The 250,217-nt window shown below is 51.7% G+C and overlaps 1 long non-coding RNA gene, 1 pseudogene and 10 gene segments (V, D, J or C); 7 read left to right on the top strand and 5 right to left on the bottom strand.

Annotated features, from left to right (window-relative positions):
* Window positions 1-23,243: 23,243 nt before the first annotated feature.
* Window positions 23,244-95,961, top strand: LOC123348877. The segment is given in 5 exon segments: window positions 23,244-23,292; window positions 93,338-93,637; window positions 94,347-94,673; window positions 94,857-95,180; window positions 95,510-95,961. Coding segments are annotated over 5 exon segments (1,311 nt in total).
* On the top strand, window positions 42,019-46,266 carry LOC123348883. The gene is made up of 2 exons (XR_006573273.1): window positions 42,019-43,928; window positions 45,860-46,266. It is a non-coding gene; the product is annotated as an uncharacterized LOC123348883 (long non-coding RNA).
* Window positions 95,962-104,919: 8,958 nt separating the features above from the next.
* LOC123348882 lies at window positions 104,920-108,955 on the bottom strand. The segment is given in 2 exon segments: window positions 104,920-105,113; window positions 108,852-108,955. Coding segments are annotated over 2 exon segments (240 nt in total).
* Window positions 108,956-110,779: 1,824 nt separating this feature from the next.
* Window positions 110,780-119,023, bottom strand: LOC123347476. The segment is given in 7 exon segments: window positions 110,780-111,313; window positions 111,813-112,142; window positions 113,227-113,538; window positions 114,482-114,802; window positions 115,102-115,428; window positions 116,894-117,202; window positions 119,014-119,023. Coding segments are annotated over 7 exon segments (2,004 nt in total).
* Window positions 119,024-122,180: 3,157 nt separating this feature from the next.
* LOC123347475 lies at window positions 122,181-124,980 on the top strand. The segment is given in 3 exon segments: window positions 122,181-122,226; window positions 123,572-123,967; window positions 124,531-124,980. Coding segments are annotated over 3 exon segments (753 nt in total).
* A 1,654-nt stretch (window positions 124,981-126,634) lies between these two features.
* On the top strand, window positions 126,635-132,619 carry LOC123347474. The segment is given in 5 exon segments: window positions 126,635-126,662; window positions 126,806-127,132; window positions 127,461-127,793; window positions 131,374-131,507; window positions 132,251-132,619. Coding segments are annotated over 5 exon segments (906 nt in total).
* Window positions 132,620-150,685: 18,066 nt separating this feature from the next.
* Window positions 150,686-158,019, bottom strand: LOC123347473. The segment is given in 7 exon segments: window positions 150,686-151,203; window positions 151,702-152,031; window positions 153,070-153,384; window positions 154,601-154,921; window positions 155,221-155,547; window positions 157,011-157,319; window positions 157,974-158,019. Coding segments are annotated over 7 exon segments (2,043 nt in total).
* A 6,154-nt stretch (window positions 158,020-164,173) lies between these two features.
* LOC123347472 lies at window positions 164,174-178,581 on the top strand. The segment is given in 6 exon segments: window positions 164,174-164,309; window positions 164,718-165,041; window positions 167,598-167,924; window positions 168,253-168,585; window positions 172,098-172,231; window positions 178,417-178,581. Coding segments are annotated over 6 exon segments (1,338 nt in total).
* A 2,667-nt stretch (window positions 178,582-181,248) lies between these two features.
* LOC123347471 lies at window positions 181,249-205,436 on the bottom strand. The segment is given in 9 exon segments: window positions 181,249-181,456; window positions 189,335-189,474; window positions 196,194-196,526; window positions 197,025-197,354; window positions 199,032-199,346; window positions 201,302-201,622; window positions 201,921-202,247; window positions 203,712-204,084; window positions 205,404-205,436. Coding segments are annotated over 9 exon segments (2,181 nt in total).
* Window positions 205,437-209,313: 3,877 nt separating this feature from the next.
* On the top strand, window positions 209,314-219,867 carry LOC123347470. The segment is given in 7 exon segments: window positions 209,314-209,380; window positions 210,461-210,760; window positions 211,085-211,360; window positions 213,448-213,774; window positions 214,094-214,426; window positions 218,257-218,390; window positions 219,784-219,867. Coding segments are annotated over 7 exon segments (1,521 nt in total).
* Window positions 219,868-221,000: 1,133 nt separating this feature from the next.
* On the bottom strand, window positions 221,001-240,837 carry LOC123347469 (annotated as a pseudogene).
* A 4,424-nt stretch (window positions 240,838-245,261) lies between these two features.
* Window positions 245,262-250,011, top strand: LOC123347468. The segment is given in 5 exon segments: window positions 245,262-245,328; window positions 245,492-245,887; window positions 246,639-246,968; window positions 248,946-249,269; window positions 249,604-250,011. Coding segments are annotated over 5 exon segments (1,458 nt in total).
* The last annotated feature ends 206 nt before the right edge of the window (window positions 250,012-250,217 follow it).

Here is a 250,217-nt window from a genome sequence, read left to right as displayed (position 1 = left end):
TGAAACTGACATTTACCAATGAAAATCAAATCCTTCCAAATCTACGTACACTGTCACCTCTTTGGGGCGGCAGCTGTCCGTGATCGGTGCTTGTACAGTACCTTGCACAATGGAGTCCTGTCCCATGACTGGGGCTCTGAGGCGCCATGGTAACAGAAATAATAAACTACCTTCTCCTCAAGCAGCTGCTTGTTAGAGACAGATGGACCAGGCCAGCGGTCCCTGTCTGCAAACATTGCACTAGATGTCACTGTATCTAGCAGAAAGTCCAGCTCAGGGTTGAGTTTTAGCTCTGGTGTTTAGCACCGTGGGGACAATATAGCAGCACAGTGATGCACTCCCGTACAAAAACTTCCTGCAGGGTCTGAGCACAAGCCACGTAGCAAGACAGCGTGCCACCGCGGCTTAGCAAAGTCTGACGAAAGCAGGCCAGATGCCCTTGTGAGAGAAATCAGTGGTTTAACACCCTTATTTAAGGGCTATCCCAAACACGACTACTACTACCAGTGCTCAGTTCCTGCCTCAGTCAATCACAAGGCACTTTGTAAAGGAGATCATCATCATTATTCCCATTTCACAGATGGGCAAACTGAGGTGTGAAAAAAGAAGTGACTTGGCCAAGGTCACCCAGTGCTGGGAACAGAACGCTAGTCTGCTGCTTCCTACTGCAATGATCTACCCAACAGGATAAACTGTCTCCTTTCAACAGGAGTCTTTCATTAACCCCTCACTTGTTCATTTCAGCTGGGTTTGGCAAGAGAAGCTAAGACAATGAGGGAAATTGAGCAGAATCGCTATTCCAATATCATTGAGTTATTCAGAATAGCTCCCCGCTCTATTTCCTCTTCTCACACTGTCACTTTTACTCCATACTAGAGTAGCCCCATGGAAGAGTTTTTCCAGAATAACTAAATTACACCTGGAGAGCTATATCCAGTCCATTTCCCCTGTAAAGAAAAGACCCTGGGCACCCAGCCCCCATGGGAATTTGAGCATCAAGCCCTTGGGAAATCCCCACTCTCTGAGTACGCTCACCTCATTGTTACATATATTCTAGCAACATCTAGAAACTAGAAGCAAAATTAAGGCTCCCCCCTGTACTAGATACATCAAACCTCCTAAAGGACAGACCTTTCCCTCTTCTCCCCCAGGCCAAAAAAGCTTGCAGATTGCAATGGGCCTGCAACCCTTATACAACCAGGAGCGAGGGAAAGAGAGCTGATTGGCTAGACAAACTGTCAATCATCCAGAGAGAATGGGCGGGACTTCCCATCTCTGCAAAGGATTCTGGGTAGGGAAGCCCTCAATAAAGGCCCTGGCTCCTGCCCAGCTGGGGGCCAGATGGAAGAACCGTCACCTGTTATAAGGCATGGAGTCCTTTAGATGGGTAACTAGAGCAAAGTTATTGTTTGCAAAGATGGTCCATCCGTCCAGCATTCTCCTTCCTTGTGGTTTCAAGTAACTCTTTGGTGCTGTTATTTTGACAGATGGAGAAGCTGAAAGGGAGCCATGGTGAAGAGACCCGTCTATTGATCCCATATCTCTGGAGTCCTCACCCAGTGTCGTAACTGAAAGGCCATCTTTTGTCACCGTCGCTGCTCGTTCCTTCAGCACAGGAGAGCAGCTGCCGCTGGCGACAGGCCACTGAGCTTGGATGGGTCCTGGCAGCTGTTCCTGTGCCTGGTATAAAGAGGGCAGCAGGTGCTGGCCATTCCAGGACAGACTCCTCTTGTCCCGGAGCTAAGTTTTTGCTGTGGTGTTTATCACTGTGGAGGATACTATAGCAGCACAGTGATACGCTCCAGTGCAAAAACTCCCTTCCCAGCATGAAGCAGAGTGCCAGCGGCCACCCCCTCCCCACTCTCTCGATGGCTTCACAAGGTCTGACCGAGGCAGCCCAGCCACCATGGGTTTATGCAGGGTTTCTGAAACAGGGGTCGTCGCTTGTGTAGGGAAAGCCCCTGGCGGGCCGGTGTGTTTACCTGCCCCGTCCGCAGGGCCGGCCGATCACGGCTCCCACTGGCCGCGGTTCGCTGCTCCGGGCCAATGGGGGCTGCTGGTGCTGGAAGTGGTGGCCAGTAAGTCCCTTGGCCCGTGCCACTTCCAGCAGCTCCTATTGGCACAGAGCAGCGATCCGCGCCCAGTGGGAGCCACGATCAGCTGGACCTGTGGGCCGGGCAGGTAAACACACCAGCCCGGCCCGCCAGGGGCTTTCCCTACACAAGCGGCAACCCCTGTTGGAGAAACCCTGGTTTTATGGCTGTAGGAAATGTGCTTTATTCACTGGGTTCTCACATTAATCCCTTGCTTGACCATTTGGGAGGCGGGTTTCCAAAGAGAGTTGGGCACTTAACGCCTGGTGAAATGTGAGTGCCTAATTCCCTTGGGATCCTTGTAAAAATGCACACACACGTGTGGGTATTTGTACTCCAGAAGCACTGCCTGGGGCTGTCTGAGAGTGGGACTAGACAGAAAAATCAAAGGGTGGGAGAAAGGGGGGATTATCCTCTCTGATTTGTGGATGTGGGGGGAGGGGAATGACAGAGTGACGGAGGCCCGGATTTTTAAAGGAATTCTATAAAATACTCAAGTATTCAATGGAGCAGAAACTGGATTCCTGGGTGTTTTCACTAACCACTAGGATACACAGCCTCTCTCTTGGCCTTGGTGATAATTTAAGCATTTCATACAAAGTGGAACAACTTCAACAGCGGGAGATGCACCCTGCACTCCCAGAATACCCCATAACCTGGTGGGTAGGGCCCCGCCCTGGGAGACCTGGCTGCAAGTCCCTGCTTTGCGTCAGGCAAAGTGGGGATTTGAACCCGGGTCTCCCACATTCTGGGTGAATGCTCTAACTACTGGATTTGGGGATAAAGGGGAGGGGGATGGCACTTGGCAGCTGTGTGTTGTGGGGCCTGCCGTGGTGTCATTCTCTGAGTACGCTTCCTGAACGGGGCTCCACAGGCTAGATAGGCAGGAGAAGGCCCAGTTTGATTATCTTCCCCAGGCCTTTGGCATAACTGAGGTGTCAGGACAGAGGCAGGATTGTTCATGCATCCCAGCGGGTTGGTAGGTGTCTAGGGGTATGTCCACACTGCTCTGTTAACCTCGATTGTGGACTTGAGCATCCCCGCTCCATTGTAAACCTGGCCTTACGACGGCTGGACCCAGCTCGCCCACGCTGAGCTGCCGTGTCCGGACAGTGCTACGCAGCCCTTGATTCGGGCCTGCGGCACGAGCTACATCCAGACTGCAACGTGATGGCAGATGCCAGCTCCTGTTTGTTTCCCTCTGCGTTCGCCTCCCAGGCAGCCAGCCGCAGAAATGCCCATATGAATTACGACCTCAGTTCCCGATCTGGTGAAAGGAAGTGACTAGGAGGGAACAGGGCAGATGTTTCCTGCCAAGGCGGGAGGGATGTAACGGAGACTGATTTATCAATGGTGAAAGGAAACAAGAACTGGCTGATCCGTAGTTTGTAGCAGTTAATAACCACAGGACCCTTCATATTTCACTTGTCTTATGGGGCTAACGACCCCTCCAAAAAATGTCCATGCTGGGTGTATTTAGCTGTGGGCTTCCACAAATGATTTCTGCCTTAAATTCGACATCTACATGAGGAGTATATTATACAATCCTCCTGCGGGAAGGCTAATTTGATTTTAAGTCTATATTACACTATTTTTTAAATCTATCATTCCAACAAGTGCAAGTACTCCCCAGTGCAAGCCTGGGTCTCACCCACCCCAGTCCCCTCATCTTACTTGGCCAGTTAAACCCAACCCTGAGCAGGTTTAGGACTGGAGCTCTGACTCCCAGCCTCAACTGTTCTAACCACTCAACCCCACTCCCCTCCCAGAGCCTGGCTTAGAACCCAGGACTCCTGGCTCCCAGTCCTCATTCCTTTTCCAGAGCCACCAATAGAATGCAGGATTCCTGACTCCCAGCAGTTCCTACACTAACCCACTAGACCCACTCCCCACCCTGAGCCAGGGATAGAACCCAGGAGTCCTGACTCCTGCACACACACCCTCATTCTAACCATTAGCCCCCCACTTCCCCCAGTTGGCAAGAAACGGAGCCTAGAGTTCCTTTACTAGACAATAGAAAATCCTCCCTTCTCATCTGATGCGGTCTGTACTCAACATTACCGGGCATTATTTAAAGCCTAATACAAGATTCATAAGTGCGGAAGGGCCCATTATAATCAGATGGTTACACCAAATACCTGCTGCTCACATGAGGCCAGGGATGAGCAGCGGCGCACAGCATGAAATGTTTATTACTATTTGTATTTCACTAGACCACAGGCCCGCTGTGGTAGGTGCAGTACATTCAAGTAGCAAAATACTCTCCTTGCCATGAGGAGTTTGCAGTCTAAATAGACACGACAGACAAAGGAAGGACCATTCCTATTTTGCATATGCAGAGCGGAGGCGCGGGGAGATGAAATGAGTTGTCTGCTACCACCCAAGGAATCTCTGCCAGTGGGAGGCTGGTGCTGACCGCAAGGCCAACCTTGTGCTACAGATGTGGTGCTCTGTGCTCAAGCAGGTGGCGCACCGATTGCAGCCTAGACCACAGCACGGTTCCATCTCTTCTGAAGTGGTCGACCGAGCAGAAACACTGGAGATCCACCATCCCAAACCGCTTCCTTCAGCACTGGCGTTCTCTCTGTTTCATCCATCTGGCCTGATGCCCAGGTGGTGTATTAAACACCCGCCCTGATAATGCTGCAGGTGTGCCGAATGTGGAGAAAAAGAAGAACGGAGGCAACACTGGAGAAATGACCATCCAGGTAAGAAAAAAATTAAAGTCAGCCTAGATGTTAGGGGGATGGGCCATCTAAAACACCCTAGGAACACAGAAGTAAAGTATTGGGGACAGGGGAAGAAACAACCAAACTGCATCAGAAGAGGGGTGGAGGAGCCATTCTCCAAGACTGACGGGCACCAGGTGCTTTAGAAGAACCTGTGTGGTTTTGTTTTTGTTGTTTAATTGTGTTGAACTCCGAGCCTGGAAAAGAACATGTAGCTGTGAGAGCCACACAGATTATGAGGTGCTGCATACACATTGTTTCCTCTGAACCCTTTTAAATTGGCTGCCTTTCAATTCAGTATGAGATACATCACCTGCCATGCTACAGAGACCCTTCCAGGCAAAACCTTTGCTCTATAGATTCCTTGCCAGGAGGAACCGTTGTGATCATGAAGTGGGGCCTTCAGCACAACACAGGCCAGAACTTCCCTGAATTAATTCCAATGTTTAGTTGACCCCAAAAGAAATGGTTTTTTTTTCATTTTGTTGAGGAAAGTCAAAACAGCATCACTTCAGGTCAACCCTCAAAATGATTTTTCCGTTCAGCCGCTGAACCAAACAAATCAATTATTTCCCCAGCTCTCTTCCAATGTTCCTAAACTGTGGCCCAGGGAGATTAACTGAGTTGTCTGCAGCACACAAGGAATCTCTGCCCGTGGGAGGAATTGAATCTACAACTTCAGTGGAAATTCAATATTTTGTGCGGGCGATTTAGTGTGGGTGGAGAAGGTTCTTTTCCAGTCTTGGAGCTAGATTTGATGCTCATGTTTCTAACGAGGAGGGTAGAGAGGCAGCGGGAGTTTTTGTCGTGGTGTTCATCACGGTGTGGGCTGGGGGCTCACGGTGGTGCAGCGCTGTATTAAAACCCTGTGCACAGGGACTGGGAAACCTTCAGAGCCTGAACAAGAACACAAGCCATGCTTATGAATAGCAACCAAGTGCCTACTGAGCCTGCTGCAGATTGCAGTGAGACAAGGAGTCCCCTTGTGAATGCATGCTGCAGATAGCACTGCATTGTCATTCTCCCACCAGACAAAGCTTGCGAAGAGCAAAGATGAGCCAGAGGCTCAGGGCGGTGGGTTAGGACTGAAGATCTGAGTCTATTCCCAGCTTTGCTTCAGACTCCCTGGGTGACGGGCAAATCACTTCCTTTCCCCATGCCTCAGTCCATCATTAGAACATGAAATTATCATCATCTATGGTGGTACCACTCAGGGACCCTGGTCAGAACCCCATAGTGCTACCCACTGTATCCACACAAAACAAAACTTGTTCCCCGACCTTCAGCGCTTACCCTGTAAGTATGGGACTGACCCAAGAGATGAAGAAAGCACAAAGTATCACTGAGATGATGGTTGATGGACAATAAATGAAGATGGACATAACAGAAGCTGTATTCAATGACTACACACCCCTCTGTCTACCATCCTTCCTCCCACAGTCTCTGCCCACCTAACTGATCAATGGTGACCAATAGCTGATGGCTGATAAATGAAGACTGATAACAGATTATATCTACGTAATGATCAGTGCTGATAATTGTATATTGATAAGTGATGATAGGTTGATAAATGACAGGTAATAATTGCACTTTGGTGATAGGTTGATAATTGACGATTGATAGTTTGAAACTGATAAGCAATTATTGATTGTTAATTAGAGATTGCTGCTTGATAGTTAATTGGGGGTTAGTTGATTGGTCAATAATTGATGGTTGAGGCTTTAAACCTGATTATTGCTAACTGGAGGCTTTAAATTGATTATTGATAATTGAGGGATAATTGATACTTGATTTGTGGATAATTCATCATTGATAGCTTGCAATAACAGTGCAGGCAGGGTGGATACTCTGTATTTTCATCTATAAACTTGTTTTTATTCTCCTTATTAGAACAAGGTGGTTTGACAAGCTGGAAGGAGCTGAAGTTTTTGATGTGGTTTCAATCATTGTGGGTGGGGGGAGCACAGTGACTCATTCTTATACAAAAACCTGCTGCAGGCAAGAGGGAAACCCTCATAGCCTGAGCGATAAATGCAAACCACAGCGGTGAGCGGGGCCCGAGCCTGCTTGACACAGAGCCAGGGACTGTGGGATGAGGTGAATTCCTCCCCCCAGCTGTGAGCCGGTCCAAGAGATTTGGCTGGAATCTTCAACAAGGTCTAAGAGCGTTAGGTCGAGCCCCTCAGACATATCTAGTCTCCCAACTGCCATTGATTAGCTGAATCTGAGCCTTAGTGACTTTCATCCACAAGAATGAAATTTAATGGGCATTCGATGCCTCACTCTCCCGGGTTCCTTTGAAAAGCTCAGCCAAAACCTGTGAGCTCAGAGGGCCAGATTGATCACAGTATTTTAAATTTGCAAAAGCACATAGGCCTCATTGAAATTAATACCTTGGCCAGATCTCCCACTGGCGTAAATTGGCCTTCTTTAAAAATTTGGGCCAGAGAGTCCAGATACTCCAGTTATAACAAAGCTCTCTCTCTATGTATCTATCTATCAAGTCGCATGAACCCCCAATATCCATCGACCACCATCTATTCCCATCCACACTCATCTATCTATATCTGTCAATCCCCATCTATCCGGACACTCACCCATCCCTCCATTTATCCCCATACACCCCATCCCTCCATCCCTCCTCATTCACACCCATCGTCCCTCCATCCATTCATCCCCCATACAAACCCATCCATCCCTCCATCCATCCCTCCACGTACACACCTGTAGCGGGGTTGTTACCCACTCCTGCCCTTTGGGACTTAAAACAGCCCAGGAGAGGGCTGGGGCTGGGGCAAGAAAGGGTTAAAAGCTGCAGCTCTAAAAGCTGGGCTGACTGGGGAAGCAGCCGCAGGCTGGGCCCCACCCTAATCAGGCCCCAGCCGGCCTGTATAAAAAGGCCAGGGAAGCCAGGCGCAAACAGTCTCCCTCTGCCTGTAGCGGGAGAAGGGCCTGGCTGCAGGGAGCGGACCTGGTTACTTCAGGTGGAGCAGGGCTGGGGGAAGGCAAGAGGAGATGGGGAGCTCTGGCCTGGAAACCCCCCAGGCTGCAGGCCCAGGGTAAGGCCAGCTGGGTCCTGGGGTTACAGGGGCAGCCAGGGGTAGGCAGAGGCAGCAGGTCCAAAACCCCCTTTGCCTGTGAAGAGCGGTGGGTACTGCAGCCTGCCCCAGGGAACGGGGGCAAGATGGAGACTGGGCAGTAGCCAGAACTGAGGCGAAGTGGGGGTAGTGAGTTGGGGGTTCCCCAGGGAGGGGAGACCCAGCTTGGTGGGGGACTGCCAGGAGGCAGCACCCCAGTTAAAAGGGCACCGAGGTCCAGGGAGGGACATGGGGGGCCAAGAGGACAGGCGGATCACCGGCCTGCAGAGGGTGCTCCTGGCTGGAAAAAGAGCTAATTCCCGAGGACGACCAGTAGGAAGCACCACAGGGGTGAGTCTGCACCTCTACAACACCCACCCCTCCATCCATCCCCATACACCCCAATCGTCCCTCCATCCAGCCAGCCCCATACACACCCATCCCTCCCCATACACCCCCATCATTCCTCCATCCATCCATCCCCCGTACAAACCCTCCCTCCCTCCATCCATCCATCCCCATACACCCCCATCGTCCCTCCATCCAGCCATCCCCATACACCCCCATCGTCCCTCCATCCATCCCCCGTACAAACCCTCCCTCCCTCCATCCATCCATCCCCATACACACCCATCCCTTCATCCCTCCATCCATTCCCCTACACCCCCATCGTCCCTCCATCCAATCAGCCCCATACCCACCCATCCCTCCCCATACACCCCCATCATTCCTCCATCCATCCATCCCCCGTACAAACCCACCCTCCCTCCATCCATCCATCCCCATACACCCCCATCGTCCCTCCAGCCAGCCAGCCCCATACACACCCATCCCTCCCCATACACCCCCATCATTCCTCCATCCATCCCCCGTACAAACCCTCCCTCCCTCCATCCATCCATCCCCATACACCCCTATCGTCCCTCCATCCAGCCAACCCCCTTACACACCCATACCTCAATCCATCCCCATACACACCCATCCCTCCCCATACACCCCCATCATCCCTCCATCCAGCCAGCCCCATACACACCCATACCTCAATCCATCCCCATACACCCCCATCATTCCTCCATCCATCCATTCATCCCCCATACAAACCCATCCCTTCATCCCTCCATCCATCCCCATACACCCCCATCGTCCCTCCATCCAGCCAGCCCCATACACACCCATACCTCAATCCATCCCCATACACACCCATCCCTCCCCTTACACCCCCATCATCCCTCCATCCAGCCAGCCCCATACACACCCATCCCTCAATCCATCCCCATACACACCCATCATTCCTCCATCCATCCAGCCCCCATACACATTCATCCCTCCCCATACACACTCATCATCCCTCCATCCAGCCAGCCCTATACACACCCACTCCTCCATCCATCCCCCATACACACCCATCTATCTATATCTGTCAATTCCCATCCATCCCAATACACACTCATCCCTTCATCCATCCATCCATCCATCCCCATACACCCCCAACATCCCTCCATCCATCCCCATCATCCCTCCATCCAGCCAGCCCCATACACACCCATCCCTCCACCCCTTCCCCATACACACCCATCCCTATATCCAGCCCCATAAACTCCCATCCTTCCATCCATTCCCCATACACACCAATCCCTATATCCAGCCCCATACACACCCATCATCCCTCCAGACAACCCTATACACCCCATCCCTCCGTCCAGCCAGCCTCATACACATCCATCTATCTATATCTGTCAATCCTCATCTATTCTGATACACACCCATCCCTCCATCCATCCCCATACACACCCATACCTGCATCCATCCATCTCTCCATCCAGCCCCCATACACACCCGTCCCTCCATCCATCCCCATACACACCCATACCTGCATCCATTAATCTCTCCATCCAGCCCCCATACACGCCTGTCCCTCCATCCCTCCCCAGACACATCCATCATCCCTCCATCCATCCCCATACACACCAATCCCTCCATCCATCCCCATACACCCCCATCGTCCCTCCATCCAGCCCCATACACACCAATCCCTCCAACCATCCCCATACACACCCATCCCTCCATCCATCCCCATACACACCAATCCCTCCATCCATCCCCATACACCCCATCGTCCCTCCATCCAGCCCCATACACACCAATCCCTCCAACCATCCCCATACACACCCATCCCTCCATCCATCCCCATAACACCCATGCAGTGGCCTCAGCATAACCAGACAGGAGGGGAGGGGGTTTCGGGTGCCACAAACTGGGCAGCTTGACCCCGCGCCCTTCCTGCTAAGAGTGTTAAAATTGCTGGTGCATGTATTGTAAAGAAACAAGAAGTCTGTTTCTATGTGTCCCTGGGAATGTTTGTCAGGGCCCAGGGCATGGACACTCTGAAAAAAAATCTCTGGTTAATTGATGATCATAAGGTGTCTGACCTTTTAACCCTGCTTGCTTAGCAAGTTTTCTTTAAGGGATTGTATTACTAATGTATAAATAAGGGGAAAAGTTTAAGGTAATTGAACTTCTCAGAAGGGCTCTTCAGGGACGCTCCCTCTAAACGCATCTTCGTGTCCCCACCAGCAGATTGAAGCCTTTCACAGTGCCACTCGAAAGCCACACTCAGCTTTGGTAATTATCAAGGGTTGGGGGCATTTCACTAACCTGTTGCAGACGTGTGTAGGTGCTTGAGACTAAATAAAGTTTAGCTTTAAGTGAAAGCACTCTTGTGTTGTCCTGTTTGTGCCAGCCATCTATCGGTCAGACGGCCGGGTCTCCCCTGATTTATTTCCTGACACCACCTCACACAGAGTAAACGTTACCAAAAGCTTTGGGTTAAAAAAACCTGGGTAACAGGGGGAACAGCCTCCACCCCCAGGTTCATCTTTATAACATGGCAGTGTGTATCCAGTGCAAAGTTTGTCATGTTGGATGTCTTCAAAAGGCTCCTGAGGCACTGAGCATGGTTTTTATGGTGATGTTATAGTGATTGTTACAGTGGTGTTAGAATGAGGTTACAGGTTATAATTTCATGTACATAGTTATGAGGCTGAAAATGTGTCCTCATGGCTTAAAGCAGGTCCATGCAAAAACTCCTCAAGAGGAGAGGGGCCATTCACACCTCGTCAGGGCATGGATGGGACAAACCCAGCCGAGCCTCACAGGAACAATGGACACTGGCTTAGGCAGCAACAGAAGAATCTGTTAGATCCTTAAGGGAGTTGCCCCCTTCCTTTGGGCAGTTCGGGACTGTGATGAGGTGATGCTCACCTGACTCTGAAGTGGAGGAGGCAAAGCCAAGAGGAAAGAAAGGACATGATAAAAAGGAGAGACATTTGCCATGCTGTGTCTCTTCCACCCCCATCTACAGACACCACCACCAGGCCACTGAACCACTGATCAAAGGGGAGAGCCTGGCTGAAGAGCAGCCAGCCTGTGGTGAGAAGCATCTAAGTTTGTAAGAAGAGGAGTACTTGTGGCACCTTAGAGACTAACAAATTTATTTGAGCATAAACTTTCATAGGTCCTATGATTAGGTCATCATAGGTCCTATGATTAGGTCATCATAGGACCTGATCACATCAGCCATGCCATCAGGGGCTCATTCATCTGCACATCTACCAATGTGATATATGCCATCATGTGCCAGCAATGCCCCTCTGCCATGTACATTGGCCAAACCGGACAGTCTCTACGCAAAAGAATAAATGGACACAAATCAGACATCAGGAATCATAACATTCAAAAACCAGTAGGAGAACACTTCAACCTGTCTGGTCACTCAATAACAGACCTGAGGGTGGCAATTTTGCAACAGAAAAGCTTCAAAAACAGACTCCAATGAGAAATTGCTGAACTCGAATTGATATGCAAACTAGATACAATCAACTTAGGCTTGAATAGAGACTGGGAATGTCTGAGCCATTACAGACATTGAATCTATCTCCCCTTGTAAGTATTCTCACACTTCTCATCAAACTGTCTGTACTGGGCTATCTTGATTATCACGTCAAAAGTTTTTTTCTTACTTAATTGGCCTTAGTTGTTGGTAAGACAACTCTCTGTATGTGTATATATATCTCCTCAATATATGTTCCATTCTATGCATCCGAAGAAGTGGGCTGTAGCCCACAAAAGCTTATGCTCAAATAAATGTGTTAGTCTCTAAGGTGCCACAAGTACTCCTGTTCTTTTTGCGGATGCAGACTAACACGGCTGCTACTCTGAAACCTAAGTTTGTAAGGACACTGAAAGTGTTAAGATCACCTTAGAATGCGTTTTGCTTTTATTTCATTTGACCAAATCTGACTTGTGCTTTGACTTATAATCACTTAAATCTACCTTTACATCCATCCCGCTACACACCCATCCCAACATCCATCCTGATTACCCCATCCCTCCATCTATCTCTCATATACACCCATCTCTCCATCCATCCCCCATACAAACCCATCATCCTTCCACCCAGCCCCATACATCCCATCCATCTATCTTTTTTTAAAGTAACGCACGGGAGTGAGGATCCCAAATTCGATTTCAATAAAAGTTGGATTACTAAGTAATTTGGTCCCATTAGTGTGGTCTAGCAGAGGGGACACCAGTCCAGGAGACCTGGTTTCTATTCCCCTCTGCCCATGGGCAGGATAATTTCCCTCTATGTCTCTCACTTCCCTCAGCTGAACTCAGGATCCTTATAGCACCTGCTTCTCACAAAGAGAACAGAGCAGTGGGTTTCAGTAGAACAGGTGCTGAGCTGAGAACCTGGCTTCTCTTCTCATCTCCATCCTTGGCTCCTCTTTGTGCCTCAGCTTCTCCATCTGCAAAATAGATGTCATGATATTGGTCTAGTCTTTTCTTTTCTTTTCTTTTCTTTTCTCAAAGTACTTTGGCCCAGACAGTTAAAGGTATTTGGGCACCAAAAGGAGCAGATGGGTGCCTAGTGGGATTGAAATCAACAGAAGTTAATCTCCTAGATATTTCTCAATATCCCACTAGGCAATTATCTGCACCCTTAGGCACATAAATATCTTTATACCTATACTTTACATCCAGAGGTCTCAGAAGGCCAGATTTCCAAGAGATATTGCTGATTTCTTCTCCAAAGCCTGTAGCTGGTGTGTCTTGACTTAGGACCAGGTTTACATGAAGTCAATGGGACTTAGGCGCTTTGCTGAGACGTGTTTGTAAACCCCACTGTGTGCCTATCTGCATCTTTAGACATCGTAATATCTTTGTAAATCTAGCTGTACTTTCCTCGAGAGAAAGTAAAGGAGTGTTATTTACTCCTTCTCATAGCACAAGAACTAGGGGTCACCCAATGCAATTAACAGGCATCAGGCTTAAAACAAACAAAAGAAAGTATTTCTTCACACAACGCACAGTCAGCCTGTGGAACTCTTTGCCAGAGGATGTTGTGAAGGCCAAGACTATAACAGGCTTCAAAAAAGAACTAGATAAATTCATGGCAGATAGGTCCATCAATGGCTATTAGCCAGGGATGGTGTCACTTTCCTCTGTTTTGCCAGAAGCTGGGAATGGGCAACAGGGGATGGATCATTTGATGATTCCCTGTTCTGTTCATTCCCTCTGGGGCACCTGGCATTGGCCACTATCAGAAGACAGGACACTGGGCTAAATGGACCTTTGGTCTGACCCAGTCTGGCCATTCTTATGTTCTTTTTTTTTCCAAATCACAACCCAAAATATTTCAAAGCAATCTGGGGGAATTAGGCACCTGGGGCCAGATTTTGAAAGAGAAGCCCCCAGGGCCCAGATCGTCAAAGGTACATGGGCAACTAACTCCCATTGATTTCAACAGTCTATGGAGCAATGCTGATATCTACCCATTGAACATTTAGCCTTAAAACATCCCACATAACGGCTTGTGTTTCTGTCTGTCTGGAGGCCTTGGAGTGGGTCGCTCTTGGAGTGTGTATCTGGCCCTACAGGCCTAGCAGGGGACAGATAAAGACAGGACAGGATTGGATTCCTCTCCTCAGTCACAACGACAATTCCAGGCAGCACTAGATTCTAAAACCAGGATGTGGGTTTTTCTAGCCAACTGTAATGAACCATGTATGTTGCCAAGGAGTAGAACCTGCCCAGGGCACAAACACCCGGGCCCCTCGTCTCAGGAAGGAAATGTTGACTGTTGCTTTAAAAAAATAAAATCTCTTGACTTCCGGATGTGGCCTCTGCTTCAGATAATCTGCAGCTGTGCTGAGAAGCTGGAACTACTGTATCCTCAGACCTTAAGGCTGGGGATTCTAATGGAGTGTTTGTGTTGATGGAAAGTATTGTCATTGGATTCATCCATGTTCTTGCAGAGACCAGACAAAGGGTCTGTCTGTCTGTCTGTCTGTCTATCCCCATGCATCCCTTGTATCTATCCCACATTGTCACGGTATTGAACACATGTTACATGGAACTTTTTATTAACTCATTATCTGTGGAGATTGGTTCACCGAGAGGGTCATTTTCGTACATACCTCCATGAATTGGCTTTCCCCAGAGATGTGTGCCCATGAGTTGCAATATGCTACTGGGATGCAGCTGAGTACCAAGGCCCAGGACAGCAGTTGCAGAGCCAGCAGGTATCTGGTCATTACCATTCCTTACTTCAAAGTGCTCTGATTGTTTCTTTATTCTCACTCAGGACCTATCACCCCGATTGACTAAACTGGGAAATTGTCCAACATCCTGGCAGATTTTGAGGCCTCTTGTTGTTGCTGGGGAGGAAAGACTGTATTTAAAACGTCTGAAGTTGAACAAAAGCAGACGACGTAACGGCTCTGAGTGGATTCCTGAGGACAGTGGGATTACTACACTGGGCTGACACTCAGCGAGCAGCTCGCCACAGTTCTGAGCTCACTCTGCACTCAGCATGACAGCTGTAATTCTGAGGAGAATACGCTGCGTCACATGTCACAGTGGTTTTGAGATCTTGGTTTAAGGCCCAAGCGAAGCCCAGCCAGGGACTCTTGCGCTGAACTTCCATGTTCTCAGAGCCACGGCCCTCAAACGGGCATAAACTGGCCGTGAATCGATTTAGGCTGGAAATTAGAAGCAGATTTCTAAGCCTCAGCGCTGGGGGGTCTGAAACCGCCTCCCCATAGGAGTAGTGGGGGGGAAACAACCTGACTCATTTTAAGATGGTGTCACGGAGTGTAGGGGAGTCAGGCCCTGCACCCCCGGGCTCCCTGCCGATTCACCAGGACTCTCAGCCAGCCAGTAAAGCAGAAGGTTTATTTAGACGACAGGAATACAGTCCAACACAGGTCTTGCAGGCACAGATAACAGGATCCCCCCTGTTAGGTCCATCTTGGGGCCCCATAACCCCCATCGGGGCTCAGAGCCCTCTCTCTCTGCTTCCCCTCTTTTCCCCAGCCAACTCCAGTCTGCCCAACCCCCTCTGGCCCCTCCTCTCTGCTCAGCTTCTTTCCCGGGCCAGGAGGTCACCTGACCCCTTTGTCTCCAACACCTTTAGCCAGCACCTTTGCAGGGAAGGTGCTCGGGCCATCAGTTGCTAGGAGACAGAGTGTCAGGCATTTGCTGCATGGACTTTTGCTGCTAGATACTTAGGATCTGTACCCAGCCCCCAGTAAGACCAGTCCCACTTCGTCACAGATGGGGCTTGATAAGTGTCACTGGGGTTCCATGCTGTCTGCAGTAGCAGGAGACTGGTTCAATGACCCAGAGGTCCCATTCAGTCTTCGGCTCCTAAGAAATGACTGGGTTTATTTGGAGGGGGAGTGAGGGAATGGGTAGGCAATTCACTTCTCACATAGAGAGACAGAGGAACACACAGAGAGAATAACTCCTGCTAGCTAATAAATCTAGACATAAAAGCGGCCATACGGGGTCAGACCAAAGGTCCATCTAGCCCAGTATCCTGTCTTCTGACAGTGGCCAATGCCAGGTGCTCCAGAGGGAATGAACAGAACTGTAATCATCAAATGATCCATCCCCTGTCGCCCGTTCCCAGCTTCTGGCAAAACCCTTTCCCCATTGGAGTCACTGGAAACTTTTCCATTGACCTTCACTGGTGCCAGGATTCCGCTCTCTAATAGCAGGAACGTCACCTGTAAATAGAGTGGGAACAGGAGTCAGACCGGGTTTTTGTTTGACCTGGCTCGGAAGACACACAAATGTGCTGGTACGAGCTGGACTACTGGGGCCAAGGCACCATGGTGACCGTAACAACAGGTATGTTATGTGGATTCTTCTGTCCTTCCTATAGATTTTTATTTCCCAAGAATTTTCTGTAGGAAACCAATAAGGTATTTTGGGTTTAGCCACAGCCAGGCAGCTGCGATAAGAGTTACTGGGGCTGAGGAAGCATGGCCAAAAAAACTATAAATCTAGAACTCAGGATAGACGCTGTGGGGGCAAACTGAGGCATGGCATGATGAACGTTGCAATTAGGAAAACTTCTTAAGAGCGATGAAATTCACTGGGAGCGAAGCACCTGACTCCCTCGGCCACCTTTGAAAATCCCAGCCGCGTTAATGTAGATGTTAATTATATTACTAATCCCAGCCACAGTGATTAATTAGGGCCAAATCCAATGCAAGGGAAAAGACCGCCACTGACTGGATCAGGCCCCTAAAAGAGTCTTTTTGTAAGGCGTGAATAGCGAGTAGAAGGACTGTGATAACTGGGCTATGGATTACTGGGGACAAGGGACGTTGGTCACAGTCAGCTCAGGTAAGGAGACACTTCTTACTTTACTGTCTTTTCTTTTTTAATCTCTAAACTCAAGGAACGTACTTTCCCCCCTGGTAAATTCTAAGCCCGATCTCTCTTTGCTGTGGTGTGACTTACAACCAGACCTTATTCTGTAGTGATCTGCTCAGGGGGCAGGAATCCTGAAATTCACTCTGACCACAGCAAACTGTAGAATCTGTGCTCCCAAATCCCCGTGTAAACCAGAAAAGAGGGCAGGTACCAAACGGCAGCTTTCTGTGCAGAGATAAGGGGCAGATACATCAGTGTGAGGGCTATGGTGAATTCGATTATTGGGGGCAAGGAACCCTGGTCACCGTCACTTCTGGTAAGTAATAAATTGTAGAAACCTCGATATTTAGATGTGTATAAGGAATGCCACAATGGTTGTACAAATATCTCAGCCGAACGGAGACCCGCTAGATTTTTAACCGGTTACTATAATCTCTGGTAGGCAGAGTTTAAGGTGGGGAAGGGGATTTTCGGTCCTTGTAAGTGGAGTTCTCCTTGAAAGGATAAGTGGGGTTTTACACACCTAGTGGAAGGGAATTGGTCATTGTAATTACTATGGCAACTTCGACAAGGGACCCTGGTCAAAGTCACATCAGGTAAATGACTAAAGTTTTCCTGTCCTGATTTAAATTAGACCCACTCTTGGGTCTGGATCCACAGCTAGAGTTCATCGGTGTAACCCCATTCAAATCAATGGAGCTATGCCAGTTTACGCCAGCCTTGGAAGAGCGCTGGTGATAGCATATGCCAACTCCTGTTTGCTTCCCTCCGCGTTCGCCTCCCGGCTGGTATCAGATTTTGATGGGCTTAAGGGTACATTTCACCTTGCAGTAGGTCTATGCACCATCAAATTCTCTAAGTTGAAGGCTAAGGTGAGGTGAATAGAGCGGGGCAGTATTTGTAGGGACTCATTAAGGCATTCTATTGCTGTGTTACTATGGCTATGCTTTCGAGTACTGGGGACAAGGGACGCTGGTGACAGTCACCTCAGGTAAATTTCTAACCTTTATTCAATGCCTCATGGTCGTAGCTGGTTAAATTTTGCACGGTCAGAATTTTGCTATGCCCCAACTGAGTGTATTTGTACAGAGACAATAGGACAACACTTTACTGTGCTATAACTGGGCTGCTTTTGAGCACTGGGGACAAGGAACTCTTGTGACCGTCACATCAGGTAAATTTCTAACCTTTATTCCAGTCCTCACAATAGCAGGTTAAATTTTGCAGAGACGGAATTTTGCCTTGGCCTTGACCAAGCATATTTGTGCAGAGTTGCTAGGGCAATAGATTACTGTGCTCCGGCTGGGCTTTTGACTACTGGGGACAAGGGACCCTTGTCACGGTCAGCTCAGGTAACCAACATTTTACCTTAGTTTGGAATCATGTATTATTTTGTTCCTAACCTTTTATCCTGTCTTGCCAGTCTTGCGTACGTTGACTATTGCTAAAGGGACAATGAAAGACTGTCCCTGGCTTGCATTATGTAGCTCAAACTATCTGGTGCCTTCTAGCCTTGAAATCTATCAATGGCTGACTTTAGCGAGAGTTGGATCAAGGCACAAATCTTTAAAAGAAGTCTTGCTAATGTTTTGCCACTCTGGGAGAGTGATTTTTGTACAGAGGAAAATAGGGAAGAGAAATGATGTGTTACCCACTCGAATACTGGGGCCAGGGGACCATAGTGACCGTCACGTCAGGTAAAGATAGAAACCTCTAAAAATTCTTCTCTCCTCCAAGTAACATGTGTCTAAAGATAATTGGGGTATGGGAAATTTAGTTGTTGGAAACTATTTTTAAAGTTAGTTCAAACTTGATTAAAGAAGCAATGTCAAGGTGACATTGATCATAACGACAGGAAAAATTATAGGTAGACAAATTGGTATTTGTACAAGGGAAGGGGCAGACGTATCTCTGTGTAACTGGTATTTCGAGTACTGGGGTCAAGGAACTATGGTCACCGTCACTTCAGGTAAATATTTTCAATCCTAAATTGCCTTACCTGTTTAAATTTAATCTCTTAAAGCTGATCGTGAATGTCCCCTCTTCCAAATGTGCAAGATTATGTCTTTGTATGAGAAGGTTCCTGTGAAATTCCAAGAGTTAGAATAATTGGGTGGGTGGGTAGGTTATTTTAGAGTTTCAAAGATAAATAGCACTTTAATTCCCTTTTAGCGGGTTATACAGCTCAGTCTAGTGGTTGGGGAACTGCCAATTTGACAGGTCCTCTTCCAGGATAAAAATATGGTAGCAAAAAAGTATGACTGAGATTTTCAAAGCTGCATATGTGATTAAAGTTGGGAAATGGATGTCCTAATTGCCTCTGTGGCACTGAAAATCTCACCCTAAATTTTGTACTGAAAAATGGCAGTACAAAAATCTAGAAGGAAAACCTTGAAGTAACCTCAGGTTTGGCATCCAAAAATCACCTGTCACTTTTGAAAATCTCCCCGAAATATGAGGATAGGTTCTTGTGCACGTAGAATATCATCATGTGTCATTGTGACTACTATGGTTACTTCGATTACTGGGGACAAGGTACCATGGTGACCATCAGTTCAGGTAAATACAATTTCTAAATATCCTAGAGTATGAAATCTAGAAATAATTTCTGGAAGTAGATCACAGGATATTTTTTTCTTTAGAGTAGATCAATTCAGATAAAATCAACTCATAGGTTAAAGAATATGGAGGCATTAAAATAGTATCAAGTATCATGTAGAAATAGTTAAAATGTGATAAAATTGGAATTAAATATAAAGAGGTGACTAGAGACGGAGCGCAGTCAATTGGAGTCTTTCTGCTGGCTTTGGACATGCCCCAGAAGAGAGAAGGCTTTTAGTGCTAGAGAACTCAACAAAAACCTCTTTGTGTAACGTGAACTTTGATTACTGGGGCCAAGGAACTGCAGTTACTGTCACATCAGGTACTTGTAACTTTTAATCTTTTTTTTCCTCTCTTCCAAACTTAATGAGGCAAAAGAATTGAAATTAGAGTGACTCTCAATTTTCATAAGTTTGAAAGGTGGATTTTGTTCCAAAGTGTGTCAGGGTTAGAATAATTGTAGAGTGAAGACTAGAATAATTATGGGGTGAGGATCAAAATGATTAGTGATATGATAGGGTTAAAATGACCATTAGAAAAAATAACTATTTGAAATCATTAGAAAATGTGAATGGGTTTTTGTGCAACCCTGACAAGAGATTTGAGCAATGTGATTACTACGGCTTTGACTACTGGGGTCAAGGAACCATGGTCACTGTAACAACAGGTAAAAATTTCTAATCATTTCTAACTCCAAAATGTGTGCATGAAAGTTCTAGTGAATTAACAAATATTGAGTTTGATCAAAAGCCGACTCTAACCAAGGGAAAGATTACCATTGACTTCCCACTGAGTTGGCTCTGGATCAGACCCAAGAGAAAAAGAAATTGCACTTTATTTAACTCTGTAGATTGCTTCGGTATTAGATGAGATGAAATTTCATAGATTCCAGTGACTATAATTCACTGTTAGGCAAAATTAGACTGAAGGCAATGATCATAAATAAGAATAAATGGTCAAACATTCATAGTCAGTAAAAAAAACCTAGATTCTTTGCATACTAATAAGAATCTGGAGGTAATTATAAGGGTAACTGAAGGAAAATCGAAGATAAATAGTTATAATCAGAAAACTGAGATGAAAGACAACTTGTCAGACTAGAAATGTTGGTATATCGGGGTTGGCCCATTCCATGTAGAAGTCTATCTAAATTAATATCTCTGTGGCTGAAGCTAAAATCAAAGTAGTAGGAGGTTTTTGTGCAAACGGCACAATCAGTTTTATCAGCGTGACTACTATGATGCCTTGGATTACTGGGGACAAGGGACTATGGTCACCGTCACTTCAGGTAAAAAATTCCTCCTCTTTTCCAATCCCTATTACCGCTAACTGGTTAACTTGATTAATCTTATAGAATGATTGAGTTGTGAGACTCACGAGTGACTCCCCACCTCCAAGTCCTTGTGGGTTTTTTTCATAGGGGACAAGGCAATGAGGGCAGAAACGAACCTGAAATAATAGCTAGTATAAAAGGGAATTAAATACATAATGTGAATAAATGAAGGAGGCTGGGCTGGGAAAGTCAGTGGGTTTTAGCCACCTAGGCCATGAGTTAGAACCACTGTGACTACAATGCTTTTGACTACTGGGGACAAGGAACAATGGTGACCGTTTCCAGCGGTAAGTTGGCTCCTCGTTTTCATGTGTAGTATTAAGTCGTTGGCGAGCATGTTAAAACAGTATTCTCCTTAGGAGGTTGCATTTTTTCAAACCTGGAGGTTAGGCGCTGTCGAGTTTCTTAAACATCAGTTTAAATTCTGTGTGACCTGTCCCTCCCTTAGCAAGTGGCTTCATTATAAAACAGAATATAAGGTTCAAAAATTCTATCGGATGGTAGAGCCTGACCCTAGATCCTTTGAAGTAACTGGCAAAACGTCCACTGATTTCAACCAAACCAGGATTTGTCTTGTAACCAAGATCCCAATGAACTCTGCGGTTATTGCTTGGTTTAACAGAATAACTGTCTTTCCGTGTATAACCGATTCGATTACTGGGGTCAAGGAACCCTGGTGACAGTAACAACAGGTAAATTCCAAGCTCTGCTATTTCTCTTCTGTCTTGTGGTCTAGGCTGTAATTAACAATGTTCTTGATTTATGAGGGTCTTTTATTTTTCATTTGAAAAACAGCTCTTTCAAATGTGGTTAGAGCCACAATAGGGGCTGGAAATTTCTCTAGCTCCAAATTTACAAGGGCACTTCTAAAAGGCTTAAAGAGTTTGAGTGTTTTAACTTATGCCAGGGTTGGGTGAGAGGTCCTGGTCAGGATCAGTTTAGGTTTTTGTACGCTGTCTAATGGAGACTCTAGCAATGTGATTACTTTGACTACTGGGGCCAGGGGACCATGGTCACCGTCACTACAGGTATGATTTTTATTCCTATTGAAACTGTTATTTTTTAATTCTGAGATTTTTTTTTAAAATTAGGCTCGGGGGTGTCTTTTACCAGCATAGCTTTTCCCGTTGTCAGTTCCTTTGGGGGGGCTATTCTCAGCGATATGGAGGGACAAAGTACTAATCCAATCCTCTCCTTCCCCCTTAAAATGGGGTTAATTCTTTGGGTCTGGTCTTAAAATCACTGTTTGGAGGGAAGTTTATGTACAGCCGGAGGCGAATATTTTATTTCTGTGGGCTTCGCTGACTGGGGACAAGGGACTCTGGTGACTGTGACAACAGGTGAGGGGTTTTTTTTATAGTGTTTTATTACTTAGATAGCAATCAGAGATCTCAAAAAGATGCCGTCTGAGGCAGCATAGAAAACGCATTGGTTCTGTTTTGTTGGCCGGGGAACAGTCTAAACTTTAACACTGAATTAAATTAAAAAGAATCTGGTGGAGGGACGTTTGGGCAAGTAGAAAATGATTTGAGGGAGAAAACTTGATAGAATTGATAGATAGACTTGAAATTCATTGCACCTGAATCTTTAAGTGGCTAAATATCTCTGTGAACCTGGCCCTTGATCAAGCTAGTTATCTCTCTGATGAGGACAGGAGGATAAAATTATAACCTGAGAAGGTGTTTGTAAAAAAGAACAGATCCCAGTTTTTTAGACTGAATCAAAAATGCTTCTAATTTGTTACTTCAGGCAGATTTAGATGTTTCTCCAGTTCAGTAAATCATAAACTCATTTTAAAAAGCAGGTCCCTAATCCTATTAATCCCAGTTAGTTAATGAATTGTCTGGGCAAGGTTATTGTAAAACTCCGGCATAGACATGTCCCGGTGTGATAACTGGTTTGACTACTGGGGACAAGGAACTATGGTCACCGTCACATCAGGTAAAAAATAATCTTTCTTTTGTAACAATTTCAGTCATTTGAGATGGTTGTTGCCTTTGCCAAGAATCCGACTCAACTCCTGTTGAAGTCAATGGGACCCTTTCCATTGGCTTTATTGGGACTTGGATCAAAACCCTAACCTGTCTTCCGTACAGCCAATGCTCTGATTTTAGAGCAAAGGCCATTTTCTCTGGTCCCTAGCAAATCAGATCTCTTTTATCCCTTTGGAATTCTGTTCCCTTTTTAATTTTGTGTTTTAATATCTTGGTAAGATCTTTTTGTGGAGTGATTGTGTGGCAGCCTTTTAGAGAGAGGTTTGAATTAGGTCCACATCCAGAAATGATTTATTCTGATCATAGTCTCCTTGGCTGGGGTTTTGAAAGAGTCTCAGGATGGTTCGGCACCCATTAAATTTCAATGGGAGTTGAGCTCTTAAGTCCACTAGGCTCCTTTGAAATCCTCTGGAAGCCAAGACTCTTAGGGTCTGATCCAAAGCCAATGGGAAGATTCCAGCTGAGTTGGATCAGACCCTTCAAACTAGATTCTCAGTCTGTCTCTCTAGACCACTGACATCAATAGAGCTTTGCTGATTTACACCATTTGGGGATCTGGCCCTAGTTCCTTATGATGGCTGGGCAATAAAACTCTCCCCTGTTTATTTTATATTGAAAAAAATGCTAAAGAAAAGGGCCGGGCGTGTAGGTTCTTGTGAACCATTGTCCAGTAGATATGTCATTGTGATAACATCTTTGAATACTGGGGGCAAGGTACCATGGTCACCGTCACATCAGGTAAAAGATTTTAACCCGACATTTTCTATATTTATAAGTGTTGAGAAGGGCACAAATGGGAAGATAATCTAGTTCCTCTGGATAACGCAGGATTATCTCTTCTAGGGTATGTCTAGGGTCTTGTCCTGTTTATATTTAACTATCTCAGGCAACTTCTTATTCTATATTTTAGTCATAAATGACAAATAAAATAGGATGGGCTATTGATTGATTGACAGGGTTTTTAACTCATTGCCAGATTGCTATTTTAATACATCAGTTAATTGATAGTTGGCTTTATTAATCCAAATAAAGACACGAATGAATAAATAAATAAGGATTTTCTCTCTGCATAATAATGAGAAAAGGCAATAAAATATCTGCGCTTCTAAAATAAAAATATTTCCATGCTAGGGTATTTAACGGTAGTCTTAATTAAATGCCAATTAGATAAATAATATCAGTTTTAATGTTTAACTGGAATTTAAACATGATCAGGTATTTCTAGGATAATTTTTAAAGTATTTTAGATCTTCTAAGCCCACCAAATACATAGTAAAAATAGTGATTCATTGCATAGATAGGGTATTTGTGCAGACTCCCAAAAGCGGTTGATTAGGGTGATAACTATGCTGTCTATGACTGGGGACAAGGAACCCAGGTCACCGTTACTTCAGGTAAATCAATATTATTGTTGCTCATATGTGTAATAGTGAGGGAAGGAGGTTCTCTGTGTGAAAAGGGTCCCATCCTGAAATCTATGGTCTCTCAAAGTCCAAATGAGTTTGGGGGTATTCTTATGACTGCCAATCGTAAATCAAACTTCTCTCTATTCCTATACACCCCTATTTCTCTTTCTCATTGTCTATTTTTCTAACTATAGATTTAATTTTATTTAATCTGTCTATGAAATCTGTCTATTCAATCTCTGTCTCTAATCTCTCACTCTATTTTTTCCTATCTAATTTATCTATCAATTTATATAGTCTATCTGTCTATGCGAGCTCCCTGTGTTTCATATCTATCTATTTATCTTACATTTCTGAGGATAAATTACCATCCTCACAATGACCCCATAAAAACTTTAAATTTTGCCTCCCCCGACCCAACCTTCTGGCATTACAGACTGCAAATCTGACTTAAACTTTTTAGCATGATAGGACTGAGTTTAAAAATAACTGCCAAATTGATTTCTCTGTTATTATTCATTTATTGGTCCATAGGCCAGGGTTATTGATGTTTTTTTCACGTTATTGCTGTTGAAAAAGATAAATAATCAGAAGCAATAAGTTTAGGAGGGAAATTTCACTCAATTGAAATTTAAGGATCAGATGAAAAAATACTTAGCAATAGTTAAAACTAAATAATGACTTTCATTAAAATTTAAACTCTTAAAGGCCTAAGTCGCCGTTGGGTTTAAGTTTATAGATCACTTAGTTGCTTTTGAAAATTGTACCTGTTTGTCTAATGGACAATTCTAATAGAATTCAGTGAGCATTTTAAAAGACAGAGACAAATGTTTCATGTTTTGTTACCATGGGGGAAATTATTAGAAAGCTTTTTTTGATAATTATTAAGCTAATGAATGTTATGGGGAAGATTTGTTGTCTGACTGTCATATTTGCCCCAGAAAATCTCCCCCATAATTGTGATTACATGCTTCATTTTAAAGTTTAATCTAACAAAAGATCTATTTTTCCCTGATGGCGCAAACCAAGTAATTATTCTCTATACGGACCCGGGGGCTTTCAATGCCCTTTAGATCAAGATGGGATTGTCAAAGAGGTTTAAGGAGTTAGATGTGGAACTTCCAGTGCCTTTCATGACTAATTCAGCCTCGGTCTATTATAAAATGGATGCTAAGAATTATTAATACTTTAAAAAAAAGAAAGAGATTTTTGACACTCGCACTCCCATTAAGTAGTACTTTACTCCTGGAGCTGTCATGTTCAAATCAGCAAGACCACTGCTGGATTAAAGTGCTACTCAGTGTGTCTCCGAATCTGAATTCACAATAATTAATCAAATAAAATAAAAGTGTTCCTTTGAGTGTAGAACCAAGATGGCCGATTCTGGCCTACGGTCGTTTAGCCTCCAGCTGGCAGAGGTTCGTTTTTCAGTTCCGTTTATTTTTAGACCAATGTTTCCATAAATAGCTGTTCTGGTTTCAAAAACATCACCCCCTTGGAGTCAGTTTTGCATGATAGACCAGAAGGTTTCAAACAACAAAGTCACAGCTGTTGGGTATGAAAATAAATTCTTAGCAGGTGGCAGAGATCAACATGTTGATAAAAGTCTTGAGCTAAATTAAGCTATTGTTGTTTTCACTTGAAAATACAGGCTAGATCTCCCTGCAAAGGACTTTGAATGATGATTATTATTATTATTATGCACAAATCTACTGCTTTGTGTTAAACAACAATAATTTCATTCTACTTTCCCAGATGATCTTTTATTAAAGGGGGAAATAGATTAGCAATTTCTTAGTTAATCTTCCTTCTCAGAGAATAATTTATTTGTGATTTCCTAGTCAATCTTATAATGAACAACAAGAAGAAAATCATAGAAATGTAGGGCTGGAAGAGAAATCAAGGGGTCTATGGCTGAAACAAGATTAGTGGTTTCACAATCAGTGTAGTAGTTTGTTTGTTTAGTTATTTAAAGTTTTCTAGCAGGAAACCCAAGGGAAACTTTGGTAGGAATTTGTGAGCATATGAAGTTGAAAAATAGATATTACTATTTAGACAGATTTATAATTGGTGAAATTAGATAAATATATGCACTTGAATGCAGTCTAATTTTAACCAATAGTAGCAGATTTATCTATACATTTGAATGAAATAAAAGTAATTAGATTAATCAAAACTTTAATTTAAAATTGAATCTTAAATCAATAAAAATAGCCTAATTGTATTTTTATTCATAGAATTAATTAGATTCATTAAAAAACTTTAATCCAATAGAATTCAATCTATAAAATGAAATAGACTAATAAACAAGCTTTAATCCAATTGAATATTTCATGAGTAGAAACCAAAAACCATAAACAAACATTTAATAAATTATTTGATTTTAAATTTGATATCAAAGACCCACAGCTGAAAGAAAATAAATCTGCATTTGCTTTAAATGATGTTCAGTGGCAGAAATTTTATCATTTTCCAAATCAAAACTTTGTGATATTAACTCATATACAAGTTGTGGCAAGGAAAATGTTTTTAATAGAGAATTTTTTAATAACTTTGTGTTTCATGAAAATATTTGAACATGTATTCAAACCCCAATTCAATTTTAAAGAGAATATTATCAGCCATGCACTTCCATTTGAGCTATTTTTACCAAGACATAAAAATTACTTGGAAGACAAGAGATATTTAAGAAAAAATATCTACGAGGCAATTAATTAATCTATCACTGGAAATGGAATATCAAGAAAGACATAATATGCCATCTCAACAGGGACTCGGTAAGAAACCTGATTATCTTTTTGAATATTTGTCTTTATCTAATGATGTTAAATTGATGCAAAAGTCTTTTTATTTCCCCACTAAGACTTGCCTTAAAATCTCATTTATTTATATTCAAACAATTTAGAAAATAACTTTAGATTTACTTTGAAAGACAATTATATCCTCCACATCTATAGATGCATATTTATGAATACTTTGTTAGAAATAATTTCAGGGTGGCTATAGATATAACTTTATTAATATCCAGTTTGTCAGTTAATACTTATATAGCAATCAAAAGAAAATATTATTCATTAATAAGAAATTGACAGTCAATAATTATTTATACATCATTTTGGAATTTTGTTTTATTTATATGATTTCGGAACTAATATTGATTTTTAGTAATACACTTAGTTTATTGGATTATTAATAGTATATTTTAGAAATTACTCTGAATTCCTTTAATAAGATAGAGTCTGACAGTTAATGTTAATTTTTAGTGCTATATAGCTCAGCAGTGGATTTTCTCTATGAATGATTTTTTATAATACTTGTGTGCCAAAATGCAAAGGGTCATTCTGAACTTAGCTGAAGTTAGCACCAATGCTTATTTGAGTTTATTTTCCAAGTAAATATCTTTGTGTTCGTCATTCTGTGGTGGCGTAAAATCAGAGAGAGAGAATTGTGAACTGAGCTGATTGTAAAGAGTCAGGTTCATTTTCAATTCTTTTGGCAATCAGGGATTTCAGACTCAGTTCCTTGAGGAAAAAGAGGGAGCTAGAACTGTTGACTTGGATGAAATTAGAAATGCAGTTTGTACTTTAATTTGGGGAGTAAATTGCTGCTTCTTGAGGGTGAAAAAAGACAGATTATTGGGAATTTAACCGAAATGAATGAGCCTGCCTCTACTTTAAATGCTTTTCTTCCCTCTCATTGACCGGTTTTAGCACAGTGTAAAGTTTAGAGAATTTATCCCTATTTTTAATTACAAATTCACTCCTGGCGTGATTCATAGATTCATAGCCGGATATTATAAATACTAAGTAACCTTATTAATCGAAAATTTCTTAGCCACTTGGTTCAGTGGAAAGACGTGATTAATTGGAAAGATTTCTTATTTAACTAATAGACTTTTCTACATTCACAATTTAATTGAATAATTGACTAAATAGAAGGTTCCTGATATATTGAGGTCGGACTGGTCCCCTGATCTGGCTCCTTTGTGTTGGGCCTCTGTCAGCACCGGGCTGGGTGAGCAGGATTCTGGTCCCCGGTGGTACCGGATCCCCCCTACCTGGGTCTGTATCAGCACCGGGCTGGGTGAGCAGGGTCCTGGTCCCCGGTGGTACCGGATTCCCACTACCTCGGTCTGTATCAGCACCGGGCTGGGTGAGCAGGGTCCTGGTCCCCGATGGTACCGGATCCCCACTAGCTGGGTCTGTATCAGCACCGGGCTGGGTGAGCAGGGTCCTGGTTCCCGATGGTACCGGATCCCCCTAGCTGGGTCTGTATCAGCACCGGACTGCGTAAGCAGGGTCCTGGTCCCCGGTGGTACCGGATCCCCCTAGCTGGGTCTGTGTCAGCACTGGGCTGGGTGAGCAGGGTCCTGGTCCCTGGTGGTACCGGGTCCCCCCTAGCTGGATCTGTGTCAGCACCGGTCTGGGTGAGCAGGGTGCTGGTCCCTGGTGATACCGGATCCCCCTAGCTGGGTCTGTATCAGCACTGGGCTGGGTGAGCAGGGTCCTGGTTCCCGGTGGTACCGGATCCCCCTAGCTGGGTCTGTATCAGCACCGGGCTGCGTAAGCAGGGTCCTGGTCCCCGGTGGTACCGGATCCCCCTAGCTGGGTCTGTGTCAGCACCAGAATGGGTGAGCAGGTCCCGGTCCCTGGTGGTACCAAATCCCCCTAGCTGGGTCAATATCAGTACCGTGCTGGGTGAGCAGGGTCCTGGTTCCCGATGGTACCAGATCCCCCCTAGCTGGATCTGTGTCAGCACCAGTCTGGGTGAGCAGGGTGCTGGTCCCTGGTGGTACCGGATCCCCCTAGCTGGGTCTGTATCAGCACTGGGCTGGGTGAGCAGGGTCCTGGTCCCCGGTGGAAATGGATCCTCCCTAGCTGGGTCTGTATCAGCACCGGGCTGGTTGAGCAGGATCCTGGTCCCCAGTGGTACCAGATCCCCCTAGCTGGGTCTGTATCAGCACCAGGCTGGGTGAGCAGGGTCCTGGTTCCCCGGTGGTACCAGATCCCCCTAGCTGGGTCTGTATCAGCACCGGGCTGGGTGAGCAGGGCCCTGGCCTCTGGTGGTACCGGATTCCCCTAGCTGGGTCTGTATCAGCACCGGGATGGGTGAGTAGGGTCCTGGTCCCCGGTGGTACCGGATCCCCCTAGCTGGGTCTGTATCAGCACCGGGCTGGGTGAGCAGGGCCCTGGTCTCTGGTGGTACCGGATTCCCCTACCTGGGTCTGTATCAGCACCGAGCTGGGTGAGCAGGGTCCTAGTCCCTGGTGGTACCGGATCCCCCTACCTGGGTCTGTATCAGCACCGGGCTGGGTGAGCAGGGTCCTGGTTCCCGATGGTACCGGATCGCCCCGAGCTGGGTCTGTGTCAGCACCGGGCTGGGTGAGCAGGGTCCTGGTTCCCGATGGTACCAGATCCCCCTACCTGGGTCTGTTTCAGCACCGGGCTGGGTGAGCAGGGTCCTAGTCCCTGGTGGTACCGGATCCCCCTACCTGGGTCTGTATCAGCACCGGGCTGGGTGAGCAGGGTCCTGGTTCCCGGTGATACCGGATACCCCTCGCTGGGTCTGTATCAGCACCGGGCTGGGTGAGCAGGGTCTTGGTCCCTGGTGGTACCGGATCCCCACTAGCTGAGACTGTATCAGCACCGGGCTGGGTGAGCAGGGTCCTGGTCCCCGGTGGTACTGGATCCCCCCTAGCTGGGTCTGTATCAGCACTGGGCTGGGTGAGCAGGGTCCTGGTCCCTGGTGGTACCGGGTCCCCCCTAGCTGGATCTGTGTCAGCACCGGTCTGGGTGAGCAGGGTGCTGGTCCCTGGTGGTACCGGATCCCCCTAGCTGGGTCTGTATCAGCACCGGGCTGGGTGAGCAGGGTCCTGGTTCCCGATGGTACCGGATCCCCCTAGCTGGGTCTGTATCAGCACCGGGCTGCGTAAGCAGGGTCCTGGTCCCTGGTGGTACCGGATCCCCCTACCTGGGTCTGTATCAGCACCGGGCTGGGTGAGCAGGGTCCTGGTTCCCGGTGATACCGGATACCCCTCGCTGGGTCTGTATCAGCACCGGGCTGGGTGAGCAGGGTCCTAGTCCCTGGTGGTACCGGATCCCCCTACCTCGGTCTGTATCAGCACCGGGCTGGGTGAGCAGGGTCCTGGTTCCCGGTGATACCGGATACCCCTCGCTGGGTCTGTATCAGCACCGAGCTGGGTGAGCAGGGTCTTGGTCCCTGGTGGTACCGGATCCCCACTAGCTGAGACTGTATCAGCACCGGGCTGGGTGAGCAGGGTCCTGGTCCCCGGTGGTACTGGATCCCCCCTAGCTGGGTCTGTATCAGCACTGGGCTGGGTGAGCAGGGTCCTGGTCCCTGGTGGTACCGGGTCCCCCCTAGCTGGATCTGTGTCAGCACCGGTCTGGGTGAGCAGGGTGCTGGTCCCTGGTGGTACCGGATCCCCCTAGCTGGGTCTGTATCAGCACCGGGCTGGGTGAGCAGGGTCCTGGTTCCCGATGGTACCGGATCCCCCTAGCTGGGTCTGTATCAGCACCGGGCTGCGTAAGCAGGGTCCTGGTCCCCGGTGGTACCGGATCCCCCTAGCTGGATCTGTGTCAGCACCGGGCTGGGTGAGCAGGGTCCTGGTCCCCGATGGTACCGGATCCCCACTAGCTGGGTCTGTATCAGCACCGGGCTGGGTGAGCAGGGTCCTGGTTCCCGATGGTACCGGATCCCCCTAGCTGGGTCTGTATCAGCACCGGGCTGCGTAAGCAGGGTCCTGGTCCCCGGTGGTACCGGATCCCCCTAGCTGGGTCTGTGTCAGCACTGGGCTGGGTGAGCAGGGTCCTGGTCCCTGGTGGTACCGGGTCCCCCCTAGCTGGATCTGTGTCAGCACCGGTCTGGGTGAGCAGGGTGCTGGTCCCTGGTGATACCGGATCCCCCTAGCTGGGTCTGTATCAGCACTGGGCTGGGTGAGCAGGGTCCTGGTTCCCGGTGGTACCGGATCCCCCTAGCTGGGTCTGTATCAGCACCGGGCTGCGTAAGCAGGGTCCTGGTCCCCGGTGGTACCGGATCCCCCTAGCTGGGTCTGTGTCAGCACCAGAATGGGTGAGCAGGTCCCGGTCCCTGGTGGTACCAAATCCCCCTAGCTGGGTCAATATCAGTACCGTGCTGGGTGAGCAGGGTCCTGGTTCCCGATGGTACCAGATCCCCCCTAGCTGGATCTGTGTCAGCACCAGTCTGGGTGAGCAGGGTGCTGGTCCCTGGTGGTACCGGATCCCCCTAGCTGGGTCTGTATCAGCACTGGGCTGGGTGAGCAGGGTCCTGGTCCCCGGTGGAAATGGATCCTCCCTAGCTGGGTCTGTATCAGCACCGGGCTGGTTGAGCAGGATCCTGGTCCCCAGTGGTACCAGATCCCCCTAGCTGGGTCTGTATCAGCACCAGGCTGGGTGAGCAGGGTCCTGGTTCCCCGGTGGTACCAGATCCCCCTAGCTGGGTCTGTATCAGCACCGGGCTGGGTGAGCAGGGCCCTGGCCTCTGGTGGTACCGGATTCCCCTAGCTGGGTCTGTATCAGCACCGGGATGGGTGAGTAGGGTCCTGGTCCCCGGTGGTACCGGATCCCCCTAGCTGGGTCTGTATCAGCACCGGGCTGGGTGAGCAGGGCCCTGGTCTCTGGTGGTACCGGATTCCCCTACCTGGGTCTGTATCAGCACCGAGCTGGGTGAGCAGGGTCCTAGTCCCTGGTGGTACCGGATCCCCCTACCTGGGTCTGTATCAGCACCGGGCTGGGTGAGCAGGGTCCTGGTTCCCGATGGTACCGGATCGCCCCGAGCTGGGTCTGTGTCAGCACCGGGCTGGGTGAGCAGGGTCCTGGTTCCCGATGGTACCAGATCCCCCTACCTGGGTCTGTTTCAGCACCGGGCTGGGTGAGCAGGGTCCTAGTCCCTGGTGGTACCGGATCCCCCTACCTGGGTCTGTATCAGCACCGGGCTGGGTGAGCAGGGTCCTGGTTCCCGGTGATACCGGATACCCCTCGCTGGGTCTGTATCAGCACCGGGCTGGGTGAGCAGGGTCTTGGTCCCTGGTGGTACCGGATCCCCACTAGCTGAGACTGTATCAGCACCGGGCTGGGTGAGCAGGGTCCTGGTCCCCGGTGGTACTGGATCCCCCCTAGCTGGGTCTGTATCAGCACTGGGCTGGGTGAGCAGGGTCCTGGTCCCTGGTGGTACCGGGTCCCCCCTAGCTGGATCTGTGTCAGCACCGGTCTGGGTGAGCAGGGTGCTGGTCCCTGGTGGTACCGGATCCCCCTAGCTGGGTCTGTATCAGCACTGGGCTGGGTGAGCAGGGTCCTGGTCCCCGGTGGTACCGGATCCCCCCTACCTGGGTCTGTATCAGCACCGGGCTGGGTGAGCAGGTCCTGATCCCCAGTGGTACCAGATCCCCCTAGCTGGGTCTGTATCAGCACCGGGCTGGGTGAGCAGGGTCCTGGTCCCTGGTGGTACCGGATCCCCCCTAGTTGGGTCTGTATCAGCACCGGGCTGATTGAGCAGGATCCTGGTCCCCAGTGGTACCGGATCCCCACTACCTGGGTCTGTATCAGCACCGGGCTGGGTGAGCAGGGTCCTGGTTCCCCGGTGGTACCGGATCCCCCTAGCTGGGTCTGTATCAGCACCAGGCTGGGTGAGCAGGGTCCTGGTTCCCCGGTGGTACCGGATCCCCCTAGCTGGGTCTGTATCATCACCAGGCTGGGTGAGCAGGGTCCTGGTTCCCCGGTGGTACTGGATCCCCTTAGCTGGGTCAATATCAGCACCGGGCTGGGTGAGCAGGGTCCTGGTTCCCCGGTGGTACCAGATCCCCCTAGCTGGGTCTGTATCAGCACTGGGCTGGGTGAGCAGGGTCCTGGTCCCCGGTGGTACCGGATCCCCCCTACCTGGGTCTGTATCAGCACCAGGCTGGGTGAGCAGGGTCCTGGTCCCCGGTGGTACCGGATCCCCCCTAGCTGGGTCTGTGTTAGCACCGGGCTGGGTGTGCAGGGTCCTGGTCCCCAATGGTCAGGGGCAGCTCTAGGCATTTTGCCGCCCCAAGCACGGCAGGCAGGCTGCCTCCGGCGGTTTGCCTATGGAGGGTCTGCCTGTGGGAGGTCCACCGAAGCTGTGGGACCAGCGGACTCTCCGCTGGCATGCCGCCGAAGGCAGCCTGCCTGCCACCCTCGTGGCGCCAGCAGAGCACCCCCCGTGGCATGCCGCCCCAACACTCGCTTGGCGTGCTGGAGCCTGGAGCTGCCCCTGCCAATGGTACCGGATCTCCCTAGCTGGGTCTGTATCAGCACCGGGCTCGGTGAGCAGGATCCTGGTCACCGGTGATACCAGATCCCCCCTAGCTGGGTCTGTATCAGCACCAGGCTGGGTGAACAGCGTCCTGGTCCCCGGTGGTACCGGATCCCCCTAGCTGGGTCTCTATCAGCACCAGGCTGGGTGAGCAGGTCCTGGTTCCCGATGGTACCGGATCCCCCCTAGCTTGGTCTATATCAGCACCAGGCTGGATAAGCAGGGTCCTGGTCCCCGGTGGTACCAGATCCCCCTAGCTGGGTCTGTGTCAGCACCGGGCTGGGTGAGCAGGGTCGCAGTCCCTGGTGGTACCGGATCCCCCCTAGCTGGTTCTGTGTCAGCACCTTGCTGGGTGAGCAGGGTCCTGGTTCCCGATGATACCAGCTCCCCCCTAGCTGGGTCTGTGTAAGCACTGGGCTGGGCGAGCAGGTCCTGGTCCCCAGTGGTACTGGATCACCCTAGCTGGGTCTGTATCAGCACCGGGCTGGGTGAGCAGGTCCTGGTCCCCAGTGGTACCGGATCCCCCCTAGCTGGGTCTGTGTTAGCACCGGGCTGGGTGAGCAGGGTCCTGGTTCCTGGTGGTACTGGATCCTGCCTAGCTGGGTCTGTATCGGCACCGGGCTGGGTGAGCAAGGTCCTGGTTCCCGGTGATACCAGCTCCCCCCTAGCTGGGTCTGTATCAGCACCGGGCTGGGTGAGCAGGGTCCTGGCCCCTGGTGGTACCGGATCCCCCCTAGCTGGGTCTGTATTGGCACTGGGCTGAGTATGGGGGCCAGCACCCCCATGGTACCAGCTCCCCGCTAGCTGGGTCTGTATCAGCACTGGTTGGGTCAGAGGATTGCTCGTGGTACCAGCTTTCCTAGCCCATGCTGGTGTTAAGGTTGTGAGGTCCCATTTTGTTCTGTATAATCCTCTGGCTTCGTGGGGCTTAGTCTGAAGGGTTTGGGCTTCTCTGGTTCCCATACCCATCCTCAGTAATTCTGGGCCAGCCCCTGGCAGGAGATGATCCGTTCACATCCTGTGTGGCACCAGCTCGTCCAGTGAAATCAGTCCCGTTTGGGGCTGGGGCAGATCATCCCTCCTTCAACCCATCCCTGGTCTTTGCAGCAGGCTGCTTTGGGGCATATCGAGGGGGTCCCTTGTTACCTGCTTCCCCCTTTGTCGTACCGATATAAGTCTCCTGGTATAGGAGCTCTGGGGGCTGGTTCGGTTCAGAATTTGGCCAGATCTTGGTCTTCCCCAGTCTGAGCTTTTGTTCTGGATTTGCCAGTATTTGGTGACAGAAGGAAGGTGAAGGAGGCAAGAAACGATTGAGTTTCTGGGCCACGTCCCCAGTTGGTGTAAACAAGGTGTCCCTTCATTTGAATCAGCGGGGCCAGATTCCCAGGTGGTGTAAACAGGCCGAGCTTTCTGCTTTGCGAGAAGAACAAGAGTGGAGGAAAAGTGGTGGGGGAGGGGGAAAATAGCGAGATGGAAAGGGAAGGAAAGAGGAGAGGGAAGCTCTGCAGAGACATTGCTTAGGGTAGAGGACACACTTATGTTTGTGTTTCTCCAGGAGCTCAGGTTCTCCAAAGGCTTTGGGGTCTTGGAAGCAACTGGGCCTCAGTGGGAATTTGTACCACCCAAACGTGCTGCACTGACCATCTTTTATTGCACGTTTTAAAGCAAGCACGGGGCAGCAAATCTTTAGCTCCTTCCACGGGGTAGCCTGGCTCATGCCTCAGCTCTGCACTGCACCCAGTGCTATTCATATGAGGAGGTGGCTTTCAGCCAGGTTGACCCTTTGGGCAATGCAGAAAGATGCCACTTTTTCAGCAGTGGTGCATCATGGGAAAGTGGTGGGGACAGATGTTTGCACTGGGTGGGTTGGCAGAGTAATGACATCGCTGATTAGGGCTCGGCTGGTGTTGAGTGACAAATTCAGGAAAGGGGGACTGATCACGGACATTCAGTGTATGGCTGTTGGGAACCAGCCATTGACTGAGGGGGAGAAGTTGGTGTTGAACCTCACTACATTCCTGCAGGGCCGGAGAGGCCTTAGAGTCTCACAAGCAAAGGGGGATTGAGGCATGTCAAGGGAACGGGGCCATATACACACGAGGACTGGGCCATATATGCATAAGAGGAAGTATACAAGAGGACTGGGCCATATATATAAGGAACTTGGGGTCCTATGTCTGTATACAAGGGGGAGCTGTGCCATAAATACAAGGGGGCTGGGTTCCTATGTCTGTGTATATGAAGTGATGGGCCATGGGTCTGTATACAGTATGGACCTGGGGCCATATATGACAACTTTTAAATCAAGCTTGGATGTTCTTCTGAAAGATCTGCTCTGGGAATCATTTTGGGACAGTTCTCTGGCTCGTGTGATACAGGAGGTCAGACTAGATGATCACAATGGTCCCTTCTGGCCTTGGAGTCCATGAATGTTCAAGTGCATCAGGTGTTATAGGTGCACACAATGGAAGCTAGGACCTTCAGCATGGGGGCTTCACCCCCAGGAGCTGTGCTTTCCGAGTGACTCATCCCAGGGCGATGTATATCTGAATGTGGGATAACACCTGCTTTTTTCTCCCCCTAACCACGCAGCAATTCTCTTTCTCACGTTGAGCAGCTCCCTACATGCCCCATGGTGGTGCTTTAATGTCTCTTCTCTGCCCTTCTCCCACCCACCCCCATCCTTTCATTGTTTTGATCCTCAGCGAACCCAGCTGCCCCGTCTCTTTTCCCACTCGTCTCTTCCTGCGGGGCCGACGCGAGCCAAGATCCTGTCGCACTGGGCTGCTTGGCTAAGGACTTCCTTCCGGACTCAATCACTTTCTCCTGGAAAGATAACAAAAATGCCAGCATCACCAATGACATCAAGAAATTCCCCTCAGTCCTGAATACAGCTGGGACCTACACTGCCACCACTCAGCTATCGGTCACTGCCTCCAAAGCACAAGAAGTTTTCTATTGCTCAGCTACACACCCAAATGGGGAAAGGACAATCACAGTAAATTCAATTCTTCCTTGTAGTAAGTAGTTTCATTCTCTTCTTCTGGACAATATACACAATCACTTACAACCCAGCATGGAGTCAGTGGATAATTGCAGGCCTTTGGGCTATAGTATCTAGCTACTCTGGGGAGAGGCTCATCAGAAAAACACTAATAGATATACACATAAGAGAGAGAAGATCCCTATGCTTCTTAGGGACAGGACTCCTGGGTTCTTTCCCAGCTCTGGGAGGGGAGCAGGGTCTAGAAGGTCAGATCAGGACATGGGAGCAAGGACTCTTGAGTTCTTTTCTCAGTTGTGGTGTTTAATGTTGACCACTTAAATGGCAACATTTTAGCTCCTTTGTGGCTGGCCATTCTACCAGAAACTCCATGCTTGGGTCTGTGGGGGTGGAGCTTGTGACTGTGGGTGGAGCTTATGAAGGGGACCCCCCTTTCCAGTCTGAGCGCTGTGCTGTAGTGGAAGGTGGTTTGGGTTGCAGGCCATTCAGCTACTGGCTGGTAGCAGAGCCCATCAGATGTAAAGAAAGAGACACAGGCCCTGCAGCCCCCATACACACACTGTCAGCTTTGCATATTCTGCATTATGGATGCCAAGTTCACATGTGATAATTCTGTCATCCCCACCCCCTTGCTTTTGTCTTGCATGTTAACAGCTATTGAACCCAGAATGACCATCCGCCCCCCAGCCAGAGACCAATTCCTAGAGCCCAATAAAACCTCCACCATCATCTGCGGTGTTAAGAACCTATGCAACCAGGCCGTTACCCTGAAGTGGCTGAAGGATGGGGTAGAGGTCAGCTCTGGAATCCACACTGTTGGCCCTGTCTCCAGTGGCAGTAATGGTTACACCCTCAGCAGCGAGCTGACTGTCTTGGAGAAAGATTGGGATCATGACCGTGTGTACAGCTGCAAGGTGGAGAGCAAGAATTTCAGTGACATAAGGAACATTAGCAAGTCTTTTGAGTGTGGAGGTAAGTCATGACCTTCAGGAGTTCCATCCCTCTCTGAAATGACCATGCCCGATCCCTCAGCTCTGCTTGGGGGTGTCCATGTAACCCCAGTGCTAAGTGGGTGAGAGTTTTTTCACATGCTCATAACCCATGTTTGAGGCCAGGTTTTCAAAACAGCTCCTCTCCCACTGAGCCTTTCTGAAAACTCTGGCCTTAACTCTCCCCAGCGCACCCCTAAACATCCTTGATTATTCTGAACAGCATAGATCCCCATGAGACTGTGGTTAGGGGCATGCCTTAGTGCCTCTGGGCCTCAGGTCCCCATCAGTACAATCAGGAGAAGAGCATTTCCCTCTCACTGGGATGCTGTGAGGCGCTCAGTTGCTGTGGTAATAGGAGCGATATGTATACACCACAGATAGATCCATAGATTATTGCTTTCAAACTCCATGTTGTACCAAACCGAAGCCAGCCTGTATAAATTACCCAATTGGACCTGGCACAAGAAAAATTGAAATGAATTAAGCAATGGGGCAACTGGGCATGGGAGGAGCCCTCTACAATTAATACAGGGATCTGTCCTTTAGTGCTGCGATGCAGCCACAGGGGATCCATCGTCCAACAATGAGATACAGCCACCTCTGGGGTGGAGTGCAGCGGCTGTTTCACAGGCTCACAGCAAAGTTGCAGAGCACTTTGCAGCAGGAAGTGACATGCACATTAAAACTCCCATCAGACATTAAAATTAAGGGAAGCTTCTGACTCACGGAGTTGATGCCCATGTGTTCTGGGCAGGGCCATCTTCTAGGCACTGAGAACAACACAATTATTTTAAAAATTACACAGCCCACTGGTAGTCGAATGAGAATTCTCACCCATCTCTCTTTGCCTCCCACAAGGTGACTGTTCCCCTCCTGAGATCTATGCCCAGCTAATCCCGCCTAATTTTGCTGATATTTACATCCGCAAATCGGCCATACTGACCTGCAAGGTCATTAACATGCAATCCACGGAGGGGCTCAACGTGATCTGGACGAGAGAGGATGGCAAGGAGCTGAAGACCAGCGTCGGAGAACGCAAGTTGCAGAGCAACGGCCGTTTCAGCGTGGATGCCACAACCTCCGTGTGCGCAGATGAGTGGGAGAGAGGAGACAAGTACACCTGCAAAGTGACTCATCCAGAGCTCATCTTCCCCCTTAAAAAGATTTTGACCAAAGAGCCTGGTAGGTGACCCTCTTCCGTCAGCTTGGTTGTGCTCACAGCTGGTCATTACTGACCCGGGACCAGATATTTCATGGGGGAGGGGTGTTGAAATACCCATCAGAAGGGAAAAGAATTCTCCATCCTCTAACAGTTTTAGGCTGAGCTTTGCAATGCTATCTAAGGGCTCTGGGTGTCCAGCTCCCATTAGAAATTAGTAGGAGTTTGACAACTAATTCCTTAGGGTGACTTTAGAAAATCCCACCCTTTGTCTGTATCTCTAGATAATAATTCACCCCCACCACCTCTTAGGCCGTGTAACCCTCAAGGATTCCCACCTAAGGGCAGGCCAGTGGTCTATGCAACCCACCATGGCAGAGAAACCCATGTCCATTGCATTGGACCAGGGCCAGGAGCTGTGAGCCCAAGGACCCCTTGGTCCAGCGAGGTCACTTGTTCATTGTTTTCTCCAACTCTTTCTCTTTGTACAGTAACCAACAGCCACGCTCCGTCCGTCTACATCTTCCCTCCTCCCGCCGAGCAGCTGGCCCTCCGCGAAGCTGCCACCGTCACCTGCCTGGTGAAAAGTTTCAACCCCCCTGACCTCTTCATCAAGTGGCTGAGCAACGGCGAGGAGCTGAACGCCTCCAAGTACATCAACACCCAGCCCATCCAGGAGTCCAGCCAGCCGCTGCTGTACTTCGCCTACAGCACCCTGAAGATCAGTGAACAGGAGTGGAATGCCGGCAACACCTACACCTGCTTAGTCGGTCATGAGAAGCTGCCCCTGCAGGTGACCCAGAGGACCGTGGACAAGTCCACCGGTAAACCAACCTTGGTCAATGTCTCCCTGGTGATGTCTGATACCGCCACTACCTGCTACTAACCGTCGTGCCGTCCCACCCCTCCCTGTGCCTCTCACTCCTCCGACTGCTGTTTGGAAGGGGAGAGGTCACATGCCCCCTCCTATGTGTGTGTAAAATAATGGTGTTTCTGGAATGGAAAATCGTTGGCTGCATATTTTAAAAAAAATGTTAGAAATAAAGTCAATTTTGGGAAAAAATGGAAACTATTTAAGTCCTTTTCTGGGGAAAATACCAAGTGATGTGTCCTCAGAGATGGGGAAGGGTTTCCAAGAGTTCATATGAAATGGGAACTGGGCACTCGTGTTTGCACTGCAGTCATGGTTCTCATATCGCTTCCTTTCTGTCTCTCCAGCCCTCGCTCCCTCTCACAACCGTCTCCTTGCTAATCTCAGCTCTTCCACCTCCTGCTCATGCCCCTGAACACAATCTGCTGGAGCCTCAGTTACTTAATTCCTGCTGATTCTTAGTGACTTTGGAAGAGAGTGGGGCCAAAGTAGCTTTAAACTCCCTTTCCCTTCCCTGCATTCTCCCGGTCTCAGAGCACCCTTGGGGCTGCTCTGACATACTCACTGCTTTCCTGTAGGCCCTGGGAAGCAGACAATAGACACATCTGATAGCAGTGAGTGCCAGCCAGACTGGATTGGACTAGTACTTCTGCAGAACCCTTACACCAATTCTCCATCTGCCTGGGAAATGCTCTCAGGGGGTTCTTTCTGCCCACTTTAAGGTATCTTTGCGGTGCCAAAGTGGTGTAATTGAGAATCAGGCACAGTCTCTGGTATCCAATTCTTTCATGATTATCACACAAGGTGACAAGAAATACTCAGTCTCACACGCAATCTCTGGTGTCATTCGTTACACTCACAGTCCAACATATAGGCTCACAAGAAGTATTTAGGTCTCACATATGGTTCTTGTGGCATTCGATGCACTCATGGTCAACCCACAGGGTACTCTTGGCAGCTAAAGGTTCTTCTGGCTTCTGGTTTCTCTTGAATGTCTGGTCTCCCAAGAAAATAAAAGATCAGGGACATAAAAACACATAACCACAATGATGTTGAATATATCACAATATTCTTCCACGCCCACTAGGATCTCCCTTTGAGGTGTTTTGCTGATGCGCACAAATTCCTGCACAATTTACTGTTGGCAGACAGGACACTGGGCTAGCTGGACCGTTGGTCTGACCCAGTGTGGCCGTTCTGATGTAACAATCAGCCTTTGTTTATCCATGCCTGGTAGACCTTTCCCTTCAAGTTGCTTTGTAAAGACTTTGTGCACATGTGGCAATGCTTCCATTGCCTCTGTTCGCGATGAACCTAAGGAGCATTGCACACACCCAGTGATCGTTTCAGTCACCACTGAAAACCTGTATGATTCACGGCATCTATCGCCTCGTGACTCCAAAGTGTTCCACCGGGCATCATGTCCCCCACCTACTCCCTTTTGTACACCAGGCCCTCAGTCTACTTCTTAATAGGACAGGAGCCCAGATCACCAATAAAAAACAACCACTCTCGAAGCTGGCCCTGATCAGCCACCAAGTTGGGGGGAAATACCCTGCTCACACAAGTTAACAACCCAATGGTGGGCAGCGCCATGAAACCGGCATCCAGGGAAGGATTTGCAGATACTGCCTACGATATTCATATTAATCTCAAAACACAAGAGTATTTAGTAAAAGAGAGAATAAAGGTGCTAAGGAAAGGCATATGGGGCCTTCAGGCCTGGGGCACTGGCTCTGATCCAACCCCACTTCAGAGGCATTAGCTGGTTCAGGCATGTCAGAGAATGGCATACAGGGCATTTCCCTTCTAGGAGGAGCCAGCTCTGATTCAGTCCCCGGGGGGGCAGGAGGCTGCTGGCTCAGGGCTACAGGAGATGGGGCATGGGGCCTTACCCCTTCCATGGGCACCAGCTTTAATCCAGCCACACATTTGCTAGATCAAGAGGATCAGGGTATGAGCTATGAGGTCTTTTCCTCCTTCGTGAACTGGTTCCAATCCCATCCCGGATTAGTAGTGACCCAAAATATTTCCTGTTACGCAGTGAGTGTCAGACCAGTTCTTAATGCGATAGGTACCATCATCACATTATATTAGAATTTAGCTAGGTGGCTAGTGGGGTGTGTATGGAGACAGATTCTGCAATGAGTTAATGAACAGATAGATAAATAGACACACACTAGGGAAGGAAGGATAGATAGAAAAGTACCTGCCAGGCTCACATGAACTGAAGGCTTTGCCCAAGGAAGTTCTCTCTGCTGGCGACAAAGAGTTCTTGTTGGGTGTCTTAATTATCTACTTCCTGTCAATACAAATTTAAAAAGTAGGGATGGTTGAAAAAAATCTGTCTAAATTGCTTTAGGTGGAAATTTAGGGTTTCAGGTCAAATGATATTTTTCACAAAGTTTCTGCTTTCCACAGCAAACTTTGATTTTTTTTTGTCAAAAACGTAAGGTTCTAAATCCAGAATATTTCAACTCTGAAATGCTTCTTTGGTGCCTCATGGGAGTTGTAGTTCAGGTGCTCCCATTCTCCTCTCTGGGCCAGGCTCCCCAGCTGGATTTCATGTCCCATAATGCACTGTAAGCATGCTTCTCCTGTGATGCACTGCCTCTCCTTGAGAAAAGGCAAGACTGTGGAGTATGCTGGGAGATGTGGTCTGACCAAGGAGCCTGGGCTTTAGAAGAGGATGGACAAATAAGACTCCTGAACTACAACTCCCTTGAGGCACCGAGGTGCCATTTTCAAATTGAAATTGTTCCATTTTTGCATGAAACATTTCAGTTTTCAATCCAAAGAAATTAAAATTTTTCCACTGATTTAAGAAAAAAAATTCTGACCAATTCAAATAAAAAGTGCCATGAACCCAACAGCATCTGTCACAGATGAAAATCCAACCTTTTCAGAAAGCTCACTTTGCAATATAGCTCCATTTCCCCCACCCCCAACTCTGGGCTCAGCAGAATCTTTTCAAAACAAGAGTTGTCCCACAACTACTCATGTTAAAGCCACAGTAAGACACCTCACCGCATCTTGGATACAACTTACATTCACACAAGTCTCTTCTTTGGCATGAAACGTAAAACCAGATCTCAACCATCCATGATCATTCAAGATCCCATTGTCGTTTCCCCCTTATCCAATTTCTATAGCGGGAAAGAGCGGAAATCTGAGATTTTCCACTCACCCAAGACATTCAGAGAAGCTTCTGATCTGAATCATCAAAACTTTTGAAGTCTGTTCATCATTACTTTCCATGGTTCTCAGTTCAGAAGTCAAAAACCTTCATGACTTGGTCTTCTTCAGTCACTACCACCAACTATTCCTCTTCACTGTTGTTCATTCTCCCATATGCTCCCCTTGCAGTACTAGCATACAGCCTTTCAAGTAGAAGTGTTGGTCAAAATAATGACCATGCTGGTGAAGGGGCGACCAGTGCAAGGACTATGAAACATTTGAGTCCCTCTTAATAGTCCCTCAGAATAGGGCTTGCAGGTTGCACAAGCCCCTCTGCATAGAAATGAACATAATCCATTTTCAGTTTGCAACCAAGAACACCCAGAGACGTGCCTGCAGGGAGCAGGTCCTGAGCAATTTAAAGGCAGAAATCTATTCATACGTAACATTCTGTGGTCAGAGGAGAACATGCCTATAGACATGTAGGCCCACAAATATCCCCTTCTCTCTCTCTCCTCCACCCTTCAATGCTTCAATTCTGTATTTTTTTACAGAATAATTTAGCCAAAGATTTCCAAAGAAGCCAAAGGGGCTTGGATGCCCAATTCCCAATTAAAAATAAAAGATTCCCAGGAAATTGGCATCCAAATCCCTCAGGTTGTTTTGAAAAGCCCAGTCTTAAGTATTTCTGTCTATCGCCAGACACACTCATCTGCTGTTGGTCTGTCTATCCATTCCCCAACTCCAATTCCTCACCCATGAATTCAGTGCAAACAAAACCCTCTACCTCTTAAAATATTAGCCATTAAAGGCACTTCAGAAACAGCCTCTTAAAAGCATGGGGAGAGATTTTCAAAAGACCCTGAGCAATGTAGGAAATCCCACTCTTAGTCTCTTTCTTTAACATTGGGACCATGGAGTTTCTTTATTGGATTAAGCCGTTGAGCTGCCAAATCCAACCTCCCAACTCCCATTGAATCAGATCGGGAGTTCCCCAAGTGGAGTCAATGGGCCAGGTCCCCAGCTGGTGTAAACTGGCTGTATCTCCACTGCCTACAATGGAGCAATACCAATCTACACCAGCTGAGAATCCAACTCTACGTCTTCCACAGGGAGGGGAAAGCCCTCCATTGAACCTGGCTGATAACTTGCTCTGGGAGGGAACAGAAATGGCTTGACCTCCCCTGATACCAACACCTCCAACCTACCTACTGGAAACTCCACCTAACCCAATTCCCCTCCCAGCGTGCTCCCCATAGCAGTACTCAGAGACTCCACTGGATGATGCCACCAATTGGTCCTGACCCTGTGTATGTGTGTGTTGTCCAAAGTTTATCTAGATGGGTTTGTGGATGCCGAAGAGGAAGACTTCTACAACCTCTGGACAACAGCCTCCACTTTTATCATCCTCTTCCTCCTGAGTCTTTTCTACAGCACCACAGTGACACTGATCAAGGTAAAGAGGGGATTTGTTGCTGCAGGAGGGGGAGGAGAGGAGAATGCCCTAGTCTAGACTGTGATGCATCAAGGGGAACATGCTTGGAAATTGGGGTTGGACCCTAAGGGAGTTAGACACCCAATTCCTATTGTTTTTTAATGGGAGTCAGGTGTCAAACGCCCAGCCTGGCAGATGCACTGGGTTGGATGCCAAGTGGACCCAAATGAGATCACAATAGTACATTAGAGAGGAGATTGGTTGCAATTGGTGGAGAATCCAGCAGGCAAGCAAAGCGAAGAGAGGGGTCCAAAATTCTAGCCTCAATGACAACACCATCAACTGTTGTTCTTATTTAGGTCCCTGTAGCCTCATTGTGATAGGCACTGCACGCACACATGGGACGCCACAGCCCGTGCCCCAAAGAGCTTGCCATCTATTACTAGAGAAGGCAAAATTGTTGCCCCCAATTTACAAATGGAGAACTGAGCAATAAAATGACTTCCTCAAAGTCTCACAGAGTCTTTGGCATGGACAGGACTCTTGAATCCAACCCAATGTCCTAAACATGGTGCCAGCTGACTTCTCTGCTAAACACTGTCAAAGCCAAACTCCAGATGCACCACCATGTAACTGAGGTATTAACTGAGGCTAGAGAGAGACAGAGGTAGTTGGTTTTGGCCAAGGCTGGTCTTTTCAAGGGAGCCTAAAGAGAGTGGAATAAAAAATTGGCCTTTAAATTGGCATCTGGTGCTTAGTGCAAGCACATGTAAGCAAACAGTGTGAATAGATGACACTTGTGCCAACACCCATGTTCATCTTGTCAGTTGCAAATCTGCAGCTCCCATCAAAGCCAAGAAGGAAGGTCTTGTCGTTGATAAAGAAGACCAGGACTCTGCCGCTCACGGAGCTCTCATCCTGATCTCTAATAGTTAGAGACTAACTTAAACCTAGAAGCATGTGGTTTAATATCCTCTCAAAAGTATTATCCACATTGACTGTAACTCTGCATATTTTTGGTATCCACTTAGATATCCAGTCCAACCTAATCTTTGTGAAGTGCTTAGATACCACAACTAGGCTAGGAAGGCAGCATGGCGTAGTGGCTTGGGGCCAGATTTTCAAAGATATTTTGGTGCCTAAATCCCTTTAAAAATCTGGCCTTTGCTCACTGGGCTAGAAGCGTAGACTCCTGGGGTCTACTTTGACCTTGGGCAAGTCACATCCACTCTCTGCTACTCTTTCCCCTCCATCTGGTGTCTGTCCTGTCTATTTAGACTGTAGGCTCTTCAGGGCAGAGATGGCTCTTATTACAGTGCCCAGCATAATGGGGTCCTGATCTCAGTTGAGACCTTTTACTGCTACCTTAACATAAATCATTAATAATAGGACAGGCGACATTGACATTGATATATCAGCATCCAGGCAACTGATGGGATCATAGATCTCCAGAGGTTAGGAACAGGATGTTCAAAGGTGCCCAAGTGGAATTTTGAAAGAAAAATTTTGTCCAACAACTCAGTATGCAAGATCAAGTCCCATCTGACATGTGCAAATTCAGGAGTTTGTGCAGAGGTGGAAATTTGGAGGCCTAGATGAAAAACTGGCCTTAAAACATCCACCTGAGATTTTCAAATCTCCCAAGGTCATTTAGACTTGGAACTGTGTATCCAGATCCCTTAGCCACCTAGAAAAAAATCTCAACCTCTGTTTTTCTGTCATCTTCTTCTCGCAAGAGTCCTAGGACCAGATTCTGGACCTCCTTACTCAGGCTGAGTAGTATAAGAACCGGAACGGAATAGAGTAGAATAAAATAGAATAGAACGGCACTGAGATGAAATTAATTGGATGGCAAGAAAAATAACTAATTACTCAACATGAATAGGCTGGCAGACTTTGGAATTCAATGAATGAGACTTGTGTCCTACATAATGGTAATTTTACCGTTTCAGGTGAAATAAACCCAACAGCCCAAGATTGTTCCAACCAAAGGAGCCCACGGAAAGCGATTTTCCTGAAGAACAGTTCCAGATTTTGCTCAACTCTGTCACCTGCGTAATTGTTGTGTTCACCTGCCTGTGGAACGTTCTCAGACATCATCTGAATGTAACTGGACTTTCTGTCTATTGTTTATGCTCTTTCATCTCCATTTTTAATGCACGTTTGGCCAGTTTTTTATTTCTTTCTGTCCTGGTAATCTCTGCTTTATGCAAAATGCAATCTCTGCTGGCATAAGAAGTTGCACATTAATGGATATATGTAATCAAATTGCACAACTTGTCATTTCCCCAGGCGTTTGTGTTTCTCACCCTGTACATATTTTTCATGTTGAAATAAAGAGATTTATTATGTTGACATATCAAGAGCTTTCTTGTGGATCCTTATTGCTACTTGGCATTCATTATTACAGGTAAGCATTTCACAGTAACAAATCATTGTTTTCTTTGCCCTTACGGCTCCCAGAGTTTAAAGCCAGAAGGGACCAGTAGATTATTTAACCTGACCTCTTACATAGCACAGCCCAGAGAACTTTACCCAGTAATTCATGCAGTGGAAGAAATTATTCTACTCTGTTATCGTAAAAACCCTACGTGCCCAATACCTTGTGGTTGGACTGGAAACTACCTTTAGGAAGAGACATCCCATCTTGATTTAAAGACTATAAGTGAAGGAGAATCCATCACCTCCCTGGGAAGCAGTTCCAATGATTAATTCCTCTCACTGCTAAAAAGTTGCCTTTTATTTCTCATTTGAATTTTTGCCACCCCTGGATCTTGATACACCTTTGTCTGCTGGATTAAAGAGTCCTTTATGATCAGAGATCTTCACCCAGTGCAGGTACTTATAGACTGAGATCCAGTTGCCTCTGAACTTTCTCTAAGGGTCCACTAAATAGACTGGACTCTCCAAGTCTCTCTGCGTAAGGCACGTTTTCCAGACCATATATCTGCACCCAGCACATTTGGGTCTTATCTCCGTTTGGTCCGCTAGGTATTATAATACTAGAAGAGAGGTGAACAACATCAAAGCAGTTGGTAAATACTTGTAAAATTGCTGACACATTAAATGGGCAAAATTAAAATTACAATGTGATTGTGGGAAATTATACTTTCAAAGCACTACAGAGTTCTGCAACTGTAGTAACGCTAGCACATGACGCAGTAGGTTGGGTTGACATTGCATGATAAGATAAGATAAGAACCTATCTCAGGTTCTTAGCTGATGCCAACACCACAGTATCTTTCTCTGGTCTGATCTCTTGCATCATTCAGTCTCAGACATGATAAACCCAGTCACGGTCCAAGATTAAACAAGGTTCGGGGCTTGGTATGCAGAGACCTCAGCTTGCTTAGCACCATGGTAATACACCATTAAAAATCCTTTTAATCTTTTATGAAAAATACAGAAAAGAAGAAAACCAGGTAAAGCCAGTGAAACGTAACATGTTACATCCAGCTTTCATTTTAACAACATCCCTGGTTCCCTTACCCTTCAGCCAGACAGATTTTAGGAGGAAAAAAGCCCTTGTTTGATGGTCTTTTTAGATGGTATCAAAGATGGTAACAACTGTCCTTTCGGGGAAAAGAGAAGAAATTAGTTGAGATGGGCTGGGGCTGTCGTTGTCGCGGTTGTTGTTAAAATCTGATCCTGTTTCCTAGAAGACAAAGCAAACACACACAAAACGGGGAGGGAAATGACCAGCAAAGATAGAAAATGCAGCTTCTGTCTCAGGGGTTGACTTTTTGCAACCTCACTGATGGCGAAACACAGGCATAGCACCCGGTCTTACCAGCCACTCCGAGCTATGGCAACCTCGTAGCAGCGTCAGGGTGTTTAGGGCCTTGCTTTCACTTGGCCCCGCTCTGGTCCGATGACAGTGTTGCAGAATGTGCAGTCGTGGCCAGCTAAGCCAGACTTTTATCAGACAGAAGGAGAAAGAGAGAGAAAAGAAATAAGGCAGAAAAGGAAATGAACTCATTATGGGGGCAGGGGGAGACAAAGTCTCACATCCCAGGTAGTGCTTGGAATTCAGCCAGAGCCAGTGGAGGTGGTGGTATCAGCTGGGTCCCTCTCTCTGGTCCGGTCTGGTCAGGACATCTCTCAGGATTAGGGTTAGGGACTCCAAAAGAAAGTGTTAGGCAGAATAGCCCAGCCCCTCATTATATTGTCCGCCAATTAGGCCTAATTCCCAACATACCCATTTTGGTTCATTGATTTTTGTCTCACACTGTTCTCGTTTACCAGGCATGATCCTCACAGTCCTTGAGTTACATCAGTGGGTCTTTCAGTCTGTCTCCCTTTCATGCTTTTTCCCATCCTCGTTTGTTGTTATAGGTTACTGTGACCTCTTACGAACATACGCTCACTTTTTACAGTCGAGCGCACAATTAGGATAACTTTGTAGGCCCAATTATCGCAACAACACCCTGCCCAAGAAAAATGTGGATGCTTCTCCAAATGTTTTCTTGTTTTCTCAAGTCTTTCTCCCTGAAGAGAGTTCTGGATCTCCTGACCAAACATGCCAAGCAATTCCCATTCTGTTCTCCTCTAGATTTCAGAAGTACAAAGGCAGCCATGAAATTGTTTCCAAGCTCCTCACAGCAGTCCCTGGCTGGGATTCACGGGGAATGGTTCTTATATTGTTATTTTTCCAGAGAAATTCACTCCAGAAGGTGAATAACTCACCTTAACTTGAGCAACAGAAGTAAGAAAGATTGAGGAGTGATCTTCTCCTGTCTTCTGACTAACAGGCTTAGCCATTGACCAGTCCCTTCATGGACAGGCTTAGCCATTGGCCAATGAATCCAGGCTGCAATTTCTACTCTGCTCAATAGCAAGAAAATGCAGACTGCTAGAATTATCACATGGGTGTGCCAGTGATGAAGCATAATTAAAAGAGATGGGAGTGACATACAAATCTTCCTTTGCAAGGTAAGACCAGTTCTTTGGTGCAACTGGATTCAATCACCCCACTCAGTAGAGGTTTTCTCGTGTTTGGATTCCACCAGGTGAGACATAACTGAGATGCACATATTGTAATGGTCCGATGGGTCTGCTGGTAGGTAACAGAGCTGGGAGACTGTAACGAGTGAGAGGCAGAAAAAGGATTATTTTATATTAAGACCCTGAGTGTTCAGGTTCTTCTCCAGAAATATGCCTTTAACTTTTCTGCAGATATAGGCTGGGGAGAGCTCACGGGAACAGGGTGTGCAGGGAAAGCCCTGGTGTAGAAGGGTGATCCAATGGTTAGTGACTTGGATTCAATTCCAACATTTCCTGCCTGACCTTGGGCACGTCACTTAGCCTACCTATGCCTCAGTTCCCCATCTGTAAATGGGGATGATGGTATTCCTCCTACGTCAATGGGGCACGTGAGAGCATAAAGATCTGAAAGTTTGTGAGGTGCCCAGGTACAATGGAAACGGCTGCCAGAGAAGTACTCAAAATCGAGGCATGTTGCTGCAGAGTCGGAAATGAATAAGTTCAGGTGAACATTTGAGAAGGTTCGTGATGATCTGCTTTGGTTCAAGAAATGTCTGAGGTTTGGGGAGGTGGATGTACTGGAATAAGCAGCTGTGGTGGAAGGCCAGTGTACCAAAGTTGCCCGGGTCCCTGGGTGGGGAAGGTGAAGTACCAATTCCTATTACTTCAATGGAAACCGAAGGGCAGAACCTGTAAATTGTCACAGCTTCATTGACATCAGCATCAGTTCAACTTCTCATTGACTCTCGTGACTAATTACTCCCTGACTTCTTCCAAACATTTCAGGAGCTTGCAATAAAGGGTCTGGTGGGAATGTTAAAAATATTGTGCTTGGAAGGGAGGATGATATTCAGAATGTATTTGTAGGATATCCAGATACAGGGGAGAGTCTTGTGTAAGTATGATAGATAGAGAGAGAGAGGATGAATATACTTGTACAAAGCTCTCTTCTCTCCCCTGTAGCCACCTTTTCTTTCTTTTAACATCTCCTGGCAGTTTGTTTTTGTTATACAAAGGGTCTCTTCTTGTCCTTCCTCCTGTGAAGGTGGTGAGAAGTAGCTGGGTGGTTCCTCACACCGTGACTGGTGGTGGAATGTCCACTGCAATTTGACGTGTTTAGAACTGATCGATTGGTGGAGTTTCAGGGCACAAGAAGGGATCACTGTGATTGGCATGTCCCCGGCGATTCCTGGCCCAAGCCCCCACCTTCCGGTCGAGCAGAGCAGTTAGAAAGAGAGGCCAAAGCTGGCTTTAAAGACTCCGAGTCATAGAGAGTTCACCACAGTCCAGAAATCAGGACTGCAACCCCCAAAATACTGCAAAGCTGGGAAAACCACCTGGGAGTGAATATTTCACCCTCCCCTGGACCTGTCAGTGTCCCAGAGAGGCAGATTGACGAGCCCAGAGACCAAGGTGTATGGTTTGAAAGCTCTGTTTGCACAGAAGGGCAGGGGCCGGAGGAGAAAGGGCGCGTGTTGGGTTATCTCACCCATCCATGACTCATGGAGGGCTCTTCCCTGGCTTTAACTAATGGTCTTGTCATCAATAGGCCCCTACCAAATTCATGGCCATGAAAACCATGTCACGGACCATGAAATCTGGTCTTTTGTGCGCTTTTACCCTGTACTATACAGACTTCAAAGAGGAGACCAGTGTCTCTCAAATTGGGGGTCCTGGCCCAAAAGGTAGTTGCGGGGGGGGGGGCACAAGGTTATTTTAGGGGGTCGCGATCAGGCCTGCTGACAGGGGAGGCGAAGGGAGCAATTGCCAAGGGGCCCGGACGATTTGAAAGGGCCTGGGACCCCGGCCCTGTTGCAGTAGCAGTGGCCAGGAGCCTGGCTCAGGTCAGCGACAAAGGAGCCAGAAAGGGGCTGGGGGGAGCAGCGGGGGTCCGGCGGGGGGACTACTGGCAGGAAGGAGGGAAGCAGGAAAAACAATGAACAGAGACACGGGGCAGAGCGCCGTAGCCTCCAAGGGGAGCTGGGAGCCCAGGCTGAGCGGTCGTTGTGTGCCCAGCCCGGGGGGGTTTCTCCAGCTGGTCCCAGCCCCAGGCTCTGCCGCCCCCGGCCCAAGCCGCAGGCACCAGGTGCTGGAGGGACCCGTGGCCAGCGCTGGGAGGGCAGGAAAGAGGCGTTGCACAAAGGCCCCGGGAGCGGCAGGTCTTGCAGCCCCTCGGGATCTGCTCCCGGGCGGGAAGGCGCCTGGGCGGGGCCTGGAACGTGATGGAACCGCTGCCCTCACGCTGCCTGTGGCTCGGGCAGGCTCTGCCCCGGGGCAGCACTGGGGCTCGGGCGGCGACGGAGAGCGGGTGGGGCCCGGGGGGAGGGGTCAGACAGGGATGAGGGAAGGGGAAAGACGGTGTGAAATGGGGGCGGGGGTTGAACTATCTCTGTGCAGCCAGGATGCCCAGGGGCAGCCGAGCTGGTGGTAGGGGGAGGGGTAATGAAATCCCCTCCGATCTGGCCACTTCTCTCTCCAAGAGGGAGAAAATTCTCCCCGATTTCTCCCTGATTGTCACTGACGGGTATAAAATCCAGGCTGGTTTCTCCCCTTTCCTCTCACGTCAGTGACCCTTTCTCGCGTCTCCGCCTCAGACTGTGCCCCATTTTCTCTCTAATTCATCAATGTCGATTAAAAATCGCCTCAGGTTTGGGATATTTTCCCGTGCGTTTGACCTGCAGCAAAGTGTCCTTTGTCCGGTGGGAAAGGGTTACCCTGAGTCATTCCCCAAACGGGAAGGGGGTTGGTGGGTGCCGCCCTGAGACGCGGCTGCCCGTTCTCTGCCAGCAACAAGGCACGGGATGGCCCAGGAAGGAGAAACGGCGGCAAACGGAGACTGCCCAGCCCCACGTGACCCGCCCCGAGCTGCTGCCCCCCACAGCTGCCCAGTGCAGCTCCCCCCAGCCACTAGCTGCTAGTCACCTGCCTACCCCTGCAGCTGGGGAGTGTTCCTGCTCCATGCCCCTCACGTGCCCTCTTAAAATACCTCCCCAAATGGCTCCCTGCTGCCCATGGAGGCTGGTGGTGCGGAACTATCACATTTGCTTTATTAATTGAACTTTCATATGCAGGTCCCCGTCCCCCCCACCCCGGGCCCTTTTAAATCACCGGGTGGGCCGCAGGGCTCCTGGGCGCATGCGGGGTGGTACCGGCGGCAGCGACGGCAGCCGGGCGGGGGTATGGGAGCCCTGGCCATGCCGGACGAGTGCGCCGGACCACGTCCGTGCGGGGGCGGCTTGTGCGGGCGTGGCGTGAACCTCGGCCATCTCTTTCTAGGGGTCCATTGACCGATCTGCCCTGGGGCCCGGAATTACTGTCGGCAGGTCCGGTTGTGGTATTGCCACCCTGACTTCAGAGCTGGGCGGCCGGAGGGCGGCGACGGCTGGCCAGGTGCACAGGTGCAATCCCGTACCTCTGTGCTGCTGCTGGCGGCGACGCTGCCTTCAGAGCGGGGCTCCCGGCAACAGCCACCGCTCTCCAGCTGCCCAGCTCTGCCCACAGCACCACCGCCAGCAACTGCACAGAAGTCAGGGTAGCAGCACCGCAACCTCCCCACAATAACCTTCTGATACCACCCCCCCACGCACAACTCCTTTTTGAGTCAAGACCCCTGCAATGACAACACCCTGAACTTTCAGATTTAAATCGCTGAAATCCTGAAAATGACGATTTTTTAAATCCTATGCCCATGAAATTGAGCAAAATGGACTGTGGATTTGGTAGGCCCTAGGCATAAAATAGAGGAAGGGACTCGGGGAACTGGCTTCAATTCCCAGATCTCCCACAGACTCCCTCTGTCACCTTGGGGAAGCCACATCACCTCTCCATGCCTCACTTTCCCCATCTGTTAAATGGGGGTGATGATGCTCATTTCACACTGGAGAGCTGAGATGGGCTGGACTCAGGTTGTGAGGCGCCTGGGGAATATTTCAGCCTTGCAAAGGACCAGAGTCTCCTCTCAGCATCACTCGCACAAACCAGAGCTATTCCACCGGAGCTGCTCCAGGTTTACACTGGAACGGCCGAGGCCAGAATCCCATTTCTCGTGTTTTTCACCCGTCGCTAGGACACCAATGCACAATGGGAAGTTAAAGGCAGAGAGAAGGTCTGTGACAGGCCCAAGGTCCCACAGCAGCTGGGAACAGAACCTGAGTCCTGACTCCTTTTCCAGTGAATTGAGCACTGGGCCATGCAGCCATTGGGCCATAGAAGGAGGTGGATAGACGGATGGAGGTTGATCAGTGACATGCTTTTCCCCCTCTTGATGGTTTCTCTTATATTCTCTTTATTTTTCCAGTGACCCACAGAGCCCCCTCCGTCTTCCCCCTGGTTCCCTGCTGCCCCAAGGATAGCAATGCTCCCCCGGACACGAGCTTGGCCTGCCTCGTAACTGGCTATTTCCCAGCACCAGCGGAGATCAAGTGGAATTCGGGCAAAGTGACCCAGGGGGTCACAACTTTCCCAGAGGTGACGATGAGCGACGGGCTCCTCACCCGGAGCAGCCTGCTGATCACCCCTGCCGGGTCCCGGCAGGGCGACACCTACCAGTGCGATGTGACACATCAAGGGACACCACAAACCCCGTCGAAGAAGTTCCCTCAGGAGGGTAAGACACGCGGCAGGGGAGGGCGGGACAGCCAGGCTGAGCTTTTCAAAGCCCCTAGAGGGTCTGGGAGCCAGTGAATCTTAATCCACATCCCGTAGGTGCCTTAGGAAAAACCTCACCCTGAAAGTCTGGGGAAAGTTGGGCCCAGTGTTGAAACACACTGAGCCCTGGTGCTTTGTCACTGCAGATCTCCTGCCCCCAGCCCCCCCTCCATGGACCCCTGAACGAGGGAAACTTTAGGGTGAAAGGCGCCCTGGGTAGAGACCTACGTTCCACTAAGGGGGGGGATTTTTCAGCCCTGCCTAAAGGATTTAGGCACCCGGTTCCCATGGGAACTTGGCATGCAAATCCCTTAGGCACCTTGGGAAATCTTAGACCCACAGCCGGGCTGAAATGGCACCTAAGCCTCATGCTGGCCCCTCTGTACAGGGGAATCTTCGGCTCACTGCCTTTCACCCTCCCCCTCCCCCAAACCCACCCAACCGCCTCCCACTGGGGAGGTAGAACAAAGCCCATTCGCCGCATCAGTCCAAAGCCTCAAAGCAAAACCAGTGCAGCTCAGAGCCCAGGGTCCCAGCCACGAGAGCCCCCCAGCGTTCAGCCGGCTGCATGGGGAGCACCCCCCCCTTTCCACTAGGTCACCTTTCCTGCATGTTTCCTAGGCCCCCTGCCTGTCCACATTTAGAGATTCCCCCTCAGGCGCTTTCCTCAGCACTGAGCCAGAAGCTTTCCCTGCTATAGCCAGCAGCAAGCAGCCCCATGGGACTACAATTCCCAGCAACCACTGACTTTAAAGGGGCGATTCCCCCTTAGGAGCTAGCACTGGTTCCACATTTGTCATGGAGCTGGGTGTGTTCCTTGCACTCCCGCTGTTCTGGGGCATCTTTTGAAATGGACACAAGCCCAGAGCCGCAAACCTAGGTATTCTGGGGTCAGAACTTCAACAGGTGTAAATCGACTGATCTCCGCTGCAGTCAGTGGCACTGAGCCGACTTACATCAGCTGAGGATTTGACCCTTTATCCGTAGTCAGACACAGTCAGTCCTCTCCCAGGTTTTCTTCTGATGCCATGTCAGGCTGTGCAGCGCCACGGTCCCCCTTAAATAGGGGACATTAATTGAGGGAAACTAGTTCTGTCAAGGTGCCTTCCCCACTCTGAACTTTAGGGTACAGATGTGGGGACCTGCATGGACACTTCTAAGGTTAATTACCAGCTTAGATCTGGTATCGCTGCCACCATTCACAAGCACTCCCTTCCTTGGGTAGCCTTGAGAAACTTCCCCAGTTCCCTGGTGAACACAGATCCAAACCCCTTGGATCTTAAAACAAGGAGAAATTAACCATCCCCTCTCCTTTCTCCCACCAACTCCTGGTGGATCCAGATACAACCCCCTTGGATCTAAAAAACAAGGAAAAATCAATCAGGTATTAAGAAAAAGGCTTTTAATTAAAGAAAAGAAAGGTAAAAGAAAACCCTCTGGGAGAGATTAGCATACCAGCTACTCTCACAGACAACAGATTAAAAACACAGAGGATGTTCCCCTGGGCAAAAACTTAGTACACCAATGAAAATACCCCAATACCCAATTTGATTCTACCTCTAATTGCACAAGACAGGTTACAAAGAAATAAACATAAACCTATTTATTCCTTTCTAAACTTACTACTCTGGTAAGAGGCTGGTTCCTTGATCTTTTTCACTCTGGCTGAAACTGAGACTCTAAACAAAGGAAAACGTCCCTCCTTCCTTTTGAATCATCTTGTTCCCCCACTGGTTCCTCTGGTCAGGTATCAGCTAGGCTAGGTGAACGTCTTAACCCTTTACAGGTAAAAGAGGCATTAACCCTTAACTATCTGTTTATGACACGTTCAAATAAACAAACACAGCTCAAGCTCCAGCTTTGTCCCTGCTGTTTACCAGGGAGAACACACTCCATGCAGCATGTGCAGGAAGAGGCCTGGAGGCATTTAATATTTGCCTAGGTGATTTAAGGGCCCTGTTCCCATTTGTTTTAATCCCTTACATGGCTGTGAAAAATTTCAGCCCTGGCAGCTGATTAAAGTACTCAGTGTAAACGTACCACAACAAGGTGGGGGTTGCTAGTGCTGGGAAGACTGTAGCATTAGCCCTCTCTCTAGAAGGGGACTGGGGATCTACAGAGAGTGACACTGGACTGTGTTGTCCCCTCTCTCTGCTCTCAGGGTGTGATTCGACAACGCCACCCCAGGTTCACCTCCTGGTCCCCACCTGCGAGGAGAGCTCCACAGAGAGCCAGCTGGAGCTGGTTTGCCTCCTCCTGAGCTTCAAACCCGGCAACGCCAGCGTGAAATGGCTGGTGAATGGAAAGGAGAGCAGCCCCCCCACCCCGGCCTTTTCCCCTGCCGGGGGCACAGACGGCTTCTACATGGGGCAGAGCCGCAGGAACGTCACCAAGCAGAGCTGGGAGCAGGGGGACGTCTACACCTGTCAAGTGACCCACCCAGCAGTGGGAGCAGAGCTCTCCATGCACAACACCAGCAAGTGCTTGGGTGAGGGGCTGGGCCCGTGCATGGCGGGGAGGTGGGGCGGAGAGTTACTGAGAAACCAGCCCTGCCGAAGGGTAGGTGGGACTGCACCTAGACACCAGTGTGACGGGAGACATAGGAGTGCCATAGAGAAACTGGTGCTGCAGGTGGATGGGAAGAGAAAGAGATACCATGGCTGGCTGGATGGGAGGGACACTAGGAGTGTTCTGATGGAGGTAGAGGGATAGATTAGATTTCAATCGTCCTTTTCTGCCTTTCCAAATTATTTGAACTGGTCAATGACGTCTCTTTGCATTTCTCAGCCTGCCTCAGAAGCTCACTTGACCCAACCACCTACTTAACCAAACCCTCCTATGAAGACGTCATCATAAATTCAGGTCATGTTACCTGTCTAGTTCTGGGCTATGACTTAGCAGCCAGCAGAATCGCATGGAAAGTGGATGGGCAGGTCAGCTCTGCGGCGAAGACACAACCCCCCAAGAAGAACAGGAATGGGACCACCAGCCTGGTCAGTTCTCACCCTGTGTCGCTGGCACAATGGGGACAAGGCACCAAATTTACCTGCAAAGTGACCACACCCTGTTCTGGAGAACTAACCCAGGAGATAATCATGAGCAATACAGGTGAGGAGCCCTGGCATCTCCAAGGGAAAGGCAAACTTCAGTCACTGTGAATTGGGATTAGAGGGTGAAACTCACCCCGCACAAGTCCTAGGCAGCCTTTATGTCCTAGTTAAGCCCCCAAGTAGGACTTTAGCGGCGCCTAGGCCCTCAGCACAGGACTGTATTTCAGCCGTAATTAATATTTCCCCTGTGAATCTCTCATTCAGGGGATCACCATTAATATCCAGTGAGAGGTTTTCCCAGTACTCACTGTCTTCTTATCACTGAATTCCAGCTCCTCCAAGAATTTCTTTCCCTCAGCTCCCTGGGAAACAGGGATGTGGCTTGTTAGGGACTTAGTGTCCTATTTGTGACTCTGATCTGATGTGCATATGTACCTCTTACCTCTTCAAATAAGGCTGGTGTTTGTCACCCACCATCTGGCCTTTCAGGGATATTTCTGGTGAGAATCTCTCAGAGTGTCCAGTGAAGTTAGATGCCCAAATCCCATTGAAATACCCAAGGTCTCCAAATCCCTTAGCTAGCCTTTGAAAATCTCAATTGTGTTGAATTTTGCTGTGAGTGTTTGAAGGAGGGAAGAGGCTCTATCTGAGTGAGAAAATGGGTTGGTGACCCAATGTCATGATGATGCATGGTGGAGACTTGGGGTGAAGAGGCAATAGTGTGGTTCAAGATTTGGGGTGAGGGTTCAGGATTGGGATGCAGAAATAGCTCAAAGCCCTGTGTTCATTTCCATTACTGAAAAACCAAGCTGAGGATAAAAATTGGGAGGATGATGAAGACTGAGATGAAGATGATGTCAATAACAATGAAGAAGGAAATTAAGATGTTGAAGGAGAAAAAGAGAAAGAACGTTATAATGCTGGAGAAGATGAAGATAAAGAGGAAGGAAGTGATTATGAAGACAATGGCGATGAAGAAGATGAATATGATGATGGTGATGAAGACGAAGATGAGATGATGTTAAGTTGTTGCCATTTAAGGGTGAGGGCAAGGCTCAGGACTTCATTTGAATGTTTGGGTGAAGGTCCAGGCTCTTTGAGTTTCAAGGGAGATGACGCTCAGTGGTTGGGTTTTTATTTTGCCTGGTCTAGCTTCACACATACCCTGAACAGCTGCCCTCCCTGGGCCCTTCACACAGTGATAGCTGCTGGAGCTAAGTCCTTAACTTAGACATGCAAACCAAGTCTTATTCTTCTCTTGCCCTCTTCCTTCTCATTTAGGCATCAGTAAGAAGGAGCCCTCAGTCACCGTCTCCCGAGCCTACCACGAAGACATCTCCGGGACCAGAGTCTCCTTGACTCTCATCTGCGAAGCTAGCGGCTTTTACCCAGAAGAGATCAGCATTTCATGGTTGAAGAACAACTCCCCGGAACTCAAGTCGAATTACAACAATGGCCCTGTGTCAGGAAATGGCACTTTCTCTGCCTACAGCATCCTGAAGGTTGACAAAAGTAGAGGAGCAGTAAATTACACCTGCGTGGTGCATCACCCGGCCATGGAAGAGCCCAAGAGAGTTGTGGAAAAGGTGTCCCTCGGTAAGTGGATTCTCAGAGGCAGGTGTTAATTTGGGGATGTCCACACACTTTCTTATCCCAAGCAATGGCATGAACAACTTCATGACTCCATGTGAGCCCTGGTGAGGAGGGTGGCAATGAAGGATTTCTATCTCCATTATGATGCCATATTTGGTGAAACCAAGAACTGCATGATTTATTGCAACCTGAGCTGGGTAGGGAATGTCCCCTCCACTCCAGTGCAGGAAATTTCCCTTTTCCCCCAAGGCATTATCCAGTCTGAAATGTCCCAAACAATGGGAATCCCAACCCACCCCATGAGTAGATGATTCCACAGCCTCACAGACCCCATCACCAGTAAAGGAAGTGCAGGAAAAGTGTCCTAATTGCAAGAGGGAATTGCAGGGCAGGAGCAGAATGTAATCTCATTGGGTTGTGATTTGGCCAAGACATTGGGATGGACACTCTTGCTCTTGGGGAAAGTTCACAGAGGTCTTTCATGGCTGGGAGGTGGTTCACAGAAAAATTTCTTTCCTTCTTAACCATGGATCCCTCTAGGAGTTGTTTGCTTCACAGTTAGACATGGATTCTCATGGTGGAAGATTCACAATTTTGTCCTTATGGTCCCTTCTTATTCCTCCTATTTGTTGTTGGCATATTGGAAATGCCTTCATGGATCTGCAGCCATGACAGACACCCAATTAAAATCTGTACTCAAGGGAAACGTGAGCTGGAGTGGGGCAGATTCTGTATCAGATTCAGAAGCTGATGAGTGCATGCAAGCACAGGAAAGAAACCCCTCAGCTCCATTGCCCCACAGTGGGGCTTGGGGATCCATATGAAGGTGGAATCCCAACTCCTGCAGCATCTACTTTACAATGCTAATCTCAACAATGTTCAATAGAGCAGACATCAGCCTCTAGGCTGCACTTCAAAGGCAACAGCTCCAAACGCCCCACACAACTGAATGAAGACGCCTCCATTCAACTCAGTAGGTCCACACACCCGTTGCACATTTTGGATTTGTTGGTGACTGTGCCACTCCAGGAACCTGCGTGAGGTTCTTTCTTGCCCACCTTCCTTGATGCTCCTGCATGTTGCCTCATGAAGACTACCCCTTCTTTTCTGTTGCTAGCCCTCCTGAGGGACTGCTGTCACTCCATGCAGGTGAGTCAGCCCTTTCCTAAGTTGTCAATATATATCTACTTGATTTTCCCTTTTGATCAGCCTGGCTGCTATCAGATTATGCTCTGGTTTCTTTGCAGCCCTGACCAATCCACAAAGACCCACGGTTGAACTTCTGCAGTCCATAGACCTGGAGAAGAAAATCGTGACATTGAAGTGTATTGCATATGACCACAGGCCCAAAGGAGTGACAATCAAGTGGCAAGGAAAACCACACCTTGCAAGTGAGCCAAGGATGGAGGATGGTCCATACAGAGCTAGCCACCACTTTGAAACAACTATGGACAAATGGGAAGAAGAGGCAAATTACACTCGTGAGGAGGAGCATAAAGATGACCAAGAAGACCATCAGCAAAGGTGAACTATAGAATGATCTCCTGTAACCGCAATATTTATTTTCCTGGCAATGTGATAAAGGCCTAAATGTACCAGCTGGCTTATTCAGAGCATCAGGGAGAGATGATACAGGAACGGATGGACCAATCGTGGATGGGATGTGGGGATGTTGCGCTACAAATCCACAAAGTCTTACACATATGGCAGCAAGGCTCGAATACCAAACTAAACAGGCTAATGGGTTCGTTCCAGCATGGCAATTTTTATCTCTTCTGGAGTAGAGGGGGATGGGGGTCATTGGATGGATGGATGGATGGATGGATGGATGGATGGATGGATGGAGAAAAAGAGAGAGATGAGCTGTATGGGGGTAGATAGTTAGAGAGATGGACAGACAGACAGATCAATGATTCTGGAGGGTTTCTGTCAGCACCCCCTGTGACTCTGTTTCTCCCCGAAGACTGGATGCTCCCCAGTGCCCCCACAGTGACACTTCACATCCTGCCCCCCTGCCTGAGCCCAGGAGCAAGTGACACTGTCACCTTGCTCTGTTCCACCAGCGGCTACTACCCCCGGGGCCTGCATCTGACCTGGCAGGCGGGTGGGAAGGAGAGAGAGGGCACCCAGCTCAGACTCCTCCAGGGGAAAGATGGAAGATTCAGCTTCTCCAGCAACCTGACCACGTCCCAGGCAGAGTGGGACGAGCTGGGGGAGTACAGCTGCCATGTGACCCACCCTGGGACCGGTAGCCCCCAGCTCAGCACTATCAGCAAGTATGCAGGTGAGTCAGCTCCCCTCATGCTCCCTTGGCCCCTCCCCTTCCCCCTACCTACTCCCCCTCCACTCCCTGGCCCCATCTCCCCTTCTTGCTCCCCCACCCCCTCATCTCTGCAGCCCCCTCTGCTCTCCACCCTGATCCCCCCATCCTTTCCCACTTTGCACCCCCTACCCCATCTGGATCAGGCCTGGTCTACTTCTCCCTGCTCCCCAAACCCCTCACTGCTCACCCTGGCATCCCTGTCTCCCTGACCTCACCCTGCTTCTGCTCTGCACCCCTCACCCTACCCAAGCAGCTCCCTCAACCTCTACCCCGCCCCTTCCCTCCATGCAGCCTCTCCCCACTGCCACACCACGTGAAGGACACATCTACCTTTCTTATCCACTCCAGCCTGTCAGGGGAGCATCCCCCGCCCAACCTGTACATCCTCAAGCCATCCCTGCAAGCCTTGCTCACTCAAGGCGAAGCTCTCCTGACTTGCCTGGCAGTGGGCTATGAGCTGGCCAAGCAAAACTCCCCAGGGAGCTGGACGTGCCACCTGGACTGCCAATGCCACCATGAGAGAAGCCAAAAAACACAGCAACCAGACCCAGAGTCTCCTGAGCCACCTAGCCATCCCCAGGGAAACCTGGGACTCTGGGAGCAGCATTCTCTGTAGAGTGACTCATCCCTGCTCGCTGTTCCAGGGCATGGAGAAGACCATCCAGAAGCTCAGGGGTGAGAGAAGGAGAAGGGACTCAAACAATAATCAATGACTTTGCCTAATGCTTTATAGGAGGTAAGGACAGGGACACCTCCCACTCCTTACTGAAATACAGCCACCCTCAGGAAGGGGTCTGGTACCATAAGGCCCAGAGAGAGAGAGAGATGCAGTCATGGATGGGTGGATGGATGCGGATAGGTGGCTGGATGTGGATGAATGGATGGATGGATGTTTATGGAGATAAATAGAGAAGAGGAAGAACAGATAGGTAGATGACAACCAATAGGAAAGGATAGAGAGAGAGAGTCCAACACCCCAAATCCTGTAGCACAGCACTCCCGAGTACAGAGCTGGCAAATAAGCCATCTAATGCCCCCTATTTGGATCTGGATCAGAGATGGGACCCCCAAGAGGGGAAAGACCCCGTGTTTCATTCCCCACCCCTGAGCCAGCCAACCCCCTGCCCTGGGGCTGGGTCAGAGGAGATGCTGGGGAGATGCTCCATATCCAATTCCCCAACTCCATTGACTTCAGGGTTTCAAGTCACTCTTGATGAACTCACATTGCACTTCCCCTCCATACAGGTGCCAGCATAGCCAAGGCTCCTTCGGTATCCCTCCTTCTCCCATCACCAGCGCGACCCAGCCCCAACGCTGAGGTGGGCTCACCTGTGAGGTCTCTGGTTTCTTCCCATCTGAATTGCTTATCAAATGGAAAAGGGACAACCGCAGCATCGAGCCCTCTGGATACATTAGTCTTCCCCCAGTGGCTGAAGAGAGGAATTCCCAAAGCTACCTGAAAAACCCAGTGTCTCAGTGGGAAAGTGGGGTTGTATATACCGGCATGGTAGGGCATGATTTCTTGCCGTCTATGCACTACACCAGCAGGACTGTGTTAGGTGAGTCTAGAGGCCAGAAAGAATTCCCTAGCAGTGGAAGACGTTGTGAGCTCTGTAAGTCTGTGGAACCATTTTCCCTAAGGGAAGGGAGAACCCATTTCTCGGGCTTTCTAAAACTAAGACTGGGTGCCCCCCCCCTGGGGAAATCAACTAGAAGGAACAATTCAGTAATGACTTTTCATCTCAGTCTGATGATACTGTGGAGGGATATGAGGGTGCAGTATTGTGAGCTAGTGATATCTCATCATGATATGGTGATGTCTAGCTTCACACCCCTGCAATGTGGTGTTGCTATGTGACGTAGCTGTGTTGCGACATGGTGGCTTTATGGCACGGAGTAATTGCACACCAGCATGGCATGCTTTATGCTGCATGGAAACGTGACACACTATCAGGACATACTTTGTCATGACGTATTGTTATTATGTCACAACTAGATCTTACTTTGTCACTTCATGATATTTTGTCATGACATTGCTATGTTTTCATTATGTAGTGATACATAGACATGAGTTGTGATGTCTTGTCATCATGGGACAGTGTCTCACCACGACTTGGTGGTGATTTCTGGTGGTTTATTGTATACTGCACTATAGTGATATGCTGATTTTAATTTGTTGTATGATGTCTTCTCATGAGATGCTGATATTTTGGCCTGCTAGGATTATACTTTTGTTAATGTTTTGCTGCAACCTGACAGTGTTCTCTCATGACCGTGGTTATTCATGATGCCATGACCTGTTGTCTTGATGCCGTGTTGTGAAATGTTGACATCTGGCTGTGACAAAATAAAGATGCCCCAGGATGCACTGATGCTGCATCTCAACATGATGCAGTTGTATCATGGAACAGTGTTTGTACTGCATCTCAGCATGGCATGAATGCACCATGATTCAGCATTTGCACTGCCCCTTGATACAATATGATGGAAAAATTGTGTCACGGTTTACTTATGTGTGTTGGCACAGCAGCTCAACACCATGCAGTTGCTTCATGACATAGTGTTTGCATCACACCTTGACATGACCTAGTTGCATAGCAACATCTGCATTGTATCATGACCTGAGACAGTTCTCTTGCCACCACCCATGGTTTGCATTGCATCATAACATCATACCATTGTGTCATGATTCAGCATTTGCATTACAACATGACATGATGCAATTGGGTATGACTATGGAGCATTTGTATTGCAACCTAAGTATCATCACATCATTATGATAATCCCCCAAAGCCATAGGGCGGCATGGTCTGCATTTTCAGAGTTTGCATCTGAAGAGCTTGGTGGTTAGATATTTCCACTGATGCTAAATCCTTCACCATCCTGGCCTTTTCCTTCTACACAACACTCACATTTCTAGGTGTAACTAGAGCTCACCTTCTCTTCAGCTTTCTAGCTTCCCCAAACCTCTTCAGCATCCTCCCCGCATCCTTCTGCATGAATTAAATTGCAACAAAAAGCCACCCCTTTGTTTCAGATTTCCTGGAGCCATCTCCCCCAACAGTCACAGTCTTCCACACACCAGACATAGGTGGGCATGAGAATCTGACCTGCTTTGCCACCGGCTTCTACCCAAAGGACCTAGACATGCGATGGACTGTCAACAAGCAGCACCTCAGCTGCAGTTCTCCCTCCTCTCCGACGGCCCTGGGCGATGGGAGATTCCAGCAGAGCTGCCAGCTGGAGCTCAGGGCGGCCGAGTGGAGCACGCTGAAGACCTACACCTGCATTGTGACCCATAGCTCCACTAAGACGACGCTGGAGAAGGTGCTGCACTCTACTGGTAAGCACTGAGCAGGACTTAGCTCCACAGGCTGAGACATTCTACTCTCCCTAGGGGATTTAGGTGACATTTATGGAAGTTGTGTGTACAAAATCTATTCGTCCTTCTTGGGTGTCTTTTCTCTGGCCACAGCTTCCTGTCATTGTCCCCTTCTCAACAATTCCCAAACTCACATTCGTGAAGGCTGCCCCTTTTTGCAACTTTCATCTCATTTCTCTCTGTTTAGGTCTAGGAATATTCACCTAATTTCTCTGTATGCATGTCATCGGCAAAGACTGTTTGTCAGTTCTCAGTCATGAATTGTCCAGCATCAGTAGTCATCTTGCAATTATCATCCATCAGTACTCATATGTCAGTTCTCACTTACCAAAAGTCGATTCTCGATTTTCAATCATTGAATTGATGAAAATCAATTCTCAGTCATCATTTGTCAATTCTTAGTTATGAATTGCCAAGTATTAAACGTCCATTCTCAGTTATCCTATCAATTCTTAGCTATTAGTTGTTGGATATCAGAAGTCAAATCTCAATGATCAGCCTTCAGTTCTCAGTTTCAGAGAAGACCACAAGAATGATTAAAGAATTAGTGATGTTTATTCTATTTATCTTGACAAAGAGAAGGGTAATGGGTAGGGCTCTACCAAACTCAGTCCATTTTTGTAAATTTCACGGTCATGGAATTTTAAAAATCTTAAATTTCATGTTTTCAAATATTTAACCCTTAAATTTCATGCTGTTGTAACAAAGGATGAATATATATTTAAAAACAGCAAAATATAAACGTGTAAAGCCCTTAAGTGAGCATTTCTCAAACTCGGGGTCCCAACCCAAGAGGGGTTCACAGGATTGCTTCTGCCCTTCCTTCAGAGCTGGGCAGCCAGAAAGCAGCTGTCCAGACGCCCAGATCTGAAGGCAGGGCCAAAGTAAGAGTGGCAATACCTCAACTCCCCTACAATAGCTTTGCAGTCCCTTTTGGGTCAGGATCCCTAGTTTGAGAAGCACTATGTACTTTTCTATACTTTTACCCTATAGTATTGTATAGGTAGAAGTACACAAAAGACCAGATTTCACGGGGAGACCAGATTTCATGGTCTGAGATGTATTTTTCACGGACATGAATTTTGTAGGGCCCTATTAATGGGTGACTTAATCACAGTTTATAAATAGCTACATATGGAAAAAATTGATAATAGAGGGCTCTAAATTTAGTAGACAAAGGTATAACAAGATCAAAATGGCTGGAACTTGAAGCTAGACAAATTCAGACTGGAAATAAGGTGCACATTGTGGGTAATTAACCATCGGAAAAAGTTACCCATAGGATATGGATTCTCCATGACTGGCAATTTTTAGATCAAAACAGGATGTTTTTCGAAATGATCTACTCTAGTTCATGTAGTGAGTAACTCAGGGAAGTTCTCTGGCTTGTGTTATGCCAGAGGTCAGACTAGATGATCACAATGGTCCCTTCTGGCCTTAGATCTATGAATCTATGAATGTGTGATACAGAAGCCCAGCAGAAGCTGAGCAGCTCAGAAAAACATGCCCTAGGCTCTAAACTTTAAGGACCCATAATCCGAAAATCCCCCAGTGACTGGGCAGGTAGCGTTATGTGTGACCACATCCTCGATGGTTGATTCTACAGGCTGCCGGGAACCAGCATTGCTGTCCAGCTACATCCAGCCCCCATCTTTGAAAGAGCTTTTCATGAACGAGTCAGCTTCTGTGATGTGCAAGACCTCCCTGGCCAATGCTAGCATCAACTGGACAATGGATGGTGAGATGGTGGACCTGGGAGCCGTGAGGATGGAGCAACACAACGGCAGCACCTGGCTGCAAAGTTGGCTGCAGGTCAACCTGAGTGAATGGAACTCCACCGAGACCATCACATGCCAGATCAAGAGTGACCTGGCAGAGAATGTGCTGGGCATCAGCCCAAAGAATGGTGAGGACTTAGGGGAAAGGTCCTCTGTCCTGACCATCCCAGAAGAACCCTGGATTCACTGGAGCTATCCAAAGTCACACAGGAGAATAGCCCATGGGAATGTTCAATTAGCTGGGATGGACTGTAGGGTTAGGGTTAAAGTTAGGGCACTAGCTAGGAATAGATTTTAGGGTTAGACATAAGTGAGCAGCTGGAGGTGAATTTTAGGGTTAATATTAGAGGGCAAGATGGGGATGGATTGTCAGGGAGAACCCTGCACCTGCTGGGGAATGGACTATAGATTTAGGGTTGGTGATAAGGAACTAGATAGGGATAGACTGTAGCGTTAAGCATTGCAATTCCTAAGTTCCTTTGTACATCCAGGCCTCAGATACTGCAGCGATAGGTGCCAATATTAGATAGATAGATAGATAGATAGATAGATAGATAGATAGATAGATAGATAGATAGATAGATAGATAGATAGATAGATAGATAGATAGATAGATAGATAGATGTGAGCGGGAGAGAGAAGGAGTGCTATCATCAAATAATGGATGGTAAATTAGCCTTGAATTGATCCCCTTATCTGGTAAGCACTTTCTTAGTGCCTTGGAATCAAAGCCACCTTGAATGACTTTGTTGACCCATGATACTTTATATTCAATTATGCCGTTCTTGTGCTCTCTCTCCCCACCACACTCCTCCAATGCTGCAGGTTCCTTGAAGGCTCCAACCATCTACCTTCTGTCCCCATCCTCAGAGGAAATCTGCAGCAACCAAAACCTCACTCTTCACTGCATCGTCAAAGACTTCTACCCCGGTGAGATCTCCGTCTGGTGGCAGGAGAAGACAGCCCAGACTGAGGTTGACATCGTGGCTGATGACGAGAACCACAACTGTGACCATAACAGCCAGCAGTGCTCAGTGATCAGCAAGCTTGAGGTGTCCAGGAGCAGATGGATTCTGGGGACTTCCTACAGCTGTCTAGTCGCCCACCTCTCCTCTGAAGGGATTATAGCAAGAAGTGTCAATGTTCATACTGGTAAAACACACCTTGGCTGCTTCATTAGTGCCCCCAAATCCACTCTGTACCTCAACCTAAAGATCCCTCTGTTGGCTGCCCCCCACGCCTTCCAATCTGGCCTCTGCTTGTTCCCTATGTGTCTTTCCTTTGACTCAGTCCAGATGAAGACATCATTCACCTGCCTTCTTTGTGTACATTCCACAAGTCTATTAAAGCAATAACCCAACTACACCCATGGGGAATTTTGCTCTTCTTTGTGGTCTCCTACCCCTTCTCCTGCAAGTATCTGGAGATATGATGCAAAAGGATGGAGAGGAATTTATTATTAATTATTATTATTGAAATGTCTAGAGGTGCCTGTCACAAACTGAGGCCATGTTGTGTCAGTTACACTATACACACCTATCATCAATAGCCTAGTCAGGGGTAAACCCAGGTAAACTCCCTTCTCACTTGGGGAATATGGAGGTTAGGTCAGGTCAGGTCAGGTTAGGTTACTCATTTTGGTGTTTACCACTACACCACTGCCTACTCTCTTCGGACCAGATTTTTCAAAGGTATTTCAGTGCCTAACTCCCACTGATTTCAAAGACCTTTGAGGACCTGGGCCTAGGTGACTAGGCAGCTAACTCCACCTGAAATGAATCTATTTCTTTAAGCACCTAATTATATTTAAGACCCTGGCCCTTATTATTTAGCAGATTTTCAAAGATGCCTTGGCTATATGGATATATGGATACCCAATTACCATTCATGATCAGGATTGGACATCCAAGGACCTTAGAAAAGTTTGAAAATCCAACACTAATGGGATAACTAAGGGAAGAAGGATTTGCTTGTGGTAAAGTCATTGGGCCAGGACTCCTGAGTTCTTTTCCTCTCTCTGCCACAGCGTTGCCTTTGTTATTTATGGACTGGGTTTCAGAAGTTTGCAGCTCCATTCAAAGCCATTAGAAGCTGCAGGGGCTTTGGCATGTCGACATTCTCCATGTGTCTTGAATTCCTAGTCTGCAAAATGGGTGTAATTTACGACAAGGAATAGTTGTGAGGCACTCACACACAAGAGTGATGCAGGAGGTCAGGTTAGATTATCATAATGGGCCTTTCTGGTCATAGAATCTATGGGAATAGATAGATAGATCGATAGATAGATATACTCATTTAGACTCTAGATAGGTAGCAGTTATTATATCAGACCAGGCAAGTGGTCCATCTAACCTGGTATCCCACCATTCACCCATGAAGTCTTGTATACTGCTTTGATGGGAGACTTATAAGGAGAACAGTAAAGTTGCGGGGAGGGTGGAATAATGAACAGAGGTCAGGGAACATTTGCTAGAACCAATTGGGGAAATCTCTGAAGCTGTGGAATCATATTCCCAGGGGGATACACCCTATTCCCCAGAGGTGTCTGGGGTCTGCAGAGTCACCTCTCCAAGGGGAAGGGGAGAGACCCTCATCTTGTGTGACTCTTTACACAGGAGCCCTGATGGAAGCATTAGCGTAGCTGTCCTGCCTTGGAGAGGTGGCACTGAATGAGTCCCTCCCCATCAGTCATATCCCCATCCCCCAATGACCCTGGCACCTCCTGTCTTTCGGCAGAGTCCTGGCACTGCTCCGTCCTGGGCATCAACCCCTGCAGCATCCTAGACAACAGCATGGATGACTACAGTGAGCTGGACGATGCCCAATGCGTGTGGACCACGGTCTCCACCTTCATCGCCCTCTTCCTCATCACGCTCTTCTACAGCGGATTTGTCACCTTCATCAAGGTGAAAAGGGGGCTTGGGCTTGAACCAGGAGAGGATGGGTGAACCTGGGCTGGCTGAGAAAGAGCTACCAATCCATCCACCCGCCTACAATGTCTGTCTCTCTGTCTATCCCTATTCACCCCCTGTATCTATCTATCTATCTATCTATCTATCTATCCCCATATACCCCCTCTATCTATTTATCTATCTATTTATATCTCCCTCTCTCTCTGTTTTCACAGGTGAAATAGGTACCACTCTCTCCACACAGTGAAGAAGAAGGGATGGAGTCCAATCTGCCCCTCTATTTGCAGTTCTTTTGCCCACTTTCATTTCCCTGCCTATCGATGGTGGCTGGCCTGACCTACAGGGTAGATGATCCAGCCATGGTGATCTCCCATTACTTCCAGAGACACATGAAGAAAGAACATCAAAGAAAGGTCTTCACTGTTCCAGCCCATTTTATGAAGGCCAAGAACTATCCATACTCCAAGCTAAGGGAGAGAAAGTGGGGAAAGACGTCTTCCAGAAAGATTCTTTTGATAGTTCTTGGTTCCTTCCCTCAAACTCACCAGATCAGCTCCCAAACCCCTCAACAAATTAGCTGAGATCCCCTCTGTGCTGCTAAATCTTATTCTGTACTACCCCTCCTGAGAGTCTTAGGGGGTCACGGTTGGGGACCCAATACACCTCCCATCTTTCACAGGGCTTTTAAGGTGGGAAACAAACCCCACTCCATTCAAGGTTGCCAAGGCCCCTGGTACCTCCTAGGGTAATACACACATACTCCCAGTCCTAGGACAGAGATGGAGCCAGTTGCAACAATCTGCATCCAGAAAAAGCCAGCCCACAGCCACTCCATGCTATCCAACCTCACAAGAGTTCATCCTCATTCTATTTCCCCACCCAAGCCCCTGAGAGCCAAATCTAATGCTGCAGATAGCCCACTGCACCCCACAAGAACCCAGCCCAATGCCATTCCCCCCAGGAGGTCCCCACCCAACCCCACAAGAACCCACTCCAATGCTATTCCCCCCAGGAGGTCCCCACCCAACCCCACAAGAACCCAACTCAATGCTGTTTCTTCTAACAAAGCCTCAAGCCTACAAGACTCCAAACTAATGCTCTTCCTCAATAAATCCTCCCACCCAATGCTGGAAGAATCCAATCCAAATGCATTCCCTACCCATCCCCAGAAGGTTCATGGCTACTCCCCCAACAAAATCACAACCCAACCTGACAAGAACCTAACCCATACATCTTCCAATTCATACATAGCCAAACTCCACTCTTCACTTTCCAGTCTGAGGCCAACTCCAAACCCAGATCGCTCATGACTAAATTCTAAGCTGTTTCCCCCATGCCAGTTACCCTCACAATCTTTAATGCCCCACATCCCATGCTACTGTAATTGCCATGTATTCTGAGGTCCTGAGGCTTCTTGTACAAATGACATGTTATAACATTGTATTGATTTACATGCACCTGCATTATTTTCTGTTGCGTTGCATCAGCCTGCATTGTTTTGCTTTGCATTGGCTTTCCTGAATTTGCATCGCATTGCCTGGGACTGCACAGTGCTGCATTGTAGCATGGCATCATGCCTTATTGCATCATACTGCATTGCTTCTACATGGTGCTCTTGCATGCTACCCTGTTGCATTGCTTGATGGTGCACCAATTTATACTGTGTTGCAAAGTGCTGTCAAGTGCTATAGAAACATAGAAATGTAGGCTTGGAAGAGATCTCGAGAAGTCATCAAGTCCAGCACCCTGGGCTGAGGCAGGACCAAGTACATCTAGATTGTCGCTGACAAGTGTTTGTCCAACCTGTTTTTCAAAACCTCCAATGACGGGGATACCACGACCTCCCTTGGAAGCCTATTCCAGAATACAACAACCCTGGTAGCTAGAAAGTTTTTTCCTAACATCTAACCTAAATCTCAATTGCTGAAGATGTATTTGTCTTACATTTATTATTATTAATCGTGTTTATTATGGTTTTCTGTAGGACCAACCAAGGATGGGGTCCCATTGTGCCAGGGACTGCACAAACACAGAGTTCCCTGCCTGAAATGGTTTATAGTCTCAATAGACAGATGTAAGGTGAGGGAAGGGGTAGAACGCACCAGCACAGTGAATGGTACGATGGTGGCAAATGGCGCATTAGTGCCACGATTTTTTTAAGGTGGGTTTAATTAGGAGGGGATCAGCTAAATGAAAGACAAGTGAAGGGAGGTTGAAAGGACGGGAGGTGAGGGGGACAGTCCAGGGGAGACGAGAGGCAGGTGTGATGTGGAGTCAAGGTGAAGAGTAGGTGGGGGAGGAAAGGAGAAGGTTGGCACAAACAGCCAATCAGCACAAAGCAGAGAAAGTCCAGTTTGAACTCTAGAAAGTTCTGCGACCATGTGAAGGTCCCTGCTTTGTATTCCATTTGTTCACATTGCAGCGAGCCTTTGCATGGCATTGCGTTGCACTGACTTGCCTTGTGAGTGGAGCTGGGTGAATAACTGATTTGGGGCTTCACTGGCCAGTCTGAATTTAAAAAAAAAATCATTTGAGGTGGACCTGAAATCAACATTTTTCAGAATTTCTGGCAAATCAAAAATTAAAAACTATCATTTCAGGTGAAACAAAATAATTTGTTCAGCTTGAAATAAAACATTTTGTTCCAATTTCAGGGGGGAATTTTTTAAAATGTTTTTGGCATTTTAAAAATAACATTGAAGGAAATTCTGAAACTCAAAGTCATCTGAATCCAAACAATTGAAACATTTCATTTCAAAAATATCAAAATGAAAATTTCAACATTTGGGGTTTTTTTTAAGGTTTTTGTTTTGATTTAAACAATTTGCTAGAAATGACATGAATTTGCTACATTTCAGTCAGCCCAAATCTGCATTTTTCAATTAAACAAGTTTCATGTGAAAAAAATTCGCCCAGCACTGGTGATAACGAGCCGTTGCCCCGCATTGCATTGTGGTTAGCCATTTCATTGGGTCGTGGTGCAGTGCACTGCGTGGTTTCGAATAAGTACTGTATGATGGAGCTGTTCCCCACAGCACAGGATTGAACTTGATGACCTGAGAAGTCTCTCTAGGCCTACGTTCCTATGCCTTGTATTGTTTTACCAGTGGTGTGCTGCTGCCATACGTTCACTGTTTCACTCTATCAAAGGACCTTGTATCACGTTATATCACACTAGTTTCCATTGGATCACACTGCATCTTGGTTTTAGTCCAGTCTATCACATGGTATTGCATTAATCTGCACAATAACATGTTCTGAGCCAACTCACCACCAATTGTTTTGAGTTGCGCTGTCTAGCTTGAACATCCATCATGCTTTGGCTTCTAAATAAAACTTTGTTTTCCATAAAATCCAGTTCCTTTCTGTTTTGCTGGCAATTTTTCTTCAGGCTACTGTCTCTGAGAGCTGGTGACAGAGACATAAACAAAGGTTCTGATTTTTATCTAAAAAGTGATGAAGAAAAAGTCACCTAGTTGAGAGGAGGGTTAGTCATCTGGTTAAGATCTAGGTTCAGTTCTGTGGACTCCATGTATGACGATCTAGAAGATCTAAATTTAGTTCTGCAGACTCTATGTATGACTTTTAGAGAAGTCACTGATCCTCTCTGGGCAAAATTTTCAAAAGCACCTAAGTCCCATTTTCAAAAGGAAAGTAGCTATTTAGAACTTAAATCCCACCGATTTTGACTTCACAGAGCGTTAAGTGATTAACCTGCTTAGGCATTTTTGAAAATTACACAGGAAAACCCAGATGACCTAGAGCAGGGTTTCTCAAACAAGGGTTGCCGCTTGTGTAGGGAAAGCCCCTGACAGGCCGGGCCGGTGTGTTTACCTGCCCTGTCTGCAGGTCTGGCCAATCGCGGCTCCCACTGGCCGCAGATCGCTGCTCCAGGCCAATGGGAGCTGCTGGAAGCGGTGGCCAGTAAGTCCCTCGGCCTTAGTTAGAAAGTTTTTCCTACTATCTACGCTGGGATGAATTCAGGTTGGAACAGATGCATAGAAGGGCTGTGAGGATGATTAAGGCAATGGACAGCTTGTGTTATAAGAGGAGACTAGAAGAGCTTGGCTTGTTTAGCCTATCAAAACCCAGACTGAATGGGGGTTTGACTGCTCTGTACATGTATATCAGGTAAGCGAACACCCAGGAAGGAAGCTCTTGATGTCAAAGCACAAGAACAAATGGCAAATTTCCCATGAGTAAGTTGAGGAAATTAGAAGCTTGGGAACCATCTAAAAATGGAGGTTTTGGAACCACCTCCCACCAGAAGTAGTGGGGGGGAAACACCATAACTAGTTTTAAGATGGAGCTTGATACATTTCTGAATGGGATTATATGATGGGGTTGCCTGTTATTTCAGGTGACTAAACTTGATGACCGTAGAAGTCTCTTCCAATCCCACTCGGCACCTATCTGTGTCTTTAGGCAACCGAATACTTTTCCAAATCTGGCCCTTAGGCATTTTTTAAAATGTTACCATCTGTCCCTTCTGAAAATCATCAGCTAATCTTTAAACCACTAAGGCCAATTTCAGCGCCATGAATGTAAGTCAAGAGCCCAGCTCCCATCGATGTTCCATTGCCATTGAAAATCTTCCCCTCTAAAGCCAAATGGATTGACTTTGGGGAGTAAGGAGAGGGTAGGATCTGGGTTTATGCAGAACTTCTGAAAATCCAGCCACTTCTTTAAAGGCTTTAGTATGCATTAAAATGTCCATCTTTAGAGGCTCTCAGTGGAAAAAGTTGACTCTGCTCCTTAAATTTATATGACACCCCCTGTCTTTATTTCCTTTGCATTTCTCTCGACCTGGTCTTAGGTTTGTCTACTGGGAAATCTCAGAAACTAGTGTTTGTAAAGCTCCCATCTAGTCCAGTCGTCCAGCTCAAGGTTGTTCTTTAGTCTATCACCCAAGAGCTCAGTAGACTCAAAGAATCTCCCTCGAGTCCTCTCTGCTCCATCTCCACCCAGGGCAGGACTGACCACAAGGCTTTCTCCACCTGAGTCTAGTTTAAAATGAAAACAGGGGTTTCCAACAGGTGACCAAGTGAGATGGGCACAAAACTTATATTGTCAGTCAAAAGGATTTGGGCACATCAGGCTCTAAAAACCCCTTTAAAAATCCCACCCCAAGTGCTCAGCTAGGAAGTCATTAGCCAAGGTGATATCATAGAGTGGAGCATGGTTTGTCCACTTCTTGAAGATGGGCTAGGCTGGGGAGTGGGGTCTGGTGGGTTAGAGCAGAGGGGCCTGGGAGTCAGGACTCCTGGGTTTTATGCCTGGCTCTAGGAGGGGATGGGGGTCTAGTCAGTTAGAGCAGAGGGGCCTGGAAGCCAGGACTCCTGAGTTCTATTCCCAGCTCAAGGAGGGGAGTAGCATCTAGTGGCTTAGAGTGGGGATACTGGGTGTCAGGACTCCTGGGTTCTGTTCCTGTCTTTACTTCTGAATCATTGTTGGGGAACCCAGTGCCTCAGTTTCCCCAATGGTTAAATATGGTTACCTATCCCACAGTGGGGGCTTGGGGGGTCGGTGAAAATTAACAACACTTGGATGACAGCTGCTAGTGCAGAGCCAAGGGTTTGAATAATTTACAGCATGTTGTTCACTTTGTTTTTCACCACCAAGCCCACAATGGCTGTATTTTTTAACTTAGTCATCTATGGCCTTTCCATTCTGAGCCTCGCAAATCAAATCTGCCCCTAGCCATGCCAGTCTTCTACCCCAGAATGTCTCAAAGGGGAACCATCTGCTGCCAGATGTTTTGATAAACAGGACACAGATGTTCTCAGGCAGGCTAAACTGGGGGACAGTTCTTGGCCTAACCACAAAGGCCTTCAGCGCGTGATACGAGGGGAAACGGAGAGTAAATTTAACCTTCCCTGAAACTAACCTATTTGCTCATGCTCTGAGAATGACTCGGGGGCTCACAGCAGATGAACATTTAAAGAGGGAGAATGCAATCGACATTAAATGGACTCTATGGGCTAGTTCAATGTGATTTCCATGGGATTCCCTTTGAGATACACAGGACTGGAAGGGACCTCTGGGGTCATAAACTTCTGAAGCAAGTTCCTAAAACTTTTGCCCCCCTCTCCTCCTAGGTGGAGATGGTTCCTGAACCCCTTCCTGTGATGGTTAGAAACCTTCTTCTCCTTTCCAGACTCAGCTTATTCCTGGCCATTTCATACCCACTGGTTCTGGTCCTTCAGCATCAGTAGCTCTTCCCAGCCCTGGTGCGTATAAGTAACAAGGAGAAATGATGGCTCAGTTGAACGAGGCTGACAGTGACTTCAACACACTCAGTTCAGATTTCTCCCTAAATTCTATTTCCAGAGTATCCAGAGTTTAACATTGGCACTGATGGGTAATTAGCACCTCTGGAGATCAGGTTACTTCCAGGCAGGGGAACAAGGAGTGTGACTTTAGGCACCTGAGTTTGCTGATGTCCATCTCTATAAACTGGACAAACTTTCCCCACTCCACAGAACAGGTGCCCCTAGGGAGGGTGAGTTGCAGGACTGGCTCAGAACAGCTCAGTGAAAATCCTGAGGTCACGGGACGAAGATAAAAGAATCTGCCACCCCACCAGCGGTCAGAGCAAAGGGGGACTTTAAAGAGGCAGAATTAGCCAGACTGGGGAGGTATCCAAGTTCTCGGGGGCAAGTGCCTAAGGATTTATGACAATTAGTCGGGTCTCCCAACTTTCAACTTATTCAAAATATGTTGGGTTCTACAGTACGGTGACACCTAACAGAGAGGGAGATGAGCAAGATAGATGTGGGGAGGAATGGATGGATGGATGGATGGATAACAGGGGACTGGGACATACAGTGAGTAGCGTTCTCACAGGTTAAATCCCAAAAAACCATCCTCACATGCAGCAACCAATTTTTAATCCATTTTATTGTGGATCAAACACACAATTCCCATGTAAGTTGCACATTAAACAATAAAGCAAATGAGAGATGCTTCTCCCTTGACAGAATCCAGGTTGACCAGCCCTCAGGACACTACAGACCTGCAAACACACACACACACACACACACACACACACACACACACACACACACACACACGGAAATCCAGTCCCTGCCATGGGACGGGGGTGGAGGATGGACGGGAATGGGGCTGAGTTCAAGCTCCAGCGTGGGCTGCCCCCTGGGGATGTCCGGGGAAGGACTCTGCCCTCCCTGCTCTGGGATCTGCAGAGCTCAGACCCTTCAGCGGCCGTTGTCGCGCCCTCTGAGCTGCCGTGGAACATGGTCCCTCCAGGTGTCCGGAGAGAGGGCAGGAGCCCGGGAGGGCTGACGATGGAGGGAGGGATGAAGAGGATGAAGCAGTGCTGTCCACCTCCTAGGAGCCCGGAGCCGGGCGCTCACCGCACCTGTGGGACACAGAGAGCAGAGGGGTTCGGCCGGTGCCGTTGGACCCGGTGTTGGGATCACGGGCAGCATCCTACGCTGGGAGAGTAAGGCCAGAAGGGACCGTTGGGACCATCTAGCCTGTCCTGCTGCGTAGCCCGGGCCATGGACCTGGCCCAGCCACGCCTGCATCCCGCCAGGATCTCTGCGTTGAGCTGCAGCTCAACTTCCAGACAGAGACACCAGCCTTGTCAAACCACCTCAGGGAACGGGCACTGCCCAGCGGGTGCCGCACACCAACTCCCTGGGGAGCCCCGGCTGTCTAAGCCGATCCTGCTTCTGGTTCCAGGCCCCGGCACCAGGTCCCCGCCACAGAACCGGCTTCACAGGCTCCTATGGCCCTTGGTGCATCTGGGCCCTGCTACGGATCCTCAGTGATCATGGCCGAGTGGTGAGTGATTGACGCTCATTGGTCCCTGAACATTTGTTCTGGCTTCTTAATTAGTGATCATTTCTTTTTGGTCATTGATTGTTAATTGCTGATTATTGATAAGTGATTATTATCAGTCAATAATTACTAGCAGCTTATTGATGGTTGATGCTTGATCCTTTAGCTGACTGCAACCCTGCTCCTGCCTTGTTCCCATCTGGCTCCAGCCCTGCTCCTGCCTTGTTCCCATCCAGCTCCAGCCCTGCTTCTGTCTGGCTCCAGCCGGGCTGCTGTCCTGGACCCAGGCTTTCCTCTCTCCAGGTAACCTGTTCCTAAACCTGGGCTCTAATTCCTGACTTTGGTTTGAGTCTATGACAACCATAAAATCACAGAGACGTAGGACGGGGAGAGACCTCGAGAGGTCACCTAGTCCCGTCTCCTGCCGGGGGGCAGGACTAAGTAAGAACTAGTCCATCCCTGACAGGTATTTCTCTAACCTGTTCCTAAAAACCTCCAACAATGGAGGCTCCACAACATTTGTTCCAGTATTTACCCAGCCTGACAGTTAGGAAGTTTTTCCCAGTGTCCAAACTAAACTGCCCTTGCTGCAATCTAAGCCCATTGCTTCTTGTCCTGTCCTCACAGGATAACGAGTACAATTTGTCACCCTCCTTTTTGTAACAACCTTTTATGTATTTCAAAAATGTTACCATGTCATTCCCCCGCCCCGGCCACCCCAGTCTTCTCTTCTCCAGACTAAACAACCCCAGTTCTTTCAATCTTCCCTCACAGCTCATGTTTTCTAGCCTTTAAATGATTTTAGTCGCTCTCCAACTTTTCCACATCTTTCTTGAAATGTAGTTTCCAGAACTGGACACAAGACTCCAGCTGAGGCCTAATCAGTGCAGAGCAGAGGAGAAGAATTACTTCTCGTGTTTTCCTTACAACACTCCTGCTAATACATCCCAGAATTTGTTTTTTTCCCCGACACTGTTACATTATTGACTCATATTTAGCTTGTGTTGCACTACGACCCCAGATCCGTTTCCACACTGCTCCTTCCTAGGCAGTCAGTTCCCATTCTGCATGTGGGCTACTGGTTCTTCGTTCCCAAGTGGTTACCTTGCGTTTGTGCTCACGGAGTTTCACCACTGAATGTGGGTGACTGAGTAGTTCCCGAGGATGGCTGATGGCTGGTGGCTGCATGCTGATGGGGTGGGATAGATTACTGAGCACTGGTTATTGCTGGAAGCAGTGAAGCGTGACCATGAAGGTAGCGGTTGCTGTTACCTTAAGCAGCGTGACGCCGGCGCTGTACAACAGGCTGAGCAGGAAGAGAGCAATGAAGGCAACAGGTGTCCAGAGACCGTCAGGTTCCTCCTCTCCTCCTTCAGCATCGATGCCTTGGTCCTCCACTGGGCAGTGAGGAGCTGGGGAGGAGACAAACGGGCCGGTTAGAGAGGCCTCTCCGTTAAGCCAAGGAGCTGAGTGGGCACAGCAGGGAGCTCCGGTCTGTGCTCTTGGCAGGAGCTCCTGTCCAGGGCCAGAGACAGAGGGTTCCCTGCCAGGGGAGACCGGGCAGGCTGCAGCCTCGGGGATTTCAGCCCCCAACTTCCATTAAATTTCACGCCCTTTGGCTCCTTTGCAAACCCCAGCCAGCGGCACTACACGCCCCTCCCCGAGCATGCCCTCCCCCTCCCTTGGCCAGCCAGGGAACTGGGCTGAGACCTGCCAGTGCAGAACTCAATGGGGCCAGGCACACCCATCAGACAGCAGCATCTTCCCAGTCAATGCCAGCTTGAGCCGTGCTGGGACCAGTTCCTGGGCAGCAGAGGCACCAGTTCCCCCACCACCAAAAGTCCCTATTTTGGGGACCTGGGGAATTTACCCACAGAGCTGTTCTCAGACCTCCCCCAGCTCACACCAGCCCAGAGGGAGTGTGGTCCAATGAACAGAGCACTAGGCTGGGACTCAGGACTCCCATGGGTCTATTCCCAGCTCTGTCATTGACATTGCTGGACCTCAGGCAATTCACCGCCTCACTCTCTGCCTCAGTTTCCCTTCACACCCTTTCTCTGTTTGGACATTAAACTCTTCTGGGCAGAGACTGTCTATTACTCTATGTGTGTGCAGCTCCTAGCGCATTGGGGTCCCAAACTCAGTGGAGACCTCTACACACAACTGTAATACACCTAATAATGGGGCCATCTGATGGGAACAACTTTTAAGCTACTACCCGCTTGGACTCCATTTCAACCCATGCTCCGAGAAGGGGGAAGATCTCTCGCCCATCGCCACATTTAACCAACACCTGCCCAGCTCACCCACAAGCCCGAAGGAAATGGGGAAAGGCCTGGCCGCCCCGTCAGTAACACCCTGAGCTGCCCCATGTTGTCATGACGCTGGAAACAGAAGTGATGGCCCCTGTAGCGAGGGAGTCTAGTTCCCTGCCACCCCAGAGAGGGACGAGCCCCTCCGGACGCCAAAGTGGGCGGAGCCAGTGGAGCTTGCGCCCGCCCCCCAGAGGTCAGGGTGCAGGACAGAAGTACAAAAGCCCAACCCAGAGCTCACTAGAGCCCCAGCCACCAGAGAGGCCAGACGCCTGTGGCCGAGCTCCCGGTGGGGAGACTCCTGCAGCCTGCGACCGACCCGAGGACTGGCCAGACCAGCCGAGGCCTGATGCTGACCAGGCCTCGGGGAAGCTGTTAAGCCTGCCTGTGGCAAGCTACCTGGAGGAGCTGCCAAGCCTGCCGCTCGCCGGGTACTCCAAGGAGCTGCCAAGCCTGCCGCCTGCCAGTACCCAGAGGAGCCCATGGTGCTGGATTCTTGGGCCCTGATCCTTTCATCTCAGATCTGCTTAAGCCTCATCAGGGGACGTTTGAGTCATAAGGCAGAGGTCTCCAGTTCTATTCTGGATCAGCCTGATATTGGCCATGGACATTGGACTATAACAGGGTTTCTCAAACAGGGGTCGCTGCTTGTGTACGGAAAGCCCCTGGCAGGCCAGGCTGATGTGTTTACCTGCCCCGTCCGCAGGTCCAGCTGATCGCGGCTCCCACTGGCCACGGTTCGCTGCTCCGGGCCAATGAGAGCTGCTGGAAGTGGTGCAGGCTGAGGGACTTACTGGCAGCTGCTTCCAGCAGCTCCCATTGGCCCAGAGCAGCGAACCACGGCCAGTGGGAGCCGCTATCGGCTGGACCTGCGGATGGGGCAGGGAAACACACCAGCCCGGCCCACCAGGGGCTTTCCCTGCACAAGCAGCAACCCCTGTTTGAGAAACCCTGGGCTATAACCTGATAAACTGGTTCAAGGGACTCTTTGTAACTCTGAAGCTAACCAGCTCTGCTATGAAAGCAACCTAAGAACTCAATTCCTACCTTTATGTATGTGTCTTTTAACCAGTACTCACTCTCTCGCCCTTTTCTTTTTTAATACATTCTAGTTTACTTCATAAGAACTGGCTATTTGGGTAAGATCTGAAATACTCATTGACCTGGTGGGCAATGTCTCCAATCCTTTGGGACTGACAGAACTTTTATATGATGAACAAGATTTTCAGTAACCCTCATCCTGTCTGGGTGGGAGCTCAAGGCTGGATTGCTTTAAGGGAGCTGTATTTCTGGGTAACCAGTAAGGTATTGTAGAAGCTGTTTTGTTTCTAGTTTGGTGAATCTATCAGAATAACCACCAGTTTGGGGGATTGGCTGCCCCATTCTTTGCAATTTGCCCTAATTGTGTGATCTCAGCATGGCCCCGCAGGGACCCCAGTCACTCTCCATGGAGGTACTTATGCATATAATTGAAGCCAACTCTTGAATGTCTCTTTCATAAGCTCAACTGATTCAGCTCCTCCTATCTCTCACTGGAAGGTATTTTCTCCAGCCCTCTAATCATTTTTCTAGCTCTCTTTTGCACCATCTCCAATTTTTCAACCTTCTTTTTGAATATTGGACAAGAGTATAGCCACAGTGCATGGGACCAATGGTCCATCTACCCCAGTATCCTGTCTTCCAACAGTGGCAGATACCAGATGCATCAGATAGAATGGCAAGAATGGGACAATTATCAAGTGATTAATCCACTGTCATACAGTCCAGCATCTGACCATAAGAGGCTTAGGGACACCAAGAATATAAGGTTGCATCACTGACCTACTGGGCTAATAGTCATTGATGGACCTATTCTCCATGAATTTATCAAATTCTTTTCTGAACCCAGTTATGCTTTTGGACTTCACAACATCCTTAGTCAACAAGTTCCACAGGTTGACTCTGTTGTGTGATTGCTGTAAACCTGTAGCCATTTAATTTCACTGGGTGAACCATGGTTCTTGTGTTATGTGAAGGAGTAAATAACACTTCCTTTTGTCACACGAGTCATGAGTGTATAGACCTCTATAAAATCCCCCCAGTTGTCTCCCTAGATGAACAGTCCCAGCCTTTTTAATCTCTCCTCATACGGAAGCTGTTCCGTAGCCCTGACCATTTCTGTTGCCCTTCTCTGTACCTTCTCGATTTCTGTTATATCTCTTTGGCGATGAGGCAACCAGAACTGCGCGCAGCAGTCAAGGTGTGGGCGTGCCGTGGATTTATACAGAGGCAATGTGGTATTTGCTGTCTTATTATCTGTCCCTTTCCTAATGATTCCCAACATGTCGTTATCGCTTCTGACCATTGGTGCACATTCACCCCAGAACCGGATGCTGTATTCCAGTGTCAGTCTCCCCAGTGCCATACTGAGAAGTGAAATCACTTTCCCTGGTCACCACCCCCCTGTTCACACATCCAGGGACAATGGGGACGGAGCTCATGGGAATGAAGGATCCTAACTCAGTCTCACTCTGATGCCTAGATCCCTGCAGACATAACACCAGATTTCTGGGGGCTCTGCCTCTGCACCTTATGTGGTCAGGTGAGGACGCATCTGCTAGCGCTTCTGACACCATAGCAGCCAGGGCTACATTGCTAGACAGATGCGATGGTTAAGACACAAGTCTTGGAGATGGGAAATCAGGGCTCTATTCCCACCTCTCCCACTGACCTGCAGTGTGACCAGAGACAAGCCACTTGGGCTGGGGTCTTTAAAGGACTCTTAGGCAGTTAGTTGCCACTGAAATAAACTCATAATTCCAGGGGGAGTTGGGCGTCTCACCCCTCTGAGCATCCCAGATATAATCCTTTTGTGCCAAAATATCCCCTCCCAGCCTCTCTGTGCTGAGACTGTGAGCACCTTGCAGTAAGGCTATTTGCTGTGTGTGTGTTCATGCAGCGCCTATAACAACGGGGACCTGACCTTGGTCGGGACATCTAGGAGCTGCTGTACCGTGAACAATAGCAAGTCACTGCTGTGGGATGGACAGCTAGACTCATGACACTGCATGAGGATGGATGGATGTTGTAGAAGCTAAGATAGACAGATGACACTGCAGATGTTGGATGGATGGACAGGATTGCAAAAGGGAGAACAGACAAAGTCAGATATTGCCAACAGAAATATGGATGAACAGACAGTGCCGAGAGAGAGATTTGCAGGTGGGCAGGAAAATGGACAGCTAGTAAAGAGGGGGAAACAGACAAAGGTACAGCAGAGGATAGAATGGATGGGTAGATCCTGCAGAAGGAAGCTTTGATGAATAGATCTAGAGAATGCATAAGAAAAGGAGAGTGGATGGACAGTAAGAGATACCTCAGAAAGTAGGGTGGTGAATGGATATAGATGACGCAGGAGAGAGGCTGGGCTGGTGGATAAGACATAGAGATGGTCCCTGCTTGAAGAAGACATCCCATTGAACACAAGCTCCAGCAGGGTGCATTTTATTTGGGCATATTCCACACACAGCCACGCTCCTCACACCAGAGCTACCACAGCTTTACACGCAGGCTCAGAGGAATCCCAGAGCCCACGAGGTTCCGTGGCCATCTCAGATACGCCGTGAGGAGCCCGCCGGGCTCTGCTCCTCAGTAGCAAGTGACGTCGGTGTCGGACAAGATCACAGAGACATTGACGGCGGTGGGTTTACCGGAGGCTTTGTCCACGCTCCGGTGGATGAAGGTCATGGGCAGACCCTCGTGCCCCACCACGCAGGCGTAGGTGTCCCCCCGCTGCCACTCAGATGCCAAGACATTGAGCTTGCTGTAGATGAAGTAGCTCTCCTCCTTCCCAGCCTCCCGCACGGGGCCGATGTTGGTGTAGGCTTCCTGGGGCACAGGCCGGTCCTGCTGGGTCCATGTCACCAAGATGTCTCTGGGCCGGAAGCCGGAGGCCAGGCAGGTGATGGTGGCTGATTCCCGGAGAGCCAGTTCCTCAGCGTGAGGAGCGGAGATGTAGACAGAAGGGGCTCGGAGAGAGACCTCTGCCACAAGGAAACACCAAAGGGTGAATGGTGAGGGATGAGAACCAGGAGTCCTGGCTGCCAACCCTGACACAACCCCCCTGCTATAACCCACTAGACCCCCCACACACACACACACTCTGCCCCCAGAGCTGGAAAAAGAACCCAGGAGTCCTGACTCTCCGTCCCCTTCTCTCTCATAAATTTGCACATTTCATCCCACCCACAAATGTGTAACACCCAGTCTCACTGACCTGGCGCCCCCTAGAGACAAAAGGATCCATGTCCCATTCCCTACACCCTGAGCCAGACAGATTGGAACTGGCGCCCCCTACAGGGGAAAGGCTGAGTTCTTACCGTGAATCTTGCGGATGGTCTTGACAATGGCCGACGGGATGTCTCGATGTTTCACGGTGCAGGTGAACTCCTCCTCCCCCACCTGCCACTCCTCCACGCACACCCGCAGGATGCTGGTTGCACTGTAGGTGCCATCTTCCTGCAGCACCGGATCCCTGGAGACCACGGCCAACGGGCCCCCACTCCTCCGGCTCCAGGAGACCTCCAGGCTGCCGGGGGTCTCCATGCCGCTCACCAAACAACTGATGGTGGCGTTCTGCGCTATGTAGAGGTCCGCCAGGGAAGGCGGAAGGAGAGACACCTCCAGAGGGTGTTGATTACAGTTGCTGCCACCTGGTTGGGGGCAGGAGGCAATGTTGAGGGCTGGAATGAGCGAATACTCAAGAGGCACCAGCTGATAACTAAGTGCCTCTGTCTCAGGGGTGCAAAGCCGAGGGGCTGTTTTGGGAAGGGGCCGAGGATCATTGGGGTGGGAAATAGGGCACAGGCTTCCCTGATGGAAGGGGCAGGATCCTCATCTCATGGGGCATCAGGAATAATGGCTGAGGTTTTCCAACACACCCCGGGATTGGGATTGGGATTCCTGGGTCCCATTATGATTATTTGGGTCTCTGGGTCCCATGAGCAGATCTGAAGGTCTCTGGTCCCATGGGAGAAAGACCCATTGTGGAAATCACGGCAGGGGACAGACCTGCCATGTTTGCTCAACCCATGGTCCTTCCAGCCTCAAATTCATGAGCCCAATGAAGATGACAGAGATGACAACTGGGACACAGAGAGGAGAAACGACCTGCCCATGGTAATTCCTGACTCCTTTCCCCCATGCTCTAACCACTAGCCCCACTCCCCTCCCAGAGCTGGGGATAGAACCCAGGAGTCCTGGCTCCCAGCCCCCTGCTGGCACTACTAGATCCCGCATCCAGAGCTCAGGACACAACTCGCATCCCCTAAACCACTCCCCCCTACACAGGCAGAAGGTGCTGTTTATATTTCACCCCAGTGATATTCTGGCTGCTGGTCTCCCAAAGTCCCTCAGGGTTGCGACCACAACTCTCACTGCAAGCCGATGTGGGAGTTGAGAGCGTGAATCCCTTTGGAAACCCCAGCATTGAAGCCTGAACTGGTGCTAGTTCCCTCACTAGCCGCTGGGGGTAATGGGAAGCCCTGACCGTATTGGGATGAACAATCCTCTAGTCACCCTTTGGAAGCTTCAACTCACAATTCTGTGGCTTCACCTTCACCTTCAAGGTTTCATTCAGCATCATGTGCCAGACCAGGCAGAAATATTGGGCCCCTGCTTCTCCTTCCCCCTTGGGTCTGGGGACTCTCAAGATGCTCTGAGTGGAGTAGGCCTCACCAGATCTGACAACGGGGCCACTGCTGTACTGGGAGGCAGGGACTATGGAGCTGTTGTGCTCCCAGCGGAGGCTGATGTCTGCTGGGAAGAATCCAGTGACGTCACAGAGGAACGTGTGGGAATCTCTCTTCCCTGGAGTTTCCTCTGGGTCCGGGCAGGAGACAGTGGCTGAGACAGTAGGCGCGTGGGCAGGGTAGGCTGGAAGGGACAGAGATGTGAGATGAAGCTAATTTCTCTCCCAGGGATGGAATATGTCTCCTCTTAGTACCTTGGTTGAACATGTGAGAGGTGGCCAACCTTGGCCATATTTATTATGGTATTTGCTGTTTTTCCTTAAATCCACAGCTCATGCGATGACCAGGGAATCTCAGATTTCATTTAATCAAAAAAGGAAGGGTCTGTCCCCACTGGCTGCAAAGAAAAGTTTGAAAACATGATCCCCACTCACTCCCTTTGCTTCTGATTCATGAACCAGAAAGCAAGTGAAAGCTGCCCAACATTTATTAAAATCTCTAGATTTTTTGCAGCTGCTTCACAACTTGGTGGTTTGAAAAATTGAAAAGGGCTCATAGAAGAGCCTCAACGATGATTCAACAGCTGTAAATGAGAGATTTAAGGAGCTATATTGGCTCAGTTCAGGGCAAACTGAAGAAGTGACTTGACTAGTGTATGAACACCTTCCCGGGGAGAAAACGTCAGCTACTAAAACAGGGTTTCTCAAACAGGGGTCGCCTCTTGTGCAGGGAAAGCCCCTGGCAGGCTGGGCCGGTGTGTTTACCTGCCCCGCCCGCAGGTCCGGCCAATTGCGGCTCCCACTGGCCGTGGATCGCTGCTCCGGGCCAATGGGAGCTGCTGGAAGCAGCGTGGGCCAAGGGAGTTACTGGCAGCCGCTTCCAGCTGCCCCCATTGGCCCAGAGCAGCGAACCACGGCTAGTGGGAGTCGCGATCGGCTGGACCTGCGGACGGGGCAGGTAAACACACGGGCCCGGCCCGCCAGGGGATTTCCCTACACAAGCGGCCACCCCTCTTTGAGAAACCCTGTACTAAAAAGTTCTTTAATCTAGCAGAAAAGGCAGAACAAGAACCAATGGCCGGAAACTGAAACCAGACACGTTCAAATTCGTTGTAAGGCAGCAATACTGGAAGAAAACCATTAGAACAAACTATCAAGAGAAGTGGTGGATTCTCCATCTCCTGAGGGGTTCCAATCCAGACAGGCTGTGTCTCTAGATGAAGCGTTAGTCAAAGACATGTTGCTGGGCTCGACGAAATGGTAAATGAGTGAAATACTCTGGCCAGGGAAACATGAGGTCTAACTAGATGACCTGATGATCCCTTCTGGCCTCAGACTCAATGAATCTACCTTTTATGGGCCATTAACTCTATTTTATATCTTCTGTCCCTCATCACCTCTTGTGAGGGCCCCGGCTGAACCACCACTTTGAAAGACCCAGGAAATATCCACCAGATCCTCCTCTATTTCCTCACCACCCTACTGGAGTCTAGTGAATTGCAAGGGCTTCATTTTCCATGGCAGAAGCTGGTCTGAGAACATGCACCCTTACTATTATTGTGGTGGTGTCTACCAGCCCAGACCGAGACCGCAACCCCCTCCTGTGAGCCGACGAAGGGACGTGAAAGAGAGCCCCTGTTCCAGAAACAGACACTGGCTGAGAGAAACAAGGACCCTTATCCCCACTTTGCAGGCTCGGGCACAGAGCGAGAGTAAAGTGACTTTGGCTGAGTTCGCACAGGGAGTTGGGACGTAAACGCAGACGTACTCACTTGTGTCCATGAGTGGCATATCCTGGGTGACTTCTCCAAAACAAGGAAGTGTCACTTTGCAAGTGAACTTGGTCCTGCTCTTCCATTGCTCCAAGGTTATTTCGTGGGTGCTGGTGACGCTCTGGGTCCCATTGGCTTGTTCCAGGTTTCCCGTCTCCACATCAGAGCTGGCTTTCCCATCCACTTCCCAAGCCACCTGAACATCTACCAAGCTATAGCCCAGCACCCGGCACGTCACACGGGCAGTCTCCCCAATCAGGTCATCATAAGACGGCTCAGTGACAGAGACGGATGGAGCCACTGAGTTACTGAGGCAGGCTGAGAAATACAAAGGACTTGTTTCAATAGGGAAAGAAGGGCAGCAGACTCCATGAATTCCCTGCACCATGAAGGATACTACAGTGATGGGCATTACAGAATCAAAGAATATCAGGGTTGGAAGGGACCTCAGAAGGTATCTAGTCCAACCCCCTGCTCAAAGCAGGACCAATCCCCAGACAGATTTTTACCCCAGTTCCTAAATGGCCCCCTTAAGGATTGAATTCACAACCCTGGGTTTAGCAGGCCAATGCTCAAACCACTGAGCTATCCCTCCCCTCTTAGAGGGGTACTGTCATTCCCCTAATTTTGTGATCCCTCAATTTCATGGGATGTTAGAAGGAAGAAAGATAGAAACCATTGAAAAAAAGCCTCTTTCTAGCTATCGAACAATCCCGTAGCACTTTCTGTCTCTCCATCTACACTTTCCTGTGCAAGAGCTCCATCTCTTTATTAATAATTATTCACTTATACACATCTAATTTCTCCATCCATCCATCAGACCTATCTTTCTACCCAACCATCATATCCATCTTCCCTTCCAGTTATTCCCCCTTCTATGCACAGTATCTATCTCTCTATCCATCCAACCACCATATCTATCACTGCATCCATCCATCCCTCTCCCCACCCAGTCCCAATATCCATCTCTCTATTGTATTTCTATGTCACCCTGGGATCTGGGCACAGTCCCACCTACCCTTAGGCGAGGCTGGTTTCCGGGTAACCCTTCATCCCACCCCACTGTGCACGGCCACAGCCCCTCACCCAAGCACTTGCTGGTGTTGTGCATGGAGTACTCTGTTCCCCTCACTGGGTGGGTCACTTGACAGGTGTAGACGTCCCCCTGCTCCCAGCTCTCCTTGGTGATGTTCACTCGACTCTGGCCCATGTAGGTGCCGTCTGTGACCTTCCCAGTGGAGAAGTCCGTGGTGGGAAGGTTCCTCTTCTCGCCGTTCACCAGCCATTCCACTTTGGCTGCACCTGGGCTGAATCTCAGGAGGAGGCAAACCACCTCCAGCTGCTTCTCCATGGTGTTGCGCTCACAGGAGGGGCTCAGGAGGCGAACCTCAGGATGAATAAGAGCCTCACATACTGGCAGCAGAGAGAGAAAATGGATACCAGGTCAGAATCATGAATCAATTGCATTTGTACAGCACTGAGCACAACGTGCTCAAGTCCTGAATGACAACGGAGAGAGGAAAGTTTTACCTTTCCCTCCTTCCTTCCCTCGGCACCACTACATCTCTCTATCACTCTGTCTGTCATCTCTCCAGCTATCCCGCCTTGTTTCCATCCATACTTCCGTATCTCCATTTGTCCACCCACCTAGCCCATGCTCTGTACCATCCTTCCCTCTCTCTTTCACTCCCTCCATCGTTCCCTCGTCTCTGTTCATCCATACATCCATCCCTTGTCTTCTCTATCCTCCCTTCCATGGACTCTATCATTCTATCTCCCCCACTCCCTCTGACACTCTAGTGCACCCTTCCGCCTCAGTCCTTTCGTCATTCTCTGGCATTCCAACGTAGCTCACCATTCGTGATCTCCACATCTATCTTTTTACGGGAGGGGGTGTGCTCCACACTGCACTGGTAGGTGTTGTGCGCCAGGTCCCAGGCAGGGATGGTGAGCTGGCTGACGAGGGTGAAGGCCCTGCCACTGCTCTGTGCCGTGGCTGGGAAGGTCTTGATCCCGTTGGTCACTCTGCTGGAATTCCACTTGATGTCCACGGGCTCTGGGAAATAGCCGGTCACTAGGCAGGCTACAGTCACCTCACAAGTGGGGCTCCTGGCGATGTCGTCACAACAGGGGAACAAAGGGAACACAGAGGGGGCTTGCGGGAGCTCTGTCCGAGAGAAAGGCAAGTCAGGACGTTCAGAACTGAGAATCCTAAACCCAAAAAATGGTGGGACTCCAACCTCAGAAGGGATTCCACAGAGCTTGGCATAAAACCCAGGAGCCCTGGCTGTCAGCCCCTGCACCTCTCCACTCCACCACACCCGGCTCCTTCCCAGAGTCACAGATAGACCCCAGGAGCCCTGCGCATCAGCCCGCTCACCTCTCCACTCCACCACACCCGGCTCCTTCCCAGAGTCACAGATAGACCCCAGGAGCCCTGGCTCCCAGCCCCCTACACACACGAACCCACTAGATCACTCAGTCCTTTAAGAGCTTGTGATGCATACAGAGAGATGTGCTGCAAGGAAACATTAGAATAGCTATCATCTCACTATCCTTTCCTTTCCAGGATCAGTCTATCCCAGACCTACCGCTAGAACGGGGCAGGGCTGGGAGCCAGAACTCCTGGATTCTGTCCCGGGCTCTGGGACGGGAGGGGAGTCTTGTGGCTTAGAACGGGGGGGGGGGAGCTGGGAGCCAGAACTCCTGGGTTCTGTCCCGGGCTCTGGGACGGGAGGGGAGTCTTGTGGCTTAGAACGGGGGAGGGGGAGCTGGGAGCCAGAACTCCTGGGTTCTGTCCCTGACTCTGGGACGGGAGGGGAGTCTTGTGGCTTAGAACGGGGGGCTGGGAGCCAGAACTCCTGGGTTCTGTCCCGGGCTCTGGGAAGGGAGGGGAGTCTTGTGGCTTAGAACGGGGGGGCTGGGAGCCAGAACTCCTGGGTTCTGTCCCTGGCTCTGGGATAGGAGGGGAGTCTTGTGGCTTAGAACGGGGGGGCTGGGAGCCAGAACTCCTGGGTTCTGTCCCTGGCTCCAGGACAGCAGTAAAGTCTGGTTCTTCACACACACGCACCCCATGTCAGGTTCTCTAAAAGGCCCCACCCCCACCCCCCAGAGACTTCAATCTTTTCAGAGGTCTGCAGGCTCCATGACCAAATCTCTGGTGAGACGCAGCAAACGACCAATAGGGGCCGAAAAGGGGAAGTTGAGAGAAGTGACAGTTGTTTTTTCACCCCAGTGTTTGCCCCCATCCAGTCCAATTTTCACACCTTCTCGCCAGCTTCACCACGGACAGCGCCTGCGTGGGCGTCACTGAGCGACAACAACCTATAATTAGCTTTGGTGACCATTTGGGGGGAGAAGGGGGGATGCCCAACAGGCAAAGAAACCTCAGCTGAACAGTCCGACTGACACAGGCCACAGTGGGACGCAGGCACACGACTCCCCGGTCTACAGTGCTGGGCCGCGACCCACCACAGCTGAGAAGTTGGTGAGTAAATTAGAGGAAAGTGGCTGCTATTGGGGTGAGTACAGGGGGTCTTTTAACCCCATCAGAGTGAGCCCTTTAGAGAAGAAAACTTTATAGAGAGAGGAGCAGGACTCCTGGGTTCTCTCCCCAACTCTGGCAGGGGAGTGCGGTCTGGAGTTGGGGGAGGGGGCTGGAAGCCAGGACTCCTGGGTTCTCTCCCTGGATCTGGGAGGGGAGTGGGGGCTGGTGGTTAGAGCAGTGGGGAGGGCTGGGAGCCAGGACTCCTGGGTTCTCTCCCTGGCTCTGGGAGGGGAGTGGGGGCTGGTGGTTAGAGCAGTGGGGAGGGCTGGGAGCCAGGACTCCTGGGTTCTCTCCCTGGATCTGGGAGGGGAGCGGGGGCTGGTGGTTAGAGCAGTGGGGAGGGCTGGGAGCCAGAACTCCTGGATTCTCTCCTCAGCTCTGGGAGGGCAGTGGGGTCTAGTGGGTTAGAGCTGGGGGGGCCGGGATGGGTAACACAGGCCAGGCTGTGCCCCTGCCCCCAGGCAGAGATGGGGGAACAGAGGTGCTTTTCTCACACTCCACCTATAAGCTGTGATATAGGGATCCAGGGCTGGGATAGCAGGGGCTGCAGGTCGGGAGTGAGGGGCACCGGCAGAGCTAGGGGGGCGCAGGGCTGGGCTAGCAGGGGCTGCGGGTCGGGAGTGAGGGGCCTCAGCAGAGCTGCAGGGGAGCACAGGGCTGGGCTAGCCAGGGGTGGCTCTAGCAATTTCGCCGCCCCAAGCACGGCAGCACGCCGCAGGGGGCACTCTGGCGGTCGCTGGTCCCACAGCTTCGGTGGAGCATCCACAGGCACGCCTGCGGGAGGTCCACTAGAGCCACCTGCCACCCTCCCAGCGACCAGCAGAGCGCCCCCCGCGGCTTGCCGCCCCAAGCACGTGCTTGGCGTGCTGGGACCTGGAGCCGGCCCTGGGGCTAGCAGAGGGCTGCGGATCAGGAGTGAGGGGCACCGGCAGGGCTGGGGGGCAGGGCTGGGCTAGCAGGGGCTGCGGATCAGGAGTGAGGGGCACCGGCAGAGCTGGGGGGACAGGGCTGGGCTAGCAGGGGATGCAGGTCGGGAGTGAGGGGCACCAGCCGAGCTCCGGGGGGGCAGGGTTGGGCTAGCAGGGGCTGCAGGTCGGGAGTGAGGGGCACCAGCAGGGCTAGGGGGGGCAGGGCTGGGCTAGCAGGGGCTGCAGGTCGGGAGTGAGGGGCACCGGCAGGGCGGGGTGGGGGCAGGGCTGGGCCAGCAGGGGGCTGTGGGTCAGGAGTGAGGGCCATCAGCAAAGTTGGGGGCAGCCCAGGGCTGGGCTAGCAGGGGGCTAAAGTTTGGGAGGGAGGGGCACCAGCAGAGGTGTGGAGGAGCCAGGGCTAGGGTATCAGGGGGCTGCAGGTTGAGAGTGAGGGGCTCCGGTAGGGCTGGAGGGCGCAGGGCTGGGCTCGCAGAGGCTGCGGTTTGAGTGTGGGGGGCACTGGCAGAGCTGGGTGGGGGAGTTCAGGGCTGGGCTAGCAGGGGCTGCACGTCGGTAACGATGGAACCGGCAGAGTGCGGGGGGACCCCAGGGCTCGGCTAGCAGGGGCTGTGGGTCAGGACTGAGGGCAATTAGCAGATGTGGGGTGCTCAGAGATGGGGGGCTGCAACTAGACATTCGGGGGAACAGCTGAATTCTTTTAAGGGGATTTTATTGTCTCCTATCTTTAGCCCAGTAACAAATATTTGCAAACAAAATCTTTCTAAACTGAGGCACAAATTTCCCCTCTGGCGTGTCCCTGGTCAGAGGGAAACCCCTGACCTCAGCGAGTGCAGGAACGCGTCTCCCTGAGCCGGCCCTGCCGCCCTCCAGCAGCTCTGCGCTCATGCTCCATGCTGAGAGCCGGGCGGGGGGATTCCCAGCACAGCTAGATGTGAGCTCGGCTGCCTGGGGCAGGACGTAACTGGCAGCTCAGAGGCGACAGCTCAGGGCTCAGCTTCCCAACTTGGCCTTTGAGCTGAGCTGGCTCCGTTTCTGCGGCGCACTCAGCTGGAGACGCGTTGGGCTTCCTTTCTGGGGGAACGAGCTCTGACGTCTCCGGCTAAAGCCCACTGGAGATGCAGACCCCGGTAAGTGCTCCCCAAGGCGCCCCAGCTCTGGGCACCTAGAAAGTGAGGCAGCTGGACTTCTTGGGAGATTTCTCCCGCAGAGTTTGGGAAAGTGTCCAGAAAATCTTCATCCCAATTGGTTAGAATCCGAGTGGTTTCTTGAATGGGAACCTGGCTAGGAAGGTCGTGAGCTAGGGGTGGTGATAACCAGTCGACTACTGAGTTTGGGGGAGGGAAGGTTTTTTACCCGAACCCCAGAACTATGACCCTAAACCAAACCTTAAACCCAACTGCTTAGACCCCCCCAACTCCATCCTAGCTCCCTAACCATGACCCTAACCCCAGCATCCTAACCCCCGACAGATGCACCCATTCCTTAACCCCAGCACCCTAATCCTCCCCCTTTCCCTAGAGTCCTAGCCTCATCCCCGGCTCTCTAACCCCTCCTCCCTAACTGTGACCCCCAACTCTGACCCCCTCTTCAAACCCAACCCCTAACCCCTAACCCTAACGTCCCAACCTTCTCCCCCGAACCCTGACTTTAGATTGCTCAGGCTGCAATGGTGCTGGGTTCGGTAGAGTCCTCATTGTTATTTCTCTGTAAAGCTCCCGGTGTAATGAGTCCTGGTCCTAGACTGGGTTTTCTAGACCACTGTGATACAAGTACTAACAACCAATTATACCCCTAACCATAACCCCAGCTCTAACCCGAACCTCCCCAGCTTGACCCTCTGAGTATCAGAGTTTTGGTGTCTCCAGTCTGGTATCAAGCATCCCAACACAAGAACTATCAGAACTTGCAAATTAATCTTCAGTGAGGACCCAAGAGTCTCAGTAATTCCCTCTGAGAAATGGCATCAGACCCGGTAGGAATCTGATGGTTCAATGGCTAGAAATCCAATCACAACATGCCAAATATTGAACTAGAGGGTGGAAGGGTATTTGACCCAAACCATTAAACCATCACCCTTAATTCTATCCCTGCAACCTATAGCCCTTAACCCCAGCACCTAACCCTAACCGCGAACCCTTCATCCTCCTCCCCGTGTATAATTATAACCCGAACTCTAACCCAAAGGGCCCACATGTCCCAGGTTCTATTGGACAGTCCCAGTCTTTCCGAGGATATCTAACCACGTGCGTTTGAGCCATAGAAATGCTTACGAGCCAGCAGTGGCCAATGATGTTACCACCTAGAAGCCTAATGAGAATATAACGTTTAATATTCGTACCCAAGCTAAAATAGCTAGTACAACAGGGTCTGTTTAGCACCAAGTGAACTGGGGGCCCTGATCCTGGTTGGTCTGTGACACAACCTGGAAATTGGGGGGCAGCCTATCTCAGGTGCCCACTTACACACAGACATTAGTAAGACCTTGCAACTGTCAACAGTCTCACCCCAAACTGTGCTGTGTGAATGGAGCAGAGTGGGGCTCGCTAGGGGACGCTCTCCCCCGGCATTGAGTGCTGGCCCCAGTGCCCCGCTAGGGCCTGTGCTGCACGGAGCAGGGCAGGGCTCAGTGGGGCTGTGTCTCATGGCCTCACTCTCTCTCCCTTTGCAGTTAGTGCCACGGCCCCGTCTGTCTTCCCCCTGACCTCCTGCACCGGCGAAGTCACCACCCCCCAGGTCACCTTCGGATGCCTGGCCAAAGGCTACTTCCCCGAGCCGGTCACCGTGACATGGAGCCCCAACGTCGGCTCCTCGGGCGTGAGGACCTATCCCTCCATGCTGCAACCTTCCAGCGGCCTCTACTCGCTCAGCAGCCAGGTCACCGTCCCGGCCAGCAGCTGGACATCTAACACCTATAGCTGCACCGTAAAGCACCAGTCCACCAGCCGCAGCATCTCCAAGGAAATCCCAAGTAGGGATGGCGCGGTGCAGCCCGGGGGGAGGGAGGGGCTGGGGGGTCTCTCCGGTCCCTGCTCTGGTGACTGCTGCAGGGAGAGAGGCTGGGAGCCTGCTAGTGCTGTGAGCTGATGGAGTCGCTGGGGTGGGTGGGTGGATGGAGAGAGACACCACAGAGAGATGGGAGTGAATGGGGACAGGTAGATAGTGTTGGGTGTGGAGGCACCGAAGGGTGGGTGGATGGAGAGAGAGACCGCGCCAAGAGAAGCGATGGGGCTGCAATGCAGGGAAAGGGGCAGAGGGCTGCAAACTGGGTGCTGGGCTGCAGGGAGCAGGGGGGGCTCAGCAGGGGGCGCCGTGCTGCAGGGAGCGGGGGGCTCAGTAGGGGGCGCTGTGCTGCAGGGAGCGGGGGGCTCAGCAGGGGGCGCTGTGCTGCAGGGAGTGGGGAGGGCTCAGCAGGGGGCGCTGTGCAGCAGGGAGCGGGGAGGGCTCAGCAGGGGGCGCTGTGCTGCAGGGAGCAGGGGGCTCAGCAGGGGGTGCTGTGCTGCAGGGAGCGGGGAGAGCTCAGCAGGGGGCGCTGTGCAGCAGGGAGTGGGGAGAGCTCAGCAGGGGGCGCTGTGCAGCAGGGAGCAGGGGGCTCAGCAGGGGGCGCTGTGCAGCAGGGAGTGAGGGGGGCCGGCTCAGGAGGGGTCTGTACAACAACTAACCCGTCCCCCTTCCCCCAGAGCCCACCCCCATTGAACCCCATGCCCCCGAGGTGCACGTCCTCCACTCCTCCTGCACCACCAAGCCAGGTGCCATCCAGCTGCTCTGCTTCATCTCCGGCTTCTACCCTGAGCCTTTGAAGGTGGAATGGCTGGTGGACGGCGAGCCCGGGTTAATTCATGGGGACACCGCCCCTGCCAAGAAGGACGCCGACGGCCGCACCTTCAGCACCCGCAGCAATGCCAGTGTCTCCCAGGACGTGTGGCTGGAGGGCAAGACATACACCTGCCAGGTGTCCCACCCGGGCTCCGCCACCAGAAAGCAGGACCACGCCCGCAAGTGCCAAGGTGACGCTGAGCAGGGACGGGCTGTCTGAAGAGGAGAGGGGGACACGGGCAGGGAGGGAGGGGGGAGGGGAGCATGTGAGACTGGGATGGGCTTTGCACAGGACAGGGAGTGAGGGGAGACTGGGATGGGATTGGGCAGGGGAGACCAGGCCTAGCAGCTGACCTGGGCTCTCCTGTCCCCAGAAGAAACGTCTTCCAGCAACATCCAAGTCTTCCTGGTGCCCCCGTCTCCTGCCGCCCTGTACGTGGCCCAGAGCCCCATGCTCACCTGCCTGGTGGTCAACCTGCCTAGCGACTCCGGCCTCCAGGTGGTCTGGTCCCGGGAGAAGCCAGGCTCCGTTATCCCTGATCCCCTGACCCTCACTGAGCAGTTCAACAGCACCTTCACCGCCTCCAGCTCCATGCCCATCTTCACCCGCGACTGGGAGGCCGGAGAGACCTTCACCTGCAAAGTGGAGCACTCGGAGCTGATCTCGCCCCTCATCAAATCGATCTCCAAGAAGCCAGGTAAGAGGAGAGGAGGGTCCCTAAGGGGAGAGACTCAGTCCCGGTCCCCAGCAGGGAGGGATGCTCCTTAAGGGGAAGCCTCAACCCCCAACAACCTGGGATCCTGGCCCCTGAGTCCCTTTGCATCCCCAAATCCCCACCCTCAAATTGTGCTCCAGAGATACCAGCTCCCAGTCCCCAGCCCCTCCACCCTGGAGGAGAGAGGGGATCTTCCTACCCCGCCCCCCACACACACACACACATACACACACACACCATCCTTCTCCCCACGTGCCCCAGACGAGTAATGTGCATGGCTCATCTGTGTCCTCCGTCCCCACTCACTGAAGGCAAGCACTCCGCCCCGGGCGTCTACCTCCTGCGCCCCCACAACGACGAGCTGATCAGCAAAGGAGACTCCGTCAGCCTCACCTGCCTGGTGCGGGGCTTCTTCCCCGAGGACATCTCGGTGCAGTGGATGAAGAACCATGAAGGTGAAAAGGAGACTGACTACATCACCACCCCGCCCATGAAGGATGGAGACGGCGACTCGGACTTCTTCCTCTACAGCAAGCTGAAAGTCAGCAAGGCCAGCTGGAACAGAGGGGACACCTACACCTGCATGGTCATCCACGAAGCCCTCTCATTGAAGTTCACCCAACGCAGTGTCAGCAAAGTCTCTGGTAAATGAAGAAGGCTCATCCCAGCCCCACTGCTAGCACTGTCCAGTACAGCTTCCTGTAAATAATCTCTGTGCCCTCAGTGACAACAAATGAATAAATGGAACTAGTCTGAGCTCACACCCAGGTCTCCTTGTTGTGGTGTGACTGGGTGAAATCTGTGGGTCGCCCAAGGTGGACGAGGTCCCAGGTTGCAGGCTGGGAGAAACTGAGATGCTATAAGACTGGGGATGCCAATTCCCAGATCCTGTATGGGTGGATATATATATACCATGGATGGATGGGGAGATACACAGGTAGATGCCATGAAAGGAAATATGAGTAGTTTGCCATGGAAGGAAGGGTGGGTAGATATGTGGGTCCATGCCATGGAAGGAAGGATTTATACATGCACGAGTCCATACACACCATGGAAACAGTGATGGAGAGGGGGGTAGATGCACAGTTACACACATACTGCAGAGGAAGAGACATTCAAACCAATCTCAGTTGGAAGGCCAGGTGTTCAGAGAGATGATTAAATGGATACATACTTCAGATGGCAGGACTAATACACTGAGATATCACAAGGAGGAAGAGAGAAGTAGGGAGATCATTATTTGGATTAAATTAACCCCTATACCCCCAACTGAGACCAGGACCCTGTTGGGATGGGCGAACAGCACAGACAGCAGGAGACAGTCCTTCTCACAGCCTAAATAGAGAAAGAGGAGGAGGAGAACAGAGGTACCAAGAGGGGGAGGTACCTGCCCAAAATTACTAAGCATGTCAATGACAGAGCTAGAAACAGAATCCAGGTGTCCTGCGTGTCCCACCCAGTGTGCCTGCAACTAGACTGCACTGTACACAGGGACTAATGGTTGGATGGTTCAAAGAGGGTGGATGCCAATGGATAAATCGATGTCAAGGGATAGAAAAAATGTCTGGGGATCTGCAGATGGGTGGATGGATGGCTAGAGGGGTGTGTTGGGGGGTATAGATGGATGGATGGCGAATGTTGGATGGGCACACTTTCTGAAGGAGTGATGGATGGATAAATGGATGGACTGTGATAGATGGATGGTGGAGATGGGGATGAATGGATGTATAAATGAATGGTGATGGATTGGTAGTCACATATGGCACTGGATTGGTACTGATGGGGATGGGCAGGTGCCTGGATGAAGGGGTTGTTACACATAGTGAGTGAGTGACAGATGAGGATGAAAGGATGGGTAAATATGATAATGACTGACTACGCGTGTTTGGGAAAAGATGGATGGCAATGGATGGATGAGAGTCAATGGGTACTGATGGTGATGGAGGGATAGGGGTGGATGAATACTGAAAGGGATAGATAGATAGATAAGTGGATGGGGTTGCCTGGATGGACGGTGAGGGATGAGGATGGACGGATGGAAAGATGGACCGCACATTGGATGGATGGTTAGGAACAAGAACGGATGGGTGGGTACAGATCCGTGGAAGATACAGATGAGGATGGATGGATGGTTAGGGATAAGGAAGGATGGGTGGATGGTACAGATCAGGAGGGCTGGATGGAAGATATAGGGATGGATGAGTGTTTATGGATGAGGAAGGATGGATGGATGGATGGTACAGATCAGGAGGGATGGATGGAAGATATAGGGATGGATGGATGTTTATGGATGAGGAAGGATGGATGGATGGTACAGATCGGGGGGATGGATGGAAGATATAGGGATGGATGGATGGTTAGGGATGAGGAAGGATGGGTGGATGGTACAGATCAGGAGGGATGGATGGAAGATATGGGGATGGATGGATGAGTGTTTATGGATGAGGAAGGATGGATGGATGGTACAGATCAGGAGGGATGGATGGAAGATATAGGGATGGATGGATGGTTAGGGATGAGGAAGGATGGGTGGATGGTACAGATCAGGAGGGATGGATGGAAGATATGGGGATGGATGGATGAATGTTTATGGATGAGGAAGGACGGATGGATGGTACAGATCAGGTGGGCTGGATGGAAGATATAGGGATGGATGAGTGTTTATGGATGAGGAAGGACGGATGGATGGTACAGATCAGGAGGGATGGATGGAAGATATAGGGATGGATGGATGGTTAGGGATGAGGAAGGATGGGTGGATGGTACAGATCAGGAGGGATGGATGGAAGATATGGGGATGGATGGATGAATGTTTATGGATGAGGAAGGACGGATGGATGGTACAGATCAGGAGGGCTGGATGGAAGATATAGGGATGGATGAGTGTTTATGGATGAGGAAGGATGGATGGATGGTACAGATCAGGACAGATGGATGGAAGATATAGGGATGGATGGGTGTTTATGGATGAGGAAGGATGGATGGATGGATGGCTAAGCAATCTCTAGGATCCCACTGAGGCAAGGTCCTCTAGGCTAGAACCTGTGCATTCCCAGAGGGATGCTGTGTCAGGGTCAACATTTACCCCACATCCCATCTCACCCCAGAGAGGAGCAGGGAGAGTTTTGAGACAGAATCAGTGGAGGGAGGCAATTCAAATTCCCTGACCCCTACACACACCACTCCTGCTGGCTAAGAAACTAAGGGGTCTCCCTCCACCCCAACCCTCTGTGGTAGCTGAGGAGGGGGTGACAGAGCAACAGACAGCAAACACCCCACACCAGGGATTAGCTTCTGGCACCCAGCGCTCGCAAAGCAGCAGCAGTAGTAGGGCTGTTATCTGGAGCAGACACTAAGCGGGGACTCACCTAAAGTCTCACTAGCTCTGGTGACATGGGGCCCCGGCAGTGGGGTGGGACAGAGGATGCAGACTCATCTATGGCCCCGCACATGAGCCCCATCTCCTACCTAGCCCCAACAGGGCACCCACATGCACCCGTGTGTGTGTGTCAGCCCCAGGGCTGGATGGGCGAGCGCAGGGCTTGACCACACCAGTGCCAAGCCCAGTGCTCGGCACATGGTGCCAAAGGGTGGGTAGCAGCAGCAGCAGTATTAGGGCTGTAAAAGCAGCAAAGAGTCCTGTGGCACCTTATAGACTAACAGACGTATTGGAGCATGAGCTTTCGTGGGTGAATACCCACTTTGTGGGATGCTGTTATCCTGGGCAGCGCAGGGGCACACACAGTAAGAGAGTGGGGGGTTGCTGAGAGAGAGAGAGAGAGAGAGAGAGAGAGAGAGAGAGAGAGAGAGAGAGACGTCTGGTACAGATGGACACATATGTAACATGGCATGACCCAGGGACCCTCCCACCTGGGCTGTTGTGTTTGTACACACAGAGAGACACACAACACAGAGAGACAAACATGCACCCAGAGGCAGCCACACAGCCTGTTATCCCTCCACTCACAGCCAGCTCTAAGATACAGCTGTCTCTGGGACAGGTGTTACAGGAATCTCTCACCCCGTGCTGAGTTGTGTCCCCTCTGGGGTGGAACACGGGGGCTGGTTATTCACGGACCCCTCGCCCGGCACTGAGATATGTCTGACTCTGGGGTGGGGTATGCGGGAGTCAGTTTATATGGGGATACCTCACCCACATCTAAGAAGCAGCTACCAACTCCAAACAAATCCTTGGAGCCCCCTTTACGTGGGGAGTGAGGCCTGCATCATCCAGAAGCCATGCACACCTGCAGTGGGCTCAGTATGGGGTGTTCTCCCCTCACAGTCAGAGCTGACCTCAATGCCCCCACTGCTATGCTAGGGGGCACTGTGATACAGGGGTCACCATCTTTCCTCTGAGAGATAAACATGAGCCTCCCTGTCATTAAATGACTCATGGCTCTGTTCATCAAAGCAATAGTGATCAGCAGACCCCATGCCAGCTACAGCTTGGCATTTAGGCAAGGAGTCCCTATCTAAACAGCCCCTGTGTCCCACACCAAAGGGGGCACATCTCAGTGCCGGCTGAGAGACCACCTCTATAAACAGCCACCAGATGCCACCGTCCCAGTGCCACCCAAGGGAGCCCTAAAGAAACAGCCCCAGAGGTTGCTGTGTTCCATCAGAAGTGACTCCTGAGTGTTTAGGTACATTGGAATCAGTGTCATAGAGGTACACGCGTGAAATCCATCCATCCTGGTCTTTAGGGGGCTCCCCTGTTGCGGCCGCATCCTGGCACCTCACACACACCTATGAATTTACCCTCTAAGGGATCCTGAGCCACCTCTCTTGTGGGAATGGAGGGAGAGAGAGGGTGTGCAAAGGGAGAGAACAAGTGAAGATGCGTGTAATGGATGGTTCGATGAATGGAGGCTTGTGTCTAGAGATAGATGGGTGGAGGGGTGTGTAGGGATGGATGGATGGTATCTAGAGATGGATAGATGAAGGGGTGTGTGGTCACGGTTGGACGGATGGATGGATGGATGGATGGTTGTATCTAGAAATGGATGGGTGGAGGAGTGTGTGGTCATGGATGGATTGGTGGAAGGGTGTGTGGGGATGGATGGATGATTATATCTAGAGATGGATAGATGGAGGGGTGTGTGGTCATAGATGGACGGATGGATGGAGGGGTGTGTGAGGATGGATGGATGGATGGATGGATGGATGGTTGTATCTAGAAATGGATGGGTGGAGGGGTGTGTGGTTTAGGATGGCTGGGTGTGTCTGGAGCAGGAATGGTGGAGGGATGGAAGGGTGGGTAGAGAAGGGGATAGGTGGGTTGCTGTTGGATGCACAGTCCGAGCTCTCTCTGTGACAGTGGCTGAGTCAGAGCTGATGTTTCTTTCTCTCTCCTCAACAGAGGTGATCATGTCAGGTGAGTTTTGCAGCGAGGACGAGGATGAGGAGCTGGACGGCCTCTGGTCCAGCATCTCGGTCTTCATCACCCTTTTCCTCTTGAGCGTGTGCTACAGCGCCACCGTGACCCTGTTCAAGGTGAGAGAGAGAGAACGAACGTAGGAACGAAGGAATTAATGAGTTTAGCACAGTAGAGGGCAGCGTGGAGGGGAAAGGAAGAAGAGAAGAATGAAGGAGAAAGGAGAACGGGTGAATAAGACAGAGACTGAATGAATGAGACACAGACAGAAAAGCAGGAAGGAATGACACAGACAGACAGAGCAGCTCCCCCCAGCGCTGACCCCTCTCACCCCTGCTCTCTCTGCCCCTCCCCCCGCAGGTGAAGTGGTTTTTCTCCACCATGGTGCAGCTGAAGAAGGCGAGTGGCCCCGAGTACAAGAACGTTATCCAGCGCATGGTGTAGAAGCTGCTGCCCCCATCCGCCCGGAGACAAGGGGCTGAGACACCCGGCTCCATTGGCGACACCGCCCTGAGTCCCACAGCTGCCCCCCACCAGCGCTGTGCCCCTGGGAGAGCCCCCGGGGGGAGACAGGACCTCACCCCACATGGGCTAATCAGCCCTCAGCCACTGGGGACGCTGCCCTGCTCGGAGCTTGGCTGAGACCGGACAACTCGTATCATGCAGGGAGCCAGCGCCCCTAGCGAGGGAACAACCCCTCGCCCACTTCCCACCCTCCTGAGCCCAACAGTCCCTACTCTGGGGCTGGATCAGAGCCAGCGCCCCCTAGAGGGGAGATGCCCCACGTCCCTTCCCCAGCCCCTGCGCCAGCCAGCCCCCCGCCCGGGGGCAGGACCAGAGCCAGAGTTGTGTCTGTCATGCTGTATATTGCATATTTAGCTCTTCATTGGGATTTTTGTGGGTGGTGTGTGTGTGTGTGACTTTTGTTGTGTGCACTGAGTGACAATAAATAAATAAATAAATAAATAAATATACAAATCAGGCTCCATCTCATTCATAACCTCCATCCCGGACTTTCAGGGACCCCTGACGCCCTCCAGAGGAGCATGTCGTGTCTGTAGGTGGCGCCTCCGGGCATGGAGAATGAAATGGCAGGTGCCCGCTGAACTGGCCCCTTTGGGAGTTAGGGGGCCTAGCTACAAACCCAGAGAGCTGGGGCCTCGTCCCTCAGCCTATACAGGCTGGGACGGAGGGGCAGGAAGGGGAGATCTCTGGGGCAGGGAAAGCCACTGATCAGTTAAGGAGGCATGCATGAGAAAGAAAGAAAGAAAGAAAGAAAGAAAGAAAGAAAGAAAGAAAGAAAGAAAGAAAGAGGGATGTGTATGTATGAGGATGGACGGATGCATAGATGAATACCGGGGGACTGAGAAATACAGTGACTAGCGTTCTCCTTGGTTAAATCCCCCAAAACCCACTCTGAAATGCAGCTACCAATTTTGAACTCATTTTATTTTGGATCAAACTCAAACTTCCTGTGTAAGTTGCAAGTTAAAGAAAGGAGCCAATGAGACTCTTGTCCTTTGACAGATTCCAGGTTGACCAGAACTTGGGACACAGATGCGTGTGCGCGCACACACACACACACACACACACACACACACACACACACACACACACGCACACACACACACACACACACACACACACACACGCACAAGGAAATCCAGTCCCTGCCATGGGACGGGAGTGGAGGATTGAGGGGTACAGGGCTGAGTTCAAGCTCCAGCGTGGGCTGCCCCCTGGGGATGTCCGGGGAAGGACTCTGCCCTCCCTGCTCTGGGATCTGCAGACCTCAGACCCTTCAGCGGTCGTTGTGGCGCCCTCTGAGCTGCCGTGGAACATGGTCCCTCCAGGTGTCCGGAGAGAGGGCAGGAGCCCGGGAGGGCTGACGATGGAGGGAGGGATGAAGAGGATGAAGCAGTGCTGTCCACCTCCTAGGAGCCCGGAGCCGGGCGCTCACCGCACCTGTGGGACACAGAGAGCAGAGGGGTTCGGACGGTGCCGTTGGACCCGGTGTTGGGCTCACGGGCAGCATCCTACACTGGGAGAGCAAGGCCAGAAGGGACCTTTGGGACCATCTACCCTGTCCTGCTGGGTAGCCCGGGCCATGGACCTGGCCCAGCCACGCCTGCGTCCTGCCAGGATGTCTGCGTTGAGCTGCATCTCAACTTCCAGACAGAGACACCAGCCTTGTCAAACCGCCTCAGGGAACGGGCACTGCCCAGCGGGTGCCGCACACCAACTCCCTGGGGAGCCCCGGCTGTCTAAGCCGATCCTGCTTCTGGTTCCAGGCCCCGGCACCAGGTCCCCGCCACAGAACCGGCTTCACAGGCTCCTAGGGCCCTTGGTGCATCTGGGCCCCGCTACGGATCCTCAGTGATCATGGCCGAGTGGTGAGTGATTGACGCTCATTGGTCCCTGAACATTTGTTCTGGCTTCTTAATTAGTGACCATTCCTTTTTGGTCATTGATCGTTGATTGCTGATTATTGATAAGTGATTATTATCAGTCGATAATTACTAGCAGCTTATTGATGGTTGATAACATTAATTACTGATCCGTGAGAGTTGATTATTGATAATTAATTGCTGAGTAATGGCTATTCAGCATTAATTACAGATCACTAGGTACTGACCAGAAATAGCCAATCCCTGATTATTGATTTTCTCAGTGATAAATGATTGGAATTGATAATAGACTCTTGATTCTCATTTATTGATCAGTGCTGAATCAACCTTGATGGGAACTCATTAATTAGTGATGATGGGTGGTTGATTGTTAATAAATAATCATTCCTGATTACCTCCGATTGATCATTGGGCCCTGTCAGGAATCTGGCCGGCAGCAGCACCAATCCCAGGCAACCTGACGCGCGCACCTGGCCTGTAGCTGGCTGCCTCATCGGCTCCGCCCTGACTGCTGGTCGGGAGACCAGCTCATAAGCCCAGCAGAAGTTAAGCAGTTGCCCAAAGCATTTCCGCAGAGCTGTGATAGCCAGGGCCGCCCAGAGGATTCAGGGAGCCTGGGGTCCCCCGCCGCCGAATTGTGGCCGAATTGCTGCCGAAGACCCAGCACTTCTGTGGCAGGTCCCAGGGCGGAAGGACTCCCCACAACCGAATTGCCGCTGAAGACTTGGAGCGGAAGAAGCTCAGGGGACCCAGGCTCCACGAGAGTTTTCCAGGGCCCCCAGAGTGAGTGAAGGACCCTGCTCCAGGAGCCCCGAAAAGCTCTTGTGGGGGCCTGGGGCAAACTGCCCCACTTGCCCCCACTCTGGACAGCCCTGGTGATAGCAGCTGTGTGGATTGTTCCAGCCCTGCTCCTGCCTTGTTCCCATCAGGCTCCAGCCCAGCTTCTGTCCTGGCCCCAGCCCGGCTCCTGTCCTGGCCCCAGGCTTTCCTCTCTCCAGGTAACCTGGTCCTAAACCTGGGCTCCAATTCCTGACTTTGGTTTGAGCCTCTGACAACCGTAAAATCATAGAGACGTAGGACGGGGAGAGACCTCGAGAGGTCACCTAGTCCCGTCTCCTGCCGGGGGGCAGGACTAAGTAATAACTAGTCCATCCCTGACCGGTATTTCTCTAACCTGTTCCTAAAAACCACCAATAATGGAGGCTCCACAACCTCCCTGGGCAATTTGTTCCAGTATTTACCCAGCCTGACAGTTAGGAAGTTTTTTCCAATGTCCAAACTAAACTGCCCTTGCTGCAATCTAAGTCCATTGCTTCTTGTACTGTCCTCACAGGATAACGAGTACAATTTGTCACCCTCCTTTTTGTAACAACCGTTTATGTATTTCAAAAATTTACCATGTCATTCCCCCGCCCCGGCCACCCCAGTCTTCTCTATTCCAGACTAAACAACCCCAGTTCTTTCAATCTTCCCTCACAGCTCATGTTTTCTAGCCCTTAAATGATTTTTGTCACTCTCCTATGGCCTTTCTCCAACTTTTCCACATCTTTCCTGAAATGTGGTGCCTACAACTGGACACAAGACTCCAGCTGAAGCCATATCAGCGCGGAGCAGAGCAGAAGAATTACTGCTTGTGTCTTGCATACAACACTCCTGCTAATACAGCCCAGAATTTGTTTTTCCCCCGACACTGTTACATTATTGACTCATATTTAGCTTGTGATGCACTACGACCCCAGATCCCTTTCCACAGTGCTCCTTCCTAGGCAGTCAGTTCCCATTCTGCATGTGGGCTAATGGCTGTTCGTTCCCAAGTGGTTACCTTGCGTTTGTGCTCACGGAGTTTCACCACTGAATGTGGGTGACTGAGTAGTTCCCGAGGATGGCTGATGGCTGGTGGCTGCATGCTGATGGGGTGGGATAGATTACTGAGCACTGGTTATTGCTGGAAGCAGTGACGCGTGGCCATGAAGGCAGCGGTTGCTGTTACCTTAAGCAGCGTGACGCCGGCGCTGTACAACAGGCTGAGCAGGAAGAGAGCAATGAAGGCAACAGGTGTCCAGAGACCGTCAGATTCCTCCTCTCCTCCTTCAGCATCGATGCCTTGGTCCTCCACTGGGCAGTGAGGCGCTGGGGAGGAGACAAACGGGCCGGTTAGAGAGGCCTCTTCGTTAAGCCAAGGAGCTGAGTGGGCACAGCAGGGAGCTCCGGTCTGTGCTCTTGGCAGGAGCTCCTGTCCAGGGCCAGAGACAGAGGGTTCCCTGCCAGGGGAGACGGGGCAGCTGCAGGTGGAGACTCCCCGTCACAGGCTGCAATTCTCAGAGCAGCCTCGGGGATTTCAGCCCCCAACTTCCATTAAATTTCACGCCCTTTGGCTTCTTTGCAAACCCCAGCCAGCGGCACTACACGCCCCTCCCCAAGCATGCCCTCCCCCTCCCTTGGCCAGCCAGGGAACTGGGCTGAGACCTGCCAGTGCAGAACTCAATGGGGCCAGGCACACCCATCAGACAGCAGCATCTTCCCAGTCAATGCCAGCTTGAGCCATGCTGGGACCAGTTCCTGGGGAGTAGCAGCACCATGGGAAATGAAGGCACCTCATGGGGACTGAGCAAAGAGCTCTCCCAACTCATTCCACATGGGACACCACTCAGTAGGAGCCTCTGTCACTCACCACCAGCCTGGGCTCCATTGGGGACCCCTTCCCAAGAGTTGGAAGGACTCACAGCCCAGCATTCCCTGAGCCCATCCATGTGTCTTGTCAATGGCACAAATGTCAACTAGGAAATGGCCTGGAGCCTCCTCAACTTAGTACACACCTGGGCAATGAAAGGGCTGGCACCGAGGTACCAGCTGAAATCTTAATTCACCCACCAGTGCGCTGTAAGCCTGGGCCATAGAGTTCAGTGGTGGGTAATTGATGTGACCTTCCTGGCTCTGAAACCTTGACTGGTGCTTTTGTAGATCTTAAGGCAAGAAGGGACCATGACAGCAATGAGCCCGACCTCCTGTATATCACAGGTCAGAGAATCTCACCCAGCTACCCCTCTATGGAGCCCAATGACTTGTCTTTCTTTCTTGGGGGCATATCTTCCAGAATGGAGCCCAGGCTGGATGTACAAATCTCAAGACAGAGACTCCACCACTTCCACTGGAAGTTAGTTCCAGTGGTTCCCTTCCAGATTCCGTGCCTGTGACGGGGTGCGCTTACCCGCACTAGCCAGGAAAGGGTTAATCCCCCTCGGAGTGGAGGAAGTCCTGCCCCTCAGACCATGCTAAGCACGCTCCAAATGCTCTGCTGGTATAAAGAAGAGCAGCCCAGCTCACTCTGCACTGACTGCCAAGGAGGAAGGACGCTTGGTCGAGGCTCCAGCCCCGGAGCCATTACAGCCCTTGCCTGCGGAAGGCGGAGATCTCAAGACACAGACCAGAGACCTGTTGCCTACAGCTGACCAACAGGAGTCGGAGTCCCAGGGAATTACCAGCGCCAAGGAGCCCGGAGACCCCGACGTGACATGGACTGCAGCTTCAGGAAGCCCGGTCGGAAGTGTCCCAGGGAGGTGGAGGGAGTGGTATCTCCCACCTGTGTAAGGTCAGCATGTTGCAGTGTTGCAATGAGGGGAGGAAAACAGTAACAGACTATGCGGAAATGGCAGAGGTGCTTAATGATGTCTGTGATTCGCTTTTCACCAACAAGGTGGGTGGCGATTGGACATCTAACATAGTGAATGCCAGTGAAAATGACATAGGATCAGAGGCTAAAATAGGGAAAGAACAAGTTTTAAATGATTTAGATGTTAGTTGGCTTCAAGTCATCAGGGCCTGATGAAATGCATCCTAGAATACTCAAGGAGCTCAATGAGGAGATATCTGAGCCATTAGCAATTATCTTTGAAAAGTCCTGGACGATGGGAGAGATTCCAGAAGACCAGAAAAGGGCAAATATAGTGCCCATCTATAAAAATGAAAATAAGGACAACCCAGGAAATTACAGACCAATCAGCTTAACTTCTGTACCCGAAAAGATAATGGAGCAAATAATTAAGCAATCAATTTCAAACATGTAGAAGAAAATAAGATGATAAGTAACAGCATGGATTTATGAAGAACAAATCATGTCAAACCAACCTGCTCGCTCTCTTTAACAGGGTAACAAGCCTTGTGGATAGGGAGGAAGTGGTAGACGTGGTATATCTTGACTTTAGTAAAGCTTTGGATACTGTCTCTCATGACCTTCTCATAAACAAACTAGGGAAATGCAACCTAGATAGAGCTCCTATAAGGTGGGTGCATAACTGGTTGGAAAACCATTCCCAGAGAGTAGTTATCAGTGGTTCACAGTCATGCTGGAAGGGCATAACGAGTGGGGTCCCAAAGGGATCAGTTCTGGGTCTGGTTCTGTTCAATATCTTCATCAATGATTTAGATAATAGCATACAGAGTACACTTTTATAAAGTTTACAGATGATACCAAGCTTCGAGGGGTTGCAAGTGCTTTGGGGGACAGGATTAAAATTCAAAGTGATCTGGACAAACTGGAGAAATGGTCTGAAGTAAATAGGATGAAATTCAATAAGGAAAAATGCTAAATACTCCATTTAGGAAGGAACAATCAGTTGCACACATACAAAATTGGCAATGACTGTCTAGGAAGGCGTACTGCAGAAAGGGATCTGGGGGTCATAGTGGATCACAAGTTAATCATGAGTCAGCAGTGTAACACTGTTGCAAAAAAAGTGAACATCATTCTGGGATATATTATCAGGACAGTTGTAAACAAGACACGAGGAGTCATTCTTCCGATCTACTCTGCACTGATTAGGCCTCAACTGGAGTCTTGTGTCCAGTTCTGGGTGCCACCTTTCAGGAAAGATGAGGACAAATTGGAGAAAGTCAGAGAAGAGCAACAAAAATGATGGAAGGTCTAGAAAACATGAGCTGTGAGGGAAGATTGAAAACTGGGTTTGTTTAGTCTGGAGAAGAGGAGGCTGAGAGGGGACATGAGAACCATTTTCAATAACATTAAAGGCTGTTACAAGGAGGAGGGAGAAAAATTGTTCTCCTTAACCTCTGAGGATAGGACAAGAAGCAATGGGCTTCAATTGCAGAAAGGGAGGTGTAGGCTGGACATTAGAAAAAGCTTCCTGTCAGGCTGGTTAAGCACTGGAATAAATTGCCTCGGGAGGTTGTGGAATCTCCATCATTGGAGGTTTTTAAGAGCAGATCAGACATACACCTGTCAGAAATGATCTAGATAATATTTAGTCCTGCCATGAGTGCGGGGACTGGACTAGATGAGCTCTCGAGGTCCCTTCCAGACCTTTGAGTCTATGATTCTATGACTCCCCACTGACCCAGGGGTGGACCACTCCACCACTGCTAGGGCCCTGGGTCAGGACCCGGTGGAGTCGGGTGGGCCCGTGTCCCCCTACCCTGACCATCACCCCCTCTGGTGACGGCCCCTGGGTTTGGCCATTACACTACACTCCCCTGCATTTGAGGGCCTCTCTATTCACCCTGGCTGCTTGGCCACGCTCCCCTGTACTCAAGGGCCGCTATATTCATTCTAACCCCTAGGAAACAAAATCCTGCACTTGAGGGCTGATATACTGACCCTGGGCACTAGGCCACACCGCTCTGTGCTCATGGGTGGCCATATTGTCTCGGCCCATTAGGCCACACAGCCCAGAATCCAAGGGCTGCCACTTAGACTCTGGCAATTGGGCCGCATTGTGGTGAGGCCCAGGACAGTCCGGCAGACTGAATCTGCAGTGTCAGCAAAACCCTGACCCACCCCGCAGTGCTTTATTCTACATTTCTATCTGTCCAGACATTGGCTCCTCTTAAGTCTCTCTATACTAAGTTACAGACCTTTACTGCCCGGTACTTTCTCCCCATGGAGGTACTTATAAATATCCATGAAGCCATCTCCTGAATGTCTCTTTCAGCCAATTCGTCTCCTCCTATCTCTCACTGGAAGCCATTTTCTCCAGCCGTCTAATCATTTTTCTAGCTCGCTTTTGCACCTTCTCCAATTTTTCAACCTTCTTTTGAATATTGGACAAGAGAATGGCCACAGTGCATGGGACCAATGGTCCATCTACCCCAGTATCCTGTCTTCCAACAGTGGCTGATGTCAGAGGTATCAGAGGGAATAACCAGATCAGGGCAATTATTGAGTCATCCATCTGCTGTCGTACAGAACCAGCCTATGACAGCCAGAGCCTTAGGGACAACAAGAGCTTAGGGCTGCATCCATGACCATCTTGGCTAATAACCTTTCATAGACTTATCCTCCATGAACTTGTCTAATTCTTCTTTGAACCCAACTATATTTCTGGCCTTCACAACATCCCCTGACCACTAGTTCCACGGGTTGACTCTGTTGTGGGAAGAAATACTTCCTTGTGTTTGTTTTAAACAAGCTGCCATTTAATCTCAGTGTGTGACCCCTGGTTCTTGTGTTATGTGAAGGGGGAAATAACACTTCCTTATTCACTTTCTCCACACGAGTCATGATTTTATAGACCTCGATCATATTTCCCCTTAGTCATTTCTTTTCTAAGATGGAAAGTCCCAGCCTTTCTAATCTCTCCTCATACGGAAGCTGTTCCATCCCCATGATCAATTTTATCCCCTCTCTGTACCTTCTCCATTTCTAATACACCTTTCTTGAGATGGGGCGATCAGAACTGCATGTGGTATTCAAGCTATTGACATACCATGGATTTATATGGTGGCATTATGAGATTTACTATTTTATTGTCTCTCTCTTTCCTAATGGTTCCTACCATTGTTACCTTTTCTGACTGTCATTGCATGTTGCCTCCAGAACTGAATGCTGCTCCATTATCGGTCTCCCTAACCCCGAACACAGAGGTGAAATCACTTCCCCTGCACCCCACCCCGTGTTCATACATCCAGGGATAGAGCTGGTGGGAATGGAGGCTCCTAACTCAGTCTCACCCGCTGCCTAGCTCCCGGCAGCCATAACACCAGATTCCTGGGGGCTCTGCCTCTCACCTAATGTGGTCAGGTGAGGACGCATCTGCAAGGAGTTCTGATGCCATAGCAGCCAGGGCTACATTGCTAGACAGGTGCAATGGTTAAGAAACAAGTCTTGGAGATGGGAAATCAGGGCTCTATTTCCACCTCTCCCACTGACCTGCAGTGTGACCAGAGACAAGCCACTTAGGCTGGGGTCTTTCAAGGACTCTGAGGAAATGAGGTGCCAGTGAAATAAACTCACAATTGCAGTGGGAGTTGGGTGTCTCACTCCTCTTTAGTGTCCCAATTTTAATCCCTTTGTGCCAAAATATCCCCTCCCAGCCTCTCTCTGCTTAGACTATCAGCTCCTTGGTTCCAGCACGTTTGCTCTACATGTGTTCATGTAGTGCCCATCCAATGGGGCCCTAACCTCAGTCAGGACATCTAGGAGCTGCAGTATCATCAGTAGCAATGGATGGAGAGCAACTCACTGCAGAGGGATGGGCAGGTAGAAACATGACACTGCATGAGGATGGATGGATGCAGAGAGGACATTGCCTGATTTTCCATGCATGAATGGATGGATATGGTAGAATCAAAGAGACAGGTACTGCAGAGGGTAGGATGGATGGATGGATCCTGTGGAAGGATGAATTGATGTAGACAGTCCATAAGGAAAGGAGGATGGCTAGAGCGAAAGAAAGAAGGGTGGATGGATACATCTAGATATTGTGGGAGGAAGTGTGGGTGGGTAGATAAGACACACAGACAGTCTCAGACAGAAGACACACCCTTCATCCCAAGCTCCAGCATGGTCCATTTTATTTGGGCATATTACACACACAGCAACGCTCCGCACACCAGAACTACCACAGCTTTACACACAGGCTCAGAGGAATCCAAGGCCCCACGAGGTTCTGTGGCCATCTCAGATACGCCGTGAAGAGCCCCTCAGTAGCAAGTGACATCGGTGTCGGACAAGATCACAGAGACATTGACGGCGGTGGGTTTACCAGAAGCTTTGTCCACGCTCCGGTGGATGAAGGTCATGGGCAGACCCTCGTGCCCCACCACGCAGGCGTAGGTGTCCCCGCGCTCCCATTCGGACGCCAGGACATTGAGCTTGCTGTAGATGAAGTAGCGCTCCTCCTTCCCAGCCTCACGCACGGGGCCGATGTTGGTGTAGGCTTCCTGGGGCACGGGCCGGTCCTGCTGGGTCCATGTCACCAAGATGTCTCTGGGCCTGAAGCCGGAGGCCAGGCAGGTGATGGTGGCTGATTCCCGGAGAGCCAGTTCCTCAGCGTGAGGAGGGGAGATGTAGACAGAAGGGGCCTGGAGGGAGACCACTGCCATGAGAAACAGCGAGAGGTTAATGCTAAGGATTGGGACCCAGGAGTCCTGGCTACCATCTCCCACCCTCATCCCCCTGCAATATCCCACTAGACCCCCCCACGCCTCTCCCAGACCCATGGACAGAATCCAGGAGTTCGGGCCACACTAACCCACTAAATCCAAATCCCTTCCATGAAAAGGGGCTAGAACCCAGGAGTCCCAGCCTCCAGTCTCCCTGTTCTAACCCACTACATCCCACTCCCCTCCCAGAGACAGAAAAAGAACCCAGGAGTCCTGACTCTCCGTCTCCTTCCTTCTCATCAATTTGCACATTTCGACCCACCCACAAATTTGTAACTCCCAGTACCAACACCTGAAACCGGATCAGAGCTGGCGCCCCCTAGAGACAGAAGGTCCCGTGTCCCATTCCCCACACCCTGTGCCAGCCATTCCCCCCAGCCTGCGGCCCGATTGGAGCTGGCGCCCCCTACAGGGGAAAGGCTGAGTTCTTACTGTGACTCTTGTGGATGGTCTTGACAATGGCTGACGGGAAGTCTTGGTGCTTCACGGTGCAGGTGAACTCCTCCCCTGCCTGCCACTCCTCCACGCACACCCGCAGGATGCTGGTTGCACTGTAGGTGCCATCTTCCTGCAGCACCGGATCCCTGGAGACCACAACCAAGGGGCCCCCGCTACCCCGGTTCCAGGAGACCTCCAGGCTGCCGGGGGTCTCCATGCCACTCACCAAACAACTGATGGTGGCGTTCTGCGCTATGTAGAGGTCCTCCAGGGAAGGGGGAAGGAGAGACACCTCCAGAGCGTGTCGATTACAATTGCTGACACCTGGTGGGGGCAGGAGGAGGTGTTCAGGGCTGGGCTGAGAAAATATGTCAACGGGCACCAGGTGGTAACTGAGTGCCCCTCTCTCAGGGGTGCAAAGCCCAGGGGCTGTTTGGGAAAGGGGCTGAGCATCATTGGACTTGTAAATAGGGCACTGGGTTCCCTGGTGGAAGGGCGGGACTCTCATCTTATGGAGCAGCAGGAACAATGGCTGAGATTTTCCAACCAACGGAGGGATTGGGATTCCTGAGTCCCATTATGGTTATTACGGTATCTGGGAGCCAGGAGCAAATCTGAAGGTCTCCAGTTTTGTTGGGAGAAAGCCCCATTGCAGAAAACATGGCCAGGGACAGACCTGCCGTGGTTGCTAAACTCAGGGTACTTCTGGCCTGAAATTCATGAGCTTAATGGCGCTTCTGAGCTCAGCGTGGTTATCCCCATTTCCCAGAGATGGCAGCTGGGACACAGAGCACAAATGACCTGAACATGGCCATGCCTGGCACCCAGACCCCCCGATCTAACCACTAAACACCTCACCACACGCAGGGCTCAGGACGGAACTTGTGTTCCCTAAACCCCTGCACAGGCAAAGGGGCCATTTACGTTTCAGAACCACGATCTGCCAAAGTCCCTCAGGGCCTGAGTCCCAGAAATCCCACTACAAACCGATGGGGGAGGGGAGAGCTTGAATCCCTTTAGAAATCTCAACAGGGAAGCCCAGACTCATTGGATCCCTGGCACCCAGGGACAACGGCCTCTACTGGATGTTCTCTGAAGGATATGCATGGTCTGGCTCATGAAATAAGTTTCTAAAGTGGATCCTGCTGGAGCTGGGAGTCCAGATTCACATGGATGCCCAAGCCCCAATGTGGGACAATAGAACTGAGGGGTTTCTCTCCTTTATTTGCATGAATTCATCAGCTTCTCAATCTGATACGGCATCGTAATGGAGATAGAAATCCTTCATTGCCACTCCTCCCACCAGGACTCACATGGAGTCATGCACTTGTTCATGCCATTGGCTGGATGGGATAAGAAAGAGTGTGGACATCCCCAAATTAATACGTGCCTCTGAGAATCCACTTACCAAGGGACACCTTTTCCACAACACTCTTGGGCTCTTCCATGGCCGGGTGATGCACCACGCAGGTGTAATTTCCTTCTCCTTGACTTTGCTCAACCTTCAGGATGCTGTAGGCAAAGAAAGTGCCACTTCCTAACACAGGCCCATTGTTGTAACTTGACTTGAGTTCCGGGGAGTTGTTCTTCAACCATGAGATGCTGATCTCTTCAGGGTAAAAGCCGCTAGCTTCGCAGATGAGAGTCAAGGAGACTCTATTCCCAGAGATGTCTTCGTGGTAGGCTCGGGAGACGGTGACTGAGGGCTCCTTCCTGATGCCTAAATGAAAAGGAAGAGGGGCAAGAGAAGAATAAGACTTGTTTGCATGTCTGGTAAGTTAAGGACTTAGCTCCAGCAGCTATCACTGTGTGAAGGGCCCAGGGAGGGCAGCTGTTCAGGGTATGTGTGAAGCTAGACCAGGCAAAACAAAAACCCAACCACTGAGCATCATCTCCCTTGAAACTCAAAGAGCCTTCCCCGCAGAGTGCACAGTGACCTCCCAGATCCTCAACCTTAAATGGCAACAACTTAACATCATCATCTTCGTCTTCATCACCATCATCATATTCATCTTCTTCACCTCCCTTGTCTTCATAATCACTTCCTTCCTCTTTATCTACATCTTCTCCAGCATTCTAACATTTTTTCTCCTCCAGCATCTTCATTTCCCTCTTCACTGTCATCGACGTCATCTTCATCCCCTTCGAGATCATCATCACACTGCCTTAAGGACTTGGACACCTTGGGTATTTCAATGGGATTTGGGCATCTTACTCCACTGGACACTCTGGGAGAGTCTCACCGGAAATAGCCCTGAAAGGCCAGATGGCGGGTGACAAGCACCTGCCGGATTTCCAGAGGTAAAAAGTACAGACGCACGTCAGATCAGAGTCCCTGACAGGCCACATCCCTGTTTCCCAGGGAGCCGAGGGAAAGAAATTCTTGGAGGAGCTGGAATTTAATGATCAGGAAGGGAATCCTGGAAAAACTGTGCAAGTGGAAATTAGTGAGAGATTGAGAATGAGAGATTCACAGGGGAAATACCAATTCTACCTGCAACACACCCCTGTGCTGAGGGACTAGGTGCCGCTAAAGTCCTACTTGGGGGCTTAACTGGGACATAAAGGCTGCCTAGGACGTGTGTGGGGCGAGTTTCACCCTCTAATCCCAATTCACAGTGACTGGCCGTTGCCTTTCCCTTGGAGATGCCAGGGCTCCTCACCTGTATTGCTCATGGTTATCTCCTGGGTTAGTTCTCCAGAACAGGGTGTGGTCACTTTGCAGGTAAATTTGGTGCCTTGTCCCCATTGTGCCAGCGACACAGGGTGAGAACTGACCAGGCTGGTGGTCCCGTTGCTGTTCTTCTTGGGGGGTTCTGTCTTTGCCGCAGAGCTGACCTGCCCATCCACTTTCCATGCCATTCTGCTGCCTGCTAAGTCATAGCCCAGAACTAGACAGGTAACATGACTAGAATTTGTGATGACGTCTTCATAGGAGGGTTTGGTTAAGTAGATGGTTGGGTCAAGTGAGCTTCTGAGGCAGGCTGAGAAATGCAAAGAGACGTCAGTGACCAGTTCAAATAATGTGGAAAGGCAGAAAAGGACGATTGAAATCTAATCTATCCCTCCACCTCCATCAGAACACTCCTAGTGTCCCTCCCAGCCAGCCAGCCATGGTATCTCTTTCTCTTCCCATCCACCTGCAGCACCAGTTTCTCTATGGCACTCCTATGTCTCCCGTCACACTGGTGTCTAGGTGAAGTCCCACCTACCCTTCGGCAGGGCTGGTTTCTCAGTAACTCTCCACCCCACCTCCCCGCCATGCACGGGCCCAGCCCCTCACCCAAGCACTTGCTGGTGTTGTGCATGGAAAGCTCTGCTCCCACTGCTGGGTGGGTCACTTGACAGGTGTAGACGTCCCCCTGCTCCCAGCTCTGCTTGGTGACGTTCATGCGGCTCTGCCCCATGTAGAAGCCGTCTGTGCGCATGGCAGAGGAAAAGGCCGGGGTGGGGGGGCTGCTCTCCTTTCCATTCACCAGCCATTTCACGTCAGTGTTGCTGGGTTTGAAGCTCAGGAGGAGGCAAACCAGCTCCAGCTGGCTCCCTGTGGAGCTCTCCTCGCAGGTGGGGACCAGGAGGTGAACCTGGGGTGGCGTTGTCGAATCACACCCTGAGAGCAGAGAGAGGGGACAACACAGTCCAGTGTCACTCTCTGTAGATCCCCAGTCCCCTTCCAGAGAGAGGGCTAACGCTACAGTCCTCCCAGCACCAGCAACCCCCAGCTTGTTGTGGTACGTTTACATTGAGTACTTTAATCAGCCTCCAGGGCTGAGATTCTTCACAGCCATGTAAGGGATTAAAACAAATGGGAACAGGGCCCTTAAATCATCTAGGCAAATATTAAAAGCCTCCAGGCCTCTTCCTGCACGTGCTGCGTGGAGTGTGTTCTCCCTGGTAAACAGCAGGGACAAAGCTGGAACCTGAGCTGTGTTTGTTTATTTGAACTAGTTTCCCTCAATTAATGTCCCCTATTTAAGGGGCACCGTGGTGCTGCACAGCCTGACATGGCATCAGAAGAAAACCTGGGACAGGACTGACTGTGTCTGACTACGGATAAAGGGTCAAATCCTCAGCTGATGTAAGTCGGCTCAGTGCCACTGACTTCAGCGGAGATCAGTCGATTTACACCCGTTGAAGTTCTGACCCCAGAATGCCTAGGTTTGCGGCTCTGGGCTTGTGTCCATTTCAAAAGATGCCCCAGCACAGCGGGAGTGCAAGGAACACTCCCAGCTCCATGACAAAGGTGTAACCAGTGCTAGCTCCTATGGGGGTATTGCCCCTTTAAGGCCAGTGGTTGCTGGGAATTGTAGTCCCATGGGGCTGCTTGCTGCTGGCTATAGCAGGGAAAGCTTCTGGCTCAGTGCTGAGGAAAGCGCCTGAGGGGGAATCTCTAGATATGGACAGGCAGGGGGCCTAGGAAACATGCAGGAAAGGTGACCTAGTGGAAAGGGGGGGGTGCTCCCCATGCAGCCGGCTGAACGCTGGGGGGCCCTGGTGGCCGGGACCCTGGGCTCTGAGTTGCACTGGTTTTGCTTTGAGGCTTTGGACTGACGCAGCGAATGGGCTTTGTTCCACCTCCCCAGTGGGAGGGGGTTGGGTGGGTTTGGGGGAGGGGGAGGGTGAAAGGCAGTGAGCCGAAGATTCCCCTGTACAGAGGGACCAGCATGAGGCTTAGGTGCCATTTCAGCCCGGCTGTGGGTCTAAGATTTCCCTAGGTGCCTAAGGGATTTGCATGCCAAGTTCCCATGGGAACCGGGTGTCTAAATCCTTTAGGCAGGGCTGAAAAAATCTCCCCCTTAGTGGAACGTAGGTCTCTGCCCAGGGCGCCTTTCAGCCTAAGGTTTCCCTCGTTCAGGGGTCCATGGAGGGGGTGCTGGGGGCAGGAGATCTGCAGTGACAAAGCACCAGGGCTCAGTGTGTTTCAACACTGGGCCCAACTTTCCCCAGACTTTCAGGGTGAGGTTTTTCCTAAGGCACCTACGGGATGTGGATAAAGATTCACTGGCTCCCAGACCCTCTAGGTGCTTTGAAAAGCTCAGCCTGGCTGTCCCGCCCTCCCCTGCCGCGTGTCTTACACTCCTGAGGGAACTTCTTCGACGGGGTCTGTGGTGTCCCTTGATGTGTCACATCGCACTGGTAGGTGTCGCCCTGCCGAGACCTGGCAGGGATGATCAGCAGGCTGCTCCAGGTGAGGAGCCCGTCGCTCATCTGCACCTCTGGGAAAGTTGTGACCCCCTGGGTCACTTTGCCCGAATTCCACTTGATGTCCACTGGTGCTGGGAAATAGCCAGTTACAAGGCAGGCCAAGCTTGTGTCCGGGGGAGCATTGCCAGGCTTGGGGCAGCAGGGAACCAGGGGGAAGACGGAGGGGGGTGAGGATTTTGCTGGAAAAATAAAAAGAGTATAAGAGAAACCATCAAAATGGGGGAAATCTGAAAACCACGTCACTTATCAACCTCCATCCGTCTATCCACCTCCTTCTATGGCCCAATGGCTGCATGGCCCAGTGCTCAATTCACTGGAAAAGGAGTCAGGACTCAGGTTCTGTTCCCAGCTGCTGTGGGACCTTGGGCCTGTCACAGACCTTCTCTCTGCCTTTAGCTTCCCATTGTGCAGTGGTGTCCTAGCGACGGGCGAAAAACACGAGAAATGGGATTCTGGCCTCGGCCGTTCCAGTGTAAACCTGGAGCAGCTCCGGTGGAATAGCTCTGGTTTGTGCGAGTGATGCTGAGAGGAGACTCTGGTCCTTTGCAAGGCTGAAATATTCCCCAGGCACCTCACAACCTGAGTCCAGCCCATCTCAGCTCTCCAGTGTGCAGTGAGCATCATCACCCTCATTGCACAGATGGGGAAACTGAGACATGGAGCAATGATGTGGCTTCCCCAAGCTGACAGAGGGTGTCTGTGGGAGATCTTGGAGTTGAAGCCAGTTCCCTGAGTCCCTTCCTCTGTTTGATCACAAGACCATTGGTTAAAGCCAGGGAAGAACCCTCCATGAGTCATGGATGGATGAGATAACCCAACACGCGCCCTTTCTCCTCCGGTCCCTGCCCTTCTGTGCAAACAGAGCTTTCAAACCATACACCTCGGCCTCTGGGCTCGTCAATCTGCCTCTCCGGGACACTGACAGGACCAGGGAAATTTCACAGCTTTGCAATACTTTGGGGGTTGCAGTCCTGATTTCTGGACTGTGGTGAACTCTCTATGACTCGGAGTCTTTAAAGCCAGCTTTGGCCTCTCTTTCTAACTGCTCTGCTCGACCGGAAGGTGGGGGCTTGGGCCAGGAATCGCCGGGGAACATGCCGATCACAGTGATCCCTTCTTGTGCCCTGAAACTCCACCAATCGATCAGTTCTAAACACGCCAAATTGCAGTGGACATTCCACCACCAGTCACAGTGCGAGGAACCACCCAGCTACTTCTCACCACCTTCACAGGAGCAAGGACAAGAAGAGACCCTTTGTATAGCAACAACAAACTGCCAGGAGACGTTAAAAGAAAGAAAAGATGCTATAAGGGAGACATGATACTTGCTTCAGATTCTAGTGTACAGGGCATCTATCTATCCCCATAGACGCCCACTGTCAATCTATCCATCCTGGGTGGGTGGGAGTCAGGACTCCTGGGTTCTCTCTCTGGTCTTTACAAGGTTAGTGAGGATTGGGCTGAAACATCACCCCCTAGGATCTGTCCCCAGGTGTGGTAGTGAGCAGGGATCTCCAAGATTAGAGTGGGGGGGGCTGCAGGGCCACCTAGAGGATTCAGGGGGCCTGGGATTTTTGGTGGCGGGTCCCAGGGCAGAAGGCCCCCCGCCGCCGATTTGCCGCTGAAGACCCGCCCCAGGACCCACCACTGAAGTGCCGGAAGGATCTTCCTGCTGTGGGTCTTCAGGGCACTTCGACGGCGGGTCCCGGGGTGGAAGGACCCCCCACCCACCACCGAATTGCCGACGACGACCAGGAGCGGAAGAAGCTCCGGGAACCTGGGCCCCGCAAGAGTTTTCCAGGGTTCCTGGAGTGAGAGAAGGACCCCACTCCAGGGGCCCCAAAAACTCTCGTGGGGGCCCCTGCAGGGTCTGGGGCCAGGGGGAAATTGCCCCTCTTGCCCCCACTCCGGGCAGCCCTGGGGGACTGGGAGTCAGGACTCCTGGGTTCTATCCCCAGTTCCAGGACGGCCGTAAAGTTTCCTTCTTCACCTTCCTGCATGGCAGGTTCTCAAAAAGACGCCCCAGGAGGCCTCAATCTTCTCTGAGGTCTGTGGCCTTTGTCACCGAATCTCTGGGGAAAACCAACCACCAAACAAACAAACAACATGGGCTGAAAAGGGGAAGTTTACGCAAATGAAAGTCAGAGCGAGGTTGTTTTTCACCCCAGTTTTAGACCCCTGCACTTACCCACCTGTTCAATTTTCACACCTTCCCACCAGCTGTAACAATGAAAGCTCCCCAGAGGGCGTCATCTATTGTTTTCAATCTATAATTATCCTGACTTCCATCGGGCGGGGGGAGGGGAGGGGAGGGGAGGAGAGGGGATGTCTGACAGGCAAAGATACCTCAGAAGAGCTCCGCCACAGACACAGAGCAGAGCTGGGCTCCCGGACAGAAGCCCCCGGTCTCCAGTGCCGGCCCCGACCCAACATGGCCGGTGATTTGGTGAGTCCATCCCAGGAAAGTGGCTGCTATTGGCTTGTCACAGGGGTGCAGAGGGTGTTTTAACCCCATCAGAGATAAATGGGTGAAGCGTGTGCTAGAGAGGGGAGCAAGACGCCTGGGTTCCCTCCCCAGCTCTGGGATGGGAGTGGGGTCCAGCCGTTAGAGCGGGGGGCTGGGAGCCAGGACTCCTGGGTTCTTTCCCAAGATCTGGGCGGGGAGTGGGGTCTAGTCGTTAGAGTGGGGGGCTGGGAGCAGGACTCCTGGGTTCCCTCCCCAGCTCTGGGATGGGAGTGGATCTAGCCATTAGAGTGGGGGGCTGGGAGCCAGGACTCCTGGGTTCTTTCCCAGGCTCTGGAAGGGGAGTAGGTTAGAGCAGGGGGCCTGGGAGCCAGGAGTGTTGTGCTCTGTTCTGACCTATGAAGGCCAGTGGGGTACGTCCCCTGTGTGGACCCAGTACCCGGGCAGGGTGCAGCTCACGGCTCCCCTGCACAGGCTGGACATGCTGCCCAGGCCAGGACGGGTAACAGGCCAGGCTGTGCACCCCCCAGGCAGAGACGGGGGGACAGAGGTGCTTATCTCACACTCCGGCTATTAGCTGGGATAAGAGCTTTGAAAGAACTGTAGGGAGCAGGGGCGGCTCCAGGCCACAGCACGCCCAGCGTGTGCTTGGGGCGGCACACCACGGGGGGCGCTGTGCTGGTTGCCGGAGCCGCGGGACCAGTGCACCGTCCGCAGGCACCTCTGCGGGAGGTCCACCGGAGCCGTGGCACCGGCGACCGGCAGAGCGCCCCCCGCGACATGACGCCGTGCTTGGGGCGGCGAAATGGCTAGAGCCGCCCCTGGTAGGGAGTGAGCCCAGGGCTGGGCTAGCAGGGGCTGCAGGTGTTGAGTGAGGGGCACTGGCAGAGCTAGGGGGGACCCCAGGCCTTGGATTGCAGGGGCTGCAGGTGGGGAGTGAGGGGCACCAGCAATGCTCAGGGGGAGCCCAGGGCTGAGCTATGAGGGGCAACAGGTTGGGAGTGAGGGGCACCGGCAGGATGGGGCGGGCAGGGCTGGGCTAGCAGGGGCTGTGGGTTGGGAGTGAGGGGCACTGTAAGAGTTGGGAGCAGGGCCAGCTCCATGGATTTTGCCACCCCAAGCAGCACAAAAAAAAACCGCAGTCGCGATCAGCTCCACCGTCACTGTTCAGTCTTCGGCGGCAATTTGGCGGCAGGTCCTTCCCTCCGACAGGGAGTGAGGGACCCGCCGCCAAATTGCCGCCAAAGAGCTCGATGTGCTGCCCCTCTCCGCTGGCCACCCCAAGCACTTGTTTGCTGGGCTGGTGCCTGGAGCCTGCCCTGGTTGGGAGGAGGCCAGGGCTGGGCTAGCAGGGGCTGCAGGTCGGGAGTGAGGGGCACTGGCAGAGCAGGGGGGGCAGGTTCTGAAGGTTGTAAGTGAGTGGGAACCAGCAGAGATGTAGGGGGAGCCCAGTCCTGGCGTAGCAGGGGGTTTTGGGTCAGGAGCGAGAAGCATCAGCAGAGCGGGGGGCAGCCCATGGCTGGGCTAACAGGGGCTGCAGGTTGGGAGTGAGGGGCCCCTGCAGAGCTGGAGGGAAGCCAGGGCTGGGCTAGCAGGAGGCTGGAGCTCAGGGTTGAGGGCCATTAGCAGACGTGGGGCGCTCAGGGTTGGGGGGCTGCAATTAGAGGTTGGGGGAGCAGCTGAATTGTTTCCAAGGGGATTTAATTGTCTCCAGCCAAAAACTTTCTAAACTGAGGGACAAATTTCCCATTTGGCATGTCCCTTGTCAGAGGGAACCCCCTGACCTCAGCGAGTGCAGGAACGCGTCTCCCTGAGCCGGCCCTGCCTCCCTCCAGCAGCTCTGCGCTCATGCTCCATGCTGAGAGCCGGGTGGGGGGATTCCCAGCACAGCTAGATGTGAGCTCGGCTGCCTGGGGCTGGACGTAAATGGCAGCTCAGAGGCGACAGCTCAGGGGTCACCTTCCCAACTTGGCCTTTGCGTTGAGCTGGCTCCGTTTTTGCAGCGCACTCAGCTGGAGCCGCGTTGGGCTTCCTTTCCGGGGGAACGAGCTCTGACGTCTCCGGCTAAAGCCCACTGGAGATGCAGACCCCGGTAAGTGCTCCCCAAGGCGTCTCAGCTCTGGACACCTAGAAAGTGAGGCAGCTGGACTTCTTGGGAGATTTCTCCCGCAGAGTTTGGGAAAGTGTCCAGAAAATCTTCATCCCAATTGGTTAGAATCCGAATGGTTTCCTGAGTGGGAACCTGGCTAGGAAGGTCGTGAGCTAGGGGTGGTGATAACCAGTCGACTACTGAGTTTGGGGGAGGGAAGGTTTTTTACCCTAACCCCAGAACTATGACCCTAAACCAAACCTTAAACCCAACTGCTTAGACCCCCAACTCTGTCCTAGCTCCCTAACCATGACCCTAACCCCAGCATCCTAACCCCCGACAGATGCACCCATTCCTTAACCCCAGCACCCTAATCCTCCCCCTTTCCCTAGAGTCCTAGCCTCATCCCTAACCCCAGCTCTCTAACCCCTGCTCCCTAACTCTGACCCCCCAACTCTGACCCCCTCTTCAAACCCAACCCCTAACCCCTAACCCTAACGTCCCAACCTTATCCCCCGAACCCTGACTTTAGATTGCTCAGGCTGCAATGGTGCTGGGATCAGTAGAGTCCTCATTGTTATTTCTCTGTAAAGCTCCCGGTGCGATGGGTCCTGGTCCTAAATTGGGTTTTCTAGACCACTGTGATACAAGTACTAACAACCAATTATACCCCTAACCATAACCCCAGCTCTAACCCGAACCTCCCCAGCTTGACCCTCTGAGCACTAGGGTTTCTGTGTCTCCAGTCTGGTATCAAGCATCCCAGCCTCAGAAATATAAGTCATCGTGGCAAACTGACCATTTGGGGATAGGACCCAAGAGTCTCACTAACTCCCTCTGGGAAATGGCAGCAGAACCGCTTGGTATCTGAAGGTTGAATGGCTGAAAAATTGGCTAGAAATCCAATCACAACATGTCAAATATTGAACTTGAGGGTGGAAGGGTATTTGACCCAAACCATTAAACCATCGCCCTTAATTCTACCCCAGCTACCTATAGCCCTTAACCCCAGCACCTAACCCTAACCGCGATCCCTTCATCCTCCTCCCCGTGTATAATTATAACCCGAACTCTAACCCAAAGGGCCCGTATGTCCTGGGTTCAATTGGACAGTCCCAGTCCCTCCTACCAGTGTCTCAAGTGAGTTCTCAGGACTCTAACGACGTGTGTTTGAGATACAGAATTGCTAACTGGCCACTAGGGGCTGAGGATGTTAGCAATGAACCTGGGAGACTAATGAGAATATAATATTTAATATTCGTACCCAAGCTACAATTGCTAGAATAACTTCTGCACGTCTTCAGCTGGAGACCTGAAAACCCAAACGTTAGTGGTACGACACATCTTCAAAGAGCGCAGAAGTGTCCCCCAATTTCAGTTCCTTGGTCAAAAACGTGGGTTGTTTTCCAGCTGCAGATGCTGTGATTTCTCCAAGGGGAATTTCTCTGCCACTTTGGAACCTAATTCCCTCAGGAGAAACCCCGTGCAAATTATTGGGAACAACCCTCCACTCTGTGAAATCAACCCCTGTTACTGCTGACCAGCAGCACAGCACAATGCATCATCTAGTCCACAGAGCAGAGGGTGGGACACAAGATTCCTGGGTTCTCTACCTGGCTGTGCCACTGACCTGCTGTGACCAGGTCCCTTCCTCACTTGATGCCTCAATTTCCCCTCTGACACTTCCTTTATCTTGCCTATTTGGCCTGTAAGTTCTGTGGGGTAGGGACTTTCTGTCATTGTGTCTCTCTGCAGCACCCGGTGTAATGGGCCCCCGATCACACACTGGGTCTCTTTAGCTCCAAGTGAACTCCGGGCCCTGATCCTGCTCAGTCTGTGACACAACCTGGAAGACGGGGGGCAGCCTATCTCAGGCGCCCACTTACACACAGACATTAGTAAGACCTTGCAACTTTCAACAGTCTCACCCCAAACTGTGCTGTGTGAATGGAGCAGAGTGGGGCTCGCTAGGGGACGCTCTCCCCCGGCATTGAGTGCTGCCCCAGTGCCCCGCTAGGGCCTGTGCTGCACGGAGCGGGGCAGGGCTCAGTGGGGCTGTGTCTCATGGCCTCGCTCTCTCTCCCTTTGCAGTTAGTGCCACGGCCCCGTCTGTCTTCCCCCTGACCTCCTGCACCAGCGAAGTCACCACCCCCCAGGTCACCTTCGGCTGCCTGGCCAAAGGCTACTTCCCTGAGCCGGTCACCGTGACATGGAGCCCCAACATCGGCTCCTCGGGCGTGAGGACCTATCCCTCCGTGCTGCAACCTTCCAGCGGCCTCTACTCGCTCAGCAGCCAGGTCACCGTCCCGGCCAGCAGCTGGGAGTCTAACACCTATGGATGCACCGTACAGCACCAGCCCACCAGCTCCAGCATCTCCAAGGAAATCCCAAGTAGGGACGGCGCGGCGCGGCCCGGGGGGGAGGGAGGGGTTGGGGATCTCTCAGGTCCCTGCTCTGGTGACTGCTGCAGGGAGAGAGGCTGGGAGCCGGCTAGTGCTGTGAGCTGATGGAGTCGCTGGGGTGGGTGGGTGGAGGGAGAGAGACACCTCAGAGAGATGGGAGTGAATGGGGACAGGTAGATAGTCTTGGGTGTGGAGGCACCGAAGGGTGGAGGGATGAAAAGAGCGAGACACCACGCCAAGAGAAGCGATGGGGCTGCAATGCAGGGAAAGGGGCAGAGGGCTGCAAACTGGGTGCTGGGCTGCAGGGAGCAGGGGGGGGGGGCTCAGCAGGGGCACTGGGCTGCAGGGAGCGGGGGGGCTCAGCAGGGGGCGCCAGGCTGCAGGGAGCGGGGGGCTCAGCAGGGGGCGCTGGGCTGCAGGGAGCGGGGGTGGCTCAGCAGGGGGCACTGGGATGCAGGGAGTGGGGGGCTCACTAAGGGTCACCGCACTGCGGGGGGTGAGGGCTCAACAGGGGTCTGTACAAAAACTAACCCCTGCTACGCCTTCTCCCAGAGCCCATCCCCATTAAACCCCAGGTGGAAGTCTTCTACAACTGCAACAGCCAGTCAGAGGTTGAGCTGGTTTGCTTAATCTCCGGCTTCTACCCCGAGCGTGTGGACGTGGACTGGCTGGTGAATGGCGAGAGACGAGCTGGTAACACTGAGCCGCCCACGAAGGACGCTGATGGCCGCACCTTCAGCACCCGCAGCAATCTCAGTGTCCCCCAGGGCGAGTGGCTGGCGGGCAAGACGTACACTTGCCAGGTGTACCACCCGGGCACCAAAACCACAACGCAGGCCCACGCCCACAAGTGCCAAGGTTAATGTCCCCAGGGCTAGGCTGCCGACGAAGAGGAGGGGCAGTGGCGGATTCAGAGTTACTGGGGCCCTGTGATCAGCTTCAGTTTTGGGGTCCCCCTTGGGACCCAGCCAAGAAAAAGAACATTCTCTGTTATCTGCCCCCGCCCCCATTTTTCATTCTTCTTTTCTCCATCCTCCTCCTGTCAGTATTAGCAAGTAAATGGAAATAAAGTGAGGTTCCTTGATTGGTTTTGTAGTCGAACTCATTTTTCCACAGACCACTTGAAAATCGCTGGGGGTCTCGGCGGACACTTAACGGTCTTTCCAAATCCTCTTTGTGCCATTAGCCAACTACTGTGAAGCGCTTTCGATAAGAGCCCTTTATAAAAACAATGTAAAAAAGCATTGGGCCGCAGGGTCTGGCCAGGACTTAGCGTGCAGGAGGGGGCTCAGGGCAGGGGGTGCAGGGTCTGGGAGGCAGTTAGGGTGCAGTAGCAGGCTGGGGTTGGGCTGCAGGGTCTGGCCAGGAGCTAGGATGAGGGAGGGGGCTCAGGGTCGGGGCAGGAGGTTGGGCTGTGGAGCGCGTACCATTTGGTGCGAGGGGGGCAGGTGGGAATTGGGGGGAGGGTGAAGGAGCTCCCATTTGGTGCTCAGGGTGGGAGGATCTGGGGGGGTGCAGGAGTCAGGGCAGGGAGCTGGGGTCATGGGGATGCTCCCAGCCCCCTGCCCTACCCCCCTACCCCCTACCCTGAGCGGCTCACGGCAGGGGGTTGGGGGGGGGTCTGCGTAGGGGGAGTGCGGGGACCAAGTTGCTGCCCCCACAGCTGCCCGGCCCTGGGGCCCCCTGGGTTTTACTGTAAATCCACGTCTGGTCCTGCTGGCTGCAGGCTCTGCCCCCACCGGCAGCCAAGCTCCCCCTCCCCCACCTCTTCCCTGCCTCCTCCCCCAAGCACGGTGCTTTCCCGCCCCTCCCAGTGCTCCCCTCACTGCCAAACAGCTGTTTGCCCCACTCCTGGAGGGAGGGGGAGGGGCGGGGCTGCAGCGCACTCAGGGGAAGAGGCGGAGCAAAGCGGGGCCCAGCCACTCCCCTACACATACCCCCCCCCAATCCCCTGTCTTGAGCCACTCGGGGCAGGGGGCTGGGGATGTGGGCTGGGATTGTGGGGGTGCTCCCAGCCCCCTGCCCTGACTCCTGCACCCCCCCACGCCCCCAGCCCCCTGCCCTGACTCCTGCACCCCTTCCAGATCCCCCTGATCACCAAACGGGAGTTTCTGCACACACACCCCACATTCCCACCTGCACCCCTCGCACCAAATGGAGCCGCCCCAGGTATGTGCTCCACACCCCAACCTCCTGCCCCAACCCTGAGCCCCCTCCCTCATCCTAGCTCCTGGCCAGGCCCTGCACCCCAACCCCCAGCCCTGACTCCTGCACCCTCCCTCCCAGACCCTGCACCCCCTGCCCTGATTCCAGCACCCTCCCGAATCCCCACCCCTCCCCTGAGCACCAAACGGGAGCTCTTGCACCTCCACCACCCCACGCCCAGCAATTTTCAAGTGGTTGGTGGAAAAATGAGTTTGACTACAAAAACAATCAAGGTCCCTCACTTTATTTCCATTTACTTGCTGTTACTGACAGGAGGATGATGAAGAAAACAAGGATGAAAACCGGGGGCGGGGGGAGATAAGAGAGAAGGTTCTTTTTCTCGGCTGGGTCCCAACGAGGGGCACCAAAAACGAAGCTGAGCACAGGGCCCCACTCACTCTAAATCTGCCACTGGGCAAGACCAAGCTTCTGCCCCCACAGCTGCCCGGCCATGGGGCCCCCTGTCGTTGGGGTTCCCCGTGCCAGGGCTCCCTGTGATTTACTGTAAATCCGCCTGTGGGGAGGGGGACACCAGGCTGGGCTCGAGGGGAGTGAGGAGTGTGGGATGGGCTTGGCAGGGGAGACCAGGCCTAGCGCCTGACCTGGGTTCTCCTGTCCCCAGAAGAAACAACGTCTCCCAGCGACATCCAAGTCTTCCTGGTGCCCCCGTCTCCTGCCGCCCTGTATGTGGACAAGAGCCCCATGCTCATCTGCCTGGTGGTCAACCTGCCTAGCGACTCCGGCCTCCAGGTGGTCTGGTCCCGGGAGAAGTCGGGGTCCATTGTCCCTGAACCCCTGAACCTCACTGAGCAGCTCAACAGCACCTTCACCGCCTCCAGCTCCATGCCCATCTTCACCCGCGACTGGGAGGCTGGAGAGACCTTCACCTGCAAAGTGGAGCACTCAGAGCTGCCCTCACCCTTCATCAAATCGATCTCCAAGAAGCCAGGTAGGAGGAGAGCAGGCTCCCTAAGGGGAGTGACTCCCCTATTCCAGCCCCCAGCGGGGAGGGATGCTCCTTAAGGGGAAGAACCAACAACCTGGGATCCCGGCCCTGGGTCCCTTTGCGTCCCCATGTGAGATGGAGACCATCCTATCCCCCATCCTGTGCTCCAGGACTACCAGCTCCCAGTCCCCAACCCCTCCATCCTGGAGGAGAGGGGAGATCTTCCTACCCACCCCCGCCACACACACACATGCCCCATCATTCTTCCTGCATGGCCCCAGCTGAGTGATGTGCTTGGATCCCCTGTGTCCTCCGTCCCCACCCACCGTAGGCAGGCGCTCTGCCCCTGGCATCTACCTCCTGCACCCTCACAACGACGAGCTGAGCAGCTCCGAAGACTCCGTCAGCCTCACCTGCCTGGTGCAGGGCTTCTTCCCCGAGGACATCTCGGTGCAGTGGATGAAGAACCACAAACCCAATGAGAGCTTGGAATATATCACCACCCAGCCCATCAAGGACAGAGCCGGCGACTCAAACTTCTTCCTCTACAGCAAGCTGAAAGTCAGCAAGGACAGCTGGAACACTGGGGATATCTACACCTGCACGGTCATCCATGAAGCCCTCTCGATGAAGTTCACCCAACGCAGCGTCAGCAAAGTCTCTGGTAAATGAAGAAGGCTCCTCCCAGCCCCACTGCTAGAACTGTCCAGTACAGCTTCCTGTAAATAATCTCTGTGCTCTCAGTGACAACAAGTGAATAAATGGAACTAGTCTGAGCTCACACCCAGGTCTCCTTCTTGTGGTGTGACTGGGTGAAATCTGCAGGTCGCCCAAGGTGGACGAGGTCCCAGGTTGCAGGCTGGGAGAAACTGAGATGCTATAAGGCTGGGGATGCCAATTTCCATATTCTGTATGGGTGGATATATATATACCATGGATGGATGGGGAGATACATGGGTTGATGCCCTGGAAGGAAGGATGGGTTGAAGGCATGGAAGGAAGGATGGGTAGATACATCGGTACAACACACCATGGAAGCAGTGATGGAGTGGGGGGTAGATGGACAGTTACACACATACATACTGCAGAGCCCATATCCACGCCCAGCTCTGTTGGAAGGCCAGATGTTCAGAGAGATGGTTAGATGGATACATACATACTTCAGAGGGAAGGACTCATAGACCAACAGATATCACAGAGAGAGAGAGAGAGAGAGAGAGAGATTATTATTTGGATTAAATTGCACCGCCTCCCCCAACTCAGATAGGGCCCTGTTGGGCTGGGTGTGGCACAGACACCGTGGGAGACAGTCCCTGTGTCAAAGGGCTCACACCTAGATAGAGAAAGAGGGAGAAGAAACAGAGACACCAAGAGGGGAAGGGGCCTGCCCAAGGTCACGTCCATTACCAGGCTAGAAACAGAACCCAGGTGTTCTGAGAGTCCCACCCAGTCCCACTAGACTGCGCTGCACTGAGGGAAGGATGGTTGGATGGTTCGCAGGTGCGGTGCCAATGGATAAGTGGATGGGGATGGATGGATGGATAAATCTATGGTGAAGGTTGGAGGGGTACCCATTCTGAAGGATGAAGGGATGGATAAATGGGTGGCCATAGATGGACTGCGATAGATGGATGGCTAGAGGTGGGGGTGGATGGATGTATAAATGAATGGGTGAGTGGATGCATATGGTAGTGGAACTGTACCGATGGAGATGGATGGACAGATGGATTGTCTGTTACAGATGGTCAGTGATAGATAGATAGATAGATAGATAGATAGATAGATAGATAGATAGATAGATAGATAGATAGATAGATAGATAGATAAGGATGAGTGGATGGGTGAATATGGCAATGGATGGATGGACGACTGAGTGTGTTAATGGGGAGAGATGGTGATGGATGTTTGGGGATGGATAATATATAAAGGGATGATAGATAAGTGGATGGGGTTGCATGTGTGGATGGAAGATATGGGTGAGGATGAATGGATGAATGATTAGGGATGATGCTGGAGATGGATGGATGGGGAGGCAGGAGAATGGATGGGTATAGATCTATATGGATGAATGGAAGATAAGGAGGACGGTTAGAGATAAGGATGGATGGAGCGTGGGATGGCTGGGTGGATCGGTGGATCGGTGGATGGCCAAGCCATCCCTGTCATCTCATTGAGGCGGGATCCTCTCTAGGCTATAACCCATGCGTACCCACGGGGACACCTTATCATGACCAGCATTTACTGTACACCCGCTTCCACCCCAGAGAGGAGCAGATGCCCCATGTGGATTTTCTAGCCAGAGTCAGTGGGGGTACGGATATCCTGACCCCCCACACACACTCCTCTGCTGGCTAGGAGGCTAAGGGGTCTCCCTCCACTCCTTACCTGCAGCGGCAGCTGTGGAGGGGGAGATAGGACAACATACAGCAAACACCCCAAACCAGGGATCAGCTCCTGGGCTCAGCCCCCACAAAGCAGCAGCAGTAGTAGGGCTGTTATCTGGAGCAGACACTAAGCAGGGACTCACCTAAAGTCTCACTAGCTCTGGTGACATAGGGCGTCCAGGCAGTGGGGTGGGATGGATGATGCAGATGCCCCTATGCCCCCGCACATGAGCTCTGTCTCCTACCCAGTCCCTCACTCACACACCTTCCCCCCGCCCCCCATGAGTGTATCAGCCCCAAAGCTGGATGGGTGAGTGCAGGAATCAAACCCACCAGTGCGAGCACAGAGCTCACACCTGGCATGAAAGGGAGGGTAGCCTGCAGCGGCAGTGTTAGGGCTGTTATCCTGGGGCAGTGCAGGAGCACACAGAGTAAGAGAGTGGGGGGGTGGCTGAGAGAGAGCTCAGTCCAGGGCAGATGGACACACCTGTAACATGGCATGACCCAGGGACCCTCCCACCTGGGCTGTCGTGTTTGTACCCACAGAGAGACACACAACACAGAGAGACAAACATGCACCCACACAGATCCATGCACCTGTTCTCCAGACATCCCTAGGGCAGGGGGCTCAGTAGGGGGCGCCATGCTCAGGGAGCAGCATCTGTCATGTCAGAGAGACCTGAGATCCCATCCTTAAAATACTTGTGGCTCTGTTCATAAAAGTGACAGGGTTCAAATCCCCACCTCCCTCAGCCGAGGCAACTACAGGCTGCACCTGGGCAAGAGAGCCCGGGATAAACAGGCCCAGAGGTGGCTGCGTTCCATCTGAAGTGACTCCTGGGGGTTTTGTTACATTGGGAGCAGGGTCATAGAGGCACACGTGTGAAATCCATCCATCCTGGTCTTTAGGGAGCTCCCCCACCATGGCAGCATCCCAGCACGTCGCACACCTCAGAGGGATCCTGAGCCACCTTTCACAGGCAGAGAAACTAAGGCACAGAGAAATTCAACAGGTGGCCAAGCTTCAGTGCCAGGGTGTAGGGCCACGGCCACAAGGGATGAGTGAGATGAGAGCTGGGAGTCTCTGCATCCTTCATTTCATCACAGCAGGCAGGGGTGGGTGGATGGATGGAGGGGTGCATCTAGGGATGGATGGATGGATGGATGGATGGATGGATCAAAGGGGAGTTTGTGGTCATGGATGGATGGAGGTATCTAGATATGGATGATGGAGGCATGGACAGATGGATGGTTTGTGGAGATGGATGGATGGATGGATGGATGGATGTATCTAAAGATGGATGGCTGGAGGGGTGCATCTAGGGATGGTTGGATGGATGGAGGAGTCTAAGGATGGACTGATGGATCGGTGGGCAATTTGTGGTCATGGATGATGTGGAGTGAAGAGGCATTGATGGATGGATGAAAGTGTCTAGGGATGGATTTATGGATGAATAGATGGTTTGTGGTCATGGATGGATGGATGCATCTAAAGATGGATGGGTGGAGGGAGGGATGGATGAATGGATGGATGGAGGTGTCTAGGGATGGATTGAAAGATGGATCGATTGGCAGTTTGTGGTCATGGATGGACAGAAGTATCTAGAGATGCATGGTGCAGGCATGGATTAATGGATGGAGGTGTCTAGGGATTGATGGATGGATGGTTTGTGGTCATCGATGAATGGAGGGGTGAGTGGGGATGGGCGGATGGATGGATGCATCTAGAGATGGATGAATGGAGGGACGGAAGGATGGGTAGAGAAGGGGATGGGCGGGTTGGTGTTGGACGCACAGTCTGAGCTCTCTCTGTCACAGTGGCTGAGTCGGAGCTGATGTCTCTTTCTCTCCCCCCAACAGAGATGATCGTGTCAGGTGAGTTTTGCAGCGATGACGGAGACGAGGAGCTGGACGGCCTCTGGTCCACCATCTCGGTCTTCATCACCCTCTTCCTCTTGAGCGTGTGCTACAGCGCCACCATGACCCTGTTCAAGGTGAGAGAGAGAGAACGCGCGTAGGAACGAAAGAATGAATGAGTTTAGTGCAGTAGATGGTGTAACGATGCTGCCTCTTGTAACGATGGTGCCTTTGGTGGGACACTTCTGAGAGTATGAATTCAGGAGAAATTGCTTAGAGATGGGCAGTTACAGCCCAAGGCAGGTATTTCTCCACTTCTAAGCACACCAAACCTGCAAAACAGAAAGGACTTTGGTTTCACCTCACTGGCTAACCATAAGTCATACAAGCAATTCCCTAAGACACTCCAGTTTCTTGATTGGGCACTTACTGAGAATAGTCCTTTCTCAAGAAACTGACCAAATACTTCACTGAGTCTACTTAGAATCAAAACACATTGAGATACAAGTACAGAGCCAATACTCATAACTTCAACTACAAAAATGATACACACGTACAGACAGCACCATCATAACCAGCAAAGCAGAACCTTGTCATAGACACCTCACTCCACAACCTTTGTACAATATCTGCTGCAACTATAGAACAGTGGTTGCAACAATGATCCCTACAGTCACAGTTTATGTCAATAACGTCACAGAGGGCAGCGTGGAGGGGAAAGAAAGAAGAGAAGAATGAAGGAGAAAGGATAATGGGTGAATAAGACAGAGACTGAATGAATGAGACACAGACAGAAAAGCAGGAAGGAATGACACAGACAGACAGAGCAGCTGCCCCCAGCGCTGACCCCTCTCACCCCTGCTCTCTCTGCCCCCTGCAGGTGAAGTGGCTTTTCTCTGCAATGGTGCAGCTGAAGGAGGCGAATGGCCCTGAGTACAAGAACGTGATCCAGCGCGTGGTGTAGGGGCCACTGCCCTCATCCACCCGGACACAAGAGGCCAGGACTCCTGGCTCCATTGGCGACACCACCCTGATTCCCACAGCTGCCCCCCCGCTAGTGCTGTGCCCCTGGGAGATCCCCCGGGGAGGAGGCAGGACCTCACCCCACGTGGCCTAATCAGCCCTCAGCCACTGGGGACGCTGCCCTGCTCAGAGCATGGCTGAGACCGGACAACTCGTATCATGCAGGGAACCAGCCCCCTAGCAAGGAAACAACCCCTCGCCCATTTCCCACCCTCCTGAGCCCAACAGTCCCTGCTCTGGGGCTGGATCAGAGCCAGCGCCCCCTAGAGGGGAAAGGCCCCACGTCCCTTCCCCACCCCCTGTGCCAGCCAGCCCCCCACCCTGGGGCAGGACCATAGCCAGAGTTGCGTCTATTCACGCTGTATGTTGCATATTTAGCTCTTCATTGGGATTTTTGTGGGTGGTGTGTGTGTGTGACTTTTGTTGTGTGCACTGAGTGACAATAAATAAACAAATCAGGCTCCATCTCATTCATAACCTCCATCCCGGACTTTCAGGGACCCCTGACGCCCTCCAGAGGGGCATGTCGTGTCTGTAGGGGGCGCCTCCGGGCATGGAGAATGAAATGGCAGGTGCCCGCTGAACTGGCCCCTTTGGGAGTTAGGGGGCCTAGCTACAAACCCAGAGAGCTGGGGCCTCGTCCCTCAGCCTATACAGGCTGGGACAGAGGGGCAGGAAGGGGAGATCTCTGGGGCAGGGAAAGCCACTGCTCAGATACGGAGGCATGTGTCAAGGTGTCACCCCCACTCTGAACTTTAGGGTACAGATGTGGGGACCTGCATGAGATAACCCTTAAGCTTATTTACCAGCTTAGGTCTAGTAGCTGCCACCACCAAATAGTTTAAACAAACGATTATTGGAGAGTCATTTGGAAACTGTCTTCCCCCCAAATATTTCCCCAGTCTTTATCCCCCTTTTCCTGGCAGGATTGAGACTGATTCACCTCCCACCAATTCCTGGTGAGCCCAGATCCAAAAAGCCCTTGGATCTTAAAACAAGGAAAAATCAATCAGGTTCTTAAAAGAAGACTTTTAATTACAGACAAAGGGTGAAAGGAATAACTCTGTGAGACTAGCACGCAAGCTACTCTCACAGACAACAGATTCAAAACACAGAAGATGTCCCTCTGGGCAAAACCTTAGTTACACAAAGAAACCCAATTTGATTCTCCCTCTATGCAAAAAATGTCACAAAAGAAAATAAACATAATCTAATACATTCCTTCTCTAACCACTTTCTACCTTTTAGAAATGTTAGATGGCTGATTCCTGGATCCTTCACTCCGGCACAAACTTTTTTGAACAGGCCAAAGACCAGGTTGACCAGACCTCAGAACACTACAGACCTACACACACACACACACATGCACACGCACAAGGAAATCCAGTCCCTGCCAGGGGACGGGGGTGGAGGATGGATGGGAATGGGGCTGAGTTCAAGCTCCAGCGTGGGCTGCCCCCTGGGGATGTCCGGGGAAGGACTCTGCCCTTCCTGCTCTGGGCTCTGCAGAGCTCAGACCCTTCAGCGGCCGTTGTGGCGCCCTCTGAGCTGCCGTGGAACATGGTCCGTCCAGGTGTCTGGAGAGAGGGCAGGAGCCCGGGAGGGCTGGCGATGGAGGGAGGGAATGAAGAGGATGAAGCAGTGCTGTCCACCTCCTAGGAGCCCGGAGCCGGGCACTCACCGCACCTGTGGGACACAGAGAGCAGAGGGGTTCGGCCGGTGCCGTTGGACCCGGTGTTGGGCTCACGGGCAGCATCCTACGCTGGGAGAGCAAGGCCAGAAGGGGCCTTTGGGACCATCTAGCCTGTCCTGCTGCGTAGCCGGGGCCATGGACCTGGCCCAGCCACGCCTGCGTCCCGCCAGGATGTCTGCGCTGAGTTGCAGCTCAACCTCCAGACAGAGGCACCAGCCGTGTCAAACCGCCTCAGGGAACGGGCACTGCCCAGCGGGTGCCGCACGCCAACTCCCTGGGGAGCCCCGGCTGTCTAAGCCGATCCTGCTTCTGGTTCCAGGCCCCGGCACCAGGTCCCCGCCACAGAACCGGCTTCACAGGCTCCTAGGGCCCTTGGTGCATCTGGGCCCCGCTACGGATCCTCAGTGATCATGGCCGAGTGGTGAGTGATTGACGCTCATTGGTCCCTGAACATTTGTTCTGGCTTCTTAATTAGTGACCATTCCTTTTTGGTCATTGATTGTTAATTGCTGATTATTGTTAATTGCTGATTATTGATAAGTGATTATTATCAGTTGATAATTACTAGCAGCTTATTGATCCTTCATTGTTTAACATTAATTACTGGTCTGTGAGTGCTGATTATTGATAATTAATCACAGATTAATGGCTATTCAGCATTAATTACAGATCACTAGGTACTGACCAGAAATAGCCAATCCCTGATTATTGATTTCTCAGTGATAAATGATTGGAATTGATAATAGACTCTTGATTCTCATTTATTGATCACTGCTGAATCAACCTTGATGGGAACTCGCTAATTAGTGATGACGGGTGGTTGATTATTAATAAATAATCTTTTCTGATTATCTCTGATTGATCGTTGGGCCCTGTGAGGAATCAGGGCCGGCAGCAGAGCCAGTCCCAGATAACCTGACGCCTTCGCACCTGGCCTGTAGCTGCCTGATCCGCTCCGCCCTGATTGCTGGGCAGAGTCAGCAACCGGCTCATAAACCCAGCAGAAGTTAAGCAGTTGCCCAGAGCTTTTCCCCAGGGCTGTGATAGCAGCTGTGATGGATTGTTCCAGCCTGTTCCTGCCTTGTTCCCGTCCGGCTCCAGCCCTGCTCCTGCCTTGTTCCCATCCGGCTCCAGCCCTGCTCCTGCCTTGCTCCCGTCTGGCTCCAGCCCTGCTCCTGCCTTGTTCCCGTCCGGCTCCAGCCCTGCTCCTGCCTTGCTCCCGTCCGGCTCCAGCCCTGCTCCTGCCTTGCTCCCGTCCGGCTCCAGCCCGGCTCCTGCCTTGCTCCTGTCCGGCTCCAGCCCTGCTCCTGCCTTGTTCCCGTCTCGGTCCAGCCCTGCTCCTGCCTTGTTCCCATCAGGCTCCAGCCCTGCTCCTGCCTTGTTCCCATCCGGCTCCAGCCCTGCTTCTGTCTGGCTCCAGTCGGGCTCCTGTCCTGGCCCCAGGCTTTCCTCTCTCCAGGTAACCTGGCCCTAAACCTGGGCTCCAATTCTTGACTTTGGTTTGAGCCTCTGACAACCGTAAAATCACAGAGACGTAGGACAAGGAGAGACCTCGAGAGGTCACCTAGTCCCGTCTCCTGCCGGGGGGCAGGACTAAGTAAGAACTAGTCCATCCCTGACCGGTATTTCTCTAACCTGTTCCTAAAAACCTCCAACAATGGAGGCTCCACAACCTCCCTGGGCAATTTGTTCCAGTATTTACCCAGCCTGACAGTTAGGAAGTTTTTTCCAATGTCCAAACTAAACTGCCCTTGCTGCAGTCTAAGTCCATTGCTTCTTGTCCTATCCTCACAGGATAACGAGTACAATTTGTCACCCTCCTTTTTGTCACAACTTTTTATGTATTTCAAAGATGTTACCATGTCATTCCCCCGCCGCGGCCACCCCAGTCTTCTCTATTCCAGACTAAACAACCCCAGTTCTTTCAATCTTACCTCACAGCTCATGTTTTCTAGCCCTTAAATGATTTTTGTCGCTCTCCTATGGCCTGTCTCCAACTTTTCCAAATCTTTCCTGAAATGTGGTGCCCACAACTGGACACAAGACTCCAGTTGAGGCCTAATCAGTGCAGAGTAGATTGGAAGAATTACATCTCATGTCTTGCTTACAACACTCTTGTTATGCATTCCTGATTTTGCTTTTTCCCCGACACTGTTACATTATTGACTCATATTTAGCTTGTGATGCACTATGACCTCCAGATCCCTTTCGGCAGTGCTCCTTCCTAGGCAGTCAGTTCCCATTCTGCATGTGGGCTACTGGTTCTTCATTCCCAAGTGGTTACCTTGCATTTGTCCTCACGGAGTTTCACCACTGAATGTGGGTGACTGAGTAGCTCCCGAGGATGGCTGATGGCTGGTGGCTGCATGCTGATGGGGTGGGATAGATCACTGAGCACTGGTTATTGCTGGAAGCAGTGACGCGTGACCATGAAGGTAGCGGTTGCTGTTACCTTAAGCAGCGTGACGCCGGCGCTGTACAACAGGCTGAGCAGGAAGAGAGCAATGAAGACAACAGGTGTTGTGACACAGTTCCTCCTCTACCTTGGTGGGTCCTGCACTTATTGGCAGATTTCCTCACCTCAGTGATCTTCCCCACAGTCTGGGTCAACTTCTCCTGTGTCTGATCAGGAGTTGGGAGGTTTGGGGGGAACCCGGGCCCGCCCTCTACGCCGGGTTCCCGCCCAGGGCCCTGTGGATCGCAGCTGTCTATAGTGCCTCCTGGAACAGCTGCATGACAGCTACAACTCCCTGGGCTACTTCCCCATGGCCTCCTCCAAACACCTTCTTTATCCTCACCACAGGACCTTCCTCCTGGTGTCTGATAACGCTTGTACTCCTCAGTCCTCCAGCCGCACAGCCTCTCCCTCTCAGCTCCTGGTGCCTCTTGCTCCCAGCTCCTCACACGCACTTCCTCTCCTCTGGCTCCCTCCCGCCTGACTGGAGTGAGCTCCTTTTTAAACCCAGGTGCCCTGATTAGCCTGCCTTGATTGGCTGCAGGGGATCTAATCAGCCTGGCTGCCTTAACTGGTTCTAGCAGGTTCCTGATTACTCTAGTGCAGCCCCTGCTCTGGTCACTCAGGGAACAGAAAACTGCTCAGCCAGTGACCAGTATATTTGCCCTCTACCAGACTCCTGGACCCCCCTGGTTTGGGTCTGTCACAGAGTCCAGAGACCGTCAGATTCCTCCTCTCCTCCTTCAGCATCGATGCCTTGGTCCTCCACTGGGCAGTGAGGAGCTGGGGAGGAGATAAACGGGCCGGTTAGAGAGGCCTCTTCGTTAAGCCAAGGAGCTGAGTGGGCACAGCAGGGAGCTTCGGTCTGTGCTCTTGGCAGGAGCTCCTGTCCAGGGCCAGAGACAGAGGGTTCCCTGCCAGGGGAGACCAGGCAGGCTGCAGGTGGAGACTCCCCGTCACAGGCTGCAATTCTCAGAGCAGCCTCGGGGATTTCAGCCCCCAACTTCCATTAAATTTCATGCCCTTTGGCTCCTTTGCAAACCCCAGCCAGCGGCACTAAACGCCCCTCCCCGAGCATGCCCTCCCGCTCCCTTGGCCAGCCAGGGAACTGGGCTGAGACCTGCCAGTGCAGAACTCAATGGGGCCAGGTACACCCATCAAATAGCAGCATCTTCCCAGTCAATGCCAGCTTGAGCCATGCTGGGACCAGTTCCTGGGCAGTAGCAGCACCATGGGGAATGAAGGCACCTCATGGAGACTGAGTAAAAGCTCTCCCAACTCATTCCACATGGGATACCACTCAGTAGCAGGTTTTCCACTCACCACCAGCCTGGGCTCCACTGGGGACCTCTTCCCAAGAGTTGGAAGGACTCACAGCCCAGCATTCCCTGAGCCCATCCATGTGTCTTCTCAATGGCATGAACGCCTACTGGGAAATGGCCTGGAGCCTCCTCAAATTAGTACACGCCTGGGCAATAAAAGGGCTGGCACCGAGGTACCAGCTGAAATCTTAATTCACCCACCAGTGCGCTGTAAGGCCTGGGCCATAGAGTTCAGTGGTGGATAATTGATGTGACCTTTCTAGCTCTGAAACCTTGACTGGTGCTTTTGTAGATCTTAAGGCAAGAAGGGACCATGACAGCAACGAGCCCGACCTCCTGTTTATCACAGGCCAGAGACTCTAACGCAGCAACCCCTCTATGGAGCCCAATGACTTGTCTTTGTTGGGGGCATATCTTCCAGAATGGACCCCAGGCTGGATGTACAAATCTCGAGATGAAGACTCCACCACTTCCACTGGAAGTTAGTTCCAGTGGTTCCCTTCCAGATTCCGTGCCTGTGATGGGGTGCAAATACCCGCACTAGCCAGGAAAGGGTTAATCCCCCTAGGGGTGGAGGAAGTCCTGCCCCTCAGACCATGCTAAGCAGGCTCCAAATGCTGTGCTGGTATAAAGAAGAGCAGCCCAGCTCACTCTGCACTGACTGCCAAGGAGGAAGGACGCTTGGTCGAGGCTCCATCCCCGGAGCCATTACAGCCGTTGCCTGCGGAAGGTGGAGATCTCGAGACACAGACCAGAGACCCGTTGCCTACAGCTGACCAGCTGGAGTCGGAGTCCCAGGAAATTACCAGCGCCGAGGAGCCCGGAGACCCCAACGTGACATGAACTGCAGCTTCAGGAAGCCCGGTCGGAAGTGTCCCAGGAAGGTGGAGGGAGTGGTATCTCCCACCCATATAAGCATGTTGCAGTGTTGCAATGAGGGGAGGAAAACAGTAACAGAATATGCGGAAATGGCAGAGGTGCTGTGGAAGCAGGGAAAGAATTAATAAGGATTTGAAGGGGATTTTAATGCATGTCAGTCAGTTAGCAAGAGTTAGCCTAGCTGTAACCCTAATGACGTGAGACTTCTAGAAGCAAGGAAGAACTGTGTAAAAAGTTATTACGACCTTGCAACAGTCTAACCAAATATGCAGGCTGGCGTCTTTTAGGAGTGAGACAAATAAGATAGCAGAAAGGCTTATGTATAAACAAAATGTATTTGTTGCTTTTTACCATCTGTATTATTGCTAGAAATTGTCTGTAACAAAGGTATAAAGGCTTGCTGTAATTGTTTACCAGTTGAGAGACCTGTCCGGGACTGGGGCGACCCTGTGTCCTATGGCACTCTCTCCCGCCATTGTAATTACTGGAGAAATAATAAAGTATTTGATTTTGCTGCACCCAAAAGATAAAGCGAGAACTGAGTTTTTCTCTGACAATTTGGGGGCTCATCCGGGATGGCAACGCCCACGGACCCACAGACGGCTACTACGGATCATTCCCCTTCGAACCCCATGGTGCCACATGAGAGGTATGAGACCTTTTGAAATCTCTATTGGGGTATTGGAGGAGGACTGTCCGTGAGGACGTCTGTCTCTGTTGGGCTCACGCCATCTGAACTTATTGACTGTGCAGCAAGATCAGATGCAGAGTGGTATTGGGGAGAGGCCCCAATAAGGTTAGTTTATAGCAGTACTGGGAACTGCTGAGTTGGCCAAGGAAATGCATAAGGTAATGCATAAGGTAATGCATAGGTAAATGCATTAGAATGCACCAGTGCTGAGGGGTTTTTACCGCCGCAAGAGGGGTTGTCATACCGCCTCATGGTATTGGTCCGGACCAGGTAAAGATGCATCGTGGTTTAAAAAAAAAAAGAAGGTAAAGAAAAAGGTAAAGAAAAAAAAAAGTTTAAAAGGGAAAAAAAAAAGAGGCCTTGGTGTGTGTGTGTGTGTGTGTGTACACCAGTGTGAGTGATTGTTACCGGAAGACGCCCAGAGTACCCTGTGAAGCGAAGGCTTGGGATCAGGAGTACTCTAACGCAAGCCCAGTAACTAGTGGATCTTTAGGAGATCCGACCCACGGTGGGCTGACTCGGCCTGGCATAGTCCGGCGAGGAAGCTGCCTGGGTCTAGGAGTGTGTGAACCCATCTTCCCTCCCCTTTCCCTTCCGTGTGGGCTACTGACAGTCTGATCATCTCACTGGATGCAATCAGAGTAAGCGGTGCCGTCTCCCAGAGACTAGCCGACGCTCTTTGCTGAAGGGAGGTGTAGGAGAATCATGGTCATCCCCGTTAGTCTCTCCTGTGTGAGTGCCCCGTAGGGAAAGATCCTTAGTTTCTGAGCCGCTAGCGCGGACAGGGCACCCTCTCTGTGTGTGTAAGTGGAAAATGGGTAAGGGACAGTCTAAACATTCCACCTCACCCCCTAAGGGTACCCCAGCATATTACATGTACGTACATTATGGTCCTAAAACCTGTAGGTATTTAGAGAATTGGAATCTTCACACTCGTGAAAATCCATTTAAACGGTGCTCATTAGAAGGTACCTTCAGTCTAGATAAGATCATATATCTCAGGGGAGCTTTTAATCACCAAAGAAAAGCCTCTGACACAGTGTGAGCAATTTGTCTAGGAACGGGTTAATTTGAAATTCAGCTTAGCCCAGAGATAAGAGAAGTTGCTTTGTGTTCAAGGTCAAGAATCAGCACAGACTATGCTAAGTGCACAGAAAAACTGCTTTCAGCCCCAGCTGGTTGTGGAAAAATAGAGACAGAGGCAAACCAAAAGCAATACAAGTTACAGAACTGAAATTACATTTGCAAAGCTTAACTTTCCAGTGAGATCCAACAGTGTGCTTCTGCGACACTGTAGCTGGTGTGGCTTGGTGACACTGGAAAAGCCACAGGCAGTTGACCTGGTGGACTGGAATCTCTGAAAGAGACATCGCAGGAGATTCCAGGGTGTAAAAGAACAGCCATCCCAAGCGTGTAATCATGTTGGAAATTCTGAACAAGCTGTATACAGGATATTCTCCCGTCCACCTATTCCCCCTTCTCTGAACGTTATACACAGACGTGGCCAGTCTGGACATGTGTGAGTATTAAAGTGGCTTAAGGCTTGGAGCATTCATATTTTTCCCGAGTGATGTGGGAGCGTTCCCAACACTCTCCATTGTTGTTTTATTATTTTTAATGAAGCTTTCAAATTTGGTTATATGGTGTGTTTTCTTCCCCCAACCTCCTGCAGTGTCAGCCTGATCACCTGATATGAGGGATAAATTGGTAACAGATATTTGTCACAGTTTGGTGAGCAATTAAGAATGGGGGAGCCCTGCAGAATTTACACCATCTATCTGTTTTACCCTTGTTATTTTATGTTTGTTTTGTTTGGTACTGTTGGTGTTATATGTTAAGAATTGCATGATTAATGGTGAGCCCTAATAGAATAAGGAAACACTATCTGGTTTTGGTGCTGGTTCTGTTCTGTTTAACCGGTTACTGTTGTTTTTCTGCTCTGTTCATTTGGGCGTTAGGTGTGTGGGTGGAACTGAACTTCTCGTTCGTAATTCCTCAGGGTGGAAGCCATGTGTGTGATGAAGCTCTGAGGTTGTATTGAGATCTTTTTGTCCCGCCCCCTGTAGAGGACAATGTAATAGAAGTAGAAAATCTGGCTTAGACTGTAATTCTCTCTGCTTTCTGTGTAATTTTCTTTTCTGTTTAAGTGTCAGCAGACAAATGGGTGGGTTTCTGGGTAGACCCCCTAAAGGGGTTTGGATTATGTGTTAAGTAAATGGCCTTTACCCAATGGCCATGTATTTTTGCCCAGGTGGCAACCCTTACTAGGGAGGACTCGGGTAGTCTTGTGAGTAGAAATGTTTTAGGGAAAAGACCAGAAGGGTGGGGCTAGTTGAGAAGCCCACCCTCCTAGCTAAACTGGTTGTGGAACAAGCTAGTGCCCATGGAAGGGATGGTTCCGCGAGAAAAACAGGATCGGGCCCAGGCGGGCAGGCAACAGATAAAGAGATTGGAAAACAGGTTGGAAACTTTTGAGGGTGTAGTGGAAGGAAGGAGTAAGTGAATATAAGCATGAGGATTTCAAATACTCAGGAGGATATTTGGAATGGTGATTTGAATTGGTAAGTGGCTGTTGGAAGACAAAGCAGGTGATTTAAAGGAAAGTGAAAAGTTGACTCTGTAGTTGCTGGAGGGAACAGCACTTGAACTTTGTAAAAATGCTAAAGAGAAAAGTTCTTGGTGTCTTTAAAATGTTTGTGAATAAATTCAGGCAAAGAAATTATTAAATTGCAATCATTTGGTTATGAACAATTTTGTTAAATTAGTTGAAGAATGTATTCAGTGTTATGTAATGAAAATTGTATTAGGCTCTAAGGGCACTGTAAGTGGTGATGTTTTCTTTCAGTGTTTAAAAGTTAAAAGTAAAAAAAGCAAGCCAGAAAGCATCTGTGTTAATGCACATTATCTAACTGATAAGGTAGAAGGGGTCCGCTGAAACCTGGGCTGCCTATGAAACACATACGAGAAAATATGGGGTAATTCCTCTGTTTTGCCTAGAATCAACAAGGGTATTTATATATTTTAAATAATTATTGACTGCCCAGAAGGGGCAGACCTCTGTTTTTGTCTTTCAGATAATTAAAGAAAACTAATGCCAGCTGAACAGCATTCAACGTACCATGCATTTACTAGCACAGTAAAAATTATGTTTTGTGTTCTATGTTCTGTCTTGTGGTGTTTGTCTCGTGGCCAAAATTGATATGTTTAATATTTTCATGGGATGGTCTGATTTGCAATCTAGTGGAAGTGTTTGGATTTTAAAGAAAAATGTGATATACTAAAGTCTAATACATTTTCTTAAGTAAAAGAAAGAAACTACATTGGCCAAATCATTTAATTACAAATTATTGTTAAAATTTGCATACTGACGGTCTTTGGAAGCAATGACATGAAAAGTTAACCCACTCTCCATATTGTACATGGGTTCTTCTGGCTACCTCAGATTTCTAGCCAGAGGGCTGGGGATGGTACGAAGCTATTGCTGTTGTTACATGTACCGCTCACAAGACCCCTCATGATGAAGTTACCCGTGGAAATGCTTTGGCAGACTCTGCAGCCAAAGCAGCGGCCCTTTCCGTACCTCAGGCTGAACATACTTGTGTCCTAATTGGGCAGCCTTCCCTAGCCTCCCTTGAGGATCTGGCTAAGATCCAGGAGGCTGCATCAAGAACCGAGAAACACTCTTGGAGTGCTGCTGGATGCATTTTACATACTGATCATCTTTGGTGTGCCCCGGATGGTCGCCTGGTGGCACCGAAGATGTTACTGCCCTATCTTGCTCGCATATACCGTGGAATGGCACACGTGAGCAAAGGGGGGATGGTTGCTGCAGTTAACATAGATTGGTGTGCACCGAGTTTCCCTTCTGTAGCACATTCCTACTGTCAACACTGTGATTTGTCAACAGCACAACATTGGTAAAGCTGTTAAAGCAACGGGCAGCCCACCCTCCTCCTTGGGGACCTTTTGTAAATATTCAGATTGATTTTATTTAAATGTCTAAATGTTGTGGTTATGAATATGTATTAGTTTTAGTTGATGTATTTACCAATTGGGTTGAAGCTTTTCCCTGCAGGAAAGCAGATGTCAGGACTGTTGTGAAATTTTGCTTAAAGATTTTGTACCACGTTTTGGCATCCCTGTGAGTATCAACAGTGATCGTGGAACTCATTTTACTGGACAGATTGTAAAGGAGTTATGTGCAGCTCACTGCCCTCACCACCCACAGTCTGCTGGGACAGTGGAACGCCAGAACGGGATTTTAAAAAATAAACTGGCCAAGATTTGTGCTGAGACAAACTTAAAGTGGCCAGATGCCCTTCCTTTGGCACTGATAAGTATGAGAGCCATTCCCAATTGAAAGCCTGGACTCAGCCCTCATGAAATTTTGACAGGACGCCCAATGCGACTACCAACTGCACCCCCACTAACCCCAGCTCAGATGGACATTCATTTGATGGATAACATAATGCTTAAGTATTGTCAGGCACTAATGAAATGTGTTAAGTCTTTTTATACACAGGTGAAGGAAGCACTACCGAAGGATCCTGTGCAACCTTGCCCCTCGTTGGAACCAGGAGACCGGGTCTACATAAAGATCTATCAACGAAAGACTGCTTTGGCTCCATGCTGGAAAGGCCCTTAAGTCCTGCTGACTACCAACACCGCTGTGAAGTGCCAAAGACTGACTGCTTGGACCCATGATTCTCACTGCAAAAAGACCCCTCCACATCAGGAGAATTCTCCTACTGATGATTAGCCTATTTCTTCTTCTAGCTCTACTGTGCTTCTGGACAGCAGGGAAAAAGGACAAGGTGACGTGCTTGTAACCTCTCCCTTGTCCACTGACATCTACTGTGCCTTTAAACTTTTCTAGAAAAAGCAAAATCATTATAGGGTGATGTCCTGGTAATCTCCCCTGTAGAATGCTGAACTACGACTACTTCGGGAAAGAAAATAGAACACTCACTCCACTGACATTGCCAAAGTCCAGGAATTCCTGACCAAAAAGGACATTGAGAACTGACCCTGGTGAAGAAACAAAGAATTATACACTGGCAGGAAAAAAATTTTTGTGGGAACCATGCTTGGGAATGTGGTATTGATTGGATTTTGGGGTTTAATCTACAGGCTGCGCCCTGTGTTTTGGATAAATCCTTCAGTATGTATTGCCCTCCCTAATTGGATTTTAAATGACATTGCCCTTATCAGGTTTTCAAATCACTTCTACATACGCAGATTGCTCACAAGGGGCTGCCATTAGATTAGCACAACAGAGGGCCTGGGTTATTTCCTCTGGAAAGAAAGAGAATTGAGCAGATCCCTGTGGGCTAGGGCCAATATCTTAAAAGCCAAGAATGCGATAAGAAATTGGGCCAACTAGAAAAGGCCCCTAGCCTTATTCTTGAAACTCAGCTATTTTAAGTACAGGCTGGAGTTGGTGAGTTACATGTCATTTCCACCCTTAGTTCTATGACCCAGAAGTTACTGACAGAGATGGTATTGAATATCACTGAGGCTGGGAAGGCATTGCAGTGGGATCTAGACCAGACTTGGCCCACTGCCCTTACAGACACATCAGGAGTACCATCTGATCTGTGGTCATGGAGACATACTTGGACACTTTCTGGATGGAAGTGTGGACATTTACAGTACTCCTTCCAAGCATATGGACCGGTGAGGGGGGGTGTGGGCTCCCACATACCGAATCCTGCCGGGTCCATGGGGAGGATGCATCTGGGACTGAATTATTTACTGAGATATCTGGGAAATTAGACCACCTGGTATACCTAACTGATTTATAGACAGTACCCCTAGAATAACACCTGACATTTTGGATAAGAATAGAGAGTCAATGGACATTTTGGCTGTTAGAATCACCACAGCTTCAGTGTGTACGGAAACTGAAGCCAGGGGAAGTTGTCACTGTTTATGACAATATTTGCTGAGAGGGTGAAGGTCAAGGAACTACCCTGACGGGACACCCACTTTTTCAAGCTAATGATAGCTGTGTGTGCGTTAAAGCCACCACATTGCAAGATATACATATTAATCTCACCACTGCTGCAGGCAATCATATCATTTACTGGCCTGCGGATAGACTGTTGCAAGTAGCTCTTAGATTTCAGGTATATTTTAATTGGACTAGAGTAGTGCCTGATTGGTTTCAAAATTTGCTTTTATTGTTACCAAAGATTCAAAGAATCTCTGAATTGCAAGGGCAAATTCACATGCTTCAGAATATATATCAAGCTGAAAAGAATGCCTTTCATACAGCTTATAGAATGTCTACTTTATGTACTAAGTATGATGTCTTGTGTTTTGTAACCAAAATTGTACAACAGCCCCTTTATATTATTCCTATGGGAATGTTATTGTTTGTAGTGTTGTTAGTTATCTTAGGATTATGTTGTTGTTGTTGTTGTAAAAAATGTAATAATAGCAATACCTTTCATGTTCATGCTAATCATGCATTGTCATTACATCCAATCAAAACACCTAAGGTTGAAACATCTGATGTAGAATCTGAAATCCACGAATTAATGCAAATAGAGATTTGAAAATATTTGTTGTACTAGAAGTACAAAAGGGGAGAGTGTGGAAGCAGGGAAAGAATTAATAAGGATTTGAAGGGGATTTTAATGCATGTCAGTCAGTTAGCAAGAGTTAGCCTAGCTGTAACCCTAATGACGTGAGACTTCTAGAAGCAAGGAAGAACTGTGTAAAAAGTTATTACGACCTTGCAACAGTCTAACCAAATATGCAGGCTGGCGTCTTTTAGGAGTGAGACAAATAAGATAGCAGAAAGGCTTATGTATAAACAAAATGTATTTGTTGCTTTTTACCGTCTGTATTATTGCTAGAAATTGTCCGTAACAAAGGTATAAAGGCTTGCTGTAATTGTTTACCAGTTGAGAGACCTGTCTGGGATTGGGGCGACCCTGTGTCCTATGGCACTCTCTCCCTCCATTGTAATTACTGGAGAAATAATAAAGTATTTGATTTTGCTGCACCCAAAAGATAAAGCGAGAACTGAGTTTTTCTCCGACAGTGCTTAATGACGTCTGTGATTCGCTTTTCACCAACAAGGTGGGTGGTGATTGGATGTCTAACATAGTGAAAATGAGGTAGGATCAGAGGCTAAAATAGGGAAAGAACAAGTTAAAAATTACTTAGATAAGTTAGCTGGCTTCAAGTCATCAGGGCCTGATGAAATGCGTCCTAGAATACTCAAGGAGCTCACTGAGGAGATATCTGAGCCATTAGCAATTATCTTTGAAAAGTCATGGACGATGGGAGAGATTCCAGAAGACCGGAAAAGGGCAAATATACTGCCCATCTATAAAAAATGAAAATAAGGACAACCCAGTGAATTACAGATCAATCAGCTTAACTTCTGTATCCAGAAAGATAATGGAGCAAATAATTAAGCAAGCAATTTTCAAACATGTAGAAAAAAATAAGATGATAAGTAACAGCATGGATTTATGAAGAACAAATCATGTCAAACCAACCTCCTCGCTCTCTTTAACAGGGTAACAAGCCTTGTGGATAGGGAGGAAGTGGTAGACGTGGTATATCTTGACTTTAGTAAGGCTTTTGATACTGTCTCTCATGACCTTCTCATAAACAAACTAGGGAAATGCAACCTAGATAGAGCTCCTATAAGGTGGGTGCATAACTGGTTGGAAAACCATTCCCAGAGAGTAGTTATCAGTGGTTCACAGTCAAGCTGGAAGGGCATAAAGAGTGGGGTCCCGCAGGGATCAGTTCTGGGTCTGGTTCTGGTCAATATCTTCATCAATGATTTAGATACTAGCATACAGAGTACACTTTTATAAAGTTTACAGATGATACCAAGCTGGGAGGGGTTGCAAGTGCTTTGGACGATAGGATTAAAATTCAAAGTGATCTGGACAAACTGGAGAAATGGTCTGAAGTAAATAGGATGAAATTAAATAAGGAAAAATGCTAAATACTCCATTTAGGAAGGAACAATCAGTTGCACACATACAAAACGGGCAATGACTGCCTAGGAAGGCGTACTGCAGAAAGAGATCTGCATAGTGGATCACAAGTTAAGCATGAGTCAGCAGTGTAACAGTGTTGCAAAAAAAGTGAACATCATTCTGGGACATATTATAAGGACAGTTATAAACAAGACACGAGAAATCATTCTTCCGATATACTCTGCGCTGATTAGGCCTCAACTGGAGTCTTGTGTCCAGTTCTGGGTGCCACCTTTCAGGAAAGATGTGGACAAATTGGAGAAAGTCAGAGAAGAGCAACAAAAATGATGAAAGGTCTAGAAAACATGAGATGTGAGGGAAGATTAAAAACTGGGTTTGTTTAGTCTGGAAAAGAGAAGGCTGAGAGGGGACATGATAACCGTTTTCAAGAACATTAAAAGCTGTTACAAGGAGAAGGGAGAAAAATTGTTCTTCTTAACCTCTGAGGATAGAACAAGAAGCAATGGGCTTCAATTGCAGAAAGGGAGGTGTAGGCTGGACATTAGAAAAAGCTTCCTGTCAGACTGGTTAAGCACTGGAATAAATTGCCTCGGGAGGTTGTGGAATCTCCATCATTGTGGGTTTTTAAGAGCACATTAGACAAACATTTGTCAGGGATGGGCTAGATAATGTTTAGTCCTGCCATGAGTGTGGGGACTGGCCTAGATGAGCTCTCGAGGTCGCTTCCAGACCTTTGAGTCTAGGAGTCTATGACTCCCCGCTGACCTAGTGGTGGACCACTCCACCACTGCTAGGGCCCTGGATCAGGACCCGGTGTATTCGGGTGGGCCCCTGTCCCCCTACCCTGACCATCACCCCCTCTGGTGACGGCCCCTGGGTTTGGCCATTACACTGCAGTCCCCTGCATTTGAGGGCCTCTCTATTCACTCTGGCTGCTAGGCCACACTTCCCTGCAATCAAGGGCCGCTATATTCATTCTAACCCGTAGGAAACAAAATTTAGCACTTGAGTGTATTTAAAAAAAAAGGAAATAATTGGATATACCAATCTCCTAGAACTGGATGGGACCTTGAAAGGTCATTGAGTCCAGCCTCCTGCCTTCACTAGCAGGGCCAAGTACTGATTTTTGCCCCAAAACCCTAAGTGGCCCCCTCAAGGATTGAACTCACAACCCTGGCTTTAGCAGGCCAACGCTCAAACCACTGAGCTATCCCTAGTGCCCAGGGTATATCTACCCTGGGCACTAGGCCACACCGCTCTGTGCTTATGGGTGGCCATATTGTCTCGGTCCATTAGGCCACACAGTCCAGAACCCAAGGGCTGCCGCTTAGACTCTGGCAATTGGGCCGCATTGTGGTGAGGCCCAGGACAGTCTGGCAGACTGAATCTGCAGTGTCAGCACAACCTTGATCCACCCCGCAGTGCTTTATTCTACATTCGTGTCTGTCCAGCCATTGGCTCCTCTTAAGCCTTTCTATACTAAGTTAAAGACCTTTACTGCCCGGTACTTTCTCCCCATGGAGGTACTTATACATATCCATGAAGCCATCTCCTGAATGTCTCTTTCAGCCAATTCGTCTCCTCCTGTCTCTCACTGGAAGCCATTTTCTCCAGCCCTCTAATCATTTTTCTAGCTCGTTTTTGCACCTTCTCCAAATTTTCAACCTTCTTTTGAATATTGCACATGAGAATGGCCACAGTGCATGGCACCAATGGTCCATCTACCCCAGTATCCTGTCTTCCAACAGTGGCTGATGCCAGAGGTATCAGAGGGAATAACCAGATCAGGGCAATTATTGAGTCATCCATCTGCTGTCGTAAACAACCAGCCTATGACAGGCAGAGCCTTAGGGACAACAAGAGCTTAGGGCTCCATCCATGACCATCTTGGCTAATAACCTTTCATAGACTTATCCTCCATGAACTTGTCTAATTCCTCTTTGAACCCAACTATATTTCTGGCCATCACAACATCCCCTGACCACTAGTCCCATGGGTTGACTCTGTTGTGGGAAGAAATACTTCCTTGTGTTCGTTTTAAACCAGCTGCCATTTAATCTCAGTGGGTGACCCCTGGTTCTTGTGTTATGTGAAGGGGGAAATAAAACTTCCTTATTTACTTTCTCCACACCAATCGTACGATATTCAAGCTGTGGACATACCATGGATTTATATGGTGGAATTATGAGATTTACTGTCTTATTATCTGTCCCTTTCCGAATGGTTCCTACCCATTGTTACCTTTTCTGACTGTCACTGCATGTTGCCTCCAGAACTGAATGCTGCTCCAGTATCGGTCTCCCTAACCCTGAACACAGAGGTGAAATCACTTCCCCTGCACACACACCCCCCCCGTGTTCATACATCCAGGGACAGAGCTGGTGGGAATGGAGGCTCCTAACTCAGTCTCACCCGCTGCCTAGCTCCCGGAAGCCATAACACCAGATTCCTGGGGGCTCTGCCTCTCACCTAATGTGGTCAGGTGAGGACGCATCTGCAAGGAGTTCTGATGCCATAGCAGCCAGGGCTACATTGCTAGACAGGTGCAATGGTTAAGAAACAAGTCTTGGAGATGGGAAATCAGGGCTCTATTTCCACCTCTCCCACTGACCTGCAGTGTGACCAGAGACAAGCCACTTAGGCTGGGGTCTTTCAAGGACTCTGAGGAAATGAGGTGCCAGTGAAATAAACTCACAATTGCAGTGGGAGTTGGGTGTCTCACTCCTCTTTAGTGTCCCAATTTTAATCCCTTTGTGCCAAAATATCCCCTCCCAGCCTCTCTCTGCTTAGACTATCAGCTCCTTGGTTCCAGGACGTTTGCTCTACGTGTGTTCATGTAGTGCCCATCCAATGGGGCCCTAACCTCAGTCAGGACATCTAGGAGCTGCAGTATCATCAGTAGCAATGGATGGAGAGCAACTCACTGCAGAGGGATGGGCAGGTAGAAACATGACACTGCATGAGGATGGATGGATGCAGAGAGGACATTGCCTGATTTTCCATGCATGAATAGATGGATATGGTAGAATCAAAGAGACAGGTACTGCAGAGGGTAGTATGGATGGATGGATCCTGTGGAAGGATGAATTGATGTAGACAATCCATAAGGAAAGGAGGATGGCTAGAGAGAAAGAGCGAAAGAAAGAAGGGTGGATGGATACATCTAGATATTGTGGGAGGAAGCGTGGGTGGGTAGATAAGACACACGGACACTCTCTGCAGAAGACACACCCTTCATCACAAGCTCCAGCAGGGTGCATTTTATTTGGGCATATTCCACACACAGCCACGCTCCGCACACCAGAGCTACCACAGCTTTACACAGAGGTTCAGAGGAATCCCAGACCCCACGAGGTTCTGTGGCCATCTCAGATATGCCGTGAGGAGCCCACGGGGCTCTGCTCCTCAGTAGCAAGTGACGTCGGTGTCGGACAAGATCACAGAGACATTGACGGTGGTGGGTTTACCAGAAGCTTTGTCCACGTTCCGGTGGATGAAGGTCATGGGCAGACCCTCGTGCCCCACCACGCAGGCGTAGGTGTCCCCACGCTCCCATTCGGACACCAAGACATTGAGCTTGCTGTAGATGAAGTAGCGCTCCTCCTTCCCAGCCTCCCCCACGGGGCCGATGTTGGTCTAGGCTTCCTGGGGCACGGGCCGGTCCTGCTGGGTCCATGTCACCAAGGTGTCTCTGGGCCGGAAGCCAGAAGCCAGGCAGGTGATGGTGGCTGATTCCCGGAGAGCCAGTTCCTCAGCGTGAGGAGGGGAAATGTAGACAGAAAGGGCCCGGAGAGAGACCACTGCCATAAGAAACAGCGAGAGGTTAATGCTAAGAATTGCGATGAAGGAGTCCTGGCTACCATCCCCCACCCTCATCCCCCTGCAATATCCCACTAGACCCCCCCATGCCCCTCTCAGACCCATGGACAGAATCCAGGAGTTTGGGCCACACTAACCCAATAGATCCAAATACCTTCCATGAAAAGGGGCTAGAACCCAGGAGTCCCAGCCTCCAGTCTCCCTGTTCTAACCCACTACATCCCACTCCCCTCCCAGAGACAGAAAAAGAACCCAGGAGTCCTGACTCTCCGTCCCCTTCTCTCTCATCAATTTGCACATTTCGACCCACCCACAAATTTGTAACTCCCAGTCCCAAAACCTGAAACCGGATCAGAGCTGGCGACCCCTAGAGACAGAAGGTCCTGGGTCCCATTCCCCACACCCTGTGCCAGCCACTCCCCCAGCCTGCAGCCCGATTGGAGCTGGCGCCCCCTACAGGGGAAAGGCTGAGTTCTTACTGTGACTCTTGTGGATGGTCTTGACAATGGCCGACGGGATGTCTTGGTGCTTCACGGTGCAGGTGAACACCTCCCCCGCCTGCCACTCCTCCACGCACACCCTCAGGATGCTGGTTGCACTGTAGGTGCCATCTTCCTGCAGCACTGGATCCCTGGAGTCCACGGCCAACGGGCCCAAGCTACCCCGGTTCCAGGAGACCTCCAGGCTGCCGGGGGGCTCCATGCCGCTCACCAAACAACTGATGGTGGCGTTCTGCGCTATGTAGAGGTCCTCTAGGGAAGGGGGAAGGAGAGACACCTCCAGAGGGTGTCGATTACAGTTGCTGACACCTGGTGGGGGCAGGAGGAGGCGTTGAGGGCTGGGCTGAGCAAATATGTGAACAGGCACCAGGTGGTAACTGAGTGCCTCTCTCTCAGGGGTGCAAAGCCCAGGGGCTGTTTGGGAAAGGGGCTGAGCATCATTGGACTTGTAAATAGGGCACTGGGTTCCATGGTGGAAGGGGCGGGAATCTCATTTTATGGAGCAGCGGGAACAATGGCTGAGATTTTCCAACCAACCGAGCCAGGAGCAAATCTGAAGGTCTCCGGTTTTGTTGGGAGAAAGCCCCATTGCAGAAAACATGGCCAGGGACAGACCTGCCGTGGTTGCTAAACTCAGGGTACTTCTGGCCTGAAATTCATGAGCTTAATGGCACTTCTGAGCTCAGCGCGGTTATCCCCATTTCCCAGAGATGGCAGCTGGGACACAGAGCACAAATGACCTGCCCACGGCCATGCCTGGCACCCAGACCCCCCGATCTAACCACTAAACACCTCACCACACCCAGGGCTCAGGATGGAACTTGTGTTCCCTAAACCCCTGCACAGGCAAAGGGGCCATTTACGTTTCAGAACCATGATCTGCCAAAGTCCCTCAGGGCCTGAGTCCCAGAACTCCCACTACAAACCGATGGGGGAGGGGAGAGCTTGAATCCCTTTAGAAATCTCAGCAGGGAAGCCCAGACTCATTGGAGCCCTGGCACCCAGGGACAACGGCCTCTACTGGATGTTCTCTGAAGGATATGCATGGTCTGGCTCATGAAATAAGTTTCTAAAGTGGATCCTGCTGGAGCTGGGAGTCCAGATTCATATGGATGCCCAAGCCCCAATGTGGGACAATAGAACTGAGGGGTTTCTCTCCTTTATTTGCATGAATTCATCAGCTTCTCAATCTGATACGGCATCGTAATGGAGATAGAAATCCTTCATTGCCACTCCTCCCACCAGGACTCACATGGAGTCATGCAGTTCTTCATGCCATTGGCTGGATGGGATAAGAAAGCATGTGGACATCCCCAAATTAATACGTGCCTCTGAGAATCCACTTACCAAGGGACACCTTTTCCACAACACTCTTGGGCTCTTCCATGGCCGGGTGATGCACTACGCAGGTGTAATTTCCTTCTCCTTGACTTTGCTCAACCTTCAGGATGCTATAGGCAAAGAAAGTGCCACTTCCTGACACAGGCCCATTGTTGTAACTCGATTTGAGTTCCGGGGAGTTGTTCTTCAACCATGAGATGCTGATCTCTTCTGGGTAAAAGCCGCTAGCTTCACAGATGAGAGTCAAGGAGACTCTGTTTCCAGAGATGTCTTCGTGATAGGCTCGGGAGACGGTGACTGAGGGCTCCTTCTTCCTGATGCCTAAATGAAAAGGAAGAGGGGCAAGAGAAGAATAAAACTTGGTTTGCATGTCTAAGTTAAGGACTTAGCTCCAGCAGCTATCACTGTGTGAAGGGCCCAGGGAGGGCAGTTGTTCCGGGTATGTGTGAAGCTCAACCAGGCAAAACAAAAACCCAACCACTGAGCATCATCTCCCTTGAAACTCAAAGAGCCTGGACCTTCACCCAAGAACTCAACTGAAATCCCAAGCCTTCCCCGCAGAGTGCACAGTGACCTCCCAGATCCTCAAGCTTAAACGGCAACAACTTCACATCATCATCTTCATCTTCATCTTCATCACCATCATCATATTCATCTTCTTCACCTCCCTTGTCTTCATAATCACTTCCTTCCTCTTTATCTTCATCTTCTCCAGCATTCTAACATTTTTTCTCCTCCAGCATCTTCATTTCCCTCTTCACTGTCATCGACGTCATCTTCATCCCCTTCGAGATCATCATCAGGATCATTATCCTCAGCTTGGCTTTACAGTAACGCAGAGGGGCAGGGAGCTTTGAGCTAGTCCTGCATCCCAAACCTGAACTCTCACCCCAAACCTTGAATCTCCTCTTCACCCAAGTCTCCATCATGTATCATCATGACATTGGGTCACCAACCCATTGCTCACTCCAATGGAGCCTCTTCCCTCCTTCAAACGCTCCCACCAAAATTCAACACAGCTGAGATTTTCAAAGGCTGGCTAAGGGATTTGGACACCTTGGGTATTTCAGTGGGATTTCGGCACCTAACTCCACTGGACACTCTGAGAGAGTCTCAGCGGAAATAGCCCGGAAAGGCCAGATGGCGGGTGACAAGCACCAGCCAGATTTCCAGAGGTAAGAAGTACAGACGCACGTCAGATCAGAGTCCCTGACAGGCCACATCCCCGTTTCCCAGGGAGCCGAGGGAGTGAAATTCTTGGAGGAGCTGGAATTTAATGATCAGGCAGGGAATCCTGGGAAAACTGTGCAAGTGGAAATTAGTGAGAGATTGAGAATGAGAGATTCACAGGGGAAATACTAATTCTACCTGCAACACACCCCTGTGCTGAGGGCCTAGGCACCGCTAAAGTCCTACTTGGGGGCTTAACTGGGACATAAAGGCTGCCAAGGACGTGAGCGGGGTGAGTTTCACCCTCTAATCCCAATTCACAGTGACTGGTGGTTGCCTTTCCCTTGGAGATGCCAAGGCTCCTCACCTGTATTGCTCATGGTTATCTCCTGGGTTAGTTCTCCAGAACAGGGTGTGGTCACTTTGCAGGTAAATTTGGTGTCTTGTCCCCATTGTGCCAGCGACACAGGGTGAGAACTGACCAGGCTGCTGGTCCCGTTGCTGTTCTTCTTGGGGGGTTCTGTCTTCGCCGCAGAGCTGACCTGCCCATCCACTTTCCATGCCATTCTGCTGCCTGCTAAGTCATAGCCCAGAACTAGACAGGTAACATGACCAGAATTTTTGATGACGTCTTCATAGGAGGGTTTGGTTAAGTAGATGGTTGGGTCAAGTGAGCTTCTGAGGCAGGCTGAGAAATGCAAAGAGACGTCATTGACCAGTTCAAATAATGTGGAAAGGCAGAAAAGGACAATTGAAATCTAATGTATCCCTCCACCTCCATCAGAACACTCCTAGTGTCCCTCCCATCCAGCCAGCCATGGTATCTCTTTCTCTTCGCATTCACCTGCAGTACCAGTTTCTTTATGGCACTCCTATGTCTCCCATCACACTGGTGTCTAGGTGAATTCCCACCTACCCTTCGGCAGGGCTGGTTTCTCAGTAACTCTCCACCCCACCTCCCTGCCATGCACGGGCCCAGCCCCTCACCCAAGCACTTGCTGGTGTTGTGCATGGAGAGCTCTGCTCCCACTGCTGGGTGGGTCACTTGACAGGTGTAGACGTCCCCCTGCTCCCAGCTCTGCTTGGTGACGTTCATGCGGCTCTGCCCCATGTAGAAGCCGTCTGTGCCCATTACAGAGGAAAAGGCCGGGGTGGGGGGGCTGCTCTCCTTTCCATTCACCAACCATTTCACGTCGGCGTTGCTGGGTTTGAAGCTCAGGAGGAGGCAAACCAGCTCCAGCTGGCTCTCTGTGGAGCTCTCCTCGCAGGTGGGGACCAGGAGGTGAACCTGGGGTGGTGTTGTCGAATCACACCCTGAGAGCAGAGAGAGGGGACAACACAGTCCAGTGTCACTCTTTGTAGATCCCCAGTCCCCTTCCAGAGAGAGGTCTAACGCTACAGTCTTCTCAGCACCAGCAACCCCCAGCTTGTTGTGGTACGTTTACATTGAGTATTTTAATCAGCCTCCAGGGCTGAGATTCTTCACAGCCATGTAAGGGATTAAAACAAATGGGAACAGGGCCCTTAAATCATCTAGGCAAATATTAAAAGCCTCCAGGCCTCTTCCTGCATGTGCTGCATGGAGTGTGTTCTCCCTGGTAAACAGCAGGGACAAAGCTGGAACCTGAGCTGTGTTTGTTTATTTGAACTAGTTTCCCTCAATTAATGTCCCCTATTTAAGGGGCACCGTGGCACTGCACAGCCTGACATGGCATCAGAAGAAAACCTGGGTCAGGACTGACTGTGTCTGACTACGGATAAAGAGTCAAATCCTCAGCTGATGTAAGTCGGCTCAGTGCCACTGACTTCAGCGGAGATCAGTCGATTTACACCCGTTGAAGTTCTGACCCCATAATGCCTAGGTTTGCGGCTCTGGGCTTGTGTCCATTTCAAAAGATGCCCCAGAACAGCAGGAGTGCAAGGAACACTCCCAGCTCCATGACAAAGGTGGAACCAGTGCTAGCTCCTGAGGGGGAATCGCCCCTTTAAGGCCAGTGGTTGCTGGGAATTGTAGTCCCATGGGGCTGCTTGCTGCTGGCTAGAGCAGGGAAAGCTTCCGGCTCAGTGCTGAGGAAAGCGCCTGAGGGGGAATCTCTAGATGTGGACAGGCAGGGGGCCTAGGAAACATGCAGGAAAGGTGAGCTAGTGGAAAGGGGGGGTGCTCCCCATGCAGCCGGCTGAACGCTGGGGAGCCCTGGGGGCCGGGACCCTGGGCTCTGAGTTGCACTGGTTCTGCTTTGAGGCTTTGGACTGACGCGGCGAATGGGCTTTGTTCCACCTCCCCAGTGGGAGGGGGTTGGGTGGGTTTGGGGGAGGGTGAGGGTGAAAGGCAGTGAGCCGAAGATTCCCCTGTACAGAGGGGCCAGCATGAGGCTTAGGTGCCATTTCAGCCCGGCTGCGGGTCTAAGATTTCCCAGGTGCCTAAGAAATTTGCATGCCAAGTTCCCATGGGAACCGGGTGCCTAAATCCTTTAGGCAGTGCTGAAAAATCCACCCCCTTAGTGGAACGTAGGTCTCTGCCCAGGGCGCCTTTCACCCTAAGGTTTCCCTCGTTCAGGGGTCCATGGAGGGGGGGCTGGGGGCAGGAGATCTGCAGTGACAAAGCACCAGGGCTCAGTGTGTTTCAACACTGGGCCCAACTTTCCCCAGACTTTCAGGGTGAGGTTTTTCCTAAGGCACCTACGGGATGTGGATTAAGATTCACTGGCTCCCAGACCCTCTAGGCGCTTTGAAAAGCTCAGCCTAGCTGTCCCGCCCTCCCCTGCCGCGTGTCTTACACTCCTGAGGGAACTTCTTCCACAGGGTCTTTGCTGTCCCTTGATGTGTCACATCGCACTGGTAGGTGTCGCCCTGCTGGGACCTGGCAGGGATGATCAGCAGGCTGCTCCGGGTGAGGAACCCATCACTCAAAGTCACCTCTGGGAAAGTTGTGACCCCCTGGGTCACTTTGCCCGAATTCCACTTGATGGCCACTGGTGCTGGGAAATAGCCAGTTACGAGGCAGGCCAAGCTTGTGTCCAGGGGAGCATTGCCAGTCTTGGGGCAGCAGGGAACCAGGGGGAAGATGGAGGGGGGTGTGGGTTTTGCTGGAAAAATAAAGAGAATATAAGAGAAACCATCAAAAGGGGGGAAACCACGTGGGACCTTGGGCCTGTCACAGACCTTCTCTCTGCCTTTAACTTCCCATTGTGCAGTGGTGTCCTAGCGACCGGCGAAAAACACGAGAAATGGGATTCTGGCCTTGGCCGTTCCAGTGTAAACCTGGAGCAGCTTCGGTGGAATAGCTCTGGTTTTGTGTGAGTGATTTTGAGAGGAGACTCTGGTCCTTTGCAAGGCTGAAATATTCCCCAAGCGCCTCACAACCTGAGTCCAGCGCATCTCAGCTCTCCAATGTGCAGTGAGCATCATTACCCCCATTGAACAGATGGGGAAAGTGAGGCATGGAGAGGTGACGTGGCTTCCCCAAGGTGACAGAGGGAGCCTGTGGGGGATCTGGGAGTTGAAGCCAGCTCCCTAAATTCCTTCCTCTGTTTGATCACAAGTCTATTAGTTAAAGCTAGAGAAGAGCCCTCCATGAGTCATGGATGGATGAGATAACCCAACACGCGCCCTTTCTCCTCCGGTCCCTGCCCTTCTGTGCAAACAGAGCTTTCAAACCATACACCTCGGCCTCTGGGCTCATCAATCTGCCTCTCCGGGACACTGACAGGTCCAGGGGAAATTTCCCAGCTTTGCAATACTTTGGGGGTTGCAGTCCTGTTTTCTGGACTGTGGTGAACTCTCCATGATTCGGAGTCTTTAAAGCCAGCTTTGGCCTCTCTTTCTAACTGCTCTGCTTGACCGGAAGGTGGGGGATTGGGCCAGGAATCGCCAGGGACATGCCGATCACAGTGATCCCTTCTTGTGAAACTCCACCAATCGATCAGTTCTAAACACGTCAAATTGCAGTGGACATTCCACCACCAGTCATGGTGCGAGGAACCACCCAGCTACTTCTCACCACCTTCACAGGAGCAAGGACAAGAAGAGACTCTTTGTATAGCAACAACAAACTGCCAGGAGACGTTAAAAGAAAGAAAAGATGCTAGAAGGGAGACATATACTTGTGTGCAACTATGTACAGGACATCTATCCCTCCCCATAGACGCCCACTGTCAATCTATCCATCCTGGGTGGGTGGGAGTCAGGACTCCTGGGTTCTCTCTCTGGTCTTTACAAGGTTAGTGCAGATGGGGCTGAAACATCACCCCCTAGGATCTGTCCCCAGCTGGGGGAGTGAACAGGGATCTCCAAGATTAGAGGGGGGGGCTGCAGGGCCGCCCAGAGGATGCAGGGAGCCTGGGGTTTTTGGTGGCGGGTCCCATGGCGGAAGGACCCCCCGCCGCCGAATTGCCGCTGAAGATCCGCCCCAGGGCCCGCCACCGAAGTGCCGGAAGGACCTTCCCACTGTGGGTCTTCGGGGCACTTCGACGGCGGGTCCCGGGGTGGAAGGACCCCCCACCACCGAATTGCCGACGACGACCAGGAGCGGAAGAAGCTCTGGGAGCCTGGGCCCCGCGAGAGTTTTCCAGGGTTCCCGGAGCGAGAGAAGGACCCCACTCCAGGGGCCCCAAAAACTCTCATGGGGGCCCCTGCAGGGCCCGGAGCCTGGGGCAAATTGCCCCTCTTGCCCCCCCTCTGGGCGGCCCTGGGGGACTGGGAGTCAGGACTCCTGGGTTCTATCCCCAGTTCCAGGACAGCCGTAAAGTCTCCTTCTTCACCTTCCTGCATGGCAGGTTCTCAAAAAGACGCCCCAGGAGGCCTCAATCTCCTCTGAGGTCTGCGGCCTTTGTCACCGAATCTCTGGGGAAAACCAACCACCAAACAAACAAACAACATGGGCTGAAAAGGGGAAGTTTACGCAAATGAAAGTCACAGCGAGGTTGTTTTTCACCCCAGTTTTAGCCTCCTGCACTTACCCACCTGTCCAATTTTCACACCTTCCCACCAGCTGTAACAGTGAAAGCTCCCCAGAGGGCATCATCTATTGTTCTCAATCTATAATTATCCTGACTTCCATCAGGGGTGGGGGAGGAGAGGGGATGTCTGACAGGCAAAGATACCTCAGAAGAGCTCCGCCACAGACACAGAGCAGAGCTGGGCTCCCGGACAGAAGCCCCCGGTCTCCAGTGCCGGGTCACAACCCAACATGGCCGGTGATTTGGTGAGTCCATGCCAGGAAAGTGGCTGCTATTGGCTTGTCACATGGGTGCAGAGGGTGTTTTAACCCCATCAGAGATAAATGGGGTGAAGCGTGTGCTAGAGAGGGGAGCAAGATGTCTGGGTTCCCTCCCCAGCTCTGGGATGGGAGTGGGGTCCAGCCGTTAGAGTGGGGGGCTGGGAGCCAGGACTCCTGGGTTCCCTCCCCAGCTCTGCAAGGGGAGTGGGGTCTAGTCTTTAGAGTGGGGGGCTAGGAGCCAGGACTCCTGGGTTCTTTCCCAGGCTCTGCAAGGGGAGTAGGTTAGAGCAGGGGGCCTGGGAGCCAGGAGTGTTGTGCTCTGTTCTGACCTATGAAGGGCAGTGGGGTACGTCCCCTGTGTGGACTCAATACCCGGGCAGGGTGCAGCTCATGCACAGGCTGGACATGCTGCGGAGGCCAGGACGGGTAACAGGCCAGGCTGTGCACCCCCCAGGCAGAGACGGGGGGCAGAGGTGCTTATCCCACACTCCGGCTATTAGCTGAGATAACAGCTTTGAAAGAACTGTAGGGAGCAGGGGCTGCTCTAGGCCACAGCATGCCAAGCGTGTGCTTGGGGCGGCACGCCATGGGGGGCGCTGTGCCGGTCGCCGGAGCCGCGGGACCAGTGCACCGTCCGCAGGCACATCTGCGGGAGGTCCACCGGAGCCGCGGCACCAGCGACCGGCAGAGCGCCCCCCGCGACATGACGCCGTGCTTGGGGCGGCGAAATGGCTAGAGCAGCCCCTGGTAGGGAGTGAGCCCAGGGCTGGGCTAGCAGGGGCTGCAGGTGGGGAGTGAGGGGCACCAGCAGTGCTCAGGGGGAGCCCAGGGCTGGGCTATGAGGGGCTAGCAGGGGCTGTGGGTTGGGAGTGAGGGGCACTGTAAGAGTTGGGAGCAGGGCCGGCTCCATGGATTTTGCTGCCCCAAGTAGTCACCCTTCAGTCTTTGGCGGCAATTTGGCGGCAGGTCCTTCCCTCCGACAGGGAGTGAGGGACCCGCCACCGAATTGCCGCCGAAGAGCTCGATGTGCTGCCCCTCTCCGCTGGCCACCCCAAGCACTTGCTTGCTGGGCTGGTGCCTGGAGCCGGCCCTGGTTGGGAGGAGGCCAGGGCTGGGCTGGCAGGGGCTGCAGGTCAGGAGTGAGGGGCACTGGCAGAGCCGGGCTAGCGGGGGTGCAGGGTGGGATTGAGGGGGGTTGGGGGTTGCGGGTCGGGAGTGAGGGGCATTGGCAGGGCGGGGGGGGTGCTGGGCTAGCAGGGGTGCAGGGTGGGATTGAGGGGCACCAGCAGGATGTGAGGGGCAGGGCTGGGTATAGGGGCACTGACAGAGCAGGGGGGGCAGAGCTGGGCTAGCAGGGGTGGGGGGCGGGAGTGAGAGGCACCGGCAGGGCTGGGGGGGCAGGTGCTGCAGTTTGTAAGTGAGCGGAGCTGTAGGGGGAGCTCAGTCCTGGCGTAGCCGGGGGCTGTGGGTCAGGAGTGAGAAGCATCAGCAGAGCGGGGGGCAGCCCATGGCTGGGCTAACAAGGGCTGCAGGTTGGGAGTGAGGGGCCCCTGCAGAGCTGGAGGGAAGCCAGGGCTGGGCGAGCAGGGGGCTGAGGGTCGGGAGTGAGGGCCATTTGCAAACGTGGGGCGCTCAGGATTGGGGGGCTGTAACTAGACATTCGGGGGAACAGCTGAATTCTTTTAAGGGGATTTTATTGTCTCCTATCTTTAGCCCAGTAACAAATATTTGCAAACAAAATCTTTCTAACCTGAGGCACAAATTTCCCCTCTGGTGTGTCCCTGGTCAGAGGGAACCCCCTGACCTCAGCGAGTGCAGGAACGCGTCTCCCTGAGCCAGCCCTGCCTCCCTCCAGCAGCTCTGCGCTCATGCTCCATGCTGAGAGCCGGGCGGGGGGATTCCCAGCACAGCTAGATGTGAGCTCGGCTGCCTGGGGCTGGACGTAACTGGCAGCTCAGAGGCGACAGCTCAGGGCTCAGCTTCCTAACTTGGCCTTTGAGTTGAGCTGGCTCCGTTTCTGCGGCGCACTCAGCTGGAGACGCGTTGGGCTTCCTTTCCGGGGGAACGAGCTCTGACGTCTCCGGCTAAAGCCCACTGGAGATGCAGACCCCGTAAGTGCTCCCCAAGGCGCCTCAGCTCTGGGCACCTAGAAAGTGAGGCAGCTGGACTTCTTGGGAGCTTTCTCCCGCAGAGTTTGGGAAAGTGTCCAGAAAATCTTCATCCCAATTGGTTAGAATCCGAGTGGTTTCTTGAGTGGGAACCTGGCTAGGAAGGTCATGAGCTAGGGGTGGTGATAACCAGTCGACTACTGAGTTTGGGGGAGGGAAGGTTTTTTACCCTAACCCCAGAACTATCACCCTAAACCAAACCTTAAACCCAACTACTTAGACCCCTAACTCTGTCCTAGCCCCCTAACCATGACCCTAACCCCAGCATCCTAACCCCCGACAGATGCACTCATTCCTTAACCCCAACACCCTAATCCTCCCCCTTTTCCTAGAGTCCTAGCCTCATCCTTAACCCCAGCTCTCTAACCCCTCCTCCCTAACTCTTACCCCCAACTCTGACCCCCTCTTCAAACCCAACCCCTAACCCCTAACCCCAACGTCCCAACCTTCTCCCCCGAGCCCTGACTTTAGATTGCTCAGGCTGCAATGGTGCTGGGATCAGTAGAGTCCTCATTGTTATTTCTCTGTAAAGCTCCTGGTGCGATGGGTCCTGGTCCTAAATTGGGTTTTCTAGACCACTGTGATACAAGTACTAACAACCAATTATACCCCTAACCATAACCCCAGCTCTAACCCGAACCTCCCCACCTTGACCCTCTGAGCACTAGGGTTTCTGTGTCTCCAGTTGGGTATCAAGTTGTCACAGAGTGTGGGGGAGTCCGGCCCTGCACCCCTCTTCCTGGGACTCCCAGTGACTCTCAGCCAGCCAGTAAAACAGAAGGTTTATTGGACAACAGGAACACAGGATACAGCAAAGCTCGTGTTCAGAGCCAGGACCCCTCAATCTGGCCTTTCTGGGGGTTCAGGGTGTCTGGATTCCAGCATAGGTTCCCCTGCAATTCCACCACCCAGCTCCCAAACCAAAAACTGACCACACGTTCTCCCCTCAGCTTCTTTCCTTTGTCTAGCCCCTCCCCCAGGCCTAGCTCATGTTACAGGCTGACTACCTGTCTCTCACCTAAAATCCTCCCTGTCTCTCCCATCTCCCACACAGACAGTCCCTACTCCATCACACAAGTATCCCAGAATTTTGAGTCATTGTGGCAAACTGACCCCTTGGGGTAGGACCCAAGAGTCTCACTATCTCCCTCTGGGAAATGGCAGCAGAACCGGTTGGTATCTGATGGTTGAATGGCTGCAAAATTGGCTAGAAATCCAATCACAACACGTCAAATATTGAACTTGAGGGTGGAAGGGTATTTGACTCAAACCATTAAACCATCGCCCTTAATTCTATCCCTGCAACCTATAGCCCTTAACCCCAGCACCTAAACCTAACCGCGAACCCTTCATCCTCCTCCCCGTGTATAATTATAACCCGAACTCTAACCCAAAGGGCCCATATGTCCCGGGTTCAATTGGACACTCCCAGTCCCTCCTACCGGTGTCTCAAGTGAGTTCCCAGGACTCTAACGACGTGTGTTTGAGATACAGAATTGCTAACTGGCCACTAGGGGCTGATGATGTTAGCAATGAACCTAGGAGCCTAATGAGAATATAACATTTAATATTCGTACCCAAGCTACAATTGCTAGAATAACTTCTGCACGTCTTCAGCTGGAGACCTGAAAACCCAAACGTTAGTGGTACGACACGTCTTCGAGAGCCCAGAAGTGTCTCCCAATTTCAGTTCCTTGGTCAAAACTTGGGTTGTTTTCTAGCTGCAGATGCTGTGATTTCTCCAAGGTGCCACTTCGGCACCTAATTCCCTCAGGAGCAACCCAGTGCAAATTACTGGGAACAGCCCTTCACTCTGTGAAATCAACCCGTTACTGCTGACCAGCAGCACAGCACAATGCATCATCCAGTCCACAGAGCAGAGGGTGGGACACAGGACTCCTGGGTTCTCTACCTGGCTGTGCCACTGTCCTGCTGTGACCAGGTCCCTTCCTCGCTCGATGCCTCAGTTTCCCCTCTGACCCTTCCTTTATCTTGCCTATTTGGCCTGTAAGTTCTGTGGGGTAGGGATTGTCTGTCATTGTGTCTCTCTGCAGCACCCAGTCTAATGGGGCCCCGATCACACACTGGGTCTGTTTAGCTCCAAGTGAACTGGGGGCCCTGATCCTGCTCAGTCTGTGACACAACCTGGAAGACGAGGGGCAGCCTATCTCAGGCGCCCACTTACACACAGACATTAGTAGGACCTTGCAACTGTCAACAGTCTCACCCCAAGCTGTGCTGTGTGAATGGAGCAGAGTGGGGCTCGCTAGGGGACGCTCTCCCCCGGCATTGAGTGCTGCCCCAGTGCCACGCTAGGGCCTGTGCTGCACGGAGCAGGGCAGGGCTCAGTGGGGCTGTGTCTCATGGCCTCACTCTCTCTCCCTTTGCAGCTAGTGCCACGGCCCCATCTGTCTTCCCCCTGACCTCCTGCACCGACGAAGTCACCACCTCCCAGGTCACCTTCGGCTGCCTGGCCAAAGGCTACTTCCCCGAGCCAGTCACCGTGACATGGAGCCCCAACGTCGGCTCCTCAGGCGTGAGGACCTATCCCTCCATGCTGCAACCTTCCAGCGGCCTCTACTCGCTCAGCAGCCAGGTCACCGTCCCGGCCAGCAGCTGGGAGTCTAACACCTATAGCTGCACCGTAAAGCACCAGTCCACCAGCCGCAGCATCTCCAAGGACATCCCAAGTAGGGACGGCGCGGCGCGGCCCGGGGGGAGGGAGGGGCTGGGGGTCTCTCAGGTCCCTGCTCTGGTGACTGCTGCAGGGAGAGAGGCTGGGAGCCGGCTAGTGCTGTGAGCTGATGGAGTCGCTGGGGTGGGCGGGTGGATGGAGAGAGACACCACAGAGAGATGGGAGTGAATGGGGACAGGTAGATAGTGTTGGGTGTGGAGGCACCGAAGGGTGGGTGGATGGAGAGAGAGACCACGCCAAGAGAAGCGATGGGGCTGCAATGCAGGGAAAGGGGCAGAGGGCTGGAAAGTGGGCGCTGTGCTGCAGGGAGCGGGGGGCTCAGCAGGGGGCGCCGGGCTGCAGGGAGTTGGGGGGTGGCTCAGGAGGGGTCTGTACAAAATCTAACCCGTCCCCCTTCTCCCAGAGCCCATCCTCATTGAACCCCATGCCCCCGAGGTGGAAGTCTTCTACTCCTGCACCACCAACCCAGGCACCGTCCAGCTGGTGTGCTTAATCTCCGGCTTCAACCCCAAGGCTTTGACGGTGGAATGGCTGGTGGACGGCGAGCATGGGCTACTTCATAGTGACCTCAACCCTGTCACGAAGGACACCGACGGCCGCACCTACAGCATCCGCAGCAATGCCAGTGTCCCCCAGAGCGAGTGGCTGGCGGGCAAGACGTACACTTGCCAGGTGTACCACGCGGGCACTGACACCACAAAGCAGGCCCACGCCCGCAAGTGCGAAGGTGACTCTCCCCAGGGCTAGGCTGCCTACGAAGAGGAGGGGCAGTGGCGGATTTAGAGTGAGTGGGGCCCTGTGCTCAGCTTCATTTTTCGGCCCCCCTTGGGACCCAGCCGAGAAAAGGAACATTCTCTGTTATCTGCCCCCGCCCCTGTTTTTCATTCTTGTTTTCTTCATCCTCCTCCTGTAAGTATTAGCAAGTAAATGGAAATAAAGTGAGGTTCCTTGACTGGTTTTGTAGTCAAACTCATTTTCCACAGACCACTTGAAAATCGCTGGGGGTCTCGGCGGACACTTAACGGTCTTTCCAAATCCTGTTTGTGCCATTAGCTAACTACTGCTAAGCGCTTGGGATAAGAGCCCTTTATAAAAATCATGTAAAAAAACGTGGGCTGCAGGGTCTGGCCAGGACTTAGCGTGCAGGAGGGGGCTCAGGGCAGGGGGTGCAGGATCTGGGAGGCAGTTTGGGTACAGTAGCAGGCTGGGGTTGGGGTGCAGGGTCTGGCCAGGACTTAGCGTGCTGGAGGGGGCTCAGGGCAGGGGGTGCAGGATCTGGGAGGCAGTTAGGGTACAGTAGCAGGCTGGGGTTGGGGTGCAGGGTCTCGCCAGGAGTTAGGGTGAGGGAGGGGGCTCAGGGCTGCAGCAGGGAATTCGGGTGTGGAGCGCCTACCTGGGGCAGATCCCCTTTGGTGCGAGGGGTGGGGGTGGAGATGTGGGGGGCTGCAGCAGTAAGGGAGGGCAGGGGGCTGGGAGTGTGTGAGGGGGTGCAGGAATCGGGGGGGTGAAGGAGCAGGCTGGGGGTTGGGGTGCAGGGCCTGGCCGGGAGCTAGGATGAGGGAGGGGGCTTAGGTTCGGAGCAGGAGGTTGGGGTGTGGAGTGTGTACCTCGGGCAGGTCCCATTTGGTGTGAGGGGCACAGATGGGAATGCGAGGGGTGGGGGGAGGAGTCAGGGCATAGGGTGTGAAGGGGCTCAGTATGTCGGGGGGGTGCAGGAGTCAGGGCAGGGAGCTGGGGTCATGGGGATGCTCCCAGCCCCCTGCCCCACCCCACCCCTATCCTGAGCGGCTCATGGCAGGAGGTTGGGGTTGGGGGTCTGCGTAGGGGGAGTGTGGGGACCAGGTTGCTGCCCCCACAGCTGCCCGACTCTGGGGCCCCCTGGGTTTTACTGTAAATCCACGTCTGGTCCTGCCGGCTGCAGGCTCCGCCCCCACCGGCAGCCAAACTACCCCTCCCCCACCTTTTCCCCACCCCCTCCCCTGAGCGTGCTGGATTCCCACCCCTCCCCCTCCCAGCGCTTCCCCCCACCACCGAACAGCCGTTTGCCGGCGCTCCTGGAGGGAGGGGGGGCGGGGCTGCAGCGCTTTCGGGGGGAGGAGGCATAGAAGAGGTGGGGGTAGGGCACTGGGGAAGGGGGTGCAATCGGGGCAGAGTGGCGCAAAGGCAGGGCCCCCGCACTCCACTACACACACCCCCTCCAGCCCTCTGCCATGAGCCTCCAGGGGCAGGGGGCTGGAAGCACCCCCACAACCCCAGCCCAACTCCTGCACCCCCCTCACCCTCCTGCCCTCACTCCTGCACTCCCCCCATCCCCACTCCCAGCCCTTGCACCAAATGGAGCTGCCCCAGGTAAGCGCTCCACACCCCAACCCCCTGCCTCAACACTGATCCCGCTCACCCCCCCAACTCCTGGCCAGACCCTGCATCCCCAACTCTGACTCCTGCACCCCCACACATACTCAGCCCCCCAATCCATGCCCTGACTCCTGTACCGCCCACACATCCAACTCCCACCCCGAGCACCAAATGGGAGCTTCTGCACACACACCTCACATCCCCATCCCCACCCCTTGCACCAAATCGAGCTGCCCCAGGTACGCGCTCCACACCCCAACCCCCTGCCCCAGGCCTGAGCCCCCTCCTGCACCCTAACTCCCTCCCAGACCCTGCACCCCCAGCCCTGACTCCTGCACCTCCCGTCACACACACCCAGCCCTGACTCCTGCACACACCCGCAGACACCCAGCCCCCTTTCCTCTATGATTCCCGCACATCCCCACCTCCATCCCTCGCACCAACCGGGAGCTGCCCTAGGTAAGCACTTCACACCCCAACCTCCTGTCCCAACTCCTGGCAAGACCCCACACATTTTTTAACGTTTTTTTCACAAAGCGCTCTTATCCAAAGCACTTCACAATAGTTAGCTAATGGTACAAACAATAGCTACAAAGATCATTAAGTGGCCCGCCGAGACCCCCAGCGATAAGGGTCTTCGCTGGGTCCCAAGGAGGGGCCCCAAAAACGAAGCTGAGCACAGGGCCCCACTCACTCTAAATCCACCACTGGGCAGGACCAAGCTTCTGCCCCCGCAGCTGCCCGGCCATGGGGCCCCCTGTTGTTGGGGTTCCCCATGCCAGGGCACCCTGTGATTTACTGTAAATCCGCCTGTGGGGAGGAGGACACCGGGCTGGGCTCGAGGAGGGAGAGGAGTGGGGAGGAGACTGAGATGGGCTTGGCAGGGGAGACCAGGCCTAGCGCCTGACCTGGGCTCTCGTGTCCCCAGAAAAAACAACGTCTCCCAGCGACATCCAGGTCTTCCTGGTGCCCCCGTCTCCTGCCGACTTGTATGTGAACCAGAGCCCCATGCTCACCTGCCTGGTGGTCAACCTGCCTAGCAACTCCAGCCTCCAGGTGGTCTGGTCCCGGGAGAAGCCGGGCTCCATTGTCCCTGAACCCATGAACCTCACTGAGCAGTTCAACAGCACCATCACCGCCTCCAGCTCCATGCCCATCCTCACCCACGACTGGGAGGACGGAGAGAACTTCACCTGCACAGTGAACCACTCAAATCTGACCTCGCCCCTCATCAAATCGATCTCCAAGAAGCCAGGTAGGAGGACAGCAGGGTCCCTAAGGGGAGAGACTCCCCTATCCCAGTCCCCAGCCGGGAGGGATGCTCCTTAAGGGGAAGACCCAACAACCTGGGATCCCGGCCCTGGTCCCTTTGCGTCCTCATGTGAGATGGAGTCCATCCTATCCCCCATCCTGCGCTCCAGGACTACCAGCTCCCAGTCCCCAACCCCTCCATCCTGGAGGAGAGGGGAGATCTTCCTACCCACCCACCCCCACACACACACATGCCCCATCATTCTTCCTGCATGGCCCCTGCTGAGTGATGTGCTTGGATCCCCTGTGTCCTCCGTCCCCACCCACCGTAGGCAGGCGCTCTGCCCCTGGCATCTACCTCCTGCGCCCTCACAACGACGAGCTGAGCAGCTCCGAAGACTCCGTCAGCCTCACCTGCCTGGTGCAGGGCTTCTTCCCCGAGGACATCTCGGTGCAGTGGATGAAGAACCACAAACCCAACGAGAGCTTGGAATATATCACCACCCAGCCCATCAAGGACGGAGCCGGCGACTCGAACTTCTTCCTCTACAGCAAGCTGAAAGTCAGCAAGGCCAGCTGGAACACTGGGGACACCTACACCTGCATGGTCATCCATGAAGCCCTGCAGATGAAGTTCACCCAACGCAGCGTCAGCAAAGTCTCTGGTAAATGAAGAAGGCTCGTCCCAGCCCCACTGCTAGCACTGTCCAGTACAGCTTCCTGTAAATAATCTCTGTGCCCTCAGTGACAACAAGTGAATAAATGGAACTAGTCTGAGCTCACACCCAGGTCTCCTTCTTGTGGTGTGACTGGGTGAAATCTGCGGGTCGCCCAAGGTGGACGAGGTCCCAGGTTGCAGGCTGGGAGGAGCCAAGATGCTACAAGGCAGGGATGCCTGTATGGGTGGATACATATATACCATGGATGGATGGGGAGATACATGGGTTAATGCCATGGAAGGAGGGATGGGTTGATACATGGATAGATGCCATGGAAGGAAGGGTGGGTTGAAGCCGTGGAAGGAAGGGTGGGTTGAAGGCATGGAAGGAAGGATAGGTAGATACATGGGTAGGTGCCATAGAAGGAAGGATGAGTTGAAGCCATGGAAGGGAGGATGGGTAGATACATGGGCAGGTGCCATGGAAGGAAGGTTGGGTTGAAGGCATGGAAGGAAGGCTGGATAGATACATGGGTAGGTGCCCTGGAAGGAAGGATGGGTAGATACATGGGTACATACACACCACAGAAGCAGTGATGGAGTGGGGGGTAGATGGACAGTTACACACATACATACTGCACAGCCCTTATCCAAGCCCAGCTCAGTTGGAAGGCCAGGTGTTCAGAGAGATGGTTAGATGGATACATACATACTTCAGAGAGAAGGACTCATAGACCAACAGATATCACAGAGAGATGGAGAGAGAGAGAGAGAGAGAGAGAGAGAGAGAGAGAGAGAGATTATTATTTGGATTAAAGTAGCACCTCCACCCCCAGCTCAGATAGGACCCTGTTGGGCTGGGTGTGGCACAGACACCGTGGAAGACAGTCCCTGTGTCAAAGGGCTCACACCTAGATAGAGAAAGAAGGAGAAGAAACAGAGACACCAAGAGGGGAAGGGACCTGCCCAAGGTTACGTCCGTTATGAGCCAGAAACAGAACCCAGGTGTTCTGAGAGTCCCACCCAGTCCCACTAGACTGCGCTGCACTGAGGGAAGGATGGTTGGATGGTTCGCAGGTACGGTGCCAATGGATAAGTGGATGGGGATGGATGGATAAATCTATGGGGAAGGTTGGAGGGGTACCCATTCTGAAGGATGAAGGGATGGATAAATGGATGTCCATAGATGGATGGTTAGAGTTGAGGATGGAGGGGGACAGATGGATGTATGAATGAATGAATGAATAAACGGGCAGGTGCATATGGTAATGGATCAGTACCGATGGGGTGTATGATGATAGGAAAATGAGAATGGATGGGGATGGACCGACAGATGGATGGATGGGCTGGTACAGATGGTCAGTGATAGATAGGTGAGGATGAATGAATGAGTGAATATGGCAATGGATGAATGGACGACTGAGTGTGTTAATGGGGACAGATAGGGATGGATGTTTGGGGATGGATAATATATAAAGGGATGATAGATAAGTGGATGGGGTTGCATGTGTGGATGGAAGGTATGGAGGATGAATGGATGGATGGTTAGGGATGATGCTGGAGATGGATGGATGGGGAGGTAGGAGAATGGATGGGTATCTATGTGGATGGATGGAAGATAAGGAGGACGGTTAGAGATAAGGATGGATGGAGCGTGGGATGGCTGGGTGGATCGGTGGATGGCCAAGCCATCCCTGGCATCTCATTGAGGCAGGATCCTCTCTAGGCTATAACCCATGCATACCCACGGGGACACCTTATCATGATCAGCATTTACCCTACACCCCCTTCCATCCCAGAAAGGAGCAGATTCCCCATGGGGGTTTGCCAGACAGAGTCAGTGGGGGAAGGTAATTAAAATACCCTGACCCCCACACACACTCTTCTGCTGGCTAGAAGGCTAAGGGGTCTCCTTCCACCCCTTACCTGCAGCGGCAGCTGTGGAGGGGGAGATAGGACAACATACAGCAAACACCCCACACCAGGAATCAGCTCCTGGGCTCAGCCCCCACAAAGCAGCAGCAGTAGTAGGGCTGTTATCTGGAGCACACACTAAGCAGGGACTCACCTAAAGTCTCACTAGCTCTGGTGACATGGGGACCCCGACGGTGGGGTGGAACGGATGATGCAGATGCCCCATCTCCTACCCAGCCCCTCACTCACACACCTTCCCCTCCCCCATGTGTGTATCAGCCCCAAAGCTGGATGGGTGAGTGCAGGAATCAAACCCACCAGTGCGAGCACAGAGCTCACACCTGGCATGAAAGGGGAGTAGCCTGCAGCGGCAGTGTTAGGGCTGTTATCCTGGGGAAGCACAGGGGCACACAGAGTAAGAGAGTGGGGGGGTGGCTGAGAGAGAGCTCAGTCCAGGGCAGATGGACACACCTGTAACATGGCATGACCCAGGGACCCTCCCACCTGGGCTGTCGTGTTTGTACCCACAGAGAGACACACAACACAGAGAGACAAACATGCACCCACACAGATCCATGCACCTGTTCTCCAGACATCCCTAGGGCAGGGGGCTCAGTAGGGGACGCCATGCTCAGGGAGCAGCATCTGTCATGTCAGAGAGACCTGAGATCCCATCCTTAAAATACTTGTGGCTCTGTTCATAAAAGTGACAGGGTTCAAAATCCCCACCTCCCTCAGCCGAGGCAACTACAGGCTGCACCTGGGCAAGAGAGCCCGGGATAAACAGGCCCAGAGGTGGCTGCGTTCCATCTGAAGTGACTCCTGGGGGTTTTGTTACACTGGGAGCAGGGTCATAGAGGCACACGTGTGAAATCCATCCATCCTGGTCTTTAGGGAGCTCCCCCACCATGGCAGCATCCCGGCACCTCGCACACCTCAGAGGGATCCTGAGCCACCTTTCACAGGCAGAGAAACTAAGGCACAGAGAAATTCAACAGGCGGCCAAGCTTCAGTGCCAGGGTGTAGGGCCACGGCCACATGGGATGAGTGAGATGAGAGCTGGGAGGCTCTGCATCCTTCATTTCATCACAGCGGGCAGGGGTGGGTGGATGGATGGGTGGAGGGTTGTGTGTAGGGATGATGTTTTGTGGTCATGGATTGATGGATGGATGTACCTATGGATGGATGGAGGGAGGGGTGAGATGGTTAGATGGATGGAGGTTTCTAAGGATGGATTGATGGACTGATGGGCAGTTTGTGGTCATGGATGGAGTGCAGTGGAGAGGCATAGATGAATGGATGGAAGTGTCTAGGGATGGATTGATGGATGAATAGATGGTTTGTGGTCATCAGTGAATGGACGGGTAAGTGGGGATGGATGGATGGATGTATTTAGAGATGGATGGATGGAAGGAGGGGTGTGTCTAGGGATGGAATGATGGATGTTTTGTGGTCAGGGATGGATGGATGTATCCAGAGATAGATGACTGGAGGGATGGAAGGATGGATAGAGAAGGAGATAGGCAGGTTGGTGTTGGACAGTCTGAGCTCTCTCTGTCACAGTGGCTGAGTCGGAGCTGATGTCTCTTTCTCTCCCCCCAACAGAGGTGATCGTGTCAGGTGAGTTTTGCAACGAGGATGGAGACAAGGAGTTAGACGGCCTCTGGTCCACCATCTCGGTCTTCATCACCCTCTTCCTCTTGAGCGTGTGCTACAGTGCCACCGTGACCCTGTTCAAGGTGAGAGAGAGAGAGAGAACGAACATAGGAACAAAGGAATTAACAAGTTTAGCACAGTTGAGAGTGTAATGATGGTGCCTCTTGTAACGATGGTGCCTCTGGTGGGACAAATTGCTTAGAGAAGGGCAGTTACAGCCCAAGACTGGAGTTTCTCCACTTCTAAACACACCAAACCAGCCAGCCAGAGAGGACTTTGGTTTTACCCCACTGGCTAACCATAAGGCCTGCTCTACAGTCGGGGGGGATCAATCTAAGAGACGAGAATAGCATAGCTGAAGTCGACGTATCTTAGATCAAATGAAAATTACTGACTTCGCGTCCTTGCGGCATTGGATCGAGGACTCTGGATCTCCCGTCGACTTTGCTTCCGCCTCTCACACTGCTGGAGTTCAGCAGTCGATGGGAGAGCGATCGGGGATTGATGTATCACGTCTACACCACATGCAATAAATCGATCCCCTATAGATCGATCGCTACCCATTGATCCGGCGGATAGTGTAGACGTACCCTTAGTCATACAAGCAATTCCCTTAGACACTCCAGTTTCCCAGTATCACCACCAGTGCCACTTGTTATGGGGATGAATGATTATGAAAACCAACACCCCAATAAAAGAAAAAAAGTTCTCCCGATCCCAAGGGACCAAGCCCCAGACCCAGGTCAATATACACATCAGATCTTACTCACATTTTTACAGTTCTTGATAACAGCAACACATTTGTTACAAAAATTACCATTAGCAATAACAACAAATTCATTGCAGGTGTCCATCTACAATCATGTTTGTCATGCCACACCTTTGCTCAATACCATTGGGCTTTTGGCATTTTAAGATTAACCTGTGGCTTCCCTTTGAAAAATTAACTTCTCTTTTTCCTCCTTGTCTCGAAGGATCAAACCCCGATTTCTTTTGCTTAACAGAATTTACTGCCTGATTGGCTGTGCTCTCTTTACCAACAGCTATTAGCAAGTCTTTCTTCTCCCTGCCAGCCAGGTAATTTGGATCAACACAGACAGGAGCCTGTTCACCAGTTTTCAGATTCTTAACCGCTACCAATTCCATGGCTGGACTCTGTCTTGAAGAGATATCACACAAATCCAAAGAGCTGAGGGTGAGAGTTTTCTTACTCTTCCCTGCATCCTTAAACATTCAGCCATAAAATTGTTCTGCTCTAAAACATTAGTAGCCAAATCTGTCCTCAGACCCTGAAGCACAGACTCCTCACTTAAAGAATCAGCATGGAGACATTTCTCTCTCAACAACCTTGTCTTCCCAACAAGCTGGCCAAGCACAGCCACTTGGTGTTATAGGGCTGCTCTACTTTCTTAACAGCTTTCACTCCATCTGAGACCTTCTCAAAGCAACTCACACTGGATCTTCCAAAAGGAAAGTCAGTGGATCCATTCACAACAGAAAATTTCTGGCGGTTAGGAACTGAAACTTTCTTGATTAAATTACTTCCACACCCTTCAGCTACAGCAAACTGCTTGCACAGATCACCATGAGGATTCCTTTCCCTGGGACCTTCTCTAAGCAACAATTCACCCCTCACAGAAATTCTGCCCTTACGCACTTCGCCTAGGGCTTGCTCTAAAGGAACACTTTCCTGAGCAACCACAGACTTTTTCTGGGTTTCACTTACATTCTGGATTACCCTTGGCTCATCAGGCAAATTTCTACACAATCCCCTTTCAGGCAAACTCCTAGACTTAGTAGATAAAAGGTTAGAGGTACTCTCCTTCCCTCTGCAACTTTCCTCACTGTCACCGGCAACATGGAAATTGTCAGGGTCAACACACACCAGTTTAGGAATTATTTCCTTCTTGCTACAAGTTTCCAAACTGTCAGTAGGTAACACAATCAAATCACCTTCATGACCTCCTTGTGCCCTGGCTTTTCCCGTCAATTTGGTCAGCAGCACAGGCATTCGCTGCTCATCTGGGATCCCATGCCGAGTGCATAGACATTCGAAGGTAGACAAAAACTCCTCGATGTCTTCAGTATATTTGTAAATGGGACAGATCCTTTCCCAGTTTCTTTCGTTATGGCAGGGAAGCGGAATACCTGGTGGCAATGACTTTCTTCGCTCTTCCATTACTTGGAGCTGAAGGTGGTGAGGCTGACTGGCCTGTATTTCCCCAGATCCTTCTTCTTTCCTTTTTTAAAGATGGTCATTAGCCTTTTTCCAGTCATCCAGGACCTCCCCTGTTCACAAGTTTTCAAAGATAATGGCCAATGGCTCTGCAATCAGATCCGCCAACTCCTTTAGCACACTCAGATGCAGCACGTCCGGCCCTATGGACTTGTGCTCATCCAGCTTTTCTAAATAGTCCTGAACCACTTCTTTCTCCACAGAGGGCTGGTCACCTCCTCCCCATACCATGCTGCAGAGTGCAGCAGTCTGGGAGCTGACCTTGTTTGTGAAGACAGAGGCAAAAAAAGCATTGAGTACATTAGCTTTTTCCATATCCTCTGTCACTAGGTTGCCTCCCTCATTCAGTAAGGGGCCCACACTTTCCCTGACCTTCTTCTTGTTGCTAACATACCTGTAGAAACCCTTCTTGTTACTCTTAACATCTCTCGCTAGCTGCAACTCCAAGTGTGATTTGGCCTTCCTGATTTCACTCCTGTATGTCTGAGCAATATTTTTATACTCCTCCCTGGTCATTTGTCCAGCCTTCCACTTCTTGTAAGCTTCTTTTTTGTGTTAAAGATCAGCAAGGATTTCACTGTTAAGCCAAGCTGGTTGCCTGCCATATTTACTATTCTTCCTACACATCAGGATGGTTTGTTCCTTCAATCTCAAGAAGGATTCTTTAAAATACAGCCAGCTCTCCTGGACTCCTTTCCCCCTCATGTTATTCTCCCAGGGGATGCTGCCTATCAGTTCCCCGAGGGAGTCAAAGTCTGCTTTTCTGAAGTCCAGGGTCCATATTCTGCTGCTCTTGTCTCTTCCTTGTGTCAGGATCCTGAACTCGACCATCTCATGGTCACTGCCTTCCAGGTTCCCATCCACTTTTGCTTCCCCTACTAATTCTTCTCTGTTTGTGAGCAGCAGGTCTAGAAGAGCTTTTCTCCTAGTTGGTTCCTGCAGCACTTGCACCAGGAAATTGTCCCCAACAGTTCCCAAAACCTTCCTGGATTGTCTGTGCACCGCTGTATTGCTCTCCCAGCAGATATCAGGATGATTAACATCCCCCATCAGAACCAGGGCCTGTGATCTAGTAACTTCCGTTAGTTGCTGGAAGAAACCTCATCCACCTCATCCCCCTTGTCTGGTGGTCTGTAGCAGACTCCCACCACGACATCAACCTTGTTGCTCACACTTCTAAACTGAATCCAGAGACTCAAGTTTTTCTGCAGTTTCACACTGGCAGGGCCGGCTCTACAGTTTTCGCTGCCCCCAAGCAGTGCGCCGAATTGCCGCCGCGGGCGGCGGGGACAGTCCCTGTGCCCTTAGGGCGGCAGGCGCATTTCTGCGGCAGCGGCAATTTGGCTGCAGCTTCTATGTTTAGCTGAAGCCGCCGCAGACAGCTAAACATAGAAGCTGCTGCCGAATTGCCGCCACCGCGGAAACGCGCCTGCCACCCCCTGCAGATTGCCACCCCAAGCACCAGCTTGGAATGCTGGTGCCTGGAGCCGGCCCTGCACACTGGAGCTCTGAGCAGTCATACTGCTTTCTTACGTACAGTGCAACTCCCCCACCTTTTCTGCCCTGCCTGTTCTTCCTGAACAGTTTATATCCATCCATGACAGTGCTCCAGTCATGTGAGTTATCCCACCAAGTCTCTGTTATTCCATTCACATCATAATTCCTTGATTGTGCCAGGACTTCCAGTTCTCCCTGCTTGTTTCCCAGGCTTCTTGCATTTGTGTCTAGGCACTTAAGATAACTTGCTGCTCATCCTGCTTTCTTAGTATGAAGCAGGAGTCCTCCCCTCTTGCACTCTCCTGCCCGTGCTTCCTCCCAGTATCCCATTTCCCCACTTACCTCAGGGCTGTGGTCTCCTTCCTCTGGTGAACCTAGTTTAAAGCGCTCCTCACTAGGTTAGCCAGCCTGCTTACGAAGATGCTCTTCCCTCTCTTCGTGAGGTGGAGCCCGTCTCTGCCTAGCAATCCTCCTTCTTGGAAGACCATCCCATGGTCGAGGAATCCAAACCCTTCTCTCCGACACCATCTGCGTAGCCATTCGTTGACTTCCACAATTCAACGGTCTCTACCTCAGGGAGGATGGACGAGAACACCACTTGTGCCTCCAACTCCTTTATCCTTCTTCCCAGAGCCACGTAGTCTGCAGTGATCCGCTCAAGGTCATTCTTGGCAGTATCATTGGTGCCCACGTGGAGAAGCAGGAAGGGGTAGCGATCCGAGGGCTTGATGAGTCTCGGCAGTCTCTCCATCGCATCGTGAATCCTAGCTCCTGGCAAGCAGCACACCTCTCGGTTTTCTCGGTTGGGGCAGCAGATAGATGACTCAGTCCCCCTGAGGAGGGAGTCCCCAAGCACCACCACCCTCCTCCTTCTCTTGGGAGTGGTGGTCGTGGAACCCCCATCCCTAGGACAGTGCATCTCACGCCTTCCAATCGGTGGAGTCTCCTTCTGCTCCCTTCCCTCAGATGTACCATCTAGTCCACTCTCTGCATTAGTACCTGTGGAAAGAACATGAAAACGCTTGCTTGCTTGTATCTGCATTGCTGGTACATGGACGCTCCTCTTTCTTCTTCTGGAGGTCACATGCTGCCCAATTTCTTTACAGTCCCTCTGTCCCTGCTGTGCAGCCTGCTCTGATTCTTCAGAATGTTGTGCTCGTAGAAGCATGTCCTGACGTCTGTCCAGGAAAACTTCATTTTCTCTTATGCAATGCAGGGTTAATACTTGTTTCTCCAGATCTTGAACTTTTCTCTTCCAATATGGAGACAGGCTTGCACTTTGTACAGACAAAGTCGCTTCTGTCCTGTGGAAGAAAGACAAACATGGCGCATCCTGTGCAGGTCACCACAGCCGATCGCTCACCATCCATAGCACCCTCCTTCTATTAGCTCTCATCAGCCTCCTTCCTTTCGTCCATCAGCTTCTCTTTCTAATTCAGCTTTCCTTGCCTTCTCTCTCTCCCAGCAGCTTCTTTCTCTAATTCAGCGTCTTTTGCTTTTCCAGACATCGAATGTCTGTTCATTTCTGTTCATGCTCATGTTGCAGTTTATTTGCTGCCTTTTGTGGGACACTTTGGAGAGTGTCAATTCAGGACAAATTGCTCAGAGCCAGGCAGTTACAGCCCCAGGCTGGGGTTTCTGCACTTCTAAGGCACCAAACCAGCCAGACAGAGAGTAATGGCAAAGTTCTTGGTTCAGGCTTGGAACAGTGATGGAATAAACTGCAGATTCAAATCAAGTCTGTGGAACATCCCCAGCTGGGATGGGTCATTCAGTCCTTTGTTCAGAGATTCAGTTTGTAGCAAGGTTCCTCCAGAGGAAGGATTGAAGACAAAATGGAGGGGTTTTCACGGCCTTTTATATTCTCTGCCCATGGAAAGACCCCTTTGTTCTTAATGTGGTAAATAACAGAAGCAAGATGGAGTCTGGAGTCACATGGGAAGGTCACATGTCCATGCATGACTCAGTTTGCAGGCTGACGCCATTGTTTACATGTTAGTTTGAACGTTCCCAGGAAAGCTCACATGTGGATTGGTGTCTCCCAAAGTCCATAGTCAGTTCAGTGTTTCTTGACTGAGCACTTACTGAGAATAGTCCTCTCTCAAAAGACTGACCAGATGCTTCACTGGGGCTACTTAGAATCAAAACACATTGAGATACAAGTACAGAGCCAATTCTCATAACTTCAACTACAAAAATGATACACACTTACAGACAGCACAATCATAACCAGCAAAGCAGAACCTTGTCATAGACACCTCACTCCACAACCTTTGTACAATATCTGCTGCAACTATATAACAAGGGTTGCAACAATGATCCGTACGGTCACAGTTTATGTCAATAACGTCACAGAGGGCAGCGTGGAAGGGAAAGAAAGAAGAGAAGAATGAAGGAGAAAGGAGAATGGGTGAATAAGACAGAGACTGAATGAATGAGACACAGACAGAAAAGCAGGAAGGAATGACACAGACAGACAGAGCAGCTCCCCGCAGCGCTGACCCCTCTCACCCCTGCTCTCTCTGCCCCCTGCAGGTGAAGTGGCTTTTCTCCACCGTGGTGCAGCTGAAGCAGACGAGTGGCCCCGAGTACAAGAACGTGATCCAGCGCGTGGTGTAGGGGCCACTGCCCTCATCCACCCGGAGACAAAGGGCTGAGACACCCGGCTCCATTGGCGACACCACCCTGAGTCCCACAGCTGCCCCCTGCTAGTGCTGTGCCCCTGGGAGAGGCCCCCGGGGGGGAGACAGGACCTCACCCCACATGGCCTACTCAGCCCTCAGCCACTGGGGACGCTGCCCTGCTCGGAGCTTGGCTGAGACCGGACAACTCGTATCATGCAGGGAGCCAGCACCCCTAGTGAGGAAACAACCCCTCGCCCACTTCCCACCCTCCTGAGCCCAACAGTCCCTGCTCTGGGGCTGGATCAGAGCCAGCGCCCCCTAGAGGGGAAAGGCCCCACGTCCCTTCCCCACCCCCTGCGCCAGCCAGCCCCCCGCCCTGGGGCAGGACCAGAGCCAGAGTTGTGTCGGTCATGCTGTATGTTGCATATTTAGCTCTTTGTTGGGATTTTTGTGGATGGTGTGTGTGTGTGTGTGACTTTTGTTGTGTGCACTGAGTGACAATAAATAAATAAATATACAAATCAGGCTCCATCTCATTCATAACCTCCATCCCGGACTTTCAGGGACCCCTGACACCCTCCAGAGGAGCATGTCGTGTCTGTAGGGGGCGCCTCCGGGCATGGAGAATGAAATGGCAGGTGCCCGCTGAACTGGCCCCTTTGGGAGTTAGGGGGCCTAGCTACAAACCCAGAGAGCTGGGGCCTCGTCCCTCAGCCTATACAGGCTGGGACGGAGGGGCAGGAAGGGGAGATCTCTGGGGCAGAGAAAGCCACTGATCAGATAGGGAGGCATGAAAGAAAGAAAGAAAGAAAGAAAGAAAGAAAGAAAGAAAGAAAGAAAGAAAGAGGGATGTGTATGTATGAGGATGGACAGATGCGTAGATAGATCCCGGGGGACAGTGCCTAGCGTTCTCCTTGGTTAAATCCCCCAAAACCACCCTGAAATGCAGCTACCAATTGTGGTGGGTTAGATCCCAGAACCCCCCTGGGAGCTGCCGCCTGATGTGCCCAGACTACTTCTCCCCCTGCTTTCCCTGCCAGCTCAGGACTCCAGCACCCCATCTTGCTGAGCCAGACACTCCTGTCTGCTCCAGCACAGACCCAGGGTCTGAATTACTTGCCCAAAAGCTGCAGGTTTACCTGAAAGCAGCTCACAGAAGTGTTCCTGACTTTAACACTCAGACGCCCAATTCCCAATGGGGTCTAAACCCAAATAGATCCATTTTACCCTGTATAAAGCTTATACCGGGTAAACTCATCAATTGTTCACCCTCTATAACACTGATAGAGAGAGATGCACAGCTGTTTGCTCCCCCAGGTATTAATACATACTCTGAGTTATTTAATAAGTAAAAAGTGATTTATTAAATACAGAATGTAGGATCTAAGTGGTTCCAAGTAATAACAGACAGAACAAAGTCAGTCACCAAGCAAAATAAAATAAAATGCACAAATCTATGTCTAATCAAACTAAATACAGATAAATTCCTCACCAGTTGCAGAATGCTCCTTTTACAGGCTAATCTCCTTTTAGCCTGGGTCCAGCAATCACTCACACCCCCTGCAGTCACTGCCCTTTGTTCCAGTTTCTTCCAAGTATCCTGCGGGCTGGAGATGCTCTTTCTTTAGCCAGCTGAAGACCAAATGGAGGGGTCTCCCAGGGGTTTAAATAGACTCTCTCTTGTGGTGGAGACCCCCTCCTCACTCCTATGCAAAGTCCAGCTCCAAGATGGAGTTTAGGAGTCACCTGGGTAAGTCACATGTCCATGCACGACTCACAGTTTTTACAGCAGGGTTTCTCAAACGGGGTCACCGCTTGTCCAGGGAAAGCGACCAGGCGGGCCGGGCCGGTGTGTTTACCTGTCCCGTCCACAGTTCCGGCCGATTGCAGCTCCCACTGGCTGCGGTTCCCTGCTCTGGGCCAATGGGAGCTGCTGGAAGCAGCGTGGGCCAAGGGACTTACTGGCCGCCACTTCAGCAGCCCCCATTGGCCCGGAGCAGCGATCCACAGCCAGTGGGAGCCGCGATCGGCTGGAGCGGTGGACGGGGCAGGTAAACACACCGGCCCGGCCTATCAGGGGCTTTCCCTACACAAGCGGCGACCTCTGTTTGAGAAACCCTGTTTTACAGGTAGCGTCCATTGTTTACATGCTACCATGAAAGTCCTCAAGTAGACGTCCTGTGTGGATTGGAGCATTCCAAGATTCATTGTCCTTTAAATGTTTCTTGGTTAGGTGCTTAACTTCAACATTCCTTTCTCCAGGAACTGACCGAATGTGCTACTAAGGGTATTTAGAAATCAAGCCAGTACACAGCCAACATTCATAACTTCAAATACAAAAATGATCCATGCCTACAAATAGGATGAATAGATTCAGTAGAACATAACCTTTACGGAGATATGTTACATGGCATATGTAGCATACAACACATTCTGAGCATATTTCCATAAAGCCTTATGAGAGGTACCATCACACCAATTATTAACTCATTTTATTTTGGATCAAACACAGACTTCCAGTGCAAGTTGCAAATTAAATGAGAGCAAATGAGAGACGCTTCTCCCTCGCCAGAGTCCAAGTTGACCAGACCTCAGGACACTACAGACCTAAACACACACACACACACACACACACACACACAAGGAAATCCAGTCCCTGCCATGGGACGGGAGTGGAGGATTGAGGGGTACAGGGATGAGTTCAAGCTCCAGCGTGGGCTGCCCCTGGGGATGTCCGGGGAAGGACTCTGCCCTCCCTGCTCTGGGCTCTGCAGAGCTCAGACCCTTCAGCGGCCGTTGTGGCGCCCTCTGAGCTGCCGTGGAACATGGTCCCTCCAGGTGTCCGGAGAGAGGGCAGGAGCCCGGGAGGGCTGACGATGGAGGGAGGGAATGAAGAGGATGAAGCAGTGCTGTCCACCTCCTAGGAGCCCGGAGCTGGGCGCTCACCGCACCTGTGGGACACAGAGAGCAGAGGGGTTCGGCCGGTGCTGTTGGACCCGGTGTTGGGCTCACAGGCAGCATCCTACACTGGGAGAGCAAAGCCAGAAGGGGCCTTTGGGACCATCTAGCCTGTCCTGCTGCGTAGCCTGGGCCATGGACCTGGCCCAGCCACGCCTGCGTCCTGCCAGGATCTCTGCGCTGAGCTGCAGCTCAGCTTCCAGACAGAGACACCTGCCTTGTCAAACCGCCTCAGGGAACGGGCACTGCCCAGCGGGTGCCGCACACCAACTCCCTGGGAAGCAGGGCCGCCCAAAGGGGGGGAAAGTGAGGCAATTTGCCCCAGGCCCCGGGCCCCACAGAGGCCCCCACGAGAATGCTCCGGCCCTGCCTCCACCTTCCCCCATCCCCCGGCGCCTCAGCGCACTGCGTCCAGGAGTGGCCCTGGACAGAGCTAATGTGGCATGGCTCCAGCGGGGCGTGAGCTCCCCCCCGCTCGGTAAGGGGGTGGGGCTGCGAGTTCCGGGCCGAGCGGCGGGAGCTCAGGCCCTGCTGGAGCCAGGCTGCTGCAGCACTGTCCAGGGCCACTCCTGGATGCGGCACACTGAGGCTCTGAGAGAGGGGAGAGGCGGGGGTAAGCAGCATGGCAGGGGGGGTTGGATATGGGGCTGGGAGTCCCAGGGACAGGGAGGGGGCAGAGATTCTGGGCGGGGAAGTCAGGGGACAGGGAACAGGGGGTTGGATTGTGGGCATTCTGGGGGTCCATCAGGACTTGGTGGCTAGGGGTCAGGGCAGTCAGGGGACAGGGAGCAGGGGTGGGGTCCCAGGGTGGTGGTGGGGGGTGGGATCTCTGGGGGACGGTGAGAGGACAAGGAGCAGGATGGTTTGGGGATTCTGAGGGGGAGCAGTCAGGGGGCAGGAAGTGGGTGGGGATCAGATAGGGGGCAGGGCCAGGCTGTTTGAGGAGGCACAGCCTTCCCTACCCTAAAGCTCATTCAGCAGTTTGAGGCTTGCAGACAGCTATTTAACACAAAGAGCCAAGCTGTTATTTTTTCCATGGGGGACGGATCACATGAGAAGAGCAATATCCTACACCACCTACCTCCTTCCCAACCCTACCAAGGGAGACCCCCCCCTGCATTCCCTGAGACTCCAGAGGGGTTAATTCAGTGGTTCTCAAACTTTTGTCCTGATGACCCCTTTCACATAGCAAATCTCTGAGTGCAACACCCCCCACCCCCTTATAAATTAAAAACACTTTTTTATATATTTAACACTACTATAAATTCTGGAGGCAAATCAGGGTTTGAAGTAGAGGCTGACAGCTCGCGACCCCCAGTAATAACCCCATGACCCCCCTGAGGGGTCCCGACCCCCAGTTTGAGAACCCCTGCGTTAATTTAATTTTAGCACCCTGTGTCCAGTCACATGCGTGTGCTATTTTGAGCATTTCAGTTTTCACAACATAGGCTCATCCCAGATTCTGGAACAAGCTCAAATGCTCAGTTCGTGGAGTATGTACATACGCTATACTAAAGACAAACCCACAGTAACCGTCTCCAGTTTGTGAGGGACCCCATGGAGCCAGTCTCTAGGAAACAGATAAATGCGTGGAGGTTAAGTCCATTAATGGCTATTAGCCAGGATGGGTAAGGAATGGTGTCCCTAGCCTCTGTTTGTCAAAGGGTGGAGATGGATGGCAGGAGAGAGATCACTTGATCATTACCTGTTAGGTTCACTCCAATGGGGCACTTGGCATTGGCCACTGTCGGCAGACGGGATACTGGGCTAGATGGACCTTTGGTCTGACCCAGTATGGCCATTCTTATGTTCTTATGTTCTAAGCTAAATGAACCCAAAGTTATGGAGACAGATATGAGTCAAGGAAGCCAACAGAGTATCATCAAAGATCTACAACCTATCCTGAAAGATGATCCCTCACTCTCACAGATCTTGGGAGACAGACCAGTCCTCGCTTACAGACAACCCCCCAACCTGAAGCAAATACTCACCAGCAACCACACACCACTGAACAAAAACACTGTAGTAAGTGTAGGCCCTGATAAAGGCCCAGTTGAGGCCTGAGGCCTGAACTAAAATAAAGGTCAAGGCTTTGCTAACATAAAGCAAAGTTAAGCTGTGAGCCAGAGGCAGGCCCTGCTCACAGAAGCAAGGAAAGGGCTGATGCTGCAAGAAGATACGTACCTAAAAGGTACTGAACACTAGATATCAGAATATTCACATACTTGCACATTCCACACAGATAACAAAGAACAGGCTGGCCCATCCCAATGACAGGGGCAAAAGGGTAATATGATGGAAAGAGTTGTTTTGATCGAACCAACATGTATAAGGTGAGAGGCGGCACCTTACTACGCAGAGGGGTTGCACCTCAATACGTCAGGAGTGATGTGTAACTTGTTTGTACCCGTGTATAAGAATGCATCCCTAGGGCGGTGTCTTTGTCCGGCCGAGGGGGCAGTGGAAAGTCCCACCACTGACTGAGCCGGGTCCATTGCCAAGAGGCACCTATTAGTAGTATGCCCGGTAGACTAAGTAATCTACGGGGAACTGCAATTGTGTCCGAGGTCGCAATAAACCTAGTCGACGTGACTTTGCATCTTACTAGACTCTGTGGTTATTGGGGGTTCTCGTCAGGTCTCCTTTGTCAGCTATCTGCGCAGAGCTGGAGCAGCACACAGAGGGAACACACGCACGCAGCCGAGTGATATCAACATTGGAGAAAGCAGAGCACCACACTGGTAACACCTATGACAGCAAACACTAACCCAGGAACCTACCCTTGCAACAAAGCCCGATGCCAACTCTGTCCACATATCTATTCAAGTGACATCATCATAGGACCTAATCACATCAGCCATGCCATCAGGGGCTCATTCACCTGCACATCTACCAATGTGACAGATGCCATCATGTGCCAGCAATGCCCCTCTGCCATGTACATTGGCCAAACTGGACAGTCTCTACACAAAAGAATTAATGGACACAAATCTGACATCAGGAATCATAACATTCAAAAACCAGTAGGAGAACACTTTAACCTGTCTGGTCGCTCAATAACAGACCTGAGGGTGGCAATTTTGCAACAGAAAAGCTTCAAAAACAGACTCCAACTAGAAACTGCTGAGCTGGAATTGATATGCAAACTAGATACAATCAGCTTAGGGACTGGGAATGGCTGAGCCATTACAGACATTGAATCTATCTCCCCTTGTAAGTATTCTCACACTTCTTATCAAACTGTCTGTACTGGGCTATCTTGATTATCACTTCAAAAGTTTTTTCTCTTACTTAATTGACCTCTCAGAGTTGGTAAGACAACTCCCACCTTTTCATGCTCTCTGTATGTGTATATATATCTCCTCACTATATGTTCCATTCTATGCATCCGAAGAAGTGGGCTGTAGCCCATGAAAGCTTATGCTCAGATACATTTGTTAGTCTCTAAGGTGCCACAAGTGCTCCTGTTCTTTTTGCGGATACAGACTAACACGGCTGCTACTCTGAAACAGAGTATCAGAAACCTGGAAAAATCTCTGCCTGGATGGGCTCAGGCGTTTGGTCACAAGCTAAGGTGGTTCAAAAGTTTTGGATTTTTTTTAAGCAGAATTTTTTTATTGTTTCTTTAAACAAAACACAGCAAGCAGCAAATATTTGGCCACACGCGTCTGAAACCCCAAACCATGTTCAGCTTTTGGCAGACTAATTTCAGCTTTTCAATTAAAAAAACCACAACAAATTTTGAAGGAAAGCAGACATTGTCCCTGATTTTTTCTGATTTTTAAAACCCCCTAGTTTTTGATCCAAAAAAAGTTTTGACGGAAAATGTCCAACCCTTTTAATGAGCTTTGGTGCCTTTTAGCACTAGCTGATGCTGGGAACCAGTGATACCTTGGAAAGGTGACTTGAAAAGAAGTTTTCACAAAACGGTTTGTGCCGAGATACAGGTTTTTAAATGTTTGTTCTTCCCAGGGCTGCCCAGGGGGCGGGGGAGGAGGGGGCAAGTGGGGCAATTTGCCCCAGGCCCCACGGGGGCCCCCACAAGATCATAGTGTTCTATAGGATTGCAACTTTTTTTATGGAAGGGGCCCCTGAAATTGCTTTGCCCCAGGCCCCCTGAATCCTCTGGGCAGCCCTGCTGGGGAGCCCCAGCTGTCTAAGCCGATCCTGCTTCTGGTTCCAGGCCCCGGCACCAGGTCCCCGCCACAGAACCGGCTTCACAGGCTCCTATGGCCCTTGGTGCATCTGGGCCCCGCTACGGATCCTCAGTGATCATGGCCGAGTGGTGAGTGATTGACGCTCATTGGTCCCTGAACATTTGTTCTGGCTTCTTAATTAGTGACCATTCCTTTTTGGTCATTGATTGTTAATTGCTGATTATTGAGAAGTGATTATTATCAGTTGATAATTACTAGCAGCTTATTGATCCTTCATTGTTTAACATTAATTACTGGTCTGTGAGTGCTGATTATTGATAATTAATTACAGATCACTAGGTACTGACCAGAGATAGCCAATCCCTGATTGTTGATTTCTCAGTGATAAATTATTGGAATTGATAATAGACTGTTGATTCTCATTTATTGATCACTGCTGAATCAACCTAGATGGGAACTCGCTAATTAGTGATGACGGGTGGTTGATTATTAATAAATAATGTGACAAAGTTCATCCTGTACTCTGGTGGGTCCTGCGCTTATTGGCAGATTTGCTCACCTCAGTGATCTTCCCCACAGTCTGGGTCAACTCCTCCTGTGTCTGATCAGGAGCTGGGAGGTTTGGGGGGAACCCGGGCCCGCCCTCTACTCTGGGTTCCAGCCCAGGGCCCTGTGGATTGCAGCTGTCTATAGTGCCTCCTGTAACAGCTGCATGACAGCTACAACTCCCTGGGCTACTTCCCCATGGCCTCCTCCAACCACCTTCTGTATCCTCACCACAGGACCTTCCTCCTGGTGTCTGATAACGCTTGTACTCCTCAGTCCTCCAGCAGCACAGCCTCTCACTCTCAGCTCCTTGCGCCTCTTGCTCCCAGCTCCTCACACCCACTTCCTCTCCTCTGGCTCCCCCCTGCCTGACTGAAGTGAGCTCCTTTTTAAACCCAGGTGCCCTGATTAGCTGCCTTGATTGGCTGCAGGGGATCTAATCAGCCTGTCGGCCTTAATTGGATCTAGCAGGTTCCTGATTACTCTAGTGCAGCCCCTGCTCTGGTCACTCAGGGAACAGAAAACTACTCATCCACTGACCAGTATATTTGCCCTCTACCAGACTCCTGTACCCCACTGGCCTGGGTCTGTCACAAGAAGCTTTTCTGATTATCTCTGATTGATCATTGCTCACTGTGAGGAATCTGGGCTGACAGCAAAGAAAGTCCCAGGTAACCGGACATGCGCACCTGGCCTGTAGCTGCCTGATCCGCTCCGCCCTGATTGCTGGGCAGAGTCAGCAACTGGGTCATAAGCCCAGCAGAAGTTAAGCAGCTGCCCAAAGTATTTCCCCAGAGCTGTGATAGCAGCTGCATTGGATTGTTCCAGCCTGTTTCTGCCTTGTTCCCATCTGGCTCCAGCCCTGCTCCTGCCTTGTTCCCGTCCGGCTCCAGCCCTGCTTCTGTCTGGCTCCAGCCCAGTCCTGTCCTGGACCCAGGCTTTCCTCTCTCCAGGTAACCTGGTCCTAAACCTGGGCTCTAATTTCTGACTTTGGTTTGAGCCTCTGACAACCGTAAAATCACAGAGTTGTAGGACATGGAGAGACCTCGAGAGGTCACCTAGTCCCGTCTCCTGCCGGGGGGCACGACTAAGGAATAACTAGTCCGTCCCTGACAGGTATTTTTCTAACCTGTTCCTAAAAACCTCCAACAATGGAGGCTCCACAACCTCCCTGGGCAATTTGTTCCAGTATTTACCCAGCCTGACAGTTAGGAAGTTTTTTCCAGTGTCCAACCTAAACTGCCCTTGCTGCAATCTAAGTCCATTGCTTCTTGTTCTGTCCTCACAGGATAACGAGTACAATTTGTCACCCTCCTTTTTGTCACAACCGTTTATGTATTTCAAAAATGTTACCATGTCATTCCCCCGCCCCGGCCACCCCAGTCTTCTCTATTCCAGACTAAACAACCCCAGTTCTTTCAATCTTCCCTCACAGCTCATGTTTCCTAGCCCTTAAATGATTTTTGTCACTCTCATAAGAACATAAGAATGGCCGTACCGGGTCAGACCAAAGGTCCATCTAGCCCAGTATCTGTCTACTGACAGTGGCCAATGCCAGGTGCCCCTGAGGGAGTGAACCTAACAGGCAATGATCAAGTGATCTCTCTCCTGCCATCCATCTCCATCCTCTGACGAACAGAGGCTAGGGACACCATTCTTACCCATTCTGGCTAATAGCCATTTATGGACTTAGCCACCATGAATTTATCCAGTTCCCTTTTAAACATTCTTATAGTCCTAGCCTTCACAACCTCCTCAGGTAAGGAGTTCCACAAGTTGACTGTGCGCTGCGAGAAGAAGAACTTCCTTTTATTTGTTTTAAACCTGCTGCCTATTAATTTCATTTGGTGACCCCTAGTTCTTGTATTATGGGAATAAGTAAATAACTTTTCCTTATCCACTTTCTCTATATCACTCATGATTTTATATGCCTCTATCATATCCCCCTTAGTCTCCTCTTTTCCAATCTGAAGAGTCCTAGCTTATTTAATCTTTCCTCATATGGGACCCTCTCCAAACCCCTAATCATTTTAGTTGCCCTTTTCTGAAACTTTTCTAGTGCTAGAATATCTTTTTTGAGGTGAGGCGACCACATCTGTACACAGTATTCGAGATGTGGGCATACCATGGATTTATATAAGGGCAATAATATATTCTCAGTCTTATTCTGTATCCCCTTTTTAATGATTCCTAACATCATGTTTGCTTTTTTGACCGCCTCTGCACACTGCGTGGACATCTTTAGAGAACTATCCACGATGACACCAAGATCTTTTTCCTGACTCGTTGTAGCTAAATTAGCCCCCATCATATTGTATGTATAGTTGGGGTTATTTTTTCCAATGTGCATTACTTTACATTTATCCACATTAAATTTCATTTGCCATTTTGTTGCCCAATCACTTAGTTTTGTGAGATCTTTTTGAAGTTCTTCACAATCTGCTTTGGTCTTAACTATCTTGAGCAGTTTAGTATCATCTGCAAACTTTGCCACCTCACTGTTTACCCCTTTCTCCAGATCATTTATGAATAAATTGAATAGGATGGTCCTAGGACTGACCCTTGGGGAACACCACTAGTTACCCCTCTCCATTCTGAGAATTTACCATTAATTCCTACCCTTTGTTCCCTGTCTTTTAACCAGTTTTCAATCCATGAAAGGACCTTCCCTTTTATCCCATGACAGCTTATCTCCTAGGGCCTTTCTCCAACTTTTCCACATATTTCCTGAAATGTGTCGCCCACAACTGGACACAAGACTCCAGTTGAGGCCTAATCAGTGCAGAGCAGAGCAGAAGAATTACTGCTTGTGTCTTGCTTACAACACTCCTGCTAATACATCCCAGAATTTGTTTTTTTCCCCGACACTGTTACATTATTGACTCATATTTAGCTTGTGATGCACTACGACCCCCAGACCCCTTTCTGCAGTGCTCCTTCCTAGGCAGTCAGTTCCCATTCTGCATGTGGGCTAATGGCTGTTCGTTCCCAAGTGGTTACCTTGTGTTTGTCCTCACTGAATTTCACCACTGAATGTGGGTGACTGAGTAGTTCCCGAGGATGGCTGATGGCTGGTGGCTGCATGCTGATGGGGTGGGATAGATTACTGAGCACTGGTTATTGCTGGAAGCAGTGAAGCGTGACCATGAAGGTAGCGGTTGCTGTTACCTTAAGCAGCGTGACGCCGGCGCTGTACAACAGGCTGAGCAGGAAGAGAGCAATGAAGGCAACAGGTGTCCAGAGACCGTCAGATTCCTCCTCTCCTCCTTCAGCATCGATGCCTTGGTCCTCCACTGCGCAGTGAGGAGCTGGGGAGGAGACAAACGGGCCGGTTAGAGAGGCCTCTTCGTTAAGCCAAAGAGCTGAGTGGGCACAGCAGGGAGCTCCGGTCTGTGCTCTTGGCAGGAGCTCCTGTCCAGGGCCAGAGACAGAGGGTTCCCTGCCAGGGGACACTGGGTGGGCTGCAGCCTCGGGGATTTCAGCCCCCAACTTCCATTAAATTTCACGCCCTTTGGCTCCTTTGCAAACCCCAGCCAGCAGCACTACACGCCCCTCCCCGAGCATGCCCTCCCGCTCCCTTGGCCATCCAGGGAACTGGGCTGAGACCTGCCAGTGCAGAACTCAGTGGGGCCAGGCACACCCATCAGACAGCAGCATCTTCCCAGTCAATGCCAGCTTGAGCCATGCTGGGACCAGTTCCTGGGCAGTAGCAGCACCATGGGGAATGAAGGCACCTCATGGAGACTGAGTAAAAGCTCTTCCAACTCATACCACATGGGATACCACTCAGTAGGAGCCTCTTTCACTCACCACCAGCCTGGGCTCCAATGGGGACTCCTTCCTGATGAAATGTGTCCTAGAATACTCATGGAGCTGACTGAGGAGATATCTGAGCCATTAGCGATTATCTTTGAAAAGTCATGGACGATGGGAGAGATTCCAGAAGACTGGAAAAGGGCAAATATAGTGCCCATCCATAAAAATGAAAATAAGGACAACCCAGGGAATTACAGACCAATCAGACCAGTCAGCTTAACTTCTGTACCCGGAAAGATAACGGAGCAAATAGTTTGCAAACATGTAGAAGAAAATAAGATAAGTAACAGCACGGATTTGTCAAGAACAAATCATGTCAAACCAACCTGCTCGCTCTCTTTAACAGGGTAACAAGCCTTGTGGATAGGGAGGAAGTGGTAGACATGGTATATCTTGACTTCAGTAAGGCTTTTGATACTGTCTCTCATGACCGTCTCATAAACAAACTAGGGAAATACAACCTAGATGGAGCTCCTATAAGGTGGGTGCATAACTGGTTGGAAAACCATTCCCAGAGAGTAGTTATCAATGGTTCACAGTCATGCTGGAAGGGCATAACGAGTGGGGTCCCGCAGGGATCAGTTCTGAGTCCAGTTCTCTTCAATATATTCATCAACGATTTAGAATATGGCATAGAGAGTACACTTAGAAAGTTTGTGGATGATACTGAACTGGAAGAGGTTGCAAGTGCTTTGGAGGATAGGAATAAAATTTTAAATGATCTGGACAAACTGGAGAAATGGTCTGAAGAAAATAGGATGAAATTCAATAAGGAAAAATGCTAAATACTCCATTTAGGAAGGAACAATCAGTTGCACACATACAAAACGGGCAATGACTGCCTAGGAAGGCGTACTGCAGAAAGGGATCTGGGGGTCATAGTGGATCACAAGTTAAGCATGAGTCAGCAGTGTAACACTGTTGCAAAAAAAGTGACCATCATTCTGGGATGTATTATCAGGACTGTTGTAAACAAGACACGAGGAGTCATTCTTCCAATCTACTCCGCACTGATTAGGCCTCAACTGGAGTCTTGTGTCCAGTTCTGGGTGCCACCTTTCAGGAAAGATGTGGACAAATTGGAGAAAGTCAGAGAAAAGCAACAAAAATGATGAAAGGTCTAGAAAACATGAGCTGTGAGGGAAGATTAAAAACTGGGTTTGCTTAGTCTGGAAAAGAGAAGGCTGAGAGGGGACATGATAACCCTTTTCAATAACATTAAAGGCTGTTACAAGGAGAAGGGAGAAAAATTGTTCTCCTTAACCTCTGAGGATAAGACAAGAAGCAATGGGCTTCAATTGCAGAAAGGGAGATGTAGGCTGGACATTAGAAAAAGCTTCCTGTCAGGCTGGTTAAGCACTGGAATAAATTGCCTCGGGAGGTTGTGGAATCTCCATCATTGGAGGTTTTTAAGAGCAGATCAGACACACACCTGTCAGGGATAATCTAGATAATATTTAATCCTTCCAACAGTGCAGGGACTGGCCTAGATGAGTTCTCGAGGTCCCTTCCAGACCTTTGAGTCTATGATTCTATGACTCCCCGCTGACCCAGGGGTGGACCATTCCACCACTGATAGGGCCCTGGGTCAGGACCCGGTGGAGTCGGGTGGGCCCCTGGCCCCCTACCCTGACCATCACCCCCTCTGGTGACGGCCCCTGGGTTTGGCCATTACACTACACTCCCCTGCATTTGAGGGCCTCTCTATTCACCCTGGCTGCTAGGCCACGCTACCCTGCACTCAAGGGCCACTATGTTCATTCTAACCCCTAGGAAACAAAATCCTGCACTTGAGGGCTGATATATCGACCCTGGGCACTAGGCCACACCGCTCTGTGCTCATGGGTGGCCGTATTGTCTCAGCCCATTAGGCCACACAGCCCAGAACCCAAGGGCTGCCACTTAGACTCTGGCAATTGGGCCGCATTGTGGTGAGGCCCAGGACAGTCCGGCAGACTGAATCTGCAGTGTCAGCATGACCCTGACCCACCCCGCAGTGCTTTATTCTACATTTGTATCTGTCCAGCCATGGGCTACTCTTAACTCTCTCTATACTAAGTTACAGACCTTTACTGCCCAGTACTTTCTCCCCATGGAGGTACTTATACATATCAATGAAGCCATCTCCTGAATGTCTCTTTCAGCCAATTCGTCTCCTCCTATCTCTCACTGGAAGCCATTTTCTCCAGCCCTCTAATCATTTTTCTAGCTCGCTTTTGCACCTTCTCCAATTTTTCAACCTTCTTTTGAATATTGGACAAGAGAATGGCCACAGTGCATGGGACCAATGGTCCAGCTACCCCAGTATCCTGTCTTCCAACAGTGGCTGATGCCAGAGGTATCAGAGGGAATAACCAGATCAGGGCAATTATTGAGTCATCCATCTGCTGTTGTACAGAACCAGCCTATGACAGGCAGAGCCTTAGGGACAACAAGAGCTTAGGGCTGCATCCATGACCATCTTGGCTAATAACCTTTCATAGACTTATGATCCATGAACTTGTCTAATTCTTCTTTGAACCCAACTATATTTCTGGCCATCACAACATCCCCTGACCACTAGTTCATAGACTCATAGACTTTAAGGTCAGAAGGGACCATTATGATCATCTAGTCTGACCTCCTGCACAATGCAGGCCACAAAATCTCACCCATCCACTTCTATAACAAACCCCTAGCCTATGTCTGAGTTATTGAAGTCCCCAAATTGCGGTTTGAAGACCTCAAGCTGCAGAGAATCCTCCAGCAAGTGACCCGTGCCCCATGCTGCAGAGGAAGGCGAAAAACCTCCAGGGCCTCTGCCAATCTGCCCTGGAGGAAAAATCCTTCCCGACCCCAAATATGGCGATCAGTTAAACCCTGAGCATGTGGGCAAGACTCACCAGCCAGCACCCAGGAAGGAATTCTCTGTAGTAACTCAGATCCCAACCCATCTAACATCCCATCACAGACCACTGGCCATACTTACCTGCTGATAATCAAAGATCAATTGCCAAATTAATTGCCAAAATTAGGCTATCCCATCATACCATCCCCTCCATAAATTTATCAAGCTTAGTCTTAAAGCCAGATATGTCTTTTGCCTCCACTACTCCCCTTGGAAGGCTGTTCCAGGACGTCACTCCTCTAATGGTTAGAAACCTTCGTCTAATTTCAAGTCTAAACTTCCTAGTGTCCAGTTTATATCCATTTGTTCTTGTGTCCACATTGTTACTAAGCTTAAATAATTCCTCTTCTTCCCTAATATTAATCCCTCTGATATATTTATAAAGAGCAATCAAATCCCCCCTCAACCTTCTTTTGGTTAGGCTAAACAAGCCAAGCTCTTTCAGTCTCCTTTCATAAGACAGGTTTTCCATTCCTCGGATCATCCTAGTAGCCCGTCTCTGAACCTGTTCCAGTTTGAATTCATCCTTCTTAAACATGGGAGACCAGAACTGCACACAGTATTCCAGATGAGGTCTCACCAGTGCCTTATATAACGGTACTAACACCTCCTTATCTTTGCTGGAAATACCTCGCCTGATGCATCCTAAAACCGCATTAGCTTTTTTTACAGCCATATCACATTGGCAGCTCATAGTCATCCTGTGATCAACCAATACTCCGAGGTCCTTCTCCTCCTCTGTTACTTCCAACTGATGCATCCCCAATTTATAACTAAAATTCTTGTTATTAATCCCTAAATGCATGACCTTGCACTTTTCACTATTAAATTTCATTCTATTACTATTACTCTAGTTTACAAGGTCATCCAGATCTTCCTGTATGATATCCCGGTCCTTCTCTGTGTTAGCAATACCTCCCAGCTTTGTGTCATCCGCAAACTTTATTAGCACATTCCCACTTTTTGTGCCAAGGTCAGTAATAAAAAGGTTAAATAAAATTGGTCCCAAAACTGATCCCTGAGGAACTCCACTAGTAACCTCCTTCCAGCCTGACAGTTCACCTTTCAGTACAGCTCGTTGTAGTCTCCCCTTTAACCAGTTCCTTATCCACCTTTCAATTTTCATATTGATCCCCATCTTTTCCAATTTAACTAATAATTCCCCATGTGGAACCGTGTCAAATGCCTTACTGAAATCAAGGTAAATTAGATCCACTGCATTTCCTTTGTCTAAAAAATCTGTTACTTTCTCAAAGAAGGAGATCAGGTTGGTTTGGCATGATCTACCTTTTGTGAAACCATGTTGTATTTTGTCCCAATTACCATTGACCTCAATGTCCTTAACTACCCTCTCCTTCAAAAAATTTTCCAAGACCTTACATACTACAGATGTCAAACTAACAGGCCTATAGTTACTCAGATCACCTTTTTTTCCTTTCTTAAAAATAGGAACTATGTTAGCAATTCTCCAGTCGTACGGTACAACCCCCGAGTTTACAGATTCATTAAAAATTCTTGCTAATGGGTTTGCAATTTCATGTGCCAGTTCCTTTAATATTCTTGGATGAAGATTATCTGGGCCCTCCGATTTAGTCCCATTAAGCTGTTCAAGTTTGGCTTCTACCTCGGATGTGGTAATATCTACCTTCATATCCTCATTCCCAATTGTCATCCTTCCATTATCACGGGTTGACTCTGTTGTGGGAAGAAATACTTCCTTGTGTTTGTTTAAACCAGCTGCCACTTAATCTCAGTGGGTGACCCCTGGTTCTTGTGTTATGTGAAGGGGAAAATAACACTTCCTTATTTACTTTCTCCACACGAGTCACAATTTTATAGACCTCGATCATATTCTCCCTTAGTCAATTCTTTTCTAAGATGCAAAGTCCCAGCCTTTCTAATCTCTCCTCATACGGAAGCTGTTCCATCCCCATGATCAATTTTATCCCCTCTCTGTACCTTCTCCATTTCTAATACACCTTTCTTGAGATGGGGCAATCAGAATTGCATGTGGTATTCAAGCTGTGGACATACCATGGATTTATATGGTGGTATTATGAGATTTACTGTTTTATTATCTGTCCCTTTCCTAATGGTTCCTACCATTGTTACCTTTTCTGACTGTCACTGCATGTTGCCTCCAGAACTGAATGCTGCTCCAGTATCGGTCTCCCTAACCCCGAACACAATGGTGAAATCACTTCCCCTGCACCCCACCCCGTGTTCATACATCCAGGGATAGAGCTGGTGGGAATGGAGGCTCCTAACTCAGTCTCACCCGCCGCCTAGCTCCCAGCAGACATGACACCAGATTCCTGGGGGCTCTGACTATCACCTAATGTGGTCCGGTGAGGACGGATGTCCAAGGAGTTCTGATGCCAGACTGGCTAGGGCTACATTGAAAGACAGGTGCAATGGTTAAGAAACAAGTCTTAGAGATGGGAAATCAGGGCTCGATTTCCACCTCTCTCACTGACCTGCAGTGTGACCAGAGACAAGCCACTTAGGCTGAGGTCTTTAAAGGACTCTTAGAATATAAGGTGCCCATAAAATAAACTCAATATTGCAGTGGGAGTTCGGTGTCTCACTCCTTTTTAGCATCTCAAATTTAATCCCTTTCTGTCAAAATATCCCCTTCCAGTCTCTGTCTGCTTAGACTATCAGCTCCTTGGTTCCAGAACGTTTGCTCTACGTGTGTTCATGTAGTGCCCATCCAATGGGGCCCTAACCTCAGTCAGGACATCTAGGAGCTGCAATATCATCAATAACAATGGATGGATAGCAACTCACTGCAGAGGGATGGGCAGGTAGAAACATGCACTGCATGAGGATGGATGGATGCAGAGAGGACATTGCCTGATTTTCCATGTATGAATGAATGGATATGGTAGAATCAAAGAGACAGGTACTGCAGAGGGTAGGATGGATGGATGGATCCTGTGGAAGGATGAATTGATGTAGACAATCAATAAGGAAAGAAGGATGGCTAGAGAGAAAGAAAGAAGGGTGGATGGATACATCTAGATATTGTGGGAGGAAGCGTGGGTGGGTAGATAAGACACACGGACACTCTCTGCAGAAGACACACCCTTCATCACAAGCTCTAGCATGGTGCATTTTATTTGAGCATATTCCACACACAGCCACGCTCCGCACACCAGAGCTACCACAGCTTTACACACAGGCTCAGAGGAATCCCAGACCCCACGAGGTTCCTTGGCCATCTCAGATATGCCGTGAGGAGCCCGCCGGGCTCTGCTCCTCAGTAGCAAGTGACATCGGTGTCGGACAAGATCACAGAGACATTGACGGCGGTGGGTTTACCGGAGGCTTTGTCCACGCTCCGGTGGATGAAGGTCATGGGCAGACCCTCGTGCCCCACCACGCAGGCATAGGTGTCCCCCCGCTCCCATTCGGACGCCAAGACATTGAGCTTGCTGTAGATGAAGTAGCGCTCCTCCTTCCCAGCCTCCCGCACGGGGCCGATGTTGGTGTAGGCTTCCTGGGGCACGGGCCGGTCCTGCTGGGTCCATGTCACCAAGATGTCTCTGGGCCGGAAGCCAGAGGCCAGGCAGGTGATGGTGGCTGATTCCCGGAGAGCCAGTTCCTCAGCGTGAGGAGGGGAAATGTAGACAGAAGGGGCACGGAGGGAGACCACTGCCATGAGAAACAGTGAGAGGTTAATGCTAAGGATTGGGACCCAGGAGTCCTGGCTACCATCCCCCACCCTCATCCCCCTACAATATCCCACTAGACCCCCCAAGCCCCTCCCAGACACATGGACAGAATCCAGGAGTTCGCGCCACACTAACCCACTAGATCCAAATCCCTTCCATGAAAAGGGGCTAGAACCCAGGAGTCCCAGCCTCCAGTCTCCCTGTTCTAACCCACTACATCCCACTCCCCTCCCAGAGACAGAAAAAGAACCCAGGAATCCTGACTCTCTGTCCCCTTCTGTCTCATCAATTTGCATATTTCGACCCACCCACAAATTTGTAACTCCCAGTCCCAAAGACCTGAAACCAGATCAGAGCTGGTGCCCCCTAGAGACAGAAGGTCCCGTGTCCCATTCCCCACACCCTGTGCCAGCCATTGCCCCGACCTGCGGCCCGATTGGAGCTGGCGCCCCCTACAGGGGAAAGGCCGAGTTCTTACTGTGACTTTTGCGGATGGTCTTGACAATGGCCGACGGGAAGTCTTGGTGCTTCACGGTGCAGGTGAACTCCTCCCCCGCCTGCCACTCCTCCACGCACACCCGCAGGATGCTGGTTGCACTGTAGGTGCCATCTTCCTGCAGCACCGGATCCCTGGAGACCACGGCCAAGGGGCCCCCGCTACCCCGGTTCCAGGAGACCTCCAGGCTGCCGGGGGTCTCCATGCCGCTCACCAAACAACTGATGGTGGCGTTCTGCACTATGTAGAGGTCCTCCAGGGAAGGGGGAAGGAGAGACACCTCCAGAGGGTGTCGATTACAGTTGCTGACACCTGGTGGGGGCAGGAGGAGGCGTTGAGGGCTGGGCTGAGCAAATATGTCAACAGGCACCAGGTGGTAACTGAGTGCCTCTATCTCAGGGGTGCAAAGCCCAGGGGCTGTTTGGGAAAGGGGCTGAGCATCATTGGACTTGTAAATAGGGCACTGGGTTCCCTGGTGGAAGGGGCGGGACTCTCATGTTATGGAGCAGCGGGAACAGTGGCTGAGATTTTTCCAGCCAATCGAGGGATTGGGATTCCTGAGTCCCATTATGGTTATTTTGGTCTCTGGATCCCAGGAGCAAATCTGAAGGTCTCCGGTTTTGTTGGGAGAAAGCCCCATTGTGGAAAAAATGGCCAGGGACAGACCTGCCATGGTTACTCAACTCACTGTCCTTCCAGACACAAATTCATGAGCTCGATGACCCGCCTGAACTCAGCGTGGTTATCCCCATTTCCCAGAGATGGCAGCCAGGACACAGAGGATAAATGACCTGCCCATGGCCATGCCTGGCACCCAGACCCCCCGATCTAACCACTAGACCCCACATGGCACCCACAGCTCAGGACGGAGCTTGTGTTCCCCAACCCCTACTCCCTGCACGGACAGAAGGGCCCTTTATATTTCACACCCATGGACTGCCCAGGTCCCTCAGAGCATGAGTCCCGCAGCTCCCACTGCAAGCCGATGGGGGAGGGGAGAGCTTGTATCTCTTTAGAAATCTCAGCCAGGGAGCCCAGACTGATTGGATCCCTAGCACCCAGGGACAATGGCCTCTGTTGAATGTTCTCTGAAGGATATGCATGGTCTGGCTCATGAAACAAGTTTGTAAAGTGGATCCTGCTGGAGCTGGGATTCCAGATTCACATGGATGCCCAAGCCCCACGGTGAGGCAATGAAGCTGAGGGGTTTCTCTCCTTTGTTTGCATGAATTTGTCAGCTCCTGAATCAGATACGGAATCTGCCCCACCTCAGCTCATCTTTTCCTCAAGAACAGGTTTTAATTGGATGCCTGTCATGGCTGCAGATCCATGAAGACATTCCTAATGTGCCGACAACAAATTTGAGGAATAAGAAGGTACCATAAGGACAAAATTGTGAATATGTAACCGTGGGAATCCATGTCCAAGTGTGAAGCAAACAGCTCCCACGGGGATCCATGGTTAAGAAGGAAAGAAAATTTTCAGCGAACTGCCTCCCTGCCATGAAAGACCTCCGTGAACTTTCTGTAATAGCAAGAGTGTCCATCCCAACGTCTTGGCCAAAGCACAGCCCAATGAGATTACATTCTGCACCCTCCCTTAAATTCCCTTTTGCAATTAGGACAGTTTTCTGCACTGCCTTTCGTGGTGATGGGGTCTGTGATGGGGTCTGTGGAATAATTTCCTCCAGGGGTGGGTTAGGATCCCCATTACTTAGGGCATTTCAGATTGGATAATGCCTTGGGAATACAGGGAACTCTCCCACACTGGAGTGGAGGGGGCGTTCCCCACCCAGCTCAGGTTGCAATAAATTGTGCAGTTCTTGGTTTCACCAAAGATGGTATCATAATGGAGATAGAAATCCTTCATTGCCACCCCTCTCACCACGGCTCACATGGAGTCATGCAGTTGTTCATGCCATTGGCTGGATGGGATAAGAAAGCGTGTGAACATCCCCAAATCAATACCTGCCTCTGAGAATCCACTTACCGAGGGACACCTTTTCCACAACACTCTTGGGCTCTTCCATGGCCGGGTGATGCACTACGCAGGTGTAATTTCCTTCTTCTTGACTTTGCTCAACCTTCAGGATGCTGTAGGCAGAGAAAGTGCCACTTTCTGACACAGGGCCATTGTTGTAACTCGACTTGAGTTCCGGGGAGTTGTTCTTCAACCATGAGATGCTGATCTCTTCTGGGTAAAAGCCGCTAGCTTCACAGATGAAAGTCAAGAAGACTCTGTTCCCAGAGATGTCTTCGTGGTAGGCTCGGGAGACGGAGACTGAGGGCTCCTTCTTATTGATTTCTATGAAAAGGAAGAGGGGGAAAAGAAGAAGACTTGCTTTGCTTCTCTAGGTTAAGGACTTAGCTCCAGCAGCTATCACTGTGTGAAGGGCCCAGGGAGGGCAGTTGTTCAGGGTATGTGTGAAGCTAGACCAGGCAAAATAAAAACCCAACCACTGAGCATCATCTCCCTTGAAACTCAAATGCCTGGACCTTCACCCAAGAATTCAAATGAACTCCCAAGCCTTCCCCGCAGAGTGCACAGTGACCTTCCAGATCCTCAACCTTAAACGGCAACAACTTAACATCATCATCTTCATCTTCATCACCATCATCATATTCATCTTCTTCACCTCCCTTGTCTTCATAACCACTTCCTTCCTCTTTATCTTCATCTTCTTCAGAGCAAAACCTTCATTACCATCCTCTTCATCATCTCCTTCAGCATTCTGACATTCTTTCTCCTTTTCTCCTTCAGCATCTTCATTTCCTTCTTCATGGTCATCGACATCATCGTCATCTCCTTCGAGATCATCTTCAGGATCATTATCCTCAGCTTGGTTGTACAGTGACGCAGATGGACATGGTTCTTTCAGCTAGTCCTGCGTCGCTAACCTGAACCCTCACCCCAAACACTGAACCACACGATCTCCTCTTCTCCCCACGTCTCCACCATGCATCATCATCACATGGGGTCACTGTAACGGTGCAGGACTCGCCCCTGCGGCGCCTCCTGCTGGTCATCTCGGGAATTAGCTCTCCAGCCTCCGGAGCGCCCTCTCAAGGCAAGTGTCCTGCTGCCGCTTGGCCCCCGTGTCCCTCCCTGGACTCCGGTGCCTCTTTATCTGGGGTGCTGCCCCCTGGCAGTAACCCCCCAGTCTCAAGGTTTACCCACCCCAGAGAACCCCCAGCCCCATCCGCACCTCGCCTCAGTCGTAGGCTACTGCCAGTCACCAAGTAGCCCCCATGCCCTGGGGCAGGCTGCAGTGTCAGCCGCTCATTGCTAACAAGGAGGGTTTGGGCCTGCTGCCTTCCTCTGCCCTTGGGCTGCCCCCTGCAGCCCCAGTACCTATTCGGCCTTATACTAGGCCGCAGCCTGGGGGGCAGTTCCAGGCCAGGGCTCCCCAGCTCCTCTGGCCTTCCCCCAGCCCTGCTCTGCCTCAGGTTCGCTCCCCAGCAGCCAGGCCCCTCCCTCGCAAAGGCCAGAGAGAGAGTCTGACTGGGCTTCTGGCTCGCAGCCTCTTCTAGGGACCAGCTGAGCCTGACTGGGGCATGGCCCCACCTCTTCCTGCCGTCCCCAACCAGCCCAGGCTTTGATCCACAGCCTCAGCCCTCTCCCAGGGCTGCTTCAACCCTTCCCGGGCTGGAGCGGGGACCACCCCGCTACAGTCACCCACCCATTGCTCACTCCGGTGGAGCCTCTTCCCTCCTTCAAACGCTCCCAGCAAAATTCAACACAGTTGAGATTTTCAAAGGCTGGTTAAGGGATTTGGACACCTTGGGTATTTCAGTGGGGTTTGGGCACCTAACTCCACTGGACACTCTGAGAGAGTCTCACCGGAAATAGCCCGGAAAGGCCAGATGGCGGGTGACAAGCACCAGCCGGATTTCCAGAGGTAAGAAGTACAGACGCACGTCAGATCAGAGTCCCTGACAGGCCACATCCCCGTTTCCCAGGGAGCCCAGGGAGTGAAATTCTTGGAGGAGCTGGAATTTAATGAGCAGGAAGGGAATCCTGGGAGAACTGTGCAAGTGGAAATTAGTGAGAGATTGAGAGTGAGAGATTCACAGGGGAAATACTAATTCTACCCGCAACAAACCCTGTGCTGAGGGCCTAGGCGCCGCTAAAGTCCTACTTGGGGGCTTAACTGGGACATAAAGGCTGCCTAGGACATGTGCAGGGTGAGTTTCACCCTCTAATCCCAATTCACAGTGACTGGCGGTTGCCTTTCCCTTGGAGACGCCAGGGCTCCTCACCTGTATTGCTCATGGTTATCTCCTCGGTTAGTTCTCCAGAACAGGGTGTGGTCACTTTGCAGGTAAATTTGGTGCCTTGTCCCCATTGTGCCAGCGACACAGGGTGAGAACTGACCAGGCTGGTGGTCCCGTTGCTGTTCTTCTTGGGGGGTTCTGTCTTCGCCGCAGAGCTGACCTGCCCATCCACTTTCCATGCGATTCTGCTGGCTGCTAAGTCATAGCCCAGAACTAGACAGGTAACATGACCAGAATGTTTGATGACGTCTTCATAGGAGGGTTTGGTTAAGTAGATGGTTGGGTCAAGTGAGCTTCTGAGGCAGGCTGAGAAATGCAAAGAGACGTCATTGACCAGTTCAAATAATGTGGAAAGGCAGAAAAGGATGATTGAAATCTAATCTATCCCTCCACCTCCATCAGAACACTCCTAGTGTCCCTCCCAGCCAGCCAGCCATGGTATCTCTTTCTCTTCCCATCCACCTGCAGCACCAGTTTCTCTATGGCACTCCTATGTCTCCCGTCACACTGGTGTCTAGGTGCAGTCCCACCTGCCCTTCGGCAGGGCTGGTTTCTCAGTAACTCTCCGCCCCACCTCCCCGCCATGCACGGGCCCAGCCCTCACCCAAGCACTTGCTGGTGTTGTGCATGGAGAGCTCTGCTCCCACTGCTGGGTGGGTCACTTGACAGGTGTAGACGTCCCCCTGCTCCCAGCTCTGCTTGGTGACGTTCCTGCGGCTCTGCCCCATGTAGAAGCCGTCTGTGCCCATGGCAGGGGAAAAGGCCGGGGTGGGGGGGCTGCTCTCCTTTCCATTCACCAGCCATTTCACGTCAGTGTTGTTGGGTTTGAAGCTCAGGAGGAGGCAAACCAGCTCCAGCTGGCTCCCTGTGGAGCTCTCCTCGCAGGTGGGGACCAGGAGGTGAACCTGGGGTGGTGTTGTCGAATCACACCCTGAGAGCAGAGAGATGGGACAACACAGTCCAGTGTCACTCTCTATAGATCCCCAGTCCCCTTCCAGAGAGAGGGCTAACGCTACAGTCCTCCCAGCACCAGCAACCCCCACCTTGTTGTGGTACGTTTACACTGAGTACTTTAATCAGCCTCCAGGGCTGAGATTTTTCACAGCCATGTAAGGGATTAAAACAAATGGGAACAGGGCCCTTAAATCATCTAGGCAAATATTAAAAGCCTCCAGGCTTCTTCCTGCATGTGCTGCATGGAGTGTGTTCTCCCTGGTAAACAGCAGGGACAAAGCTGGAACCTGAGCTGTGTTTGTTTATTTGAACTAGTTTCCCTCAATTAATGTCCCCTATTTAAGGGGCACCGTGGCGCTGCACAGCCTGACATGGCATCAGAAGATAACCTGGGAGAGGACTGACTGTGTCTGACTACGGATAAAGGGTCAAATCCTCAGCTGATGTAAGTCGGCTCAGTGCCACTGACTTCAGCGGAGATCAATCGATTTACACCCGTTGAAGTTCTGACCCCAGAATGCCTAGGTTCGCGGCTCTGGGCTTGTATCCATTTCAAACGATGCCCCAGAACAGCGGGAGTGCAAGGAACACACCCAGCTCCATGACAAAGGTGGAACCAGTGCTAGCTCCTGAGGGGGAATCGGCCCTTTAAGGCCAGTGGTTGCTGGGAATTGTAGTCCCATGGGGCTGCTTGTTGCTGGCTATAGCAGCGAAAGCTTCTGGCTCAGTGCTGAGGAAAGCGCCTAAGGGAGAATCTCTAGATGTGGACAGGCAGGGGGCCTAGGAAACATGCAGGAAAGGTGACCTAGTGGAAAGGGGGGGTGCTCCCCATGCAGCCGGCTGAACGCTGGGGGGCCCTGGTGGCCGGGTCCCTGGGCTCTGAGCTGCACTGGTTCTGCTTTGAGGCTTTGGACTGACGCGGCGAATGGGCTTTGTTCCACCTCCCCAGTGGGAGGGGGTTGGGTGGGTTTGGGGGAGGGGGAGGGTGAAAGGCAGTGAGCCGAAGATTCCCCTGTACAGAGGGGCCAGCATGAGGCTTAGGTGCCATTTCAGCCCGGCTGCGGGTCTAAGATTTCCCAAGGTGCCTAAGGGATTTGCATGCCAAGTTCCCATGGGAACCGGGTGCCTAAATCCTTTAGGCAGGGCTGAAAAATCCACCCCCTTAGTGGAACGTAGGTCTCTGCCCAGGGCGCCTTTCACCCTAAGGTTTCCCTCGGTCAGGGGTCCATGGAGGGGGCGCTGGGGGCAGGAGATCTGCAGTGACAAAGCACCAGGGCTCAGTGTGTTTCAACACTGGGCCCAACTTTCCCCAGACTTTCAGGGGGAGGCTTTTCCAAAGGCACCTACGGGATGTGGATTAAGATTCACTGGTTCCCGGACCCTCTAGGCACTTTGAAAAGCTCAGCCTGGCTGTCCCGCCCTCCCCTGCCGCGTGTCTTACACTCCTGAGGGAACTTCTTCGACGGGGTCTGTGGTGTCCCTTGATGTGTCACATCACACTGGTAGGTGTCGCCCTGCCGGGACCCAGCAGGGATGATCAGCAGGCTGCTCCGGGTGAAGAGCCCGTCACTCATCGTCACCTCTGGGAAAGTTGTGACCCCCTGGGTCACTTTGCCCGAATTCCACTTGATGGCCACTGGTGCTGGGAAATAGCCAGTTACGAGGCAGGCCAAGCTCGTGTCCAGGGGAGCATTGCCAGTCTTGGGGCAGCAGGGAACCAGGGGGAAGATGGAGGGGGGTCTGGGGTTCGCTGGAAAAATAAAGAGAATGTAAGAGAAACCATCAAAAGGGGAAAACGACGTGGGACCTTGGGCCTGTCACAGACCTTCTCTCTGCCTTTAATGCCCCATTGTGCAGTGGTGTCCTAGCGATGGGCGAAAAACACGAGAAATGAGATTCTGACCTCGGCCGTTCCAGTGTAAACCTGGAGCAGCTCCAGTGGAATAGCTCTGGTTTTGTGCGAGTGATGCTGAGAGGTGACTCTGGTCCTTTGAGATCCTGGAGTTGAAGCCAGCTCCCTGAGTCCCTTCCTCTATTTGATCACAAGACCATTAGTTAAAGCTAGAGAAGAGCCCTCCATGAGTTATGGATGGATGAGATAACCCAACTCGCGCCCTTTCTCCTCCGGTCCCTGCCCTTCTGTGCAAACAGAGCTTTCAAACCATACACCTCGGCCTCTGGGCTCTTCAATCCGCCTCTCCCAGACACTGACAGGTCCAGGGGAGATTCACTGAGGGTGAAATATTCACTCCCAGGTGGTTTTCCCAGCTTTGCAGTACTTTGGGGGTTGCAGTCCTGATTTCTGGACTGTGGTGAACTCTCCATGACTCAGAGTCCTTAAAGCCAGCTTTGGCCTCTCTTTCTAACTGCTCTGCTCGACCAGAAGGTGGGGTCTTGGGCCAGGAATCGCCGGGGACATGCCGATCACAGTGATCCCTTCCTGTGCCCTGAAACTCCACCAATCGATCAGTTCTAAACACGTCAAATTGCAGTGGACATTCCACCACCAGTCACGGTGCGAGGAACCACCCAGCTACTTCTCACCACCTTCACAGGAGCAAGGACAAGAAGAGACTCTTTGTATAGCAACAACAAACTGCCAGGAGACGTTAAAAGAAAGAAAAGATGCTATAAGGGAGACATGATACTTGCTTCAGATTCTAGTGTACAGGGCATCTATCTATCCCCATAGACACCCACTATCAATCTATCCATCCTGGGTGGGTGGGAGTCAGGACTCCTGGGTTCTCTCTCTGGTCTTTGCAAGGTTAGTGCAGATGGGGCTGAAACGTCACCTCCTGGGATCTGTCCCCAGCTGGGGAAGTGAACAGGGATCTCCAAGATTAGAGTGGGGGGCTGGGAGTTCTATCCCCAGTTCCAGGACAGGCGTAAAGTCTCCTTCTTCACCTTCCTGCATGGCAGGTTCTCAAAAAGACCCCCCAGGAGGCCTCAATCTTTTCTGAGCTCTGCGGCCTTCGTAACTGAATCTCTGGGGAAAACCGACCAACAAACAAACAAACAAAATGGGCTGAAAGAGGAAGTTTACACAAGTGAAAGTCACAGCGAGGTTGTTTTTTCACCCCGGTTTTAGCCTCCTGCATCACCCACCTGTCCAATTTTCACACCTTCTCACCAGCTGTAACAGTGAAAGCTCCCCAGAGGGCATCATCTCTTGTTCTCAAGCTATAATTATCCTGACTTCCATCGGGGGGGGAAGGGGAGGGGATGTCTGACAGGCAAAGATACCTCAGAAGAGCTCCACCACAGACACAGAGCAGAGCTGGGCTCCCGGACAGAAGCCCCCAGTCTCCAGTGCTGGGCCACGACCCAACATGGCCGGTGATTTGGTGAGTCCATGCCAGGAAAGTGGCTGCTATTGGCTTGTCACAGGGGTGCAGAGGGTGTTTTAACCCCTTCAGAGATAAATGGGGTGAAGCGTGTGCTAGAGAGGGGAGCAAGACGCCTGGGTTCCCTCCCCAGCTCTGGGATGGGAGTGGGGTCCAGCCATTAGAGTGGGGGGCTGGGAGCCAGGACTCCTGGGTTCCCTCCCCAGCTCTGCAAGGGGAGTGGGGTCTAGTCATTAGAGTGGGGGGCTGGAAGCCAGGACTCCTGGGTTCCCTCCCCAGCTCTGGGATGGGAGTGGGGTCTAGCCATTAGAGTGGGGGGCTGGAAGCCAGGACTCCTGGGTTCCCTCCCCAGCTCTGGAAGGGGAGTGGGGTCTAGCCATTAGAGTGGGGGGCTGGGAGCCAGGACTCCTGGGTTCTTTCCCAGGCTCTGGAAGGGGAGTAGGTTAGAGCAGGGGGCCTGGGAGCCAGGAGTGTTGTGCTCTGTTCTGACCCATGAAGGGCAGTGGGGTACGTCCCCTGTGTGGGCCCAGTACCCGGGCAGGGTGCAGCTCACGGCTCCCCTGCACAGGCTGGACATGCTGCCCAGGCCAGGACGGGTAACAGGCCAGGCTGTGCACCCCCCAGGCAGAGACGGGGGGACAGAGGTGCTTATCTCACACTCCGGCTATTAGCTGGGATAACAGCTTTGAAAGAACTGTAGGGAGCGAGCCCAGGGCTGGGCTAGCAGGGGCTGCAGGTGGGGAGTGAGGTGTGTGGGGGACCCCAGAGCTGGGTTAGCAGGGGGCTGCGGGTCGGGAGTGAGGGGCACCAGTAGAGGTGCCGGGGGAGCCCAGGGCTGGGCTAGCAGCGGGTTGCAGGTCGGGAGTGAGGGGAACGGGCACGGCCGGGTAGAGACGGCTGGGCTAGCAGGGGGCTCCAGGTCAGGCGTGAGGTGCAGCAGCAGGGCTTGGGGGGAGCCCAGGGATGGGCTAGCAGGGGCTGCGGGTCGGGAGTGAGGGACACCGGCAGGGCTGACGGGGCAGGGGGCTATGGGGCAGGACTGAGGGGCACCAGGGGTTGCGAGGTGGGACTGAGGGGCACCGGTAGGGCTGGGCTAGCAGGGGGCTGCATGTCAGGAGTGAGGGGCACCGGCAGGGCTGGGGCGGGGGCTGGGCTGGGCTGGCAGGGGCTGCGGGTTGGGAGTGGGGGGCACCATCAGAGGTGGGAGCCAGAGGAGCACAGGGCTGGGCTAGCAGGGGCTGCAGGTCAGTAATGAGGGGCCCCCAGCAGAGCTGCAGGGGACAGCGATGGGCTAGCAGGGGCTGCAGGTCAGGAGTGAGGGGCACCGGCACAGCTTTGGGGGCAGGAGCGCAGAGCTGGGCTTGCAGGGGGCTGCAGGTCAGCAATAGGGGGCACCAGCAGAGTGAGGGAGGAACAGGGCTGGGCTGGCAGGGGGCTGGAGCTCAGGATTCAGGGCCATTAGCGGACGTGGGGCGCTCAGGGTTGGGGGGCTGCAATTAGAGGTTGGGGGAGCAGCTGAATTGTTTCCAAGGGGGTTTAATTGTCTCCAGCCAAAAACTTTCTAACCTGAGGCTCAGATTTCCCCTCTGGCGTGTCCCTGGTCAGAGGGAACCCCCTGACCTCAGCGAGTGCAGGAACGCGTCTCCCTGAGCCGGCCCTGCCTCCCTGCAGCAGCTCTGCGCTCATGCTCCATGCTGAGAGCCGGGCGGGGGGATTCCCAGCACAGCTAGATGTGAGCGCGGCTGCCTGGGGCTGGACGTAACTGGCAGCTCAGAGGCGACAGCTCAGGGCTCAGCTTCCCAACTTGGCCTTTGAGCTGAGCTGGCTCCGTTTCTGCGGCGCACTCAGCTGGAGACGCGTTGGGCTTCCTTTCCGGGGGAACGAGCTCTGACGTCTCCGGCTAAAGCCCACTGGAGATGCAGACCCCGTAAGTGCTCCCCAAGGCGCCTCAGCTCTGGGCACCTAGAAAGTGAGGCAGCTGGACTTCTTGGGAGATTTCTCCCGCAGCGTTTGGGAAAGTGTCCAGAAAATCTTCATCCCAATTGGTTAGAATCCGAGTGGTTTCTTGAGTGGGAACCTGGCTAGGAAGGCCGTGAGCTAGGGGTGGTGATAACCAGTCGACTACTGAGTTTGGGGGAGGGAAGGTTTTTTTCCCGAACCCCAGAACTATGACCCTAAACCAAACCTTAAACCCAACTACTTAGACCCCTAACTCTGTCCTAGCCCCCTAACCATGACCCTAACCCCAGCATCCTAACCCCCGACAGATGCACCCATTCCTTAACCCCAACACCCTAATCCTCCCCCTTTCCCTAGAGTCCTAGCCTCATCCTTAACCTCGGCTCTCTGACCCCTCCTCCCTAACTCTGACCCCCAACTCTGACCCCCTCTTCAAACCCAACCCCTAACCCCTAACCCCAATGTCCCAACCTTCTCCCCCGAACCCTGACTTTAGATTGCTCAGGCTGCAATGGTCGTGGGATCAGTAGAGTCCTCATTGTTATTTCTCTGTAAAGCTCCTGGTGCGATGGGTCCTGGTCCTAGACTGGGTTTTCTAGACCACTGTGATACAAGTACTAACAACCAATTATACCCCTAACCATAACCCCAGCTCTAACCCGAACCTCCCCACCTTGACCCTCTGAGCACTAGGGTTTCTGTGTCTCCAGTCTGGTATCAAGCATCCCAGCCTCAGAATTATGAGTCATCGTGGCAAACTGACCCGTTGGGGTAGGACCCAAGAGTCTCACTAACTCCCTCTGGAAAATGGCAGCAGAACCGGTTGGTATCTGAAGGTTGAGTGGCTGCAAAATTGGCTAGAAATCCAATCACAACACGTCAAATATTGAACTTGAGGGTGGAAGGGTATTTGACCCAAACCATTAAACTATCGCCCTTAATTCTACCCCAGCTACCTATAGCCCTTAACCCCAGCACCTAACCCTAACCGCGAACCCTTCATCCTCCTCCCCGTGTATAATTATAACCCGAACTCTAACCCAAAGGGCCCGTATGTCCCAGGTTCAACTGGACAGTTCCAGTCCCTCCTACCAGTGTCTCAAGTCAGTTCTCAGGACTCTAACGACGTGTGTTTGAGATACAGAATTGCTAACTGGCCACTAGGGGCTGAGGAGGTTAGCAATGAACCTAGGAGCCTAATGAGAATATAACATTTAATATTCGTACCCAAGCTACAATTGCTAGAATAACTTCTGCATGTCTTCAGCTGGAGACCTGAAAACCCAAACGTTAGTGGTACGACACGTCTTCAAGAGCCCAGAAGTGTCCCCCAATTTCAGTTCCTTGGTCAAAAACTTGGGTTGTTTTCTAGCTGCAGATGCTGTGATTTCTCCAAGGGGAATTTCTCTGCCGCTTCGGCACCTAATTCCCTTTGGCTCCTCAGGAACAACCCAGTGCAAATTTCTGGGAACAACCCTCCACTCTGTGAAATCAACCTGTGTTACTGCTGACCAGCAGCACAGCACAATGCATCATCCAGTCCACAGAGCAGAGGGTGGGACACAGGACTCCTGGGTTCTCTACCTGGCTGTGCCACTGTCCTGCTGTGACCAGGTCCCTTCCTTGCTTGCTGCCTCAGTTTCCCCTCTGATTCTTCCTTTATCTTGGCTATTTGGCCTGTAAGTTCAGTGGGGTAGGGACTGTCTGTCATTGTGTCTCTCTGCAGCACCCGGTGTAATGGGGGCCCCGATCACACACTGGGTCTGTTTAACACCAAGTGAACTGGGGGCCCTGATCCTGCTCGGTCTGTGACTGTCATAAACAGATAAGGGTTAAAGTCTCTTTTACCTGTAAAGGGTTAACAAGCTCAGTAACCTGAGGAACACCTGACCAGAGGACCAATCAAAGGACAGGATAATTTCAAATCTCTGTGGAGGGAAGGCTTTGTCTGTGTTCTTTGTTCTGTGTTCTGTGTTCTCTCTTTGGATCTAAGAGAGGCCAGACATGTCTCCAAGTTCTCCTGGAGTAGTTCCTACTATCCAGTATAGTGAGTATTAGAAAGGCGAATTAGTCTTATAATTTGATTTCTACATTTGCAATTGTGTGTTTGCTGGAGAAATTCTTTATTCCTGTTTGCTGTTACTTTGATTATGGTGAGGAGCAGGGAGGGGAAGTCTCTCCAGTTTTTATAAGTTAGACCCTGTATTTTTGCATCCTGGTAATACAGAGATAGTGTACTTTTTTTCTTTCTTTAATAAAATCTTTTCTTTTTAGAACTTAATTGATTTCTTTCCTTGTTTGGATTTTAAGGGAAGGGGAGGGGGAAAAGTGAATCCCTCTTTGTTTGATTCAAGGAGTTTGAATCCAGGTATCTCTCTCTCCGGAGCAGGCTGAAAAGAGGGAAGGGGGGGAGGGGAACTGGCTGTTTCTCTCTCTCTGGTGAGATTCAAGGGGTTTGAATCTGGGTTTCCCAGGGAACGTTTGGGGGAACAGGCAGTGTGTTACTCACTTAAAACGTAACTGGTGGCAGTGAGAACCAGATCTAAACTAGGGTTTTAGTTTAGAGGAGTCCATGCAGGTCCCCATCTTGGAACCCAACAGCTCCAAGTGGGGGAGAAGACCTATGACAGTGACACACCCTGGAAGACGGGGGGCAGCCTATCTCAGGCCCCCACTTACACACAGACATTAGTAAGACCTTGCAACTGTCAACAGTCTCACCCCAAACTGTGCTGTGTGAATGGAGCAGAGTGGGGCTCGCTAGGGGACGCTCTCCCCCGGCATTGAGTGCTGCCCCAGTGCCACGCTAGGGCCTGTGCTGCACGGAGCGGGGCAGGGCTCAGTGGGGCTGTGTCTCATGGCCTCGCTCTCTCTCCCTTTGCAGCTAGCGACACGGCCCCGTCTGTCTTCCCCCTGACCTCCTGCACCGGCGAAGTCACCACCTCCCCGGTCACCTTCGGCTGCCTGGCCAACGGCTACTTCCCTGAGCCAGTCACCGTGACATGGAGCCCCAACGTCAGCTCCTCGGGCGTGAGGACCTATCCCTCCGTGCTGCAACCTTCCAGCGGCCTCTACTCGCTCAGCAGCCAGGTCACCGTCCCGGCCACCAGCTGGAAGTCTAACACCTATAGCTGCACCGTACAGCACCAGCCCACCAGCTCCAGCATCTCCAAGGAAATCCCAAGTAGGGATGGCGCGGTGCAGCCCGGGGGGGGGGGAGGGGTTGGGGGTCTCGCAGGTCCCTGCTCTGCTGACTGCTGCAGGGAGAGAGGCTGGGAGCCTGCTAGTGCTGTGAGCTGATGGAGTCACTGGGGTGGGTGGGTGGATGGAGAGAGACACCACACCAAGAGAAGCAATGGGGCTGCAATGCAGGGAAAGGGGCAGAGGGCTGCAAACTGGGTGCTGGGCTGCAGGGAGCGGGGGGGGCACAGCAGGGGGCACTGGGCTGCAGGGAGCGGGGGGCTCAGTAGGGGTTTGTACGAAAACTAACTCATCACCCTTCTCCCAGAGTCCATTAAACCTAAGGTGGAAGTGCTCTACTCCTGCACCACCAACCCAGGCACCGTCCAGCTGGTGTGCTTAATCTCTGGCTTCAACCCTAAGCCTTTGACGGTGCAATGGATGGTGGCCGGCAAGCCCAGTGGCGCCGCCACTACCACGGAGGAAGCCGACGGCCACACCTTCAGTGTCTCCGAGAGCGAGTGGCTGGAGGGCAAGACGTACACGTGCGAGGTGTCCCAGACGGGCACCACACCAATGCAGGCCCACGCCCACAAGTGCGGAGGTGACGCTCGCCGGCGCTAGGCTCCCTACGAAGAGGAGGGGCAGTGGGGGATTCAGGGTTACTGGGGCCCTGTGATCAGCCTCATTGTGGGGGCCCCTTTGGGACCCAGCCGAGAAAAAGAACCTTCTCTGTTATCTCCCCCCGCCCCCATTTTTCATTCTTGTTTTCTTCATCCTCCTCCTGTCAGTATTAGCAAGTAAATGGAAATAAAGTGAGGTACCTTGACTGGTTTTGCTGTCGAACTCATTTTTCCACAGACCACTTGAAAATCGCTGGGGGTCTCAGCAGACACTTAACGATCTTTCCAAATCCTGTTTGTGCCATTAGCGAACTCCTGTGAAGCGCTTTCAATAAGAGCCCTTTATAAAAAAACGTTGGGGTGCGGGGTCTGGCCAGGACTTAGCGTGTGGGAGGGGGCTCAGGGCAGGGGGTGGTCGGTCTGGAAGGGAGTTAGGGTGAGGGAGGGAGCTCAGGGCCGGGGCAGCGGACTGGGGTGTGGAGCGCGTACATGGGGCAGCTCCTGTTTGGTGCGAGGGATGCAGATGGGGATGTGGGGGCTGCAGCAGTCAGGGAGGGCAGGGGGCTGGAGGTGAGTAAGGATTCAGGGCAGGGGGTGTGGGGGGCTGGGTGTGTGTGAGGGGGGTGCAGGAGTCAGGGCTGGGGGTGCAGGGTCTGGGAGGGAGTTAGGGTGAGGGAGGGGGCTCAGGCCTGGGGCAGAGGGTTGGGGTGTGGAGCGCTTACCTGCGGCAGCTCCATTTGGTGCCAGGGTTGGGGGTGGGGATGTGGGGGCCGGTGAAGGAGCTCCCATTTGGTAATAAGGGTGGGGGGGATCTGGCAGGGGTGCAGGAGTCAAGGCAGGGGGTTGGGTGTGTGTGGGGGGGGGTGCAGGAGTCAGGGCAGGGGCCTGGGGATGTGGGCTGGGATTGTGGGGTGCTCCCAGCCCCCTGCCCCCATGTGCGTTGTGGCCCCTCCCCCATCCACCCCCCTACAGGAGCGAACAGAGCGCCGGCAAACAGCAGGTTGAGGGTGGGGGGGGTGGGGGAGGGGAGCTTGGCTGCCGGTGGGGGCAGAGCCTGCAGCAGGACTCCCTGGAGCCAGCAGGACCAGATGTGGATTTACAGTAAAACCCAGGGGGCCCCAGGGCTGGGCAGCTGTGGGGGCAGCAGCCTGGTCCCCGCACTCCCCCTACGCAGACCCCCCCAACCCCAACCCCCTGCCGTGAGCCGCTCAGGGTAGGGGGTGGGGGGGTAGGGCAGGGGGCTGGGAGCATCCCCATGACCCCAGCTCCCTGCCCTGACTCCTGCACCCCCCACACAGACCCCCAACCCCTTGTCCTGACTCCTGCACCCCCCCACATCCTCACACCCACCCTGAGGACCAAACAGAAGCTTCTGCACCCCCCACATTCCCACCTGCACCCCTCACACCAAATGGAGCTGCCCCAACCTCCTACCCGAACCCCCAGCCTGCTCCTGCACCCTAACTGCCTCCCAGACCCTGCACCCCCAGCCCTGACTCCTGCACCCCCTCACACACACCCAGCCCCCCACACCCCCTGCCCTGAATCCGGCACCCCCCATCCCCGCCTCTGCCCTAAGCACCAAACGGGAGCTCCTGCCCCCCTCCCCATTTCCAGCTATTTTCAAGTGGTCTGTGGAAAAATAAGTTCGACTACAAAACCAATCAAGGTCCCTCACTTCATTTCCATTTACTTGCTATTACTGACAGGAGGAGGATGAAGAAAACAAGAATGAAAACCGGGGGAGGGGGCAGATAAGAGAGAAGGTTCTTTTTCTCGGCTGGGTCCCAATGAGGGGCACCAAAAACGAAGCTGAGCACAGGGCCCCACTCACTCTAAATCCACCACTGGGCAGGACCAAGCTTCTGCCCCCACAGCTGCCCGACCATGGGGTCCCCTGTCATTGGGGTTCCCCGTGCCAGGGCACCCTGTGATTTCCTGTAAATCCGCCTGTGGGGAGGGGGACACCAGGCTGGGCTCGAGGGGGGAGAGGGGCGGAGACAGACTGGGATGGGCCTGGGCAGGGCAGACCAGGCCTAACGGCTGACCTGGGCTCTCCTGTCCCCAGAAGAAAGAACGTCTCCCAGCAACATCCAGGTCTTCCTGGTGCCCCCGTCTCCTGCCACCCTGTATGTGGCCCAGAGCCCCATGCTCAACTGCCTGGTGGTCAACCTGCCTAGCGACTCTGGCCTCCAGGTGGTCTGGTCCCGAGAGAAGCCGGGGTCCATTGTCCCTGAACCCCTGAACCTCACTGAGCAGCTCAACAGCACCATCACCGCCTCCAGCTCCATGCCCATCTTCACCCGCGACTGGGAGGCTGGAGAGAACTTCACCTGCACAGTGAAGCACTCAGAGCTGCCCTCACCCCTCATCAAATCAATCTCCAAGAAGCCAGGTAGGAGGAGAGCAGGCTTCCTAAGGGGAGCGACCCCCCTATCTCAGTTCCCAGCGGGGAGGGATGCTCCTTAAGGAAAAGCCTCAACAACCTGGGATCCCGGCCCTGGGTCCCTTTGCATCCCCATGTGAGATGGAGACCATCCTATCCCCCATCCTGCACTCCAGGACTACCAGCTCCCAGTCCCCAGCCCCTCCGTCCCGGAGGAGAGAGGGGATGTTCCTACCGGCAACCACACCCACACCATCCTCCTCCCCGCGTGACCCCAGCTGAGTGATGTGCTTGGCTCATCTGTGTCCTCCGTCCCCACCCACCATAGGCAGACGCTCTGGCCCTGGCATCTACCTCCTGCACCCCCACAACGAGGAGCTGAGCAGCTCCGAAGAGTCCATCAGCCTCACCTGCCTGGTGAGGGGCTTCTTCCCCGAGGACATCTCGGTGCAGTGGATGAAGAACCACAAACCCGATGAGAGTTTGGAATACATCACCACCCAGCCCATCAAGGACGGAGCCGGCGACTCGAACTTCTTCCTCTACAGCAAGCTGACAGCCAGCAAGGCCAGCTGGAACACTGGGGACATCTACACCTGCATGGTCATCCACGAAGCCCTGCAGATGAAGTTCACCCAACGCAGCGTCAGCAAAGTCTCTGGTAAATGAAGAAGGCTCCTCCCAGCCCCACTGCTAGCACTGTCCAGTACAGCTTCCTGTAAATAATCTCTGTGCCCTCAGTGACAACAAGTGAATAAATGGAACTACTCTAAGCTCACACCCCAGTCTCCTTCTTGTGGTGTGACTGGGTGAAATCTGCGGGTCGCCCAAAGTGGACAAGGTCCCAGGTTGCAGGCTGGGAGAAACCGAGATGCTATTAGTCTGGGGCTGCCAATTCCCAGATCCTGTATGGGTGGATCTGGAGGGAAGGATAGATACATGGGTTAATGCCATGGAAGGAAGGATGGGTTGTGCCATAGGAAGGAAGGATGGGTAGATACATGGGTACATACACAGCACAGAAGCAGTGATGGAGTGGGGGGTAGATGGACAGTTACACACATACATACTGCAGAGCCCATATCCAAGCCCAGCTCAGTTGGAAGGCCAGGTGTTCAGAGAGATGGTTAGATGGATACATACATACTTCAGAGGGAAGGACCCAGGGCCGGCTCCAGGCACCAGCCGACCAAGCACGTGCTTGGGGCGGCACCTTGGGCAGGGCAGCGCTCGGGTGGTGTTGGTTTTTTTGATTCATCAGGACAGCGCTGGAGTGGGGTTTTTTTTGTTTTGCGGGTGCGCCGCTCAGGGGGGCAGTGCTTGGTGCGGCACTTGGAGGGGGGGTGGGGGCTTGGGGCAGCGCAGCACAGCACTCAGACCGGGGCGGGGCTTCGGGTGGTGTGGCGCTTGGGGGCGGGGCTTTGAGTGGCACGGCGCTGGGAGGGTGGGGGCTTGCGTGCTCGGGGGGCGGGGCTTCGGGCAGCGTGGTGCTCGGGGGTTGGGGGTTTCGGCGGTGCAGTGCTGGGGGGGGTACGATGGGGCAGCGCTTTTCTTTTTTGCTTGGGGTGGCAAAAAAGTTAGAGCTGGCCCTGGAAGGGCTCATAGACCAACAGAGAGAGAGAGAGAGAGAGATTATTATTTGGATTAAAGTAGCACCTCCTCCCCCAGCACAGATAGGACCCTGTTGGGCTGGGTGTGGCACAGACACCGTGGGAGACAGTCCCTGTGTCAAAGGGCTCACACCTAGATAGGGAAAGAGGGAGAAGAAACAGAGACACTAAGAGGGGAAGGGACCTGCCCAAGGTCACGTCCGTTACCAGGCTAGACACAGAACTCAGGTGTTCTGAGAGTCCCACCCAGTCCCACTAGACTGTGCTGCACTGAGGGAAGGATGGTTGGATGGTTTGTGGGTGCGATGCCAATGGATAAGTGGATGGGGATGGATGGATAAATCTATGGTGAAGGTTGGAGGGGTACCCATTCTGAAGGATGAAGGGATGGATACATGGATGGCCATAGATGGACTGCGATAGATGGATGGCTAGAGGTGGGGATGGATGGATGTATAAATGAATGGGTGAGTGGATGCATATGGTAGTGGATCAGTACCGATGGTGATGGATGGACGGATGGATGGGCTGGTACAGATGGTGAGTGATAGATAGATGAGGATGAGTGGATGGGTGGTTAGGGATGACAATGGATGGATGGATGGATGGATGGATGGATGGATGGATGGATGGATGGGGAGGTAGGAGAATGGATGGGTATAGATCTATGTGAATGGATGGAAGATATGGAGGACAGTTAGAGATAAGGCTGGATGGAGCGTGGGATGGCTGGGTGGATAGGTGGATCGGTGGATGGCCAAGCCATTCCTGGCAGCTCATTGAGGTGGGATCCTCTCTAGGCTATAACCCATGCATACCCACGGGGGCAGCGTATCAATATCAGCATTTACCCTACACCCCCTTCCACCCCAGAGAGGATCAGATGCCCCATGGGGATTTTCCAGACAGAGTCAGTGGGGAGAAGGTAAAATACTCTGACCCCCACACAAACTCTTCTGCTGGCTAGGAAGCTAAGGGGTCTCCTTCCACTCCTTACCCACAGCAGCAGCTGTGTAGGGGGCGATAGGACAACATACAGCAAACACCCCACACCAGAGATCAGCTCCTGAGACTCAGTCCCCACAAAGCAGCAGCAGTAGTAGGGCTGTTATCTGGAGCACACACTAAGCAGGGACTCACCTAAAGTCTCACTAGCTCTGGTGACATGGGGGCCCCGGCAGTGGGGTGGGACAGATGATACAGATGCCCCTGTGCCCCCGCACATGAACTCTGTCTCCTACCGAGCCCCTCACTCACACACCTTCCCCCACCCGCCCCCCATGTGTGTATCAGCCCCAAAGCTGGATGAGCGAGTGCAGGAATCAAACCCACCAGTGCGAGCACAGAGCTCACACCTGGCATGAAAGGGGGGTAGCCTGCAGCGGCAGTGTTAGGGCTGTTATCCTGGGGCAGTGCAGGAGCACACAGAGTAAGAGAGTGGGGGGGTGGCTGAGAGAGAGCTCAGTCCAGGGCAGATGGACACACCTGTAACATGGCATGACCCAGGGACCCTCCCACCTGGGCTGTCGTCTTTGTACCCACAGAGAGACACACAACACAGAGAGACAAACATGCACCCACACAGATCCATGCACCTGTTCTCCAGACATCCCTAGGGCAGGGGGATCAGTAGGGGGCGCCATGCTCAGGGAGCAGCATCTGTCATGTCAGAGAGACCTGAGATCCCATCCTTAAAATACTTGTGGCTCTGTTCATAAAAGAGACAGGGTTCAAATCCCCACCTCCCTCAGCCAAGGCAACTACAGGCTGCACCTGGGCAAGAGAGCCCGGGATAAACAGGCCCAGAGGTGGCTGCGTTCCATCTGAAGTGACTCCTGGGGGTTTTGTTACATTGGGAGCAGGGTCATAGAGGCACACGTGTGAAATCCATCCATCCTGGTCTTTAGGGAGCTCCCCCACCATGGCAGCATCCCGGCACCTCGCACACCTCAGAGGGATCCTGAGCCACCTTTCACAGGCAGAGAAACTAAGCCACAGAGAAATTCAACAGGCGGCCAAGCTTCAGTGCCAGGGTGTAGGGCCAAGGCCACATGGGATGAGTGAGATGAGACCTGGGAGGCTCTGCATCCTTCATTTCATCACAGCGGGCAGGAGTGGGTGGATGGATGGAGGGGTGCAAGTAGGGATGGATGGAGGTGTCTAGAGATGGACGGATGGATGGGTGGTTTGCGGTCATGGATGAATGGAGGGGTATGTCTAGGGATGGTTGAATGGATGGAAGTGTCTAGGGATGGATTGATGGATGAATAGATGGTCTGTACTCATGGATGCATGGAGGGGTGAGTCAGGATGGATGGATGGATGGATGGATGTATTTAGAGATGAATGGATGGTTTCTGGGGATGGATGGTTTGTGGTCATGGATGGATGGATGTATTCAAAGATGGATGGGTGGAGGGAGGAATGGATAGATGGATGGATGAAGGTGTCTAGGGATGGATTGATAGATGGATCAATGGGTGGTTTGTGGTCATGGATGGACAGAAGTATCTAGAGATGGATGAGTATCTAGAGATGGATGAGTGCAGGCATTGATGAATTGATGGAGGTTTCTAGGGATGGACTGATGGATGGAGTGATGGTTTGTGGTCATCGATTAATGGAGGGGTGAGTTTGGATGGGCGGATGGATGGATGCATCTAGAGATAGATGAATGGAAGGAGGGGTGTGTGTGTCTAGGGATGGAATGATGGATGGTTTGTGGTCAGGGATGGATGGATGTATCCAGAGATAGATGACTGGAGGGATGGAAGGGTGGGTAGAGAAGGGGATAGGCGGGTTGGTGTTGGACGCACAGTCTGTGCTCTCTCTGTCACAGTGGCTGAGTCGGAGCTGATGTCTCTTTCTCTCCCCCCAACAGAGGTGATCGTGTCAGGTGAGTTTTGCAGCGAGGACGGAGACGAGGAGCTGGACGGCCTCTGGTCCACCATCTCGGTCTTCATCACCCTCTTCCTCTTGAGCGTGTGCTACAGCGCCACCATGACCCTGTTCAAGGTGAGAGAGAGAACAAACGTAGGAATGAAAGAATGAATGAGTTTAGCACAATAGATGGTGTAACGATGCTGCCTCTTGTAACGATGCTGCCTTTGGTGGGACACTTCTGAGAGTATCAATTCAAGACAAATTGCTTAGAGCAGGGCAGTTACAGCCCAAGGCTGGGGTTTCTCCACTTCTAAGGCACCAAACCAGACAGCCAGAGAGGACTTTGGTTTTACCCCACTGGCTAACCATAAGTCATACAAGCAATTCCCTTAGACACTCCAGTTTCCCAGTATCACCACCAGTGCCACTTGTTATAGGGACGAATGATTATGAAAACCAATACCCCAGTAAAAGAAAAAAAGTTCTCATGATCCCAAAGAACCAAGCCCCAGACCCAGGTCAATATACAAATCAGATCTTACCCACAAATCACGCTGTTGCCAATCCTTTAGAATCTAAAATCTAAAGGTTTATTCATAAAAAGAAAGAAAGAAAGATGAGAGCTAGAATTGGTTAAATGGAATCAATTACTTACAGTGATGGCAAAGTTCTTAGTTCAGGCTTCTAGCAGTGATGGAATAAACTGCAGGTTCAAATCAAGTCTCTGGAACATTCCCCGCTGGGATGGGTCATTCAGTCCTTTGTTCAGAGCTTCAGTGTAGCAAAGTTCCTCCAGAGGTAAGAAGCAGGATTGAAGACAAAATGGAGGGGTTTTCACGGCCTTTTATATTCTCCGCCCTGTGGAAGGACCCCTTTGTTCTTAATGGAAAATCACAGCAGCAAGATGGCACTTGGAGTCACCTGGGCAAGTCACATGTCCATGCATGACTCAGTTTGCAGGTTGACACCATTGTTTACATGTTAGTTTGAACGTTCCCAGGAAAGCTCTGATGTGGATTGGCGTCTTCCAAAGTCCATCATCAGTTCAGTGTTTCTTAACTGGGCACTTACTGAGAATAGTCCTTTCTCAAAAGACTGACCAGATGCTTCACTGGAGCTACTTAGAATCAAAACACATTGAGATACAAGTACAGAGCCAATACTCATAACTTCAACTACAAAAATGATACACACTTACAGACAGCACAATCATAACCAGCAAAGCAGAACCTTGTCATAGACACCTCACTGCACAACCTTTGTACAATATCTGCTGCAACTATAGAACAGGGGTGGCAACAATGATCCATACGGTCACAGTTTATGTCAATAACGTCACAGAGGGCAGCGTGGAGGGGAAAGGAAGAAGAGAAGAATGAAGGAGAAAGGAGAACGGGTGAATAAGACAGAGACTGAATGAATGAGACACAGACAGAAAAGCAGGAAGGAATGACACAGACAGACAGACAGAGCAGCTGCCCCCAGCGCTGACCCCTCTCACCCCTGCTCTCTCTTCCCCCTGCAGGTGAAGTGGCTTTTCTCTGCCATGGTGCAGCTGAAGCAGGCGAGTGGCCCCGAGTACAAGAATGTGATCCAGGGCGTGGTGTAGGGGCCACTGCCCCCATCCGCCCAGAGACAAGGGGCTGGGACACCCGGCTCCATTGGCGACACCACCCTGAGTCCCACAGCTGCCCCCTGCTAGCGCTGTGCCCCTGGGAGAGCCCCCGGGGGGAGACAGGACCTCACCCCACATGGCCTACTCAGCCCTCAGCCACTGGGGATGCTGCCCTGCTCGGAGCTTGGCTGAGACCGGACAACTCGTATCATGCAGGGAGCCAGCGCCCCTAGCGAGGAAACAACCCCTCTCCCCCTTCCCACCCTCCTGAGCCCAACAGTCCCTGCTCTGGGGCTGGATCAGAGCCAGCGCCCCCTAGAGGGGAGAGGCCCCACGTCCCTTCCCAACCCCCTGCGCCAGCCAGCCCCCCGCCCTGGGGAAGGACCAGAGCCAGAGTTGTGTCGGTCATGCTGTATGTTGCATATTTAGCTCTTCATTGGGATTTTTGTGGGTGGTGTGTGTGTGTGTGTGTGTGTGTGTGTGACTTTTGTTGTGTGCACTGAGTGACAATAAATAAATAAATAAATAAATAAATAAATAAATATACAAATCAGGCTCCATCTCATTCATAACCTCCATCCCGGACTTTCAGGGACCCCTGACGCCCTCCAGAGGGGCATGTCGTGTCTGTAGGGGCGCCTCCGGGCATGGAGAATGAAATGGCAGGTGCCCGCTGAACTGGCCCCTTTGGGAGTTAGGGGGCCTAGCTACAAACCCAGAGAGCTGGGGCCTCGTCCCTCAGCCTATACAGGCTGGGACGGAGGGGCAGGAAGGGGAGATCTCTGGGGCAGGGAAAGCCACTGATCAGATAGGGGGGCTTGCGAGAAAGAAAGAAAGAAAGAAAGAAAGAAAGAAAGAAAGAAAGAAAGAAAGAGGGATGTGCATGTATGAGGATGGACAGATACGTAGATGAATACCGGGGGACTGAGACATACAGTGGCTAGCGTTCTCCTTGGTTAAATCCCACAAAACCGCCCTAAAATGCAGCTACCAATCAGGACACTACAGACCTGCAAACACACACACACACACACACACACACACGCACACACACACACACACACACACACAAGGAAATCCAGTCCCTGCCACGGGACGGGAGTGGAGGATTGAGGGGTACAGGGCTGAGTTCAAGCTGCAGCGTGGGCTGCCCCCTGGGGATGTCCGGGGAAGGACTCTGCCCTCCCTGCTCTGGGCTCTGCAGAGCTCAGACCCTTCAGCGGCCGTTGTCGCGCCCTCTGAGCTGCCGTGGAACAGGGTCCCTCCAGGTGTCCGGAGAGAGGGCAGGAGCCCGGGAGGGCTGACGATGGAGGGAGGGAATGAAGAGGATGAAGCAGTGCTGTCCACCTCCTAGGAGCCCGGAGCCGGGCACTCACCGCACCTGTGGGACACAGAGAGCAGAGGGGTTCGGCTAGTGCCATTGGACCCGGTGTTGGGATCACGGGCAGCATCCTACACTGGGAGAGCAAGGCCAGAAGGGGCCTTTGGGACCATCTAGCCTGTCCTGCTGCGTAGCCGGGGCCATGGACCTGGCCCAGCCATGCCTGCGTCATGCCAGGATCTCTGCGTTGAGCTGCAGCTCAACTTCCAGACAGAGACACCAGCCTTGTCAAACCGCCTCAGGGAACGGGCACTGCCCAGCGGGTGCCGCAGGCCAACTCCCTGGGGAGCCCCGGCTGTCTAAGCCGATCCTGCTTCTGGTTCCAGGCCCCGGCACTGGGTCCCCGCCACAGAACCGGCTTCACAGGCTCCTAGGGCCCTTGGTGCATCTGGGCCCCACTACGGATCCTCAGTGATCATGGCCGAGTGGTGAGTGATTGACGCTCATTGGTCCCTGAACATTTGTTCTGGCTTCTTAATTAGTGACCATTCCTTTTTGGTCATTGATCGTTCATTGCTGATTATTGTTAAGTGATTATTATCAGTCGATAATTACTAGCAGCCTATTGATGGTTGATGCTTGATCCTTCATTGTTTAACATTAATTACTGATCCATGAGAGTTGATTATTGATAATTAATTGCAGATTAATGGCTACTCAGCATTAATTACAGATCACTAGGTACTGACCAGAAATAGACAATCCCTGATTATTGATTTCTCAGTGATAAATGATTAGAATTGATAATAGCCTCTTGATTCTCATTTATTGATCACTGCTGAATCAACCTTGATAGGAACTCGTTAATCAGTGATGACAGGTAGTTGATTATTAATAAATAATCTTTCTTGATTACTTCTGATTGATCGTTGGTCACTATCAGGAATCAGGGCTGGCAGCAGAGCCAGTCCCAGATAATCTGACGCCTTCACACCTGGCCTGTAGCTGCCTCATCGGCTCCGCCCTGGTTGCTGGGCAGAGTCAGCAACCGGCTCATAAGCCCAGCAGAAGTTAAGCAGTCACCCAAAGTATTTCCCCAGGGCTGTGATAGCAGCTGTGATGGATTGTTCCAGCCTGCTCCTGCCTTGCTGCCGTCCGGCTCCAGCCCTGCTCCTGCCTTGTTCCCATCCAGCTCCAGCCCAGCTCCTGCCTTGTTCCCATCCAGCTCCAGCCCAGCTCCTGCCTTGTTCTCGTCTGGCTCCAGCCCTGCTCCTGCCTTGTTCCCGTCCGGCTCCAGCCCTGCTCCTGCCTTGTTCCCATCCGGCTCCAGCCCTGCTCCTCCCTTGTTCCTGTCCGGCTCCAGCCCAGCTCCTGCCTTGTTCTCGTCTGGCTCCAGCCTGGCTCCTGCCTTGTTCCCATCCAGCTCCAGCCCAGCTCCTGCCTTGTTCTCATCCGTCTCCAGCCCTGCTCCTCCCTTGTTCCTGTCCGGCTCCAGCCCTGCTTCTGTCTGGCTCCAGCCCGGCTCCTGTCCTGGCCCCAGGCTTTCCTCTCTCCAGGTAACCTGGCCCTAAACCTGGGCTCTAATTCCTGACTTTGGTTTGAGCCTCTGACAACCATGAAATCATAGAGACGTAGGATGGGGAGAGATCTTGAGAGGTCACCTAGTCCTGTCTCCTGCCGTGGGGCAGGACTAAGTAATAACTAGTCCGTCCCTGACAGGTATTTGTCTAACCCAGGGATCGGCAACCTTTGGCACGTGGCTCGCCACCATAAGCACTCTGGTGGGCCGGGCCGGTTTGTTTACCTGCCGTGTTGGCAGCTTCTGCTGATCGCGGCTCGCACTGGCCGTGGTTCACCACTGCAGGCCAATGGGGGCAGTGGAAAGCGGCTGCCAGCACATCCCTCATCCTGCACTGCTTCCCACAACACCCATTGGCCGGGAGCTGCGAACCGCAGCCACTGGGAGCCATAATCGCCTGAACCTACCGACGCGGCAGGTAAACAAACCGGCCCAGCCCACCAGGGTGCTTATCCTGGTGAGCCGCGTGCCAAAGGTTGCCAATCCCTGGTCTAACCTGTTCCTAAAAACCTCCAACAATGGAGGCTCCACAGCCTCCCTGGGCAATTTGTTCCAGTATTTACCCAGCCTGACAGTTAGGAAGTTTTTTCCAATGTCCAAACTAAACTGCCCTTGCTGCAATCTAAGCCCATTGCTTCTTGTCCTATCCTCACAGGATAACGAGTACAATTTGTCACCCTCCTTTTTGTAACAACCTTTTATGTATTTCAAAAATGTTACCATGTCATTCCCCCGCCCCGGCCACCCCAGTCTTCTCTGTTCCAGACTAAACGACCCCAGTTCTTTCAATCTTCCCTCACAGCTCATGTTTTCTAGCCTTTAAATGATTTTTGTTGCTCTCCTATGGCCTGTCTCCAACTTTTCCACATCTTTCCTGAAATGTGGTGCCTACAACTGGACACAAGACTCCAGCTGAAGCCGTATCAGCGCGGAGCAGAGCAGAAGAATTACTGCTTGTGTCTTGCTTACAACACTCCTGCTAATACAGCCCAGAATTTCTCTTTTTCCCCCGACACTGTTACATTATTGACTCATATTTAGCTTGTGTTGCACTACAACCCCCAGACCCCTTTCTGCAGTGCTCCTTCCTAGGCAGTCAGTTCCCATTCTGCATGTGGGCTAATGGCTGTTCGTTCCCAAGTGGTTACCTTGCGTTTGTGCTCACGGAGTTTCACCACTGAATGTGGGTGACTGAGTAGTTCCCGAGGATGGCTGATGGCTGGTGGCTGCATGCTGATGGGGTGGGATAGATTACTGAGCACTGGTTATTGCTGGAAGCAGTGACGCGTGACCATGAAGGTAGCGGTTGCTGTTACCTTAAGCAGCGTGACGCCGGCGCTGTACAACAGGCTGAGCAGGAAGAGAGCAATGAAGGCAACAGGTGTCCAGAGACCGTCAGATTCCTCCTCTCCTCCTTCAGCATCGATGCCTTGGTCCTCCACTGGGCAGTGAGGCGCTGGGGAGGAGATAAACCGGCCGGTTAGAGAGGCCTCTTCGTTAAGCCAAGGAGCTGAGTGGGCACAGCAGGGAGCTCCGGTCTGTGCTCTTGGCAGGAGCTCCTGTCCAGGGCCAGAGACAGAGGGTTCCCTGCCAGGGGAGACGGGGCAGCTGCAGGTGGAGACTCCCCGTCACAGGCTGCAATTCTCGGAGCAGCCTCGGGGATTTCAGCCCCCAACTTCCATTAAATTTCATGCCCTTTGGCTCCTTTGCAAACCCCAGCCAGCAGCACTACACGCCCCTCCCCGAGCATGCCCTCCCCCTCCCTTGGCCAGCCAGGGAACTGGGCTGAGACCTGCCAGTGCAGAACTCAATGGGGCCAGGCACACCCATCAGACAGCAGCTTCTTCCCAGTCAATGCCAGCTTGAGCCGTGCTGGGACCAGTTCCTGGGCAGCAGAGGCACCAGTTCCCCCACCACCAAAAGTCCCTATTTTGGGGACCTGGGGAATTTACCCACAGAGCTGTTCTCAGACCTCCCCCAACTCACACCAGCCCAGAGGGAGTGTGGTCCAATGAACAGAGCACTAGGATGGGACTCAGGACTCAGGACTCCCATGGGTCTATTCCCAGCTCTGTTATTGACATTGCTGGACCTCAGGCAATTCACCGCCTCGCTCTCTGCCTCAGTTTCCCTTCACACCCTTTCTCTGTTTGGACATTAAACTCTTCTGGGCAGAGACTGTCTATTACTCTATGTGTGCACAGCTCCTAGCGCACTGGGGTCCCAAACTCAGTGGAGACCTCTACACACGACTGTAATACACCTAATAATGGGGCCATCTGATGGGAACAACTTTTAAGCTACTACCCGCTTGGACTCCATTTCAACCCATGCTCCGAGAAGGGGGAAGATCTGTCGCCCATCGCCACATTTGGGCAACACCTGCCCAGCTCACCCACAAGCCCGAAGGAAATGGGGAAAGGCCTGGCCGCCCCGTCAGTAACACCCTGAGCTGCCCCATGTTGTCAGACACTGGAAACAGAAGTGATGGCCCTCAACTGATTTCTCACTTGGAGCCACTCTGCCACCGTCACACAGCAGTGACCTCAGTCCCCGTAGGCAGACGTCTCCATGGCCCATTTCTAATTCCTTGAGCCGTCTGTATTGTTGTGTCATGGGGACTGAGCAAAGAGCTCTCCCAACTCATTCCACATGGGACACCACTCAGTAGGAGCCTCTGTCACTCACCACCAGCCTGGGCTCCATTGGGGACCCCTTCCCAAGAGTTGGAAGGACTCACAGCCCAGCATTCCCTGAGCCCATCCATGTGTCTTGTCAATGGCACGAACGCCGACTGGGAAATGGCCTGGAGCCTCCTCAACTTAGTACACACCTGGGCAATGAAAGGGCTGGCACCGAGGTACCAGCTGAAATCTTTATTCACCCACCAGTGCGCTGTAAGCCTGGGCCATAGAGTTTGGTGGTGGGTAATTGATGTGACCTTCCTAGCTCTGAAACCTTTTGTACATCTTAAGGCAAGAAGGGACCATGACAGCAACGAGCCCGACCTCCTGTATATCACAGGCCAGAGACTCTAACCCAGCTACCCCTCTATGGAGCCCAAGGACTTGTCTTTGTTGGGGGCATATCTTCCAGAATGGACCCCAGGCTGGATGTACAAACCTCGAGATGGAGACTCCACCACTTCCACTGGAAGTTAGTTCCAGTGGTTCCCTTCCAGATTCCGTGCCTGTGACGGGGTGCGCATACCCGCACTAACCAGGAAAGGGTTAATCCTCCTCGGGGGGGGAGGAAGTCCTGCCCCTCAGACCATGCTAAGCACGCTCCAAATGCTGTGCTGGTATAAAGAAGAGCAGCCCAGCTCACTCTGCACTGACTGCCAAGGAGGAAGGACGCTTGGTCGAGGCTCCAGCCCCGGAGCCATTACAGCCGTTGCCTGCGGAAGGCGGAGATCTCAAGACACAGACCAGAGACCCGTTGCCTACAGCTGACCAGCTGGAGTCGGAGTCCCAGGGAATTACCAGCGCAGAGGAGCCCGGAGACCCCGACGTGACATGGACTGCAGCTTCAGGAAGCCCGGTCGGAAGTGTCCCAGGGACGGGGACAGAGTGGTATCTCCCACACGTGTAAGGTCAGCATGTTGCAGTGTTGCAATGAGGGGAGGAAAACAGTAACAGACTATGCGGAAATGGCAGAGGTGCTTAATGACGTCTGTGATTCGGTTTTCACCAACAAAGTGGGTGGTGATTGGACGTCTAACATAGTGAATGCCAGTGAAAATGAGGTAGGATCAGATGCTAAAATAGGGAAAGAGCAAGTTTTAAATGATTTAGATGTTAGTTGGCTTCAAGTCATCAGGGCCTGATGAAATACATCCTAGGATACTCAAGGAGCTCACTGAGGAGATATCTGAGCCGTTAGCAATTATCTTTGAAAAGTCCTGGACGATGAGAGAGATTCCAGAAGACTGAAAAAGGGCAAATATAATGCCCATCTATAAAAACGGAAACAGTCAACCCGAGGAATAACACACCAATCAGCTTAACTTCTGTACCTGGAAAGATAATAGAGCAAATTATTTCCAAACATGTAGAAGAAAATAAAGTGATAAGTAACAGCATGGATTTGTCAAGAACAAATCATGTCAAACCAAACTGACAGCTTTATTTGACATGGTAACAAGCCTTGCAGATTGGGAGAAGTGGTAGATGTGGTATTTACTGATTTTACTAAGGCTTTTGATACTGTCTCGCATGATCGTCTCATAAACAAACTAGGAAAATGCAACCTAGATGGAGCTACTACAAGATGGATGCATAACTGGTTGGAAAACCATTCCCAGAGAGTAGTTATCAGTGGTTCATAGTCATGCTGGAAGGGCATAACGAGTGGGGTCCCACAGGGATCAGTTCTGAGTTTGGTTCTGTTCAATATCTTCATCAGTGATTTAGATCATGGCATAGAGAATACACTTATAAAGTTTGTAGACAATATCACACTGGAAGCGGTTGCAAGTGCTTTGGAGGATAGGAATAAAATTTAAAATGATCTGGACAAACTGGAGAAATGGTCTGAAGAAAACAGGATGGAATTCAATAAGGAAAAATGCTAAATACTCCATTTAGGAAGGAACAATCAGTTGCACACATATAAAACGGGCAATAACTGCCTAGGAAGGAGTACTGTGGAAAGGGATCTGGGGGTCATAGTGGATCACAAGTTAAGCATGAGTCAGCAGTGTAACACTGTTGCAAAAAAAGTGACCATCATTCTGGGATGTATTAGCAGGAGTATTGGAAACAAGACACGAGGAGTCATTCTTCCGATCGACCCCGTCCTGATTAGGGCTCAACTGGAGTCTTGTGTCCAGTTCTGGGCACCACCTTTCAGGAAAGATGAGGACAAATTGGAGAAAGTCAGAGAAAAGCAACAAAAATGATTAAAAGTCTAGAAAACATGACCCGTGAGGGAAGATTGAAAACTGTGTTTGTTTAATCTGGAAAAGAGAAGGCTGAGAGGGGACATGGTAACCATTTTCAATAACATTAAAGGCTGTTACAAGGAGGAGGGAGAAAAATTGTTCTCCTTAACCTCTGAGGATAGAACAAGAAGCAATGGGCTTCACTTGCAGAAAGGGAGGTGTACGTTGGACATTAGAAAAAGCTTCCTGTCAGGCTGGTTAAGCACTGGAATAAATTGCCTCAGGAGGTTGTGGAATCTCCATCATTGGTGGTTTTAAGAGCAGATCAGACACACACCTGTCAGGGATGCGCTAGATAATGTTTAGTCCTGCCATGAGTGCGGGGACTGGACTAGATGAGCTCCCGAGGTCCCTTCCAGACCTTTGAGTCTATGATTCTATGACTCCCCACTGACCCAGGGGTGGACCACTCCACCTCTGCTAGGGCCCTGGGTCAGGACCCGGTGGAGTCGGGTGGGCCCGTGTCCCCCTACCCTCCACTCCACCACTGCTAGGGCCCTGGGTCAGGACCCAGTGGAGTTGGGTGGGCCCCTGTCCCCCTACCCTGGCCATCACCCCCTCTGGTGATGGCCCCTGGGTTTGGCCATTACACTGCACTCCCCTTCATTTGAGGGCCTCTCTATTCACCCTGGCTGCTAGGCCACACTCCTCTTCACTCAAGGGCCGCTATATTCATTCTAACCCGTAGGAAACAAAATCCTGCACTTGAGGGCTGATATATCGACCCTGGGCACTAGGCCACACCGCTCTGTGCTCATGGGTGGCTGTATTGTCTCGGCCCATTAGGCCACACAGCCCAGAACCCAAGGGCTGCCACTTAGACTCTGGCAATTGGGCCGCATTGTGGTGAGGCCCAGGACAGTCTGGCAGACTGAATCTGCAGTGTCAGCACAACCCTGATGCACCCTGCAGTGCTTTAGTCTATATTTGTATCTGTCCAGCCATTGGCTCCTCTTAAGGCTTTCTATACTAAGTTACAGACCTTTACTGCCTGGTACTTTCTCCCCATGGAGGTACTTATACATATCAGTGAAGCCATTTCCTGAATGTCTCTTTCAGCCAATTCGTCTCCTCCTATCTCACACTGGAAGCCATTTTCTCCAGCCCTCTAAACATTTTTCTAGCTCGTTTTTGCACCTTCTCCAAATTTTCAACCTTCTTTTGAATATTGCACATGAGAATGGCCACAGTGCATGGGACCAATGGTCCATCTACCCCAGTATCCTGTCTTCCAACAGTGGCTGATGCCAGAGGTATCAGAGGGAATAACCAGATCAGGGCAATTATTGAGTCATCCATCTGCTGTCATACACAACCAGCCTATGACAGGCAGAGCCTTAGGGACAACAAGAGCTTAGGGCTGCATCCATGACCATCTTGGCTAATAACCTTTCATAGACTTATCCTCCATGAACTTGTCTATTTCTTCTTTGAACCCAACTATATTTCTGGCCATCACAACATCCCCTGACCACTAGTTCCACGGGTTGACTCTGTTGTGGGAAGAAATACTTCCCTGTGTTTGTTTTAAACCAGCTGCCATTTAATTTCAGTGGGTGACCCCTGGTTCTTGTGTTATGTGAAGGGGGAAATAACACTTCCTTATTTACTTTCTCCACACCAATCGTGCGGTATTCAAGCTGTGGACATACCATGGATTTATACTGTGGCATTATGAGATTTACTGTCTTATTATCTGTCCCTTTCCTAATGGTTCCTACCATTGTTACCTTTTCTGACTGTCACTGCATGTTGCCTCCAGAACTGAATGCTGCTCCAGTATCGGTCTCCCTAACCCCGAACACAGAGGTGAAATCACTTCCCCTGCACCCCCCCCCCCCCCGTGTTCATACATCCAGGGATAGAGCTGGTGGGAATGGAGGCTCCTAACTCAGTCTCACCCGTCACCTAGCTCCCGGCAGACATGACACCAGATTCCTGGGGGTTCTGCCCCTGCACCTTCTGTAGTCAGATGAGGACGCATCTCCTAGGAGTTCTGACACCATAGCAGCAAGGGCTACATTGTTAGACAGGTGCAATGGTTAAGAAACAAGTCTTGGAGATGGGGGATCAGGCCTCTATTCCCACCTCTCCCACTGACCTGCAGTGTGATCAGAGACAAGCCACTTAGGCTGGGGTCTTTAAAGGACTCTTAGGATATTAGGTTTCAGAGTAGCAGTCGTGTTAGTCTGTATCCGCAAAAAGAACAGGAGTACTTGTGGCACCTTAAAGACTAACAAATTTATTTTAGCATGAGCTTTCATGAGTTACAGCTCACTTCCTCGGATGCATAGAATGGAACACACAGACAGGAGATATTTATACATACAGAGAACATGAAAAGGTGGAAGTACCCATACCAACTGGAAGAGTCTATCAATTGAGATGAGCTATCATCAGCAGGAGGAAAAAAAACTTTTTGAAGTGATAATTAAGATGGCCCATAGAAGGTGTGAGGAGAACTTAACATAGGGAAATAGATTCAATTAGTGTAATGACCCAACCATTCCCAGTCTCTGTTTAGGCCACAGTTAATTGTATCTAGTTTGCATATTAATTCGAGTTCAGCAGTTTCTCTTTGGAGTCTGTTTTTGAAGTTTTTTTGTTGCAAAATTGCCACCTTCAAGTCTGTCACTGAGTGGTTAGAGAGGCTGAAGTGTTCGCCCACTGGTTTTTGAATGTTATGATTCCTGATGTCAGATTTGTGTCCATTTATTTTTTGGCGTAGAGACTGTCCGGTTTGGCCAATGTACATGGCAGAGGGGCATTGCTGGCACATGATGGCATATATCACGTTGGTAGATGTGCAGGTGTACGAGCCCCTGATGGCGTGTCCACCTTTTCATGTTCTCTGTATGTATAAATATCTCCTGTCTGTGTGTTCCATTCTATGCATCCGAGGAAGTGAGCTGTAACTCACGAAAGCTCATGCTAAAATAAATTTGTTAGACTTTAAGGTGCCACAAGTACTCCTGTTCTTAGGATTTTAGGTGCCCATGAAATAAACTCATAATTTCTGTGGGAGTTCGGTGTCTCACTCCTTTTTAGCGTCCCAATTTTAATCCCTTTGTCTCAAAATATCCCCTCCCAGCCTCTCTCTGCTTAGACTATCAGCTCCTTGGTTCTAGGACGTTTGCTCTACGTGTGTTCAGGTAGTGCCCATCCAATGGGGCCCTAACCTCAGTCAAGACATCTAGGAGCTGCAATATCATCAATAACAATGGATGAGGGGTGGGCAGGTAGAAACATGCACTGCATGAGGATGGATGGATGCAGAGAGGACATTGCCTGATTTTCCATGCATGAATGAATGGATATGGTAGAATCAAAGAGACAGGTACTGCAGTGGGTAGGATGGATGGATGGATCCTGTGGAAGGATGAATTGATGTAGACAATCCATAAGGAAAGGAGGATGGCTAGAGAGAAAGAGTGAAAGAAAGAAGGGTGCTCTTTTGTGGGAGGAAGCGTGGGTGGGTAGATAAGACACACGGACACTCTCTGCAGAAGACACACCCTTCATCACAAGCTCTAGCAGGGTGCATTTTATTTGGGCATATTCCACACACAGCCACGCTCCGCACACCAGAGCTACCACAGCTTTACACACAGGCTCAGAGGAATCCCAGACCCCACCTGGTTCCGTGGCCATCTCAGATACGCCGTGAGGAGCCCGCGGGGCTCTGCTCCTCAGTAGCAAGTGATGTCGGTGTCGGACAAGATCACAGAGACATTGACGGTGGTGGGTTTACCGGAGGCTTTGTCCACGCTCCGGTGGATGAAGGTCATGGGCAGACCCTCGTGCCCCACCACGCAGGCATAAGTGTCCCCCCGCTCCCATTCAGACGCCAAGACATTGAGCTTGCTGTAGATGAAGTAGCGCTCCTCCTTCCCAGCCTACCGCACGGGGCCGATGTTACTGTAGGCTTCCTGGGGCACGGGCCGGTCCTGCTGGGTCCATGTCACCAAGATGTCTCTGGGCTGGAAGCTGGAGGCCAGGCAGGTGGTGGTGGCTGATTCCCAGAGAGCCAGTTCCTCAGGGTGAGGAGGGGAGATGTAGACAGAAGGGGCCCAGAGGGAGACCACTGCCGTGAGAAACAGCGAGAGGTTAATGCTAAAGATTGGGACCCAGGAGTCCTGGCTACCATCCCCCACACTCATCACCCTGCTATATCCCACTAGACCCCCCACACACACCCCTCCCAAATCCATGGACAGAATCCAGGAGTTCGGGCCACACTAACCCAATAGATCCAAATCCCTTCCATGAAAAGGGGCTAGAACCCAGGAGTCCCAGACTCCAGTCTCCCTGTTCTAACCCACTAAATCCCACTCCCCTCCCAGAGACAGAAAAAGAACACAGGAGTCCTGACTCTCCGTCCCCTTCTGTCTCATCAATTTGCACATTTCGACCCACCCACAAATTGTAACTCCCAGTCCCAAAACCTGAAACCGGATCAGAGCTGGCGCCCCCTAGAGACAGAAGGTCCCGCGTCCCATTCCCCACACCCTGTGCCAGCCAATCCCCCAGCCTGTGGCCTGATGGGAGCTGGCGCCCCCTACAGGGGAAAGGCTGAGTTCTTACTGTGACTCTTGTGGATGGTCTTGACAATGGCCGACGGGAAGTCTTGGTGCTTCACGGTGCAGGTGAACTCCTCCCCCGCCTGCCACTCCTCCACGCACACCCGCAGGATGCTGGTTGCACTGTAGGTGCCATCTTCCTGCAGCACCGGATCCCTGGAGACCACGGCCAAGGGGCCCCCGCTACCCCGGTTCCAGGAGACCTCCAGGCTGCCGGGGGTCTCCATGCCGCTCAGCAAACAACTGATGGTGGCGTTTTGCGCTATGTAGAGGTCCTCCAGGGAAGGGGGAAGGAGAGACACCTCCAGAGGGTGTCGATTACAGTTGCTGACACCTGGTGGGGGCAGGAGGAGGCGTTGAGGGCTGGGCTGAGCAAATATGTCAACAGGCACCAGGTGGTAACTGAGTGCCTCTATCTCAGGGGTGCAAAGCCCAGGGGCTGTTTGGGAAAGGGGCTGAGCATCATTGGACTTGTAAATAGGGCACTGGATTCCCTGGTGGGAGGGGCGGGACTCTCATCTTATGGAGCAGCAGGAACAATGGCTGAGGTTTTTCCAGCCAATCGAGGGATTGGGATTCCTGAGTCCCATTATGGTTATTTGGGTCTCTGGGTCCCAGGAGCAAATCTGAAGGTCTCCGGTTTTGTTGGGAGAAAGCCCCATTGTGGAAAAAATGGCCAGGGACAGACCTGCCGTGGTTGCTAAACTCACCGTCCTTCCAGACACAAATTCATGAGCTCGATGACCCGCCTGAGCTCAGCGTGGTTATCCCCATTTCCCAGAGATGGCAGCTGGGACACAGAGGGCAAATGACCTGCTCATGGTCATGCCTGGCACCCAGGCCCTCCTGCTCTAACCACTAGACCTCACATAGCACCCACAGCTCAGGACGGATCTTGTGTTCCCCAACCCCTACTCCCTGCACAGGCAGAAGGGCCCTTTATATTTCACACCCATGGTCTGCCAAGGTCCCTCAGAGCATGAGTCCCCCAACTCCCACTGCAAGCCGATGGGGGAGGGGAGAGCTTGAATCCCTTTAGAAATCTCAGCCGGGGAGCCCAGACTGATTGGATCCCTGGCACCCAGGGACAATGGCCTCTATTGAATGTTCTCTGAAGGATATGCATGGTCTGGCTCATGAAACAAGTTTGTAAAGTGGATCCTGCTGGAGCTGGGAGTCCAGATTCACATGGATGCCCAAGCCCCACGGTGGGGCAATGGAGCTGAGAGGTTTCTCTCCTTTGTTTGTATGAATTTGTCGTCTCCTGAATCGGATACGGAATCTGCCCCACCTCAGCTCATCTTTTCCTCAAGAACACATTTTAATTGGGTGCCTGTCATGGCTGCAGATCCATGAAGACATTCCTAATGTGCCAACAACAAATTTGAGGAATAAGAAGGGACCAAAATTGTGTATCTGTAACCGTGGGAATCCATGTCCAAGTGTGAAGCAAACAGCTCCCAGGGGGATCCATGGTTAAGAAGGAAAGAAAATTTTCAGCAAACCACCTCCCTGCCATGAAAGACCTCCATGAACTTTCTGCAAGAGCAAGAGTGTCCATCCCAACGTCTTGGCCAAAGCACAGCCCAATGAGATTACATTCTGCACCCTCCCTTAAATTCCCTTTTGCAATTAGGACAGTTTTCCTGCACTTCCTTTAGTGGTGATAGGATCTGTGAAGCTGTGGAATAATCTCCTCCAGGGGTGGGTTAGGATCCCAACTACTTAGGGCATTTCAGATTGGATAATGCCTTGGGAATACAGGGAACTCTCCCACACTGGAGTGGAGGGGGCGTTCCCCACCCAGCTCAGGTTGCAATAAATCATGCAGTTCTTCGTTTCACCAAAGACGGCATCATAATGGAGATTGAAATCCTTCCTTGCTTCCCCTCCCACCAGGGCTCACATGGAGTCATGCAGTTGTTTATGCCATTGGCTGGATGGGATAAGAAAGCGTGTGGACATCCCCAAATTAATATCTGCCTCTGAGAATCCACTTACCAAGGGACACCTTTTCCACAACACTCTTGGGCTCTTCCATGGCCAGGTGATGCACCACGCAGGTGTAATTTCCTTCTCCTTGACTTTGCTCAACCTTCAGGATGCTGTAGGCAGAGAAAGTGCCACTTCCTGACACAGGCCCATTGTTGTAACTCGACTTGAGTTCCGGGGAGTTGTTCTTCAACCATGAGATGCTGATCTCTTCTGGGTAAAAGCCTCTAGCTTCGCAGATGAGAGTCAAGGAGACTCTATTCCCGGAGATGTCTTCGTGGTAGGCTCAGGAGACCGTGACTGAGGGCTCCTTCTTCCTGATGTCTAAATGAAAAGGAAGAGGGGCAAGAGAAGAAGACTTGCTTTGCTTGTCTAAGTTAAGGACTTAGCTCCAGCAGCTATCACTGTGTGAAGGGCCCAGGGAGGGCAGTTGTTCAGGGTATGTGTGACGCTAGACCGGGAAAAACAAAAACCCACCTACTGAGCATCATCTCCCTTGAAACTCAAAGAGCCTGGACCTTCACCCAAACACTCAACTGAACTCCCAAGCCTTCCCCGCAGAGTGCACAGTGACCTTTCCAATCTTCAACCTTAAATGGCAACAACTTAACATCATTATCTTCATTTTCATTTTCATCTTCATCACCATCATCATATTCATCTTCTTCACCTCTCTTGTCTTCATAACCACTTCCTTCCTCTTTATCTTCATCTTCTTCAGAGCAAAACCTTCATTACCATCCTCTTCATCATCTCCTTCAGCATTCTGACATTTTCTCCTTTTCTCCTTCAGCATCTTCATTTCCTTCTTCATTGTCATCAACATCATCATCATCTCCTTCGAGATCATCATCACGATCGTTATCCTCAGCTTGGTTGTACAGTGACGCAGATGGACATGGTTCTTTGAGCTAGTCCTGCGTCGCTAACCTGAACCCTCACCCCAAACACTGAACCACACGATCTCCTCTTCTCCCCACGTCTCCACCATGCATCATCCTCACATGGGGTAACGGTGTGGGACTGCCCCCTGCAGCGCCTCCTGCTGGCCGTCTCAGGAATTAGCTCTCCAGCCTCCGGAGCGCCCTCTCCAGGCCAGTGTCCCGCTGCCGCTTGGCCCCTGTGTCCCTCCCTGGACTCCGGTGCCCCTTTATCTGCGGTGCTGCCCCCTGGCAGTAACTCCCCAGTCTCAGATTTTACCCTCCCCAGGGAACCTCCAGCCCCATCTCCACCTCGCCTCAGTTGTAGGCTACTGCCAGTCACCAAGTAGCCCCCATGCCCTGGGGCAGGCTGCAGTGTCAGCCGCTCATCGCTGGCAAGGAGGGTTTGGGCCTGCTGCCTTCCTCTGCCCTTGGGCTGCCCCCTGCAACTCCAATACCTATTCGGCCTTATACTAGGCCGCAGCCTGGGGGGGTTCCAGGCCAGGGCTCCCCAGCTCCTCTGGCCTTCCCCCAGCCCTGCTCTGCCTCAGGTTCACTCCCCAGCAGCCAGCCCCCTCCCTCGCAAAGGCCAGAGAGAGAGTCTGACTGGGCTTCTGGCTCGCAGCCTCTTCTAGGGACCAGCTGAGCCTGACTGGGGCATGGCCCCACCTCTTCCTGCCGTCCCCAACCAGCCCAGGCTTTGCTCCAGAGCGTCAGCCCTCTACCAGGGCTGCTTCAACCCTTCCCGGGCTGGAGCGGGGACCACCCCGCTACAGTCACCCACCCATTGCTCACTCCGATGGAGCCTCTTCCCTCCTTCAAACGCTCCCAGCAAAACTCAACACAGTTGAGATTTTCAAAGGCTGGCTAAGGCATTTGGACACCTTGAGTATTTCAGTAGGATTTGGGCACCTTACTCCACTGGACACTCTGAGAGAGTCTCACCGGAAATAGCCCGGAAAGGCCAGATGGCGGGTGACAAGCACCAGCCTGATTTCCAGAGGTAAGAAGTACAGACGCACGTCAGATCAGAGTCCCTGACAGGCCACATCCCTGTTTCCCAGGGAGCCGAGGGAGTGAAATTCTTGGAGGAGCTGGAATTTAATGAGCAGGAAGGGAATCCTGGGAAAACTGTGCAAGTGGAAATTAGTGAGAGATTGAGAGTGAGAGATTCACAGGGGAAATACTAATTCTACCTGCAACACACCCCTGTGCTGAGGGCCTAGGCGCCGCTAAAGTCCTACTTGGGGGCTTAACTGGGACGTAAAGGCGGGGTGAGTTTCACCCTCTAATCCCAATTCACAGTGACTGGCGGTTGCCTTTCCCTTGGAGATGCCAAGGCTCCTCCCCTGTATTGCTCATGGTTATGTCCTGGGTTAGTTCTCCAGAACAGGGTGTGGTCACTTTGCAGGTAAATTTGGTGCCTTGTCCCCATTGTGCCAGCGACACAGGGTGAGAACTGACCAGGCTGGTGGTCCCATTGCTGTTCTTCTTGGGGGGTTCTGTCTTCGCCGCAGAGCTGACCTGCCCATCCACTTTCCATGCCATTCTGCTGGCTGCTAAGTCATAGCCCAGAACTAGACAGGTAACATGACCAGAATGTTTGATGACGTCTTCATAGGAGGGTTTGGTTAAGTAGATGGTTGGGTCAAGTGAGCTTCTGAGGCAGGCTGAGAAATGCAAAGAGACGTCAGTGACCAGTTCAAATAATGTGGAAAGGCAGAAAAAGACGATTGAAATCTAATCTATCCCTCCACCTCCATCAGAACCCTCCTAGTGTCCCTCCCAGCCAGCCAGCCATGGTATCTCTTTCTCTTCCCATCCACCTGCAGCACCAGTTTCTCTATGGCACTCCTATGTCTCCCGTCACACTGGTGTCTAGGTGCAGTCCCACCTGCCCTTCGGCAGGGCTGGTTTCTCAGTAACTCTCCGCCCCACCTCCCCGCCATGCACGGGCCCAGCCCCTCACCCAAGCACTTGCTGGTGTTGTGCATGGAGAGCTCTGCTCCCACTGCTGGGTGGGTCACTTGACAGGTGTAGACGTCCCCCTGCTCCCAGCTCTGCTTGGTGACGTTCCTGCGGCTCTGCCCCATGTAGAAGCCGTCTGTGCCCATGGCAGAGGAAAAGGCCGGGGTGGGGGGGCTGCTCTCCTTTCCATTCACCAGCCATTTCACGTCAGTGTTGTTGGGTCTGAAGCTCAGGAGGAGGCAAACCAGCTCCAGCTGGCTCCCTGTGGAGCTCTCCTCGCAGGTGGGGACCAGGAGGTGAACCTGGGGTGGCGTTGTCGAATCACACCCTGAGAGCAGAGAGAGGGGAAAACACAGTCCAGTGTCACTCTCTGTAGATCCCCAGTCCCCTTCCAGAGAGAGGGCTAACGCTACAGTCCTCCCAGCACCAGCAACCTCCAGCTTGTTGTGGTACGTTTACACTGAGTACTTTAATCAGCCGCCAGGGCTGAGATTTTTCACAGCCATGTAAGGGATTAAAACAAATGGGAACAGGGCCCTTAAATCATCTAGGCAAATATTTAACGCCTTCAGGCCTCTTCCTGCATGTGCTGCATGGAGTGTGTTCTCCCTGGTAAACAGCAGGGACAAAGCTGGAGCTTGAGCTGTGTTTGTTTATTTGAACTAGTTTCCCTCAATTAATGTCCCCTATTTAAGGGGCACCGTGGTGCTGCACAGCCTGACATGGGATCAGAAGAAAACCTGGGAGAGGACTGACTGTGTCTGACTACGGATAAAGGGTCAAATCCTCAGCTGATGTAAGTCGGCTCAGTGCCACTGACTGCAGCGGAGATCAGTCGATTTACACCCGTTGAAGTTCTGACCCCAGAATGCCTAGGTTTGCGGCTCTGGGCTTGTGTCCATTTCAAACGATGCCCCAGGACAGCGGGAGTGCAAGGAACACACCCAGCTCCATGACAAAGGTGGAAGCAGTGCTAGCTCGTAAGGGGGTCTCGCCCCTTTAAGGCCAGTGGTTGCTGGGAATTGTAGTCCCATGGGGCTGCTTACTGCTGGCTATAGCAGGGAAAGCTTCTGGCTCAGTGCTGAGGAAAGCGCCTGAGGGAGAATCTCTAGATGTGGACAGGCAGGAGGCCTAGGAAACATGCAGGAAAGGTGACCTAGTGGAAAGGGGGGGTGCTCCCCATGCAGCCGGCTGAACGCTGGGGGGCCCTGGTGGCCAGGACCCTGGGCTCTGAGTTGCACTGGTTTTGCTTTGAGGCTTTGGACTGACGCGGCGAATGGGCTTTGTTCCACCTCCCCAGTGGGAGGGGGTTGGGTGGGTTTGGGGGAGGGGGAGGGTGAAAGGCAGTGAGCCGAAGATTCCCCTGTACAGAGGGGCCAGCATGAGGCTTAGGTGCCATTTCAGCCCGGCTGCAGGTCTAAGATTTCCCAAGGTGCCTAAGGGATTTGCATGCCAAGTTCCCATGGGAACCGGGTGCCTAAATCCTTTAGGCAGGGCTGAAAAATCCCCCCCTTAGTGGAACGTAGGTCTCTGCCCAGGGCGCCTTTCACCCTAAGGTTTCCCTCGTTCAGGGGTCCATGGAGGGGGTGCTGGGGGCAGGAGATCTGCAGTGACAAAGCACCAGGGCTCAGTGTGTTTCAACACTGGGCCCAACTTTCCCCAGACTTTCAGGGTGAGGTTTTTCCAAAGGCACCTACGGGATGTGGATTAAGATTCACTGGCTCCCAGACCCTCTAGGCGCTTTGAAAAGCTCAGCCTGGCTGTCCCGCCCTCCCCTGCCGCGTGTCTTACACTCCTGAGGGAACTTCTTCGACGGGGTCTGTGGTGTCCCTTGATGTGTCACATCGCACTGGTAGGTGTCGTCGCCCTGCCGGGACCCGGCAGGGATGATCAGCAGGCTGCTCCGGGTGAGGAGCCCGTCGCTCATCGTCGACCTGGGAAAGTTGTGACCCCGTGGGTCACTTTGTCCGAATTCCACTTGATGTCCACTGGTGCTGGGAAATAGCCAGTTACAAGGCAGGCCAAGCTTGTGTCCGGGGGAGCATTGCCAGGCTTGGGGCAGCAGGGAACCAGGGGGAAGACGGAAGAGGAGTCTGGGGTTCTCTGGAAAAATAAAGAGAATATAAGAGAAACCATCAAGAGGGGGGAAACCACGTGGGACCTTGGGCCTGTCACAGACCTTCTCTCTGCCTTTAACTTCCCATTGTGCAGTGGTGTCCTAGCGACCGGCGAAAAACACAAGAAATGGGATTCTGACCTCGGCCGTTCCAGTGTAAAGCTGGAGCAGCTCCGGTGGAATAGCTCTCGTTTCTGCGAGTGATGCTGCGAGGAGACTCTGGTCCTTTACAAGACACAAATATGCTCCAAGCTCCTCACAACCTGAGTCCAGCCCATCTCAGCTCTCCAGTGTGCAGTGAGCATCATCACCCCCATTGAACAGATGGGGAAAGTGAGGCATGGAGCGATGATGTGGCTTCCCCAAGGTGGCAGAGGGAGTCTGTGGGAGATCTGGGAGTTGAAGCCGGTTCCCTGAGTCCCTTCCTCTGTTTGATCACAAGACCATTGGTTAAAGCCAGGGAAGAGCCCTCCATGAGTCATGGATGGATGAGATAACCCAACCAGCACCCTTTCTCCTCCAGTCCCTGCCCTTCTGTGCAAACAGAGCTTTCAAACCATACACCTCGGCCTCTGGGCTCTTCAATCTGCCTCTCCGGGACACTGACAGGTCCAGGGGAAATTTCACAGCTTTAAAATTCTTTGGGGGTTGCAGTCCTGATTTCTGGACTGTGGTGAACTCTCCATGACTCAGAGTCCTTAAAGCCAGCTTTGCCCTCTCTTTCTAACTGCTCTGCTCGACCAGAAGGTGGGGGCTTGGGCCAGGAATCGCCGGGGAACATGCCGATCACAGTGATCCCTTCTTGTGCCCTGAAACTCCACCAATCGATCAGTTCTAAACACGCCAAATTGCAGTGGACATTCCACCACTAGTCACGGTGCGAGGAACCACCCAGCTACTTCTCACCACCTTCACAGGAGCAAGGACAAGAAGAGACCCTTTGTATAGCAACAACAAACTGCCAGGAGACTTTAAAAGAAAGAAAAGATGCTAGAAGGGAGACATGGCACTTGCTTCAGATTCTAGTGTATAGGGCATCTATCTATCCCCATAGACGCCCACTGTCAATCTATCCATCCTGGGTGGGCGGGAGTCAGGACTCCTGGGTTCTCTCTCTGGTCTTTACAAGGTTAGTGCAGATGGGGCTGAAATGTCACCTCCTAGGATCTGTCCCCAGCTGGGGCAGTGAACAGGGATCTCCAAGATTAGAGTGGGGGGCTGGGAGTCAGGACTCCTGGGTTCTATCCCCAGTTCCAGGACAGGCGTAAAGTCTCCTTCTTCACCTTCCTGCATGGCAGGTTCTCAAAAAGACCCCCCAGGAGGCCTCAATCTTTTCTGAGCTCTGCGGCCTTCGTAACTGAATCTCTGGGGAAAACCGACCGACAAACAAACAAACAAAATGGGCTGAAAGAGGAAGTTTACACAAATGAAAGTCACAGCGAGGTTGTTTTTTCACCCCTGTTTTAGCCCCTTGTGCTCACCCACCTGTCCAATTTTCACATGTTCTCACCAGCTGTAACAGTGAAAGCTCCCCAGTGGGCGTCATCTCTTGTTCTCAAGCTATAATTATCTTTACTTCCATCGGGGGGGAGGAGAGGGGATGTCTGACAGACAAAGATACCTCAGAAGAGCCCCGCGACAGACACAGAGCAGAGCTGGACTCCCGGACAGAAGCCCCCAGTCTCCAGTGCCGGGCCACGACCCAACATGGCCGGTGATTTGGTGAGTCCATCCCAGGATAGTGGCTGCTATTGGCTTGTCACATGGGTGCAGAGGGTGTTTTAACCCCATCAGAGATAAATGGGGTGAAGCGTGTGCTAGAGAGGGGAGCAAGACGCCTGGGTTCCCTCCCCAGCTCTGCGAGGGGAGTGGGGTCTAGTCATTAGAGTGGGGGGCTGGGAGCCAGGACTCCTGGGTTCTTTCCCAGGCTCTGGAAGGGGAGTGGGGTCTAGTCGTTAGAGTGGGGGGCTGGGAGCCAGGACTCCTGGGTTCTTTCCCCAGCTCTGGAAGGGGAGTGGGGTCTAGCCGCTAGAGCGGGGGGCTGGGAGCCAGGACTCCTGGGTTCTTTCCCAGGCTCTGGAAGGGGAGTAGGTTAGAGAAGGGGGCCTGGGAGCCAGGAGTGTTTTGTTCTGTTCTGACCCATGAAGGGCAGTGGGGTACGTCCCCTGTGTGGGCCCAGTACCCGGGCAGGGTGCAGCTCACGGCTCCCCTGCACAGGCTGGACATGCTGCCCAGGCCAGGACGGGTAACAGGCCAGGCTGTGCACCCCCCAGGCAGAGACGGGGGGACAGAGGTGCTTATCTCACACTCTGGCTATTAGCTGGGATAACAGCTTTGAAAGAATTGCAGGGAGCGAGCCCAGGGCTGGGCTATCAGGGGCTACAGGTGGGGAGTGAGGGGTGTGGGGGACCCCAGAGCTGGGCTAGCAGGGGGTTGCAGGTTGGGAGTGAGGGGCACCAGCAGAGCTGAGTGGGGCAGGGCTGGGCTAGCAGGGGCTTCGGGTCAGGAGTGAGGGGCACCAGCAGGGCTGGGTGGGAGGAGCGCAGGGCTGGGCTAGCAGGAGGCTGGAGGTCAGGAGTGAGGGGCACCGGCAGGGCAGGGTGGAGGGACAGGACTGGGCTAGCAGGGGGCTGCGGGTCGAGAGTGAGGGGCACCGGCAGGGCAGGGTGGAGGGGCAGGACTGGGCTAGCAGGGGGCTGCGGGTCGGGAGTGAGGGGCACCAGCAGGGCAGGGTGGAGGGGCAGGACTGGGCTAGCAGGGGGCTGCGGGTCGTGAGTGAGGGTCTTATGAAAGGAGACTCAGAGAGCTCGGCTTGTTTAGCGTAACCAAAAGAAGGCTGAGGGGGGATACGATTGCTCTTTATAAATATATCAGAGGGATAAATACCAGGGAGGGAGGAATTATTTAAGCTCAGTACCAGTGTGGACACAAGAACAAATGGATATAAACTGGACACTAGGAAATTTAGACTTGAAATTAGACAGAGGTTTCTAACCATCAGAGGAGTGAAGTTCTGAAACAGCCTTCCAAGGGGAGTAGTGGGGGCAAAAGACATATCTGGCTTTAAGACTAAGCTTGATAAGTTTATGGAGGGGATGGTACGATGGAATAGCCTAATTTTGGCAATTCATTCGTCCTTGAGTGCTAGCGGTAAATATGCCCAGTGGTCTGTGATGGGATGTTAGATGGGTTGGGATCTGAGTTACTATAGAGAATTCTTTCCTGGGTGCTGGCAGGTGAGTCTTGCCCACATGCTCAGGGTTTAGCTGATCGCCATATTTGGGGTCGGGAAGGAATTTTCCTCCAGGGCAGATTGGCAGAGGCCCTGGGGGTTTTTCGCCTTCCTCTGCAGTGTGGGGCATGGGTCACTTGGTGGAGGATTATCTGCAGCTTGAGGTCGTCAAACCACAATTTGAGGACTTCAATAACTCAGACACAGGTTAGGGGTTTGTTACAGGAGGGGGTGGGTGAGATTCTGTGGCCTGCGTTGTGCAGGAGGTCAGCCTAGATGATCATAATGGTCCCTTCTGACCTTAAAGTCTATGAGTCTAGGTGGGAGCGGGGGGAGCACAGGGCTGGGCTTGGAGGGGGCTGCATGTCGGGAGTGAGGGGCTGGTTGGGAGGACCAGGGCTGGGATAGAAGGATACTGGGGGTCAGCAGTGAGGGGCACCGGCAGGGTGGGGGGACAGGGCTGGGCTAGCAGGAGGCTGGAGCTCAGGATTCAGGGCCATTAGCAGACGTGGGGCGCTCAGGGTTGGGGGGCTGCAATTAGAGGTTGGGGGAGCAGCTGAATTGTTTCCAAGGGGGTTTAATTGTCTCCAGCCAAAATCTTTCTAACCTGAGGCACAAATTTCCCCTCTGGCGTGTCCCTGGTCAGAGGGACCCCCCTGACCTCAGCGAGTGCAGGAACGCGTCTCCCTGAGCCGGCCCTGCCTCCCTGCAGCAGCTCTGCGCTCATGCTCCATGCTGAGAGCCGGGCGGGGGGATTCCCAGCACAGCTAGATGTGAGCGCGGCTGCCTGGGGCTGGACGTAACTGGCAGCTCAGAGGCGACAGCTCAGGGCTCAGCTTCCCAACTTGGCCTTTGAGCTGAGCTGGCTCCGTTTCTGCAGCGCACTCAGCTGGAGCCGCGTTGGGCTTCCTTTCCGGGGGAACGAGCTCGGACGTCTCCGGCTAAAGCCCACTGGAGATGCAGACCCCGGTAAGTGCTCCCCAAGGCGCCTCAGCTCTGGGCACCTAGAAAGTGAGGCAGCTGGACTTCTTGGGAGATTTCTCCCGCAGCGTTTGGGAAAGTGTCCAGGAAATCTTCATCCCAATTGGTTAGAATCCGAGTGGTTTCTTGAGTGGGAACCTGGCTAGGAAGGTCATGAGCTAGGGGTGGTGATAACCAGTCGACTACTGAGTTTGGGGGAGGGAAGGTTTTTTACCCGAACCCCAGAACTATGACCCTAAACCAAACCTTAAACCCAACTACTTAGACCCCCAACTCTGTCCTAGCTCCCTAACCATGACCCTAACCCCAGCATCCTAACCCCCGACAGATGTACCCATTCCTTAACCCCAGCACCCTAATCCTCCCCTTTCCCTAGAGTCCTAGCCTCATCCTTAACCTCGGCTCTCTAACCCCTCCTCCCTAACTCTGACCCCCAACTCTGACCCCCTCTTCAAACCCAACCCCTAACCCCTAACCCCAACGTCCCAACCTTCTCCCCCGAACCCTGACTTTAGATTGCTCAGGCTGCAATGGTCGTGGGATCAGTAGAGTCCTCATTGTTATTTCTCTGTAAAGCTCCTGGTGCGATGGGTCCTGGTCCTAGACTGGGTTTTCTAGACCACTGTGATACAAGTACTAACAACCATTTATACCCCTAACCATAACCCCAGCTCTAACCCGAACCGCCCCACCTTGACCCTCTGAGCACTAGGGTTTCTGTGTCTCCAGTCTGGTATCAAGCATCCCAGCCTCAGAATTATGAGTCATCGTGGCAAACTGGCCCCGTGGGGATAGGACCCAAGAGTCTCACTAACTCCCTCTGGGAAATGTCAGCAGAACCGGTTGGTATCTGAAGGTTGAATGGCTGCAAAATTGGCTAGAAATCCAATCACAACACGTCAAATATTGAACTTGAGGGTGGAAGAGTATTTGACCCAAACCATTAAACCATCGCCCTTAATTCTACCCCAGCTACCTATAGCCTTTAACTCCAGCACCTAACCCTAACCGTGAACCCTTCATCCTCCTCCCCATGTATAATTATAACCCGAACTCTAACCCAAAGGGCCCGTATGTCCTGGGTTCAATTGGACAGTCCCAGTCCCTCCTACCGGTGTCTCAAGTGAGTTCTCAGGACTCTAACGACGTGTGTTTGAGATACAGATTTGCTAATTGGCCACTAGGGGCTGATGATGTTAGCAATGAACCTGGGAGCCTAATGAGATATAACATTTAATATTCGTACCCAAGCTAAAATTGCTAGAATAACTTCTGCACGTCTTCAGCTGGAGACCTGAAAACCCAAACTTTAGTGGTACGACACGTCTTCAGAGACCCCGGAAGTGTCCCCCAATTTCAGTTACTTGGTCAAAATCTTGGGTTGTTTTCTAGCTGCAGATGCTGTGATTTCTCCAAGGGGAATTTCTCTGCCACTTCGGAACCTAATTCCCTTTGGCTCCTCAGGAGCAACCCAGTGCAAATTACTGGGAACAACCCTCCACTCTGTGAAATCAACCCGTGTTACTGCTGACCAGCGGCACAGCACAATGCATCATCCAGTCCACAGAGCAGAGGGTGGGACACAGGACTCCTGGGTTCTCTACCTGGCTGTGCCACTGACCTGCCATGACCAGGTCCCTGCCTCGCTCGCTGCCTCAGTTTCCCCTCTGACCCTTCCTTTATCTTGCGTATTTGGCCTGTAAGTTCTGTGGGGTAGGGACTGTCTGTCATTGTGTCTCTCTGCAGCACCCGGTGTAATGGGGCCCCCGATCACACACTGGGTCTCTTTAGCACCAAGTGAACTGGGGGCCCTGATGCTGCTCGGTCTGTGACACAACCTGGAAGACGGAGGGCAGCCTATCTCAGGCCCCCACTTACACACAGACATTAGTAAGACCTTGCAACTGTCAACAGTCTCACCCCAAACTGTGCTGTGTGAATGGAGCAGAGTGGGGCTCGCTAGGGGACGCTCTCCCCCGGCATTGAGTGCTGCCCCAGTGCCACGCTAGGGCCTGTGCTGCACGGAGCGGGGCAGGGCTCAGTGGGGCTGTGTCTCATGGCCTCGCTCTCTCTCCCTTTGCAGCTAGTGCCATGGCCCCGTCTGTCTTCCCCCTGACCTCCTGCACCGGCGAAGTCACCACCTCCCAGGTCACCTTTGGCTGCCTGGCCCAAGGCTACTTCCCCGAGCCGGTCACCGTGACATGGAGCCCCAACGTCGGCTCCTCGGGCGTGAGGACCTATCCCTCCGTGCTGCAACCTTCCAGCAGCCTCTACTCGCTCAGCAGCCAGGTCACCGTCCCGGCCAGCAGCTGGACGTCTAACACCTATAACTGCACCGTAGAGCACCAGCCCACCAGCTCCAGCATGTCCAAGGAAATCCCAAGTAGGGAAGGTGCGGCACAGCCCGGGGGGGAGGGAGGGGCTGGGGGTCTCTCAGGTCCCTGCTCTGGTGACTGCTGCAGGGAGAGAGGCTGGGAGCCTGCTAGTGCTGTGAGCTGATGGAGTCGCTGGGGTGGGTGGGTGGGTGGAGAGAGACACCTCAGAGAGTTGGGAGTGAATGGGGGCAGGTAGATAGTGTTGGGTGTGGAGGCACCGAAGGGTGGAGGGATGAAAAGAGAGACCGCGCCAAGAGAAGCGATGGGGCTGCAATGCAGGGAAAGGGGCAGAGGGCTGCAAACTGGGTCCTGGGCTGCAGGGAGCGGGGGGCTCAGCAGGGGGCGCCGGGCTGCAGGGAGCAGGGGGGGGCTCAGCAGGGGGCGCCAGGCTGCAGGGAGCAGGGAGGGCTCAGCAGGGGGCGCCGGGCTGCAGGGAGTGAGGGGGGGCTCAGCAGGGGGTGCTGGGCTGCAGGGAGCGGGGGGGCTCAGCAGGGGGCGCCGGCTGCAGGGAGCAGGGGGGGGCTCAGTACGGGGTGCCAGGCTGCAGGGAGCAGGGGGGGGCTCAGTAGGGGGTGCCAGGCTGCAGGGAGCAGGGAGGGCTCAGCAGGGGGCGCCGGGCTGCAGGGAGTGAGGGGGGGCTCAGCAGGGGGCGCCGGGCTGCAGGGAGCGGGGGGGGTCAGCAGGGGGCGCCGGGCTGCAGGGAGCGGGGGGGGCTCAGGAAGGCTTTGTACAATAACTAACCTGTCCCCCTTCTCCCAGAGCCCCCCAAACCCCAGGCCCCCATTACACCCAAGATGAAAATCGTCTCCAACACCAGCCGAGACCCCGTCCAGCTGGCGTGCTTCATCTCCGGCTTCTACCCTGAGAATTTGACGGTGGAATGGATGGAATGGATGGTTGACGGCCAGCCCAGGAAACTTCCTAGTGTCACTGCCCTTGCCACGAAGGACCCCAACGGCCCCACCTACAGCACCCACTGCAATGCCAGTGTCTCCAAGGCCGACTGGCGAAAGGTCTACTTATACACGTGCCAGGTGTCCCAGCCGGGCACCCCCGTCAAATCGCAGGGCCACACCAACAAGTGCAGAGGTGACGCTCGCTGGCGCTAGGCTCCCTACGAAGAGGAGGGGCAGTGGGGGATTCAGGGTTACTGGGGCCCTGTGATCAGCCTCATTGTGGGAGCCCCTTTGGGACCCAGCCGAGAAAAAGAACCTTCTCTCTTTTCTGCCCCCTCTCCCGTTTGTCATTCTTGTTTTCTTCATCCTCCTCCTGTCAGTAATAGCAAATACATGGAAATAAAGTGAGCTTCCTTGACTGGTTTTGTAGTCGAACTCATTTTTCCACAGACCACTTGAAAATCGCTGGGGGTCTCGGCGGACACTTAATGGTCTTTCCAAATCCTGTTTGTGCCATTAGCTAACTACTGTGAAGCACTTTCGATAAGAGCCCTTTATAAAAAAGCGTTGGGCTGCGGGGTCTGGCCAGGACTTAGGGTGTAGGAGAGGGCTCAGGGCAGGGGGTGGTGGGACTGGGAGGGAGTTAGGGTGCGGGAGGGGACTCAGGGCAGGGGGTGGTGGGTCTGGGAGGGAGTTAGGATGCGGGAGGGAGCTCAGGGCTGGGGCAGCGGACTGGGGTGTGGAGCACTTACCTGGGGCAACTCCCGTTTGGTGCGAGGGGCGGGGGTGGGGATGTGGGGGGCTGCAGCAGCCAGGGAGGGCAGGGGGCTGGAGGTGGGTGAGGGGGTGCAGGAGTCGGGCTGGGGTGCAGGGCCTGGGAGGAAGTTAGGATGCAGGAGCAGGCTGGGGGTTGGGCTGCGGGGCCTGGCCAGGAGTTAGGATGCAGGAGCGGGCGGGGGTTGGGGTAGGAGGTTGGGGCAGGGGGCACAGATGGGAATGTGGGGGGTGCAGGAGCTTTGTTTTGTGCTCAGGGTGGACGTCAGGATGTGGGGGGGGCAGGAGTCAGGGCAGGGAGCTGGGGTCATGGGGATGCTCCCAGCCCCCTGCCCCTCCCCCCCCCACCCCCTACCCTGAGCGGCTCACAGCAGGAGGTTGGGGTTGGGGGGGTCTGCATAGGGGGAGTGCGGGGACCAGGCTGCTGCCCCCACAGCTGCCCGGCCCTGGGGCCCCCTGGGTTTTACTGTAAATCCACGTCTGGTCCTGCCGGCTCGAGGGGCTCCTGCTGCAGGCTCCTCCCCCACTGGCAGCCAAGCTCCCCTCCCCCACCTCCCCCCCACCCTCAACCTGCTGTTTGCCGGCGCTCCGGTCGGTCCTGGAGGGAGGGGGGGAGGGGCCACAACGCACATAGGGGCAGGGGGCTGGGAGCACCCCCACAATCCCAGCCCACATGCCCAGGCCCCTGCCCTGACTCCTGCACCCCCCCACACACACACCCAGCCCCCCCACACCCCGTGCCCTGTCTCCGGCACCCCCCCCACACACATCCAACCCCCTGCCCTGACTCCTGCACCCCCCATACACACACCCAACCCCCTGCCCTGACTCCTGCACCCCCCCACACACACACCCAGCCCCCCCACACTCTGTGCCATGACTCCGGCACCCCCCATCCCCGCCCCTGCCCTGAGCACCAAACGGGAGCTCCTGCACCCCCTCCCCATTTTCAGCGATTTTCAAGCGATTTTCTGTGGAAAAATACATTCGACTACAAAACCAATCAAGGTCCCTCACTTTACTTGCTGTTACTGACAGAAGGAGGATGAAGAAAACAAGGATGAAAACCGGGGGCGGGGGGAGATAAGAGAGAAGGTTCTTTTTCTCGGCTAGGTCCCAAGGAGGGGCACCAAAAATGAAGCTGAGCACAGGGCCCCACTCACTCTAAATCCAACACTGGGCAGGACCAGGCTTCTGCCCCCACAGCTGCCCGGCCATGGGGTCCCCTGTCATTGGGGTTCCCCGTGCCAGGGCACCCTGCGATTTACTGTAAATCCGCCTGTGGGGAGGGGGACACCGGGCTGGGCTGGAGCGGGGAGAGGGGTGGGGACAGACTGGGATGGGCATGGCAGGGCAGACCAGGCCTAGCAACTGACCTGGGCTCTCCTGTCCCCAGAAGAAACATCTCCCGGCGATATCCAGGTCTTCCTGGTGCCCCCGTCTCCCGCCGACTTGTACGTGGCCCAGAGCCCCATGCTCACCTGCCTGGTGGTCAACCTGCCTAGCAACTCCGGCCTCCAGGTGGTCTGGTCCCGGGAGAAGACAGAGTCTGTTGTCCCTGAACCCCTGACCCTCACTGAGCAGTTCAACAGCACCTTCACCGCCTCCAGCTCCATGCCCATCTTCACCCGCGACTGGGAGGCCGGAGAGACCTTCACCTGCAAAGTGGAGCACTCAGAGCTGCCCTCGTCCCTCACCAAATCGATGTCCAAGAAGCCAGGTAGGAGGAGAGCAGGGTCCCTAAGGGGAGAGACTCCCCTATTCCAGCCCCCACCAGGGAGGGATGCTCCTTAAGGAAAAGCCCCAACAACTTGGGATCCCGGCCCTGGGTCCCTTTGCGTCCTCATGTGAGATGGAGACCATCCTATCCCCCAGGCTGTGCTCCAGGACTACCAGCTCCCAGTCCCCAGCCCCTCCATCCTGGAGGAGAGAGGGGATGTTCCTACCCCCCTCCTCCCCACACACACACACACATGCCCCATCCTTCTCCTCACGTAGCCCCAGCTGAGTGATGTGCATGGCTCATCTGTGTCCTCCGTCCCCACCCACCGTAGGCAGGCGCTCTGGCCCTGGCATCTACCTCCTGCACCCCCACAATGAGGAGTTGAGCAGCTCTAGAGACTCCATCAGCCTCACCTGTCTGGTGCGGGGCTTTTTCCCCGAGGACATCTCAGTGCAGTGGATGAAGAACCACAAACCCGATGAGAGCTTGGAATATATCACCACTCCGACCATCAAGGACGGAGCAGGCGACTCGAACTTCTTCCTCTACAGCAAGCTGAAAGTCAGCAAGGCCAGCTGGAACAGAGGGGACGTCTACACCTGCATGGTCACCCACGAAGCCCTGCAGATGAAGTTCACCCAACGCAGCATCAGCAAAGTCTCTGGTAAATGAAGAAGGCTCCTCCCAGCCCCACTGCTAGCACTGTCCTGTACAGCTTCCTGTAAATAATCTCTGTGCCCTCAGTGACAACAAGTGAATAAATGGAACTAGTCTGAGCTCACACCCAGGTCTCCTTCTTTGTGGTGTGACTGGGTGAAATCTGCAGGTCGCCCAAGGTGGACGAGGTCCCAGGTTGCAGGCTGGGAGAAACCGATGCTATAAGGCTGGGGATGCTACAAGGCTGGGGATGCCAATTCCCAGATCCGGTATGGGTGGATACATATA

The sequence above is a fragment of the Mauremys mutica genome, chromosome 13, assembly GCF_020497125.1.
Source record: "Mauremys mutica isolate MM-2020 ecotype Southern chromosome 13, ASM2049712v1, whole genome shotgun sequence".
In the NCBI taxonomy this organism is placed as follows: Eukaryota; Metazoa; Chordata; order Testudines; family Geoemydidae; genus Mauremys; species Mauremys mutica.
This window is presented reverse-complemented; position numbering and strand designations above follow the sequence as displayed.